The following is a 288358-nucleotide window of genomic DNA, read 5'->3' on the forward strand; positions in this document are numbered from 1 at the left end:
TCAGATGGGAAGACATGACTCAAACTCAGCTTCTGCCTTCTTCCTCTCACAAATATCCCATTTTCACAACTCTTGAAACCATGCCATTACACTCCTTTCACACCACCACTGCCTCTGCTGGGACCTTCCTCATTTCCTGATTACTGCATTCACTCGCCTCCTAAGTCATCTCACCACCACTTCCCTCTGCCCCACCCATCCTCTACTTTACTATACCAGGGTGATTTTTCTAAAACCCACTTCTCATCATTTCACTACCCTATTTAAAACTTTCTTGATGGTTCTGTTGCCTCCAGAAGTGGTTCTCAAACCTGGCCGGAAAGCAGATTTGGAAAGCACCAAAATCAACTGGAAAGCAGGGGGAAACTTTACATCCTTCCCAAACATAGCCCAGGGCTTCCCCGTTGGCTCAATAGTAAAGAATCCGCCTGCTAAGCAGAAGACATGGGTTTGATCCCTGGGTTGGAAAGATCTTCTGGGGGAGGAAATGGCAACCCATTCCAGTATTCTTGCCTGGGAAATCCCACGTACAGGGGAGCCTGCAGACTACAGTCCATGGGGTCGCAAAGAGTTGGACACGACTTAGCAACTAAACACACACACACACACACACAGCCCACATTCACTGACTATGAATCACAGGAGGAAGGTGTGTCCCTTGCAAATCAGTAGTTTCAAAAAGTTCTTCAGATGATTCCAATGCATCACCCTGTTTGGGAACCACTGACTTACATGATAGAAGCCAAATTATTCAATGTGCTGCAAGGTGTTAGGGATTGAACTGTGACTCCCCAAAATTTGTACGTTGTAGTCCTAACCCCCCAGTACTCAGAATATGACTGTATTTGGAGATAGGGTCTTTGAAGAGGTAATTAAGTTAAAATGAGGTAGTTAGGGTGGGCCCAAGTAAAATATGACTGAAATCTTTATGAGGAGAGTAGGAGGAAAAAAAAAGAGGAGAGTAGGATACAGACACACCAAGGGGGAAGACCATGTGGAGATACAGGAAGAAGAAGGCCATCTGCAAGCCAAGAGGAGAAGTTTCAGAAGCAACTGAACCTGCTGCCATCTTCATCTCAGACTTCCAGCCTCCAGTACTGTGAGGAAGTGCACTTCTGGTATGTAGGCCACCTAGTCTGTGGTATTTTGCTATGGCAGCCTGAGCAGACAAAAACACAAGGGTTTAATCCTGGCCCTGGCTACCTCTCTAGAGCCTCACTCTGTCAGGCTCCATCATCACCTACCCAACACCTCCACCACTCACGAGTTTTGAGACCTTGGGCAACCTAACCTCTCTGTACCCACTTTTCTTATCTGTGAAATGATCATTTATGTAAATGCATTTAACACAATGTGAACATATAAAAGGCTTCCCAGTTGGTACAGTGGTAAAAAAATCCTCTTGCCAATGCAGGAAATGCAAGAGACATGGGTTCTACCTCTGGGTCAGGAAGATCCCCTAGAGAAGGCTACCCATTCCAGTATTCTTGCCTGGGAAATCCCATGGACAGAGAAGCCGGTAGGCTACTGTCTGTGGGGTCGCAAGGAGTTGGACACGACTGAGCAACCAAGCAGGCACGCATGAACATATAAAATTTTCAATAAATAGCTAGTGGCTACATTCTAGCCTAAAAGAATCTAGCCACTCTCTAAATGGATGCTGTCTGGTTTTGCTTCCGTGACTTAGCACATGCAGACATGTCTGCTTAGAATGTCTTTCTCTCACTGCTTCATCTAGCTGTCTCCTGGTTGTCCTTTGAAACTGAATTCCTGGTGCAGCCAGCTCTTCCCCATGCCCAGAGCCCCACTCTGGGCTCCCACAGCACCCTGTGCTTGCCTCTGCTAGGTGAGAAGCCACTGCAGGGTCTCAAGGTGGAGGACCGACCTGGTCTGGCTAATTAACTTCTACATGCCAGGTACCATTCTAGGTTCTGAGTCAAAACGAGCATAAAAAGAACTCTTAGCTCATAGGGTTAGTGAGAGGATTAGAAGAGATAAAGTGTGCCAAGCACTTAAGACAGTGCCTGACATATGGCAAACACTCAGCAAATGCTATTATTATCTATCTATATTCAGTACACTACCTCACATCCACTGGCGTCTTTGGCCTCTTGCTCAGTCTTACACTCTAAACACAAATCCCACAACTGCCCTGGTGATGACCCCTGCCAGAGGCTAGCCTCTCTCCAGGACCTCAACTCCAGTAGCTTTCAACTTTCACCTCTATCCTACTCCAGGCATACTGTGACAACGTCCTGACCTCGACTTTGTTGTTAGATTTTTGCAGACTGAATATTAGATAAACATATGAATAGATTCATATATAGAAAGCTCAGGTGGAATTTTCCATTAGCTTAAGACTGTGCTCTTGTTTCAAACAAACAAGCCTCTTCTCTATGACTGGGTCCCCGGCAGACGAAGGCAGAGAAGGGGAAGGGAAGACTGGTTGGAGATGCTGGTTTTGCCAGCACAAGATAAGGGCAAATCACCTTTATGACTCCTCAAAGAGAGGAAATTACAGCCCCAGTCTTAGTGAAAACAAGGAGCGAACAAGAAGTTAGTGATCAAGAAACCGGAGCAAAAGTCAGGAGACTGAGGGCAGTTACGGCTAATAGATACTGTCCAACATGAATGACCTTCACAAAAGCTTTTTTCTGAGGATGAGTCAAGAGTAATCCTATGCGGGTATGTTGCAGAGAAGAACCAATTCTGACTCCATGCTGGAACTGTTTCTTTGACTTGCTTTCATTGCTCCTATTACTACAATCATACACAATGGCCTGCCTCAAAGGACCCTGCCCCTCTGCCTGACTGTTTAAAGTGTCTTTGTTCAGCTCATAGAGAGATAATCTGGCCTTGCCCATTTGTGAGTGGCTGCAAGAAAGAAGAGATTAACACACCTCTTCCAAAAGCTGCCCCTTCCTGGAGATGTTTTGCAAGACTGAAGACCCTTTATACTTGACTTCCCCACTCTCTCTCCCCCTCTATTCTGCCTTTTGACTTTAGTTCCTCATTGTTTTTCTCTCTCGCTCTATAAAAGAACCTGGCATCCAGACCCCAACAAGATGGTTACTTTGATACATTGCTCTGCCATGTTCTCAGTCAGCCGACTTTCCAAATAAACTCGTATTCCTTACCTCAACACCTCATCTCTCAGATTCATTGGCCTGTCCTGTGGTGAGCAGAGAGTTTGGACTTGGTAACAGTTATACATTCCTTCCTGCCAGAAACTGCTACATAAAATTGATGGCTCCAAGGGCAAGGCTCACCCCACCTCCTTTCACTCAAGGTAATTCTCTTCTGTATCTATTTTATTTATTTGGACAATCACTTATAACTTCATTTGCAAAAAGTATTCTAGTGCTAAAGGCTTCCCTGGTGGCTCAGTGGTAAAGAATCTGACTGTCGATGCAAGAGATGTAGGTTTGCTTCCAGGGTTGGGAAGACCCTCTGGAGAAGGAAATGGCAACCAACTCCAGTTTTCTTCCTGCAAGATCCCATGGACAGAGGAGTCTGGGCTGCTAGAGTCCATGGGATGCAAAGAGTTGAACATGACTGACTGAGCACACATAGCACACACATTCTAGCGCTAAACCTTTGCCGTTTCCCTCAGTAGATAACTACATAGTTTACTTTCCACAGAAGCCAGCTGCCATTGACGTATGGTGATCATTCTCAACATTCCTCTCACCTTATCTACATCTCATGACTTGAGCCTCTTAGCATGTATCCTTTTTCCTCCCCAAGGCTAAGGCCATTACTCATGGTTGATCCCATATCTTTCTCATTTCCTCTGAGTCTTTGTGCCATCAAATTTCCTTTTTCCTATTATGTTAAACCATATTAAATTGCTGTTTGGGACATTTACCAATGGTGGAATATTGGCAATTTCATATGGTTCAGACTAATATAGCTTTCTTCTTTCCCTCTCTAAATTTTCCTTCTTCTCAACCAAAAACAATAACAACAACAAAAAATCCTTGGACAGGTTAGAGTAACCTCTCCATGGATTGTGGTTTTTCTAACTTCACACCTGTATGTGTCCCTAAATATAAAACCTAGATTATTATACCCCAGATATATCTGCCTTTGGTGTTCACATCTCCCAACTGACAACGCACCCAAGTATTTACCAAGGGTCTGGCATGTTTATGAAATTTTTGTTCACTCATTCCACAAATATATTCTGCATATCTACACTGTTGCAGACACTATTCTAAGCACTTGGAAAATCAGTGAACAAAACAAAGACCTTTGTTCTCTTAGAGCCTATATTCTAGCAGGGGTGGGAGGAAGGGAACATGCAATAAACATAATCAGTAAGATAACCAAATAGCTTGTTACAAAGTGAAAGATGCCAGAGGTAAAAAGACAAAATAGAGAAGGGAAGGAAGACAGGGAATACTAAGAGAAGAAGTTATAATTTATTTGTTAAAATATAGTTGATTTAGAATATTGTCTTAGTTTAAAGTGTACAGCATAGTAATTCATTGTTTTGTTTTTTACAAATTCTATTCCATTATGGGTTATAAGATTACTCAAAAACTTCCTGTGCCATATAGTAAATTCTTGTTGCTTACCTATTTTATGTATAGTAATTTGTATCTATTAATCCCATGCCCCTAATTTGTCCCTTCTCCCCTTCCTCTCCCCTTTGATAACCATAAATTTGTAAGTCCATTTCTATTTTGTATATAGATTCATTTGTGTTATTTTCTAGATTCCACATATAAGTCATATCACATATTATATCATTTGTCTTTGTCTGGCTTACTTCACTTAGTATGATCATCTCTAGGTCCGTCCATGTTACTGCAAATGGCAATATTTCATTCTTTTATTCCATTATATGTATACCACATCTTCTTAATCTGATCATCTGTTGATGGACACTTGCATTGCTTCCATGTCCTGATTATTGTAAAAAATGCTTCTATAAACATAGAGGTGCATGTATCTTTTCAAATTAGTGTTTTTGTTTTCTCTGAATATGTCTCCAGGAGTTAGATGGCTGAATTATGCAGTAGTTGTATTTTTAGGTTTATTTATTTTTTTTTTTTGCCATGCCACAAGGCTTGAGGGATTTAATTCCCTCACCAGGAATTGAACCCAGGCCACTGCAGTGAAAGTACTATGTCCTAACCACTGGACCACCAGAAAGTTCCCTATTTTTAGTTTTTTAAGTATACTCCATACTATTTTCCACAGTGGCTGCACCAATTTACAGTCCCAACAATGTGTGAGGGTTCCCTTTTCTCTACATCCTCTCCAACATTTGTTATTTGTAGACTTTTTGATCATAAACATCCTGACCAGTGTGAGGTGTTAACTCATTGTGGTTTTGATTTGCACTTCTCTAACAACAAGTGATGTTTAGCATCTTTTCAGGTGCTTGCTAGCCATCTGTATGTCAAAAAATTCTAATTTTTAATGTGGTGGCTATGGTAGGTCTTACTGAGAAAGTGACAACCAAGCGAAGACTTTAAGGGAATGAAGGATAGCCATGGAGATATCAGAGGGAAGTGTTTCAGGTAGAGTAAAGAGCAAGTGCAATGGTCCTGAGGCAGGAAAGCTAATGGGGCAAGAGAATAGAGTAGTAGGATATGAGGACATAAAGGTAGGAAGGATCCTAATTGTGTAGGGCTTTTGTATTTGTTGTACTGTTGTTGTTCAGTCGCTCAATCATGTCTGACTCTTTGTGACCCCATGGACTGCAGCACACCAGACTTCCCTGTCCTTCACTATCTCCTGGAGTTTGCTCAAACTCATGTCCATCGAGTTGGTGATACCATCCAACCATCTCATCCTCTGTCCCCCCTTCTCTTCTTGCCCTCAGTCTTTCCCAGCATCAGAGTCTTTTCCAATGAGTAGGCTCTTCACATCACGTGGCCAAATTATTGGAGCTTCAGCTTCAGTATCAGTCCTTCCAATGAGTATTCAGGGTTGATTTCCTTTAGGACTGACTGGTTTGATCTTGCTGTCCAAGGGACTCTCAAGAGTCTTCTCCAGCACCACAGTTCGAAAGCATCAAACTGCCTAGTAACAAATTGTCCTAAAATTTTGTTTTTTAAAACAAAACACAGGAATTCAAGAGTGGCATGGCTGGCAGGTTCTGGCTCTGAGGTTTTGTCTGGAAGAATCCTCCTCCAAGGTGGCTTACTCATGTGGTTGGTTGGCAAGCTGGTGCTTGTTTTGGGTGGGAGAGGGGAGATGAGAAGGGGAGGACTCAGCCTTTTGCCACGTGGGTCTCTCTAAATGCTGTTTGAGTATTCTTATGACATGGCAGCTGGCTTCCTCCAGAGCAACCAATCCAAGAGACAGCAAGGCAGAAATCACAATGCCCCTTATGACATAGCCTTTATGATACACTCTTACTCCCACTGTATTCTATTGGTTACACAGATGAGCCCTAGTTCATTGTAGATGAGACTACCCAAGCATGTGAAGAGCAAGAGGTAAAGATTATTGGATATCATCTTAGTGGCTGGCTACCACAGCCATTGTAGGCCATTATAAATCTGTGGTTTTTACTTTGAGTGAAACAGGGAACGATTAGAGGGATGTGAGCAGAGAAATACAATAATCTGACTTCTTGGGATAATACTTTCAAGAAAGATCAAAGGATCATTTGAGGATGCAGGTGATACTTAATGATCTCCCCTTGACATGAAACATTTTCATTCAGAACCTCTCAACTCACTACACTAACCTGTAAGGGAGCCCCCGTTTGTGAAACATGATTCATCTGTCAGTTTAATTCATCTCTCTGTCCCTACAGCATATTTGTTGGTCCCTAACAGAAGCAGAAGATATTAAAAAGAGGTGGCAAGAATGAACAGAAAAACTACAAAAAAAGATCTTAATGGCCCAGATATCCATGATGATGTGATGACGCCCCTAGAGCCAGACAACCTGGAGTGCAAAGTCAAGTGGGCCTTAGGAAGCATCACTACGAACAAAGCTAGGGGAGGTGATGGAATTCCAGTTGAGCTATTTCAAATCCTAAAAGATGATGCTGTGAAAGTGCTGCACTTAATATGCCAACAAATTTGGAAAACTCAGCAGTGGCCACAGGACTGGAAAAGGTCAATTTTTCTTTCCAATCCCAAAGAAAGCCGATGCCAAAGAATGTTCAAACTACCACACAATTGCACTCATCTCACAGCTAGCAAAGTAATGCTCAAAATTCTCCAAGCCAGGCTTCAACAGTACATGAACTGAGAACTTCAGATGTTCAGGCTGGTTTTAGAAAAGGCAGAGGAACCAGAGATCAAATTGTCCAAACCCGTTGGATCATGGAAAAGCAAGAGAATTTCAGAAGTAGATGTTTATCTACTTCTGCTTCATTGACTACACCAAAGCCTTTGACTGTGTGGATCATAACAAACTGTGGAAAGTTCTGAAACAGATGGGAATACCATACCACCTGACCTGCCTCTTGAGAAATCTGTATGCAGGTCAAGAAGCAACAGTTAGAACCAGACATGAAACAACAGACTGGTTTCAAATTGGGAAAGGAAAAGGTCAAGGCTGTATATTGTCACCTTGCTTATTTAACTTATATGCAGAGTACATCATGTGAAATGCCGGACTGGATGAGGCACAAGCTGGAATCAAGATTACTGGGAGAAATATCAGTAACCTCAGATATGCAGATGAAACCCACCTTTGTGGCAGAACATGAAGAGGAACTAAACAGCCTCTTGATGAAGGTGGAAGAGGAGAGTGAAAAAGCTGGCTTAAAACTCAACATTCAAAAAACAAAGATCATGGTATCTGGTCCCATCACTTCATGGCAAATAGATGGGAAAACAATGGAAACAGTGGCAGACTTTATTTTCTTGGGCTCCAAAATCACTGCAGATGGTGACTGCAGCCATGAAATTAAAAGACGCTTGCTCCTTGAAGAAAATGCTATGACCAACCTAGATAGCATATCAAAAAGCAGAGACATTACTTTGCCAACAAAGGTCCATCTAGTCAAAGCTATGGTATTTCCAGTAGTCATGTGTGGATGTGAGAGTTTGACCATAAAGAAAGTTGAGCTCCGAAGAATTGATGCTTTTGAACTGTGGTGTTGGAGAAGACTCCAGCGAGTCCCTTGGACTGCAAGGAAATCAAACCAGTCAATCCTAAAGGAAATCAGTCCTGAATATTTATTGGAAGGACTGATGCTGAAGCTGAAACTGAACATCCAATACTTTGTCCACCTGTTGTGAAGAACTGACTGATTGGAAAATACCCTGATACTGGGGGAAAAATGAAGGCAGGAAGAGAAGGGGACGATAGAGAATGAGAGGGTTGGATGTCATCATCGACTCAACGGACATGAGTTTGAGCAAGCTCCCGGAGCTGGTGATGGACAGGGAAGCCTGATGTGCCGCAGTCCACGGGGTGGCAAAGAGTTGGACACGACTGAGCAACTGAACTGAGCAACATATTTGCAATAAGTCTAGGCTATGATCAGGAATTTATGTACATAGATTTCTTTTGTTTTTCTTCCTTTGGCTTTCCTTCTTCCCTGTTCATTTTCCCTTCATCTCCCAATCCCTTTCCCACTCCCTTTGAAACCATTTATCTCAGATCAGGACTTGAACTCATGTGCTGGTATTTGAACCCAGCCAAAACGCAAGGTACCTGGTTTCAGAACCTAATGAAGCTCAGGTTCTTGATGTCTCATCACAGAAAGAATTCAGTGCGAGACACAAGTGATAGGTAAGATGCAGATTTGTTCAGATTCAGAGAGAAGCCCACTCCACAGACAAGAGTTCGGGCCATTGCAGATAGGGGTGCAGCCACAAAATGTGTCTTGGTTAGTTTTTACGGGCTGGGTATGTTAATGAGTGGGAAGATTATTCCAGCTATTTTGGGGAAGGGGAAGAGATTTCTAGGAATTCGGCCACAGCCCACTTCTTGGTCTCATGGCACTGTCATGGCACCCCTGGGTATGTCATTTAGTTTGCTGATTGAGGATCACTCTAGTTGAACTCAACAGTTCTACTATCTTAGACCCATTTGATTCTAATCAGTTTATGTTGTCTAATCAGCCTCTTTCAAAGACTGTGCCCTGCCCCTTTCCCTCCTGTTCTGCTATCGAGTGTCTTTTTCCTTTCACCTTCAGTTCTTGAACACAGGTCATATTCTACTCCCAGTTGCCTTGTTTATTAGTTGAGTGCTGCTGGGGCACTTAGCATCTCTGGGCCTCAATTTCCTCTCTTAAAATTGGTTTACCATGAGAGTGCCTCCCTTCGAGGATTGTCAAAATTACAACAAAGAAGTCACACGCCAAGCACATTAAGTGGTCTCCAGCAAGAACTGGACATGTTCGCTCTCTTTATCTTTTCAGCCTTTTACCTCTATTACTCCTTCACTCCAGGGCTCAGCAGGTAAAAACCGTGGGAAAAATACCTCGAGGCCGAAAGAGGAAACACTGGAGCTGGGGGCGGGGACTACGAGGTGTGCACTGCGCGTGCGCGCCCTCCCCGTCAGGTTCTGGTTTCTAGGCGGGCGTGGGGGGCGGGGCAGGTGAGGTAAATAGGGCTCCGTTTGTGACGGTTGCCCCCGCTAGCCCGGGGGTGTGGCGGGACCTCGGCGGAGCCGCGGGCGGGCTGGCTCAGCGCAAATCGAGGGCTGGAGGGGTAAGCTGGAAAATGGCGGAGGGGGAAGAAGGAGGGGCTTCACTGAGCAGGAGGCTGGCCTCGCGGCGGGGGGCGGAGGCCCGAAGACTTTGAGGGGCTCGGCGGCGCGGCTGGGGCGGCAGACGGCCGGGCCGCGCCGCGCCGCGTGCCTTGTCTCTTTGAGGCCTTGGCGTGGAGGCACTTCGGCTTCCGCGACTCGTGGTCCCTCCGCGCCTCGTGGTTCCTCCGCGCGGTGGGCGGGCGAGGGAGGGAAACGAAGGGACTTCCGTTTCCTTCTAGGCTGGGGCCTGGCCGCAGAGAGGAGTTGGCACTTCCAGATTGGGGCTTGGGCCGCCCCTCCTCCGGGACCCTCCCCTCGGCACCGCGCGGGGCGCCTCGGGCGATCGAGGCCGGCTCTCCTGGCGCGGTGGGTACTGCCCGGACGGGCTTCCGCCTCCCTCCCCTTTCCTGTCCTCCCCTCCCCTCTCCTCCTCTCTTCTCGTCTCTTCTCCCCTCCTTCTCCTTGGGCCCCGCGCTGCGAGGGAGGGCAGGAGGGCAGCCCCTGCCGGGCGCCAGTGGCCTGCCCGGGGTACGTGCCCAGGTTCCCGGGTCTGGCGAAGAAAGGCGTGGGTGGCTTCAGGCCGCCGGCGTGCCTCCTCAAACCCCGTGACCCCTAAGGTAAAGCGAGTCAAAGAACTTTTAAAAAAAAATGATCAAAGGGGGCCCCCCGCCCCCCGCCATCTGGTGCCTGTGCCAGGTATGGAGCTGGGTGGAGTGTGTCTGGTAAGGGCGTGTGAACAGAAAGAATAGAAGCCAAAGACCTTCCGGAAGAGGAAATTAGCTAGTAATTCTTTCCAACCTTTGTCACCTCCCCAGCATATTCTGTGAGTAAAACAAAATTCAGTCTAACTTTCAGTTTCATTATGTTAACTCCATAATACACTTAATTGTTTTCTCATCGGGAGGAGGGAGAGTGGTTATTGCTGACACTAAGCAACAGCCCTCTCCGCCTCCAAAAAAAGAAAAACGTCAATCAAAGCTTTGTGAAAAACCTATCAGGTTTTAATAATCTACTACTTTGTTTTCGGATATAATTGCATCACTACTTATGTCACAAATGTGCTACCATGATAGTTAATGACAGAGAAATTTACTCTTGTAAGGTCGAGGTTTGTTTCTATAGTGTTTCTTTCTTTTCTCTTTTTTTTACTTAACATTTGTTACATCCAGTTCAAGAGAATACTGTGACAGCCATCTTAGAATTAGCACACTTTAGAACTGGAAGGGGTCTTAGTCCACCCATGATACTTACAAAAGCAGAATCTGAGGCATAGGAAGATTTCATGGCTTGCCTAATGCTAGTCGATTCCTTGCTGTTGCTCTTTCTGTGCAACTGCTCCACTTAGCCTCCAATCAAAAAAATGAAGATGTATTCAGTGCACATTTCTGAAGCATATACCACTTTGTGCCATGCAACTGTGCTACCTACTTAAAGTGTATTTAGCATGCTTATGAAGCCAGTGCTTGTTGTATTTTTCTTCATCATTCAAGAAGTGATAATAGGTTAAAAAGATTTATACATACACACACATCTAGATGTATGTGCTCAGAAAAGTTCTTGAAGGATGTACAAGGAAAATGTTAACAGTGGTTACTTCTGGAAGTTGGAGGGAGGGTTTTTATTTCGCACCTCACGTGTGACCTAATGTACTGTTTGAATTTCTCACCGTGAACAAGTATTGATTTTAAAGCTAAAAACAAGTTTTAAAGTTTGCACACATATGTATATCAGTATAAACAAGTATCAATGGTATGGGTATATATATTTATATACCTATGTGTATTTATGTATCAGTGATTTGTAAAATCCAGAGAGGCTCATGTCAGCCCAACTGGCAAAGCAGGCCTGATTATCTGATGCTCATATTTCATCTTTGGTTTTCTCCTATTGCTCCTAATGTAAGAGGGTAACAATATTGTATTTTATTAGTCTTTATATAGTTTTGGAAAATGTGCTAAGCTTTTAGTTATTGAATAATTAACAAATTATAACATTCAGGATATCAAATTTGACACAAAAAATTCTGAATGTAGAAATCTTTGTAAAAGTCATATAAAAAAATTAAGACAGTAAAGGTCCCTGGTAATTAGTAGTTCAGCTCTTTTGTTTTTATTACCAGGTTAAGACACAAGAAAAAAAGTGAGAAAAAAGAAAAAAAAAGAAAAAAAGTGAATTGCCCGAGGTCATGTATCTAATTATTAACAGAGCTTGGACTAGAGTCTAGGTCCTAGTCCAGCGCACCTTGTACTACACCTGTAATTTTATTGCTTTCTAGTGTGTTCGATGAGTCCAACGAGGGGAAGAAGGGAATACTGACTAAAAGTCAGGTCCATTTCACTAGATAAGAATTACTGTAGTTAATGACTCAGTTAACTTGTATAGAGCTTGAAATATTTAACTAACATAAATGTTCCCCTTGTATTTGGTTGTAAACATTAACTTGTATAGTGCTTGAAATATTTCACTAACATAAATGTTCCCTTGTATTTGGTTATAAACATTAACTCATTTAGTAAATTGTTTGTGTATATTATAAATGCTTAGAGACTCCAAGTGTGAAATAATGATATTTTCCTGTTTTTGTTTGGGCTCATATTTAAATCTGGTAGCTGGTACTAACAGATTAAAAAAAACAGCGCTGATTTATTAAAAAGAAAACTTACTGAGCACCTACAATATATGCCAGGTATTGTACTATGTGGTAGAATCCCAAAGATGAATATGGCAAAATAGATGCCCTTGTTCTCTTGAGGATGGGAGATTATCATGAGCTGTCATGTCTCAAACTTTGTGGTCCAATCTGGTAATAGTATTACAGAATGTAATCTGTAGCACTGTTAAAGGTCGTTGTGTGAGTAGATTTGAGGAGATAAAAACAGTGGTGGTAAAATAAATTGATACTGAGTTGAACAAATATTATTTTCACATCTTAGAAGTCATGTGGTACAGTGGAAAGAGCCTTAGATTGAAAGCCTGAGTTCCTATGTTGACTTTGTTTCTGATTAGCTGAGGGATTGTGAGCGAATCATTCAACCTCGTTGCCTCCATGTTTCTTTTTCATAAATTTTAAAGTATATTTGTTCCACTTAATTCAAAGCATGAAAAGAGCATTTGGAATATTATCTATTATAAGAGAAATGTATCTGCCTTAAGAACTTGGGGCCAAACTTAAGTTATATGTTTATCTACTCTGCATATACTTAGTAGGTTCTCCTTTGTGTGATAAAAGCATATTTATGTCCATTTTGTAGGATTTGGCATGGACCTTTATTTTTAATTATGATATAGTTGTAGCTGTGCTATTTGATACATTTGGGGATTTGATTTGGTATAATTGGTACCCAGTCTTTGTTATGGATACATGTGATTCACTGTCATTCTGATCTGCTTCTATAATACATGAATATTTTCAAGAATGTGGGTTGTGGTAAAAAGCGAGGTTTACCTGCATTGACTGGGAATAGCTTGAACTCAGATGGTCAGACAGAGGTTGAACTGAGTGAGTTAAAGCTAATGTCCTAAACTGGGCAAAGCTGGTGCCACTGTGTATTCTCTGGTATATCTGTAAATACTTATATATGGTTTGAACTTTTATGCTTATTCCTGTAATGATTTTGTTGACCTCGTAACACAGACTTCTCAGCATATATTACTATGTGATGTGCCTTTTGTGGCTCCACCTATTTTTTTCAAGCCTTGAAAGGGCCCAGAGCCTAACATTTTTTACCTTACTGGACTACCCTTTCTACAAATAATCCCGATAGTAATTTCCTTATACCTTTTGTTATTGTTTAGTTGCTCGGTCACGTCTGACTCTTTGCAACCCGATGGACTGTAGCCCGCCAGGCTTCTCTGTCCATAAAACTCTCCAGACAAGAATGCTGGAGTGGGTAGCCATCCATTCCCTTCTTCAGGGGATCTTCCTGACCCAGTGATTGAACCCACGTCTCCTGCATCGGCAGGTGGATTCTTTACCATTGAGCCACCAGGGAAGCCTCCTTATACCTAGATTGGTCATAATCACTGGGTGTGCATTTTTACTGCCATTTACTGGCCACATGATTTTTGATGAGTAACAACCAGTCAGAAAATCAGTGTTTTCCAATATTTCAAATGGGTGTAGGATGTGTAGGTTAAATTAGCTACCACACATGAAAAAATTGTAGATTGTAAAGCACATTACATATTTTAGTTATTATCAGAGGTAACATGCTAAAAAAGGATGGGCTGTGGAATCACACAAGTTCCTGGTTAAATTCTGACCTTTGAAACAAATAGGATTAGAAACTTAGTTTCAATTCAGCATGTTTTAGTAGATTAGAGAAAATGCATATAGTTAAAATGATGGGGTAGAGGGAAATGAAAATTGGTTTATAGTGTTTAAAACACATGGAACATTCATTAAATATGTTGTACTGTTTTAATGTGGCTTGTAGTCACTGTAGCAACATTTCCTTCATTTTGTGTCATTTTTTAACTTAATCCCAATGGAAGACAAACCTACTAAATGTTTGCTTAGAGACAACAGAGTGGCTTTTAGAAAGAGTACAGTAAAAAAAAAAAAATAAAAAAAAAAGAGTACAGTATTTTTGCTGGGAAAAAGAAAAGATGTTGCCCTTTATCAAGAACTTAATTCTGCACTTGCTTGTGATCCCAACATGACCGTGGAAAAGAATACTTAATCCTGAGAAAGACTTAAGGTAGTTACTATCCATTCACCAAGTCATTTATCAGAAGAACCTCAGAATGGCATTTGTGGAACCATCTGATTTTTTTCCAGTACCGTATCCTGATCACTCTGTCAGTATAAGTTATCTGAGCGAGTATCAAATAGAATAAGGTCTGATTTCTGTGGGCTTCGTCAAATCATTTAATTTCCTTATGCTTTAATTTCCTTATCTGAAAATGAAAAAGTGATTTCTATTATCCTGCTAGCACAAACATAAGTAAATTATGTTGAATAAGTTTTGCTCTTGGATGTCAGCAAATATAATGATTTTACTTTTCCGTGTTCTTGATTCTGAGCTGCCCTTTTGTAAAAATTATTTCAGGGAAATTTTTGGCTGAAGATCAGGGGAGACTGCTTTCTTACCAGTGCCCAAAATTATTTTGTTAAGGTATTGAGTGAACAAGTTTAGAACTCCAGCAGTAGATATCACTCAGACATTTTTCAGTGAAATCTTTTATTTTCAACTCAAGTTAACAATAAGCAGTCAGGTATTATTATTACCAATGTTTCTCAGCCTTCCCTGCTAATGATTTACTGCTACCCAGGCAGTGGACCAAAAGATGTGTTCATGCCAACCACTTGTACATAACCTGGTTACTGCTTTTATCTCTGGGAGTTGACCTGTATCTTCTTTTTTTTTTTTTTTGGCCTTGCCACAGCATGCAGGATCTTAGTTCCCCAACCAGGGATCAAACTTTGCCATCTGCTGTGGGACCCTGGACTCTTAACCACTAGACCACCAGGAAAGGACCCTTTGTTTTAACTTGATAATTGACAATAATATTACAAAGTAGCAAGTTGACAAATTCTCAGACTAGGCAAAAAGATAAGGACCTAAGAATACGTTCTTCCCTCTCCTTGTTACAAGTTATAAAAATTATTTTCTGTGAAAAAAGAGCCAAAACCTTGCAATAGCAGGCCCCACCAACGATAGCTTACCAGGCCATTTTATTCACAGATGAAGGAAACATTGTCATATGGCAGATAGCCAAATAACACCCCCAGCCTGCTGGGCACAATTGTATAAAGGACCTTGACTAATCAGGAGTCCAACTGCTTTTTTCTTTTAATTAGAATCTATTTGCTGGATAAAATTTAGAAAATTAAGAAAATCGTAAAGAAGAAAATTAAAGTCAGTAATCTCGGTACCCAGAGATAATAACCACAGTAGAGTTTTAATGTGTAATTTAGCCTAAATCTTTATATATCGCTCTGTCGTGTCCGACTCTTTGCGACCGCATGGACTGTAGCCTGCCAATCTCCTCTGTCCATGGAATTCTCCAGACCAGAATACTGGAGTAGATAACCATTCCCTTCTCCAGGGTATCTTCCCAACCCAGGGATCAAACCCAGGTCTCCCACATTGCAGGCGAATTCTTTACTAACTGAGCCACCAGGGAAGGCCCTTATATATTGGTATTTTTTATAATTGTGATTATACTAGATAATATTGTTTTATAACCAGCTTTTTTCACTTCATACAGCATCATGAACACATATTTGTGTCCTTTATTAGTAGTCTACAACTTAAGTTTTTAAAGGTTGCCTAGTCTCTACATTAAAAAAGTGTTGTCCTCTTTTGTTGGAAATGAGGTTTTTTTAAAAAATAAATATTGCTGTATTGAACATCCTCATATACATATTTTTTAAAAACATCCTTGATCATTTCCTTAGTGTTAATGCTTTAGTACTAGAATGGCTGGTTCAGAAAGTAACCATATATTTAAAACTTTTAGAATGTATTGTCCGGTTGCTCTCTAGAAAAGGTGTACCAGTTTTTAGTTCCACCAACAAGAATGACTGTTGTCCTTTATCTTCTCATCCACTGGATTTTTATTGTTAGTGATGGCAGTCTCTGCCAGAATGTACAAAAATGGTATCTTTTGAAATGTTTATTTCTTTGATCACTCATGATATTTAACATTTTTGCATGTTTGTTGGCCATTAGTATTTGCTACTTATAAATTTGTTTTCTACTGAGATGTTCTTTTTTTTCATATATTAATAAGAGCTTTCAAGCTTTAAGACTATTCCTAGTCGAAAACAAAATAGATAAAAAATAAGTGGTGATAGGACACACTGCTGTGTGAGATCACTTTAATGTTGATGTTAAAAACAAACAGGGGAGGGGCGATCAGGATGGGGAAGACATGTAAATCCATGGCTGATTCATGTCAATGTATGACAAAAAACCACTACAATATTGTAAAGTAATTAACCTCCAACTAATAAAAATAAATGAAAAAAAAAAAAAAAAACCACCAAACAAACAGGAACTTCCCTGGTGGCCCAGTGGTTAAGACTCCACAGTCCCAGTGCAGGGGGGCAATGGGTTCAATCCCAGGTCAGGAACCTAAGATCCTGCATGTCACACAGTATTGCCAACATTTTTAAAAATGCAAATGAACAGGAGGACATTAAGTCCAACATATTTTATAGTAGTAAAAACTTGTTAGCTTTAGAAAAGCCTGGCAGTGAAGGTGCGTAACTGTGTGTGTATGTTAATATTTGTGTTTTTTAAAATGCTGTAACACATCTCCGGAGGTATGTAGGAGAAACTGGTAAGAGTGATTGTTTCTAGGAAGGGAACTGGAGGTTTAAGGTACAGGGGTGGAATGGATGCAACTTTTGTACCTCTTGAATTTTATCATGTGTGTATTTTCTCTTTTTAAAAATATACATCTAAAATTCATGTTCAGCAATATGAAATTGTGAGGTTATGATACATTCATATAGTCAGATACTAGTCATCCAGTTAAAATAATGTTCTAATCTATATAAAAATTGATGTGAAAAAAAATTGATGTGGAGAGATGCTTATGATATATTTTTAAGTAGAAAAAAGCAAATTATAAAAATACCATGTAAGTCCTCTTTAGAAATATTTATAATGTGCATGTATACATGTACGCAGAAAAGGGTCTTAAAGGATAAACATATTAAAGTATTCATAGTCTGAATAATAATAGGCCTCTTTTTTCCCCTCTTTTAAAAAGGAAAACCCTTGTTTGTATTAAATATTGGGTTGGTATCCATCATGAGATTTTGTCTTTCTGCCTATTCTGATTTTAGCATAGATTTTTTTTTAATAGGCTCTGAATATACATAAACAGTATTAATCTATGCTCTGGATCTACAGTTTGGGCTATAGATGGTTTGTTTTTGAATCAAAGACTTGATTAACAAGCACTGTAAATTGTCTTAAGTACTGAACAGTTTTCAGCAACATGGAAGAGGTGATACTAGTGATTTTGAACCTTCTTATGATCTTAAGTGAATTCTTGAGCCCCAAATCTGTGTATTCTTCATTCAAAAAAAAACGTTCTTTGAGGGAGCACAGTCCCATGATTTATTGAAGAAAAGATGATGGAATACCTTACTGTGGGTCCATTCTGAGAGAACTATACCTGTGGAGTTAATTATTATAAACAATTTGGCAAAGATTGGAGGTCTGGGCTCAAATTTAAGTATTACTATGACTTTCTAAATTAAGTGTAGAACATGTAATTGATACTCCCTTTGTTGATTCTCAGCATGGCCTTTGAGGTATTTACAGAAGTAGGCTTCATGATCAAGCATATATTGTAGTCAGCTGTATTAATAAGTTGATGTTATTGACTGAGTTTATGGGCTAAGTGCTCCTTAATGCCATTCAGTTATTTGAATGCTCTAGTGCTTAATTTTAGGGAGAGAACTTTTGATTTGATTAAATGTAATTAACCTCAAAAATGTCCTATTGACCATTTAACTTAAATGAAAATATGCTTCATGGTTTGAAGAACCTAGTAGTATAAATTAACAATTTGACTAAAAGTTGAATTTTTGTGTAAATGTATCATAATATAAAAACTGAATTTTAAAAATCTGGTTTTTTAAAATACACCCTTTTGTTGAGGGCAAGTAGATTTTTAAAACTCAGCTTTTTAATACTATGTTATATTTATGTAGATACCTTTTTTTAGATACTACAATTTTGTAAATCAAAATGCTGTTTCTAAACAGGGAACTAACTTAATACTTTAAGATCATTATAAGAGGGATTGACCTCCACTGGGTCAGGGAGAATGTTGCTAGTTTGATGAGATCTCTATGCTGGATCTTCTATAGGGGCAAGAAACAACTGATGAAAAAAATCTTACAATATTTCTACACATAATGAGCAAAGAGAGAATCTTAGGATAAATTTTAAATTATGATAGTGTTTTGGGTTAGCACACATAAGATTTTTATTGTATTACTATGAAAAATTTTATGAATCTTATATTTTTAAAATGTGATTTGAGTTGTACTGTTTACATAATATGCATATATTTCCTATTTTGGTCACATTTCCTGGTCACAGTGGCATATTAACAATTTTTACTACTCGCAGTGATTTCAAGAGTCCATTGGAGGTGGTGGGTAGAATGTGTAATAGTACCAGCTGTGACCAAATAGAGGTGGTTCAACATTCATTCTTTTGCCCAACACTGATTAAGCACTGCTGTGTCACTCATTGCTTTAGGAATTGGGAATACAAATGTGATAGGGCATAGCCCTTGCCATAAAGGACCTTCATTCTAACAATATAGGTACACTTATAAACATACACTGGAGAAGGCAATGGCGCCCCACTCCAGTACTCTTGCCTGGAAAATCCCATGGACAGAGGAGCCTGGTAGGCTGCAGTCCATGGGGTCGCTAAGAGTCGGGCATGACTGAGCGACTTCACTTTCACGCATTGGAGAAGGAAATGGCAACCCACTCCAGTGTTCTTGCCTGGAGAATCCCAGGGACAGAGGAGCCTAGTGGGCTGCCATCTGTGGGGTCACACAGAGTTGGACATGACTGAAGTGACTTAGCAGCAGCAGCATAAACATACCCATATGCAGTCATTATTCAGTCTTGTTCTAGTACAACTTGGGTCTTCCACAAATTATTTAGAGGATATGCTGAGGGCACAAAGAGTAGTCATTCCCTACTAGGGTTTTCAGTGGATGAATCAGCGAAGGTGTCATAGATGAAATTCTAAAAACATATGTCTTCTGAGTTTTAAACAGGTGTGTGTGTGTGCACGTGGGCACGCTCAGTTGTGTCTGACTGTGTCACCTTATGGACTGTAGCTCACCAGGCTTCTCTGTCCATGGAGTTCTCCAGGCAAGAATACTAGAATGGACTGCCATGCCCTCCTCCAGGAGATCTCCCTGATGCAGGATCAAACCCGCATCTTTACGTGTCTCCTGCATTGGCAGGCGGGTTCTTTACCACTGTGCCACCTGGGAGACCTTTAAACAGATGCCCTTATTCAGTTACATAATGTGTTTCAGTTGGCATGGTAGTACTGCAGTGGGAGCTAATAGGGTTATATTGCTTGCTTACATTTTTTCATATTTATAACATCATTGTTTTAGTTTCTTTGGGCTGCCATAATAAAGTACCACAAACTGAGTGACTTAAAACAGCAGAAATTTAGGGACTTCCCTGGTGGTCCAGTGGTTAAGACTCCGAGCTTCCACTGTAGGGGGAACTAAGTCCTTGGTTGAGGAACTAAGATCCTACATGCTATGTGACCAGAAAGAAAGAAGGAAATTTATTTTTGCACAGTTCTGGTAACTAGAAGTCTGAAATCAAGGTGTTGGCAGGGCCATGCTGTCCCTGAAGCTCTGGGGAGAACCTATTCCATGCCTTTCTCTTAGCTTCTGGTATTGCTATCAATCCTCGATGTTTTCCTTGGCTTGTCAGTACATTAAGACTCCAGTCTCTGCCTCTGTCTTCACATGGCCATCTTCCTTGTGTTTCTTCTCCGTTTTCAACAAGAATATCAGTCATATTGGATGACGGCACCCTAATGACCTCATCTTAACTTGATTGTTTCTGCATGGACCCTATATCCAAATAAGGTCACATTCCTAACCAGTGGCTTAGGGCTTCAAAATATCTTTGAGGGGGCACAATTCAACCCATAATAATCACTTAATTCCTTTTTACTGTGCCACATCAATATAGTTACTTAAGAAATGCTTTTTTATGATGAGGTTAACAAGGCCCTTGGTTGCAGGGATAATGTTAAGTATTTTTAGTTCATTAAATGAGCCTATAGTGATTGAATGAATTTCTCCCAGAGACCAGAAGGGTGAAACACAGGCAGGCTGTAGAGATCTCTGAGCTCAATAAAAAAAAGATGAAAGTTTTTGCTGCTTATTTGTTAAGGAACAGCAAACAAACAGTGATTTGTTATTCAGGTGCTCCTTTGACTTTAAAAGATTTAATACGTATTTGTAATAGTTAATTTTCAGTCATCACAGATAGTTCCCTAGTATATTATCTTAATTAAATTTATGTAAATCTTCAAAGCTACTTTCTTCATTGTCTTGTACACACATGAAACTGCTTGTTAATTTTTTTCTAAGGTGCTGTGGTAACTGAAACTCATGATATTATGGAATAGATTTTTTAAATTACTTTTGCCATAGTAATTGCCTACCAAATAGAATTCAGTTTAAGAAATTACTGTTAATCTTCATTTCAAGTAAGACAGATTTTTATTAGAAGGCTTAATACTTAAATACATTTTGGAGTAGTGTTCTGGTATTTTTTGTTTGTTTTTTTCATTTATTTTTATTAGTTGGAGTGTTCTGGTATTTAATATCACAAAAGTATTTCCCTGCATGGGATTTTTTTCAATTAATCAAAATTTTATTTCATTTTTTTTTACCATTTAGAGAAGCTATCTTTCAAAAGGGAATCATTTGATTCTTCATTGTTTTAATAGCACACAACTGTCATAAACATGTCCATACTAGCCTTATTTTGAGATGAATTGTTAAATAGCTTTGGGGGGAATTATTCATAGACCACAGGGAACTTTGTAATATTCTTAATTTCTATGTGCCTGCATTATTACAGTGCTTACGCACACTGTACAATGATAAATACCAAAGAAATCAGGCAAAGAATGAAAATTGGCAGCCTCACCCTGACTTGTCATAAGTGGATGTGTGGGAAATAAATAGCCCAATAAGAATAATATAGGTAGACTTTACTTGTCAATGGTAAATACCACAGCTTTCTCTTAAAGTGTAGGCAATGTTCCTAGAATAATCCCACTGAAGAAAATCCAAAATCTTTACATAAAAAAGTGCACAAGTTTGTCCCATGTGTAAAAGTCTTTAAGTGCATTTTATATCCAAAACAATTTGCACTACTTGAATACAGATCTTCCTCAACTTATAATGAGGAAGATCTTATATTGCATCCCAATAAAACCATCCTAAGTTGAAAGTATCATAAGCCAAAAATGTATTTTATACATCTAACTTACCAAATGTCATAGCTTAGCCTGTCCTACCTTAAATGTGCTCAGAACACTTACATTAGCCTACAGTTGGGGAAAATAATCTAACACAAAGCCTATTTTATAATAAAGTGTGGAATGTCTCATGTAATTTATTGAATACTGTACTGAAAGTGAAAAATGGAATGTTTGTATGGGTAGAATTATGAGTCTATCAGTTGACCTTCGTGATTGCCTGAACTGACTGGGAGCTGCAAGTTGCCCTGCTGCCCAGTATCACTAGAGAGTATCAGACTGCACTAGCGCAGGAAAAGATCTGAATGTGTATCACTTTCACACCATTATAAAGTGGAAGAATCATGTCAAACCATTGTAAGTGGGGGCCATCTGTACCTTAAAAAAGTTCAGAAGCCTACCAACATATATATAGTAGCACACACCCAAAACAAAAGGAATGCTTTTCCAGTGAGATTGGGAATGAGGATAAGAATTTAAAAAGAGCATCTCCTGTATTACCGGAGTCAATAAAATTAGCTGATTATATAATCTATAGGATAGACAAGCATCAATGTGAAAAACTCACAGAATTTCATAATTCAGGAACATAGCTTCAGTGCTTCATAATGTAGAAAGAAGCTCCGAAGAACAGCCAATTGGTTTGATTTCTTAGAAGTCAGAAAAAATGCATTTGAGAAAAGGATTTGTAACAGTTAACAGCAAACTAACACAATATTGTAAAGCAATTATCCTCCAATTAAAAATATAATAAAATTAGCACAAGAACAACATTAAGAAATAAAAATACTGGGGGGATTCCGCAGTGGTCCAGTGATTAGGACTCTGCGCTCTCACTGCCCAGGGCCCAAATTCAATCCCTGGTCAGGGAACTATGATTCCCCAAGCCTGGGGAATGGCCACGCCTCCTCCCCCCCAAATACTGGGTACACAAGAACTGAGGTCCTCAGAGTACCAAAAATATCTAAAGAGAATCAGACTTCACATTAGAATTTAAAGAATGTAGTTAGAGGAAAAACTAACTGGAATCTTTGTAATAGGTTAAATATTTAACTCTTTTGAGCAGAAATAGTCCTCTCACATAGTTCTAAAAATGTACTGTAGCATCTAGTTTTCTATATTCAAAAGCACATAATTTCATTAGCTGAGCTCCCGTTGTTTTAGACTTAAAATCACCTCTGATCCACCAAAGTTTGTACTAACAGTTACCAAACTAATTAACATTTAAACAGCTTTATTGAGATACAATTCACATACTCTAATATTAATTTTGAAGTGTACAGTTCAGTGATTTCAATGATAAGAGTTGTACAACCACCATTGCAGTCTCAGTTCAGTCAGTTCAGTTGCTCAGTGCAACCCATGCACGCCAGGCCTCCCTGTCCATCAACAACTCCCGGAGCTTGCTTAAACTCATGTCCATCGAGTCGGTGATCCCATCCAACCATCTCATCCTCTGTCATCCCCTTCTTCTCCTGCCTTCAATCTTTCCCAGCATCAGGGTCGTTTCCAATGAGTCAGTTCTTTGCATCATGTGGCCAAAGTATTGGAGCTTCAACATCAGTCCTTCCAATGAATATTCAAGACTGATTTCCTTAGTATTGACTGGTTGGATCTCCTTGCAGTCCAAGAGACTCTCAAGAGTGTTCTCCAACACGACAGTTCAGAAGCATCAATTCTTTGGCGCTCAGCTTTCTTTATAGTCCAACTCTCACATCCATACATGACTACTTGAAAAACCATAGCTTTGACTAGATGGACCTTTGTTAGCAAAGTAATGTCCCTGCTTTTTAATATGCTGTCTAGATTGGTCATAACTTTCCTTCCAAGAAGCAAGTGTCTTTTAATTTCATGGCTGCAGTCACCAACTGCAGTGATTTTGGAGCCACCCCCCCACCCAAAAAATTAGTCTAATTTAGAATATTTTAACTACTCCACAAAGAAACCCAGTAACCATTTGCATATTTCTGATTCTCCTCCTCACCCAGCTGTAAGCAACCACTAATCTATTTTCTCGTTCTATTTATTTTAAGAAATTTTAAACCTACATTATTGTTCTCATGCCTTTTCCAGGTCATTGGCTCAGAGGTCTAAACGTTCTTAAATTAGCCAAATTTACAAGTCCTCAGCCATCCTCACTCAGAAAACATTCAGCATTCAAATGATGGTTTCATGATGTTCCATTTTATAAGTTTTTGATCTGGAACATGTGTTTCAAATTCTGTTCGCACCACTTTCTAGGAGTGCTAAACTCATTTAATTAGAAGGAATAAAACCATTCTGTCCAAACTCAAAACTGAGTTTGTTCTATTTGGGTTAACCATTTCCAGGCTTTCAATAATAAGAACAGCTTTAGGAATCTAGCGTGGTACACCACTATCTTCAATAATAATGTCTTCATCGTTTGGCTCAGTGTTTTGGTTCAATCTGCTGTGAATAGCCAAGAAAGCTATTACAAGTAAATTGGCCAGAGCTGCCAGAAGTCCTACTGTTCCTAACATTGTTTTCCTGTTTACTTGTCTTGCTATCATGATGAAGTTGTGACTGTTTGCAGTCATCCTGTTATTTGATCAAAACTCTTCGCTGGGGAATTCCCTTGCAGTCCAGTGGTTAGGACTCCATGCTGCCACTGCAGGGGGCACTGGTTCGATCCCTGGTCAGGGAACTAAGGTCCCATGTACCATGCAGCCAAAAAGAAAAACCTGAATCATTGTGCTGTACATCTGAAACTAACACGACATTGTAAATCAACTATACTTCAATAAAATTAAAAAAATAAAGCTCTTCTCTGAAGCGTCTATACCACTAACCTAAAACGTCATTAGCAGGTGATAGTCCTGTGCTGTGAGCCAGACCTCCTGGAACAAGCCAGGGTATAATGATCCATGGGACCCACTCTAAGCCATATAGTGTCTCCTTTAGGCTCAAACCATCCCAGCTATAGAGCACCAGAGAATGGTCAGTGTTGTGTTTATAAAGATGAACTAGTCCTATGATGTGTTTCTGGGGGAGTATCCACATCTGTAATGGAAGATACATCTTAAGTCTTGGTGCATACCAATGACTAGATCTGGCTTTTTTCTTTGGTTGATGGAACATACGTTAAAACATTTTCCTTCTTCATTAGCATGTCAGTACCAAAGGTACTGTTTGCTTCTTTCTGTTTTTCTGTATAAACATCCTAAGCAGCAGGTTGGTTGTTGAAATCGCTTTGTGATAATTATCATCTTTATATATAGATGGTAAGTCTCCCTGGTGTAGGCTAATAAAATGTCATCATTAGGTATCTTAAGAACATGTTGCAGTAATCCATGAAACTCCGCAAAATGTCCAAGTTTTGCTCTTTGTGTTGAAAACGGACAAAATTTGGTGCCAGCCTGCTCTTCTCCAGGCTGCCTGGGCGGCTGCGGTCAGGCTGAGTGCAGGAGCTCCAGCCCAGGAGTCCGCCACTCCCCAGAGGCACCTGCAGAGGAGGCTTGGGTCTCAGTGCTGGGCTCCGCGGGGCGGCTGGGGCCGCCTGTCCCTGTGGTGGCTGGAGGCACAACTCCGTCCTCCCTCCCTCTGCTTTGGTGGGTGCAGAGCCCTGGCGGAGGGCGATGAGGGGGCAGCCAACCCATCTGCCTGTTTTCTCTCGGCTGCGTCCCCCACAACCAGGCCTGTGGTGCCAACCAGAGAGAAGTTAGGCAAAAATATTATCGGATACATTTTGGAGAAAAAGATCACCTTAAAATATTTTATGCATATATTAAAAATTACCTCCAGGTGTTGTTCATGAGTATGTATTTTTGCACAGCTGCAGTCTGATATACATCCTACTTTATATCCTTTACCTGTGTAAAATAACCTTTATTCTGTATATTTGACAACTTTAATAATAAAAACCTGAGGGAAATAGAAACTCTTGTATTGTGTGCAGATACCAGGTAGGTAGGTTTTCTGTTTTTCCCTCCCCTCCAACTCCCCATAGTCCCACATTATTGCTAGAGTAGCAGTCAGTCTCCTCTCTTTGGCACATGCCTATGGCTATCTTTACCCAGTTGACTAGGCTAAATATATATATGTATATGTGTGTATAAATATGCATACATATAATATACATGTTTGTGTTTGTATACATATGTGTGCACACATGTATATGTATGGGTATATGTATATTTTATGTATGTACAGGTATATGTGTATTTTGTGTATGTATATGTATAGGTGTATGTATATTTTAAACACATCTCACCATGTTGAAATCTTCCATACCCCTTGTATAAACATATACCACTGCCTGCTGATTCTTTTTATGCTAATGTTGGCTTTCAGAGTGCCATTTTTCTTAACCACTGTTCCTGCAAGGTTCCTGACTGCCTAGCCCCTTTATGTCAAAGCTTTCTTGGACATCTTTCTCTCTGTGTAAGAGAGAAAGTAAGAGTGCCTTCTTACTTTCTGCTTACCCAGTTCAGAGTCAAATTTTGCTTTCACAAAGAAGCCTTAAATTATCTCAGCATACTTTATTGCACTCAGCCCTTTTCACATCCAAAACCTTCTCATTCATACCTTACTTTCTCTCTATTCACAATTCTTCTGCTCCACATATACTTATTTTCTAAATATCATCTTTCCCACCTTCATTTCACTTAAATCCAGTTTTTAAAAATCATCTCTCTTCCCTTTCTTTTGGTAACTTTTTTCCAATCTCAAGGTTTCTGTCTTTTGTCAGTTTTTCTCCTTTTTAACTCTTAACCTTTCTGGTAGTGGTCTTCTCACTCTTCTACAAAAGCCCCCACTCTGATAATGTATATGCAGTGTTCAGTTGAGTGGCTCTGAATAAATACCTGCTTTTCAAACAAGAGAAATCTAAACTATTAGCATGGAAATAACCCCTGGGAAGATAAGGTCTCCACTTAAAAGCTTCAAATAGAAATTCTCCTGCTGGTGTTGAATGATGGAGCTTTATCTAATAGTATCTGAAATAGGATGACTACTTGAACCACACAAAATATTCACCATTATGAAATGAAAACAGATCATTGGTTTTACATTTCTGTCTGTTTTGACTGACCTGAGAAACAAAACTTAACCACCTCAGAGAAGATAACTTTCGTATGTCTGAGATTGTATTCAGCATTAATTCTTCAGGATAATTATAGACTTAGAAATGCTTAATCCTGTCTCCTGGTCCATGCCAAAGTCCCTTCCAGTGATGAGAGGAGCTCAAAATCTACAAGGCAACCCAATCCATTTTATACTGATATTGATTGTTGTAACTATTCATCCATCCCTGTACTGGGTTAAAATGTATTGACTCTAATACATATTAGCTAACTCTAATTTTGCCCTCAAGGTAAATATAATTTGGATCCCTTTTCTACATGACAGCCTTTTAGATCTCTCAAGGTAGTTATTCTGTCCTCTCCACCGCTTTCCCTACAATTTTCTTTTCCCTTGGAGATAAATACTTGACTCTTTCAACTGTTCCTCATAGGATACCACTTTCATCATCTTGATTGCTCTCTATGGATGTTGTACTTTGTTAATGTCCCTTCTAAAATGTTCAGAACTAAAAATAATACTCAGTATGTAGCTGAATTGAATCTGAATGTTGCACATCTGGACATGAATGCAGACTGAAGTTGTTTCAAGTGTTTTAGCTGCCATGTAGTGTTGGCTCAAGATGAATTTGTAATTAACTAAAATCCCAAGATTTTAATCTGGAGATTTCCCTTCATATGACTTCTTTCCAAACCAAGATTCCATCTTCCTTTAGGTGTACAACAGATTTTTAAAGTCAGAATGTAAGGCTTTACACATATCCCAATTTTATCTCATTAGCCTGTCAGCTTCCCTTGGTTTATTTGAATTTTGATTTTTATTGTCAAGCTTATGCTGATTTAAGAGTCTTAAAGCTATCTGGGAAACAATCAAAAGTCGTGGAGACTATCTTCCAAAAATTGTTGTATGCACATATATCTCAGCTCTTGAGGTGTATATGAATTAATATAATATCTTCCAGACCCAGGGATCAAACCCATGTCTCCTGCGTTGCAAACAGATTCTTTACCGTCTGAGCTACCAGGGAAGCCCCGTATGAATTAGTGCCAGTGTAAATTAAGTCCAGGAGGACTGAAGTCCACTGCCAGCCTGCAAGACAGAAGCCTTGTGTTGAACATTAACTCCAAGAGAGATGAAGTTCAAAACATACTGTGCCAACATAATGCCAAAAGAGCTGTTAGTTCTTCCCAAGAAATAAGTTACTATATATATATATGAAGTAGAAACAGTCATTGTGACCATTCCTTTATTTTGCCTTTGACAGGCATATACAGAGCACTGTATCATGAATAAAGTGAGATTCTGAAGAACCAGGTTTGCCTGGGGCAACTCTGATCTGTACCTCTTGTCCCAATGTAATTACTAGTAACATCATTCACTTTTAAAAGAGTTCAGGTTTAGAGGATAAATTATTTTGGCCACTCTTCTCATAACCCAACCAGTTCATTTTAGTATTTTATCTTGGTTAAATATTACAGAGCTGTAATTTGGCAGCTCTAATGAGGCTGCAGTCATATTTCTTTTCCATTTGAACAGATTGTTCCTTGTCCGTGGGCAATTGATAGCAAAAGTAACTGCAATTAAGGTCTACATGTGTTTAGTATTTTTTGTGAATCACCCTCTAGAGGGCACTGTTACATACATTTGAAATGATCCAGTTCCAACAAAAGTGGACTCTTATTTTACCTGAAAATCATAAATGCTCTTAAAGAACACATTGGAACCAATGTTGTGAGTAAAACTTATCTTTTGCAAAGCAGTAGAGAAATATTAAAAATTACTTCATTAACATTCTGAGCATTTTTTTCATTGTAAAAACTGAATTTTGATGCCTTGAATATACAGTGATTCATTATAACAATTATGCATGGACTAAAGAATCTGCATATTTTATGCTTCTTTCATGTTTTTCCTAATTAATGATTTTACATGGTTAATAATTTCAACATATTCTGCATCACATAGTTTCGTGTTTATATAAAATAAGCACTATAAAATGAATAGTTCTGATCTACTTGTTTAAATATTACTTTCCTTTAAAAGAGAAAACAGAAATGCTGGTTTTTACTTTATGACCTGAACCATGTGATAATGTATTCATAGAATTCTAGTATTTATAATGTTTCTTAGAGATGGTGTGATTACTTTTAAGTCATTAGTAGATAATTTGTTAGCTCCTAATAATCAAAAGTATATTGCCTGTGTTTCACATTTTAGATTTCCTAATGTAATGTTCTCTTTTTAGAAAAGGTGGACAAGTCCTATTTTCAAGAGAAGATGACTTTTAACAATTTTGAAGGATCTAAAACTTGTGTACCTGCAGACATCAATAACGATGAAGAATTTGTAGAAGAGTTTAATAGATTAAAAACTTTTGCTAATTTTCCAAGTAGTAGTCCTGTTTCAGCATCAACGCTAGCACGAGCTGGTTTTCTGTATACTGGGGAAGGAGACACCGTGCGGTGCTTTAGTTGTCATGCAGCAGTAGATAGATGGCAATATGGAGACTCAGCAATTGGAAGACACAGGAAAGTATCCCCAAACTGCAGATTTATCAATGGCTTTTATTTTGAAAACAATGCTGCACAGCCTACATTTTCTGGTGTCCAAAATGGTCAGTACAAAGCTGAAAACTTTCTGGGAAACAGAAATCATTTTGTTTTAGAAAGGCCACCTGAGACTCATGCACAGTATCTTTTGAGAACTGGACAGGTTGTAGATTTATCAGACACCGTATACCCAAGGAACCCTGCCATGTGTAGTGAAGAAGCTAGATTAAAGTCATTTCAGAACTGGCCAAACTATGCCCACTTAACCCCAAGAGAGTTAGCTCGTGCTGGACTCTACTACACAGGTGTTGACGATCAAGTACAGTGCTTTTGTTGTGGTGGGAAGTTGAAAAATTGGGAACCTTGTGATCGTGCATGGTCAGAACACAGGCGACATTTTCCTAATTGCTTCTTTGTTTTGGGCCGGAATATGAATATGCAAAGTGAATCCGATATCATGAGTTCTGATAGGAATTTCCCAAATTCAACAAATGCTCCAAGAAATCCAGCCATGGCAGATTACGAAGCACGGATCATTACATTTGGGACGTGGATGTACTCAATTAACAAGGAGCAGCTTGCAAGAGCTGGATTTTATGCTTTAGGTAAACTTTATTATAAAACTAGGCTAATAAATAACTTTCCAACTGTCTCAGGGCTCCTAAAAAGTAAATAGGTGCCATTTGCCCCCCAAACTGGTAATATTTAGGTGTAAGCTGGCATGGTTAATTTATGTTAGTATTCTGTGAACTCTTATGTTGAATCTGTAATATACCACAGGAATTTATGTGGAAAAGACTACCATATTATGAGTAATATGTATCTTTGTGTAACTGTCTTTTGGAGAAGAATGACATGCAAAAGATGATAGATATCCCTGCTAGAAGAATAGGTCTGATAGTAATACTGACTATAATTTATTGCACACCTGTATGTGCTCAGTAGATGTACTACATGCATTTTCTCTGTGCCTCACAACAGCCCTGTAAGAAGAGTTAACATTAGAGAGTTTACCTTGGCTGATGTTAAAAGTGATACCTGCCTTTTGTACATAGACTATATACTTGAAAGCAGCCCTATATATTTGAAAGATGTCTTATTGCTTAAAATGAGCACTTTTCAAATGGACTGCTGTAGACATGTCAGTTGGAGAAGGAAATGGCAACCCACTCCAGTATTCTTGCCTGGAAAATCCCAGGCTTTTTACAGAAGAGCCTGGTGGGCTACAGTTCATGGGGTCGCAAAGAGTCAGACATGACTGAGTCAGCACAGACATGTAAGTAGGGAAGGAAAGGCCATCAGTGTGATGGCTTCCAGGAATATTCAGAAAAATTATACCATTATATATCTAACCCATTTACCTTAAAATTGAATAATGCCCCAAACCAAAATATGGAGTATTTCTATGTTTTATTTACTTAGTATCATATGACAGTCTTGAAAGTTTATTGTCATATAGCTATAACCTTAGAGAAATTTATCCTGTAATTTCATTATATTCAACTTTATTGTTAAAGTTCTATAGTTTGAAAAAGTAAGTGTAGTATTGATGACCCCAAATGACATGTTGTTAATAAAGTAATTACAAAGTTTTTACATAAAAATTGGGGAATTTTTATTTTTGTCTCCTGTAAGTGTTAGTCGCTCAGTCGTGCCCCACTCTTTGTGACCCCATGGACTGCAGCCCACCAGGCTCCTCTGTCCATGAGATTTTCCAGGCAAGGATCCTGGAGTGGGTTGCCATTTCCTTCTCCAGGGGATCTTCCCAACGCAGGGATCAAACCCGGGTCTCCTGCACTGCAGGCAAATACTTTACCGACTGAGCTACAAGGGAAGCCTCCTGTAAAATACCTCAAATTGAATCAGTAAATTTAGTGTGTGTTTCCTCCTCAAATGATCTTATCTATTACTTAGATGTGAATTCAGATGTCTTCTTTTAAGGTGTGAGCTTTTCATGTAATTTAGAAATGCTTAATTTGATAGTATTTAAAAGGCTATTCTTGTGTGAGGTTGTAATTGCACAAATACATGTGTTTTTACTTGTGTGTTTCTTAGATGAAGGTGATAAAGTAAAGTGTTTTCACTGTGGAGGAGGGCTAACTGATTGGAAACCCACTGAAGACCCTTGGGAACAACATGCTAAGTGGTTTCCAGGGTAAGATATTTAAATGTTCATTCCGTGATAGGCAGGTTGACCAGTGCATGTGCAGCGGGAAGACTTGAATAACTTTTCACCTCAACTGTTTTTACCTTCACCAATGGCTTGAAATTCATACCATGTTTATAAAAACGGGGTCAACTACTTTATATACATTAAAGAAAAAACACCTAAGCCTTTTCCAGTGACCAAAACATTCATCATTTATATATCATACCTGTGACATTCAGATGATGCTATTTTTTTCTTCCCAATTATTTTTATTAGTTGGAGACTAATTACTTTACAATATTGTAGTGGTTTTTGCCATACATTGACATGAATCAGCCATGGATCTACATGTGTTCCCCATCCCAGTGGGTCATCCCAGTGCACCAGCCCCGAGCATTTGTCTTATGCACAGATGATGCTATTTCTAAACACAAAATTAGGAATATATGCTTTTATTGTTGTTGGAAGTAGGCTCTTTAATGATGGGCATGAGAGCCCATGTTATCAAGGAGATTCCTTAAGAACCCATCACACCCCCTAGCAAATATTACTGAATCTCACTGATTCTAAGACATACAGTTGTTCACATTTTCAGCTCTGAAGTCAGGACACATCTGGTGGTGGGTCATAATTTAATTGGCAGTGGTGATACACAGTATAGTAGTATACATGTATGCATATTACACATAGTATAATCATGCTGCTTACGGTCAGTGGCATCTTAGAATGATGGCATATTCTAAGTGTCTCTCTGCCATCTTGCCTCTTTAAGGCACACAGATGTGTAGTGTACAGTGATGTGAATTTTTGGCCTACAAAATAGTATAACTTAAAACTTCAGAATGATTTGGAAGTAAGTCTTAACCTTAAACACTCTTGAAAGGCTGAAAGCCTAAAAGATTCCTTTAAAATGTATAATTGGTTAATCTCTAAATTAAACTCGTTAAGATGAACTATTTAAGACTTGTTTTTAAATGTCAAGGTGCTAGTTTAATAACTTCTTTAAAAGCTGAACGTTCTCAAGTTGATATTTTTGCTCTACTAATATTAGCAAGGAGATCCAACCAGTCCATCCTAAAGGAGATCAGTCCTGGGTGTTCATTGGAAGGACTGATGCTGAAGCTGAAACTCCAATACTTTGGCCACCTGATGCGAAGAGTTGACTCATTGGAAAAGACCCTGATGCTGGGAGGGATTGGGGGCAGGAGGAGAAGGGGATGACAGAGGATGAGATGGCTGGATGGCATCACTGACTCGATGGACATGAGTTTGAGTAAACTCTGGGAGTTTGTGATGGACAGGGAGGCCTGGCGTACTGCGATTCATGAGGTCGCAAAGAGTCACGACTGAGTGACTGAACTGAACTGAACATTAGCATATTAAGATAACAAAGGGAACATTTTTTAACATTAAAATGATAGTTGGATAGTGAATTGAGTAGCATTTTATTTTGTGGATCTTTAGAAATATAAAAAAGCAAGTTAATAGAATTAAGATGATGAAGATTCTATCTTTACTTATACTTTACTAATTGATGAGCTACTAAAGTTTAACCTTCTTTTATTTGTTTAGCTGTAAATATCTGTTAGAAGAGAAGGGACAAGAATATGTAAACAATATTCATTTAACCCATTCAATTGAGGAGTCTCTGGTAAGTCACATATTGTAGAATACACATTTTCAAATATTATGTAATTTGTTTTGCGCATTTCTTGGTGTAAAATTCACAGTATAGTATTTTAAATTAATAATGTATGATGAGCCTAAATGGGAGATCTTGAAGAGTGCTTGTTTTTCTCAAGCTGAAGCAAATTTGTGAAAAGGAGATCAGGATGAACCGAATTAAGTATCACTGTAGGCGAAAACGGACTTGAAGAACTAAAACACTTAAATTCCTCAGCCTTCTGAAATTAGACTTGTATAATGTGTTTTGTACTGATAGTTTTTAACTTTTCACAGACAGTATTTAAAATCTCAAAAACATACCTAAATTGATAATGTGGCCTGGGGTGGCTAAGGCATCAGTACTTTGTGGAAAGAGCCCTGGACTAGAATGGGACACAGGAGTTGCCATTATGGCCCTGCCGTGAACTGTTTAATCTCCCTGAGCCTCAGCTTCTTGTCTGTAAAGTGAGTGGACTGGAATCTTTTAACTTCCAGCTTCATCAGGCTATGCCTCTTGTGAATATTCATATGTTGAATTGGAATAAAGCTAATTTATAAATTCATGATAAACATAATTTTTCAAATTGAGGTAATTGCCTTCTACCAAAAAGAATTCTAACATAATTCTTATTTGTATTTTAGGCGGGAACTGCTGAAAATGCACCATTGTTAACTAAAAGAATTGGTAAATATACTTTTTTAAAATATTTTAATTTCATTGCCAATTTATTACAGTTATTATTTATAAGGTAGAAAGGTAAGCCGATTTTTTCAAGGTATTTTTCTTTGAGATAAGATTGCTATAAACTTAAGAATTAATGAAGTGCCTATACATTTCAGTTCAGTCACTCAGTCATGTCTGACTCTCTTTGCGACCTCATGAAGCACAGCACACCAGGCCTCCCTGTCCATCACCAACTCCCAGAATCCACCCAAACCCATGTCCATCAAGTCGATGATGCCATCCAACCATCTCATCCTCTGTCGTCCCCTTCTCCTCCTGCCTTCTATCTTTCCCAGCATCAGGGTCTTTTCCAATGAGTCAGCTCTTCCCATCAGGTGGCCAAAGTATTGGAGTTCCACCTTCAACATCAGACCTACCAATAAACAGCCAGGACTGATCTCCTTTAGGATGGACTGGTTAGATCTCCTTGCAGTCCAAGGGACTCTCAACAGTCTTCTCCAACACCACAGTTTAAAAGCATCAATTCTTTGACACTCAGCTTTCTTTATTGTCCAACTCTCACCACCATACATGACCACTGGGAAAACCATAGCCTTGACTAGACGGACCTTTGTTGGCAAAGTAATGTCTGCTTTTCAATATGCTGTCTAGGTTGGTCATAACTTTCCTTCCAAAGAGTAAGTGTCTTTTATTTTATTTGTTTTTCATTTATTTTTATTAGTTGGAGGCTAATTACTTTACAATATTGTAGTGGGTTTTGTCATACATTGACATGAATCAGCCATGGTTTTACATGTATTGTAAGCGTCTTTTAACTTCATGACTGCAGTCACCATCTGCAGTGATTTAGGAGCCCAGAAAAATAAAGTCAGCTACTGTTTCCACTGTTTCCCCATCTATCTGCCATGAAGTGATGGGACCAGATGCCATGATCTTAGTTTTCTGAATTTTGAGCTTTAAGCCAACTTTTTCACTCTCCTCTTTCACCTTCATCAAAAGGCTCTTTAGTTCTTCCTTACTTTCTGCCATAAGGATGGTGTCATCTGCATATCTGAGGTTGTTGATATTTCTCCCGGCAATCTTGATTCCAGCCCAGCGTTTCTCATGATGTACTCTGCATAGCAGTTAAATAAGCAGGATAATACACTGCCTTGACGTACTCCTTTTCCTATTTGGAACCAGTCTGTTGTTCCATGTCCAGTTCTAACTGTTGCTTCCTGACCTGCATACAGGTTTCTCAAGAGGCGGGTCAGGTGGTCTGGTATTCCCATCTCTTTCAGAATTTTCCACAGTTTATTGTGATCCACACAGTCAAAGGCTTTGGCATAGTCAATAAAGCAGAAATAGATGTTTTTCTGGAACTCTTTTGCTTTTTCGATGATCCAGCGGATGTTGGCAATTTGATCTCTGGTTCCTCTGCCTTTTCTAAATCCAGCTTGAACATCTGGAAGTTCACAGTTCACGTATTGCTGAAGCCTGGCTTGGAGAATTTTAAGCATTACTTTACTATCGTGTGAGATGAGTGCAACTGTGGAGTAGTTTGAGCATTCTTTGGCAGTGCCTTTCTTTGGGATTGGAACGAAAACTGACCTTTTCCAGGCCTGTGGCCACTGCTGAGTTTTCCAAATGTGCTGGCATATTGAGTGCAGCACTTTCACAGCATCATCTTTCAGGATTTGAAATAGCTCAACTGGAATTCCATCACCTCCCCTAGCTTTGTTTGTAGTGATGCTTCCTAAGGCCCACTTGACTTCACATTCCAGGATGTCTGGTTCTAGGTGAATGATCACACCATTGTGATTATCTGGGTCATGAAGATCTTTTTTGTACAGTTCTTCTGTGTATTCTTGCCACCTCTTAATATCTTCTGCTTCTGTTAGGTCTGTACCATTTCTGTCCTTTATTGAGCCCATCTTTGCATGAAATGTTCCCTTGTTATCTCTAATTTTCTTGAAGAGATCTCTAGTCTTTCCCATTCTGTTGTTTTCCTCTATTTCTTTGCATTGATTGCTGAGGAAAACTTTCTTATCTCTGCTTGCTCTTCTTTGGAACTCTGCATTCAAATGGGTATATCTTTCCTTTTCTCCTTTGCCTTTAGCTTCCCATCTTTTCACAGCTATTTGCAAGGCCTCCTGAGACAGCCATTTCACTTTTTTGCATTTCTTTTTCTTGGGGACGATCTTGATTCCTGTCTCCTGTACAATGTGACAAACCTCCATCCATAGTTCATCGGGCACTCTGTCTATCAGATCTAGTCCCTTAAATCTATTTCTCACTTCTACTGTATAGCATAAGGGATTTGATTTAGGTCATACCTGAATGGTCTAGTGGTTTTCTCCACTTTCTTCAATTTCAGCCTGAATTTGGCAATAAGGAGTTCGTGATCCGAGCCACAGTCAGCTCCCAGTCTGTTTTTTTCTGACTGTATAGAGCTTCTCCATCTTTGGCTGCAAAGAATATAATCAATCTGATTTCAGTGTTGACCATCTGGTGATGTCCATTTGTAGAGTCTTCTCCTGTGTTGTTGAAAGAGGGTGTTTGCTATGACCAGTGCGTTCTCTCGGCAGAACTCTATTAGCCTTTGCCCTGCTTCATTCTGTACTCCAAGGTCAAATTTGCCTGTTATTCCAGGTGTTTCTTGACTTCCCACTTTTGCATTCCAGTCCCCTATAATGAAAAGGACATCTTTTTTGGATGTTAGTTCTAGAAGGTCTTGTAGGTCTTCATAGAGCTGTTCAAGTTCAGCTTTTCGGCATTACTGATCAGGGCACAGACTTGAATTACCATGACATTGAATGATTTGCCTTGGAAACGAACAGAGATCATTCTATCGTTTTTGAGATTGCATCCAAGTACTGCATTTTGGACTGTCTTGTTGACTATGATGGCTACTCCATTTCTTCTAAGGGATTCCTGCCCACAGTAGTAGATATAATGGTCATCTGAGTTAAATTCACCCATTCCAGTCCGTCTTAGTTCACTGATTCCTAGAATGTCTACATTCACTCTTCTCATCTCCTGTTTGACCACTTCCAATTTTCCTTGATTCATGGACCTAACATTCCAGGTTCCTATGCAATATTGTTCTTACAGCATCAAATCTTGCTTCTATCACCAGTCCCATTCACAACTGGTTGGCCTTAGGAAGTATCACTATGAACAAAGCTAGTGGAGGTGATGGAATTCCTGTTGAGCTATTTCAAATCCTAAAAAATGATGCTGTGAAAGTGCTGCACTCAATATGTCAGCAAATTTGGAAAACTCAGCAGTGGCCACAGGACTGGAAAAGATCAGTTTTCATTCTAATCCCAAAGAAAGGCAATGCCAAAGAATGCTCAAACTACTGCACAATTGCACTCATCTCACATGCTAGTAAAATAATGCTTAAAATTCTCTAAGCCAGGCTTCAGCAATACGTGAACTGTGAACTTCCAGATGTTCAAACTGGTTTTATGTACTGGGAACATTCGTTCAGAGGTTGAACAGATTTTCCAAGTTCGAGAGGAACAACTGTAGGCTGTACATTTTCATTTCTGTTAAAATTCCCCAAAAAAGAGTTAAGTGAATTTTTGTCAACAGAGTTTCTTTAGTTAGCCAAGATCATGAATCCAGTGTCCTATTGACATGCTATTACCATGATCAGCCCTAACCTACCTGTTCCTTATTGGATGCCTCTTTTGCCTTCCCCAGCTTCTTCATAAAGGGATGTGGTTTGGTTTGTTTATATCCTATTGCCTTTTTAGAAAGGTAGAGATATTTTTTTAATCACAAAGATTGTTTACGCATCATAGACATCTTTACAAACTAAAAGTGTGCAAAGAAAGATGTTAAACAAGAATGATATTATTATCCAACTTTTCAGAGAGGTTACGTGACCAGCCCACAGTTGCATTAGTGGTCTTCGGAATCCTACATCACACTACAGACCTCATTCTCAACCTAGTCATCGTGTTTTAAATATAAGCGTCCGGTCATTCCCCATTCCCTATACTCATGTTGTTGTTGTTGTTAATTACTAAGTTGTGTCTAACTGTTTTGCGACCCCATGGACTGTAGCCCACCAGTCTCCTCTGTCCATGGGATTTCTCAGGCAAGAGTAGTGGAGTGGATTGCCATTTCCTTCAGGGGATCTTCCTGACCCAGGGATCAAACCCACATCTCCTGCATTGGCAGGCATGTTCTTTACCACTGAGCCACTAGGGAAGCCCTCCCTATACTTAAAGTATCATCTATTTAGTATCTTAAAGATTAGAAGACAAGAGAATACTATATATGTACATATATATGCTTTTGACTGAGACTCTTGCTCTGGTTTAGGATTAGTGTTTTTAGTTGATTTGCATTTCCCTGATATCTAACAATGTTGGGCATTTTTTTCATATGCTTTTGGGCCATTTGTATGTCTTCTTTGGAAAAATGTTCATCTCCTTTGCCTTTTTTTTAGTTGGATTACTTGATTTTTTATTATGGACTTGTAATAGTTCTTTATATATTTTGGTTTTTTATACATATAAGTCCCTGTCAAGTATATGATTTGCAAATATTTTCTCCCATTCCATGGGTTGTCTTTTCACTTTCTTGTTAGTGTCCTTAAGAGTTTTATGCTTTTAGCTCTTACATTCAGGTCTGTGATCCATTTTGAGTTAATATTTTGTATATGGTATGAGGGAGAGGTTCATCTAACCATCACGCAGATCAAGATACAGAACATCTCTACCACCCTGGAAAGCTCCTTCAGGCCCCTTCACAATCGATATTTACCCTCAAGTTATATCCTGACTTCTATTACCATAGATTAGATTTGAACATCTTAAAAATGTAATCATACAATATGTACTCCATTGTCTCTGGTTCATCATTATGTTGATGTTTTGTTTATCATGTCTATGTGATTGATCCATGTTGTCTGTGGCAGTAGTTCATTCTTCTTCCTTGCTGTTTAGTATTTGAATATACCACAATTTACTTATCCATTCACCTGATAAATGACACTTGAGTTGTTTCCAGTTTGGGGCTGTTATAAATAACACTGCTATGAATATTCTTGTGTATGTCTTTTGTGGGTATATGTACTCATTTTTAATACTGAAGAGTGGGGAATTCCTGAAGGCCTAGTGGTTAGGACTTGGCACTTTCACTGCTGGGGGGTGGGGGAGGGAGGAGGGCATGTTCAATCCCTGGTCAGGAAACTAAGATCCCTCAAGCTGCACAGCTTGGAAAAGAAAAAAGGAAAAAAAAATACCCAAGAGTGAAAGTGATGAGTCAGAGGATAGAAGTCTCTTTTAGCACATCACTACACAATCTGGTAAGATTAGTATTCGTCAGGCAGACAAAAGATTAAGAACTTTGCCCAGGGAGGAGAGTGAACAAAGGCATGAAGTCAAAGCAGAGAGACTGTCTCCTCCTGGAACTAGAAGTAATTCCTTTGATTTACACCTAGGAATTGGAAGGCCAAGAGCTCTACTAAGCTCTTCCCAGGTGGCTCAGTTGGTAGAGAATCCACCTGCCAATGCAGGAGATGCAGGTTGGATCTCTGGGTCAGGAAGGTCCCCTGGAGAAGGGCATGGCAACCCACTCCAGTATTCTTGCCTGGGAAATCCCATGGACAGAGGAGCCTGGCAGGCTGCAGTCCATGGAGTTGGAAAGAGTGGACAGGACTTAGCGACTAAACATCACCACCACCACCACAGTCTGTAGTCCTACCTTGAGTGTCATTAAAGTGAGTTTGTATTAGGTTTCTTGCCTTATCTAGTCCACCCCACTCAACTGCAGAAACTAAGTCTGAGAGATAGGAAACTGATACATTGAAGGTCACAGACTGGAACTTCTTCTATTTCCCATGATTTTTTCAAAATAATTGTGGTGACTTGGTAAAGACGTCCACAGTTTCAGAATTTTTGAAGCACTTAACCCTTTTTGTACCTGTTTTACCTTGCCTTGTACTGTTTATCATAGTCTTTAAAGCACCTAATCTCAATTTCTAATACTACAAATACATACTCATTGTACTTTCAACTATTTTAAGATTCGGAAAGTGATTCTTCAGTGCCTAAATATTTCTAAATCCTGTTCCCAAAGCAGCTTTGGTTTGCTGGTTTGGTTTTGATGTTTTTGCTTGTTGCTTAAATTTTTCTTCTTAATGATACTCTGCTATTGAGTTGTGTTAATGAAAATAATTAAAGTCTGTGATTTTTTTCCTCACCAATTTTCATTTCAGATGATACAATATTCCAAAATCCTATGGTACAAGAAGCTATACGAATGGGATTCAGTTTCAAGGACATTAAGAAAACAATGGAGGGGAAAATTCAGACATCTGGGAGCAACTATAAATCACTTGAGGTTCTGGTTGCAGATCTAGTGAATGCTCAGAAAGACAATACACAAGATGAATCAAGTCAGACTTCATTACAGAAAGGTATGCATGCCTGTGTTGTAAAAGCAAGACACACCTAGTATTTCATTATGGATAGTATCTTATATGACTATGTGGCCCATGTATTTCCCCTTGGATAAATGTTTTTTTAAACTTTTTATTATGAAAGATGTCAAACATACTCAAAAGTGGAGAGAACAGTATAATGAACCCTCAGATACCCATCAGCCAGCTTCAATAATTGTCAACACTTTTTTCAATCTCGCTTCGTTTCTTCCCCCAACTTTGTTTTTTGCTGTAGTATTTCAGAGTAAATCCCAGACATCCTATATACCACTTGCCTATAAATACTTCAATAACTAGGGACTTTTTTTTTAACATGACCTTAATACTGTGTGTTAATCTGCTCAGACTGTTATAACAGTACCATAGACTGGGTGGCTTAGACAGCAGACATTTGTTTCTCATACTTCTGGAGGCTGGGAAGTCCAAGGTACAGGCAGATTTGGTTACTGGTGAAAACTCTCTTCTAGGCTGGCAGATGGCTGCTTCTCTATGTCCTCGCTTGGCCAAGAGAGATAGCATTCTGCTTTCTGTTCCTCTTCTTATAAGAACATTGATCCCATCATGGAGTCCCATCATCATGACCCCATGTAAACCAAATCACCTTTCGAAGGCCCTACCTCTAAGCACCATCACATAGGGTGTGAGGGCTTCAACGTGAGTTTTGGAGAGAAAGACATTTAGCCCATAATATACTATTGTCACACTTAACAGAATTAACAGTAATTCCATAATATCATCTGAAATTCAGTTGATTTTAATTTTCCTCATCATCTTAAAATGTTTTTACATTTGATTTGTTCTGATAAGGATCCAAATAAGATCTACTGATCTATTAATTTTAAAAGTGTAAGTTTATGCTCTATTTTAGGTAAAGAACAACAAAGGCTAACTTTTATCATTTCGTGTAGACTCTAAGTTTTGTAGTTGAAACTGCTTGGATTTAAGAGTATTTTGCAACTTTCCACATGATATAAATATGTAAAAGGGTCATACTGCTAAATAGAGCTTGAATTAAATGCATTTTAATACTGTGATTCATATACAAAGTGTATTGAATAATGTAGAAGTATATAATCATTCTCTAAGCTTTTGACCACCTCTACCAAAAAATGAGAATTCTCCAAGTGCTAATGAACTTAAAAGTTCACTTATTTTGCTCTTTACATTCAAGACCCTTTTGATCTTTAAGTTATTTCAGATGCTTTTGAAACATTATTCAGATAATCAACTAAGTCATAAAGCAGTATAATATTGATGAGTTTTAAATTACTCTAGTTGGTGTAGAAGATTCAGCAGAAAGTAGACTACTCTTTTCCTTAAAGATACATTTATTTAAAACCTATAATAGCTCCTCTTGTCTTGGCGATGGTGAAACAAATCATTTACTTTGTGATACAAGTGACTGTGTCATTTTCACCTGCATCTTCACCACATCTCAAACTTAATTTAAGTTTGACAGTAAGGTGTTAGTTTTTATACCTGAAGGTGTTTACAGCAGAAAGACTTAGTGGGTTGCAGCAGGAAGAGAACAAAGGACAGGGTGCATCGGGGGATGTCTCTATTCAACAGGAGTTTGTGGGAGGTTCTCATCATTACTGAGATTACAAGCCGGTCGTGTGGGAAAGAGGGCCTAAGTTAATGCTAGTTCTCAAGGGCACACGTTAGAATTCATCAGTTAACGTCTCCTTAGTCTCACAAAATTGAGAGGCAGGTCATTGATACAGGCAAGCTTTTCATGAGGGGGCTGCTGTCTATTTCTCCTCCCAAAAGCTGATGAGGAAAACTGGCACTAAGATCTTTTAATTCTGTACAAAATAGAGGGTGGGCCTAATTGAAGTAAAAGCAGATGAAATTTATTAGAAAAAAATATAATGTTATTGTTACTCACTAAGAAATCCTAGATTCAATACTAGCTTTTATACCATTGTCTCTGTAACAGAGAATACCCCAGTCTTCTAAAGTGAAGTCGCTCAGTCATGTCCGACTCTTTGTGACCCCATGGACTGTAGCCTACCAGGCTCCTCCGTCCATGGAATTTTCCAGGCAAGAGTACTGGAGTGGATTGTAAAGATAGTACCAAATTAGTATCTTTTCCCCTTTCTTTTTAAAAATGACATTGTATGATGTAAAGCCCTTTACTTCATGTGTGTGGTTAAGACACTTATTTTAATCCTTACATATATATGATAGAATGTAATGTAAAAATCAAATAACCCATGCACATTTCTTATCAGTCTGTCTTTCCACATAGATCTGCTCTGATTGGAACATGAATAACATCAGTTTATCCTACAAGTGGTTTATAGTAATGTAGTAAAAATATTAGCAGATACTGTGAAAAATTATCTAGCTATTGCCTTTATTGCTATGTGCCAGGTACCTCCCAACCTAGAAGAGGGTTTTGTGGCACGTAGAAGGGGAAGGGTGGCTCAGGAAAAGATGTAGAACCCAGTGGTTACTCTTTAGGCTAGAGTGAAGTAAAAAACTCTTAGTCTGGAAAAAAATGCCCAGAGCATCACCATCTCAAGTAAGTGTCTGTATGCACTGTAATATGGAACTGTAAACAATCAGAACCAGTCAGAACCAAAGGAACCTTAAAGATCCTATAATAGTTTTCATTACTTCAGAGAAAACTGAAGTGCTAATGAACTGTTACTCAAGATCACACAGATAGTTGGGAGTAAAATTCCAGTTTCCTGACTTACGGTCCAGTGTTGTTGTTTTTTTTTAAATTGTGGGTAATTCCCTGGTGGTCCTATGGTTAGGACTTGACACTTTTAGTACCAAGGACCCAGGTTCAATCCCTGGTCCAGGAGGTAAGATCCCCCAAGTCACGTGGTGTGGCAAAAAAAAGATAAATGCACATAAAATTTACCCTCTGAGCCATTTTTAAGTGTACAGTTCAGTAGTTTTAAGTACATTCACATTGTTGTGCAGTCAGTCTCCAGAGTTCTTTTCATCTACAAAACTGAAACTCTTTATCTATTAAACAGCGTCCATTTTCCCATTCCCCTGGCAGCTACCATTCTGCTTTCTGTCTCTCTAAATTTGACTACTGTAGGTATCTGATTCAATGTCCTTTTTTATTCATTGTAGCATCACATGCAAAAGTAATGTGTAAATTAATTGTTTTCCTCTTCATGATTTTTTTTTGGATTACAAAGGTACTTTTATAAGACACTTCAAAGGGGTAGTCCCCTCACCCCCAGGACTGGCCTGGGGGAGAGAGACTACCTGAGAGGAGGGAACCCCAAAAGAGACCTGCTGTGGACTCCGGGCAAAAGGAATGCCTGGGTACTGGGGGCTGTGAGCGTGACAGGAGGAAGTGTAGTGGGACAGGCTCCAGGCACACAGGCGAAGCGCGAGAAGATTGGACAAAAAGCCACAAAGTTACTTGGGTTGCTTCTTTTCATTTGCCTTTTTCAGCTTTTGCTGCCTGATCTCCGAGTCCTTCTGCTTGTGGACCACAGCAGAAAGCTTGTCATCTCAGTGTTTTCTCTTAACCAAGTCACTCTGCTTTTCCATATTCCTCTGGCAGGCTGGCTTTCGCTGGTTGCCACAGTCTTGGTGATGGCAGAAATATACACTATTTTGACTTTCTTGGTCAGATGCATCCATATAATATAAATCAGTTTATAATGCCATCCCTTTACTTTTGTTGTTTGCTATGCCCCAAATGCCTTTTTCCTGTTTGTATACCTAATCTTATTCCCCACTGCACCCCTGATTCCCTAAACCCATTTCTTGAATTTGTCCTTCAAGGCTCAGCTCAAAGGTCACTCTTTGAAGTTTCCCCAAAGACCCATAGCACACTTTGCAACGTCCTCTTCTCTACTCTCTCTGTTAAAGCATTTGTAACGTTATATTGGAACTTTTTCTGTCCCCTCCTATCTGTTAGGCTTCTTGAGGACAGGCAGTTTATCTTTCTTATCTCTATGTTCCATATTTGAGTTTCGAATTATGCCCAGGAGGTTGCCTTTTAAGAAAAAAAGGGATCAAATAATCCTTTTCTCCATGACTAGCCAAGAAAACCTTACTGAAGCAATTCTGGTATCTTTTTCCAGGTTAAAACCTTTCACTGGCTCTGGGGCCCTCGGTGTCAAGTCCAAACCCCTTTACATGGGTTACCAGATCCTTCATGACCAGGCTCCTGCTAACCTTCTCTAGCCTCATGCTATATTCTCATGCTATTTCCCCTTTACATTCCCTTCCCAAACCTTACCTGTGCACCTGCAGGCCTCATTCTGTTTCTCTCCTTGGAGCCTGCCTATATCATTTCCTCTGCCCAGAGCCCTCTTCTCCCACTGCTCTTGTCCCCCAAGGTCTAAGGCCTTCTCCCTCTCTTAGTTTACTCCTACTTATCCTTTAGGACCCAATTTAGGTATAATTTTTTTCTGGAAGGCCTTCCCTCTGTGTTTGTGTACATGGATACACAGCCTTCCTACATTCTTCGTAACATATTGTAATTACTTTAATCATTACATTGTATTATAATTTCCTGCCTGCTTGTGTTCCTGACTTGTCTATGAATAGATTAGGAGCCCAGGATCCATATATGTGTTAATCTATCTCTAATGCCTAGAACCTAGCTAAGTGTTCCATAAGCATTTGTTGAACAAAATTAAACCACTGTTTCCCAAACTTGTTTTCAAAATAGTGTTCCCCAGAATGTTAAGAGATGTCATGAAAAAGGAGCTCTGTAGTTAAATAGGGAATGCATTTTGAATTTCTAAGAGGGCATATATGCTTTATTATACTGCCCTCAACTTGATAGCCATGGTTCACAAATGCCAGTGTGCTCAACCCCAGAAATATTAGATTGAGTGAATGGGGCCCAGGAATCTATTGTTTTTTTTTTAATGCCCCTAGTCATTCTCATGTGAAGCTAAATTTGGAAACCACTGGTATACAGTGATCACAAAGATTGTTAAAATATGTAATACATTTGGAATCATGCCTAGCACATAGTAGAAGTGCTGTATTACTTTTAACTGCTGCTATTACTGATGTTGTTGTCATAGTTATATATGATTGTGAAACATATTCTTCTGCCACATTTGTTAACATTTCTCAAAACTAAGTTTGACAAAGGCTGAATTAAACAAGAACTTCAGTGCCACCTGTATATTGATAAAGCCCAGGTTTCTATCTTTAGCCCTGATTTCTTCTGACCTTAAGACTTAACTCTCCGATCACCTACTGGACATTTTTATATGGATGCCCTGCAAACACCTCAGAAATATCTTAAAAATCCCAAACCTGTACCTCCATTTTTATTTCCTATTGGCACTACCATCCCCTTGTCAGCCATGCTAGAAATCTTGAAATCAACTTTATTTCCTTTTTCTTCCTCACCCTTCACATCTAATCACTAAATCCTACTTGTCCCATTTCATAAGTGGCCCTCCACTTCCATCTCTCCATTTCTGGAATAAGCCGTGCCCTTTCAATATGCTGCTACTTTTACCTAACCCTTGCTTCTCTGCTTAGCAAATTGCTGTTTTTAAATGTCACTCTTCCATTTCCCCCCTTCCCCACCCAACAGCCACCAACCTGTGAAACCTTCCCCACCTAACCTGAACAGAACTTGTTCTGTTGCCTTGTCCCAGAGCACTTTGTAACTTTATTACAGCACTTATCACTCTGTACTTTGTGCTTACTTCTGTAGCTTCAGCTCACATCCTCTCTCCCACTAGCCTGTGAACTGCTTAAGAGTAGATGCCATGTGTGAGTTATCCCATCTCCTGACACTTGACCAGCGTTCAGCACATAGTAGGGGTTCACACTGTTTCAGTGAATTTAACCAACTCAGAAAGTCTAAAATTAACACGTTTTTTTCTCTTTGTGCAGACATTAGTACTGAAGAGCAGCTAAGGCTCCTGCAAGAGGAGAAGGTTTGCAAAATCTGTATGGATAGAAATATTGCTGTCGTCTTTATTCCTTGTGGACATCTGGTCACTTGTAAACAGTGTGCTGAAGCACTTGACAAGTGTCCCATGTGCTACACAGTCATTACTTTCAAGCAAAAAATTTTCATGTCATAATCTAACTACAGTAGGCGTCTTATGTTCTTATTACCCTGATTGAATGTGTGATGTGAACCAACTTGAAGAAATCAGCATTGAATTCCATTAGCATTTGCTGCAAAGTAGGAAGAAAATGTAAACTGCGATGTTATAGTTGGCAGTCTAAAATTTGAATTTCTGGATTTTTCAGGATGTTAACTGTATTAGCTGTTCTATTTTTTTCCCACTGTTATTTAATTGAAACCCTAGACTAAGAAGCATCATATTGTAACTGATCACAATGTGTGTTTTATAGTACACTTAGTTTTCTAAATGTAAGTGAATTAATCAATTGAATTTTTCATTCATTTTGGATAGGCTTAACAAATAGAGCATTCTGTATGAATGTGGAGATTAGAGTTAATCTCCCCAATCACATAATTTGTTTTGTGTGAAAAAGGAATGAACTGTTCCACACTGGTGGAAAGATGGAGATGATTTTTAGATGTTTGTGTTTTAGGATTTTGTCTATTTTCTTTTAAATTATATGCATGTACTTGGGTGGATGATTTTTTTTAATGATTTTGCCATTGTTAAAAGGGTATTTAATGATTGAATACCATTTAGCCTACATGTACTGACATAAAAAGACATCAGAGGTATATCAAGTGGCAAAACACTATGTGTAGAATGAGCCAAGTGAAGGTGTGTGTATTTTATATACGTATAGAACAGAAGATTGGAAAGATAGGCACCAAACTGTTAAATGTGGTTTCTCTTGAAAGGGGGTGGGGGGATGGGTCCCAGAGGGGCTTTATAAGGGCCTTTCACTTTCTACTTTTTTCATTTTGTTCTGTTTGAATTTTTTATAAGTATTATTACTTTTGTAATCAAAATTTTTAGAAAGTATTTTACTGATTTAAAGGCTTAGGCATGTTCAAACGCCTGCAAAACTACTTACTGCTCAGCTTTAGTTTTCCTAATCCAAGAAGGCAGGGCAGTTAACCTTTTTGGTGCCAATGTGAAATTTAAATGTTTATATGTTTTTCCTGCTTTGTGGATGAAAAATATTTCTGAGTGGTAGTTTTCTGACAGGTAGACCATGTCTTCTCTTGTTTCAAAATAAATATTCCTGATTTTGTAAAATGAAATATAAAATATGTCTCAGATCTTCCAATTAATTAGTAAGGATTCATCTTTAATCCTTGCTAGTTTAAGCCTGCCTAAGTCACTTTACTAAAAGATCTTTGTTAACCCAGTATTTTAAACATCTGTCAGCTTATGTAGGTAAAAGTAGAAGCATGTTTGTACACTGCTCGTAGTTATAGTAACAGCTTTCCATGTTGAGATTCTCATATCTTGTATCTTAAAGTTTCATGTGAATTTTTACCGTTAGGATGCTTAAGATGTATATAGGATAAAATGTCAAGTCTTCACCTAAGTTTTTTGTTTTCTTGTCTAGTAATAGTAGCAGATACTTCTGGAATGTTCTCCCAAGATCCTTAAAAACTTCTTGGAAACTATAAAATACTGACAAGAAAAGAAGAATAGTTTTTTTTTACTATTAAAGAGAAAATAAAGCTTGAGTAAGAATCAATATAGGTTAAAAAGATAAAAGTTTAAAAACGCCTCATAGGCTCCGAGGTGACTGCCTGCGCCTCCTGCCCAAGGGCCCGCCTCGGCCAGCTCCAACAGCAGTGATGTTACACCTCAGTGTAGTCAAGACAGGGCGTAAATTATTGTTTGCATTAAGAAGAATCATGTTCCCTGTGTACATTAAAAAAAAAAAGTCTGAATTGTATGGGAATAAAACTTGTTTGAAAATTTGGAAAAAAAAATAAAATAAAATAAAAACGCCTCATAGAACACCCAGGCAAAGATCCTCACAACAACCTGTTGTAGAGGTGAGTGAGGCATTTTACTGTAGAGAAAAGTTTGAGAGTAAAACTGTCAGTAGTTATATTTTTTTGTATTTTCTAAGAGAAAGAGTATTGTTACGTTCTCTTAACCTCTGTTAATTACTACTTTGATATTCATTTAAAGCATTACAAATTTAAATGAGAATTTTTAAAGTCAAATAATGACCGTCCTGTTTTTGTTTTACTATGTAAATCCTCAGTTCTTTACTTTTGGACTTTCTTCCACTTAGATTTAGTTATATATTCATTAAAAGTTAAACTTTATATGTATAATCTAAGCTTTAAATTTAAACAAATTACAAGGGGAGAAAAGTGTTAAAGGTTTAAAAATGTGTTTTCCAGGACACGTCAGCTCCAAGTCAGGTAGTTGGTTCAATCTAGTTGTTGTCCAGGGACTGAATTGTTTTAACATAAGGTTTTCCAGTTCTGGGAGTCTCAGTTCTTTAAAACTCTTAAAACTTGTATGTTTAGACTTAAGCAAGACCTTTTTTCTCCCCATGAGCTGTGAAATTTAATGCATGAAGCTGATGTGGCTAACAAGTTTATTTTAAGAATTGTTTAGAAATGCTGTTGCTTCAGGTTCTTAAATCACTCAGCGCTCCAACTTCTAATCAAATTTTTAAAGACTTACCAATGTTTGCCTGTGTTTGCACTATGAAAAGGACTGGATCCTTCCCATCTCTTTGTACAAAGAATGATCACTTGCAAGGTCAAAAATACAGCCAGAAAAAAAAAAATACAGCCAGATCCAAATCTCAGCCTCCCCCTTCCCCAAATAGTTCTCAGTATCTCCATGTAGACTTCCTTTTCTGTATAAAGTTCACTCTAAGATTTCAAAGGCACCGCCTATTTTACTACATTTTAGTCATGTGAAGTCAAGTTTTATAATAAATAGTTGTCTTTATTCATAATAATCTGGTGTGTTGATCAAAAGCCTTGTCTTAATTTTTGAGAAATGAGTTTAGTGTTTATAAATTCCAGTTTATTAAGTAATGGCTTTGTATTACCTTTCCTCCTAGATTTTCGTTTATTTTCCCTTGGGTTAGGGGCTAAGATGGAGTAGGGTGGGTGTAGTGAATGTATGTGATGTGATTTGGCCCTGTGTATTACAATCTTTTGTTGTTTTATCACTTAAATGTTGGTAGTTTTCTTCCTGGTTTTCATTTTAGTGGATAAAATTGGTATTTTGAATGGAGACTACCACCACAGCATTAGTTCCACATATTGTACCCTTTAGACTGAAATCATTGTTTTATTTCCTGATTACCCAGTTGGTTGAATATGGGGGAAAGGGGTGGAGGGATTGGAGAAATAGGATAGGTTGTATATTGTTTCCATTAGAGAAAGAAGAAAATGGGATGGAATATTTGACAGATATGGTTTTTAGCCACATCTGGTTTAGAAAAGAGGAAAAGAGGTAACCATTTCTTCATCTGTGAATTGCAAATAGTACCTGTCTTACAAAATTATAAGGGTTGAAGGAGACCGTATGTGTAAAATACTTGTTATAAATGTTAATTCCCTTCCTGACACTTTTTTACCTTCCATGGATTTGCCTTGACTCTGGAAATTAGGGCTAAAACTTAGATAATAACTCTTTCACTGACTCTTAATTCATCTTTCTCATTGTTTGTCATAGTTAAGATGCAAATTACAGTACACAAGTAGGTCAAATCCTTAAAAATATTTAAATTCCTTTTTTAAAAACTTGAAAAAATATTACCAAATTTAGTTGAGCTTTTCTAATAGAAACAATTGGCTTAGTCCCACTTTTATAATCAGTTTCAGTTTCACTTAGCACAGTGTGCATTTCACTTGCAGCATAACAGAATCATAGGATGTCAGCTAGAAGTGACCTTAGAGAGTATCTAATTCATCCCCCCCTTTTTTTTCTCTTCTCTTCTTTTTTTGGCATTTATTTATATTAGTTGGAGGCTAATTACTTTACAATATTGTAGTGGTTTTTGCCATACAAAGATGAACCATCTGAGGCTCAAAGGTGAAATGATTTGTTCAAAGCTACATAGCTAATTAGTGATAGCCCAGACCGGGACATATTTTGACGGTGAAAAACTTCAAGCTACTTCTCTAGGGAGGTCTCAAATTTTTTCAACTATTCTTTGTTCTATACCATAACATTCACTACATATTAAATGACACTTTATAACTAATACAGTAGGACAATCTTAAATACATATGGTTTCAAATTGTACAATACTGCATTAATGTTTTGGTGGTAAGATTCTATTTTGAAGTCTAAAGTTTGTAGAAATGCGTATAGATTTTTTTTCATTTACTACATTCTTCTTGTGTATCATTAATTGTGTATCATTGTGTTTGTGTATCATTTAAAATTACTATGTAAGTATATTTTGTCATTCTGTCTATGCTTAGCAACAAATTTGCACTTTTTATTTGATGTAGCAAAGGCATTAATGTAATTTTTGTTAGAAGATTTTGCATTACCTTTATACTTTATATCTAACCTGACAGAGTGACTGATTCTTATGTCATTGTAATACTGTTGTGAATAATCACGTGAAATGTGTGAGATAGAGTACTATATTTGTGGATATAATTTTATGGCTGTTTTCATTTAGTAGAAACCTTTCCATCAGTATGGAAAACTAAGAAAATTGCTTTATACTGTATAATCTGGCAGTCATCATAGATTAAAGCTTATTTTTCTGTGAATAAAAACTTATCCAATAAAGCACTATTCTTTAAGATGATATCTTATTACTTTGTATTTGTTTCACGTCCTCAAAAAAAATAAAATAGCCCTCTTAAAAATATTAATACTAAAATGTAACCTCCCAAATATATCCTATGCCATTATGGGGCCAGACATTAAGGTACACATCAAGTCATGTGATATAAAAAAAAGACATCTGCTTTCACATTAGTTTATAGAATTCTATAAGTACATGAAAAGTTTATTTTTAGTTTTGTGTAAAAATATGAAACTCCCTCTCCACAAAGATTGGCCTGGTTGACTCAAGAGATACTATAGTCACCTTAACAAGGCTTGAAGAAGCAAGAGACCTAAAAAGCCACTACCCCTTTGAGGCAGGCAGCAGAGAAGAATTTTTGTGAGTCTACAGAAGCAGCTGCCCAGAGTTTCAGAAACTGCAAGCAAATCTGGTAGGATAAAAAGCAAGGGAATTAAAAAAAAAGCAAGGGAATTGTAATTATCCTTCAATAAAAAACTAATTAGGAAAAAAGTGAGGGAATAAAGGCTTCTCAAAGGGAGAGGGAAATTTAGAAAAGGGCATTTCAAGTGCTATTTCCCCTACCCCTTCCTACCCACAATGGAGGTTCCTAAATTGAGAGTTGTATTTCAGGCCTAGTCTGTATTATTTAGTTTTACTAAGCTGTGTCTGACTCTTTCTTACAAACTCTATGGACTGTAGCCCACCAGGCTTCTGTCCATGGGATTTCCCAGGCGAGAATACTGCAGTGGGTTGCCATTTCCTTCTCCATGGGATCTTCCCAACCCAGGGATCGAACCCATGTCTCCTGCATTGGCAGGTGGGTTCTTTACCACTGAGTCACCAGGGAAGCCCCATCTGTATAGTGACTGATTATCAAATTCCTGACTGTTACCACTGTTATCTGAGATACCATAAGACTGTTGTAAATGTAGTCCACATTTCTTACATGTCAGCTATACTTTCAATGAATATTGATGAAGATGTGAATTTTCAAAGCTTTCTCTTACAAAAATTTTCAAACTTACATAAAAGTAGAAATGAAAATATAATGAACTTCCTAATCATCATTCAGCTTCAACAAATAATATTTTGCCAGTCTTGTTTCACCTAGGACTCTCCCTCCCTTTATTTTTAAAATTTATTTATTGTTGATATATTTTAAAGTAAATCCTAGACATTATGTTATTTCTCCTATAATTATCTTGTTATATACCTATACAGGATTAGAACACTTTTTAAATTGTGAAGTTTAAATTTGTGAAGTTTTCACAAAAAGTTTAACACTATTAGTGCTAAATTTTAATGGACATCTAAACAAGAATTAAGATCAACTTTATTCCCCTGTCTCCCCTATTTGAAGATTAAGGTAAATAAACATGCTCAAAACTGATATAATTTAAAAAATACTTCTGGGAGTTCCATGGTGGTCCTATGGTTAAGACTCCGTACTTTCATTATGGCCAGGGTGCAGTCTCTGGTTGGGGAGCTAAGATTCTGCAAGCCACGTAGCATGACCAAACAAAAAAAAAAGAAATTTTTTTAATGATGTTCTCACTATTTCATTTGTAGTTTGCTTATAGATTATAGAGTAAATGTGATACTTATTAGAAGTTGGTAGGCTAGTGTGCAACAATGTAGATGGACCTAGAGAGTATTATACTTAGTGACATAAGTCGAGAAAGAAAAACACTGGATGATATCACTCACATGTAGAATCTAAAAAATAAAATGAATGTATATAACAACAGAAACAGACTAAGAGATATAGAGAACAAACTAGGGGAGAGGGAAGGTGTAAGGGGCAAGACAGGGGTATGGGATTAAGAGATACAAACCAGTGTGTATAAAATAAATAAGCAGCAAGGAATATTATACAGCACAGGGAAATATAGCCATTGCTTTTTAATAACTAAATGGGGTATAATCTATAAAAATATTGAATCATGGTGTTGTAACTTGAAACTAATATTGTAAGTCAGCTATACTTCTATTTAAGCATTTTAAAATTATAATTACAATAAAGGTAAGCTAACTGTGGTGTATGGATACCTAGTGATTCTCAAAATGTGGTCTGGGGACCAGCAGCATCTGCATCACCTAGGAACTTGCTAGAAATACAAATTATTGGGACTTCCCTGGCAGTTAAGACTCTGCACTTCCAATGCAGGACGTGTGGATTCAATCCTTGGTTGGGTAAATAAGATCCCACATGCTGCGTGGTGTGGCCAAAAAAAGGAAAAAAAAGTGAATTAATCGGCTCCAGCCTGAACCTAGTGAATCTGAAACTCTGGGGTGTAACCCAGCAATCAGTGTTTTAAAAAACCCTCTAGGTGGTTCTGATGAGGCTACAGTTTGAAAATGACTGGGATGTGGTATGGGGTCCAAATCCAGAAATAGTTAAATGGCTGAAAACTGTAAATCAAACTGTTCTGTGCAGATGACTGTAATCATCACCTTTTTTCTCCTAACTCTTTGTGGATCCAGTCCTGTATTTTCTCCTGCTACCAAAATGTGAAGACATAAGATGTAACATCATGAAAGTCCCTTCTGATTCGACTTTTCAACAAAATTTCCTTGCATATAGTACTCTTTTGAATTTGATAATGAAAATCATTCTTCAGCCCTTACACTGCCAAGTTCAGAATAGAATAGGGACACATTGATCACGTTAAACTATCCTCCAATCAAGCAGTGAAAGGGTTAAGTATTTCAAGTCTCACTTATAAGCACTAGTGTGACAGCAATCCGTTGAGGTTGTACAGAACAGACCTGCACTTCTAGAAAGAGCCAAATCTTCAGTGAAATGTAAGCAGTTAACCTACAACTGATAGAGTTGGAAGTGGTCAGCCTTGCTAACTCATAATAACTAGCAGTTCTGAATTCTTTTTCAGGTCTGAAGATTTTAAAGTAACTGTGGCACAAAAGAACTGAAGAAAATTCTTGTGGTGGCCTTAGGTCTCTAAAGGTTTTCAGAGTTGCATAAATCCACACTAAGGTCAATATTGGCCTCTAACCACAACCAAAATAAAAATCTTAAGGTAGGTAAGGCTAGATGAAAGTCAGACTTAGTTTTCTTTTCCTACAAACTACTAATTTGCTTATGACAAATACGTCCATAACCTAGCCATTTAGCTTTGTATAGGATTTGGTCTATTTAGATTTTTTCCCCCCAATCTTATTCTGTTTAATTTTATATTTCCAAGACCCTATATGCACCATAACTAATGACTATAGCATAAGAAACCTTTTGCATGGGCCTCTGCTTGTTAACAATAATGCTTAACTTTAGGTTTATGAATAAATATTAGAAGAATACTGGTTCAAAACAAATAAGGAATAAGAACCCAAGATAAACCAAACTTTATTTCCCCCTTTTATCTTCCCAGAAGAATTTAAATATTCAAAAAACAACTAGGGTATAACTAATTGAAGTAATAATATCTAAGGGCTTCCCTGGTGGTTCAGCGGTAAAGAATCCAGCTGCCAATGCAAGAGACGTTGGTTTAATCCCTGGGTTGAAAAGATCCCCCAGAGAAGAAAATGGCAATCCACTCCAATATTCTTGCCAGGGAAATCCATGGACAGAGGAGCCTGGTGGGTTATAGTCCATGGGATCACAAAAGAATCGGACAAGACTTAAGTGACCAAACAACAACAAATAGTATTTAAACAATGATCTTGCTTCAAAATCTGATTCTTGTTTCTAATTTATATTCCCAAAACATTTTTTACATACAAAATTATAAATGTCATTTGTTACAAAAACTTTTATATTGAGAGGTTTTTTTTTTAAGTCTGTTCATTATGTTTCTTTAACCTTATTCCGTTACTAGGTACTAGAGACTTCTTTTTAATTCCATTAGCTTAAATAAGGGGCTTTGCATTTTTGGCTAAGGCATCAAGAATGTATTTTCTCATTAAATATTGGAATTTTATTTGGCAGTGGTTAGGCTCTCCTTCTGCCAGATTACTGACTATTGGACTGAGGAAAAGAAAACACATGAGTAGGTTCATGAACAATTACTGATGTTTCAGAGAAACTTAAAAACAAAGACCCCAAATCTCTCCCATAAAATTAATCTGAAGTAGAGAAAAACTTGCTGAAAATATTTTATTTTTCATTAAATTAACATTTTGTAGGGATTTCCTAGCAGAAATTTAACAAAGGTCTGTATTAATCATTAAGAGAACTTACCTGAAAAAAACTTGTTCTTCTTTCAACTAGATTTTTGTTTATTATTTGACTACTAAAAAGAATGTACTCTACTGTACTTATGGCTTTGTTGGTCTTCTACTGTAAATATTTCAGATACATTATATTCTTATGTGAGCTATAAGAATTAAGTAAAAAGACCTATACTTAGGATGAGTTATAAATCAATATTTGGTCATTTGTACAGAATGAAATGTAACAAAAATATTAACACATGGGAATAAGAATCCCTACTCTGCCTACCTCAAAGGATTGTTGCAAGGATTATATGAGTAAATGTACATGAAAGAGCTTCAAAAAGTATAAACTATATAAGCTCAAGGAATCATTCCTCTAATTAGAGTTTATTGGACTAATTATGGGTTGTTGTTGTTTAGTCACTCAGTCGTGTCTGACTCTTTTGTGACCCCATGGACTGTAACCCACCAGGCTGTGTGCATGGGATTTCCCAGGCAAGAGTATTGGAGTGGGTTATCATTTCCTTCTCCAGGGGATCTTCCTGACCCAGGGATCAAACCCAAGTCTCCTGTATTGGCAGGTCAGTTCTTTACCACTAAGCCACCTAGAAAGCCCAATTATGGATTAGTTTCACACAAAAATGAAACAGTTGTGAAATAGTATCTGATTAATTAAGGATGTATAGTGATAAAATTCATTTATACAGTTTCTTGGCCATTTCCATGGCCCTTAAATTTTTTTACATGTATTATCTGTTTACTTTCCACTCTCTACATGGTTACTCCTGTGTTTAAATCAGAAGTGTATCGGTAATGGTGCAGAGATAATTGGATAAATTGTTGCTATGTACAGTTGTAGAAATTGTGTTCATAAACCCTGCCATTCAAGTGGCCCTTAAATGGATTTACCTGGGCAATCAGGTCAGCTCTGCTTTGTAACATATGAAAATAAAACTATATAAAACAGATAAATTCAGGGAGGATGAAATAATTGGTCTGGTACTGTTGCACTATGCCATTGTGTCTCTCATTCATTATATTCAGAACATCTCTATAATTTTACATCTGAAGAACCCCAGACATAGAGGTTACATGACTCACCTGAATCATATGGTGAATCACCAGTCGAGCTGTGCTTATAGGCAGTGAAAATGTTTCTGGTTAATTTTTGACATGAATTAGCTAAATTGGCTGCCTTACTGTCTGAACATTGAGTGTAAATATCCAAATCCAGGCTCTCTCTCTCTTTTTTTTTTTGTACAGCAAGACCTGGCTGGCCATATGATACCAAACCACAAAGCCCAATAGAAGTAATAAATAGGTATATGTGGTCCTTAGCATGTCTACTCAACTAGAATTTAAAAATTAAAATAATTCTAAAACACAAAATTGGTAACTATGTTTCGGCTGTTTAGAAAGAGAACTTTTCACTATGTTACCAAGGCCAACTTGGAGTTCAGGAATTGTGTCTCCCTAATCACTATGTTCCCAATGACTAGCATGCTGTCTGGTCCATTAATAAGCAGAGTTAATTTCTTCAGTACATAGATGTATGAGTGACGGAATGAATGAACAAGTTTATAAATGAGCAGTGTGGGAAAGCCTACTCATGTGAAAGCTGTGCATTGACAAAGATAATGCAATTTGGAACCAGTACTGATTTTCTACAGATTTCATTTTTTTTAATGCACCAACATTAAACCTTACTATGGGACTTCCCTGGTGGCACACTGGATAAGAATCCGCCTGCCAACGCAGGGAACATTGGTTTGATCCATGGGCGAAGATGATCCCACATGCCACGGAGCAACTAAGCCCGTGTGCCATAACTACTGAGCCCAGCTCTAGAGTCTGTGAGCTGCAAATACTGAGCCTGTGTGCCTCAACTACTGCAGTCCGTGCATGAAAGCAGGTGCTTGGCAACAAAAGCCACTACGATGAAAAGCCTGCACACCTCAACGAAGAGTAGCCCACACTCACCACAAATAGAGAAAGTCCATGTAAAAGCAATGAAGACCCAGCACAGCCAAAAATAAATACATTTTAAAAACACCTACTATGTGCCAGACTCTGTACTAGATGCTAGGGAATCCATTCTATCACTGAAGGGCAGTCAGTTCAGTCACTCAGTTGTGTCCAACTCTTTGTGACCCCATGAACTGCAGCATGCCAGGCTTCCCTGTCCATCACCAACTCCCAGAGCTTGCTCAAATTCACGTCCATCAAGTCAGTGATGAGATCCAACCATCTCATCCTCTGTCGTCCTCTTCTCCTCCTGCCTTCAATCTTTCCCAGCATCAGAGTCTTTTCCGATGAGTCAGTTCTTTGCATCAGGTGGCCAAAGTATTGGAGTTTCAGCTTCAGCATTAGTCCTTCCAATAAATATTCAAGACTTTAGGATTGACTGGTTTGATCTCCTTGCAGTCCAAGGGACTCTCAAAGAGTCTTCTCCAACACCACAGTTCAAAAAAGGATCCATTCTTCAGCACTCAGCGTTCTTCATGGTCAGCTCTCACATCCATACTTGACTACTGGAAAAACCATAGCTTTGATTAGATGGACCTTTATCAGCAAACTAAAGTCTCCGCTTGTTAATATTCTGTCTAGGTTTGTCATAGCTTTCCTTCCAAGGAGCAAGTGTCTTTTAATTTCATGGCTGCAGTCACCATCTGCTGTGATTTTGGAGCCCCCCAAAATAAAGTCTGTCACTGTTTCCACTGTTTCCCCATCTATCTGCCTTGAGGTGATGGGACTGGATGCCATGATCTTTGTTTTTGAATGTTGAGTTTTAAGCCAACTTTTTCACTCTCCTCTTTCACTTTCATCAAGAGGCTCTTCCTCTTTGCTTTCTGCCATAAGGGTGGTGTCATCTGCATATCTGAGGTTATTGATACTTCTCCCGGCAATCTTTATTCCAGCTTGTGCTTCATTTAGCACAAGGAGTATATCAAGGCTGTATATTGTCACCTTGCTTATTTAACTTATATGCAGAGTACATTATGTGAAATGCCAGGCTGGATGAAGAAGGGCAATAGGAACTGTATCTAATTCAAACTCTTTGGGTAGGATGATGGGGGCAGTTTTCTGGAAGAGGGGACCCTTTGTCAAGTGGGTGGTGAAAGGGATTTCTGCCTTGGAAAGAAGCATGTGCAGAGCTCAGAATCAAGAAAATCTGACATGTCAGAAGGCTAAAAAATGGAGGTTTTGAATGAAAGGTCTAAAGGCATTTACTGGGACTCCTCAAGGTCATCTTATGTGCACTAAGTCTCCTTGGGTACACATCTAGGGTAAATTTGGTTTCTCTTACCCTTTACAAGAATGTTCAGAGTACCGCACAATTGCACTCATCTCACATTCTAGCAAAGTAATGATCAAAATTCTCCAAGCTAGGCTTCAACAGTACGTGAACTGTGAACTTCCAGATGTTCAAGCTGGATTTAGAAAAGGCAGAGGAACCAGAGATCAAATTGCCAACATCCACTGGATCATCGATAAAGCAAGAGAGTTCCAGAAAAACATCTACTTCTGCTTTATTGACTATGCCAAAGCCTTTGACTGTGTGGATCACAACAAACAGTGGAAAATTCTTCAAGAGATGGGAACACCAGACCACCTTTACCTGCCTCCTGAGAAATCTGTATGCAGGTCAAGAAGCAACAGTTAGCACTGGACATGGAACAACAGACTGGTTCCAAATCAGGAAAGGAGTACGTCAAGGCTGTATATTGTCACCCTGCTTATTTAACTTCGATGCAGAGTACATCATGAGAAACGCTGGGCTGGGTGAAGCACAAGCTGGAATCAAATTGCCAGGAGAAATATCAATAACCTCAGATATGCAGATGACACCACCCTTATGGCAGAAAGTGAAGAAGAACTAAAGAGCCTCTTGATGAAAGTGAACAAGGAGAGTGAAAAAGTTGGCTTAAAACTCAACATCCAGAAAACTAAGATCATGACATCCGGTCCCATCATTTCATGGCAAATAGATGGGGAAACAAAGAAAACAGTGACAGACTTTATTTTGGGGGGCTCAAAATTACTGCAGATGGTGACTGCAGCCATGAAATTAAAAGATGCTTGCTCCTTGAAAGAAAAGTTATGACCAACCTAGACAGCATATTGAAAAGCAGAGACATTACTTTGCCAACAAAGGTCTGTCTATTCAAAGTTATGGTTTTTCCAGTAGTCATGTATGAATGTGAGAGTTGGACCATAAAGAAAGCTGAGTGCCGAATAATTGATGCTTTTGAACTGTGGCGTTGGAGAAGACTCTTGTGAGTCCCTTGGACTGCAAGGAGATCCAGCCAGTCCATCCTAAAGGAAATCAGTCCTGAATATCCATCGGAAGGACTGATGCTGAAGCTGAAGCTCCAATACTTTGGCCACCCGATGCGCAGAACTGACTCATTTGAAAAGACCCTGATGCTGGGGAAGATTGAAGGCAGGAGGAGAAGGGGACAACAGAGGATGAGATGGTTGGACAGCACCACCAACTCGATGGACATGAGTTTGAGTAAGCTCCAGCAGTTGGCGATGGACAGGGAAGCCTGGCGTGCTGCAGTCCACGGGGTCGCAAAGAGTTGGACACGACTGAGCAACTGAACTGAAGTGAACTTACCCCTTACAAATTAGAGAAATTTAAGATGGTCTAATGGGTTTTGAATTTCTGAAGCAGGAAACCAGTAAGTTATTTTCTAAAGCAAGTTTTGTGAAGTCTGTTGGGGGATTAGGGAAAGGCTATTCATTCACCAGGGAATCTTTTTAAGCCTTTGCTGGGGCAGGGTGGTATATACAAGGTTCACACAAGTTTCTTTTTGTTTGAAATATATATTCAAATTAAGCCACCTTTTTTAATGAAAGGTGTATTAATTGCTTGCAGTGTACATAAATTCTAGGAGAAAGTGACAGAAGAAAATAAGATCCAGTCTGGGTCCTACTGGAGTTTATAGTCTTGGTAGCAGAAAGAGATTTACATTTGTCATTCACAAGGTATTCCCCCATTGCAAACATAATGCAGGAACCATTGGTAACCACGTGTTGTTTAACTCAAAACAAATCAAAGGAACAAAAGAGTGTAAATATAGAGTGATACAGAGCTAGATTGCTAGACTAACATTATTACAGGAACAAAGAAGGACAAATGAGGGTGTGACCCAATAATTGGAGCAGGTTTCATCAAAGTGGTGCAACCAAAGCTACAGGATCTGAGATGGTTGAAGACTGTTCAGATACTAAAACTTTATGATTGTATGTAATATATTTATTGCTGTTTTGTTTTTCTATCCAAGGTTGATGGAAGACAACAGAACCCACTTGGGCTGTTATACTATAGACTTCTCTGCGTGTTCTGGCATGTATCTTGAATATTATTTTAATATATTTCCATACACATTCAAGTAGATAATGATTCTTTGAACAGCATTTTATCTTAAAAGGAATTCGGCCTCCTTTGCTTCCAAACAAAAATTAAAAGCCAAGATTCCCCCAAAGCCCCACTCAAGCATTCCTCTTCATTTGGAAATAGTCAATTAATTCAAATGACAAATCAGGAACCAGAGCAGCTCAGCAGGTGACTCATGGTGTGATTGGAAGGGCCTGGTACCCTTTCTATCTCAATTTCTTCATCTGTCTGTAGGAAATAATAGTCTCCCAGAGGTGTTATGAAAAATAATTAAAGTTGGTAGTGTGCTTTGAGATCCATGAATGAACTGCGCTTTCAAAGGGCAAAATTACACACTGCAGTGATTCTCAGACTGCCTTCCTCTACTCACTATTTCATAGGTATTAATATTAGTAATGACCCAGTTAGGTAGGTTTTCCTTGTTCTCAAGTTGCTACTACATTTTTTGGCCACTGATACCAGTTGCCTTTAAAATGAATGCAACCCAGAGTAGTAGTAAGAATCACTAATCCTTTGGCTTTAGTAGTCTTAAAGTCTTTGGGGGAGTTTAGTTTTCCAGATCACTCTCTACCTTCATTCTCAATCTTTCCACTTCAGTTGGCTCACTTATTGCCACTCTGATGCCAATCCCAAAAGGTTGTACAAGATCAATTCAATAGCTTCACTGAAACCAAACAGGAGGTCCCTCTTTGCTTTGCTTAATACTTAATAATTTCTTCTTTGCTGTTCTTATTCCTCTTCCTTCCCTCCTCCCCTCTCCCCCATTTTAATTGGCCTGTTGGAAACACCCAGCAGGTGAAATTCTTTAGATGATTCCAGAGCAGGAGAAGAAAAGAGATGTGGAAATCCAAATGTTGACTGTTGAGTAGGGTGTGGAAAGGGGCTGGGATTGGCCAAGCAGAAAACAAGGGGGGAGATGGAGATGGGAGTAAGATGTTGGGACAACATCTGAGTCTAACTGGGTAGTAAGGAGAAACCTAGAAGAGCAAAGCCAGCTGAGAACACATGAGAAAAGAGTCATTGGCCCCTAACTTGGGCAGCCTTCCCACAAACTCCTTTTGCCATTTTGTCACTTGAGAGAAGGAAGCAAGAGAATGTAGTATCTCTCCGCATCACAGGAAAAACAACGTCAAGCTTATACTTTGTAATGACCATGGATTCACGGTGACATCATGTTCAAAGGAAAGCACACTTCTTCTGAACATGTGGTTCCGAGATGGAATATGAAATGGAATATGAGACTTTTAGTATAAATCAAACTTTTTTCTTAAGCTCCTTTTGAATTCTGTCATTTATCCATATAAGTGACTATTTCAGCATATGGATCTCAGGCAAAAGATTTCTTTTATTCCCCCAACCCTAAAGTTCTGTCTGTACTATCCAGAGTGCGGGGTGAGCGGAGGGACAGGCAGAGTTTCCTTTAATACAAACCATGACTTGAAACAGTGGCCCATACTAAAAAGCTTCAGCTACCCTCACTAAATTAAAACTTTACCAGAGTAAAATATCTAGAGAGTGGGTAGATTTTACTCTTTTACTTTTCTGGTAGAAAATATTTTCCTTCAAATGGAGTAAAAAACACAAGGAGGGCTTTTACTGTTCTTGCAATACTGTAGCACTGCATACGTTTCTCACTGTAAGTGCAGAAAACTTTTGAAAAGTATCTATTTATATAACATTTTGGAAATGACAAAATGTAAGAAATGGAGGACAGATTAATCTGACCACCTAGCCAGTGCTTTTCCAAAAAAGGAAGTGTAAGAATATGTAAAGGTCATTGAATTAAAAATCAAAAGGAATAGATTTTATTAGCTCTGACATTGTATATTTTGAGAAGATGCTAGATACAGACATTTTTTACATGATGAGGAAGGGAGCTCACAGGGAGGTGGGTATAGTTATAAAACGGTAACCCCAGGAACGCTTGTGGTATTGAACTTTCTGTATCTTGATTGTGGTGGTAGATACATGAATCTACATGCACACCCACACATATATATCAATTACTACAGTTAAAACTGGAGAAATCAGAATAAGACCAGTGGATTATATCAACATCAGTATTCAGATTGTGGTATAATACTACAGTTTTACAAGATGTTACCATTGTGAGGACCTGGGCAAAATGTAAAAGGGATCTCTCTGTATTATTTCATACAATTGTAGCAAGTATACAATTATCTCAATAACATTTTCAATTTTTAAAAAGCTACTAGGACCTTTCTAGGCCCCACTCAAATAGCATAGGCAAGGAGACAAACTACCCATGGCTGAGACCAAGAGAAGAAAGCTGGACCCTGAAGACTGAGTGACCCCAGAACCAGAGTTTGATAAATCAGAAAAGAAAAAAAGGTTTTTGTTGGTAACTTAATTAACATTCCATGTAAAGGATTTAGGCTACAAATTAGAAAAAAAAAGATGCTGAATTGTATAATATTTGTTTCTTTTGAAAGTTGGTCTAACATATGAACTTTAAAAGACAATTGTAGACAAGGATCTACTGTATAGCACAGAGAACTATACTCAATATATTGTAGTAGCCTATAATGGAAAATAACCTGATAAAAATATATTTTTATATGTATAGTATACACACATATGTATAACTGAATCACTTTGGTATATATGTGAAACATTATAAATCAAATATATTTCAATTTAAAAAAACAAATGACTGTACTTCCTAATGCCTATTTAATTATTTTATTTTCAAATTGTATTTTTATGAAAAAGGATGAGGAAATCATGCTGATGTTTGGGCAGAAATTTGTCTTAATCCCGGTGCCATCACTGTGAAATGACTGCTTCAGATTTGCTTGGAGAAATGAATAAATCTTATAAAGGTTAAATCTTCACACTAAGCATATCAGGTGTCAGGAAGTGTTGTAGATACAGATTTGCGGGGGGGGGGGGAATGAAGAAAAATATTAAGTCTAGGTTTTGAATATATATTTGAACCAAAAAGGTGGCAGTAGACAACACTAAAGTGAAATGAAAAAGACTCTAGTTGTAGTCATTGATATTCTCTGTTAGATAATTATTATCCTGAGGGAATAAAAGAGGAAAAACTGGCTTAACCCATCTGTTTAAGTATTAAAGGCTTCTCCAATTAAATGATCCTGTGTGAGTCAATAATGAGGTAATTCAGATAGAATCAAACTAATAAACACCTTGATATAGAACTGAAAAGAATTCCGGGTCAAAGTCAAATCTCTACCCAGTATTCTATTGGTATAAAAATACAAGACTAGGTGTGGCTGAACAATAGTGAATAATGCATATGCTGGAAGTTCAGCTACTGTGCAGATATTCCTGGCAAATAACAGCATTCTTTCAAACAACGTCCTGAAAGCTCAACGGGATGATATTTTCCATCCCCACAAAGACTTGAAGGATATCATCCAAGCAAAAAGGAAAATAATTTCCTGGAGGCTGAGTTAGGGATCTCAGTGCCAGCGTGGAATAGGAGAGAGCTCATAACTTAGCAGACACAAGATCAAGATTACCACGTTGGGGAAAACATGGGAGAAAGGAAAGGGTTGCTCTCCTAGAGGTTTGCAAAGACACATGAGCAAAATGGAACTGTGAGCGAGGTACATGATCAAAGAATTGAAGGGCTATCCAGTGAATTTTAAAGAGACCAGAAGAAAAACTGGGTGGAAGGAATTGAAAACAAAAAAAGTAGTCTGAAGAGTTCCAGATCCAGAGACTGCAGATATTACCACAGAAGTGATTCCAAGACCTCCAAATGGCTGAGAAATCATACAGGAATGAACTGGTCCTCAGCCATAAGAAGAAAGTGAAAGAAAAATAATAAGGGCTTAAAAATGAGGATTTCAGAAAAGTATTACATGGTAACTGCAAAGGGAATCTGGACATATATAATTTGGCTTTTTTTGGAGCAAAGTTTACTTTGACATTCAAGTATTCCAGGTGGTATCTTACCAAATCTGATGGCATAAAGCCAATCACACAGTTTCATGGCTACTTAAAAATCTAGAGTCTATTATTTCAGAAACAAATAAAGGATCTTGATGGCAACTGTTTCTGTAAATACAGTATTGTCTTAGATAATAATAATTATATGAAAACCTCTGCTTGTCTGAGCTAAGCATGCTGTGTTGTAATTTCCTACTGCCTATCAGTTTCACCCAAATAGACTATAGGCTTCTTGATGTAAGAACTGTGGCTTATTTTTTCTGAATCCCAAGTGCCTGGCATATTTCAGGAACTCAATAAATGTTTGCTTCTTTAATAAATGAACAGAAAAGCGAATTTAGCAAAAATGAAAGGTAATATTAAGCTAACCACTGGGTAGGCAGCTGAATTTTGAAAGTGCTTCTTAGTAATCTCTCCATGATGACATTGAAGAAACTAGATAACAACTTAACAATTTCTTGGAGCAGGTTTGGAAGAAAACAGTTCACAAAGGAAGGGAACGATACAAGAGAAGCCCAATTCCTGAGTGAGGTTCGAAGACACGATAACATTAAACTGCAACTGATAACAAGACTTTTCCCTTCCAGACACATCCAGCTTCCCCCTTTCAGGAGCGACTCCCTGCCATGCACTGCCTATCTTCCTTTAACCACACAACACCACTTGACCTCCCTGAGACAGGCTGTGCACTTTGACTCCTATGCGCCTTTGCTCATTATATTCACTCTGCCCAGAAGGCTACTCTTTCCTCCATTATCTTCCTGGAGGATTCCTGTTCACCTTCCCATTGACTATGTGTTACACTCAAGTATTGTTGTATAACAACACTCCCCGCTGCCCGCCGCCACTAAACTGCGTGGCTTAAAACAACCTGATTTCTTATTTCTTGCAATTCTTTGGGTTGGCTGGGCAGTTCTGTTGGTCCCTTTCAGGCTCACTTGTTTGGCCACAGTCAGCTGGTGGGTCATCTGGGGACTGGGCTCAGCTGGGACATGCGCACACCTGGTCCTCTCATCCCCCACTGCCTCTCTCTCCACGTAGCCTCGTTCCAGCAGAATAGCCTCGGCTTTTTTTCCATGGCAACTGGGTTCCAACAGCAAAAGCAGAAACTGCTAGTTCTCTTAAGGCCTGCCTAGGCTCAGAAATCCCAGAATGTCACTTCTGCTGCATTTCACTGGTCAAAGCAAGTTACATGGTCAGCCCAGATGCAATGGGGAAAGGAAATAGACTTCAACCTCTTGATAGGAGGTGTTATAGGATCACATTGTGAAGGGACGTGAGCACAGGGAGGTATAATTCATTGGAAACCATTTTAAACTATCATACAGCTGAAATGTCACCTCTTCATCCATCATTTTGAAATATATATATTTCTCTACATCTATATAGATAGATGTAGAGAAATCACATTATCTCATTATTTGTGTCTATGTCTGTTTGAAGGAGGCAGGGGTTTAGGAAAACAGTGGTTGGAATGGACCACTTTCTGTAATCTGACTGGGAAAAGTTATACTCATGAGATACAGTTGGAAATATAATTTGGAGCCAGATCATAAGGGACCTTGAATGCTGTACTAAAGAGTTTAGATTTTATTTTTGCAAGCACTCCTCAAACTGCTTCTCCTGTATTTCCTAGCTGGTGAATGGTAGAAAGAAGGACTCACATTTTCTACCTATCTCATCCATGTGACATCCAAGTGCTGCTACTTCTTACGATTCCTAAATATCTCTTGACTCTGTCTCATGCTCTCATCCACATTGCCATAGCTTAGTCCAGGGCCTCCCTCACCATTTCTCCTTTGAACTACTGTCACAGCCTATTAACTAGTTTCCCTGACACCAGTCTTGCCCCCTTGTCCATCCTCCATGATTCTACCAAAATCATCTGCTCATTTTACCCCCTCATTATAAGCCTTCATGGATTTCTTTAGCTCTCAAGATAAAGTTCAAAGTCTTAGGCACTGATTACAAGCCCCCCCGCCCCACCCCTGATGCGGTTCCTGTCTAATTTCACTCTACTACCCCATGCCCTTGCCCTTTATGACATCAAACTTCTCGATTTATGCCAGATTCCCTTATGTCTTGGTGCCTTTGTCCATGCTATACTCTGTCAAAAACCATTGTCCCCTTCTCTATTGGGTAACTCCCAGTTTTCTTTCAAGATTCAATCTCTAGGACTACTGCCCAAACCCCTCCCCAATCTGCGTTAGGTGCCACTTTTCTATGTTGCGATAATACCCAGTGCTTATGGCTATCAGAATAATACTATTTATTGATGACTCATGTGGTGTTAGTAGTAAAGAATCCGCCTGCCAATGCAGGAGACATAATGAGATGTGGGTTTGATCCCTGGGTCGGTAAGATCCCCTGGAGGAGGGCATGGCAACCCTCTCCAGTATTCTTGCCTGGAAAATCCCATGGACAGAGGTGCCTGGCGGGTTACAGTCCATGGGGTTGCAAAGAGTCGGACACAACTGAAGTGACTTAGCAAAGCAAAGCAAGCATGTGAATAACTCAGTTCTCATACCAACTGCATGAAGCAGTGACAGTAAATGACAGACCTGAGATATGAACCCTGATGGCCCAAGGACCTACTGTTGAAACCACTATACCATTTTCTCGTTCAGGGACAACACTCATCCCTCTGTCCTGTAACTATCAATTTACCTGTAGGTCTCCCCCACCAATTGTGAGTTTCTCGAGAACAGAAATTATGTCACATTTATCTTTTTATCCTCAGAAACTAACAGTGCCTGCCGCACAATAGGCACTTTAAAAATATGTGTTGGATGGATGGATAGACAAACGAACAAATGAATGACTCCTGAAATTTGTGAGTGCTTCCTCTTGCTCTGTTGTTTTAGCCATTTTTTAAAAGATTAAAACATTGTTTATAGAACTAGAAAAATACTTCGATAAAAACCCGAATTATATTAAGAAAAGATCAGAGAACTGCTCATAGGTGACAAATTTTCTGTGTACTGATGTTCTGTCAGCAGTTTAAGAAATGCAAGCAAAATCACTTTATTAAGAGAAAATATACAATAGTTGAATAAAAAAGGTGCTAGATAACAAGAAGATTTTAATTCTTCCTTCAACTCCTCCCCATTAAGGTAAGACATGAAATGAAACCTACTATTAACGTTAACTAGAGAGGGACACAAAGTCTGCCTAAAATGATATAAGCTTGACCAGAATGAAGGTATTAATAATGCATAGACATATAATAATATACTGAAAGGTCTTGGTTGTAGTGGAAAGTATATACATTTTGCATCCTATAAATATGAGCTTGAATCCTGCCCTGGCACTCTCTGTGAAAGTCACTGTGAGGTTCACTCTCTGAACCTCAGTTTTCTCATCTGTAATATGGAGATGATAATGTCTACCTTAGAGGGACGTTATGAGGTTTTACAGATAAGGTATCATGCCTAGCCAGTGCTTGACATAGAATGAAAGTGAAAGCTTCTCAGTCGTGTCCGACTTTTTGTGACCCCATGGACTATACAGTTCATGGAATTCTCGAGGCCAGAATACTGGAGTGGGTAGCCTTTCCCTTCTCCAGGGGATCTTCCCAACCCAGGGATCGAAACCCGGTCTCTTGCATCGCAGGTGGATTATTTACCAGCTGAGCCACTAGGGAAGCCCAACATAGAATGGGTGGTCAATAAACGGTAGTTTTTCTTATTATTTATATGGTCTTTTATATGCCTCAAATACATACATATGGGTGCAAAGTGAGTTAGGGACAGAGAAAGAAAATGTGTCCTGAAAGCCTGCAGTATACTATGGAAAAAGCACTGGCCTTGAAGTCAAACAGACTTGGGGTTGAATCCTGGCTTGTCCATTTCAGAGTTTTGTGACATGCGACAAAATTCCCTTAAACCTCTCTGAGCCTCAGTTTCCATAGCTGTAAAATAGGGATAATAGAAAAAAAATAGGGATAATAGGTACCTACTTATAGAATGAGGGATTTGGTTCACTTACGCGTGTGTGCTAAGTCACTTCAGTTGTGTCTGACTCTTTGCGACCCCATGAACTGTAGCCCGCCAGGCTTCTCTGTTCATGGGGATTCTCCAGGCAACAATACTAGAGTGGGTTGCCATTCCCTTCTCCAGGGAATCTTCCCAACTCAGGGATTGAACCCCGGTCTCCCGCATTATAGGCAGACTCTTTACTGCTGAGCCACTGGGGAAGCCCTGGTTCCCTTATACCCAGGACTAAAAACCAATTTAAAAATTAGTATTTCAGTTCATGAACTCTGAAAAAACAAAGCTCATACTGATGAGTGACAACCCAACTTAGGAGTCACAGGCATCAAAAGGCTCAAATAATCTGATGTGATCCCAAGACTTTAAGAAGAAATTTTTGTGAAAAGAATATGAAATACTCTGGAAAATGTAAAATAAGAATCTACCTACTTCTTCCTAGGGTGACTTCAACAGTGCCTGGATACTGAAAACATGGGTCTCTCGATGAGTTCACTGAAAAAATTAGGTCCTAGACTTGCAGAATCCTGAATTAAGGTGATTCTCTCTAAAGTACAGCTACTCTGAAAAACCCTGTTTTGCTGGAGAGCTGGCCTCTTGCCATAGTATATCTCAAGAATCTTTATCAAAAAGCAACAATTCATAAGATTACACACAAACCAAAAAAACTAGCTTAAAACTTTACAATCAGTTTTCATTACTCTAGTCAAGTGTTCTCCCATCAAGAGAATTACATGCATTACTCTTCTAGGCAGAGAAATACACCCACGTGTACACAAAGATGTTTACTATAAAACTGTTAATAGTGACAAATCAGGAACAACCTCATTGTACATCAATAGAAGAATGACTCAATGAAACATAGTTTATTCGTTCAATTGAACACTATCCAGATGTCAAAATCATGAACCAGCATGTATCAACAAGGACAAATCTCAAAAACATATGTGAATGAAAACCACAAGTCACAAAAGGATATGTACAATCTGGTACCATTTATGTCAAATACTACAATACAATACTACATATTTTTTCCTACCTATTAAGGTAAAAAAGTATTTAAAAGATTTATCTGGAAGAATGAGCTTCAAACTCAAAAATAGTTATCTATGAGAAGAGGGGAAGAGAACAAGTTGGGAAGGTGGCCAAGGGGACTGAGACGATCAATTTTATGTGTCAACTTAACAAGGCCATGGGGTTCCTAGTAACTTGTCTAAGATTATTCTGGGTGTGTCTGTGAGGATGTTTTGATGTGAGATTAACATTTGAATCAGTTAAACTGAGCCAAGCAGATTGCCTTCTTTAATGTGGGTGGTCTTCACCAAATCAGTTGAAGTCCTGAATAGAATAAAAAGGCAGACCCTCCCTCCTGCCTCATTGTTTGAGCTGCTCAAACTGAAACATCAGTTCTTCTTGGGTCTCCAAGCCTATTTGCTCTCGGATTGGAACCAGACGGTTGGCCAGCTTTCCCACGGCAGATCTTGGCTTTCTCAACCTCTTTAACTGTGTTTGAGTCAATTGCTTATAATCAATCTTTCTTTCTCCACACATGCAAATATATATAGATACAGATATGGATACAGATATGGACTCTGTCGGTTCTGTTTCTCTGGAGAACACTAACTAATGCAAGCATTTTACCTTTATCTTTTAAAAGAAATAATTTTATTTATAAATTTATTTATTTTTGGCAGTGGGTCTTCATTGCTGCATGGGCTTTCTCTAGTTGCAGGGGGCAGGGCCTACTCTTTAGTTGTGGTGTGAGGGCTTCTCTTGTTGTGGACCCTGGGCTCTAGGGAGCGTGGGCTTCAGTAGTTGTGGTGAGTGGGCTCTGTAGTTGCGGCTTTCGGGCTCTAGAGTTCAGGCTCAGTAGTTGCGGAGCACGGCGCTTAACTGCTCCAAGGCAGGTGGGATCTTCACAGACCAGGGATCGAACCCGTGTCTCCTGCATTGGTAGGTGGATTCTTTACCATTAAGCCACTAGGGAAGTCCTTACCTTTATCTTTTTAATGTTCTGATTTTTTAAAAGGAGAATAGACTCATGTATTGTGTTTATTATTAACTTTATCTTCAAAGAACCAAAGTATGTCAAGCCTATATTATTATTCCTAGTTAACAGATAATGGAACTGAAAGGTTAAATGATGGGCACAGTCATTCCCTTTAGCTCCCCAACCCGCCTCCCCACAGTTCGCACTTGCAAAGACAGATGCAACATTATAAAATAATAGTATTTGGAGCTCTTTGTTAGAAATTGAAGGTATTATCATTTCTTGATTTTTCCTTCTCACTTTCTTTTCTAGATCTTCCACACCAAAGGGGTGAGCTCACACACATAAAGGAAGAGAGAGGAGGCAACAAATGTCTCATACACATGATAATTAAACTCATGTTACTTTTAAGTTTTGAGGATGTGTCAAAAGTTGTCTGACCCCCAGGGTGTAGAGTGAATACTGCTTTGGGAATCATTGACAAACAGTGCTTCAGAAACTTAATTCATGGGCACAGTAGCTAGACAACAGCAATCGCGGTGGAAAATTCCTCTCACTCCCAGGTTAAAGGACGGGGATGACTTCTCTGGACAGGAAAAGTGTGCTTTGAAATATGTAAATAAGAGGAAGGCAGAAAAAATTTACAAAGGGGAAAAGACTACACCAATATTTATAAAATATCCGCTCTCTTGACCTTCTTGTCTGTGTTTCTAGGGGACGATATATTGACGTGAAATCTGTGGGATTTTCTGTTTTACTAAAAAGAGGAAAATAGGAATAAAGGTGTTTCTTTCTGTTGTTAACAAACACAGAAATCTTCTTTCCACCAAATTAAGAAACAGCTACCTCATCTTAGATCTTAGGAGATCTCGTGGAACTACTTGAATGTGTATAATCAGGGAGACAGAACTGTCTCTCTTCTCTGCCTCGAGCCAAATCAATGACTTGACCTTTAAATTAAACTGTGGGATTAGTTGTTACACAAATAAAATGTCCTATTATTCAAATAGAATTATGCACCTTTTCAAACCTGATCTTTTACCAGGATACTTCTGAAAGCTGTTTTCAGCATTCTTCCTTTTCCTTCATTAAGTATAACTTTCTTTAAACAACATAATTTAAATGTATAAACAATGGTATTGCATTCCAAAATGGTTATGTGGATTTCTGGTTTGAATTTGGACATGGTCTCTCAAGAGGTTGTATATGTTGTGCTTATATGAATCTATGCAAACAGTATTTTGTTGTGAAGTTTTCATTACTTTTATTTGTAAAAACTAATCTTTTAAAGATTGCATTCCTGAGCTTTTATTAAATATCCAAGTGCATTTCAACTGAAATGAAAAAGGGCTTCTGAATTTCACAGAATCTTTATTTCACATTATTTGTGTAAATATTTAAAATTACAATCAAGATTGTTTATTACACTGGAGATCCAAGACACATACTCCAGCTTCATAATATACCTTTTCATTTCTGTTTAAAAACTTCTGTTTTAAAAATTGTGAAATGTTTTACAAATAAAGGTATAGAGAGAGAATAAAATTATAAGCTTCATAGAGAATAATATGATAAGCTCCATTGTACTCACAGCCCAGGATTGTCAAATCTTATATGTTTCCTGTATTTACTAAATATCTTTTTTTTTTCTAGAAATAAGACTTCATGGATATAGCTGAAGTTTTCTGTTTCTATTCATTTCCCCTGTCTCCCTTTCTCAGAAGGAGCCAAATTCATGTATGATGGCTTTCATTTCCATGCATGCTTTCACATTTTTATCACATATGTGCCTATCCATAAACTGCATAGAACATTACTTTGCATATTTTAAGTTTTATAAAATGGTATCATATAATCAATAGTAGTGCAGTGAATAAGAGCACAAACTTTGGAGCCAAAGGTGGACTAGAATATCTGCTGTATATGGTGCCAGCTGTGTGACCTTCAAAAAATTACTTAATCTTTCTGTGCCTCATTTTTGTATCTATAAAATGGATATTCATAATAATATCTATTCATAATAAGGTTGTTTTAAAGATTAAAAGAGTTGATATATACAAAGCACTTAGAACATAATAAGCTAAGCATGATGTGTTAGTTATTATTCTGTACCTTGCTTTTTTTTACTATAACATTTTTGAGATTTACCCATGTTGATATATGTAGCATTAGTTCATTTTCACCACTGCATAGTATTTCATCATAATGAATATACTGCAATATGTATACTCTTCTGTGATGGACCTTTAGGTTGTTCCATTATAAAAGGCACTGCAAAGAACATTCTTGTACATGTCTTCTTGTGTACGTATATGAGAGAATTTCTCTAGATTCCTCCATTTTAAAATTAACTATATTTAGAAAGATACATGGCTCTGATTTCTTTTTCACAGGCAAAGGAACTATGTATCTTATCCATTCCAGTGTCTTCAAAATCAATAGTGCTTATGACTTTCTAAACATTTGCAGCTATCCTCAGCATTGGATCACAATTTGGCTGAAATAATGATATCAAAACAGCAAATACTGGCCTCATTAATTTTTGATTGCCTTTTATTTTTAACATAGTGCTATCTACAAACTGAAGGCTAAAACCTGATTTCAGATCAAACAGCATGTCATTTTTTTACTATGTATAAAAAAATCTAAAAAAAAATCTGATCAATATACTTCACAGGTCCTGAGGTCTATATCACAACAGTTGCAGCTAATGAATATCTTTTCAAACTCTGACTGTTTTGTTATTTCTTCTTGGGATATGACTGAATTGGTCAAGTGGGTGTTTTATTGGTCTTAACTTACTGAATGGTAGGCTGTAAACCTTAAAAATGTTTCAACAACTCATAAAGGGATAAATACCCCAGTTAAAAGTCTCTGATGATTGGGATCTTAGACTACTAACCTCATGAAGTTACATCTGGTAGTCCTTTTGAAAAAATATTCAAATTTTATCATTTTGTCTTTCTGAAAATTGTAAGAAAGTATTTTTTAAAAATAGGGACAAACAACTTCTGATAGCCATTGGTTTTTGCATTTTCTTGTGCTACTAATTAATACACTTCTCCTTCAAGAATATCTAAATGGCTATACTGTTTTGCCCTGCAAAGTGACTTTAAATTGATTCTCAAAGTGTTCTATAAACCATATTTAAATCTGAAAGAATAAAACCTCAGTAAAGACTCCAAGGCTGATCTCATTTTATAATTTGGCACCTAGACATTTGGATGTCCCACCCACTGGGAAACAAGTCATCTACTTTCATTGTTGATGGCCAGCTCTTCATTTATAGCACTAAGATAACAAATGTCAGGTTTTATGGCTTTGTAAATAAATCAAAAGGCATCTTTGAAATAAAAAAAGAGTATATGAAAGGCATTCCAAACTAATGGATATATCGAGTGCTTATTGAGTACCAAATTTTATTTATCAAGGATCTACTGTGCTAGATAGATGTTCCTACTCTCTGAGGCAGTAAACATACTACATTTGGTCAGGAAGCAGAAGATTATGATCTAATATTTAAGTCTTGTCTGGCGAGTGTATGCTCTAATGGTGTAGAGAAATAGCTCAGGGTTTTGGCATGAGAGGAGGCTGCTGCTCCTCACTCTGTCACCGGATATTCTGTTATACTGGGAATGCTAATCTCTTGGTCTTCAGTTTCTCCTTTGAAAAATGAGGGCATTAGTCTGGATGCTCTTCTATGCATCTTTTGCACAATTCTATGAACTGTAAAGAAGGGACCGATGAGGACTGTGGTATTCAAGAGAGACCTTATGGAGAACATGAAGCTTCACAAAGTCCCAGGAAGAAGACAGATGCTTGGGAGGCAAGCAGTGTTTGGGCATAACTAAATTGATTCCTGGGCTTCTCAGGTGGCTCAGTGGTAAAGAATCTACCTGTCAATGCAGGAGACACAAGAGACACAGGTTTGATCCCTGGGTGGGGAAGATCGCCTGGAGAAGATGGCAAACTCCAGTATTCTTGCCTGGGAAACCCCATGGACAGAGGAGCCTGGCGGGCTATAGTCCGTGAGGTCGCAAAAGAGCTGGACGTGACTTAGCAACTAAACAGCAACAAATTGATTCCTACTGTTAGATACGTGATTGCTTTTAGTTTACAGTGTACAATAAGTAACTACAAAAATAAGATAATGTATATATTTACCTACTTTTTTTGGCAAGATAAGTTTGAAAGATATTTTCAGGTGATTAGAGGATGACATATTGAGAATATTATTTATTATTGAGTATTTAGCAGCACTAGATCTTTTTGAATATATCAACTCAGGTCAAAGGAAAAATAGGACAACCCATCAATTATAATAACAAAAAAACTGCATGAATCTAGACATTATTTTTGACTTTGATCCACGGCTAATATGTTTTGATGACTGGCTCTCCAGGGGGAAAAAACAGCCCTGATCTATAGCATTTGAGGCTTCCCTGGTGAGAAGTCCATGGGTCGCAAAGAGTCGAACACGACTGAGTGACTAGGCATAGCATAGCATTTGCTGATTTTCATGGTGTAAATGCTCTCACCGGCTTCCCTTGTAGCTCAATCAGTAAAGGATCTGCCTGCAGTGCAGGAGACCTGGATTCCATCCCTGGGTTGGGAAGATCGCCTGGAGAAGGAAATGGCAACCCACTCCAGTATCCTTGCCTGGAAAATCTCATGGACAGAGGAGCCTGGTGGGCTGCAGTCCACGGGGTCTCAAAGAGTCGGACATGACTGAGCGACTAACACACACAAATGCTCTCACCATGGCTGATTTCAAGCCCCCAGTGTGAGGTCACTAACTGGAGTATACCATCAGCTCCTGTGAGCCGGTGCTAGCAGGTTTCAGCACACTATCACAATATATAATGTGTATATAAAGAATACATTTACCTTTCTTTCTGAACCATTTGAGTATAAATTGCTGATGTAATGCCCCCTTTACCCTTAAATACTCCAGGGTATCTGTTAAGAATAAAGACATTCACTTGAGTAACTATAACACAATGATCAAAATCAGGAAATTAACACTGATACAAAATTATTATATACACTACTACACTGTATTCAAATGTTGCCAATTGTCTCAAAAATGCCCTCTATAGCTTTTGAAAAAAAAAGTTTGGTCTAATATCTAATGCAGTATTGTCTATATTTGGAGGATAAAATGTATTTTCTCAGAAGTTTCTATCTGTAGCCCTCTTTCACTTTGCAAATCTGCCTTCATTCTTTCTTCACACCTCTTAATCTTTCCACAAGCAGTTCTAGCACTAATTTCTAGAGTCTAACATTAGACGTCTTATCAGCATATAACAGTAAACTTGCTACCAATGATAGACATCAAATGCTGACAGTGGTTCTAGAGTTTAAATTTTACTGAATGTTGGTAGTTACTAATAAGAAACAGTGTACTTAAATTCAAAGGGTTGAACCAGTCCTAATGAGATGGATGAAGCTGGAGCCCCTTGTACAGAGTGAAGTAAGCCAGAAAGATAAAGAACATTACAGCATACTAACACATATATATGGAATTTAGAAAGATGGTAACGATAACCCTATATGCAAAACAGAAAAAGAGACACAGAAATACAGAACAGACTTTTGAACTCTGTGGGAGAATGTGAGGGTGGGATGTTTCAAAAGAACAGCATGTATACTATCTATGGTGAAACAGATCACCAGCCCAGGTGGGATGCATGAAACAAGTGCTCAGGCCTGGTGCACTGGGAAGACCCAGAGGAATCGGGTGGAGAGGGAAGTGGGAGGGGGGATCGAGATGGGGAATACGTGTAAATCTATGGCTGATTCATATCAATGTATGACAAAACCCACTGAAATGTTGTGAAGTGATTGGCCTCCAACTAATAAAAAAAAAAAAAATTCAAAGGGTCATCTTTGTTGGTTTTTTTAGATTTGTTCTTAATTTAATTAATTTTTTATTGAAGTACAGTTGATCTGCAATGTTGTGTTAATTATTTCTATACAGCAGTGATTCAGTTATACATATATATATATATATTCTTTTTAAAATATTCTTTTCCATTATGGTTTACCATCATCTTTGTTGTTATTAATGTTAATGTCCCTTTTTGTTCAGTTCAGTTCAGTCGCTCAGTCATGTCCGACTCTTTGCAACCCCATGGACTGCAGCACGCCAGGCCTCCCGTCCATCACCAACTCCCGCAGTTTACCCAAACTCCTGTCCATTGAGTAGGTGATGCCATCCAACCATCTCATCCTCTGTCGTCCCCTTCTCCTCCCGCCTTCAATCTTTCCCAGCATCAGGGTCTTTTCATTTAGTTATTAATATAACCTTGGCTTTATAAATTTGCATGCATGCCAATCACAGACAATCTTATTGGAGGTTCTGGGCAATGCTAAATTTAACCAAATAACTTTCAGCACTATAAGGAAATAGCTAAAAATGTTTATTTGGGGTGTTTATATGTGTGTGTTGTTCTGCTAACAACAATGCTTCTGCTTTCAAAAACTATTATTATTTCTATCAGAATGAGTACCCAGCAACAGTTCTACAATGGCAACAAACAAAATGAGGACTAACGTAACCATTAAATGTGTTTGGGTTTGAAATGATAAATGTCTCCTGAAGGTACTGAAAACTCCTGCCTCACAATAGCACCTTTAAAGTAATCCAGAAGTTTGAGTAGATAGGTCTGCCTGTGTCAGGAAAAGTCTTTTGTTGTTGTTGTTTATTAAATGTTGGCACTTAACACTAAGACAAACCTGTCATCTGTCTATGTAAACAAATCCTATGACGTGGTGAGCTACTTAATACAAATAACTAGGATCAGTGCCAGCATTAAGTGATGGAAGAATTAGCTACTGATGTGAATGAGTTATTTTGGCTACTATTTCTCAAATGATTTAAGCAGAAGGTACTTTCTTTCCTTGAAATGGCCAAATAGTCACACCAAGTTTCAATTTTGCTTCCATGGAGATCTGGCCATTCAGTGAAGGCTGTGTCTCTGTATGCAAAAAGAAAAAGAAAGAAAGAAAAGAAACAGAGGAAAATTGAATGGATTATCAAATAGAGACAAAACAAAGATGTTCACTGTAATCATCATCTTATTTCAAGCTATTAATAAAAAGCATATATACCCTGTCTAAACCTGGACTATGTTTCCAGTGCCACTAAGATTCCACATACCCCATCACCTCTCAGATTGTCTAACCCTTTCCAATCTGTCTCCCAGAGACAACTTTCTCTAATATAAAATGAGCACATGTCTTCCATGACTTCCCACTGCCTATAGGATACCAGGCTTCTTCCTTAGCAAGGCATTCCAAGGATCCTCTGGGATCAGGCTCCTGCCTAGGACTCCAGCACAAACTTCTCCAGCTCTCCTTTTAATAGAGTTTGTTGGGTTGAGTGCCTGCTCACTCATGTCCAACTTTGAGAGCCCATGGACTGTAGCCCGCAGGCTCTGCTGTCCATGGGATTCTTCAGGCAAGCATACTGGAGTGGGTTGTGATTTCCTACTTCAGGGGATCTTCCTCACCCAGGGAACAAACCGGCCTATCTGGCATCTCCTACACTGGCAGGTGGATTCTTTACCAATTGAGCCACCTGGGAAGTCCTTACTAGAGCTCTTGGTCTTCCAATTCCTAGGTGTAAATCAAAGTAACTACTTCTAGTTCCAGGAGGAGCGGGTCTCTCTGGTTCGACTTCCATGCCTTTGTTCACCCTCCTCTGTGGACAAAGCTCTTAATCTTTTGTTTGCCTGATGAATACTAATCTTACCTTGTTTACAAACCCTCTTCTGACTCCTGCCCACATTCACCTTTGTACACACATTCTACTTTGTCAATCTTCTATAATAGCACCTATAACACTTGATTGATTTATTTGATCCTATCTTTTCGTAATAGGTTGCAAGCTCTTTGAGGTCAAGGACCATGAATTATTCATGTTTATATCATCAGCTCCTAGCCTATTTTGTGTCTGGCACATAGGAGGTACTCAGTAAACACTGTTGAATGAAGAACAATTCCAACTAGAATTACCTAGATAGCTCATGGTCCAGTAGGAAGCCACTAGCCACAAGTGGGCAATGACATTTTAATTAAATAAAATAAAAAATTCAGTTCCTCAGATGTACTAGCCACATTTCATGTGCTCAGTAGCTATTTGTGGCTATCATACTGGACCGCACAGATTATGAAACTGCCATTATCGCAAAAAGTTCTAATACATAGTGTTGATCTAGATAATTCTTTATTCTCCCATTTCAGTTTAATAAACTTTGATCTACTATATGCTAACATTTGTGCCAGGCATAGTGATTATAGCAAATGTGAACAAAACATGAATACTATCACTATTATTTAGAAGGCATTCAAAATCTGGTAGGGAGGAGCCTTACAAAATGAGAGAGATCATTTCCACATTGGGACAACAGGGAAGGTTTTATGGAGATTTTTCTCATTTAAACTGGGCATTTAAAGATGAAGAGAGGGAATTCCCTAGTGGTACAGTGGTTAAGACTTGGCAATTTCACTGCTGTGGGCCTGGGTTCAATTCCTGCTCTCGAAACTAAGATCATGAACACTGCAAAAGAAAGAGAAGAAAAACATGAAGAGAATTGAATGAGGCAAATCTTGGGAAAGGAGAGAAAATAGTGTGAGAAAAGGTTTAGGTGGGAAAGCACTAGGAAAATGGGAAGTAATTTTGTTTGCTTAGAATCTATGGTATATGATATGAAGGTTCCTCAAAAACTTAAAAATAGAACTACTGTATGATCTGGGCTTCCCTGGTGGCTCAGTCAATAAAGAATTCGCCTGCAATGTGGGAGACCTGGGTTCGATCCCTGGGTTGGGAAGATCACCTGGAGGAGGGCATGGCAACCCACTGCAGCACTCTTGCCTGGAGAATCCCATGGACAGAGGAGCCTGGTGGGGGTGGGTGGGGGTGGTGGCTATAGTCCATAGGGTTGCAAAGAGTTGGACATGACTGAGTGACTTCACTTTCACTTTATCTCATTCCAGGCTCCCTACTAAGTGCTGGGGTTACAACAGTGACTTATATAGACACTGCCCCAGCAAAGTTCATAGTTATGCATGATGAGATTTGGATAATACTGTGGAAAGCACTTTGTTGTTCAATTGCTCAGTCATGTCCGACTCTTTGCAATCCCATGGACTGCAGCACACTGGGCTTCTCTATCCTTCACTATCTCCCAGAGTTTGCTCAACCTCATGTCCATTGAGTCGATGATGCCATCCAACCATCTCATCCTCTGTTGTCCCCTTCTCCTCCTGCCCTCAATCTTTCCCAGCATCAGGGTCTTTTCCAAAGAGTTGGCTCTTTGCATCAGGTGGCCAACATATTGGAACTTCAGCTTCAGCATCAGTCCTTCCAGTGAATATTTAGGGTTGATTTCCTTTAGGATTTCCTTTAGGATTGATCTCCCTGTTGTCCAAGGGACTCTTAAGAGTCTCCTCCAGTACCAAAGTTCGAAAGCATCAATTCTTTCATGCTCAGCCTTCTTTATGGTCCAACTCTCACATCCATACATGAGTACTGACAAAAGCCATACCTTTGACTATACCCAGATGGTATAGAACCTGTCCGCAGTGCGGGAGACCCAGGTTTGATCCCTGGGTCGGGAAGATCCCCTGGAGAAGGAAATGGTAACCCACTCGAGTATTCTTGCCTGGAAAATCCCATGGATGGAGGAGCCTGGCAGGCTACAGTCCATGGGGTTGCCAAGAGTCGGACATGACTGAGCGACTTCACTTTCTTTAGCTATACGGACCTTTGTTGGCAAAGTGATGTCTCTGCTTTTTAATACACCGTCGAGGTTTGTCATAGCTTTTCTTCCAAGGAGCAAGCATCTTTTAATTTCATGGCTGAAGTCACCATCCACAGTGATTGTGAAGCCCAAGAAAATAAAGTCTGTCACCATTTCCATTTTTTTCCCTACCTACTTTGCCATGAAGTGATGGGACCAGATGCCATGATCTTAGTTTTTTGAATGTTGAGTTTTAAGCCAGGCTTTTCACTCTCCTCTTTTGCCTTCATCAAAAGGCTCTTTAGTTCCTCTTTACTTTCTGTCATTAGGGTGATTTCATCTGCATATCTGCTGCTGCTGCTGCTGCATATCTGAGGTTATTCATATTTCTCCTGGCAATATTGATTCCAGCTTGTGCTTCATCAAGTCTAGCATTTCACATTCTATATTCTGCATATTAGTTAAATAAGCAGGGTGACACTATACAGCCTTGATGTACTCCTTTCCCAATTTGGAACCAGTCATGTGTTCCATGTCCGGTTCTAACTGTTGCTTCTTGATCTACATACAGGTTGTTCAGGAAGCAGGTAAGGTGGTCTGGTATGCCCACCTCTTTAAGAATTTTCCACAGTTTGTTGTGATTCACACAATCAACGGCTTTAGCGTAGTCAATGAAGCAGAAGTAGATGTTTTCCTGAAATTCTCTTGCTTTTTCTATGATCTAATGGATGTTGGCAATTTGATCTCTGGTTCCTCTGCCGCTTCTAAATCTAGGTTGTATATCTGCAAGTTCTCAGTTCATGTACTGTTGAAGCCTAGCTTGAAGGATTTTCGAGCATTATCTTGCTACCATGTGAAATGAGAGCAATTGTACAGTAGTTTAACACTCTTTGGCATTGCCCTTCTTTTGAATTGGAATGAAAACTGATGTTTTCCAGTCCTGCAGCCACTGCTGAGTTTTCCCAATTTGCTGGCATACTGAGTGCAGCACCTGAGCAGCAGCATCTTTTAGGATTTGAAATAGCTCATTTGGAATTCCACCACCTCCACTAGCTTCCTTCGTAGTGAGGCTTCCTAAGGCCCACTTGACTTCGCACTCCAGAATGTCTGGCTCTAGGGGAATGATCACATCATCGTAGTTATGTGGGTCATTAATACCTTTTTTGTACTGTTCTTTTATGTATTCTTGCCAGATTTTCTTAATCTGTCAGGTCCTTGCTGTTTCTATCCTTTACTGTGCCCATCTTTGCACGAAATGTTCCCTTGGTATCTCTAATTTTCTTGAAGAGATCTTTAGTCTTTCCCATTCTATTGTTTTCTTCTATTTCTTTGCATTGTTCACTTAAGAAGTCTTTCTTATCTCTCCTGGAAGGCACTAAATTACCCTAACGAGTTTGTACTTTGTTCCTCAGGCTCTCACACTCAAAGTGTGGACTTTAGACACCTGTGGGCTAGGCTTGAATTGGGAGTTTGTGAGAAATGTAGAATCTGAGGTTCCACCCTAGCCTCAGGCTCACTGAATCAGGATTTGCATTTTAGCAAGATTCCCCAGTTAATCTTAAACATATTAGTGTTAGAGGAACACTGTAGGCCAGCTGAGCCAATAAGAGTGTGTGTTAGTCATGCAGTCGTTTCCGAGTCTTTGTGACCCCATGTCCACCAGGTTCCTCTGTCCATGGAATTCTCCAGGCAAGAATACTGGAGTGGGATGCCATTTCCTTCTCCAGGGAAACTCCCTGACCCAGGGATTGCAGGCAGACTTTTTATCAACTGAGCCACTGGGGAGACCTCCAATAAGAAAGTATCTAAGTGAATGAGTTAGAGTACAACAGAGCAAGAAAGTAAGCATAAAAGTAAGGAAGTAAGTGAAAGTCGCTCAGGCATGTCCGACTCTTTGCCACCCTAGAATTCTCTAGGCCAGAATACTGGAGTGGGTAGCCTTTCCTTTCTCCAGCGGATCTTCCCAACCCAGGGATCTTCCCACCCACATTGCAGGTGGATTCTTTACCAGCTGAGCCACAAGGGAAGCCCAAGGAAGTAAGGTAGTGTTCTAACCAGGACTGGGTTGGATGCAAAACAGATTGGACATAGGATTATCACAGCTCAGAGGAGAAGCAGGAGAGGTTGGATGTGAAAGATTGATCTTTTGTATACAGTTACATAGCTTCAGTTCCATTAACTGATACTGGAAATATTGTATGTTATTCAAAGTAAGGAAAAAATCAGCAAAGATATTTGAGATATCTTAGTAGTTACCAGCTATTATATAATAAGCCTTATATTTTAGATAAGCCTTATTGGTATGTCTAGTTCCTGTTGATGCCACAGTCCATGGTCTTCTCTGAGTATCAAAGTATTAGGCCCTTATTCATACAAGTTCATACAATATTGAAGATAAGGATTTCAGAAATTAAATAGTTATACCCCAGTTCACAAAAAGTTGATCAGTAAATGAGAAATTGAATCTATTAACTTATAACAGAGTAATTACCTTTCTACTAACCAGTGATTTTTTCTTTTATTATCAGCATTAAATTTTTTAGTACAAGGTTTTATTTTGAAACAGTTTAGAACTTACAAGAAGTGGCAAAAATAATACAGAGAATTCCATGTACACTTCACACAGCTTTTCCCAATGATAACAGCTTACATAACCATAGTCTGTTGTCAAAACCAGGAAATCCACATTGACACAACACTATTAACTCAAGTACAGATGTTATTCAGAATTCACCAGTTCTTTATACAGTTGTATGCATATCTGTGTGCAGTTCTATAAAATTTTACCACGTGTAAATTTAAGTTAACATCACTGCACTCGGGATACACAACTGTTCAATTACTACAAAGAAACTCTCTCCCATTACTCCTTAAGTTACTCCTTACCCTTTTCCCTAAAGGAAATGGCAACCCACTCCAGTATTCTTGCCTGGAAAATTCCATGGACAGAGGAGCCTGGTAGGCTACAGTCCATGGGGTCGCAAAGAGTCGGACACGACTGAGCAACTTCACAACCCTTGGATACCACTAATCTGTTCTCCATCACTATTCATCATCGTGTGTGACTCTCTTTTTCCTCTAAGCATAATACCTTTGAGGTCCATCCAAGTTGTTGTGTGTATCAGTAGCTCCTTTTCATTCCTGAGTAGTATTCTATGATATAAATGTACCATAGTTTGTTTACCATTTACCAGTTTATGGACATTTGGGTTAATTCCTGGTTTTGCTATTAAATGTAAATTTTCCATAAACATTTATGTATAGGTTTTTGTGTAAACAAAGTTTTCATTTCTCTGGGATAAATGGTCAGGAGTAAAATCGCTGGGTCATAGGGTAAGTGTGTGTTTAACCTTGTAAGAAAGTGCCAAACTGTTTTCTGGAGTAACAAGTATAAGACCTTAAAAATTATGTAAGTAATATATGCTCAGTTTAAAAAAAAAAGTAAGATAACTATGTATAAAGTGAAAAGTTAAATTACAAGCCTTGGAATCCTATACCACCTATTTCCTGAGAGGTAACTGTTGTTAGGTTTCCTGTATGTTCTTTGAGAATGTTTTATGCCTATACAAGCACATATATTTATTTATAAATACACATTCACAAATGGGACCACATTATAAAAGCTATTTGCAACCTGATTTTTTTTCATTTAACTTATCCTAGGCATATTTGTGTATCAGTAGATAAATACATACTTAATTGCTTTAAAGGTGGGCATAGAACCCCATTGTAGGGATGTATGATAATTTACTCAATCAGTTCCCTAATGACACCATTTCTATCATCATCAGTTTCTCTTTATTACAAAACTATAATAAAAATCTACATGTATCTTTCTGTAACTTGCATGAGCATATCTGTATGATAGATTCCTAGGAATGGAAATTCTAGGTCAATTTTACATGTTGAGATTTTTTTTTTTAACAATTTACACTCCCACCAATGGTATATGAGAATTCTTAGTTCTTCACCAACATTGAGTATTATCAGAATTTAAAATCTATGCCAATCTTGTACAAGTGGTATTGAATTTGTATGTCTTTAGTGGTAAATGAAGTTGAGCACTGTATTATCTGTTTTATATATTTATTAGCCATTTCTGCATTTATTGTCCAATAAGTTGACTGTTTATATCCTTTGTTCAGTTTTCTACTGGAATATGTTTATCTTATTGATTTGTGAGAGTTCTTTGTATATTAAGGAAATTAGCTTTTTTCATTCATGTAGAAAATATTTCTTCACAACTTATAGTTTGTCTTTTGCCTTGTTTATGGTATATTAATACATAATTTAAAATTCCTGTGAATGAAAGCTTATTCATCTTTAAACTTCTGGACGTTAGGTCACATATATGTATGCTGTGTAAAGTAGGAGACTATCTGGAAAACCTAATTATAATCAGAAGCTTGCTCTATTTACATGGAGTCAGAACAAAAGAATTGTGGTATGCTTTATTCAGACCCGTGATAAGACGGGAGGATCATCTCTGCTACACAGCGGGGTATGCATTACTAAAGACCAAAATATTTTTGCATCATATAGTGTTTTCCTCCTCACACAGTATCAAATATTCTAACCATTAAATTTTACTTTTTCAGCATTTATCAGGCACCAAATGCTTCTGCCATTACAATATTATCTCATGAAGGACACGCTACAGATAATGACGATTAAAAGCTTATTTTGCATCAGTTACATATTTCACATGATGACAGTTTCTCACTTTGTCTTCAGATTCTAAGGGTGTACTCCGCCGTCTTTCAGTACCCTAGGAAATAAACTCCACTTCTCAGGATAGGACTGGGGCCCGCAGCACTGTGATTTGCATATATTGAAGGCTTAATAAATATATTTTCTGAACAAACTCTAGAAAAAAGAGGGGCTACGGTGAAACATTCTTGAATATTGGTGTATATCTGCTATAAAATTTATTTCTGATGTTACACCAGTTAGTTATTAATCTTCCTCAGTGGTATTTTTTTTTACAAAATGAAAGTAAGTTTACTAAACAGAGGAACTTTTCAATTTTGTTCAAAGTATAAAATTGTTTAAAGAAGTCTCAATTGCTACATAGACAATCAGCTGAGGATGTAAATTTATAAAATAAATGAAAAACTATTTGTACCGTGTACTATAAATGTGATGTTTGGAGCAGAAAATCAGTAATTTACAGCTAATACTAAAGCAGGAAATAATTTAATATCAATTGATACTAAATTGGCACAAGTGAACTAAATTAATGTAAAATGATTTGGTACAGAGCCCATTTTTTCTATTACTTTAAGTGGAATTTTGCATTAACTTATATAACTGTAAATTTTCCACAACTCCCTATTTAATGTTCTAGCTGCATCCTTCTTTAACTTGAATCTATTAAAAACTGTATAGCATTCCACCAACGATGGTCTATAAAAGAAATGGAAATTTATTTTGAATAGTATTCCACTCCACAAAGTTCTAGAGGTAAGTAAAAATGTTTCAGGTTTTATTGTTACCAATACTTAGATGTTTAACGTTTATTGTCCAGTCGATTAAATATACCATAACTCTTTTTTTGAAGTTGCAGGGAAAAAAAAAAAAACCCCAACAAAACCCAATGACCACACAGGATAGGAGAGAAACTAAGACAGGCGTGACAGGGATGTAATTGAAGCACTGAAAATAACCATCAGTTTGCATTAGGAAATGCTTTAGAAGCTCTATCCGGTGAATTCCCCCACCATTTACACGGGGCTTGCATTATTTCTCCTTTGGAAAATGTGTCTTGTTATTAAATACATTTTTTCCTTCTGATTGAAATCTAACTTAATATTATAGGACTAGCTTAATGAAACATTAAAAAAAAAAAAAAAAGCAGCAGCAGCAGAAACAAAGAGCTCTTCTTAACACTATTGTGTGAATCTGTAACAGCCCGAGAAACACAGTGATCGGTCACGTCTCCCCGACCTGAAGCGGCGCTACGAGACCGGGACAGGCCCTCCCGGAGCTGACTCCCCCTCCTACCCAGAGAGCTCGCGGCGGTCGGAGGTCCCGGACGCTGGATGCGAGACAAAAAACAAATACAACAGGGTGACAGAGCCTTCGAGTTAACTGGGTCGGAGGAGCGATAAGGGGATCTCTTCGCATTTCAAACATCTTGAGGGAAGGGCGAGGAGGCAAGATAAGAAGGAACCAAAAATTCTTAACTAAGTCGCGAGGCCGCCTCCGCCCACGCTTCCAGGAAGACGGTGGATGAGCGGGGGAGGCGGGGAAGACCAGGGAGGTGCTCCCCGACTCCTTCTGCCCGCATTTCGATTTCCCTCCCCGCCGCTCCGTCCCGGGCCTCCCCTCCGCCCCGGGAGTGCAGAATAAATTGGTGGAGCGCGGGGCCTAACCTAGTAGCCCAGTTCCCTAAGTCTCTCAGACCCTGGAGACACACCACGTTTTCTGCGAGACGGTACTAGTGGTCTAAAGAAAAAGAATAGTGCTTTTCTCCCCCTCCAGTGCCAGGTCTTCCCGGTGGAGAATCCGCTCGTTTTCTCTCCACACCCGAAGCCCAAAGCGAGCAAAACAAAACAAAAACTCAAAAAAACAATCCCCCTTAAATCACTTCGGATCAGGTGCCCGAGTTGCACGAGTTTACTTCTTTCGGGGGGAAGGAGTAGGGGGCGCGGGGAAGCGAGGGGCCGGGATCTAGGGCCGAAGGCCCCCTCGCTGGGGCGTGTCACAGCAGGGGACCTCGAAGGCTGACGCCCGACTGGGCTGCCACCTCGGGCGGCACAGCGTGGGGAGGAGGGGGCCGGGGCACCAGTTCCCGGCGAGCCCAGTTTCCGATTTCCCACAGCGCGGGAGCTCCTCCGGACATTCCTCCCGCCCTCCCCTCGACCCCCCAATAAAGAAAGAGGAAACGCGGCGCGACCGGCTGCGCGGCGGAAGCGCTGCTCAACGAATGAGTAAGTCAGGCGCGGGCACGGCACCTTGTTTACCCCACTCGGCGGCGCGCCCCTACGGGCGCCTCGTTGAAAGGCGGCGTCGGAGACGCTGAACCCGGGAGGCAGTCGACCCCGATTGGCTGGTGATTGGGAGGAGGACGCTGGGTGGGAGGGCAGGGGGCCAGGCGTTGCAGTGGCCACTCTCTGCCGCTAGATGACGCTCCCTCCCAACGGGAGCCGGGCGCGGGTTCGCGGCCGACAGATGGCGCCTGCGCGTTCCATTCGCCTCCAAGTCGCCGAAGAGCGAACACCCCAAACAATCCCGAAGCGCCACCAAAAAAAAAAAAAAAAAAAAAAAAGAGAGAGAGAGAGAGAGAAAAAAAAAAAAAAAAAAAAAACCCGCCGGATCCGACCGCCACTTTCAAAACCCCCCACCGCTCTAGAACCGCGGGAGCTTCCGTCCCTGAGTAGAATTCAAGGGTGTAAAAGAAGAGGAAGGGAAAAATATCTTGTACCAGCCCAGGGGTGAAGAAGCCCCCGGCCTGAGAAAGCAGGAAGGAGGAGTGGGGGAGGCGAACAGTCTCGTTGCTGCCTCTGTGTACGCTGAGGGGGGAGGTAAGTTATAAAATGGCGGAGGCGAAGCTTCTAGAAGTTTGGAGGGGCACCCGGAGGGCGCGGGGCCCACCGGGAGGCGCGTGTGGTTGAAATAGGGCGCGAGAGAGGAGTTGGGAGGGAAAGACACTGGGCACTCTTGCCGTTTAATTTCTTCTCTTATTCCTTCACCCCCAGCGGGGCCCGCTGTGGAGCGGGCGGCCAAGTGAAGCCGGGGAGAAGCCTCCTCGTCCCCGCGTAACCCCCGGCCCTTCTTTCTCCCCTCTTTCCCCAAGTCGCTCCCTCAACACTACCAAGGAACTTCCAACCCCCTCCCTCTCCTCCCTACCTCCTACTCCTAGAGTGGCTTTCTACCGCAGGACTCTTCTTTTCGACTACCCTCGCTGAAGGTTTTCTCTTCCTTCCCTCGCCCCGCTCTCCCTCGGGGCCTCTACGGAGACCCCCCCCCCCCCCCCAATGGGTGGCCCAAAATGGAGAACGCGGAGCAGCGCAAGATGGAGGCTCTGCTTCTCGATGTAGCGTTAGATTTAGGTGCCTTTGCTCCGGCAGGCTCTTAAGCCGGGGAGAGCCCGAACTGGAGGTGGGGTGGGGTGCGAGCCGTAGTGGGGGGGAGGCAGGCCGGGCGGCCGCGGGCGGGATGGGGGAAGAGCGCGGCATCGCGGCGAGGGGAAGGAAGAGAGCAAAATGGTGGTGCTGGGAGCCTAGGGGGGAGGGGAGGCGAGGAGGCTCGCTTGTGTATATTTGGGCCTCGGACCGAGGAGGCGAGGGAAAATCTACTCTGATCACACCCTTCCCTCGTGCCCCCTCCCTTCTCCCTTCCCCTCCTTCCTTTCCTCCCTCCCTCCCCTCCCTCCCTCTCTTCCTCCCTTCCTAGAGAGGGAACAACATTCATGTGACGGGCCCCTCTGCTTCTCCCCCGCCCCGTCATCTCCAGCGCGTGGTGGGGGAACTGCCGGGGAAAGCGATTGGCATCGATCTCTCCATCCCTTCCGAGGCCCGACTTCGGTCAGTTTTCTTCGGGCAACAATTTGCTAAAGAGGTTGGGGTCTGGCGGTGCTGGCCCCCGCGTGTAGACCTTGCCCCGAAGGGGGCCCTGCCTGCCTGGCATGGGAGGAGGGGGGAAGGGCGGGAGTGGAAGGCTGTTTGTTGGGGGGTTTTGGCGCCACTTTTGTTTTAGTTTTAGTGCTGCTTTTCGTTCCCACCCCCACCCGCACTGTCTTTCTCAAGGCACGAACTGAACTGATCCTTGCCCCAGGTAGGCAGCTTCTGCTTTTTCCCTCCACACTTTTATTCTTGCTTGGGTTTGACTTTCTTTTTTCTTCTCTCCCGTACCCGGCGATCAGTGGACGGCGATTTTAGGACGGAAAGGGTCGGATGGGCCATGGGAGAGAGAAGGTGTGGGAAACAGCATCAAGTAGTTCCGTAAAACTTTGAGCCCCGTTCCCATTTTCTTCTGGCCTACATTCGAAACGTATTGTTGATTTCTGCCCCCCTTTTTTCCCCCGTCGCGAGAATGTCTTGTTTTCCCTTTAGTTTTTTTTTTTTTTTTTTTTTATAAACCGCTGTACTTTCGACATTTAGTTTCCGCTCCTCCTCGGTGTATATGTCATTTTATTTTTAATCCTGAACTGTAATGGGTTTTATCGTGTGATTTTTCATGCTGCAGTGTCCAGCTTTAATTTTTAGTATTGCATTAGTAGTTTCATCTGGTTTGTGAGACTTTCTTCGCCGTGGCCTAGAAATGTTTTATATGTTGTTGCCTACCGCCCCCCCCCCGCTTCCCTCTCCCTCCTCCTTTCTCTTGGATGTAGTTTTTTAATTGAGGGTCATGGTATTTGATTAAATGGTTATTTACAGTTTACGTGCTGTTTCTATTAAAAACTTTTGATCTGTAGGGTTAGATTTAAGTAAACGAAAAGCTCGTGTTGGTTTGAGATGGTGCCTTAAAATGCGCGGGCCGTCCCCGTCCCCCCCCCCCCGTAAAGCCTCATCTTCCCCTCGCACGGGAGTGTAAATTCCATACCCCTTTTCTCCCACGGACCGCCGTATTTCACGGCAGCCACACCCTGTATTTGTCTCTGTGGATTGGACTCATTATCAGCTTAATTTAGTGACTCTTAAACCACCATGATGGGACTTGCTTAAGCACGAAGCTTCTTTTCCTGTTTAGTCCTAGTGGTTAGTGTCGAAAGAGGAATAATCGAGGTTTCTTGATGAAACCTGGTGCGGTCCAACCTCTGCCTTTTTTCTGTTGTCTTTTTTCCTACTCCGGGCTGTTGGCGGTGTCAGCACCGCTGCTGGGGGCGGGGGTGGAGGGGAGAAAGAGTCGGGTTACCGAAGTGCGTCATTCCTGGCTCTAGCAGGGCCTGCTCGGGAGCTGCTGGTGTTTGTTACTGTCCTCGCAGCACTTTCCTGCCAACCTTCTCTCTCTGCGTATTGGTTGGGAGCAAAAGCAGGAGGCGGTCTCCTAATTCTATCCGGAGCCTAGCGCGTTGCATTTAAGGGTATATGTGAACTTATTAAAAAAAAAAATCGGCCCTGTAAAGTGCATACATTTCTCTTTAATGAGATAGAATTCAGATAGTTTAGATTTGCTTTTATATATTTTCCAACGAAAGGTGGGGTTAATTTTGAGCATTTTAAACCTCTTACGTTGAAATGCCTGTTTTTTTTTTTTCCCCCTACGCTGATATCAATCTATAATTAGGAATCCGAAGGGCCAGTTAAGGCATAACTGTTCAGCGGTTTTTCGAGTGATTGAATTGTAGTTTTATGACACATTATGTTAAATAGTGTGCTTTTTCTCGTTTTGAGCTAAGGTGCTACGTGAATGCAAGCTAATTGTTCATGTTTAAGTTCATTTTCATCACATATTCCTGTTTACCCTGTTAGATGTAATTTTAAATGTGTCCTTTGGATCTTACTGACTTCATTAGATTCTTAAAGATGGTTATTTCCCTTTTTAAAAAAATCTGAACTTAAAGAAAATTTTCCAACCTAACTAACAAGCAGTTGTATGGGGTAGCTGTACAGTTAGATTGCTAAATTCTGACTTCTTGCTAGTTTTTGATACTTTTATTATCTTTCGATTTTTCTCTGTACTTAGTACAGTGTCTTCCTCAATTATTTTCTGAAGATAATTGGGGGAGAGGTGGGAGGTAGAGATGAAACAAAAGTGGCCTTGAGTTGGTGGTTGTAGCTGGGTGATGAGTACGGGAGAGCTCATTGTACTATTATTCTCCCTACTTTCTCGTGCACTTGAATGTTTCCATAATTAGAAAATTTTGAAGAAGAAATTCAAATTATCTTGCAATTTTGGTGTAATGACTTAAGTTTATATTTACATATTATTTGCATGAGAAACTTGGCCTTGTGTATAAGTAATTACACAATGTCTGACTTACAAACTCAAAAAATATTTAAATTGAACCAGTATAGAATAAACAAGATAAATGCTTACAAATTGATTGAACTTTAAATACTTAGTCTGAATTTGGTCTACTTGTAGTTTCTTTTTTAATCCTTTGAAAATAGGAAAATTCCATGAGCAAATTTTGTAAATTCTGCTTGGTGTCTATTTCATTAAGTTGGAGTTCCAGTGTGTCAGTATGAAAGGGATTTACTATTAATAGGAGGGGCTTTGGCAGTTGGAATAAGTGACAGTGGAAGAGATTTGGGTGCCCTAGGGAGCATTCCTGGTAAGAAGATCGAGGTAAGAGTTGAATTCTGTTCCAGTATTTGGTGTTTAATGAATGGGTAGAGAAGAGGATTGAAAAATAAATGTACTTATTAGCTATTCTTTCCCACTGTGAAATAACTATAGCATTTTAAGGTATCAGACTGGCAGTTGGGGGTGGGGTGGGGTTTTAAAAAATTGATCTGAAAATGAATGTTTACATATAACATGAGTTAAAGCTCCCCTCCCCCCACTTTTCCTGGTGGCTTATACGGTAAAGAATCTGCCTGCAATGCAAGACTTGGGTTCGATCTCTGAGTTGGGAAGATCCCCTCGAGAAGGGAATGGCTACCCACTCCAGTATTCTTTCCTGGAGTATTCCATGGACAGAGGAACCTGGCAGGCTACAGTCAGTGGGGTTGCAGAGAGGGACAGGACTGACACTTTCACTTTTCCCGCCACTTTTAGCCATTTGGTGCTATATATAGTTAACAATTCATGTGTAAAATATTTTAATGTTTTATGTTAAGAACATCTGACCACTGCCCATCAACAGTAAAAATGCATTGACATTAAAACCCTCAGTCTCCTTAGTGTATTTGTAAATTGCTCCTACAAAGAATTTGTAAATTATTTGAAATTAAGCACATTATTTTCTGCAATTTTGTGTTATTCAGTGGCAGGTTTTTTCACCCTATAAGATGTATTTTTGAATGTATGTCAAAGCTTTAAAGGGAACCCAAAATAACGGATATTTGATTTTTCTATTTGGTGATGTGTGTTCCCTAATCATATATTAAAGCAAAAATTACCCTAGGCTGGGGACAGACATTTCATAATTGTTAATATTAGTCTGTTTATATATTTACATATTCATCATTTTAGCCTTAGAAAGCTGTTGAGAGAAGACAGTATATATTTTGAACTCTAATTTGTATGCAAATAATTTAAATAGATGATGAGGATTGTGACTTGATTTATTTTATTGTGGTGAAGCAAGAGCTAAACTATTAAAGCAACAAATTATGAGTTTGGCAACTTTGAAATCTGTTTAGTTTTTTTTTTTTTAAGTCCAAGCACTCAAGATTTTAATGAAATTAAGTTATACGTGATTTTTTCATTGTTTTCTTTTTCAACCTTAATGAGAATCTGTGAATTAAAATGGATGGGTTAGGGTGGGAGACAGGCTTAGACTTAAATTATCCTTTGGGAATATAGGGTTCAGTGTGAAAATATGCCTTGGACAGTTTAGTAATGCTTAATATTCTGCATGTTTAACTGATGCCATCCGCAGTCATGTGTGCGAAGGGAGTAAACAGTGAATAGCATATTTCTGCTTTGGGTTCTTTATAATAGATGGAGGTCTTCAGTTTTTGATGCTGCAGTTTTGAGCTTAAAATTTACATTAGATGGACACAGTGATCTTTTACATATCACTGGGATAAGGTTCATAGCTCTTTAATGTTGTGACCTTTTTGTGTCTCACATATTAAAAAACTGGTCTTGTGTTAGTACTTTGACATTACTGTTAGATTATTCAAAGACCTGAACACACCAGTTCATTGTGTAATGGAGCACTATCCTGTAACTATTTTGGGAGTTGGGGAGCATAGCAAAGACAAGGGATAGTCCAGGTTACCTACGGGTGTCAGTATATATTGAAACATTACCAATTATTAGAGAGTAAAGACGAAACTTTAAAGATTCAGATTATTTTAAAAGTTCTTTACATGTATTTTAGTTTTGTAATTTCTACATTTGGTACATATTTAGGACTTGTAATTTGTGGTTCAGTACTCTTCCTGTATAATAATTTTCTATATCTCTGGCTATCATGAGTGGTGGTTATCGCATGTTCTCTTTGGCAAAGATACGTGAGAAAGCAAAATTGTCAGCTTTTTTTTTTTTTTCCCCAGTCTCCTGAGTCACCTGCTTTGTGTTTAATTTAACCAGATTTTATGTTTTGTCAGTATGAGAGGTGTTGCTTGGTGGAGTCTTAATTTTTGTGTGTGTTAGTCACTCAGTCGTGTCCGACTCTTTGTGACCCCATGGACTGTAGCCCATTAGGCGCCTCTGTTCATGGAATTCTTCAGGGAAGAATACTGGAGTGGGTGGCCATTTCCTTTTCCAGGGGATCTTCCCGACCCAGGGATTGAACACGGCTCTCCCGCATTGCAGGCAGACTCTTTACCTACTGAGCCACTAGGGAAGCCCTTTTTGTGTATGTACATTTTAAAAAACTACATCTCTTTATCAACTATGGTAATCTGCTACCTGAACTGTATTTTTAATGTATGCTTGCTATAGTTCTATCTTTGGTGATAACCAGAGGAAAACAAGTCTTTACCTATGGTTAGTCTAGTCTGGATATTATTGAAATTGATTTAAGCCCCACCCTCTCCCCTTAAGCCCCACTCTCTCCCTGAAACGAGGGGATGGTGAATAATGTTGATGGTCTGTTCTTTTTTGTAATTTTAATTGGAAAATACAGGACTAGGCTTGATGAGACAAACTAGAGAGATTTCTATAAATTCTGGATAATCTAATGTACAACTCCAAGAATATAAATATATATATATAATACATATTCCTAAAATACTGTTGAACATTGTTGGAAGAGAAAAAAGGAAGTCCTGTTTACACTTTTGCATGGATTTGTTTTAATGTTTTAATGTTTGTTTAATGTTTTAAAACAAACCTGGGATTTGTTTTAGTGGGATTTGACCTATAACTTGTTGAGTCCTGAGCTCTTCTAAGAAACTCTTCATTTAGTTGCTACTTGAATGACTTAAATGCCAATAATTGTACTATGTGTTTTAGCATGTATTGTTTAAAACTTCTCAGCTACCTTGCAAGATAGATGGTTGTCATTTTACAGATGGAGAAATTGAGGCTCTGGGAGAATAAGTGACTTGTCACAAAATAATAATTGACAATCTGAATTCATACCCAAAGTAGTCTGGCCTCAAAACCTTTGTACTTTTTTGTTAAGCTCAGTAGTTTCTCTTAACTTGGTTAGGTCTTGGGATATCTATCACCAGAAAGCATGTATCTTTTCAGTGTTATGAAATGAGTTTTTTAAATGTATCATACAGGGTAAATGCAGGTTTTTTTAATACAGGATTTGATGAGTTGCTGCCTGATGAAGGGTCTACATTGTGTTTTATACTGAAAGGTTAAATAGTTAAATAAATCTGAGCTTTAGATTTGAGTAAGCTCATTATGCAGAGGTTTGCGGGATAATTTTTTTTTATTATTATTTTAGATGAGATGTGTTGAATTGTATTCTTGATTGGGGGGGGGTCATACTATGTATACAGAATAGTTTCACTAATATTTTTTTCTTCTCATTTAGTCTCTATATAGAATGGAGGCTAAATGTGTCTGAGAATAGTTCCCCAGTCATTCAGCATGTTTATCATGTGCTTTAAAATGAGAATTTAGGTGACTCTCATAATTTACTGCTCTGATTGGTTATGTAGTTGTTGTTTAATGTTATCTTAAAATATTTTCTTCTAAGTATTAATACCTTCTCTGTTTCTACTTTTTTTTTGTTTCTACTTTTTATTCTAGTTTATCTTTCCACTTAATTAAAATTTCTTGTTCTTATTTTTTTAATCAGGTAATAGTTAATATTGCTGCCCTGAGTTACTTCGTTCAGTAGTGATCAGAATCTTGGTCTCAGTTTTCTTTGCTTTTCCTCTTTCTCCTTCCTGCTTTTCATAAACTATAACTGGAACTTTTCTAATCTGAAGGAATGCTAGATATTGTATGTCTGGCCTAAGGTAAATTAGTGGAGATGTGGTAAAACTGAATATATGAGTGCTTTTCACAGCCATAAGTCAGATTTGTATATTTTATGTTAATTATTTTCTTAATGATTGTAGGAAGTATTTTTCCAGGTGATAGTTTTCTACCCAGACTCAATATTGAGTCTTTTCATCCATATTTTCCCCTTGGTAGTCCCAAGGACCACTGGTGTTCTACCACAGAATTATGCCCCAAGGTGTCCATTGTGTATAATGAAGTAGTTTCTCCCTTTGCATCCAGAAAGATACTAGCTCTGTACTACTCTTGGGAGAATTCAGGAAATTGTCACTCAAATCATTTTCTGAGTTCTGTGGTTAATAACATGAGGAATCCTGATTGAGAAAGGCTCCTAGGATATTAAGGGACTTGGTTTAGTGCTAAACAAGGTTTTACTTTTCATGGTTACTTTCCTGTCAGTAACCCTAATATAGCCTCTACAAAATAAAATATGATAAAGTATATTTGATAAAATATGAATGCAGTTGATACTGTTGCCATCTTTGGGATAAATTGGTTAGTGTTGATTTTAGGCAGTTAGTGCTACTTGGTTTTAAAGAATTGAATATTGAATGTGGGAAGTTAAATGCATAGTTTTCACTTGTAAAAAGGAATATTGGAGGAGCTCTGTTCATTATATTATTCAAAACCTTTTGTAAGAAGTCTTTCACAGTGACTAACATTAACAGTAGCTAACACTAACTGGACTCTTACTATGTGCCACACACTTTTACAAGTACTTTATGTGTATTAGCTCATTTAGTCTTCTAACCCTCTGAGGTAGGATGACCATATGATTTATTGTTCAAACCAGCATACTGTTGAGAGTGAAGAGTGAAAGGGGCAATAAGTGGATGGCATGCTAGGATAATTGTATAAAGTAGGACTGTCCCAGAGTAACTAGGATGTATGATGACCCTGATTAACACCCCTGCCCTCCCCCCCCTCTTTAGAAGAGGAAACCAAAAAGGTAGGAGGCCATATAACTTGCCCAATTATTGAGTGGTCGGAAGAGATTCGAAACCTCTTGGAGATTTCTTTGGGCAGGAATGTGAATGTGGGCATTTAAATTGCCTTATTTTAGAGTTTATTTTTTACTCTTTTGGAGGAGTTTTTATCAGTATGGGGTCCACAGTAAAAGACAGGATATAGTGTTTTTAAAACCCAGTAGAATTTCCAGTTGGCTCTTTTCAAATGACAGTGCAGACTTAAATGACTATGTGTTAATGTTGAAGAGCAACTTCTCTGAGTGAGGTCCTCCTAAATAAAAGCAGAAAACTCCAAGACAACTACTTTTACTGTTTACATCTGTTTGTTTTTCTTACGTTGTTTAGACTCCATTTACGGGTTTCTTAGGAGGAAATGTGAATTGTATGATATTTCACGGGGGTTCTTAGATGGAAAATTTCTTAGAAGATAGCTGAAGGAGATACAGTTTTGTGACTAAGGAGAAGTAGTATTAGAAAAGAAAGAAAAGGGTCTAGTTTAGAGACTTGTTTGAAGTTCAACTGATTCTGTACCATATTTTGAAAATTAAGTCTTGTAGATTAATGTGTCACTTCATAAAATTAATACTTCTCTTTTATTTTTGATAACTTTTGCAGTTGCTTTGTATTCCCAGTCTGTTTATGTTTGTGGTACATCCCCTCCAAAAAAGAATACTGTAGGTGAATTCAAACCTTTGGAGAAATGATTTCAGCATAATGGCAGATTTTACTATTTTGTAAACTAAGGTTTCTTTTCCCTCTTTTTCTTCTTCTAGTGAGAGTGAGTAGTAGACAGCTGATCTTAAGAGGACTTTGCATTTTATTTTCATACTTAGCTGTTATTTTATTTCATTGAGGAATTTGTTTTTTTTCCCCCTAGCTAGTTCACTTTTGAAAGTTTTGTTGGTGTCACTATATAAACAACTGAGCGGTTATTAAGTAGGTCTATTCAGTTTTTGCTTCCCTGGTGGCTCAGAAGGTAAAGTGTCTGCCTGCAGTGTGGGAGACCCCGGTTTGATCCCTGGGTTGGGAAGATCCCCTGGAGAAGGAAATGGCAACCCACTCCAGTAGCCTTGCCTGGAAAATCCCATGGACAGAGGAGCCTGGTAAGCTACAGTCCATGGGGTCGCAAAGGGTCGGACACGACTGAGCGACTTCACTTTCATTCAGTTTTTTAGGGCTTCCCAGGTGGCGCAGTGGTAAAGAATCTGCCTGCCAATGCAGGAAAAAAGGAAGACTCGGATTCAATCCCTGGATCGGGAAGATCCCCTAGAGAAGGGAATGGCAACCCACTCCAGTATTCTTGCCTGGAGAATCCCATGGACAGAGGAGTCTGGCAGGCTGCAGTCCATGGGGTCGCAAAGAGTCAGACACAAGTGAAGCAACTGAGCATGCACGGATTCAGTTTTCAAAGTCATTTGTTGAGTTCACTAAAAGCCATCATGAAGTTGGAAGGAGGGGGACTGCACTTCTGACAAGGGGAAGGAATTCGTGGACCTCATAGTGACTGGTAGACAAAAGGTTATTTTGTGGATGTGATTTATTACATAAAATTAATACAGATGGTGTTTTTAAAAAGTTATTGTGGGGTTTTATAATCTGGGGCCACGGATAAGGTAGAGGTGTGAGACCCCTGTGAAATTAATGTACAAAATGTATGTGAAGTGAAAGTCACTCAGTTGTGTGCATCTCTTTGCAACCCCATGGACCCCAGTCCGTGGAATTCTCCAGGCCAGAATACTGGAGTGGGCAGCCTTTCCCTTCTCCAGGGGATCTTTCAACCCAAGGATTGAACCCAGGTCTCCTGCATTGCAGGCAGATTCTTTACTAGCTGAGCCACCAGGGAAGCCCAACAAAATGTATAGCTATGCATTTATTCAAGTTCTCAGGAGTTCGTTTGTTGTATCAACTGGTAGATAAAGTGCCTTCAGGGATGGGATATACAGTTGTAAACTACAAAGTCTGCTCTCAGCATTGTCATTTGGGTTTTATCACCCCAAAATGCTCAAAAATAACCCTTTTTGAGAACATTGTGTACTGGAATTACTATATATTAAGGAATACTATGTTAAAACCAGTAGCTATTTGCAGTTTTGATAGTGTCCTTAATTTAAGATTAGTGACAAGTATTTAAAAATAAGGACTACTCTGAAAAGCTTTGGGGGAAAATAACAATTGAAGACTGTTGTTAGAGCACTGGAATGCTTCAGTCTTTAGTGGTTGTTAATAAACTAAGTTAAAAGAGTCCATGATCATCTCCTATAACCAGTCACTGTTATCTAAAGGTTGAGACCTTCTGATTGATAGTGTGCTTCTGTGTAAAAGAAAAAGAGGCAATCAGCAATCACTCTGTTATATGGGACTCTTGTGTGTCTTTATTTCAAGTTCTAAATGCTTGTTTTTTAATAGGAATTTAAATTTATCTATGCTTGTTTTGTATTTTGACTTTGGATTCTTTGTTGGAGTGTTAGCTTGAAATGTCTTCGTCACAGTATATGATGCTCATTAAATTCATTCTCTACATATATATGATGATGCAGGTTTGGTATATTTAAGGTAGAATTTCCATTTCAGGATTGTGATGTATGATACACTCTTCTTGGATTTCTAACCTTTTTGTCTTCAAAAGGAAGAATTTTCCCACCCTCCACCAAGGTATCTCTCGCCTGGTACCTAATTTGCAAACGGTACGATGATTAGAATGTTACTACAAAGAACACAGTTAATATCCTCTTACTGAAAAAGGCCTTTTTTTGTGGCTTACAGAAGTAGTATTAAAGATAGTTAAGAATATGAACCTTGGAGAATTTCCCTTCTATGTTAAAGAAGTAGAGAAAATGTAGGAAATATTAGCAAAGCCATAATATTTTTCCTTTGGGATATGTCCCTCCCTGTTTCCACCACTCATTCAGGCCAAAAGACATTCCTTAGACTTTATTCCTGGCAGGAGAATTGAGGAAGTGGTGGTAGCTATGGCTGGCAGGGAAGCAGAAACTTGAAGGTATGTTTTTCAAAAGCAAATTTTCAATGACAAATGGATTTTTCCAGCTTGAGTATATGTACTTTCTGGAGTTTTGATTACATGTGTCAGTGGATAAAGTGCTACTATTCATTGAGGAATATTCAGTAGTTGCATTCATATTTGGATGTTCTAAATATACTTAAATTTCATAGGGGTTATGTGGACAATACAGGATTGTATTAGAAAAGATTGTTTAGTAGGGAAATAGTTCGTAAATCTTCGAAGTTAGACAGGAACAGTTATCCAGGTTGCTGCAGAAAAGTAGCAAACGTCACATGAGAGATGATTATTGTATGTATAAATACGTAGTGCTTATATGTACAATATTTATTTCCTTTTATTTAGCTTTGCTGGGTCTTCATTGTGGCATGCGGGATCTTTTTAGTTGTGGCATGTGAACTTTAGGTTGCAGCATATGGGATCTAGTTCCTTGACCAGAGATTGAACCTGGGCCCTCTGCATTGGAAGTGCACAGACTTAGCCATTGGACCACCAGGGATGTCCCTCAGTTTATTTCTTATAAGTAGTTTACCTTTTTCAGACAAGGAATTATGTTTTTATGTGATTTTGAATTGTCCCATTGTGTAATACGTATACAGATTCTCAAATGGTAATTAAAACCTTGGGTTTTCTAGAAATGTAAACTTGCATTGAAATCACATTATTAATACCTCATTTTAAAAAGTTCTCATGTTGAGAAAAAAAGTTCTCATGTTGAAAGAGTAGTAGTCAGTCTTCTCTAGTTGGCTTTGCATTAATGATAAACTTTATATGTCTGCAGGATATTATTTATAGAATCTATTACATGGCAAGGCTCCCTAACATTTAATCATTTTTATTTCTTAAAAAGACATGTGTGAGGTAGTTGGTGGTATTTTCATTTATTGAGGTTCAAAATGGTTAAGTGACCTGCCCAAGTTCACTCAGCTTGTTCGTGAGTGGCAGTGCCTGCTTTTGAGTCCAGTTTTGCCTGTTTCTAGCACACTTCTTTACATGGTGATACACTGCCTCCCAGTGGGATGATTTGTGGACTTGTGTAGTGATAACTTTTGGGGGGGAGATGAGGGAGGGGGCAGGAATCTTAAATTGATGAGACTGAGGAAGTTAAACTTGAAGTAGTCAGAAAATGTTCGGAAATTAGGTAGGAGAAGCCTTATTTTCTACCAACAGCTGATAGGGAATAAATTACTTTCAATCTGAAGTTACATGTGATGTGTTTCATGTTTTATAATAAGCATCAAATAACACCTGAAAGAGTGTTGAGTGGGGGAGGATGATAAATTTTGTTATATTTAATTTGTTGTAATTCTCAGTAAAACGACATCTGATTAAGAAATTAAACTTCTTGTAAAATAAACTATGAAACAAAATGTTATCCAAAGCATCATTGGCATATGCCTCACTGGTAGTGTTCCTACTAAAGGACAGTGGTAAATTGGTCTAAATCCAAGTAACATCATGATGCTACTTTTGTGATCTTCTGTCTTTTTCTTCTGTTTTTCATTTTTCTCCAGTACTTCTTTTTTGTTATTTTTCTATCTCCAATAACTTCATAGTTTCTAAAATCCTCCATTGAAAGTAAAACTGTTTTGATGATTTCTTTTTTACTTTTTTTTTCTATTTACTTTCATGCTACTACTACTAATCCAATGTAACTCTATATGCTAGGCACTGAAATAAAAGTGATTTAAAAAATAGACCCATTTTATTCTTCCAACAACTCTATGAGGTAGGTACTATTACTGTATCCTGTTGACAGGTGAGAAAACAGAGGTGCAGAACAAAAAGGTAAAATTGCCCAAGGACACATACCTAGGAAAGTGGTGGAGACTTGATGTGACACCCAGGCGAACTGGTTAGAGTCCCATGTTCTAGCTCTACAGTACCATACTGCTGACTCTTGACAGTAATGTGAATGGTTTCCTCATCTTGGCAGTATATTTATTTTAAGCCCTCTCTTTAATTGTGAAGTATGTTTGTTCATCCTAATAGGAATTTTAGAGGTCAACAGAGGATTGGACAAATCTCTGATCTTCAGGTTTCCTGGCTATAAAATGAGTAATCCTCTCTGCCATATTCTGTTATGGGGATTAGATAACAATACTTTTCTGAGTGTTTTCTGTATGCCAGACAATAGGCTAAGGGTTTTGCTGCCATGATAGGCCCCCAGATAATTGTAATGTTTTCAGTTACTGGGTACACTCTATATGTCAGATACTTGATGTAGTATATGACTTTTACATTTTAATCTTGTATAGGGGATATTGTACTCATTTTACAGAAAACTGAGGCCTAAAGAAATTGAATAATTTCCCCAGCTATACCTTATGGCCTTTGTATTTGCTTGCTGGTTCCTGTCTTGTATGGTTGCTCATTTCTTCAGGACATTTTGCTCAAGTAATTAGTCTTTCAGTGAAATATTCCTTGGCTGTAGCGTGTAAAATATCTTTTGCCCCCAACACGCCCTTTCTCCTTACTCTGTTGTATTTCTCTGCTGTATTACAGTTTCTCTGTTGTATTACTCTGTTGTATTTCTTCGTTATCAAACATAGTTTTATGTGGGTTGTCTCTTTCTCCACCTTATCATGTAAACTAAGTGAAGGCAAAGATATTTGTCTTGTTCATTACCTTAACTCCAGCACCTGGAATAGTGCTTGGGACATAATAGGTTGTATAATATTTGTTGAGTGGATGCACTGTGTGGTATCCTGAGACTCACTAGACTTACTTGAAAGCTGACCCAAAATTAGACTGATTTAATCTTAATAGACAAGATAGACATTTCCTGGAACAGAGAAGTGATAAGGATTGTGCTTGGACCTGTTTCTGGGTGGGAATGGGAAGGCAGTTGTGTCTCATGTTGTAATTTTCAGAAGTCTGTTCTCATGAATTGCCTTGAATTCCTGGAGGAGTATATGCCCTCGGGTCAGCTTCTAGGTTCTCTGAAGCCTTTTTCTCTTTTAATAGAGGTCTACTTTCTAGCTTCTTCTGACTGTCTTAACTTTCAACCCCTCATTTTGCCTAACGATTTGTTCATTGACCACTTATAGTGTATTTGTGATGTGCACAATATGGAGCTAGATAAGTTGGCTTCATGCAGGAGAATTCCTAGCTTTGCCACAATATGTACGTACATACGTGTGTGTAGGGTTAAAAAAGGAAAACAAAACTGCCATGTATTGAAACTTTAAATTATTGTAGTTATAATTTCATAGCAAGTTAACATTATTTTGTAGTATCTTGGAATTCACACTTCTTTCCTTCTACTTCTTATAAAATTTATTGTAATAATTATGTACTTAGAACATGGTAGTGGTAATGCTGTACTATGCTCTTGCATTTGAATGGTAGTTAATTTTTGAGAGAAACAAAATTGTATTTTTAGATACTTCCACCTTAAGCTGATATTAGTGCAACTGGAGGTCAGGAGATATGAGTAAGAGGTAGACCTTAGGGATCCCTATGCATAGTGTACATTGGTCTTTAGTGGGGAGAAGTTATAAATAAAGAGGAGCAGAAGGCCAAGAGTTAAAACCTTATTAATTGGGCAGGAGGACCACCCACATAGGAGAAAATCAAGGAAAATGTACCATAAAATCCATAAGCATCTCAAATTTGAAAAGAATCCAGATGGTGTGTTCTCCCACGTGGGAGATGCTTTAAAATTGTATACAATATAAAAACTGTTGTTTCAATTATGTAAAGTTGAAATTATCTTTAAACCTGATATTTGTAATTGTTCAGTCACTAAGTCATGTTCAACTCTTTGCGACCCCATGGACTTCAGCATACTAGACTTCCCTGTCCTTCACTATCTGCTGGAGTTTGCTCAAACTTATGTCCACTGAGTTGATGATGGCGTCTGTCGCCCCCTTATGTCCTCTGTCGCCTCCTTCTGCTCCTGCCCTCAGTCTTTCCCAGCACCAGTTCAGTTCAGTTGCTCAGTTGTTTCTGACTCTTTGCGACCCCATGAACCACAGCACGGCAGGCCTCCCTGTCCATCACCAACTCGGGGGGTCCACCCAAACCCATGTCCATTGAGTCAGTGATGCCATCCAACCATCTCATCCTCTGTCGTCCCCTTCTCCTCCTGCCCTGCAATCTTTTCCAGCATCAGGGTCTTTTCCAATGAGTCAACTCTTCGAATGAGGTGGCCAAAGGATTGGAGTTTCAGCTTCAACATCAGTCCTTCCAATGAACACCCAGGACTGATCTCCTTTAGGATGGACTGGTTGGATCTCCTTGCAGTCCAAGGGACTCTCAAGAGTCTTCTCCAACACCACAGTTCAAAAGCATCAATTCTTTGGTGCTTAGCTTTCTTTATAGTCCAACTCTCACATCCATATGTGACCACTGGAAAAACCATAGCCTTGACTAGATGGACCTTCGTTAGCAAACTAATGTTTCTGCTTTTTAATATGCTGTCTAAGTTGGTCATAACTTTCCTTCCAAGGAGTAAGCGTCTTTTAATTTCATGGCTGCAATAACCATCTGCAATGATGTTGGAGCCCAAAAAATAGTCAGCCACTGTTTCCACATCTATTTGCCATGAAGTGATGGGACCAGATGCCATGATCTTAGTTTTCTAAATGTTGAGCTTTAAGCCAACTTTTTCACTCTCCTCTTTCACTTTATTTATTAATTTATTTTTTTCCTCTTTCACTTTAATCAAGAGGCTCTTTAGTTCTTCTTCACTTTCTGCCAGAACGGTGGTATCATCTGCATATCTGAGGTTATTGATATTTCTCCCGGCAATCTTGATTCCAGCTTGTGCTTCACCCAGGCCAGCGTTTCTCATTATGTACTCTGCATGTAAGTTAAATAAGCAGGGTGACAATATACAGCCTTGATATACTCCTTTTCCTATTTGGAGCCAGTCTGTTGGTCCATGTCCAGTTCTAACTGTTGCTTCCTGACCTGCATACAGGTTTCTCAAGAGGCAGGTCAGGTGGTCTGGTATTCCCATCTCTTTCAGAATTTTCCACAGTTCTTTGTGATCCACACAGTCAAAGGCTTTGGCATAGTCAATAAAGCAGAAATAGATGTTTTCCTGGAACTCTCTTGCTTTTTCAATGATCCAGCGGATGTTGGCCATTTGATCTCTGGTTCCTCTGCCTTTTCTAAAGCCAGCTTGAACATCTGGAAGTTCACGGTTCATGTATTGCTGAAGCCTGGCTTGGAGAATTTTGAGCATTACTTTACTAGTGTGTGAGATGAGTGTAATTGTGCGGTATTTTGAGCATTCTTTGGCATTGCCTTTCTTTGGGATTGGAATGAAAACTGACCTTTTCCAGTCCTGTGGCCACTGCTGAGTTTTCCAAATTAGCTGACATATTGAGTGCAGCACTTTCACAGCATCATCTTTCAGGATTTGAAATAGCTCAGCTGGAATTCCATCACCTCCACTAGCATTGTTCATAGTGATGCCTTCTAAGGCCCACTTGACTTCACATTCCAGGATGTCTGTCTCTAGGTGAGTGATCACACCATCGCGATTATCTGGGTTGTGAAGATCTTTTTTGTACAGTTCTGTGTATTCTTGCCACCTCTTCTTAATATCTTCTGCTTCTGTTAGGTCTGTACCATTTCTGTCCTTTATTGAGCCCATCTTTGCATGAAAGGTTCCCTTGTTATCCCTGATTTTCTTGAAGAGATCTCTAGTCTTTCCTGTTGTGTTGTTTTCCTCTATTTCTTTGCATTGATCACTGAGAAAGGCTTTCTTATCTCTCCGTGCTGTTCTTTGAAACTGCATTCAAATGGGTATATCTTTCCTTTTCTCCTTTGCTTTTCCGCTTCCTGTGTTTTCACAGCTATTTGCAAGGCCTCCTGAGACAGCCATTTCACTTTTTTGCATTTCTTTTTCTTGGGGATGGTCTTGATTCCTGTCTCCTGTACAGTGTCATGAACCTCCATCCATAGTTCATCTGGCACAATGTCTATCAGATCTAGTCCCTTAAATCTATTTCTCACTTCTACTGTATAGTCATAAGGGATTTGATTTAGGTCATACCTGAATGGTCTAGTGGTTTTCCCCACTTCCTTCAATTCAAGTCTGAATTTGGCAATAAGGAGTTCATGATCTGAGCCACAGTCAGCCCCCTGTCTTGTTTTTACTGACTGTATAGAGCTTCTCCATCTTTGGCTGCAAAGAATATAATCAATCTGATTTCGGTGTTGACCATCTGGTGATGTCCATGTGTAGAGTCTTCTCTTGTGTTGTTGAAAGAGGGTGTTTGCTATGACCAGACCATTCTCTTGGCAGAACTCTATTAACCTTTGCCCTGCTTCATTCTGTACTCCAAGGCCAAATTTGCCTGTTACTCCAGGTGTTTCTTGACTTCCTACTTTTGCATTCCAGTCCCCTATAATGAAAAGGACATCTTTTTTTGGGTATTAGTTCTAGAAGGTCTTGTAGGTCTTCATAGAACCGTTCCACTCAGCTTCTTCAGCGTTACTGGTCGAGGTATAAACTTGGATTACCGTGATATTGAATGGTTTGCCTTGAAAACAAACGGAGATCATTCTGTTGTTTTTGAGATTGCATCCAAGTACTGCATTTTGGACTCTTGTGTTGACTATGATGGCTACTCCATTTCTTCTAAGGGAATGATTCCTGCCCACAGTAGTAGATATAATGGTCATCTGAGTTAAATTCACCCATTCCAGCATCAGTGCTGATTCCCGGCATTAGTCTTTTCCAGTGATTCAGCTCTTTGCATCAGGTTGCTGAAGTATTGGAGTTTCAGCATCAGTCCTTCCACATTTTGGCTGTTGTGAATAATGCTGCCATGGACATGGTGTACAAAAACCTGTTTGAGTCTCTGCTTTAAATTCTTTCGTCTATATACTGAGAATTGGAATTGCTCCACGAATATTTGAGTGTCTGTGTGGTATGCATTGTCCTCAGCACTGCGGATATCAGTGAAAAGAAAAGCCTGGTCCCTGCCCTCAGGATTTATGGTCTAGTAGGGAAAAAATATATTAAATAAACAGTTACAATTAAGTATGGTGAGTGTTACAAAAGTATGTCGCAAGATAGTGGAGGACAGAGGAGCCTGGCCTGCTACGGTCCATGGAGTCCTAAAGACTCGGACAAGAGCAAGTACAGACTGCCATGTGTATATTTTATGTGGTTGTAATAATGCATATACTGTTAAAGTAAAAAGGATACAGACATTAAATGCTTTTTCATATTGATATCCTTGACAACATCTCAGTCCCCCACCGACCACCACATGGAAATCATTTTTGTCTCTCCCCTCCTCATTTAAAAATTTAATGCATCTGGAATATATTTTTGACTCTCAAGTGAGGTAGGGCTATTGTGATGTTGTGATTTATAAGCAATATGTATATTTGGTCTTCTTTCCCATTTCTGGCACAGAGCTCCCCAAGCCCTTGGAATTTTCTCAGTGTTTAGAGTGGTAGAGGTATTTTTTGTTATATTAATAAGGTAACTTTTAGAAAGCACCCTAGGGTAGGGCCAGTCCTGGTGGCTCAGACAGTAAAGAATCTGCCTGCAATGGTTACTAGTGAAACCAACTGTGATTAAAGGGTTAGAACTTTCAGCCCCCATATGCACCCCAACTCTGAGGAGGAAAGAGGAGCTGGACCTGGAATGCAGTCACAGTTGGACAGTCATTTAATCAATCCCGAACTCTCCCCAGAACCCCAAAATGAAAGGGTTCAGACAGCTTCTGGTTTGCTGAACATGTGAAGATTTGGAGAGAATGGCAAGCTCTAAGAGCGCTTGGAAGCTTCCTCGCCCTTTACCCATGCCCTGTGTCTCATCTGGCTGTTCCTGAGTTACATCCTTTTACAGTAAACGATACGTAGGGTCGCAAAAGAGTTGGACATGACTTAGCGAATAAACAGCAACAATAAGAAACTTAAGTAAAATGTTTCTGAGTTTTGTGAGCCTTCATGGCAAATTAATTGAACCCAAAGAGGAGTTCTTAGTGTGACAAAACACACAGCCTAAAAATTGAGAATTATTTTTTGTTTGAAGTAATTTCTGAGGACTTAAACCCAGAAGGCATCATCCCAGAGTTCTGAGGGACTGCTCCAAAGAGGTGAGGAGCCAGGGTAAATAAAAGTTTTGCCACAAAAAAACAGGTAGTTAGAATATCAAAAGATTACTGTCAAAGAAAACTAGACATCTCAAATTAATGAATTTAGTGCTTTTCTTGTATGGGAAGATGCAAGAGTCTGGGCTCACTGAAATCATTTCTTTGATATGCACCTCAGGTATCTGGGGATGCTGTTCTGTTCTTTCCCATGCTCAGTCCCCTCGGGGTCTACCATGGTGGGGTGGCTGCAGTGGCTGAGGGCTGGGCAGCCTGTTTTGTCTCCATCCTGAGTTCCCTCAGGGCTCACCATGGGGCAGGCTAGTGGCTGATGACAGGATGGCCATAGCATCCTTTGTTTGCTGATGAGGCAGGTGGCATTTTTCATTCACACTGAAAGTTAAAGTCGCTCAGTTGTGTCCACTGTTTGCTACCCCATGGACTATACAATCCATGGAATTCTCCAGGCCAGAATACTGGAGTGGGTAGCCTTTCCCTTCTCCAGGGGAATCTTCCCAACCCAGGGATCGAACCCAGGTCTCCCGTGTTGCAGGTGGATTCTTTACCAGCTGAGCCACCAGGGAAGCAGGAACCTCTGTTTTATAGCCAGTGGGTTGGAAGTAAGGAAACAACCTGGACTTGTAACTGCTGTCTGAAGTGGAGTTGGGCAAGGGCAGTCCTGTAGGACTGAATCCTTAAATCTGTGAAATCTGATGCTGTCTTGGGGTAGATAGTGTCAGAATTGAGTTGAATTGTAGAGCACCCAGCTGGTGTCTAAAGAATCCTTGGTGCTATAAGAATTATCCCCTCCCTTCCCTGCAACACAACTTTGGGATTGGGTCTCAGAACCAATTTAGCTATACACATTTGCCATACCGTGAACCACCTAATTATTTTCCTTGCTGTACATTTGTCTCTTTCTGCCTGTTTTAGAAGGTACAGCTTCTATGAGTAACTTTGTTTTTTTCCCCTATCTAGTTATGTCCAGAAGTGGGATCATGCTGTTAATCAGTATTCCTTGTAACTGAAGGTGTGGTGTTTTCCAGTAGGGTTGTACCCACCTTACAGTCCCACTGTTGCTGTCATATGTGGTAATCATATCATTTGTGCTTTGGAGATGTTATTTTAAGCAGTTTTACCAGTGGTATTTCAGATTCTTTTAATTTGCGTTTCTTTGATTACTACCTAGAATGAACATTTCCCCTTATTTTTGAGCAAGGTATTTTGTATGTGACAGACAACACTTAAGTTTAACCTGAGGGCCTTTTTAATTATGAGTATACAGTAGTTTCTGGTTAATTACTGGCAGTGATGGTTTTTAGTATTAAGTAGATCTATCTAATTATTTTAAATTGGATTTGTGTATTATTTCGTAATGTCTGTTCACCTTATTCAGTGGTGTTAGTTCATTTCAATTTACAAACAGCAGTTGCTTAGGAAACCTGCAATAATCTATTCATCCACTTGTCTAGCCCTGTAGCTTAAGTTGCATTCATCGGACACTTTGTGGATGAGCTGTGCTCAAGTGTTTTGTAAATAGAGTATGAGAGAACCAGTGGGAAAAGCCCAGATTTTTTTTTCTCACTGCAGTGTAATCTTTTTAGCAATGAAGCCTACAGTGAAATTAAATTTTTATTAGTAGTTCAGCCAGTTTCTTGATAGTAATGATTATTTTTAGTCATGAGCAGGGTAGATAAACTGGAATTGGCTGTTCAACATCATTCTTTCAAAAAAAATTACATGATTGTATTAATGGTTGTAACACTAGTAGTCAGTTCATAGACTACTTCCAGGTAGGAAGTTCATAGTCTTCCTCTACTGAGAATTTTTCAGTGCTGTGGCATTAGGAAACCAATGTTAAGAGATACCCTTTAGATATCTGGGAATGTTCTAGACTATCTAACTTAAGATTAGAGTGACTAAAGATACATTTTTTGGGGGGGCAGATCTTAGTACCCAGACCAGGGATTGAACCTGTGCCTCCTGTGTTGGAAGCTCTAGGTCTTAACCACTGTACCACCAGGGAAGTCTCACATTAGCAGCTTCATAATGAAAAAATGTTCAGGTCTAGGAGAGAAGGTCAGGGTAAGTGGAAATATAGAATAGTTAATTTTCAAGCTTTATTTTTTTGAGATTAGGACTTACTTTAGTTTTAGGAACCTAAAATGTATTATTTATAGTTTAGTTAAAATGATCATGGATGTTACATTGTGTTTAAATGTAGTGAATGGATCTCTGCTCTCCTGTCAACACAATCACCTTGTTTTACTTTCGTGGTAGTTTTACCACTGCTTGGTATTTTCGAATTTCTTTTTGGTCTCTTTCTCCTACTAGAATTTAAGCACCATGGAAGAAGGGACTTTACTGTTTAATGCTATTAACTTCAGTGTTTCTAACTGTACATAGTACATAGTAGATCCTTAGGAAATACTTGTTGAATGAATGGATAAACTCACTAATTTAACTGGATATAATTGAAATATTTAGAAATAAATTCAGTCCTAGTTACGAATGTAACTAAACTTCTGAACTTAAGAAATACCTCACGTTTTTTCAGTTTTAAAATCAGTTTGAGAAATGGGGAGAAAGATCTCAGAGACTTGTCAGTGTTACTATAGAATATAAGAAATTAGAAGTAAAGTTAAAAAGACATCAGTCTCCAAAGTTCATTAAGTAAATCTTTTGCTCTGTGTAACTATATCTGTGGCTTCCCAGGTGGCTCAGTGGTAAAAAATCTGCCTGACAATGCAGGAGATGTGAGTTTGATCCCTGGGTCAGGAAGATCCCCTGGAGGAAGGCATGGCACCCCACTCCAGTTTTCTTGCCTGGAGAATCCCATGGACAGAGGAGCCTGTTGGGCTACAGTCCATGGGATTGCAAAGAGTCGACACAACTGAGTGTGAACACACACACACAAAACAGTGTCTGAACTTATTATCTGACCTATGACTATTCACATACATTCTTATCAGTTTTATCTTCACAAGTTAAGACAAGCTTTTGCTCTTTAAGTATCTGATCGGTATATCTCCCAAACTTTGACAAGATTCTTTTTACAATTTACTGAAATTAAGAAATCTGAAGGAGGTGAGAAGAGTAGTTAGCAACTATATTGCTTTTTTGCCACCATCTTGTAGGAGGATTGGAGGTAATGTTTGCTTTTACTGTGTTCTCTGGTGTTGAACCTGTTCAGTTCAGTCGCTCAGTCGTGTCCGACTCTGCGACCCCATGAACCGCAGCACGCCAGGCCTTCCTGTCTATCACCAACTCCCAGGGTCCACCCAAACCCATGTCCATTGAGTCGGTGATGCCATCCAACCATCTCATCCTCTGTCATCCCCTTCTCCTCCCCGCAATTTTTCCCAGCATCAGGGTCTTTTCAAATGAGTCAACTCCTTGCATCAGGTGGCCAAAGGATTGGAGTTTCAGCTTCAGCATCAGTCCTTCCAATGAACACCCAGGACTGATCTCTTCAGGATGGACTGGTTGGATCTCCTTGCAGTCCAAGGGACTCTCAAGAGTCTTCTCCAACACCACAGTTCAAAAGCATCAATTCTTTGGCGCTCAGCTTTCTTTATAGTCCAACTCTCACATTCATACGTGACCACTGGAAAAACCATAGCCTTGACTAGACGAACCTTTGTTGGCAAAGTAATGTCTCTGCTTTTCAATATGCTGTCTAGGTTGGTCATAACTTTCCTCCCAAGGAGTAAGCATCTTTTAATTTCATGGCTGCAGTCACCATCTGCAGTGATTCTGGAGCCCAGAAAATAGTCGGCCACTGTTTCCGCATCTATTTCCCATGAAGCGATGGGACCAGATGCCATGATCTTAGTTTTCTGAATGTTGAGCTTTAAGCCAACTTTTTCACTCTCCTCTTTCACTTTCATCAAAAGACTCTTTAGTTCCTCACTTTTCTGCCATAAGGGTGGTGTCATCTGCATATCTGAGGTTATTGATATTTCTTCCGGCAATCTTGATTCCAGCTTGTGCTTCCTCCAGCCCAGTGTTTCTCATGATGTACTCTGCATGTAAGTTAAATAAGCAGGGTGACAATATACAGCCTTGACGTACTCCTTTTCCTATTTGGAGCCAGTCTGTTGTTCCATGTCCAGTTCTAACGGTTGCATTCTGAGCTGTATACAGGTTTCTCAAGAGGCAGGTCAGGTGGTCTGGTATTCCCATCTCTTTCAGAATTTTCCACAGTTCTTTGTGATCCACACAGTCAAAGGCTTTGGCATAGTCAATAAAGCAGAAATAGATGTTTTCCTGGAACTCTTGCTTTTTCGATGATCCAGTGGATGTTGGCCATTTGATCTCTGGTTCCTCTGCCTTTTCTAAAACCAGCTTGAACATCCAAATTCTGAGTGTGTTGCTTCGTATGTGTGTTAGTCAAATGTAACAGTAGTGATGATCCATCATAGTTTTAGAGCATTGTAGAGTTTATATAACACTGTCACTCTGTTCTCATAATAATTGTTTAGGGAGGAAGGTCTTATGGTATTCATGCTATTTTACAAATGAGGAATTAGCCTTTTAGAGAAGCCTAACAACATAGCTATACAACATAGCTACAACATAATCACACAACTAGAATTAGTAAAATAAACACTAGAACATACATATTGTGTTTCTTGGTTCTGTGTGCTTTAGAACCTAGAATTTTAGATCGGGAAGAAGTCTTAAAGGCTCTACATACATGTGTGTGTTATATATATATATATAATATATATATATAGTGTTAATGGATATATATATATATATATATAATGGTTTAACATTACAATGTTGACGGATGTGTACATATATATATAATGATTTAATATTATAAAACTGATGTGCCAGGATTCTAACCCAGATCTCAGATCAGATCTGTATTGTTTCGAGTCTTCCCTGTCTTTGATTTTGGCGATGTGTATGCTACTAGATGAACTGGTTGGCTGATAAACAAAGGTGTTTGGGTTTCTTAATAGTTTCCTGATTCATATCTATATTTGTAATGGTGAATAGCTTCCCAAAACATTTTTTAAAATAATTTTATTTATTTATTTTTGGCTGTGCTGGCTCTTTTTTGCTACTTGAGCTAATCACTAGTTGCAGCAAGTGGGGTCTACTCTCTAGTTGCAGTGTGCAGGCTTCTCATTTCAGTGACTTCTCTCATTGTGAAGCACAGGCTCGAGGGCATGAGGTCTGCAGTAGTTGCGGTCCTTGGGCTCTAGAGCACAGACTCAATAATTGAGGTCCATCGGCTCAGTTGCTCTGGGGCACATGGGATCTTCCTGGACCAGGGATTGAACCTGAATCTCCTGCGTTGGCAGCCAGATTCTTTACCACTCAGCCATCAGGGAAACCCCTTCTCCAAACATTTAAATGTATTTTGAGGCAGCTTGAGATAGTGGAAAAGAACATAATAAGCCTTAGATCTTAGCCCATTTAAGTTGGAATTCTGTGGCTTCTTTCCTCATTAACTCTGTGACCTTGTGGAAATTACCTAACTTCATTTTCTCATCTATAAAATGGGCAGAATATCACCTACCTTGAAATAATCAAGGACAGTGTAGTATGTTAAGTTTCTGACACATGGAATATGCTTGATAATGTTAACCTTGCTTTTTTAACATTGATGCAAATTGATAAGAACAACTATTATGATCTTAAATGTTATTGTATATGAAGTTTTCAATATTATTACTACTACCTGTTGATTCTTACTGAGTGCCAGGCACTAATCTAAGTGCTTGATAAATCTGTCATTTTAAATCCTTCAGCAGGAATCATGTAAAGCATTGGTGCAAATCTCCTCACTGAATAAATAGCAGAAAATTGTAGGCGTATGTCTTATCTCTAACCAAGAGCCCTAAAATAAATGTTGATTTACTTGGATCTAATAATGATTAAAATAGGGAATAATTCAACATGAAGTATATACACAGGAAGCAGTGTTGGTTATTGTAATGAAATACTGGGGTCAGTCTTAATGTCCAGTAATAAATAAGGAGGTTATAGTATATGACGTATGGTGGGATTTCATGAAACTATTAGTGGTATTTATTACAAATTACAGAAATGGTAGAAATCTATACAGAGATTAAAATTATGCACAGTTACATTCATTCTGTGGTTATAGTTTTGAAAATTTTACACAGACATTCATGCATGCACATACAGACAAAACCTGGGAAGAAATGAAAAAATGATTTATTAAGATAATGGATGCTATATGATTATTGTGTTAAAGGTAATTTCATGTGTAATTTTGTGGGAACCAAGGTTATATGTTTTCTGTGTAGTGTGCGCTGAAAGATACTGCCCTTAAAACATTCAGGGGGGTTGAGCTAGGTGACATGGTCCAATATAATGTTTCTTATACTTTGGGGACACTTTAATCTCAATTATTGGCTTTTTATTCTTTTAGTAAACTCAGCACACATTATCAATTTGTTGCATTTTGCTATGGAATTTTAGTTTTTTTTTTCTTCTTCTTCTTGTTCTGAAACAGGATGGCTACCACAAGTAGATATATATGACTGCTTTTTTACCTTAATGGATTTATTTGAGAATCTTCAAGTTCTTGTGCTTTAAGCCCCAAGATAGATGTCCCATTGCATTATTATGAGGGAAACCCTCTATTGTAATCTTCTGTTATGCCCATTACTTTTTGTGTAGCTTGTCTTGTCAATCAGCAGAGTAAATACTTTACTGCTCTCTGCCTTCTGAATTACTTCATATATTTTATGGTTGATATATTTTATGGTATGTGTGTTCTTTTCTGTTTCATTGCTTCCATTAAAAAGACTGGTTTAAGTGTTAGTTTAATTCCTTCTCTTTTCCATTTATCTGTGAGTGCTATAAGACACAGTGTACCATTGATTCTTGCATTTCTCATTTATATTCTGATTTTAAAACAAGCTTGTTAGAAAGAATTAGCCTGGGTAAATAGCATGATGGTCTTGGTGTTTGAAAAGTTACTAGAATGTTGCTATTTCCGTGTTTCAGTCATGTTCCAGTTCAGAGTGTTGTTAAGTTGGTTCTGTGTGTCTCTCAGTGTGTGCTTGTCCCTCATTTATTTTAAATTAATCTTCAGAAGAATATGTCTGCAAATGAAACCATGAGAGTTCTTTGTACTGTAGTTCTTTGGAATGCTTGCCTCTTGGGTTGTTGTTTTATAGAAGTTGTATCCAGAAAACTTACGGGCTCTGTAGCATGGTCCTCATGTCTTCAAAGGATTTTTAAAAAATGTTTAGAGCAAACTACTACATTTTTTTTTTAAAGCAAACTACTTCAAAAGAAGAAAAAAGCTTTATTATTACTTGTATAAAAGTAATGATCCCTACTCATGGTAAAAATTCAGTATAAAAGGGGTATAAAGTGAAAATTTCTGGTCCCTCCATTCCCAGTTTTCAGAGGTAACCACTGCTGAGAGTTTCTTTGGATTCTTCCAGAGATTTTCTAAGCATAAACACATTGGATCATACTTAAATGTATTGGTTTGTAGCTTGTTTTCACTTGATACTATTACATTTTATAATATCAGCACATTTTTTAGAAGTGTGTACTTTGTATTAATGAATCTTATTCTCCTGCCTTTTAAAAATGTAAAATTTTTCTGGGCATAGGGCACAGATAAACTTTAGTGTTTTTTCTTCTAGAAAAAGTGGTATTGTAATTATTTCTCTAATAAGTTAGCTTAGACTTTTCTTGTTGTGTGGGAAGTTCATGGGGCTGTGATTGAGGGCATATTTATGTCAAAAGAATAGAGTTTGCAGTTGTCCCTTGGTTTTCATGGGAAGTTGGTTCCAGGATCTGCTGTGCATACCAAAATCTGAGACTGCATGAATACCATGGTTAGCCTTCTGTATCTCTGGTTCCGCTTCTGCAGTCGGCCAAGTGTGGATCATGTAGTAATGTAGTATTTATTGAAAAAAAAAATCTGCATAGAAGTGGGCCCAGGTAGTTCAAACCTGTATTGTTCAAGGGTCAACTGTATCTTTTCAGAGTGAATTGTATATAAGATGCAGTTTTGGTCCTCAGAGTCAGCAGTCAATACAGAAGGTGGTTAAGGAAACAAAGACATTAAAAATACAGGGTCATTATTGTAATGATGGAGGCTTGTGTATAGGAAGAGAAAGAGGTAGTGATTATCTGGGAGACTTCAAAGGAGTGTGTCTTACAGAGGGGAGGGTGCTGATTGAGGTTCCGAAGGAGCTGGCTAGGACATTCAAAACCAACCCCCACCCCATACAGTGCAGTAGTATTCAGCTGCTCTCAGTTCCCTTCAGTTCAGTTCAGCTGCTCAGTCGTGTCCAACTCTTTGCAACCCCATGCATGCAGCACGTCAGGCTTTCCTGTCCGTCACCAACTCCCGGAACTTATTCAAACTCATGTCCATCCAGTCAGTGATGCCATCCAGCCATCTCATCCTCTGCCATCCCCTTCTCCTCCCGCCTTCAATCTTTCCCAGCATCAGGGTCTTTTCCGATGAGTCAGTTCTTTGCATCAGGTGGCCAAAGTACTGGAGTTTCAGCTTCAGCATCGGTCCTTCCCTTAGCATACGTTAGTTCCCTTAACATACCACTATGTTCGTGGCTTCCCAGGTGGCGCTAGTGGTAAAGAACCGGCCTGTCGATGCAGGAGACATAAGAGACGCAGGTTTGATCCCTGGGTCAGGAAGATAGATCCCGTGGTGGAGCGCGCGGCAACCCACTCCAGTATTCTTGCCTGGAGAATCCTGTGGGTGGGCTGCAGTCCTTAGGGTCACACAGAGTTGGACACGGCTGACGCAACTTGGCACTTGGCACAGGTGGCCCAGTGGGTAAAAATCTGCCTGCAGTGCAGGAGCCGTGGGTTCTATCCCGGTCGGGGAGATCCCCTGGAGGAGGTTATGGCACCCCACTCCAGTATCCTTGCCTGGAGAGCCCCATGGTCAGAAGAACCCGGTGGGCTACAGTCCATAGGGTTGCAAAAAGTTGGGCAGGACTGAAGCAAGTGAGCACACATGCATGCCACAGTGTTTGATGCCTACATGTTTCTTGGCTTGAGCCGTTTCTAATGCCTAGAACGCTCCTGCACCCACTTGCCAGCATTCTGTGCATATCATTCTAGATTTAGAGTTGAATCACCTGAAGAACATATCTGATCCCCCTTTCCCAGTTGAGAACCACTTCTCTGTGCCTTGGAGCTTCCTGTGCATATTTATGCCAGTGTATTTTCTTATTCTTTTTTATTTTTTTCACTGTGTCCTGTGGCTTGTGGGATCTTAGTTCCCTAACCAGACGTTGAACCCAGGCCCTCAGCAGTGAAAGTGAGGAGTCCTAACCATTGGACTGCCAGGGGGTTCCCATTGCTTGTGTACTTTCAGTGTACTCAATTACAATTGCTTTTGTGACACCTTCACTGTATTGTAAACTCATGGGGAGTCAGCTATGTTTCATTCATTTCCAACATTTTATTATGAAAAATTTCCAGCATATGTAATTGTAATAGCAGTCACCTAGATAACCAGGGCTTCCCTGGTGGCTCAGTCGGTGAAGGATCTGCCTGCAATGCAGGAGACGCTGGTTCAATCCCCGGGTTGGAAAGATCCCCTGGAGGAGGAAATGGCAACCAACTCTAGTATTCTTACCTGGGAAATCTCACGGACAGAGGAGCCTGGCAGGCCAGAGTCCTTGGGATTGCAAACAGTTGGACATGACTGAAGTGACTGAGTATGCACACACCTGCCTACATAGCCATCACCTACATTCTACCTTTAACATTTTGATATATTTGCTTTGTCAAATATCCACCCAGCCATTGCTCCCTTCTATCTATTGATTATCCTTTTTTATTTTAGATGATTTTCAACCTGCAGACACTAGTGCTTTTCACCTCTATAGACTTCAGCCTTAAGGTCATTAAATGGAGTTCATGTTTTACTCATTATTATCCTTTTCTTTACATTTTAAAAATTGTGCCTGTTATTTTTATCATCAGGGCTATCTCAGTGCTAGTACTGAGGTTCAGTGGCTCAGTTGTGTCCGACTCTTTGTGACCCCATGAACCACAGCACGCCAGGCCTCCCTGTTTATCACCAACACCTGGAGTCCACCCAAACCCATGTCCATTGAATTAGTGATGCCATCTAACCATCTCATCCTCTGTCGTCCCCTTCTCCTCCTGCCCTCAATCTTTCCCAGCATCAGGGTCTTTTCAAATGAGTCAGCTCTTTGCATCAGGTGGCCAAAGGATTGGAGTTTCAGCTTCAACATCAGTCCCTCCAATGAACACCCAGGACTGATCTCCTTTAGGATGGACTGGTTGGATTTCCTTGCAGTTCAAGGGACTCTCAAGAGTCTTCTTCAACACCACAATTCAAAAGCATCAATTCTTTGGCGCTCAGCTTTCTTTATAGTCCAACTCTCACATCCATATGTGACCACTGGAAAAACCATAGCCTTGACTAGATGGACCTTTGTTGGCAAAGTAATGTCTCTGTTTCTTAATATGCTGTCTAGGTTGGTCATAACTTTCCTTCCAAGGAGTAAGCGTCTTTTAATTTCATGGCTGCAGTCACCATCTGCAGTGATTTAGGAGCCCAGAAAAATAAAGTCAGCCACTGTTTCCCCATCTATCTGCCATGAAGTGATGGGACCGGATGCCATGATTTTAGTTTTCTGAATGTTGAGCTTTAAGCCAACTTTTTCACTCTCCTCTTTCACTTTCATCAAGAGACTCTTTAGTTCTTCACTTTCTGCCATAAGGGTGGTGTCATCTGCATATCTGAGGTTATTGATATTTCTCCTGGCAATCTTGATTCCAGCTTGTGCTTCACCCAGCCCAGCGTTTCTCATGATGTACTCTGCAGATAAGTTAAATAAGCAGGGTGACAATATACAGCCTTGACATACTCCTTTTCCTATTTGGAGCCAGTCTGTTGTTCCATGTCCAGTTCTAACTGTTGCTTCCTGACCTGCATACAGGTTTCTCAAGAGGCAGGTCAGGTGGTCTGGTATTCCCATCTCTTTCAGAATTTTCCACAGTTTATTGTGATCCACACAGTCAAAGGCTTTGGCATAGTCAATAAAGCAGAAATAGATGTTTTCCTGGAACTCTCTTGCTTTTTCAATGATCCAGCGGATGTTGGCCATTTGATCTCTGGTTCCTCTGCCTTTTCTAAAGCCAGCTTGAACATCTGGAAGTTCACGGTTCATGTATTGCTGAAGCCTGGCTTGGAGAATTTTAAGCATTACTTTACTAGCTTGTGAGAAGTAATATTATAATTAAAATCCTTAGTTTTGTGCATTTGACTATAAGTGTATTTCATTTGAAAGAAGCAATTCATTAAGAGCTGGAGTAGAAAGAATTTAATAGAATAAGGATAATTATCATGGTTATTAGAATGATTTATTGTTTAAAGGCTGAACTAAATGCTAGGTAAAAAGAGAAGGTTAGAAGGGATAGTTTGACTGGGAGGATACCAAGAACTGACCTTACTAGGATTTTAATTGAGCCTTACTGATGCTGGGTTGAGTAGTGGGGGGCAATTGTGGTTAGGCTGGGGAAGCAGAGGTGAGAATGAGCACCTTTCATGGAATGCTGAAACAGACATTGTGATTGCAGCTGTAGGTTCAATTTCAGTAATTAAAAAAGCGTTGGTTTGTGCTCTCGGAGGATCTGGTCAGGATTGGGAGGGGTCTAGATAGTGTTAAAATATGACATGTCCAAAGAGGCTATTTTGTATTTTTCCTAAAACTCACAGTTTAAAAAAATACTCTCTTTATCTAATACTTTTTTCCTCCAATTGAACAAGCTTAGGTTATTCAGAATTTCTAGAACCTGGCAGCTCCTGGTGTTTTTGTAAAAGATAGAAATTGGAAAGAAGATCCCAGTAGCAAATTGAAGTCTATATGGAATAAACTTTGTGAAGAGTTTCAATCGTGGTTAGCTTAAACTTGGGCAGTATCTTATTTAGGAAAGTCACATTTTTCTGTCTTGTGGAAGGAAGAGTGGTATGGTAACCACTGGTGGCTTAGACTTTGGGCAGCATCTTAAGGACAGTCTGGGGGAAATGCATCATTAGGCTGTGGGTTTCTGGCATTTGAGTGAACAAAGGTTCAGATGATTAAGTGGCCTAAGAAGGAAGAAGGAAGTGTGTTTGCTTTTCTTCCCTAACTATTCATATCTTCTCTGTCTGTAAAACTGTGTCAGTCTGTGTATCAGAAGTTGCTGATTCCATAACTTACAGCATCTTTTCTTAAAGTGGGATATGGACCCACCTACATAGGGGATTTGTGAATAATACAAGATGCCTGATACTTGTGTATAACAGAGTCCCCAGTTGTGGGTCCTGTGACCCTGCATTTAAACAAGTGTTTATATGATTCTTATGCCTACTGGAATTTAAGAGAACCACTTTCTTATAGATACGGTTTTCCATCACTTATTACGTGATTGCCTATATGTATGATGATAGAGCTATTGTTCCCCCTCGGGGACATACAATTACAAGCAACATGTGCTTATTTGCTTTATAGGATTGATGGTAAAGTGCAGCTTTGGGGGATTTTCTGCTGCTCAAGATTTAGCTGGAGAACATTTTGTATACATAGAAGTAAGGAAAAATTGCTGTTTTTATTGCATGTATTGAACAACATGTGTAAGATATTTCAGGGGGTTTTCTATGTGGTAGTTTCAGACATTTATATAAATATAGAGGAGGGAAACTGACACCTCTTTTGTAGTTGAAATTGGCGGATTCTCAAATCCTTAAGGGCTTCCCCGGTGGCTCAGCGGTAAAGAACTTGCCTGCAATGCAGATGTGGTTCGATCCCTGGGTCAGGAAGCTCCTCTGGAGAAGGAAATAACAACCCACTCCAGTATTCTTGCCTGGAGAATTCTATGGACAGAGAATCCTGGCGGGCTACAGTCCTTGGGATTGCAGAAGAGTCAGACACGACTTAGCGACTAAACAGCAAGTCTTCAAGAGTACTGAACAGCTAATATGTGGATGATCCTAACAGGACACCCATCTATTTGTGAAGCAAATGTGCAGAAGGCAGCTAGGAGTTTTATTAGCTGTGTGACATTGTGCAAGTTTTCATAACCTTTTCATAACATAAATAATGTTTAGGGGAAGTCAGTGGTGTATTATGGAAACCATTTTATTAAGTATTTCAATAAGTCTTAGCATGATAGTGTGAGGACGTTTTTCTTCCTCTTTGAAAACATTTGTTTGTGGCTGTGCTTGGGCTTTCTGTAGTTGCCCGCGAGCAGGGGCTACTCTCCAGTTTCAGTGCACGGACTCTAGGGCACATGGGCTCAGTAGTTGTGGTTCACGGGGTTAGTTGCCCCGTGGCATGTGGGATCTTCCCAGACCTGGGATTGAACCCATCTCCCCTGCATTGGCAGGTGGATTCTTAACCACTGGACCACCAGGGAAATCCAGGACTTTCTTTTCCTTGCGGATTAATATAGAGGCAGCAAGGAGGATAGAAAAAGCCCTCTGTAAACTGAATTCCTCTTCTTTAAAAAACATACTTAAGAGGTGTTAGTTGCTCATTTGTGTCACGACTCTTTGCGACGCTGTGGACTATAGCCCATCAGTCTCCTCTGTCCATTGGATTCCCTGGTGGCTGAAATGCTAAAAATCTGCCTGCAATGAAGGTTTGATTCCTGGGTGGGGAAGATCCCCTGGAGAAGGGAATGGCTACCCACTCCAGTATTCTTGCCTGGCGAATCCCATGGACAGAGGAGACTGATGGACTACAGGGAAGTCGCAGAGAGTCAAACACAGCTGAGCGACTAACACACTAAACATACTTGGAGACAGATAAAATATACAAATCACAAAAAAATGTGTAAGAGTGGGTAGGTAGTGCATCAGAGAATCCTGGAGAATAGTGAGCTATTTAGCCTGAGGAGGTTGGATGATCTGAGAAGTCTCAAGTGCAAAAGATAATAACATCCTTTGTGTGTGGCAATGGCAGTAGATAAGGAGGTGAGCAGGCTTGAAGATAAAAGCGCTCGTGGACATGGTCAGATTAAGAAAGATTGTAGGGCTGTATGTAGTAACTATTGCGCAAAGACGCCATTATAGTAGGAAGTGATCTCTCTCCTTGGAAGTAGGGGAGAGAATGTTTTGCTTTTTGAAGTCACCAAGAAAGAGATCATCATCAGCCTGTTAGGAATGTGGGCAAATGACATGAGCAGAGAGAGTATGGAAAAGACAGTAAGAATGACCATAAGGAAATAAGAGAAGTGCAAATTAAAACTAGAAGTATCAGGGACTTTCCTGGTGGTCCACTCGCTAAGACTGCATACCCCCAATGCAGGGGGCCTGGGTACATTCCCCTGGTCAGTGAACTGGATCCCACTAAAGATGCCACAATGAAGATTGAAGATCCCACGTGCTGCAAATAAAACTTGGCATAGCCAAATAAAAAAATAAAATTTAAAAGAATTACAAGTATTGCTTCTTAGCCAGACCTATTTGGTTCCTGATTTTTAATATTAACAGCAAGAGTTCAGATAATGATAAATGCCTGGATAATGACAAATACTGCATTATCCAAGTCTTTTGGTTTACAAGTTTTGAATAATGATGGATTTATTGAAAATGTATGTTGGGTTTCTGAGTTTGTGTAGGGAGATTCACTTGAATAATGATTTTTCATTTTAGCAGATTGAAAAAACTTGAAAGTCTTGACAGTGCTTTAGATGTACAGAAACACACCCAGGCATAGGTTGGTTACTGGTGGAAGTACAAATTGGTGTAACCTTTGTGTATGGAGACCAATTTTGATGTTATTTGTTAATGTTACAAATGCATATGGCTTTTGGCCAAAATCGCCAATCATGTGCCAGTTGGTATGAAGGACAGTTTATGTTTTAGTTGACTAAAATGACCAGAGCAACATGGAATTAAATATTGTTTAAGTGGTTAAAGAATAGTTTTGGTGTTCTAGTGTAGATGTTGAGGAAATTAATTGGAAGAAAGCATTTGGGTGATGAAGGGGGGACAAGCAACACTGATGGACACAGATTAAAAATTTTTTTTATTAAGATAGTCATTTGCATAAAATCCAAGTCACTCTTTTTAGTGTATAGTTCTGTGAGTTTTAGCAAATGAATATAGTTGTATAACCATGATCACAGCAACATACATTGCACGCGTGCATGTTCAGTTGTGTCCAACTCTTTCGCGACCCCATGGACTGTAGCCTACCAGGCCCTTCTGTCCATAAAATTTTCCAGGCAAGAATACTGGAGTGGGTTGCCATTCCTTCTCCAGGGGATCTTCCTGACCCAGGGATCGAACTTCCCTCTTGCATTTCTTGCATTGGCAGGCAGATTCTTTACCACTGTACCACCTGGGAAGCAACATATATTACAGTTCCACTATTTCTACCCCCAAATCCCTCCAGTACTCCTTGGTGGATATTGGTCTTTCTCCCCAGTCTAAGCCCCTCCACTGATCTGTTTTCCATCCATAGATTTTTTTTTTTTTGCCTTTTCCAGACTGTCTTATAAATGGAATCATATCTAAGTAGCCTGTTGAGTTTGACTGCTTTCACTTAGAATACATTTGAGTTTCAGCTGACTCAGTTATATCAGAAGTTTGTTCCTTTTTACTACTGAGTAGTAGTCATTCCATTTTGTGGATGTAACCTAATATACTTATCCTATTCACCAGTTGAAGACATTTGGGTTGCTTTCTGCCTTTTGGGGATTACAAATAAAGCTACCTAATTTTATAGTTTAAGGTTTTTACATTTGAGTCTAGGATTCATTTTGAGTTAATTTTTGTATACGTGCAAGTATGGATTAAGGAATTTTTTTTGGCATATGGATATGCAGTCGTTTGAAAAAACAGTCTGTCTTTGTTGAAATGCCTTGGTACCTCTTTCAAAAACTGTGTGACCCTAGTGTGTGGCTCTATTTCAGGTCACCATTCTGTTGATCTGTCATAATCACCATCTACAATGTCTTGATTACTGTAGCTTTATGGTAGGCCTTGATATAGTGTGTAGTGTGAGTCTTCCAAATATGTTCTTTTTCAAAATTGCTTTGGCTGTTCTGATTCTTTTACTTTTTCACCTAAGAATCCGTTTGTTGATTTTGGAGGAGGGGCAAGCTTTGCTAGGATTTTGATTAGACATTTTAAAGTGTTATTTTGGTATAATTAATACTAGAGTCATTGGAAATTGGGAAAATAGGAGAGAGGTCCCATGTATCCTTCATTCATTTTCCACTGGTGAAACATCTTGCATAACTCCAGTACAATAGCAAGACAAAGAAATGGACATTGGTACAATCCACAATTTATTCAGATTTTACAAGTTATATGTGTGCTTTTTTGTAAGATTGTTTTTGTGTGTTTATAATTCTATGCAATTTAACACACGTATTTGTTGTTCAGTTGCTCAGTTGTGTCCGACTCTTTGTGGAACCCCATGGACTGTAGCATGCCAGGCTTCCCTGTCCTTCACCATCTCCCGGAGCTTGCTCAAACTCATATCCATTGAGTCAGTGATGGCCATCCAACCATCTCATCCTCTTATCATCCCCTTCTCCTGCCTTCAATCTTTCCCAGCATCAGGGTCTTTTCCAATGAGTTGACTTTTCACATCAGGTGGCCAAAGTATTGGAACTTCAGCTTCAGCATGAGTCCTTCTGGTGAATAATCAGGGTTGATTTCCTTTAGGATTGACTGGTTTGTGACCACCACCATCAAGATACAGATCTGTTCCATCATCACAAAGATCCCTCATACTACTTACTTTCCTGCTCCCTCACCTCCTAATCCCTGTCAGCACTAATCTGTTCTCTGTAATTTTGTCATTTTTGGAGACTGTTCCGTAAATGGAAATCATGCAATATATACTGTTGAAATTGACTCCCCCCTCCCCGCACTCAAAATACCTTTGAGATTCATCCAAGTTGTTCTTCCTTTCTATTGCTGAGCCATATTTCATGGTTTGAACATACCACAGTTTGTTTAATAACCATTAGTGAATGGATTAAGGATATTTGGGTTTGTATTAGTTTGCTTGGGCTGCTATTACAAAGCACCACAAACTGCGTGGTTTAAACAACAAATTTATTGTTTCACAGTTCTGGAGGCTAGAAATCCAGGATCAAAGTATCAGTCAAATTGGTTCCTCCTGGAGGCAATGAGAGAGAATACATTCCATACCTCTTCCCTAGCTTCTGGTGGTTTGCTGGAAATCTTTAGGTTTTCCTGGTTTATAGAAGCATCACCCTGATCTCCACCTTCATCTTTCTATGAGGTTTTCACTTCGTATGTTTGTCTTCAAGTTTCCCCTTTTTATAAGAATACCAGTCATACTGGATTAGAGCTCATCCTGAGGACCTCATTTTAAATTGATAACTTTTGTAAAGACCAAGTAAGGTCATATTTCAAGGCACTGGTGGGTAGGACTTGAAAATAGGAGTTTGGGGAGGACACAATTCAACCTATAACAGAGTTATTTTCAATTTTTAGCTATTACAAATAAAGCTGTATGTGTTTATTCATGTACATTTGTGTACATGTTTTTGTGTGGACATAGATTTTCATTTCTTGGGATAAATGCTCACGAGTAAGTTTGCTGATTTTTATGGGAAATGCATGTATGGTTTTAATGAAATTTTTTATCGATACAATTTATATATAACATTGAGTAAGTTGAAGGTATATAGTGTGCTGATTTGATGCATTTTTATATTGCAAAAATGATTACCACAGTAGCTTTAGCTAACACTTCAATTCTGTCACATAATTATCATTTCTTTTTTGTGGTGAACTGTTTGGGTTTTAGAAGAAATTGCCAAACTCCTTACCAGAGTAAAGAGGTAACTGAGACTAGCTTGCATTGTTCAACCGACTACTTCTAATTTTTTTTAAAGCTAGTATTTCTTTGTTTTGCCATAAAGATACCAGCTTTAGTTCCTTTTTACTGTATAAACAGACAAAAAATTGTCAAAATACAGTATTCTAAGTATCAGTTGTGTTTTCTGGTTTTTTTTTTTGTTTGTTTTCTTCAGATCTGTCTTAATTTATAAAACTACTTTTTGAAAGCTATCAGTTAGGTTGTATAGTATGCTTGTTCAGTAGAAAGGAGTTCTCAAGTGATTGGTAATATCTTATGAATATTTGATACAAGAGAAACTTGCTTGATAAAAGGATTTAAGTAAGTTTTTATTGTGATTTAAAAAAACATAAAATTTACCATCTTAACCATTTTTAGGTGGACCATTTAGCAGTGTAAAGTAAATTGACATTACTATGAAACTAATCTCCGGACCTTTTTCATCTTGCAATTCTGAAACTCTATACCCATTAAACAAAACCTCCCTCCTCCCTGCCCCTCCCCAAAGAAAAACCTAGTAACCACCATTCTACTTTCTGTTTCTGGGAATTTGATACTTTAGATACCTCATGTAAGTAGGATCATACATACTTGTCTTTTTGTGACTAACTGGCTTTTTTTATTTACAATAATGACTTGAAGGTTCATCTACATTGTAGCATGTGACAGGACTTCCTTTTTTGTTAAGGATGAATAATATTCCATTGTATGTGTATATGCCATATTTGTTTATTTAGTCAGTTGTTGATGGACATGTGGGCTGCTTCCACTTCTTGGATGTTGTGAATTTCCTGCTATGAATATGGGTGTGCAAATATCTCTTGCGACCCAACTTTCAAATATTTGGTATACATGCTTGGAAGTAAGAGATTCGCTGAAGTATATGGCAGTTCTATTTAAAAATTTTTGAGGTACCTCTGTATTTTCCATAATAGTTGCACAGTTTTATAATCCTACCAACAGTGCACAAGTGTTCAATTTTTTCCACATCGTTGCAGGCACTTACTATTTTCTTTTTTTTTTATTCCAGCCATCCCAGAACATGTGAAGTGGTATTTCACTGTAGTTTGATTTGGTTTCAATTCAGATCCTTTGTCCATTTTTAAAATTTGTGTTACTTGATTTTTTTGTTGAGTTCCAGAAATTCTTTGTATATTCTGGGTATTGACCTCTTATCAGATATGATTTGCAAATATTTTCTCTCATTCTGTAGGTTACCTTTTCGCTCGGTTGATTGTGTCCTTTTATGTGTAAATATTTTGATGAAGTCTCATTTGTGCTTTTGGTGTCATATTTAAGAAATCATTGCCAAGTCCAGTGTTATGAAGCTTTTCCCCTATGTTTTATTCTAGGAGTTTTATAGTTTTAGGTCTTAAATTTAGATCTTTAATCCATTTTGAATTAATTTTTGTATATGGTGTGAGAGATGAATGATCCAACTTCATCCTTTTGCATATGGATATCCAGTTTTCACAGCACAATTTTATGAAGCAAAACCCCATGGAATGGTCGTGGCACCCTTGTCAAAAATCATTTGAGTGTGTGTTCAAGGGTTTATTTCTGGCCTCTTGCATCCATTTCATTCGTCTGTATATCTGTCTTTATGCCAATATTTCTACCTTTGTGATATGTTTTGAAGTCAGGAAGTGTGTTTCCTCAAGGTTGTTTTCTTTTTCCCTAAACTTTTTGTTTTTTGGACTCCCTTGAATTTTTCCATTTCTACCCAAAAAGACTTGGGATTTTGATAGGGATTGCTTTGAATCTGTATATTGTTTTGGGTAGTATGGGCATCTTAATATTAAGTCTTCTAATCACTAAACATAGAGTGTCTTTCCATTTTCTTGTGTGACTTAAAGCTTTAATTTCATTCAGCAATGTTTTATAAATTTCAGTGTTTAAGTCCCCTACGTCGTTGGTAGGTTTGTTCCTAAGTCTTCATTTTGGTGCTATTGTAAATGGAATAGTTTTCCTTTTTGGATTGTTAATTTTTGGTGTGTAGAAGGACAACTGACTTGTGTGTGTTGGCTTTATGTCCTGCAACTTTGCTGAATTTGTTTATTCTAACAGTTTTTTTGGTGGTGGGATGAAATCTTTAGAATTTTCTACATGTGAGACTATTTCATCCATGAATAGATAATTTTGCTGCTTTCTTTCTGATATGGATGGGTTATATTTCTTTTTCTTGCCTAATTGTTTTGGATTGGACTTCAGTACTATGTTGAATAGAAGTGGAGAGAGAGGCCATCATTGCCTTGTTCCTGATCTTACAGGGAAAGCTGTTAGTCTTTTACCATTAGGTATGATATTAGCTGCAGGCTTTTCATCAGTATTCTTTATTATTTTGAGGTTATTGTTACTGTTGTTTAGTTGCTAAGTTGTCTCCGACTCTTTTGTGATGCCATGAACGGTAGCCCACTGGACTCCTCTGTCCATGGGATTATGTTGAGGTACCTTTCTTCATTGTCTAGTTTGTTGAGTGTTTTTATCCTAAAAAGATGTTGAATCTTATCAAATACTTTCTCTATGTTGAGATGATCACGAGGGGTTTTTGCTCTTCATTCTGTTAATATTACAGTGATTGATTTTCATGTGCTGAAGCAGCCTCGCTTTCTGGGAATGAATCCTACTGTGGTCATGGTGTCTGTTACTTTTAATGTGCTATTGAATTTGGCTTGCTAATATTTTGTTGATGATTTTTGTGTTGGTGTTCATCAGGGATATTGGTCTGTCATTTTTTTGTAGCATCTTTATTTGGCTTAGGTTTAATTTTTAAAAAGTAATTTACATGTTTTAATCTTCATTTAGGAAAGCTTAAGTTTAGAAAGAATTAAAATAATTTTGGAGTACAATATATGTGTGACTCTCCCATCATTGTCATTGTGTAGAATTAGCAACCTTTTAGATTTGAAATGGGAAGTACCTATACTATGTTTATAAACTTTAGTGTGAAAACATTTGATTTCTGAACTTTAATATGAATATAATTCAAGCCTATGAATTATATGCTCTGGATATTAGTAGGGAAGGTTTAGTGGTTTATATCAAGTGGATGCTAATGTTAGATATTTTAATAAGGTGTTACCTAATGAGAAGTGTAAGGGACAAGAAATATTAAATATGTAGCATATATATAATGTTTGTGATCATAAAAAATGAACCAAAAATATTGTGCTTGGTAGTAGTAACTGCAATTCTAAATTTTAAGATTAAATTTCCTCCTATTCTCTATAAAATGATTTATTTTACACTGTTTTCTTTAACTGAACTGTATCTCAGTTGCAGTTGTATCTCTATTTCATGTGGATTATTAATAAATGCTCAAGATTTCATTTAGATATGTTAGTGCCTTGAATAAATGTGAAAGTTTTTGATGTAACTAGAGAGCATATGAAATAAAAATGTGAATTTCCCTCAAAATCTGGGTGGGATTATCTTGTCTTCATCTGCTTTGTTTTGACATCTGCTGTTGCTTGAGATATGTCAGTGAGCCAGTAGTACCCTCTATGAAGTGGGTTTGCTGGTAATACTCCATGGTGTTTATATCATGCTGTATGCCATTTACAAGTGTTAACACATGAAATTAGCTGGTTGCTGTAAATTTGATTTTCAGATCTAGACATTCATTTATACCAGCTAATTTTGTCTCACCTCTGAAATGTTGAAAGCCACTCCACCCTCTAGTAATTGCTGTTGTTTACTCATGATGACTTAACATACAGAAAGTTATGTCAGTGGGGCACATATTTTAAATTAGTACAGAAGACGATAAATGCTGGTATTAATATTCAAGTATAAGTGCGATGAAGAGTGAACATTGACAATACTTTTAAAAGTGATTCATGGTCTAGCTGTTGACCTTGCAGACTGAGGTATGATTTTTAAGGTGACAGTATTTGATAAAACAAATATTTACCTGTTTTGATATCTATTTTGTGATAGGGCCAGATACTGTCTAGTCAATTGCAGCTGGTTAGGCAAACTGGGGAATTAGCAGTCTTGGAGTTAAGAGAGCTGATATGTGTCCACTATATCAGGTGTGATATGGTATCTGGTGTCTAGCAGCAATCATTGCAAGGATGGAGACAGATGAGAGGAGGACAGTATTGTGGCATTTAGATTAGGGCAAGCAGAGAGACACACACAGGCTTTTTTAGGTTGGTTCCAGGCAGGATTCCAGTTCCTGGGATGGAGCTGGTAGATACAGGAAGAACAAGGCAGAGTACTGATCCTTGGATGACTCAGGCACAGGGTACGACTGAGTACAGAGTGATGGAGTAGTGGGTCTGCAGGAATAAGGGAGAAGCCTTTTCTCAGCCCCCTCCCCCACCCCCACCATGGTAGCACTCCTTTATTGTGAAGTTAACCATTGTGTGCTCAATTTCTACAGAAATCAGAACTGATGGTCAAGAACTGGGGCAAGCTGAATAGATTGGGCCAGGTGATCCTAATTGTGGTTAGGATTTGAGTCACATTTGCAAAGTATTGGGGAATGTGGGTAGACAAGGAAATAAGATTGCTGAGCATCTACTATCATACATTTAAAAATAGGAGGGGAACAGGTGGATGTTTCCAGTTCTGTCTGGCTTAGTTTCTGGCAGTGTAGAGTGATGCCAAATCTGTGTAGACTGTGCCCCAGCTTGCTCCTGCCCCTCTTCCTGAAAGTAAAAGTTGCTTTTGAAGTATTGTGGCGTTAGATGTGTTCACTTTGTCCACTTAGTCATTTTAGAAAGTTTCTGGTTTTTTTTTTTTTTTTTTACTTTTGGTCTTCCCTTCCTTCTGTATATTACTTTTTAAGTTCATAAGGGGAGATATATGACCTTTCCTATAGTTAGGAAATGTAGACAAGATTATTAATTCTCTTATGTATTTTGATTTCTTCTAGTCATACCTTCTCCAGATTACCTGTTCCTACTCTGGAACAGGTACTACCATTAGAAATTCTTTAGGACTCCTTTGCAGTTTGTGGAAAGGAAAATATATTTGTAAATGATAATATGTGGTAGGTGTAATATGAGTATGCTATCAAGAAACATTTAGATTAAAATTGTGTTGCTAGTCTGAGTATACATGATCATTGCTTGACTGTCATTCTTTTCACTCTGAAGTTTACTCAGAAGGCTATTAGCAGAAATTGTGGCTCTGACGGTTAAGAAGTCCCCTGCAATGCAGGAGATGCTGGTTCGATTGCTGAGTCGGGAAGATCGTCTGGAGAAGGGAATGGCTACCTACTCAAGTATTCTTGCATGGCAATTCCTTGGACAGAGGAGCCTGGTGGGCTACAGTCCATGGGGTCACAGAGTCAGATACGGCTGAGAATGCACACATTTATATGCAGGGAGATAAACAGAGGGAAGAAAAACATCTTTTTGAGTAAGGCGAAATCTTTTTTAAAGGTTACTAATCATCAAAGGGGCAATAGTAGATTTTGTCTTTTGAAGGCAGGTATTTATGTCTAATTTAATTTTTTTGGTGAGCTTTTCATTTCTTGCCCTATGTATTCAATGTTGCCATGTATCATTTGACATGAGGAATGATAGTGACTTTCCTGTTTTGATTAAATATACTACTCCAGGAACTAGTCTCCAGCCTTTCACAATCTCATTCTAAAAGACAGACTTCTTTCTGCTATCTCCCAAGAAAAGTAGATAAGCCAATAAAAGGAACAACCTTTGGGTTTTGTCGGGAATTCATATAAAAGTTTCTGTTCTCTGCTAATCTTGAATAGGTGAACATAATAAAGATAATTTTATTTTAGAAGTCAGAATTTCTTATAGATGCTTAACTTTATAACATTATGTACCTGAAACATGAATAAATCAGGTTTTAGCAGCAGAGATAGTTTTGCAGTTCCTCAGATAGTTCAGATATTAAGAGAAGACATTGATAAATAAATTTCCACCCTCATAGTTTACTTTTTTTCTTACTAACAGTAACATCATAATTAAAAATTTTAAGTTATTCACATTTTCACCACTCTGATACATCAGCTGTTTTCCTTTGTGTTGTTATTTGGTTAATATTGTAGCCTAATACAAGACTTTTAAGTTGTCAAACTTTACCCATGTTGCTGCACAGTCATAAAAGTACTTTCATTGTATAAATATTAATTACATTTTTGTACTATAAGTTAGTTCATGCTGGACATTTAGGTAGTCCCTATTTTTAAGTGTTTGTATTATAATGATGGTGGCATTTCAGAAGGATATATACATTTCCAAGATGTGATCCTTACATATAGAAGAATGTAATAACCCCTTTTGGGCGAGTGTTAAGGGGGTAATGTGTATACGGTATATGTGCTGAATTTGCTAGCTTTTAGCAGTTATTTCTGCATTTTCAGGGAGAGAATTAACACACCAGCTACTTTCAGTGCTCTTCCCACTCCCCAGTAATATGTGGATTTTCAGGTACTTTGTTAGTGATGACTTTGTTTTGTAGCTTTTATTTTCTATCTTGAGACCCCTTGGGATTGAATCATTCTTTTATAAAAAGAAATCTTACTTAAGGTTTTTAAACAATATCAAAGAAAAGCAGATTTTGTGTGTGTGTGTGTGTGTGTGTGTGTGTATTTTTTTACTCTTTCAGGCATGGGTGGGTAGTTTTAATCATTTAAGTCATTATTTGGAGTTTGGAGTTAAGGATGCAAGCATGGGGCTTCCCTGGTGGCTCAGACGGTAAAGCGTCTGCCTGCAAGGGGGGAGACCCAGGTTCGATCCCTGGGTCGGGAAGATCCCCTGGAGAAGGAAATGGCAAACCACTCCAGTACTCTTGCCTGGAAAATTCCATGGACTGAGGAGCCTGGTAGGCTACAGTCCATGGGGTCGCAAAGAGTCGGACACGACTGAGTGACTTCACTCACTCACTCAAGGATGCAAGCATACTTATATATTTAATATATATTTGTGTCTATGTGCTAGAGTAGTAGTTATCCAACAGGTTTTCAGAAGTGGAAGAAGAAAGTTTTCGTTATTAAATTAATTAACCTAAACATATTTAATATTGATAACTTGAAAAGTATAGTGATCAAATTTCAGCTTTTAGATCTCTGTTTATATCAAAAGCAGTACTACTGAGAGCGTTTACTTGAATTTAATGTATAGAATAAAAATATATATATATATATATAATCACCCATTACTTTTTCACCTAGTAATTATATATGAATATACTCAATAAATCTTTAATGGCAGTGTATTATGCACTTGAGCCTAAGGAGGTGGTTTTACTTTAAAGTATATTATTCAACCTATCAACAAATGTGTTTGTTTAGGTTTCAGTAAGAAGCAGCAGAATCTAGTTGTTATTGGTTGTATTTTTTTCCCAAAAGGAAAATAGTGATTGAGAGTTGAAGCAAATTTCATTTCTATGATTTATCCTCCAAAGCTGTTAGCATGTTAACTCTCTTATAGTAGCTACAGAGAATTGGTACAAATACTAAAAATCTCAAGAGTTTTTCTTTGACATTAGGTGAGAGCTCCACCTTGTGATCTTTGAGCATATTTCTTAAAAATTAATAACCTACATACAGTAGGCCTGAAATGTTGTGGTGAGTTTGACTATTAAACTTGCACTTTTATTTGAGCTTTATGTATTCTTACAATTTCTGGATTCCCAATTTAGGTCAAATGGCATTAAGTACATTTAAAGACTGTGAATTTTTTAATGAAAATCTTTGAGGGAGGCAAATTGTACTTCTATATAGCAATACACATTTAAAATAAAAAGGGAAAAATTCTAAGTTCTTCCTGCAGATAAAGTTTATATTTCTGAAAGAAAAGTAAAAGCTCAGGATACATGGAGTTTAATATTATGTTTAATAGTAAGTGGCAGTAGAGGTAGGTGCTTTCTCTTAGAGATAAATATATTTTCACATTTATTGTTACAGGTAGTTCTATAAGGGCAAGGATCATTGATCCCCTGTTCATCACTGTGCGCCTAGTGATCGCCACTACATTTGACACATGGTAGATACTTTTCCTTGGATGGATGGATTTTTTTAATATTTAGAAACTTTAAAAAGCAGGTGTTTCACTGGGGTAGAGAGTTGGCTAGTTAATGGTTGTTTCTAAACCTATAAGACCCTGGGAAAATGCTTCTTTTTAAAATACAGATACTTTGTCTAGGAGATTTACATCTTTATAAATTCTGTTTTTCTTTTGTGTTTGCTTTGGTTTCTAATTACCAAATATGTGTTAGTATCGCCCTACTTTGAGCAAAATAATTTGACCTGGCAAGACTTATACACTAGAAACTAGTTTTATGTTATTTAGAGGAATATAGTATATCATACAATACCTGTTTTATTTAGTGAAGTGAAAGTGTTAGTCGCTAATGTGTGGTCTGACTCTTTGTGATCCCATGTACAGTAGCCTGCCAAGGCTCCTCTGTCCTTGGGATTTGCCAGGCCAGAATACTGGAGTGGGTAGCCATTCCCTTCTTGAGGGGATCTTCTGACCCAGGGATTGAACCTGGGTCTCCTGCATTGCAGGCATCTTTGCCATCTGAGCCACCAGGGAAGCCCGTTTTATTGAGTGCTGTCTGCTTTTCAGAGCTGATTCATTCTTTATGTCCCTTGGGAGCATACATGTATGAACTGTCTTTAAAGTCTGCTTAAAAACTGTGTATTAATATTTAGGGAATGCATGAAGTTTGGTTTTATAAAGCGCTCAGACAAAGGGGTGGGGGCAGCTAGGGAGACAGACACAGCAAGTCTTTATTTCCATTTTGCCATCTAGATGATGTGTTGATTAGAACTGATTAACTCTATACTTCTCCAACTTACTAAATAAAAATCAAAATAGTTTTCCTTTTTAAAAATAGTTTTCTTTCTAAAATAAGTTGGGGGCTGCCCTGGTGGCTCAGTCAGTGGTAAAGAATCCACCTACTATTGCAGGAGACATGGGTTCGATCCTTGCTCTGGGAAGATCCCATATGACACAGAGCAACTAAGCCCATCTGCCACAATTACTGAGCCTGCTCTCTAGAGCCCGCATGCTGCAAATACTGAAGTCCACGTGCCTAGAGCCGGTGCTCTGTAACAAGAGAAGCTACTGCAGTGAGAAGCTCCTGCTTGCTGCAACTAGAGAAGAAAGCCATGCATCGGTGAAGACCCAGCACAGCTCAAAATAAATAAATAAAGTAATAAAATAAGTTGGGATTTTTAGGAGGCTGGAGTGTATCCTATATGTGATGACAAGTCTCAACTCTGATATACTACTTATATAGTTCTTAGGTTACAATAAAAAATAAAACCAGATTAACAATTAGTGGTCTTGAAGGGTAACAATCCTGGGATCATGATTTAGTGTGAGAAGACCATTCTACCAGTCATACCTAATAAAGATTTTACAATGTGAGTATTCTTCAGAGAAAAAGAAAACTCAAAGTGGTGGTATAGACAACCCTTGATTAGGGTCTGTTTTGTGTATTTTTGATCCTTGTTTCACCTCTTCATTATTCTGCTGTTCATAGTAGCTTAATTAGAGTGAGCAAGGAAATGCAGTGTTTTGAATGTTGTTATATTAATTACATACTAATAGCCATTTATGATGTGTTTTAGAGATTTAAAATTAATGGAAAAATTGATCAGTTTCCATTTAGAAGATCATTCATGAGAAGAACTTCTCATCACTATGTGGTATTTGAAAATTTATTAATTAATTGGATATGTTTAGTCTTTAGGTGGCCACCAAGTATGATTCGCTTGGAAATAAAAGCATAAAGTTTTAAAACAGAGTTATACATAAGATTAAGAGCTTCAGACCCAGCCTATTTTCTCTGTTATAGGCTTGTCATTTGCTTTTTTAGACTACCCTCCTATTGAGGAATTGCATCTTCCTATGGCCAGGCTTAGTTTGCTCACAAATGCATTCATCTGTTGTTCATATGACATTACTGGTGTTAAGTTCCTTGAAGGAATAGATCAGTCTGGGCTAACATTTTTTCCATTTTCCTGTTAAATGCAGGTGGTATTATCATGAAGCAGTTAGTTATTAAAAAACAGGCTTTGGATTGCTATTTTTCTGTGATAGAATAATCTGTTTTAAAAATGTTTCAAAATTATATCTTAGATTTTTAAAATTAGCTCCTTTTAACTATACATCATAAGCAAAAGCTAGAGAATTTTTAGGCATTTTGTATTACGGTTTAAACTTGTCAGAAAGATTTTACAATGAGTAAAAGTCACATTCTGTTTCTAGTTAGGGCATCTATCTTTTTGTTTTTCTTTTTAGTTCTGCCATTTTATTGCTACCAACCCATCTCCCTCCACACTCGTGCGCACATGCTCAGTCATGTAATCCCATGGACTTCAGCCCGCCAGGCTCCTCTGTCCATGGACTCTTCCAGGCAAGAATACTGGAGTGGGTTGCCATTTCCTTCTTTAGGCATCTATCTTTTTTAAGCCATGCTAGAGAATTATAACAAATTCTAAAAAATAATTGTAATAGAAGCTTTTTTCTTTGTATTTGTTGTTACTATTGTGGGGCTACAACAGTTGTAACAAATCCATATCTAGAAAAAGCAGTCAAATGCAAAGGATAGAAATCCTTATTAACTAAAACACTTTAGCAGACACTTGGAAATTTAGTTTTTGGGTAGATACCCTTCCCAACATTTTTGGTGTGTTTATAATAAATATGGCATTTCTTCTCCCCACCCCCTATCATTTTTAAAGGAATTGTCTGCCTTAGAAGAAAGAAGCAAACCATCATTTTACCCACATAAATATATGAATACATTTCTGACATTGGGGCGTTACAGAAGATGATAAAGAAATGATAGCAGCTCCAGAAATACCAACTGATTTTAATCTACTTCAGTAAGTATATTATGATAATTTCTAAATACTTGTTTTTTTTCCACAAAATGGGAACTGTATTAACTTCAGTTAAAGTTACTTCTGCTTGAGAAGATACAGTGTTTCAGTATAACATAGCATGCATACTTTGAAATAGTTTATACCAGTGCTTACTGGGCTCTGTAATAGTAATTCCATGTCTTTTTTTTTGTAGCGTGCTTATTTTGTAATTTAGATACTGGAAAATTTATTATTTTTACTGTTCAGTTCTTCGAGTCCATACTTGGTTTTACAATAACAACTGTTTTGAAGGGAGTGTCATGAAATTCTTAAAATGTTACGTGTCCTCATTAGTAAGGAATATATACCATGCAATAGTATTTAGGATGTAATATCAGATTGTCAGATTTCTTTTTAAGATCAAGTGACAGACTGAAACAGATGTAGGAGGTTAGGACATGCTCTCCTTTTTTTCCCCAGAAACAAATTACATGCTCATTGGTTCATAAAGTGATTTCAACATAGGTATTTTCTTTACCTTTGTCTTAAAAACTACCTATATGCCTTCTTCAACTTTTATTCTCATTACTCTTTAATGTTTCATGTAGGAAAGAATTTGAGCTACTATTTGCAATAGTGATTTTCATTCTAAGCTCCAGTTTCATGAGATGCCTAAGAGTGAACCTTTAAACTGCTCGTGGATCCTATTAACTTTACACACACATATACCACACTATGTTTGTTATTAGGATCTTTATAAGACTTGATTTTAAAACAGATCCTGGTTGCTAAAAATTTTGAAAACGACAGACATCCTTGTACATAATGGTGGCTGGTGTCTGCTTTTGATATTATATAGATTTTTATTTTAAAAATAATGTTATCATTTTCAGACTATTGAGTCTGCTAGGATATTACCAGTATTTCAAAGCATGTTTTTTAATATGATTTTAGTGCCAGTTTGTATTGACTCTTCTTAGTTGCTTGAGGAAAGCTTCTTGCTTTTCTTTTAGTTTCTTTGAGGGAGGATATGGGATAATCTTAAAAAAATTAATTCTTGGTTTGACTATTATAGTATTATCTTATGAAGTTTCTCAAATATGCTAATACAGTAGAGATAATTTTAAAAGTTTTTGTTACAGAGTATTGACTATTACAATATCTTAAGTAATTAGGACCTGAAATAGGATAATCAGTTCAGTTCAGTTGCTCAGTCTGTCTGACTCTTTGCAACTCCATAGACTGCAGCACGCCAGGCTTCCCTGTCCTTCACCAACTCCCAGAGCTTGCTCAAACTCATGTCCATCGAGTTGGTGATGCCATCCAACCATCTCATCCTCTGCCGTCCCCTTCTCCTGCCTTCAATCTTGCCCAGCATCAGAGTCTTTTCCAGTGAGTCAGTTTTTCGCATCAGGTGGAAATAGGATAATAGATAAGAGGAAATTGCTGTTGTGGAGGTAAACTAGGCAGTATTTGATTGGGTATGTGAGGTTGGGGCAGGGTAAAGAGAAATGAGTGGAAGATTCATTCCTGTGACAGATGACTAATTGAAGTTTCAGGCCACTAAAAGGTTAACCCAGCATACTCTGTGAACACATTAGCATGTTGTAATTTCACCTAGGATAGATTTTTGTTGTTGGTTTGATCTTAAAAACAAAGGGAAGCCAGAGAGAAAGACAGACTCAGAAGAATATTTCTTCTCTAGTTTGGGATTTTTTTTAGACTGTCACCTGATTACTCCAGTTTTTTTTCAGAAGATTTTCCAGTTAGTAATTAAACCTGTAGTGGCTCATTCTTTTAGTTGGGATAGCCTGGAGATGAGAATTGAGTGTGACTGAGCCATTGATTACTCTTCGGTCTTTGGAATATTGGCAAAGACTAGTGATTGCTGACTTAGGGCATTTGCTGAGCTTTCTAAGGGAGCTAGTGTCCCACAGATGTCTTGGGGAAGAAAAAAGTATTACTGACACACCAAGATGTTTAAAAACATTTTCAATTTTTTTTTTTTGTAAAGCCATTTAGGCATGTGGGAAGATTATTGATGACAACAGTCTTAACATGTAAGGAGGTGTGAGTTTCAGGGTTAATATTAAGTAGTCATTCTGGTTTTAGTGCATTAACTATGGGAAATGGTGTTTATTACAGGCTATTTTCCTCGCAGCATTGTAGGACATAGTTAGGATTGCCAGTATCTTCAATACATTGCTTACATAACTTTGTAGGTAAGTGCTATAAATAGTAATTTTTTACCCCTGCTAGCATCTTAGCCATTATTTTACATTTATAAAAAGTATTCCTAACTCACAGCCTCTGGACACTGGTTATTATAGCAATAAAAGTGGAAATAGAAGAAGTTTAGAGAAGACTAGCCTTTCACTTGGATTCTATTTATTTTAAAAACAAAACGGATAATAGTTTTACACATTTAAAATGGTACAACTTTTATGTGTTTTTCAATTCTAAAAGCCGTTGTGAGTGACCCAAATACCAAGTATGCCTTGGTTTAAGCATTTAAGGGTGGGTATGTTACTACTATTTAGATAGATGGACCCAGTTTTACATATATAGGAAGCATCACCCATGTATATTTAAATTGATTTACTTCCATTATCCCTTGGGCTTCCCTCGTAGCTAAGTCGGTAAAGAGTCTGCCTGCAATGCAGGAGACCCGGCTTCCATCCCTGGGTCAGGAAGATCCCCTGGAGAAGGAAGTGGCAACCCACTCCAGTATTCTTGCCTGGAGAATCCCATGGACAGAGGAGCCTGGCAGACTACAGTCTATGGGGTTGCAAGAGTCTGACACGACTGAGCCAAGCACATATGCACACTTCCATTACACCCTAGAAAATACAGATTATACACAACACCCCTTCTACTCCAAAATGAGGGGCAAAATGAGAACTATAAATTGGCATCTTAGAGATTAAAGAGACTTCAGAGATTTCCTTTTTTCCTGCATAAATATTATTTGTAGATGTGAAGATTGAGAGGTTGTCAGTTGTTCAGGGTCACACAGTTTCCTAGTACTGTATTAACTAGAAACAGTTCTCTCGACTAGCTCACTACCTTTTTACTTTATAAAAGATTTTGATCAGTTAGCATACTTCCCTACTCTTTTTCAAATGATTTAGTTTGTAAAAATGTTTATGTATAATCTTTCAGAAATACATGTTACACTTAGATTTATAAATATTTTGGGATGATGTAGGAAAGGTCATAAGAGCCTTAATATTGCTAAAATTACCTAATAAAAATTATCTCATATCTAGTGCTAAAATACAATTTTACCTGCATACCATGATCTCTGAATCAAAAATGAAACCAGCCATTCTAATAGAACAGCACAGTTCCTAGAGTTAAAGTTTGAGAGCCTCTGTTTTCGTTTTTATACTCTGGTTAAAAGTTAACAAGATAAATGTTTAGACATTTGTGTTTTAGATTAATGTTTTTGTGATATATAATCTTATATGTTTGGTAATATGCTATGATATGATACTTTGGAAAAGCATCTTAATTACATTTAATGCTAATGTAGTCTTGTAATGAGTTATCCTTTCTTTTAGAAAATATGGCAAAATTTAGAAACTCCATTTACATTTCTAAGACAGCTTTTAAATAATTGCTTATCTTTTTGTCGTAGGGAGTCAGAAACACACTTTTCTTCTGACACAGATTTTGAAGACATTGAAGGAAAAAACCAAAAGCAAGGCAAAGGAAAAGTACGTACAGAATATGTGTCTCTAATTTGGTTCTTAAGATCATAATTATACATATGAATATATGTATGTATATATATATATATATATATATATAGTATTTTTAGTTATGTCTCAGATGTTGTTTTCTTGTAAAAATGCTATTTTCTACCTGATAAGTATGGTAAACCTTTGAACACATGTGGTTTCTTTGACTTCTAGATCAAAATACCTTTTGATTCTCTACTTCTACTACTATAAAGTTGGAATTACTAAGTCATTATTTCCAGTAGTTTATTTTATAAGCATTGTATGCCAAGCAAAATACGATATTCTATTGGTTTTATTTTTATCGACACGAGTAGTCCAATATAAAGCAAATTGGTAAATTTCTTTTTCTAAAGCACCCTAAAAATGTAATCTACGAGGTTTACTATTGACAATGACTCTATGAATAATGTCAAGGATAAAAATGAACAAAGTGGAGTTTTGAGTCAATAGAATGCAAGTTTAGAGTATGAGTGGATAGCCTGAGAGATGTGGATAACTTAGTGAATGGTTAAATTATTTTGGAAAGTACCTTCAACTCTGTGCATGTGTAAATACGTTGTGTAAAAGATGACTCTTTGTTCAGCATTTTCTTTGCCAAAATGAATTTTGGATTTATATTTTCTCATGACACATTTACTTAAAAATGTCTAAATAATGCTGACATGTATGATGAACAGCGTAAAAATTTCTCATTTTAAATATGTAAACATTTTGATGAACATACACACATATATAAACATGCACGTAGAATTTTACTTAAATGGAATCAAACTATGCAAACTGTTTCATTTGCTTTTAAAACTTAATGGTATGTTGTCAGAAGCTTTCTGATCAGTGAATTTTTCCTCTCTGTAATTTTTGATGGTGTCATAGTATCACATTCTAAAAAAAAAATGTATTTATTTGACTGCACAGGGTCTCAGTTGTGGCATGTGGGATCTAGCTCCCTGACCAGGGATCAAATCTGGGTCCCCTGCATTGGGAGCACGGAGTCCCAACCACTGGACCACCAGGGAAGTCCCATAGTATCATATTTTATATATGGAACATAATTTATTTAACTAGTCCTTGGAATACCTTTTTAGAGTGCACATAATCTTTGTGTTTCATATTTCCTATGCATTCTTAGTCTCTTAAAAAGTAGTAGTATGAGAGAGAACATGTGAATGAATATACATGTTAACTCATGACTATCCAAATACAGCCATAACTCTAGTGGGTAGTTTACAGTTATTCATTAGAAAGTCATTTTTTATTGGTTCTGCAGCCATTTTTCAAAACCGAAATTCTGCTTTTGGCTTTGATTTAATTTGCAAATTGGGATAAGACTTATAGTGGCATCTGAATAGAGTAGCCACTGCCCTTGGTTATTAGGGGGTCAGATCAAAGATTTATTGTAACAGTAATCATATTTTGACCCTATACTATGTATGTTTGATGCACTGTGCTAATAATTTTACCTGTTATCTAACATTTGAACAACCCCATAGATTAGAAAACTTCTTTATTTTTATAGACAGTAAACTGAGGTCTAGAGAAGCTTAATGGTTGAGGAATTGAGCCCACATTTGTTAAAAGATGGTACTCTTAATTCACTATAGTATATACTACCTCATAGTCTTTTCTTAATAGGTTTTTCCCCCTACAAGATTAGCTTGTTTATTTCTTGTACTTCCCAATATTGTCTGCTTTTGCACGTTGTTTTTTGTAGCACAGCATATCCATTGAACCATTTTAATTGTACTAGTTTTTCATACCAACAGGGAATATTGAGGCATGTGATAGATAAATTGCAAATATATAGCTCTATGTTAATTAACATGAACATTTTATACTTTTCTAGTGTACACTTTGTAGTTGAGCTTTTCTTTTACCATTATCTCTGAAATTTTTTTTTTGCTGGGGAAGCCTTTCTTTCTTCAATTAGGAATTAGTGACTTAGGTTCACAAAGACTGAATATCATTAACAAAATAAGGTAAATTAACAAGTAGTATCTCTCATTGGTTAGGAAGGGGATTTGAAGTAGTTCTTAAGAGTAGGGTGGTTTTAGATTTTTGAAGGAGAAAGAACCCTTTATAGAACAAAGCATGGAAACATACAGTCAGTGGAAGTGAATTTGTAGACCTGGCTATAGACCAGTGATTTGCAAACTATGGCCTGTTTTTGTACTACCCGTGAGTTAAGAATGGTTTTAACATTTTTTAAGGATAGTAAAGGTAAAGAATATGTGACAGAGACAGTATGTGGCCTGCAGAGCCTTAAAAGTATTTACTATCTGATGCTTTTACAGAAAGTTTGCTGACTGTTGCTCTAGATCACAGAAATGTGTAGATCTAGAAGAGACCCTCAATCATCTCTTCTAATCTGTAAAGATTTTAATACAGCTCTGGCATTTTAGAAATGAGAACTCTGAGTTGGGGAGTGACTTTTTAAAAATAATGTATAAATGCTATTGGAGGTGTTTTATATCTGAGGCATATGGGCACCCATTTCACTGATTATGAAGTCTCCACACCCAGCATTGACAACTTTCTTATAAAGGGGCTTCACTTCCACAGTATTTGTTAATTGAATTTTAATGATAAATGAGTGTTGAAGGGAGGGCCCAGGACAAGAATGAGATTGATATACCCATTCGTACTGCTTAGAATTGTCAATTGAGTGCAGTGATTTATAAGACTAACAATAGACATCAAGTTAAAATGTTGAACTAATTACAAGTTAATTATTTCACAGAGTTTTGTTATTGCTGCTGCCCACTACAGTCTGTACCCTAAAGCAACAATCCTATGAAGTAGGCACTTTTATCTTTTTTTTACTTTTATTCTCATTTTGCAAATTAGAAAATCTCTCTGAAGCACAGTGTGGTTAAGTAATGTGCCAAAGATCCCTCAGCTAACAGGAGTAGAAATTTGGGACCCAGTAGTCTGTTAAATCTACAGACTGTGCTCCAAATTGCAGTGTTACATGAGGTATATGGCAGTATAAGTGAAAAAAATCGGTACAACAAAGAGGCTGTCATAACCATATAATTTCACTATCACATGTGTATGGCACTCTGCTTTAGGTCAGGTTTGAGTATTTTATAATTATGCACCCTATCAGCTGCTTCTGTAGCTTTATTTTGAACTCTTAAGGATAAGGATGTAACTTAATCAATTTGTATCTTTATGCAGACTTGTAAAAAAGGGAAAAAAGGCCCAGGAGAGAAGGGCAAAGGTGGAAATGGAGGAGGAAAACCTCCTTCTGGTCCAAACCGAATGAATGGTCATCATCAACAGAATGGAGTGGAAAACATGATGTTGTTTGAAGTTGTTAAAATGGGCAAGAGTGCTATGCAGGTAATGTTTATTGTGTTCTTCCCAGTTCATTTGTACATTGTGAACTTTAGCGAGTTATATAAAATATATCCCTGATTTTTCTAATATGTAAAAAAACTTTTTCACGCTGCTGCTGCTGCTGCTAAGTTGCTTCAGTCATGTCTTACTGTGCGACCCCATAGACGGCAGCCCACCAGGCTCCGCCGGCCCTGGGATTCTCCAGGCAAGAACACTGGAGTGGGGTGCCATTGCCTTCTCCATGTAAAAAAATTTTTTCACACTACTTACTATAAAAAAGTAACAAACTAGTCAGGAAACTAGGAATCTGTCAGTTCAGGCATAAGACCTTTAAGCTGTGTCTTGAGTCATTTTCTTCTGTATTATTTTTTTAATGGTATCTCACAAAAAATTATTTGGTCAAAAAATATGCTGCTATAAACCCTGACTGGGATGTTTCAATTTCCTCTGAATATTTATATAGTGGCTGTTAAAACATGAAATTCTTTACACATAGAGAATTCTTGGTTGAGTGACCTAATGTAGTCACTATCCACTTGAGTAAATTATTTTGATCACTGTTGTCTATTGCAGATTTTATTACTTGTGCTGTTTCTTAGCACAGGAGTACAACGTTAGAGTCACCCATGTCAAATTATCCTAATTTTGTTTCTTCATAATTTTATGACAACAGAAACTTTTTGGCTTTATACCCATATGGTTTTTAAAAATTGAATCAACACTATACTCAATATACATATTTAATGAAATTATTATAAAATATTAATTGAAACTAATAAATAAAATTTTTTTACATGTAAGGGATTGTTAGCTTTCGAACCATCACCGATTGTATAGTGCAGTGTAGTTTCTTGAATTTGAATTAACTCATTTATTCATATATGGTTAGCTTTCATATAGTTGTAATTAGGATGTGGATTTTATTTCTTGTTTAACATTTTAAATTATTGTTTTGTGTACACATTAAAAAAATAATGTCTTATATTACTGTGCTATGGTTTATTTAGTCATTCCCTGATTTCAAAAATTACCCTCCTCTCTCTAGTTCCCATTTTGGATTAATTTTATTGAAGAGATAAATTATCTCTGTCATACTGTATACCATTTCGTTACTTTCCTTTTTATATTTATATTATACTTTTTGTCTGTAATATTTTGTTCTAAGTGGTTAAATGCATTAATCTTTTTTCCCAATATTTTGTCATTTTTGTTACCATCAGAAATCTCAACTTATATCTACACTCATTAGGCTATTCTATTTTTGTCTAGTTTGTAAGTGGGTTTTTTTTTTATTAACTTTTTGGCACATCATAAATTTTTAATAGAAAATGTGAAGACTTAGCTTTATATTTCTTTTTGTTAATGGTATATCAGTGTTTAAAGAGTGAACACTTTCCTTATTTTTGTGTTGCTTATGGTTTGTCATATGTTAAGATTGTACCTTTATGCCATTTGCCTTCTAAATGTGCTTTCCGCCTTAAAAGCAGTATATCCACAGTATCCATTGATTGCCCTGAATCATCTCTCCACCTCTAGTTTGTTTTGTGTACTCCCACTTGTGTTATCTTTCTAACACCAGATTTGATCAAGAAAGTCTCCTGTTTACAAACTTCGAAGAGTTCTTCCTTATCTAAAAGTTCAACCCTGATTTCCTTATGGCATACTTGCTGTTCTCTAGCCACCATATGTTGTCTGCCCCTAGACCTTTCTTTTTGTTTTTCTTACTGCCTGAAATAGTCTTATTTTTCTCCCTTCCATATCACACAGGATTGACTAATTCAGATATCACTCTTTTAGCGGGGAACATTCGTGGATTCTGTCTCCTTCTCCCCTTGAATGTATTTCTTACTCTTCTTTTTTCAGTATATTACAGTTATGCACATGTCTGAATTTGCTTCTAGATTGTTAATGCCTAGATCAGGGACTGTGTATTATTCATTTTTTTGTATCCCCAGGATATCCCTATTTCGGTAATTATAAGTGAGAGTGAATAAGTACAGGACTCACTGTCAGTTTTAAAATAGTTCTCTAAAAAGAAGAAATCATGCTTCTGCCCCTAGTTCTATTAGATAATAGATAATTGAATTTTATTGAATGAGTTTTTAGTATACAATTTGATGGTTAAATTTTTAAATATATTTCATTGTGATAGCTTGTATTATTTACTATTTGTATTTTATTTGTATTTATTACAGTGGCCTTATATAAATTCTAGTATAAATTCTACTTTGAGCTTCGTGAATAACTTTTTGATGAGACGTGGTGATAATTTTGTAAGATTTCATTAAATATTTTTGTATCCTTACTGGTGAGAATAGCCCTTGTTCTAGTTATCAGTTGCTGCATAACAAACACCCCAAACTAAGTGATGTAAAAGAACAACCATTTTTTTATATGATGCTTAGTGATTCTGTGGATCTAGAATTCATACAGAGGTAAGTAGGGTTGTCTCTTCTATGCATCCATCCATGATGCCTGGGGTCTTAGGTGAGATAGCTTTAATGCCTGGAGGTGACAAAAGCAGGGACTGTGATCATCTGGAGACTTCTTTATTCATGTTTGGTGCCTAGTCAGGAGTGACCGGAAGGCTGGGCTCACCTAGAACTGTTACCTTAAGTACCTACAAATGGTCCTTCCATGTGACTTTGGCTTCGTACCTTACTGTAAGAAGTAGCTTCCGGGTTAGAGAGACTGTACTGAGAGGAGTGTCTAGTTCTGTAGGGCTGCGAGAAGCCAGTGCAGAAGTTGAAGAGCCTTCTATGACCTAATCTTGGAAGCATCATTTTTATCGCACTCTGTTCTAGAGAAGGGGACATAGACTCCACTTCTTTTTGAGGAGCAATGTCAAACAACTTGGGGCCATGTTTTCAAACTTCCATAGTCACATAATATATTCTCTTGATATTTATTGCTTGTATCATATTTGAGAATCATCTTAAAAATGTTTCTTTCATAAATTGAGTTGGTTGACATACACAGCTGCTGTAAAGTATAGAAAAAGACGAAAATCTAGAAATTAAGCATTTTTTTAGAAAACGTCCAGTCAGTCTCCATGAGCCAGATAATTCTTAAATAATATTTCCTTTTTCTTTTTTTTGTACATCAAGTTGTATGTATTTTATTCATTCAGTTTATACTCAGATTCCATATGTATTTAACTTAAAACATTTTCCTTCCTGAGTTTTTATTTTTATATTAGCTGTTTTTTATCACCCTAATTTTAAAATTTTGTTTATTTAAAAATTGTTTTTATCTGTCTTGTGGTTTCCTCTTCTGTCCACAAAGGATTATAGTACTGCTTTTATTTATTTTCTGAGCTGTGCAGCATGCGGGGTCTTAGTTCCCCAACCAAGAGTCAAACCTGCTCCTACTGCAGTTGAAGTGCAGAGTCTTAACCACTGGACTGTCAGGGGGGTCTCAGTACTACTACTATTTTTTAGTTCTCTTTTTTTTTTTTTTTAAATTACTGTATTGAGATATACTTCAGAAACCATGAAATTCACTCTTACAAAGTGTATATTGAATGGTTTTTAGTACATTCACAAGAGTTGTGCAGCCATCACCACAATCTGATTTTAGAATTTTTTCTATCCCCAGGAAAAAAACCTCATGCCATTAGCAGTCACTTTCTCCTCACCTGACTGCAAGTCTAGGCAACCATGAATCTACTTTCTATAAATTTGCCTATTCTGGATGTTTCATATAAATGAAGTCATACAAATAATGATTGGTTTTTTGTGGCTTCTTTGGTTTAGCATAATGTTTTTAACGTTCATCCATGGTGTGGCATGTGTTATAACTTCATTATTTTTTATTGCCAAATAATATATTCCATGGTATGGATAAACCATATTTTGTTTATCTGTTCATCTCTTGATGTACCTGTAGTTTGTTTTTACCTTTTGACTTTTTTGAATAATGCTGTTATATGATTATTACTGAATAAGGTTTTGTTTGGATGTTTGTTTTTATTTCTCTTGGGTAATATACCTAGGAGTTGAGTTGCAAGGTCGTTTAACTCTTTAACCTTTTGAGGAGCTGCTGAACTGTGTTTTTCAATGTGACAGCACCATTTTACATTTTTACTAGCAGTGGTTTAGCATTCCGTTTCTCCAAATTCTTGCTAGCATTTGTTATTGTCTATACTTTTTTATTATAGCCATCTTAGTGGGAGTGAAGTGGTATCTTCTTGTGGTTTTGATTTCTGTTTCCTTTGTGGCCAGTTGCATTGATCATCTTTGCATGTGCTATATAGGCCATTTGTGTATCTTTTATATAGCACTTATTCCATCCTTTGCCTGTATTTTTAATTGGATTATTTGGCTTTTAAAATTATAGAATTACAGTTCTTTATCTTTCTGGGCACAAATTCCATATCAGATACATGATTTGCAAATATTTTCCCCCATTCTGTGAGTTATCTTTTCACTTTCTTAATGGATTCCTTTCAAGAGCAAAGTTTTAATTTTGGATAAGTCAAACTTATTCTTTCTTTCGTCTTGTGCCTTTGGTCTAATATTTAAGAAGGGTTTGCCTAACATGGTTATGAAATTTTTCTTCTGTGCTTTATAGTTTTAGCTCTTACATTTAGGTCTTTGACCCATTTTCAGTAAAAGTATTGTGTATGATGTAAGATAGGGTCCAACTTCATTGTTTTGCTTACAGATGTCCAGTTGTCCCAGCACCATTTGTTGAAGAGACTAGTTTTTCTGTGTTGAATTGGGTTGACATCCTTGTCAAAAATCAAATGACTATCAGTCTAAGGATTTATTTCTGGACTTTAAATTTTATTTCAGTAATGTTCGTAACTGTCCTTATGCCAGTAGCTTTGAGGTAGGTTTTAAAATCATGAAGTGTGAGTCCTCCGACATTGTTCTCTTTTCAAGACTATTTTGACTGTTCCCTATACCTTGCATCACCCTAAGGATATTAGGATCAACTTTGCAATTTCTGCTAAGAAGTTAGCTGGCATTTTGATAGGGGTGGCATTGAGTCTGTAAATCAGTTTGGAGGGTGCTGTCATCTAACAACATTAGGTCTCCAGATTCATGAACTATCTTTCTTTTGATGCTTATTTAGCCTTCGATTTCCGTTTTTTCTTAATATGAGATTATTAGCGCTCAAGAAAAAGTGTTATTTTATTTGCATTTCCTCATTGACCCAGGCATTTACTTCTTTTTAAAAATTTTGTAAAGTTTTCATTCCACTGGCATTGTAAATATTTAGATACTACTTAGTACAATATTTTTGTCAGCTATTTTAATATTTTCTAAGATGTCTATAATATCACTAATAAATTTCAGTTTATAGAGTTGGGTCCTATAGTTTTCAGATTCCCTTTAATTCAAAAGTTAAGGAAGGTGGATCATCATCACGTATAATCAGGTGATGGATTTACTGAATTTGATTTCATTTTATTGTTAAAATGTAAATTTTGGTATACAAGTATGTATTTATTGAAGTAATGTGATGCCACTTAATGTTGGATCTTAATGACTTTGATCTGAATTAAATCTTAGAATGTTAGAAAAAGCTAATGTTTTTTCTCCCCTTCTTGCTGTAGTCGGTGGTAGATGACTGGATAGAGTCATACAAGCATGACCGAGATATAGCACTTCTTGACCTCATCAACTTTTTTATTCAGTGTTCAGGCTGTAAAGGTAAGATATATTTATTTTGGAATCAGAATGTTCTCAAATGTTATCTTTTTTGTTTCATCTGAAGATTATTAACACTTTGTGTGGAAAATACTGCCAAGATACTGAGTTATTTGCATTATAACTATACAAAATATGTAAAGAAAAAAGAGTAAAGAACAAAGAGAGGAAGTCTGTTGAGACTGTTGTTTTCTATGTGAAAGTTAATGAAGAACTTGGCAATTTATAATGTTATGTTACTTTTATTAGATATATTTCCCACTTTCAGCATCTGGTTTTAGGAACAAAGAAATGGATTAAGAAGGGAGGAAGAAGATAACGAAGAGATACAAGTTCAAGTGGCAGGGAATTATAAAGTGTAGGGAGTTAAAAAGTGCCATGAATAACAGTAAGAAAGTAAGTAGGTAGGTAAGTAAGTAACTAAGTAAGTTAAGTAAGGTATTGGTGAAATTTCCAGATTCTTTCCCCTAAAAGAGAATCTCTGGAGTGGGGTCTTGTTTAAAGTGTTTATACTTTATTTAAAAAGATTTTGAATTAAAAGTATGGAAAATATAAAATGTAGAAATGTCTTTCCTGAGACAAAAACTTAGAGCGCACACATTTGGCCAGAGGGACAAAACTGTGTAAGTTGGGTAGTCATATACCCTGATCTGATTCAGTAAATGAAGTCGTCAAGATCATGGGCAGGTTCTGACCTATTCTGTCTCCCTAAACTTGGCCCATCCTTGAAATTCTACAAGAAAGATGCACAGGCAAATAAATGTTACAGAGTTTTCCAAGGCTATTCTTTTTTAAAATGAAAATGGCACCAAAAACATGGGCATTAGAAGTCAGGAGGATGGAAGATTGCTTAAAAATAGATCTAAAAATTGAAGATGCTAAAGAATGATTTAAACAGATCTGAAGAAAAGATCCCAAGAAGCAATCTACTCATTTAATTCCATAAAACTTCTTTGAAAATCCTGTCATTGGAATTGGAAAACAAGTAACATTATAAGAACTGATGCATTTTATGGGGTTGATCACAACTTTCAGTGCAGTCTTCATATTAAATGTTATATGTGAGGCCTGATAGACAAATTTATTAACTTCTTGAATCTATGGTCTTCATAATGCCATTAATGTAGTCAGTTTTGAGAACTTTTTAAAAATGTCTGAACTTTAGAGTACAGAGAGTTGCCTAGTTTACTCAACTTCTTAGCTAAAGATATCTGTATATCAGTATTAGAAAATTCTACTGAATCTGCTCAGAGGAAGTGTTGTGGTAATGACAGTATGATACACCAGATAAACTCTTTAGAAAATGAGATATGTTGATATTATTTTTATTTTGCCCATGTCCATTCCGTCTTTCTGGAGTAGAAGGATACAAGTACCCGCTTGTTGTGTTATGTAATTAAGGGCCATGTCCTTTCTCTTTAGATTTTTTGAAATGGAAGTTGATGACAAAACAACTGAACAGGTGCCAGAAATAATTTGATGAGTTGAAATTCAGTCTTAGTTGATTGATTATAGTTTCCTGATTAGGTTTCTAAATAAGCAGTTTTAAAACAAAGCCATAGAGCGTTTTCCCTTTATCAGATACATTCCTTTTCTGGCCTCATTGTATTTATAAATAAGGAAGTTAACCATTCGACAGTTGGATATACCTTATCATAAATCAGGTTGTGAAGATTTTTAAAAATTGAAGGTGTTGAAAACGTAAACACCACTATAATACTTATTTTAGAATCATGGAAGCGTCATAAAGAGGAATTTACATGTATTCAAAGTTAAGGTCATGACGTACTTAAACATACTCAAAAAATATTTTGATGGAATTCCTTTTTAAATGAATTAGACACATATTTAAGTATACACAGTGTACTTTAACCTATTCCTGTGGGTCTAGGATTGTTATTATGAGTGTCAGTTATTTTACTGTAGTTAATGCTTTTTACAGCTATTGAGGTAGGTGGAGAGATATTTGGCCCCATACTGAGTGGCTCCAGACTGCTCTGTGGTTGGTGATTCTGCAGCCAATGTTGTTTCCTTTTTTCTTTCTTTCAGCTGTCACTTTTCAGTTTACCAGTTTTTAAATAACTAGCTTCATGTCCCCCACACTTTTAAGGCAGTGGGATCTGGCCTGGTGTCCTGATGGCTCCTTCATACCTGCCTCAGGAGCTATTATATGCATGGAGTTTGTGACAGCCACTTTATTTTCTCTTTATATTTGAGTTTATGACTGTTACATGGTTTATGAGATGCGAGGAGGAGCTTTAGAAGTTTGTCAAGCTGTATGCATTATGTTTACTTTGACATATCTAAACGTTTATTTCATATAAATTATTTCAGGGATTGAGTTACTTGTTCTCTAGGATTGCCAAATTTACAGTATTTGGGTATAAAGTATGGAAAGTTTTTGAGATATATTCATGGCTCTAAATAAAAATTAAAAACCCCTTCAAAACATTTTTGAGAATGTGCTTCTTTAGCTGGAGAAATCACGCTTTCTTCCAAATTTGTTATTATTTGTAAACAACCATTTGTTTTTTTAAGGTGGTAAGTAAGGGTTCTTTTACAGTACCAGTAGAAATTGATCTCACCTGGGGCTGGGCAACATGATGTTGACTAATAATCTCATAGAAGTTATTTATAACTTCTCTTTGCTTTAGCATCAGTTTTCTCATTTGTAAAGCCAGGATTATAGTACCTGCTATACAGGCTTGTTTTCAGGGCTTAAGTGGCCGGTACATAGGAGGCTCAGTGGATGTTAGTTCATGTGCTAGTTCTGCTGGCTTTGTTGGACTACTGGAAGGTCTTAAATTGCATGCCTATAGAGAAGGAGCTCACATAGTCGTTGCTCTTTCAGATTAGGGGTTGGAAAGACAGTATGATGTTTTGTTGCTGTTTTTAGTTTTATATACACACACATGCACACATATACAAAACAGAGTTTGGTCAATTGAAATACATCTATCAATTATATCTAATTTTTATAATAAATCTCATCTTCCTGTACCAAGACATTATTTTATTTTTATTGTTTGGCCACACCTTGCACCATGCTGTCTCTTACTTTCCTGTCCAGAGATCGAACCTGTGCCCCCTGTACTGGGAGCACATAGTCGTAACTACTGGACTGCCAGGGGAGTCCCAAGACATTCTTTTAGATATTAGTATATTTATAGTATTCATAGTGATTAGACTGCCAAAGTATAAATAATAGAGAAATGTAGTTTAAGAAATTCACTTTTTATAGTTACTCTTTTTTTGTGTGTGATACCCTATCAATGAAAATTCATGTATGACTTCTTGCATTGTCTCCTACTCATAATTTTTTCCTAGAAATTCCTTTTCTGATATTTGGCGTATACCTGGCTAACTTTTACTACTTGTCTTTTATTTTTGAAATATATTAATATTTGATTTACAGTGTTGTGTAATTTCAGGTGTATGACAAAGTGATACAGTTATACTACTTCTCGTAATGTGTATTCTTTCTCCCCTCCTCTCCCATCCTCCTTTAGAAGGAAATGTCCAGTATCAGATTCCTTCTCTGTGAAACACCTACTTACTCAAATCTTAATTCTTTCTTTCTTTTTTTAAGCCTATCTTGATTTTTCCACTCATTAGGGCATTTACTATGTACTACCTTTAACACTTTATCCCTGCCCATCTCCACCCCCCCCCCCCCAACCCCCCTTATTCTTTGTTTAAACTTAGAACTAGGTTACAGACTTCTGGATGAACAGGAACTACAACTTACTACTTTTGTTTATTTGAAGTCCTTTGAGGTGGATGGTGGGATACAGTTGTGCTTAATAAAGAAACCTGCCTAAAGTGAATTCTTCCTATTACTCTTTCCCTTATTTTCTTCAGGTTCATCCTCAGGGCTTTAAATGTTATCCTAGATGGCTGCCTCATCATTGATGACATATGCTTTATATTAAAGAATTTAGCCAGTATACATATTCTAGGAGTAAAGTGAGTTGGATAGAAATGGCTAAGGCTGATTGTTTCACGAAAAGGAAGAGAGAGACCTGTGAGAAGTGCGGGTCTGTTTTCTTGTATATGTTGAGAGTGGTGTTTGTGCTTTACAGGATTGAGTAGCATGGTGAAGATGACGTGATAGAGAAGTACACCTTATTGTGCAACTGTAGACATTTTAGTGTTAGAGATGGACTTAGAAGTTCTCTATTGTTTTATTTACCATGTATTAACTTCTTACACTTGGAAATTTCAGGTGTTGTCACAGCAGAAATGTTTAGACATATGCAAAACTCTGAAATAATTCGAAAAATGACCGAAGAGTTTGATGAGGTAAGTTAATACCCTAAATTTTGTGATAATTTTATATACCTTGATCTTCAGAATATTAAATTTTGAATATTAGTGTTGTAGATAAGAGCTTTGGTAGTAGAAATCCAGTTAAATGATGGCCATGTGATCTTGGGCAAATTGTTGTCTTAGCATAAGTTTCATCATCTGTAAAATGGAGCTAAAAATACTTAATAGGGCTCTTAAGAAGACTGAATGCAATAATGTTTGAAAACTTCCTTAGCATTTTACAGTGTCTGGCACATAGTAAGAACTAAATGGTGGCTCTTTTGTTAAAAAATTAAAATTTCAACAGAGAATAAAATTAAGTGCCCATGAACATGTGTAAGCTTAGGCAAAGATAAATGCTTGCAGGTATATTTTATTGTTTAAAGTCTTATTTATGTTTTACATGTGAATAATAAGAACAGTACAAATACATAATAAATAGTAGCTTAGACCTTAGTTGATTATCACAGTGATGTCTTTGAAGTGTTATTGCCAATAAAGACAGATTTACTATAATATAAACTCCTTCAAGGCAGGGATTTTTGTTTGTTTTGTTCACAGCTGTATTCAAGCACCAGTAGTTTTTACTGTTCAAAACTTTTCACTGTGAATTTTCAAGTAGAAAGCCTTTCTCATTTGAGTTTTATATGCTTTTTTTTTTACCTTATTCAGATGAAGGAGCTTTCAACTGTCTTTCTGGAAACAAGAATTGTTAAAATGGCTTTGATGATCACTAAGTGCTATTAATCAGTCTCTAAGTCGTTGAGATGTAATTATGAGGAATGGTGTTATTTTAACCTTATGATATTAAATGTCTTAGTGAGAACTTTGTTCTCAATAGCTATTTGAAATAAGATTCCTGAAATAAGATTTGAAGATATCAGCAAACCAAGTTGGTAACAACAATTAAGATGCTACCTTTCAGTATAGTGCTAAATGAGCCAATCAGAAAATGGAAGAAAACCTTTTTGTGGAGCATTAGGACCTTATTCTCAGATGAGACATAGTTCAACTTGTGTATGGCATTAATTAAAATTTTAAAATATATGGCTCTAATGACAAAATTTAATTGTTAAAAAATTTACTAAACCATAATGACCTGAGGACATTCTTGTCAGAAACTTCTATGTAGTATTGGTCTCTGCATTCATTCTTAAGAATTGTTTGTTTTTAATGATTTATAGAGGACCTCAGTGTATCTTTGTTGGTGAATGCCCCATCTTACATATAGGAATACTTAAGTACCTGTCTTTACAGGTCATTCTAGCTTGTTTTCACTTAAAAAAAATTACTGTTTACATCTGCTGAGTATTTGATGTCCTGAAGCTAATAAAAACTTACTTTGTAATCCTTCGATTATTTATAAATCATACATGAATCTATTAGACTGGCTGAGAATATGATTTCATCATGTTGAATCATTAAAACAGGGAACTTTGGTTTGATTTTTGCTCGGTTTTGTTTTAAAGAAATTTAGTGACTGTATCTTTGCTTCTCAGAATAAATTTTATTTGATGGGAGAGGCTTTTTATTTTGTTATGTAATTAGAATATATTTTCATTGGTTAGAGTGAATTCAGACTATCCATTTTGATCTTAAATAAAAGACCAGATGTGTTCAAAGGTATCTCTACCTTTGCATATTATTCTTGTGCCTACTTTGAGGATTTACTATAGAAGAAGAGATAAAGGAGTCTTTTCAGCTTCTGCCTAGAGTATTTCAAAAACAAGTAAAAGTTTATTAAATTATGTGTTTTAAGTGAAATTGTTGTTTAAAATGTCTATTTTAGGATAGTGGAGATTATCCACTTACCATGGCTGGTCCTCAGTGGAAGAAGTTCAAATCCAGTTTCTGTGAATTCATTGGCGTATTAGTACGGCAGTGTCAATATAGTATCATATACGATGAGTACATGATGGATACAGTCATTTCACTTCTTACAGGATTGTCTGACTCACAAGTCAGAGCATTTCGACATACAAGCACCCTGGCAGGTCAGTATTCAGAAATCTTTTTGAGCATTTTCTTAGGTTAGAGATGAAAATGGTTTTCATTAAAAGGAATGAAATAATGGTGACAAATTAATTTTATTTATTAAGTAGCCCCTAAGAGGACATTCTCCTCTTTCCTCCAGTCCCAAGAATTATGGAGAATGGAAAGATAGTTTTGGTTCTCTGAAGACATACTATAATTTTCTTGTGATAAACCTACTTGATTCCTATCCACCTCTTCTCCCTTTCTGTGGCATAGTAATCTGTTGGGTCTCGAAATATGTTTTATCAGGGAAGGCATCGACATCAAATTTGGGGAGCAGTGATTTTGGATATGTAGTTCTAAATTACCTGTGTGCATAGTCACTACTAGCATAATCCCTCCCAGTGTGATTGTCCCTACAGGATGATGCTTATTTAACCACATCAGAAAAGTTGATTTTTCTTACGCTTCTGAGTAACTTTAGGCTGAGTCAATTTTTCTGTGATCTTTATATGAAATAAGTTACATTTTTAAGGCTCACATGATTAATTCCAGAACAGTGATTTTTGCTGTTGATGTTGACAAAATGTCCCGGTTTCTCTTTTGTGCTAAAGGTAAAATTGTTCATATAGTGTTATTGAATATGTGCCTTTTGATTTGAGTATGAGTAAATTGACCAGGCATTAATTGTTAAGTATTCTATGCATTAATGATAGAATATTTTGATTTCTACAAAAATTTTTCATTCTCCAAATGTGGGGATATTTTTCCTTTAGAGTATTTCCCTAAAGAATTAAAGCTGTGATTAAAGATGTCCTTTTGCTCAGCCCTCCATTAAAAAAAAATGCGGACAATCTCCCTGTAGGTTTTTCGATTTGAGGTCACAAATTATGAATGTGATTGATCTGTGTACTTAGGTAGCTTTGATGTTAAGAACTTGAATGGTTAAAGTAAATTAAAAACATGTATAATGGGCAAGGTGAGTAATTTTAGATCAGAATGAGAAAATGGTTTGCTGAGGATATACAGTAGCTCAGAGCAGAAGATTGGGAATCTCTTTTAAAGAGAGCTAGTAGCCACAAATTAAGGTTTAGTTTTGTGGTGTTCTGTCATGCAGTGAATCAGGCTTGAGAAGTAGTCTGACATAAGCTAAAAAAAAGCATAATATGTTCAGATACTTCAGTTAATAAGTTTGAAATCACAGGCAGTGAGTCTTGTCTCAGTAGCCAAGAGTTCAATAACAGAAGGTAGAGATCTGGAGAAACTGATACAAAGCACTTTATTGAGTGACATTTTACTGTTTGTACTTTTGACTTTTTATCTTGATCTGTCCTTCATAATTGCATCATTGTCTTTATGATGCTATATAATAAGAGTAAAATTAAAGGAAATCAAATACTGATAAAACTGTCCAACATTTCTACACACTGTACTTTGATAAAAAGCACTTACGGGAAAAAAAAAAAAAGCACTTCCGTTCCCTCCCCCTTCGGTTACTGGATAGCTAAGTGACTGCTGCATTAGTCACAATTCATTTAGAAGGTAAATCATGGTCTCTTGAAAAGGTCGTTGTCGGGGACCTATCATTGAACAGTGGGCATAGTCTAGAGTAATACTATCTAGTTTTGAATCTTATTTTAGCTATGTATATGAACTGTGTAGTTTGAGGCAGATTTCTTAAGCTCCCTGAACTTCAGATTCTTCATGAATGAAATGAGGATAATACTTAACTTTGAGGGCTGTTGTAAGGATTAGGAGTTAATCCATGAGAAATACTTAACATAGGCAACTGACTGACATATAGTAAGTATTCGATACACATTAGCTGTTGTTGTACTATTGTTGTTATTTGTAGCTGCTGTATTTTTCTATTAGAAGTGGAACAGCCCATCTTGTTTTTAATTTTTCTTAAGTAGATCATAACTTGTAAATTTTTCTGTGAGACTAATTTCAACATTTTCCATTTAAAAATAGCTATGAAGTTGATGACAGCTTTGGTGAATGTGGCACTAAATCTTAGCATTAATATGGATAATACACAAAGACAGTATGAGGCAGAACGGAATAAAATGATTGGAAAACGAGCCAATGAGAGGCTAGAACTCCTGCTACAGAAGCGGAAAGAGGTACACTCTTGTGTTGAATGTTTAAGCTGTTAATCTGTGACCAACTTAGTCACCATTAATTATGATATATAACTTTGCTAGTTCATCAGATAAAATCTTTTGAAAAATTTAAACAATATGTTTAAAGTTGTTTATACATCTAACTTATTTTTATTGACTGTCCATGCCAACAGTACCTTCTGTATATATTTCCTTTCTGTGTGAACTAGGATTAAGAGTTGAATGCTTCAAGTAAGGAGTCCTGGGCCAGTTGGACAAGTTGTCTTATGCTTTATTGTTAATCATTTCTACTGTGAATCTCCTAACTCTTCCCTCAATTTATTGTCGGGATCAAATGAGGTTTCACTTACGTAAAATCCCTTTGAAAAATAGGGATAAGCTATTTATGGTGTCATAACCTGTGGTTTTGGTATGTGTGTGTGTTTTTTTTTTTTTTGTAGTGTAAGAGACCCTTGAATAACATTAATGACTGACCACCAAGTTCAACTTTGAATGAGGAAAATGTTTTTTCAGTTCTATGCTAAAACGTAATTAATAAAATCTTTTGGTATTGGCTTTTTTTTTTTTGGCCATGCCATGCAGCTTGTGGGATCTTAGTTTTCTGACAGGGATTGAACCCAGGCCCCAGCAGTGAAAGTGCTGAGTACTAACCACTGTATCACGAGGGGATTCCCTCGATGTTGTGTTTTTTACTTAAATCCCTTCTTCATTGGTAATATAATATTTTGCTATCTGATATTGGGAATGTTTATTTTTATTTTGAATAGGCAAAGTCTGATGTTTCAAAAATATTGCTAATGTAGTTGAGCTAAAATATTTGCCGTGGGATATTTGCCATGGTATTCCATAAATTACTTGATTCTGACATTTTGTGGGGGTGATTGTAGTAACTCTAATTTAAAAGTTGGTTATTTCTGAGATAGCCAATAACTTTTAAAAATGCCCCCTTGCCTAAGAAAAGCCAGAAAAATCTTGCCCACATTTCCCCCATGCCTAAATTCCTCTTCTTTTTCATATATATTTGAACCTTGAACAATATATGTTTGAATTGTGCAGATCCATTTACACATGGATTTTTTTTTTTAGTAGTAAATATTATAGTTCTTATATGATCCATGGTTGGTTGAATCTTTGCTTGTGAAACCTTGTATGTGCAGAAACCGTGGATACAGTGAAACTGCATATACAGAGGGCCACCTATAAGTTTTACTTAGATTTTCAACTGTGCAGAGGGTCAGCAGCCCTAACCCCTGCATTGTTTAAGGATTAACTGTAGTTGAAATAAAGAATTGACCTTTTTGCCCTTTAATTTAGTTAATAAATTGCATTGGATGTGTTATTAGCTGAACATAATGCATAAAATTATGGCCTTACTCTGAACATAGCATGAATGGATATAAAAGGGTTTTGAGTTTAAAATTCTTCTATCATATAAGATATTAATACTTCTAGGTTGGGTTAAGTTTTTAAACATATTGAAAGCCCTCCTGTGCCTTTGGTTGTGCTAATGAATACAAGTGCATGCCCTGTTAGCATTATTTGAAAATGTGAGATTATACTCATGAAAAGAAAAAAAGCGCTTTACGAAACACAGAACATAATTCTGAAAGCTAATTGATACTTAGAGTGTGAAAGATTTTTCTTGTAATTCTCAAGCTCTGAATCAATTTTCTCTTAACTCTAAAGCTCTGAATTGAAAATATATGGAAGTAAATAAGTCATCCAAGATTTGAAATGTTCAGTTGATTATTTCAAGTGAGCCTTGTTTTCCTCAAAAATATTTAGCAAGAAGACAATTTTTTTGCCAAGTTATTTTACTCAACTTTTTTTGTTCTTTGATCAGGCGTTAGATAACATGAGTTAATTTTCAGATGCTAAAGACCAAGATAATGAATCTTTGTTCTTTTTTGATATGAACATATATTTTATTTAATAGATAAGTAATATAATAAACTACTTAAAAGATTTCTTTACATACATTTATGCAATAGAAATATGTGATCATCTGAAAAAATTAGTCAACCAGCTAAACATTAGCAGTGACATTAACAACAGTGTACAAATATTCCAGGTATCAAGGGAGTTTAGCTACCTTTTATGCAACAGCTTTTAGTTTTTCTATGTGGACACTTTTCATTTAGTGAAATTAAAAATTGCATGAAAATATCAAAACTCTGGAGAAACCTACGTTTGTGTTTGTACCAACTTTTACATGTTCTTTTGATTGTTTTCTATTACAATTGCAAAGAAATGATATGTTCTTTTCAGCTTCAAGAAAATCAAGATGAAATAGAAAATATGATGAATGCAATATTTAAGGGAGTGTTTGTACATAGATACCGGTAAGTCAGGACAGTTTTTTCTATGTAATTCTTATTCTCTTCAAGTTTGGTTATTTAGTGGTTTAGGCAATATAAATTTAGTGGTAACAGTGTTAAGAGTAAGATCAGTGTTAGAATCTAAGGTCTTCCACTGATTGGGACACTCTAGGCAAGTTACTTAACTGCTCTGCACTTTATTTTCTATCTGAAAAATGGGGGAATGTTGTGATTGACTTGTAGATGCCCAGAAAATGGAAGCTACTATTGTTACTAGGAGTGAGGGTACAGAACACTTAATTGCTTTTGTATGTACTGTGTTAGCAGAGACTGTACTTTTTGATAACTGATTCTTTGCTCTTCGATTTGAATATCAGTGGGAAAATTTGGGTAGATTTAAGTGAATTGTTGCCCTTACTTTGAATGAGCAGAGGAAAGAAATAGGTGGTCTTACCACCATTTCTGCTGTAACCTGTTCTTTAAATATTGGTGGCATTTTTATTTAATTTTGTCATTTTCTTAATTTGGCAGTTACTACATGAGGTTAATACTTCCTTTGTAGTATCCTTTTGTCTATTCTTATCTTTTTATTTCTACTGTCACCGTTACCATAGTCTATTCCTTCATCATTCTAGAGATTATTGCCGTTGTCTTAAAATGTTCTTTTGTTGAATCATTCCTCTACCCAAAAGCGTTGAATGACTTACCAGTACCTTCAGGCTGAATTGGGAATAATTTAGTATGATGTTCAAATACAAAGTGAGCTTGGCCTCAGTATTAGGTGTAACTAATTCTCACCTGGAAAATACACTGTAACCAGGCTAATGTTCCGACTGTCTTCTGAATACACCATGTCCAGCAGTTGTGAATAAAGGCTAGGGTATGACATGATAGAGAAGGTGGGGGTTGGATTTTGTTTGTAGGTTTATTTAACTTTAAATATTTATTTGGTGATAATTGTACTTCGACAACTAGACTGTAAGCTCTTGGCATTTAGGGGCCATGCTTCAATTCTTGTAAATCCCCAGTAATACTTAAGGTAGTGGTATGTTCATGGTAGGTATGAAGTATTGGCATTGCATAAAGAATCCACAAGTCCTGTGGTATACTGACACTAATATGCATAATTTTCTTTCTTCCATACAGTGATGCAATAGCTGAAATCCGAGCTATTTGCATTGAAGAAATTGGCATTTGGATGAAAATGTATAGTGATGCCTTTCTTAATGACAGTTATTTAAAATACGTTGGGTGGACTATGCATGATAAAGTAAGATATATATAGTGTTTTTCTTTCTACACATAGGCATAGCTGTGTGCTACTCTCATTCATAGTGAATTATCTGCATATACATATAACTGGGAGCACATTCCTGTAGACTTCTCTCCTTTATTCTTTTCTGTCTGTTCCATGAAAATATGGTCTCTATCACATAAAGTACCCTAGAATTTTGAATCTTGGGCACTGATTTAGCCTTCGATCATGAAACAATTTTTGTACTGAAACAATAGGATCATGTAGGTGATGGTGGTTAGTGGTAAAACATTTAGTAGTAAGAAGAATTCTTACTCTGTTAATATATAAGTGCTATGGCATAAATTTCTTTAATTTTGATCCTCTTGATAAACATATATCTTAGCCAGATTATAAATTACCACTTGGCCTCTGACCTTTTTAATTTTTTTTATTAATCTGCCTTTCCCTTAGGCTGTCTCTTCACCTATCCTTGATCTTTGTATATATCCCTTACAAATATTATTTTCTATAAAGGAAAACTTACTGTGAAATATGCTACTATCATCTTTCACAATAGCATTGCTCCGAAAAAATTTTCAAAATATTTTCGTTTGACCTACAGTAATAGTAACCCAAAGGTATTTAGTCTTAAACGAATGTATTGATTCCTGTTTTTGCATTGTCAAGGATGAGAGTTTCTGAAGAAATACCATAGTATAGAACATATTTAAAGTAGAAGATGTATATATCTTGTGTGATCAGGTTGAAAATATGCAAAGTTTTAATGCATTTTCTCCTCTCATTTAATTCAGCAAGGTGAGGTAAGACTCAAATGTCTCACTGCTCTACAAGGACTTTATTATAACAAAGAACTTAATTCCAAACTGGAGCTATTTACCAGTCGGTTCAAGGTTAGTATTACTCTTAAGTATTTAACATTTACCTGTTATTTTCAAGTATTTTTGTCTTGGTTTTCCTTTAAGAATATTTTATTTTTTTCGTCCTTAGGATAGAATTGTTTCTATGACCCTTGACAAAGAATATGATGTTGCAGTACAAGCAATAAAATTACTCACTCTTGTTTTACAGTAAGTATGTATTTACTGCATATTGCTGATGTCTACATATCTTAAAAATACATTAGCGTACTTGGTTTAAATTTATCTATGTCTAAATTTCAATAACTTGGAGTTTTATAGCAAGAAGTTTAGTTTTCTCATGTAAAGTTGAGAACATAGGAAGAGAGGACCATTGAACTAGAAAATTCTAACTGAACTGGGAATTCATGTGTTTGCATTCTCTTGCCTAGTTTTCTTTAGTTGCTCTTGAAATTAAGTTAAACACTCGAGTGTGTTAAATATGTGTATTGTATTTTGTCACACTTTTAGAAATTAGTATTTACTGAAACTTTCTGTAAACAATCTGAATTTAAAAACATTATGTTAAAATTGATGCAATTTTAGGATTGATGCAATTCACTTTTCCCCCTTTTAAAAAGATTGTGGTGATACATGTAACAATTAAACATATTTAAACCATTTAAACATATTTCAGTGTACAGATCAGTGGAATTAAGTACATTCATGTTGCTGTGCAGCCATCATCACCATTATCCATTTCCATATTGTTTTTATCATTTCATACTGATACTCTGTAGAGGACTGCACAGTATGATTTTGCATCGTATTGTCTACTTTTCATCTCTGAATTTGACTATTTTAGGTACCTCATATAAGTGAAAGTACGTAATATTTGACCTTTTATATCAGGCATGTTTTACTTAGCATGATGTCCCAGAGTTCATCCATGTTATGTCATATATCAGAATTTCATTCCTTTTTGACACTCAGTATACCACATTTTATATATTCATCCATCAGTGGACATTTAGGTTTTTAACATGATCCAGATAGTTGCTAAGGGCTTTTTATTTTATTTTTTTATTTTATATTGGGGTATACCCATTTAACGATTGATGTTGTGATAGTTTGAGGTGAACAGGGAAGGGACTCAGCCATACATATACATGTATCCTTTCTCCCCCAAACTCCCCTCCCATCCAGGCTGCCACATAACACTGAGCAGAGTTCCCTCTGCTATTTGGTAGGTCCTTGTTGGTTATCCAGTTTTAAAAACAAAAGTCTGTACATGTCCATCCTGAATTGCCTGTCACAAAGGGCCTTTTAACAACATTCTAATTCTGATACTCATGAGTATCAGTAAGTCATCATGTAAGAGTAGCCAGCAAAATTCTGATAAAAACTAATGAGAGATGACTGCCCACTATGATTTTAAGTCAAAATTGTAAAAGAACATTGACTTTATTATTATTAATACTAATTTTTAAAAATTGAAGTATAATTGATTTACTATATTGTGTTAGTTCAGGAGTATAGCAAAGTGATTCAGTTATACATTTATGTAGTAGGTCCTTGCTGGTTATCTGTTTTATATGTAACTGTGTATGTGTTAATCCCAAACTCCTATTTTATCTCTCCCTCTCCTCACCCTAGTAACTTTTAAGTTTTGGTACTGGTGTGTAAACAGACAGAAATGAGTGACACAGAATAAAGAATAGAGACAAACTTAAATGTACCTAGGAACCTAGTGTAGGGTAAGGGTGGTTTTATATCAAAATAAATGATTTTATGACACTTAGGTTCTATTTGGGAGAAAATTAAATTGGATTCATATTTCATTCCTTATACAGAAATAATTTCAGGATGGATGAAATGTCTAAATGTAAATAAATGAAATCATTAAAAGTGTTAGATGAAAACTGAGAAGATTAAACATTTTAATTTTATATGTAAACTGGCAGTATCTTTCTAAGAATGGCATAAAACCTAGACATTAAAAAAATTACTGTATTTTAACTACATAAAAAACTACAAATATGTATATGCCATAATGTAAACTCAGAAAACAAATGACAGACTGGGCAGAAGATTTGCACTGTAGGAGTCACTTTCAATAAATCAGTAAAAAGAACAGAAACCCAGTAGTAAAAGAGTCAAAAGTTAGGAACCATGTTACTGACAGAAAAGAAAATAAAAAATTAAACATACAAAAAGATGTTTGGTCATACTTAGAGACATGTATATTAAAATGAGACTTTTTTTAACCTACTTTTTTTCAAAGATTAATGTGTTTGGTAATACACTAGTTGCATAAGGCTATGCAGAAACAAACCCATAAACTTTACTGATGGGACTATAAATTGGTATAGCATCTTTGGAGAAAAGTGTGAAAGTGAAGTCGCTCAGTTGTGTCCAACTCTTTGCGACCCCAGGGACTGTAGCCTACCAGCCTCCTCCGTCCATGGAATTCTCCAGGCAAGAGTACTGGAGTGGGTTGCCATTTCCTCTCCAAGGGATCTTCCTGACCCAGGGATTGAATCTGGGTCTCCCACATTGCAGGCAGACACTTTACCATCTGAGCCACCTGGGAAGCCCTGGTGAAAAAAGCTTGGTGGTATTCAAAATTTAAAATGTTCTCATTCTCTAATATAGTACTGTTTGTAATAGAATATTGGAAATATTCTAGATGATTATCAGTAGAGGAAGAATTAATATATAAGATAACAGCTAATGCAAGCGCCTTATAGGGGTTATCTCATTTGATGCAGCAGTCCGTTGTGAGGAGTGTGGTTGTCAACCCCATTTGTATGAAATGGACTATAGTGTAGTTATTAAAATGAAGGCAGCTCTACCTCCTAATTTAAATTGGTAGGTTGAGATTAGCCCTGTTATATATAAAATAGATAATCAATAGACCTACTGTATAGCACAGGGAACTTTGCTCAGTACTCTGTAATAACCTTTATGGGAAAAGGAATCTGAAAAAGAATAAATATGTGTATATGTATAACTAAATCATGTTGCTGCACACTTGAAACTAATGTAACATCCATAGTAAATCAACTATATTCCAATATGAAATAAAAATTAAAAATCAGAAAAAAACAAGGTAGATCTATATACACTGACGTTTTCTGAGAATTCACTTAACTGGGGGGATTTTGAGCAGTCTTAACTATTGCATTTTTCTTTGGGTTTAAAAATTATAAATTATTATATATGCATATGTTATAAAACTGTCCTGAATTAAATAAGAAAATAGTAGTACTCTACTTAATTTCTATAGCTTCTCCCCTCTTCCTCTGTAATACCGTGTGGACACCTTTTTTTGTAGATTCAGCCATGTATATACCTAATAACTGAAACTTGTGTAAACATTCCTTATGGGTTAAAATTAGTGAACTACCTCAAATTTGCTGTAGTTTGATTTGATTCAATATGTGTGTGTATTTATGTGTAGTTATAAAATGGCAAAAAATGGTTTTTCAACAAATGATCCAGTATTATACATTGAGGTAAAGTGCTTTTTTTCATTTTTCCCTCAAAGAAGTAATATTTCCTTAGACATCAGACTTCTGGAAACCTTGTGCACAGCAGAAAACCAAAAAGACTCTGAGCTCTGTCTAATATCCTTAGGCTTTTTTTCCCAGTGGTGGTCCTAGGATTCCAAATTTGCATATAATAGTGGGGGGAAAAAAGGGTAGATTGTTTACCTCACAGCAGACTAAAAGCACATTAGGGGGAAAGAGAGGTGCCAGAGGCTAGAACTTCAAACACAGGGTCTTGGTTTGGAAAACTCAGCAAGGCTTACCCTGGGGTTCTGTGGTTGATGGGCCTAATAATGACTTTGATTTACCAAAATTTGTTAGGTTTACTTGCTTCTCTTAAAGTTAGATCAATAAAACGAGCACTATATTTTAGTGGGTTTTTTTTTTAATGATAAATTGTAATTAAATGTCTTTGGCACTTAAATTTTATTATTTGGAAAAATTCTTTTGCATTGTTTTATATGATGTTTAGTACATGGTGAATGAAGTGTTATTCTTCATCATTGTGAGGTAACTGGGGTGTTAATATATTTTAATGTTGCAAAATTGTATCCTTAATATTGCCATGAAATAACATGCAAAGTGTTTTCTTTGATTATTAACTAAGCTCCAAGTGTCTCAAATGGTAAAGAATCTGCCTGCCAATGTAGGAGACAGAGGCAAGAGACGCCAGTTTGATCCCTGGGTGGGGAAGATCCCTTGGAGGAGGAAATGGCAACCCACTCCAGTATTTTTGCCTGGAGAATTCCATGGACAGAAGAATCTGGTGGGCTACAGTCCATGGGATTCCAGAGTCGGACATGACTGAGCACACACGCACACACTGAGCATGCCACTACTTTATTTTCAATGTTAGTTTATATTATTTTGTCTTCATTTCCCTTTAGCACACTTGTCACATAGTTATTTCTCTTGGTATATATTTCTTTATGCCCGATATTCACCCTAATTTTAGGTCTTACTGGTTGATCTTGGGTGTTCACAAAATACTCAGCTCTTTTGTCAGAGGATGCTTTTACTAATAGATGATAATCAAGTAAGCTTGATTTCCGCTTGAAACAACTTCTTAATGACCATTTTTTAAAACACAAGTTTAAAAGTGAAAATGTACTATTTTTTAATGTATGAGTATGAATTTTTGTACCAGTAAACTTAAAATTACAACATTGTTTTGAAAACTGCTATTGCTTATTTGTTTTCAGGAGTAGTGAAGAAGTTCTTACTGCAGAAGATTGTGAAAATGTCTATCATCTGGTTTATTCAGCTCATCGGCCAGTAGCAGTAGCAGCAGGAGAATTTCTGTACAAAAAGTAAATCTGCATTTCTATTGTTCATTTTCTAAAGTCACTTTAATGGCAGTAATTACTGTGTTATAAAATATATATAAATATGACTCGTTAAAAATTTATTCAGTACAGGTCTTAAGCCTATTTTTATGTATTTTAAAGTTTTTTGAATATAATAAAAGTACTTTGGTAACAGTTTGATATAAGAACCACAAGAACCCTTTAGTCTCTTAACATTTATATTGGCTATTTAACACTTTAGATTAGGTAGTAGCGGTGTGAATATCTGATCACCGAAAATATTCAGCAGATATCATGTAATGGTTTTAAAGAAAACTGAAACATATGGACTAAACTATACCTTTGTAAGATTTTATTAAAATGCTCATTTGAGGTGACAGGTTTATTAAGAGTACATGATACAAAGTATTTATGCTACAATTTTTTATTCATTGTTATCCAGTGATAACTTTTTTGTTGTTTATAAGAATGACCATGATGTCCATAGAAAAAGGCCACTAAGTTCAGACTTTGGGATAATTGTGCAGGAAGGATAGGAGGAAAAGATATGTCATTTTTAAGGAGAAGAATATTTGTAATATATGTGCATAAATGGTATAGGTTAGGTATTGTGTTACTTTTGTAAAAAGAAATAATTACATAACATGCCGTAAGATATTCAAAAAGAAATCATTCAGAAACATTTAGAAGTACCATCAAGTGTGAAATGGAAAAGGTTTATAGCAGTTACTTGGGTATAATGTTGGACAGTACTGTACCTACCTGGCTCCAATTTATTCCTCTGTTAGTTGCTTAAAGATGGAATCCAGACAGGTTTTTTAAATTTCTTAATTAAGAAATATTTTTGTTTGTTTTAAAAGTATTTTGCATTGATCTTAGGCTCTTTAGTCGTCGAGATCCAGAGGAGGATGGAATGATGAAAAGAAGGGGACGACAGGGTCCAAATGCCAACCTTGTTAAGACATTGGTTTTTTTCTTTCTGGAAAGTGAGGTTAGTTGATGTTGTTCATTTTATACTTAGGTTCAAAACAGTTCGGAGATGGGGTTAAAATGATGTAAATCTTAAAATCTTCCAAATATCACCGTAAGTGTTGGATGGATAACATAGAGCTCTACCAATTTGTTAGTAAGATACTCAAATAATATGACATATGTAGTGCTAAGAGCAAGCATAAATTTTGGAGCTAGAAAGACCTGATTACCGATTTGACTTCTCTACTTCATGTTAATATAACCTTGAATCAGTTACTTAACCTTTCTTAAGCCCATTTTCCTTTTAAATGTGTGGATAACAATTTCTTAGATAACACTGAGATAACCCATATAAAACTATTAGCACAGATCTAGCATTTTGTTAGTTCCCAATATTTGGTACCTGTGATGATGATTGTTGTTGTTTTCTAGTATAGAGAATACAGTTGGGTTTTGCATATTGACCTCTTACTGCAGTTTTGCTAAATTCACTTTTAAAGTAAGTTTTTACTAAAATTCTTAGGATTTTCTATAATAAGCAATCAAGTCATTTGCAAGTAGTGATAATTTTACTTTTTCCTTTCCTACATTTTTGCCGTTTGTTTCCCCAGCCTTATTGTACCGGCTAGGACATTGAGTAGAATGTTGAATAGAAATGGTGAGAGAGGATAGATTTGGATTGTTCCTGATCTTAAGGGAAAAGCATCCAGTATTTCAGCATTAATTATGTTTTTAGTTACAGGTGTTGTGTAGCTGCTTATTATATTGAGGATGTTTCCTCCTACCCCTTCTTTTGCTGAGAAGTTTTTTTAAAATTTTATTGAAACATAATTGATTCAGCAAAGTGACTCAGTTTATATACACAGACACACATATATACTTTTCACATTTTTTTCATTATGGTTTATCAAAGGATATTGAATATACTTCCCTGTGCTGTACTAGAACCTTCTTTTTTACCCCTCTTATATATAATGGCTTGCATCTGCTAATCCCAAGCACCAAGTTCTTCTCTTCCCCACCTCTTCCTCTGCCTTGGCAACCACAAGTCTATTCTCTATGTCTGTAAGTCTGTTTTTGTTTTGTAGATAAGTTTGTATCATATTTTAGGTTCTACATATACGTGATACCACATGGTATTTGTCTTTTTCTTTCTGACTTTGCTTAGTATGCTAATCTCTGGGTCCATCCATGTTGTTGCAAATGGCATTGTTTCATTATCTTAACAACTGGACTGCTAGGGAGGTCCCTGTACCAGGGCTTCCATTCATCTGTTGATGGACATTTAATTTGTTTCCATATCTTGGCAATTGAAAATAGTGCTGCTGTGAACATAGGGGTGCATTCATCTTTTCAAATTATAGTTTTCTCTGGGTATATGCCCAGGAGTGGGATTGCTGAATTATATGGCAACTCTATTTTTAGTTTTTTGAGGAACCTCCATACTGTTCTCTATATTGACTGCGCCAATTTACGTTTTCACCAACAATGTAGGAGGGTTCCCTTTTCTCCACATCCTTTTCAGCCTTTTATTATTTGTAGACATGGTCATTCTGACCAGTGTGAAGTGGTACCTCATTATAGTTTTGATTTGCATTTCTCAAATAATTAGCAATGATAAGCTTCTTTTCCTGTGCCTTTTGGCCATCTGTATGTTTTTGGAGAAATGTCTGTTTAGATCGTCTGTCCATTTTTTGATTAGATTTTTTTTTTTTTTTTATATTGAGTTGTATGAGTTGTTTGTATATTCTGTCAATTAAGCCCTTGTCCATCACATTGTTTGCAAATGTTTTCTCCCAGTCATTAGGTTATCTTTTCATTTTGTTTATGCTTTCCTTTGCTATGCAAAAGCTTATAAGTTTGAATAGGTTGCATTTGTTTGTTTTTGTTTTTATTTCTTTTGCCTTGAGAGATTGACCTAAGAACACATTGCTATGATTTATGTCAGAGAATGTTTTCTTCTAGGAGTTTTATGTTGTCCTATCTTATATGTAAGTCTTTAAGCCATTTTGAGTTTATTTCTGTGTGTGGTGAGAGGGTGTGTTCTAGCTTCTTTGGTTTACTTGAGGCTGTCCAGCTTTCCCAACACCACTTGCTGAAGAGACTATCTTTTTTCCATTGTATATGCTATTCTCATTTGTCAAAGATTGATTGTCCATAAGTGTGTGGGTGCTGAGAAGTTTTATCATGAGTGGATGTTGACTTCTGTCCAGTGCTTTTTCTTTATCTTTTATCTTTCATTACATTAATGTGGTAAATTATATTGATTGGTTTTTTGAATGTTGACTCAACCTTGCATTCCTAGGATAACCTAACCTCTATTTAGTTGTGATCTGTTATCCTTTTTATATATTGTTGGTTTCAGTTCACTGATTTTTTGGAGAATGTTTTCTCCATGTTCATGCAGTGTGTTGGTATCTGTGTGTATTTAAATGTCTTTAATGGGTTTTGGTATCATGGTAATGCTTGTCTCCTAAAATGAGTTGGATAGCTGTTCAGTTCAGTTCAGTCAAGTCACTCAGTCGTGTCCGACTCTTTGTGACCCCATGAATCGCAACACACCAGGCCTCCCTGTCCATCACTAGGACAGGGAGTTTACTCAAACTGGAGTAAACTCAAACTCCTGGAGTTTACTCAAACTCATGTCTTTCGAGTTGGTGGTGCCATCCAGCCATCTCATCCTCTGCCCTCCCCTTCTCCTCCTGCCCCCAATCCCTCCCAGCATCGGGGTCTTTTCTAATGAGTCAGCTGTTCACATCAGGTGGCCAAAGTATTGGAGTTTCAGCTTCAGCATCAGTCCTTCCAATGAACACCCAGGACTGATCTCCTTTAGGATGGACTGGTTGGATCTCCTTGCAGTCCCACGGACTCTCAAGAGTCTTCTCCAACACCACAGTTCAAAAGCGCTCAGCTTTCTTCACAGTCCAACTCTCACATCCATACATGACCACTGGAAAAGCCATAGCCTTGACCAGATGGACCTTTGTTGGCAAAGTAATGTCTCTGCTTTTTAATATGCTGTCTAGGTTGGTCATAACTTTCCTTCCAAGGAGTAAGCTTTTAATTTCATGGCTGCAGTCACCATCTGCAGTGAATTTGGAGCCCAAGAAAAGTCTGCCACTGTTTCCACTGTTTGCCCATCTATTTCCCATGAAGTGATGGGACCAGATGCCATGATCTTAAGTGTTCTGAATGTTGAGCTTTAAGCCAGATTTTTCACTCTCCTCTTTCACTTTCATCAAGAGGCTTTTTAATTCCTCTTTACTTTCTGCCATAAGAGTGGTGTCATCTGCATATGTAAGGTTATTGATATTTCTCCCGGCAATCTTGATTCCAGCTTGTGCTTCATCCAGCCCAGCGTTTCTCATGGTGTACTCTGCATGTAAGTTAAATAAGCAGGGTGACAATATACAGCCTTGACGTACTCCTTTTCCTATTTGGAGCCAGTCTGTTGTTCCATGTCCAGTTCTAACTGTTGCTTCCTGACCTGCATACAGGTTTCTCAAGAGGCAGGTCAGGTGGTCTGGTATTGTAGGGCCCTTTAAAGCTTCACACACTGAAGAGAAATTATTTACTTATATAGTGAATTGATAAAGTGAAAAGTGAAAGAGAAGTCACTCAGTCGTGTCCAACTCTTTCCGACCCCATGCCTACCAGGCTCCTCCGTCCATGGGATTTTCCAGGCAAGAGTACTGGAGTTGGTTGCCATTTCCTTCTTCCGGGGATCTTCCTGACCCAGGGATTGAACCCAGGTCTCCCGCATTGTAGGCAGATGCTTTTACCATCTGAGCCACCAGGGAAGTCAATGAATTGATAAGTAATCATGTATTTTATGTTTTACATAATCATTACCACTCCCGTTATGTTACAATATATTTGTAGTGTATAACTGAGAGTAGTTCACTTATGTAATACAATTGCCACCTCCCCCCATCTCTGCATTCTGTACCCGCAGATTCAGCCAACGGGATTCAACCAATAGTGGATTGAAAATATTTTTTAAAAAATTCCAAAAGTTTGAAAAAACCAAAGTTAAATTTGTCATGTACTGTCAACTATTCACATAGTATTTGCATTGTATTACGTATTATAAGTTATCTAGAGTTGATTTAAAGTATATGAAAGGATGAGAGTAGGTTATGTGTAAATACTATACCATTTTACATCACTGGGCTTCCTTTGTGGCTCAGCTGGTAAAGGATGCGCCTGCAATGCGAGAGACCTGGGTTTGATCCTTGGGTTGGGAAGATCCACTGGAGAAGGGAAACGCTACCCACTCCAATATTCTGGCCTGGAGAATTCCATGAACTGTAAAGTCCATGGGGTTGCAGAGAGGCGGACATGACTGAGCGACTTTCACTTTCACTTCACTTTATATCATTAACTTGAGCATCCTTGGAAAATCTATGTGTGGTCTTGGAAGTAGTCCCCCTCGGATACCAAGTGATGACTTTCTTTTTTTTTTTTTTACAAATAAATAATACAGATATTTATTAGAGATTATCTAGCTTACTTTCAATATACTAACATTAAAAGAAAAGAGAAATAGACCGGAGAGTACATCACCAAATTTGGTTTTGACTCAAAGTCCTGTGTCACAGCACATCTGGGGTCCCAATTGGGAGAGGGTCCCAGGCTGTGGGTGAGACTTCAAGATTGCAGTTTGGAGTTCCCTTTTATAATCCCAGGATGGATGCAAACTGATACCTTCATCAGTCTGTGACCAAATTGCAAGCCTAGTTTTATGTTAATGATGTTTGTTTTGTCTTGTGAAACTGCTGCTAAGCCTGGGGCTTGGTTGGCCAGGCCCCCTGCAGGGCCTCAACTAGCTCAAGATTTCTTATCTATAGTGCTGCAAGTCTAGCACTCACAGCAGGCAGTCACTCAGTCAATCCCAGTCAGGGCGGTGTCCAGGCAGATTAGAAGCAAGGTCAGAGGCCTGCTCTGCTTTGTCTCTGAAGCCTAAACAAGACTATTCATTTCATTTCCCTAAAAGTCCCCATGACTGTTTAGGCTGAAGAACACAGGAACAAGGCAAAGTAACACAAGCAGTCTTATTAATTCTGTAAGTAACAATGTAGAACATCTTGTAGGTTTTAGTGAGAATAGTCTATTTATAGTATTTGATGGAGCATTTCAATAAGCAGAGTTCTCCAACTTGAGAAGTTGGTCCATACAGCAGTCCTTCTGTAGCCTTGTCATAGTCTTTCAGTAAACGGGTGCAGTTATCCAAGTCTAGATAATTTAACCACCTTTGCAAGACGCTATGATTTTATGCTTCTATTGGCCAGCAGTAGGGCAGGTGAAGTTGTGTTGGGTTTTGGGCAGGTGATATTTTTATATTACCATTTGGAGATCCATTTGCTGCATTCTAAAGGAAACACATTTAACAAGAGGGTTAAAGATGGATAAAAGTAGAGGAACTGTCAAGGTGCCTAGAAGACAGGCTAGCCAGGAGAAATAGGACCAGACATTGGCCCATGATGTCTGTGTTGCTGTAGGTATGAGAAGATGCAAGAATTCGTGCTCATAAAAAAGAAAAAATCTTTGCCTGAAAACATCTGACTATCTGAAGGCCTGTTCTGTCTGTTTTTCCCAGAGCACAGATTGAGTGTCTAATTTCTGATATCCGTCCTGAATTCCTTTTAGGAGGTGTTGAAATTCAGCAGTTGTAGTGGCCATGATTTAATCTTTTCAGAGGTAGTCTGCAAGAGCCAGTTTCCAGTTGGCAGGGCCCCTTCATCGCCACAGATTTGACCATACTTTGGGGGGCATTTCATGGCTGTTGCGTTCCATGGTGCTAGAAAGGCTCAATACCAGGTCTGGCGAAGATTCCATTGATAAGCCACTCTGTGCTGTCATTGGACTAGGCCCTGTGAATAGCAAAAGTCTCCAGACCATTCCTGTCTTACTAACCTCTTGATCCAGGAAGATGTTCCCTCTTGTTGCCTCTTCTCATATCTAGAGTTACATTATTGTGATCATTGAGCTTCTGTGGAACTATATATATCATTATTTTATCAGTGGCTCAGTCACATACTTGGAAATGTAAAAGACAACAATTTTGTGAAACAGGCAACATAGAAAATAATACAACTAGCAGTTATTAGTAAGGTCACAAGCAAGAATTTAAGTCAAGAACTTTCATTAGGTATAGCTCAGTGTACCCGAGGTCATCTGACTTAGTTAAATGATTATATCCAGGTGTTAATCCCCTGGTTGTACATCATGGAGCATTTAATCTTTATCTAAAGCTTGACTGCTGATATAAGCTTTAGAAACAAAATTAGAGTGTCCTTTTAACAACTTAATTAAATTTTTAGTAATACAACAACAAGGAACTATCTCAGAAGTGAGGAACAAAACTAGGATTTAATGTTCAGTGAAATATAAACATTAACCCTTCAGCCAGGGAATGCTTTATCCCATCAAATAAAAATGAGGTTTGTCAGGGAGCCAGGAAAAGCCAAGTGGCAGTCTTGGATTTCCCTTAGCCCTGACTGTTTGATTTACAGCTGTTGCTTACCCATTTTAAATTCCCCAATTTAGGAGTAGACTATTTGCCATGTTTTAAGGGCATCAGGATAGCAGTAGTTTGACAGTGAGGGGTTAATTTTGTAGAAGCAGAAGAAGCTTTATCTACATGTACTATAATCTTCATAGAGAATGCTTACTTACTTTACCAAAATAACAAAAGATTTTTAAAACAAATATAAATCACTTAAAGGCAAAGAAATTCACAATCTCTTATCAATGACTCAGACATGTCTTAATTAGATTAGCAAACAAGCATTAATACTAGATATTTAATATTGAATATGTCGCAGTTCACGTGAAGCTGAAATTCATTTAGGTTAATTTCTCTTGTAATTGTTTGATTTGTAAGCGCTTACTTTTCTTTAAGTCAATTGAATTAGAGCTCATTTACAAATTAACCTCATATTATCCAAAAACAAAGATACACACTGAGGCATAGATAAATCCAGACAGACAGACAGGATCTCATAGTTTTCCACTTGAGATTTAAAATGTCTCTTTGACTCTTTTCTTTTTTCTTTTTTTAACCTGGGCTTGAAATTTCCATTTGCCCAAAGCTGAGGTCTCAGGCACAGTGGGCTCTGTATTTCAAGGACATGGCAAAGATTGTGTGCTGTCCTAAATTGCTTCTGTCCTCTCAAACTCTTTGTGACCCCAGGGACTGTAGCCCACCAGGGCTCCAATTGTAAGTTAAATTCCTATGCCCAGGGGATCCCTTGAGGGGATCTTCCAAACCCTGTGATTGAACCCTTGTCTCTTGCATATCCTGCATTGGCAGACAGATTATTTACTGCTAGTACCATCTGGAAAGCCCAGGCAAAGGTTAACTTCAAGCTTTTTTCTAGGCAGACCTTTGTAAAAAGCTAGCTGTTTTTAATTGCATATGTAAAAAGAACTGGTTTTGCAGTTTCCAAAAAAAAAAAAAAAGGAAAAAAGTCATTTTAACCAGTTTTCTCCAGAGTCTAAAGAATACCATGGCCATCCTGTGCCAAAAAAGTCATCTTGCCTTTCTGTTCAGTTCGGTCGAGTCTGACTCTTTGTGACTGCATGGACTGCAGCACGCCAGGCCTCCCTGTCCATCACCAACTCCCCGAGTTTACTCAAACTCATGTCCATTGTGTCGGTGATGCCTCTGTTGTCCCCTTATTCCCTTTCCCAGCATCAGGGTCTTTTCCAATGAGTCAGTTCTTCACATCAGGTGGCCAAAGTATTGGAGTTTCAGCTTCAGCATCAGTCCTTCCAATGAATATTCAGGACTGATTTCCTTTAAGATGGACTGGTTGGATCTCCTTGCAGTCCAAGGGACTCTCAAGAGTCTTCTCCAATACCATAGTTCAAAAGCATCAATTCTTTGCCGCTCAACTTATTTCACAGTCCAACTCTCACATCCATACACGACCACTGGAAAAACCATAGCTTTGACTAGATGGACCTTTGTTGGTAAAGTAATGTCTCTGCTTTTTAATAAGCTGTCTAGGTTGGTCATAGCTTTTCTTCCAAGGAGCAAGTGTCTTTTAATTTCATGGCTGCAGTCACCATCTGCAGTGATTTTGGAGCCCAAGAAAATAAAGTCTGCCACTGTTTCCCCATCTATTTGCCCTGAAGTGATGAGACCAGATGCCATGATCTTGGTTTTCTGAATGTTGAGTTTTAAGCCAACTTTTTCACTCTTTTCTTTCACTTTCATCAAGAGGCTCTTTAGTTCTTCGCTTTCTGCCATAAGGGTGGTGTCATCTGCATATCTGAGGTTATTGATATTTATCCTGGCAATCTTTTATTTCTGTATCCATAGTTTTATAGCTAAAATATTGACCAAATAGTGCTCAAGTTGACTCTGAACAGGGCAGGAAAAAAATAATTGCTAAAGTGGGGGAAGGAGTGGAGGAAGTTGGGCTTACCCTCTCCCCACTGATAGATTGGAAAAGTTAGTAGGGGATTAGCTGATGGAGAGGGAGACAGAGGCAGATGGAAGGGTGTAAGGCAGCAACAGGGCAAAGAAAGGCGAAAGAAAGGGGAGTGGGGGACCCTGGGAGAGCCGACTTAAATAGTGATTTGATTCACTAAAATATAAGTTTGGCATTGTAACATAGACAATTGTCCTCAAAAATCACGTAATTCCTTTTCCAGTTATGTCTAACTTCTCATTAGACTATTTAAATTCATGTACCTTACCGTAGGGAGTTGACCATCCAGCCTCTCACCTAGCGCGGCACATTCTTAACCTTTCTCAATCAGGAGGACAAGCCACAAAATTTAAGGTTCCAATTCTCACACAGTTCAGTGAATGCCGTTCACTAGCTAACGAGCAATAAGGTGAATCTTCCAATCTGGGAATAAAAACTTCATCAACCTTAATCTCTTTTCCTTAAAGAGTGGCATTTTGTCTCACAAATCCTGCTCACAGCGCCAATTAATGTTTTGCAGAAAGTTTACACTTTCGTTTCAGGTTCAAAGGATTTGTTAACAAAATAAGCCACTCGTTATATACAAATAAATAATACAGATATTTATGAAAGAACTATCTAGCTTACTTTCAATATACTAACATTAAAATAAAAGAGAAATAGAAAGAGCAGAAAGTACATCACCAAATTGGGTTTTGACCAACATTCAGACTTAAACAGCGCTGGGAAGTCCCGTGTCACAGCACATCTGGAGTCCCATTTGGGAAAGGGTCCCAGGGAGTGCGTTCACTCCGTGGGTGAGACTTCAAACAAGATGACTGTTTTGAGTCAGGTAATAACTAAATGCATGCATATAGTCTCTTCAAAAACAATTTTCATATTAATGATTATTGTGAGAAATGGTAATACCTAAGAGTGTTTACTTACACTTAGCAAGCTAAGGCAGTTCTTCTCTTTCCTTTCTTCCACTTGACATTAAAAAACATTGTTGTTTGAGTTTGTGTATGGTGCCAACAAAGCTTCCATTCTTTTGATTAAGGCTAATATGATATTTGTCTAAGAGCACATTGTTCTTTTTAAATTTTAGTTACATGAGCATGCAGCATACCTTGTGGATAGTATGTGGGACTGTGCTACTGAGCTGCTGAAAGACTGGGAATGTATGAATAGCTTGTTGCTGGAGGAGCCACTTAGTGGAGAGGAAGGTAAGGATGTTTAATTATGGTATTTTTGTTGTCTAGGCAATTTTGAAAACATACTTTACTTATTCCATTTATTTATCTCTTAGCATTAAAATAGTTGATTCAAAGTCTTTGGGTAATTTTGTTTTCATACACATGAATATTAGAAAGGTATAGTTCCTGTCAACATTTATTATGTTTTATTGTATTTTATTTTTTTGCATCTGTTCATATTTTCATTTCTCAAATTGTGGACTGGTAGTTTACAAATTTATAATGTTTAGTAAGTTTTAACTTGTTCTGGTCCTTTTTGTGATATAGTAATAGGATTTTCCCTAGTACATTAGGTCAGATTCTGTCACAAGCACAAGAACTATTATGTAATGATTATAAATGGCATATAGAGAAAAAAATAGGTTAACTCTTTCTGATTATTTTTTTCCCAGCACTAACAGACAGACAAGAGAGTGCTCTGATTGAAATAATGCTTTGTACCATTAGACAAGCTGCTGAATGTCATCCTCCTGTGGGGAGAGGGACAGGAAAAAGGGTACGCCAACATATTTTCAGTATTCTAAATTATATGTCTCTTTTTGAATATTTTTTTATAGTTCTTATTTGTGGCTATATAATCAAATCTTTGAATCTTAAATTTTATTTTTTTGGTGATCTTTGCTTATAAATATGTTAGAAGTAAAATTTTAAAGCATTAGCAGTTTGGGAAGTCTGCTTTCCTTCTATAAGATACTTTGTTAGTTTACTACAGTGATTGTCAGTCCCTGTAAAGATTGCTTGCTGTGCATCATTTTAGAATGATGTATTTGTCAGTTTTGATTTATTTACAAATTGACTTTCTTTTAATAAAAGTAAGATCGTCATCCATTAAAATGGGGGAAATATCTGTTTCCTGGGACTAAATTTTATTGCATTATTTCAAAGTTCACATGTATTGTAGACCAGCAGTTTCACAGGCTTTCAAACTTTGTGATGCACAAAAATAATCTTTATATTGTGACCTAGTACACATCTATATATGTGTTTTTGTATATAACTGAAGCAGTTATACAATATAAGTTAAAATATTGCAACTTATGTGATGCATTCAATTCTTTTTTGTTGTTGTTCTTTTTCAATTACTAGTAGTTAATTATAGAATTCATAACCCATGGGTCATGGCACAACTTACAGTTGACTGAAGTCCTACTCACTTCCATGACTGTATAAGCTAATGAACTGTATTTCCTAGCTGCTTTTCTTTTCATCCAAAGTTAGGGTAGGTTAGTCTAATGTGGTATTGATTTTGTCTCTAGAACTATTAAGATTTTTAAAAAAACAATGTGCAGGCTATTCTCTTTGTTACTTACTGGATTTCAAGTTTTATAGTAGAAGTTTTTGTATCCATCATTTAAAATGTCATTTTATTACTTATTTTTAATATTTTAACTTGAGCACCTAACAGTGTCAATGGGCTTATTAATAAATACTTGGAAACTTTGTTGTGTTTCCTTAGGTGCTTACAGCAAAGGAGAAGAAGACCCAGTTGGATGACAGGACAAAAATCACTGAACTTTTTGCTGTGGCCCTTCCTCAGTTATTAGCTAAGGTAAGTTTGTGTCAGTATCAAGAGTGTTGTTAAGAAATTACAGGGTTTGTTTGGAAATGCCATACAGAATTTTCTACTTATCATAATATTTCCTTACCATTATTGTGATGTTTTTGACATGATTTTTTTTATTTCAAAGTACTCTATAGATGCTGAAAAGGTGACTAACTTGTTGCAGTTGCCACAGTACTTTGATTTGGAAATATATACCACTGGACGATTAGAAAAGGTAGGGTGTTTCTGTGTATAATAAACCTTGAAGAAAAATTGTTAATATAGTTCATCCCATCATATTGCTTATTTATATTTTTTGAAATTTTTTATAGCATTTAATATAAAGGAAAGCCTATATCTTGTATGCCTTACATATTTTAGATAAGTTGGATTTAGAGAATGGCACTAATGAGGTTTCCCTTTGATTCATGTTGATAGCAATACCCTCCTTCCTAGACATTACGTTACTATGTCACTGACCATTTATGGAGATTGGAGGTGGGTAACTGGATAAGAACAATTGCAAAATGAAACAGCTAATATTCATTGAATGCATTTACTATGTTCCAGGAACATGTATATTTATATGTATTAACATCTTACCAAAGCCCTGTGAGATAGGTAATATTATTCCTGTTGAAGTAGGGGAAGTAAGTTTGGGTGGGTTAGTGCATTTTTTTACTTTGACTAGAGAAACTTAAAATGTATGTGCTGTATTTGGAGCTTTTCACCCCAGTTGTACAGTCATTTTATTCCTGTCATCATACATACCTTAGTTTTAATGAAGAAACTTTGATTTTGCAGCATTTGGATGCCTTATTACGACAGATCCGGAATATTGTAGAGAAGCACACAGATACAGATGTTTTGGAAGCATGTTCTAAAACTTACCATGCACTCTGTAATGAAGAGTTCACAATTTTCAACAGAGTAGATATTTCAAGAAGTCAACTGATAGATGAGTTGGCAGATAAATTTAACCGGCTTCTTGAAGATTTTCTGCAAGAGGTATGTATTATAAGTATTTTGTCAGTTGTCCCCCACTGTGGCCCCACCCCCCACCCTCTCCATAACTAGGTCAGTCACAGTCTTGGTGATAGTCCTTAGTAGTATGTTGAAAAGACATTCAGACTTTCTGTTCTGTGATTCTGTTTTTTCTCCACCAAGAAAGGGAGGTAGCAAGAATCTATAACTTAAGAGATGGTGAAAGCAAAATTAGCACCTTTCCTTTTTTTTTTTTAATTTAAAGAAATGATCTGGAAAGTTTCCAGGCTTTAGTTGAACAGGAGGCTGTTAGGGAACAGGGAACAGAAAAGTTGAGCTTAGATTGTTTCCATGTAACCTCAAAAATTGAGTTATTTCTTAATGGTTTGGAAGTTGATTTATTTATGGTCTTTGATTTTATAAAGCCTTGATAAATTACAGCAGCTGTTCATTTTGGTGTTTCATTGTTCAGTTCTATTTCCAAAGAAACTTAAGCATGATATTCAAATACATTTGTATTTATATTGTGATTTTTATCTTTTCTGTAAAGATATACTCAACAGTTTAGTTTATTTGCATAAAGTAAAAACTCATGATTCTCAGATTATTGCATTTAGGTTTTTCCACATCACGTTTGCCATAAATTCTGCAAAAATGATACAGACTTTTGTAATTTTCAGTTATTTTGTTTCACAGTTAGTTCCTAAACTTTCTTATTTCTCTGTGTAACATTTCATGCTTACTAAGTTTTGTTTAATTGGAGGTTTGTGTAATATGTTGAAGTATGATGATTACATTTTTTGTTAAAAATTTTAATGGCTCTACCCTTGGCTGATTCTTTTTTTTTTAAAAAAAGGTTTATATTGGAATGTAGCTGGTGAACAATGATGTGTTAGTTTTAGGTGGACAACAAAGAGACGTAGGCATACATATACACTATTCATTCTCCTTCCAAACACCCCTCCCATCCATGCTGCCACATAACATTGAGTAGAGTTCCACATGCTATCCAGTAGTACCTGTACAGTTAGCCATTTTAAATATAGCAGTGTGTACCTGTCCATCCCAAACTCCCTACCTATCCTTTCCCTCCATCCTTCTCCCACCTGGCAATCATAAGTTTGTTCTTTTAGTCTGTTTCTGTTTTTTAATAAGTTCATTCGTATCATTTCTCTTTAGACTCTGCACATAAGGGACGTCATACATTTCTCCTTCTCTTTCTGACTTATTTTACTCAGCATGACAATATCTAGGTCCATCCATGTTGCTGTAAATGGCATTACTTCACTCTTTTTAATGGCTGAGTAATATTCCATTGTATATATGTACCACATCTTCTTTATCCATTCCTCTGTCTGATGGACATTTAGGTTGCTTCTGTGTCTTGGCTACTGTCAACAGTGCTGCAGCGAACATTGGGGTGCATATATCCTTTTGGACCGTGTATTTCTCTGGGTACCTTCCCAGGAGTGGGATTGCTGGATCATATGGTAGCTCTACTTTTAGTTTTTTTTAGGAACCTTCTTACTGTTCTCCATAGTGGCTATACCAGGTTTCATCCCACAAAGAGTTCCCACAAAGATTCCCTTCTCTCCACACCCTCTCCAGCCTTTACTGTTTATAGATTTTTTTTGATGGCAGCCATTTTGACTGAGGTGAAGTGATACCTCATTATACTTTTGATTTGCATTCCTCTTAATTATTAACAGTGTTGAGAATCTTTTCATGTGCCTCTTGGCCATCTGTATGTCTTCTTTGGAGAAATGCCTGTTTAGTTTTTTTGCCTGTTTTTTGATTCAGTTGTTTGTTTTGATGATGTTAAACATCATGAGCTGTTTGTAATTTTAGAGACTAACGCCTTGTTGATCACATTATTTGCAAATATTTTCTCCAGTCTGTGGGTGGTGTTTTGTTTATTGTTTCCTTTGCTAGGCAAAAGCTTTTGATTTTAAATAGGTCTCCTTTGTTTATTTTTGTTTTTATTTTCATTATTCTGGGAGATGGGTTGAAAAACATACTACTGTGATCTTTTATGTTATACTTTCTTTTTAGGGTGGTACATAAATGTAATAGCTTAAGATTTTTCACTTTTGTAATCATTATTAATGTTTGATATGGTATAATTAACATTTATAGGGCGAAGAACCTGATGAAGATGATGCATATCAGGTATTGTCAACATTGAAGCGAATCACTGCTTTTCATAAGTAAGTTGAATCTTAAAGTTTCTGATTTTTTTAAAACTTACCAAATCAGAACCAACTTACATGTTTTGGGGTTATAATGTCATAATTTTTGCTGGGTTTCTTGTGCTTTTGGGCAAAAAGTGTTTGGAATCATACTTTAAATATGAGAAACAAAAAAAATTTTCAACTAATATACTTTTTTAAAGTACACATTTTTTTGTTCTTGTGGGTACATGTTAGGAAGTTTACTACATTTTACTTTAACAGTATTCTGTTAGCAGTCAAGTCCAGAACAGATGTGATTAAGCTTAAGTTTTTAATATAACTTAATTCTTTTTTTTTTACAGTGCCCATGATCTTTCAAAGTGGGATTTGTTTGCTTGTAATTACAAACTATTGAAAACCGGAATTGAAAATGGAGACATGCCTGAACAGGTTTTTATTTATTTACAAGTTACATATTTCACTTTGAGAATGAAGATGTGTGACTTTTAAAATTTAATTGTGTTCTTTTTGTTCCTTTATAGATTGTTATTCATGCACTGCAGTGTACTCACTATGTAATCCTTTGGCAGCTTGCAAAGATAACTGAAAGCAGCTCTACAAAGGTTTGTGATGGTTCAGTGGCGTCTTTATTAAATATTACTAAGTTTTCAGCAAACTTAAACATAAGACCGATTATTTCAATAAAGTCTTGCTTATCTTCCATTTAGGCATGTATACTTTTGAAAACAGTTACTTGTAGTTGGATATATATTCTGTGAAAGAACATTAAACATTTGTCTAGAGAATGGTTTTAAAATAAAAAGTCACATTTGTAGGTGGCATAATTTATGGATTTCCATATCATTCTCAAAAGTTCTGGATGCATGAAGAACTATAGACTTTGTAAATCATGACCCAAGAACCTTCAAAACATACAGATACAACTATTGAGTTCCATAAGTTAATTATTACAAGCTACCTGTCCCTAGATCTTATGCCTTGGTATTGTTTGGGGATCATCTTAGTCATACTCGGATCTCTCTACTGATGTTCCAAATTCATGAAAAATTATTTTGTGGTTGAGTGCAGTATGCCAGCTACTAGGTCACAGAACTTTCAACATTTTATCCATAATTGTAATCATTGATGTGTTTAGTAATTGAACTAAACAGTACTGACTTTTTCATTTGTAAATTAGAAATTTAAACATCATACTTGTTGCAGTAGACATTGCCTTAAATATTATTTGAGCACATTTTTATAAACATTAAGTAATTTCTGTAAGATGTAGAGTTAGTTGTTTGTAGTTATTTTCCTCAAGAAGGAATCCTCTCGATGTTTGTTTTACATAAAATCATAGAATAACTTTAGAAATATTTTGAGGTTTTTAAGTACATGATGCTGTTAATCTACAAATGGATATTTGCCTCTGGCAAAGAACAACATAGTACTGTTAAAATAGTGTACTTTTTGTCAGACACTCAAAAACTTTATTTAATTCAGTGTCAAACTTGTAGTAGGTCCAGTGACTATGTATTAGCAGATGTGATTGCTCACCTAAATCAAACGCATTGAGTTAAAAATTAACATGGGAAAAAGGTAATATGTTTAGTAGAGGGAAAAAAGGGTAAAAATGAAAGTTATTATATACAAAATTATTATGCTGAACTTGGTTGAGTTTTCTTTACCAAAGCAATCTCCAAGTTAAACCTGTTATTTTAACTTGTCTATTACATACACTGAATGTGTACTGATATTCTGTCGTTTGGCATTCAGTATCAGGAGATTGGCAAAGGTAATGCCTCAAATAAATTAGTGTGTATGATCTTTATAGAGTGTTTTTCTGTTTTAAATTAATTGGTAAATATTTATAAAAAGAAAAAAACTTCTTTAAAAAAATCTAGAAAAAGATTCATCCTTTTAGTGTAGGTTTACTAGAGACTTAAGTTGTTTTTTTTTTCCTTAAGTGGAGTAATACCATGAAACTAATTTTTGTTAGGCCCCTCTCTGTTTTTAAAAGCACAGTCAGTATCCTACAAATGAAAGATACTGTCCCCTTTTTTATAATCATTTAATTTATTCCATTCATCACTTGGCCAGCCATCAAATTACAAAGCAAGGATGGCGCGTAAATCCTATTAAACATTCTGAAGCAGTGGATTTATATGGATAGCCATATATAGTCATATAAGTCTTTTCTCATTCTAAAGATCATTTAGGATTTTATCTGTTAATATACTTGGTATTTTTAAGGTGCAATTTGTTGAGATTTTAAAAGTGGTTTTTGTTTTTCTTTTTGATAAATGCTAAGGAAGAATTTAAATCTAATGTACAAAATTAGCACAATTAAATATATGATGATCTTTATATAATTTAAAATATCTTAAATACTGAATGAGTTTTTAATACAGTATTTTAAAATGTTATTGTTAAATTTTTTTCAAGGAGGACTTGCTGCGTTTAAAGAAACAGATGAGGGTATTCTGTCAAATTTGTCAGCATTACCTGACCAATGTGAATACTACTGTTAAAGAACAGGTTAGTAACTATTATAGATAGCAGTCTTTTGTAAGCAACCCTGAACAAATATTTGAAGTAATATAGAAAATTTAAGTAATACTAAAATAGGGCAAACTAGAAATATCTTGTATTTGTCTGTGTATATACCATGCTCAAAAAATAGATTAAGTAATATTAAGTCCATTTGGAGCATTATTGATTATTATCATATTGCAGTCATTCTGTGTTGTTGTTTCTTTATGCCACACTTGGTAAACCCATATATACAAAGTAGGTGTTTGCAGTTATGTAGGTTATTCCTGAAAGCAACAGGTATAGCAAGTCTGCCTCAGGGAGGTCAAGGTCCATCCGATTTTGTTATCTCTGAGAATATTATCAGATCTTGGCATTCCTCCCTGTCCTGATTCTATAAAGTTTTTTTTCTTATGTGGACTCTGTCTGAAATAAAAATTTTAATCACTTCCCTGTCTTCAAAGTGTTACCTTCCCATCTCATCTGCCCTCTTAATTCCAATCTTGCCAACTTTCTCATTCTGAAAATGCATTGTTACCTGGTGCCATGGGTAGTTTTCCCATCTGTAAAATAAATTCTGATCCTGGGACCAAGAGCCTATTTAGTTTTGAATTGTAACAATAAAGGACTTGGGACTTTAATTTTCTTCTCTACAATTCTGATAAGAGGTACAGAATTTTAGAAGGTATCAGTAGTAAAATGATTTTATAGTTAAAATCTTATAATAGGATTTTAATGAAGTATATGTGTGTGTGTGCACATGTACGTGCACTCACTTGCTCAGTCATATCTGACTCTTGGCAACGCCATGGACTGTAGCCCGCCAGGGTCCTCTGTCCATGGGATTTTCCAGGCAAGAGTACTAGAGGGGATTAGCCATTTCCTCCTCCAGTGGATCTTCCTAACCCAGGGATCGAACCTGTGTCTGCTGCATTGGCAGGCGGATTCTTTACCACTGCATCATCTGGGATGCCCTTTTAGTGAAGTATACACTGATCCAAACTTAATATGTGAACTATTGATATATTTTCATAGGCCACCAAGATATTCAGCTTAATATTCCTTATTTCACTTAATTCCTTATGGATTATTGTGTGTAATCTCCATTATGTATAATCAGATTTTTAAGACTTGGAGATTAACTATTTGGTTATTAAATAACCTGTGTACTATTACTATTCTCCCTAACAGCCTCCAGGGATATGTCCTGGTTAGCTCACAAGACCTGCCAGTTCACCTAATTAGTAAATGTCACCGTGCTTACCACTTTGTATACTTACTGTGTATGTTGCAAAAATTTGTAAACTCAAATATCCTGATAGGTATAAATTATTTCCATAGTAGTAAAATGAGAGGAAGGGACCAAAAGAAGAGATAAAAGCATAAGAGGAAAAAAATAAATGTGGTTAGTTCCAAAAGGGCAAAGCTGTTATTAAGATCTGCTTTGCCTGGTGATTAGTTTGTAGGCCCATACTTGGTTATGTTTTTTCTACTTAATCACCACACATACTGGCAATAAGATTTTGTGATCTCTCTTCTAAGATATCTTCTAGGAGATATCCATCTTCTTGGTTTAAGTGTTTTTCTTCCACAGAAGAAAAGAATGATATCAAGTTTATACATTCATATTTGAGAATATATATCATGAGATATTGTGGTTTAGTGTGGGATTTGGAGTCAGAAGACATGCGATTGAGTTCTGACTGCATGTTTTGATAATATTAACATATTGTACAAATCACTTAAAAGTTACTGAAAATTAAACAAAAATATTTGTGAAATTACCTTGCATTTAGTAGATCACAGTGCACATATCAGTAGTTATTGTTGCAAAAGTTTCATTCTTAAAGTCTTAGGAAAGTCTTACTAGTCATTGCTTTACTGAGTTTCAAATGCAGAGAGTGGGATTTTATTTCTATGTTAAATATGTAAGTTATTTGTGGCAGTTTGTGAAAAACTTTGGTTTATGGCATGCTATTCCCCCCCCCCCTTTTTTTTTTATAATAGGCCTTCACTATTCTGTGTGATATTTTGATGATCTTCAGCCATCAGATTATGTCAGGAGGGCGCGACATGTTAGAGCCATTAGTTTACACCCCTGATTCTTCATTGCAGTCTGAGTTGCTCAGCTTTATTCTGGATCATGTCTTCATCGAACAGGATGATGACAATAACAGTGCAGGTAATTTTATTGCCATCTTTTTGTTAAATTTGTGTATCTACCATAAATCAAATTTAGCAACAGTATAAAATGTTATACTACCATTTCATATTTTATTCTTAAACATGAAAGGCAGGTACATTTTCCAGTGCATTTTGTATTCATTCCTATTAACATAAAGACAATGAAATATCATTTCTCACTAGTTGTGAGTTTGTTTTTCTAATTTGTAGCTACCTACAGAACTGTATGAGTTAATTACATTGTGCAAAGTGACTAGTGTAGTGCCTGGGCATGTAGGTAGGTGATCAATAAAATTTACTTCGCTTTCCCCTTAATCATTGGTAACGCCAATATTCAAGTAACTAGAGCAGAGAAAAAAATGTTAAAGTGACATTTTTGTTACATACTTTCATAGCATCATTTTTCTGTTAAAGTGTGAGGCAATACAGAATGTTACACGTAAACAGTCAGATGAACCTCGGTATTGTTACTGTTTGTACTCTGATTGCATACACGGATGCCTTACTTGGGCTTCCGTCATAGCTCAATTGGTAAAGAATCTGCCTGCAGTGCAGGAGACCCGGGTTTGTTTCCTGGGTGGGGAGGATCCCCTGGAGAACGAAATGGCAACCCACTCCAGTATTCTTGCCTGGAGAATCTCTTGGACAGAGGAGCCTGGCAGGCTACAGTCTATGGGGCGCAAGAGTCAGACACGACTTGGCGACTAAACCACCACCACCACCACCATGCCTTACTTGAACAAGAAATCGTGGAAAAACAGATAACGTTTGGTGACTTCTTTTTGGGTTTTCAATTTGAAGTTAAGCCCGAAGGATATATAACATCAATATTTTGTTCTCAAGTATCACAAACTTAACTCGAACAGGATTGAGAAATCAGAATAGGCAAAACAGATGTAAAAAAATCCATGTATTAAAGTTTATATACTTAGAATTTTCCACTGTTCACTTTCAGCTCTTGTTTTAGTTATACTTTATTTTTAACATTCATTTGATATTTATTAGACAGCAGGCAGTATACTAAGATGCTGTGAATACTTTTTAAAAATGAGATATAGTCTTGTAAGAATTGAAGTAGAAAAGACATTTCTAAAGACAATTATCATGTAACTTGATAAATAGTAGAGACATGTACAAAGTGTTATGGACATTTAGAGAACGTTCTTACTGTTCTGTCAGAGTCAAAACACCATTGAAACAGGCTAACATCTGAAATGGATCCTAAAAGATGAGTTGGAGTTTTTAGAACTTCTATCAATAAACATATATTCCAAACACTGATACAAAATCAGTTTTTGTCTATGACCCTTTTGTTAGGTGCAGACTACCTCCAGTTCATTTAGACCATAGGAAATAGGAATGAGAATAAGCTTGCCAATACTCCTGAATTTTCTGGGAGGTTCCTGGAATTACACTCTGCTTTACCTCCTTGGACTATGTTTTTCTATTTACACTTTAAAAATGAAATGTATTCCAGTTCTATGGAAAAGAATAAAATATAACACATTTATATAGACCAACCACCAACATTTGTTAAATTTTGCCTTGTTTCAGATTTGTTTTTTAAAGGAATAAAACATAGATAAAAAAGAAGTCCTTGTTTGTATCCCTCCCCAATCCCCATTATTGTTTTTCCCTAGAAATAACTGCTATCTTGAATTTGGTGTTTATTGTGCCTTTGCATTTTAATTCTATTTTACCAAGAGTTTATGTGTCTTTTACGAAAATATTGTTTATTTTCTGTTGCTAGCTTCCACATAAATGGTATCGTGTTGAACATTTAGTTTACATCTTGGTTTTTTGAATTAGCATTATTTTTGAAATTTATCAGTGTTGACATGTGGTTATAGTTTATTCATCCTGACTGCTGAATATTGTGTGATATGAATTAACCATATGTTATCCATTTTCATATTGACGAACATCTATTTTTTTTCCATTTTTTCCTTTATTATAAATAATATTGCAAAAATGTTTTTATAATTATCTCCTGAGCATATGTGCAGATGCTTTTCTAGTATGCAGGCATACCTCCTTTTATTGCACGTTCGTAGATAATGTGTAGTTTTACAAATTGAAGGCTTGTGACAACTTTGTATCAGGTAAGTCTATGGATGCCATTTTTCCAACATTTGTTCACTTCATGTTTTTATGTCATATTTTGGCAATTTTTGCACATTTCAGATTTTTCCATTATTTATCATGGTGATTTGTGATCAGCGATCTTGGTTGTCACTGTTGCAATTTACATGAAAGCTTATATGATGATTAGCATTTTTTAGCAATGAAGTGTTTTTAAATTAAGGTACATACATGTTATTAGACATAATGCTATTCATTACTTAGTAAGACTTAGTATAGTATAAACATAACTCTTATATGAACTGGGAAACCAAAAAATTCATGTGATTCATCTTAGTGTGGTATTCACTTCATGGTGGTCTAATCAAACCTGCAGTATCTCTGAGGTGTGCTTGTGTATGCTGCTGCTGCTAAGTCACTTCAGTCATGTCCGACTCTGTGTGATCCCATAGACGGCAGCCCACCAGGCTCCCCATCCCTGGGATTCTCTAGGCAAGAACACTGGAGTGGGTTGCCATTTCCTTCTCCAATGTGTGAAAGTGAAAAGTGAAAGTGAAGTTGCTCAGTCGTGTTTCTTAGTGACCCCATGGACCGCAGCCTACCAGGCTCCTCCATCCATGGGATTTTCCAGGCAAGAGTACTGGAGTTGGGTGCCATTGCCTTCTCCGGTGCTTGTGTATACCTGAGTGGAATTGCTAGAGTATATAGTCTATGTGCATTTTAAACTTCACCACATGTTGCCAGATTATTCTCCAAAGTGGTTTTATTCTTTTACCCTCCCACCAGCAACATATGATAGTTTCCATTGCTTTTCATACTCATCTAACCCCTGATATTATAGACCCATGGTTATTTGATTTGTTAGCCCACATCAGATTAGAAGGGGAGAGTAAAATAGGGAATGCTTCTAGAGGTGCTGACAACATATAATAATAATGGCAACTGACATCTATGAAAGGCCCAGTGTGTTAGATACTTCTCTAACATTCTTTAATCCCTACAGGAGAAAAAAGTACCTAATTTTTGATAAGAAGTGAAGAAAACTTTCAAAAGGACTCAAAAAAAAACTCTTAATATCTAAGTAACTTCGTCTGTAGGGGGAGTAAGTCTTACCTCCCTCCAGTTCCTGAGAGCAGTACCAAACAATGATTGGAACAGTATTGTATAGAAATCCATTTATAATCACAGAGTCGTTAAGAAAAAGTTAGCTTGTATGTTCAATGTACTCTTTAAAAAGAATAAACAGTACATTTTAGGTTTCTAAGAAAATGACTTTGGCATTCTGGAATAGGCAATTTTGATAACAAACTTTTTGGATGATCTGTCTTAAATTCCCAGTCTCAACACTTGGTTTTTATTTACGAGCAATTATCAAGGATTATCAGAGACAGGGTGAAGTGAATACTTTCTTAAAAAGAGTTCTTATTTTATACACAATATAAGTAATTTCATTTATAAAATTTGTCAAGAGAAAAATTCTTTGCATAGCTTTTTATGTAAAAGATGTCATCACAATTTTATTTACAGGATCAAATTGAAAATCCTTTGGCAATACTTGGTGGCTGTAGTCTGGCTTTCTCAACTATAAATTTGGAAATAATTTTGTCCTTTTGACAACTAAATATCAAAATCTCACATAATCAGAGGAGAAATATGTGAAGTTCCCTTAGAAAAAATGATTTCTCGGCCAGTGTAACTGAATATCTGTAATATGTATAAAGGAAGTATCTGTCAATGGAAGTTGGGCTCTAGGTGAGGTGGGGTCATCTTTAGAAGGGATAGGACAATTTCTAAGGTTGTCTGCTCCTAGGGAAGAAAAGCCTTACCCAACAGATAGTGAATATGCAGGTCTCATTGTCAAATAATCCTATTAGGGAAGTAGATCAGTGGGTTAGACATGCTTGTATGTTAGGCAAGCTTAGCCCGACTTCGCTAAGCATCGGTTCCTTTGACTCACCCCACTTGTTCCTGTTCCACAGCCTTCTGATTTGACATCACAAAAATTTTTTCTATTGGAATAAACGGGCTGGTCATTCATGAAGATATTGAGTGGTTATAATTTTATTTAAATGTTTTTTTCTTTATTTTTCACATTCTCCAAAATAAAAATAAAGTTATTTATATATATATTGAAATAAAATACAGATGGCTAAATGTTTGAAACTTTCCCCCAGATGGTCAGCAGGAGGATGAAGCCAGTAAAATTGAAGCTCTGCACAAAAGGAGAAATTTACTTGCAGCATTTTGTAAGCTAATTGTATATACTGTGGTGGAGATGAATACAGCTGCAGATATCTTCAAGCAGTATATGAAGGTAAAATTGAAAAGTGGATAGCAAGATATTTTTATATTGCTTTTATGTTTGGTTACCATTGAATTTTTTAATAGTTAAGTTACTTTTGTAGTGTAAAAGAAATCTCTTAAAATATTTAACATTTTCAGTAACATTTTCTCATACCTCCACTCCTCTATGGATGGACATTTTGGGTTTATTGAGTTCATTTGTGTTTGGAATATTGCAAACAGCTTGTCTTAACTGTCACTAATAGAAATTGCATTTGTGATTTAATTTAAAACAACAGAATGGTGTCACTCCCCTGCTTGATGTTACATTAAAAAATGTTCTAAGAGTTAGAGAATTAGATAATATAGTTTCAACTTGGTTACTATGCAGCTTGTGACCTTGAGTAACTCACTACCTTTTATATCCTGCCTTTCTTTATCTGTTGCACTGTGATAGTTAAAGTTTCTTAAGCTCTGAAAATCTGACTAGGTTCACAGTAGGTTATTCACAAGCATCATAAATATAGGTGAGATTCTTTAACTTAAGTAGTAGTAGAAAGGATATTACTGATTGTACTAACAGAACGTGACTAAATAGGGCATGATAATTTTTCTGTAATCCTTTTTCAAGTAAAATCTAATTATAAATGTAAAATTTTTAAGCCTTTGCTTTTACAGAGTAAAATATGTAATACATTTATCAAAACCTAGTTAATTCTTCTTTGGAATAGTTTCCTAGGTGATAGAAGCCTTAATAAAGTACTTTGAAACTTATTTGGCATGATACTTGTTAGATTTTTTTTTTTAAACTGGTGGTTTTTGAAGTCACTTTGCAAGTTTTAAACTTTTAGACATAGGTATTCTAGATTAAAGTCAGTTTTGTTAGTCATGTAGGGGCGTGGTTATCCTGTTATCTCTGGTAGTTATGTAAAATCTTAAATTAGAATAAAAAATCATGTGCAGTGTGTGATTTAAATGCCACATACAGTAACTTTGGGGATTCCCTGGTGGCTTAGACAATAGAGTCTGGTCTGCCTGTAATGCAGGAGACCTGGATTCAATCTCTGGATCGGGATGATCCCCGGGAGAAGGAAATGGCAACCCACTCCAGTATTCTTGCCTGGAAAATCCCATGGATGGAGGAGCCTGGCAGGCTACAGTCCATGGGGTCGCAAAGAGTCGGACACGACTGAGCAACTTCACTTCACAGTAACTTTTCTTTTAAATATTGTTAACAGACTGTTAGTTTCTATAAGGGAATTAATAAATTTGGAAACTGCTCATGAAATACATGCCATTAGCAATGAATAAGTTATGAAAGTAACTGTGATAATATTCGTTGACTTAATATTAGGTTGGTGAAAAAGTAATTGCGGTTTCGGACCGTGAATTTTAAATCATTATATCTAGGCTCAAACACATATTAATCAAAATAGGAACCATTAGAGTCAACACGTTTTTGCCAACGAGAAATAAGTTTGTTTATTCCTGTAGCATAAAAATCCATGCTTTGGGATTTGACGAACTCTTAGAAAGCATTTTCTGCCTCCTGCTGGTCGTGGAAGCGTTTTTCCTGCCAAACATCGAGATGCTTGAAGAAGTGGTAGTCAGTTGGCAAGAGTTCAGGTGAATATGGTCGATGAGGCAAAACTTCATAGCCCAATTCATTCAAATTTTTTTTTATATGCATTCAATTTTTGAGCTGTTGGTTGTGTGACAAGGGGTCAGGCATTGTCATGGAGAAGAATTGGGCCCTTTCTGTTGATCAGTGCCGGCTACAGGCGGTGCAGTTTTCAGTGCATCTCATCAGTTGCTGAGCATACTTCTCAGATGTGATGGTTTTGCCAGGATTCAGAAAGCTGTAGTGGATCAGACTGGCCACACACCACCAAACAGTGACCGTGAGTTTTTTGGTGCAAGTTTGGCTTTCAGAAGTGCTTCGGAGTATCTCAGTCCAGCCACTGAGCTGGTCGTTGCTGTTTGTCTCATAAATCCAGTTTTCATTGGATGTCACAATCTGATCAAGAAATGGTTTGTTGTTGTTGTGTAGAATAAGAGAATACAATAGACACTTCAAAATGATGATTTTTTTGATTTTCAGTCAGCTCATGAGGCACCCACTTGTCGAGCTGTTTCACCTTTCCAATTTGCTTTAAATGCCAAATGACCATAGAATGGTCGATGTTGAGTTGTTGGGCAGCTTCTTGGGTAGTTGTAAAAGGATCAGCTTCGATGATGGCTCTCAATTGGTTGTTGTCAACTTCTGAAGGCCGGCCACTGTGCTCCTCATCTTCTAGGCTCTTGTCTTTGCAAAACTTCTTGAACTACCACTGCACTGTATATTGGTTCGCAGTTCCTGGGCCAAATGCATTGTTGATGTTGCGAGTTGTCTCCGCTGCTTCATGGCTCGTTTTGAACTCGAATAAGAAAATCGCTTGACTTTACTTTTTGTCTTAACATCATTTCCCTACTCTAAAATAAATGGCAAGTAACAACTCATTGGCAAAAATACACAAACTGAGAAATGTGCATTAAAATGATATATAACAACCACATTTATTTAATAAGAGTGTACTCTAATATCAAATAGCAAAGTTCAAAAGTGCAAAACCGCAGTTACTTTTGCACCAACCTAATAGTTCTGAAAATCTGAATACTTAATTATTTTTATACACTATACCTCCTTAAAATCAACTCTAGAACTTAATATGAATTAGATCTTAACTGTCTGATATTTCTGAATTTACCAATTTTAGAGTTTGTGCTTAAAGATCATAAAGTTTCAGTAACATTCTTACATGTCTTTCAAGTCATAATTTTAGCCAAATACATTCTTGTAATATGTTTATGTGCCTAACCTAAAATTAGTCTTATTGTCCAACAGTTTTAAGAGACAAAGCTCTAATTTATTCAAATTTCTTTTCTAGTATTATAATGACTATGGTGATATCATCAAAGAAACAATGAGTAAAACAAGACAGATAGACAAAATTCAGTGTGCAAAGACCCTTATTCTCAGTTTGCAACAGGTAAGACATGAGTACCATGGTTAGGCTAACATAATAAGCACTTACTGGTTTTCAAGGTAACAGTCAAAAACTGGGCAAAGGACGCAATAGATAGTTCGTAAAAGTGGAAATGGAAAATACACAGTCTCACTGGTAAACATTGAGCAAGTGAGATCATTTTTTTGCCTCTAGACTGGCAAGATTGGCAAAACCTATAGCTGCCTAAGATATGGGAGAAACAGGTTTTGTCAGCATTATATATTGGCTCAACCTTCCTGGTAGGCAGTTTGCCAATACGTGTCAAAATTTATAATGTGTATGTCATTGAGGCAGCAATTCTACTTTTAGAATTTTGTCCACAGTGGTAATAGGATAAGTTTGCAAAAATGAGTATACAAGATCGTACATTGCAAAGTTATTTATAATAGCAAGAAATTAGAAATAATCCAAATGTCAGTCAATAGGATATTAGATGAATATATTGTGTAGTACATCTCCACAGTGGCTATTGGGTAGCACTTAAAACTAGTGTAAGTTGATATTAATTTAAGATCTCTACCGTATTTGAGAATAAAAAGATTCCAGTATAGCATCACTATAAAATTGTGCCTATCTCTGTGTCCCTGGAGAAGGGAAAGGCTACCCACTCTAGTATTCTGGCCTGGAGAATCCCATGGACTGTATAGTCCATGGAGTTGCAAAGAGTCAGACTTGATTGAGTGACTTTCACTTTCACTGTGTCTATCACTTTCACTGTGTCTGTTTGGAAAAAATAATCACCAAAATGTTAGCCGTGGTTAACTTGCTTTGGTAGGTTTCAGGTGAATTTTACTTTATTCTTTACCCATTTGCAGATATATTTTAATGAGCACTTATCAATCATAGTGAAAATACACTAGTCATTTTCATTTTGGCAGTGGCATGGCAAGTTTAATTAGGCAAAAATCATTTGCTTAGTATTCTTTGGTCTGTCAAAACCAAATGCATGTAAATCATAACCAAACCCATTTCACTTTGATAAAGTTTCTTGCTTTTTAGAAACATAGGTGTGAAAGTTCTTAGCTTCGTTTGCATATTGGATATTCTTTATTAAAAGATTTTAAAGGCTGCATTTAAATAACTTTTGTTATAAAATAATAACTGTAGAAAGTTTACAAAGTATTTTAGGAAAACTAGAAAAAATATACCTTATCTTTAATTTTTTTCACTTGACAGTGTTTTCATTTTTAATCATCTAAAATCTTTTTAACACCTGTGTTAAATCTTATTTTACGAAAATAAAAAATGTGCATTCTGTCTTAATATCCTTAATTTTTCATATTAATAAATCCTAAACACTTTCATGCCATTAAATACTTTCCTCTGCTCTTTTTTGGCTGCTCTGTGTGGCATGTGGGATCTTAGGTCTCTTAGCAGGGATGGAATCCGTGCCCCCTGCGTTGGGAGTGTAGAGTCTTAACCACTGGCCTGCCAGGGAAGTCTTTCCTCTGCATTTTTAATGATTGTGTAGTATTCCATTTTATAGAGGGACTATAATTTAACCAAGATCTCTTGTTTGATGTTGAGGTTATTTTTTTTGTTTGTTTGTTTGTTTGAAACAATTCTTTCCTTTATAAATAGCACTAAAACAAACATTTTTGTACCTATGTATTGCACATAAATATTACTGTTATTCTTTTTGGATATAGTCTGATAATAACAATTGCTTAGTCAAAGAGCATGAAAATTCTAAAGCTTTTGCTACACATTGCCAGATTGCTGTGTAGAAAGAAAGGTTATCTCAGTTTATGTTCCCAGATCAGTGCCCATTGCACTGTATTCTTCTTTTAAAATTTACTTATTTTTAATTGAAGGATAATTGCAATATTGTATTGGTTTCTGCCATACATCGTCATGCATCAGCCAGCCCTTCCTCTTGAACCTCCCTTCACCTCCTACCCCATTCCACCCTCTAGGTTGTCACAGAGCCTGGTTTGAGTTCCTGAGTCATCCTGCAAACTCCCACTGGCTGTCTTGAGTAGTAGCCGTAACTACTATAGGAATGCACTGTATTCTTAAGTAGTAGCCATTATCTGTTAAAAAATCTTGGCAGTTTGATAGTTGAAAAAAATATATTTTGTTTTGCTTACTTTTTGATCCATCATTTAAGTGTCAATAAGAACATAGTTGCCTAATAACTTAGTTGGTTTCCTTTTTATTTATATTTTTACATGCTATTATAATATACAATTATAGTGATAGAAAAAAATTCTGTCATAACTAATCTAAGAAGTTTCTAATGTCAGTAATTACCTCTAGTTTGAATATGTGAAGTGGTGCAATTTTGGTCATTTGTATCATATAAAATCCATGCTTTAGAGTGAAGTATAATGCTTTATTTATAGAACATCAAGTATATATTAAATATAAAATATGATATTTTAAAATCAGTAATAATCTTTAATTATTAAAAACTTTAACATGCTTTCTTTCTTTCTTTCCAAACAGCTTTTTAATGAAATGATTCAGGAAAATGGCTATAATTTTGATAGGTCATCCTCAACTTTTAGCGGCATTAAAGAACTTGCTCGACGTTTTGCTTTAACTTTTGGACTCGATCAGTTGAAAACTAGAGAGGCCATTGCTATGCTACACAAGTAATTTCCAAATTTTATTCAGCTTCTCTGTGTTTTAATCATGCAGGTTTTTTTGTATATTGCTTTTTTGTTTAGAATAACCAATTCAGTTGATGCCTTATTACTTGTTTGCAATTCTGTAGTGTATCTCCTTTCTTAAGAACCAGTTACAGTGCTGTCTCTGTTAACACATGAATTGGGACTAAAATACCTTTCGTAGAAAAGTCTTTGCTTTAATTAAAGCCATACAAAATCTTTATGAATTATGTGAAGAAAACATATATTTGTTAGGTATTATAAAATCTCTTGTAGCAGTTTTGTCATGATCTCATGGCTGGGTAGAAGAATTTGATTCCTTTGTTTCAAGTTTCTGTTCTCTTCTATTACCTTTTCTCTTATTTTGAGCCACAATCTTTATTTTATCTGCATGTTTTCTTTGTCTTATCAAAATTGGAAATCATCTGATTTTATTTTAGGCATGTAATTTAGTGATCAATTATACTTTTATGTATATTTTAGATCTCTAACATAACCAGTATGTGGATATTAATACCCTTTATGTCTTTATTGTGGATAAAGAGCCTTGCCTTTGGAAAAATCTAGAGACTTGGGCTCTGTTTCATTGAAAGCTCTCTGTTTTGTGTCTTTTTAAAATTTGTATTGTTTACTTAGTTATGAAAGTGTTAAATACCTCCTTACAGAAATTATTCTGCTGTTTAAGTTAGTCCTATGCTTTCCTCAACTTTAATTTACTCCCACCCTTTCATTTGGCTCTGAAAGTTTCAGATTTCTTTTTATGCCTTTTAATACTTTGGTTGTGAATTTTAGGTAATACTTAAAGACCACACATGCAGTAATTATTCTGAGAAGTAATAGATTATTTACTTCATATATGTGTAATGTTGGGTAGTTGTCTTAATTAATAGAGGTATTTATTATTAAATAAATACAGGTAAAATTGGCCCCAAGTTGAGTATAATTTTTGAACTTTACTCTTTAGTGAGTCATTACAAATAGTCTGTAATCATTATTTTTATGTTGATTTTATAGTTGATCTCCTTTATGTCTTGAAATATACAGAAAATGTAATGATCATTATGTGAAAGGATTTGGATTATTTTTTATGGAAAAGAAAACTGAGGGCAGAATGTAGATATGCCAGATCACATTTGTAATAAAGACCAGCTTGGGGGAGGGGAAGTGTCTATGTCTGTGTCTGTTTTGTTTTAAAGAACCAGGTAGGGTTTGTGTATGTCTGTGTGTGTCTGTTCTGTTTCACAGAAAGTAACAGTTCAGAGTTCCTGGGCAGTCTGGTGTTTAGCACTTTCACTGCTAGGGCGGGAGCAACTAAGATCTACAATTAGTGTAGCATGCCTGCCCCCACCCCCACCCCCCCCCCCCAATAAAAAACAAATTTAAAAAATCCACCCAAAACAAAATAACAGTGTCATAAAATGTAAATATATTTGCTCATTCTCTATAGACTCCTTATTGTCCCTCTTCCTCGGATTAAACACACGAGAAAGGAAGCGTCTTTTGTAGTGGAGTGAAAGTATAGAGAGAAATTTTCTAGGTTATTAAATTTTCTATTGTAGTTATTTAAATATTTATCTTTTTTGTTTTTGTTGCAGAGATGGCATAGAATTTGCTTTTAAAGAACCTAATCCACAAGGAGAGAGCCATCCACCTTTAAATTTGGCATTTCTTGATATTCTCAGTGAATTTTCTTCTAAACTACTCCGACAAGACAAAAGAACAGTGTATGTATTTACTAGAAATACTCTTAATTTTGCTTTGGAATTCTTAAAGATTTGTTATAATTGGTTTCTCTTTCATATTTGTAGGATTTCATTAATGCACAAAAACTTTATGCTTCAGAAATTTTATAAATTAAAGATTACAACTATGTTTTATGCATAATATTACATTTTAATTCTATGAGTTCTTTTTACAGTGTAGCTGTATCTTTAAAGGTGTAACTGGAATGCTTTTTGTATTCTAATGAGTTCTTTGCTCAGCCTAACTAAGGAAGAAGCATTTAGCAGACAATAATATTGCTGATCCATCTGTGTCTTTGTGTCCTGAGCTGTGACTACACTGGAAAGTAGAAGTCTCCCTCTTTTATCTTCATACTTTAACTACAAGTCCTGTTCTCAACAGGCCATTTAAACAGAATACTTTTATGGTTTGGTCTTCTAAAATGATGACTTACATTCTAAGAGAGCCCAACAAGTGGAATTAAAGTCTCAAAATCTTCTTTCATCCCTCCCTCCCAGACCTCCCAACCCCGGGCTTTGAGGTATAAAAAGACAGAAAAATATGAATAACTCCTAGTATAAGTAATGTCTTCCTAAAGCCCACCAGTATTTTGCATTTAAAGATTATAGAGATCTTATATGAAATTCTAAAGCAGACAAAACTAATCTGTATTGATAGAATTCACCATAGTGGTACTTGTTGGAGTTGGAAAGACTGAATGGGAAAAAGGATACAGGGTACTTTCTGGGGTCATGGGAATATCCTGTATCTTGATAGGTGTATGGGTTACATGACTGCATTCATTTACAGAGGTGATCCAACTTTTAATTTCTGTGCACTTTATTATATATAAATTGATCCCAATTAAAAATTGCATTGAGGAATTCGTAGTCCAGTGGTTAGACTCTGTGCTTTCACTGCTGAGGGCCTGGATTCAATCCCTGCCTGGGAAACTAAGGTCCCACAAGCTGCATGATGGTAGGCAAAAAAATAATTGCATTGATACTATTAACTAGAGAAATAAAAATTAAAACAATTAAAAAAATAATTTCTCACCTAGTAGATTAGCACAACTTTAAGAAGTCTGATAGTGCCAAGGATGTGGAGCAATAAAGACTTAAACATTGCTGGTACAAGACCACTTTGGAGATATCTGGTAGTACGTAGTAAAGTTTAAGATTCTCCCTACATCATGATCCAGTAATGCTGTTCAAAGGTAGATACATTAGAGGAACTCTTACACATATATGTAAAGAGAACTAGAAATGATTTGATTGTTGGGGACTTCCCTGGCGGTCCAGTGATTAAGAATCCTGCTTCCAATGCAGGAGTCACAGGTTCTATCCCTTGTCAGGGAACTAAGATCCCACATGTGCTAATATGTTTAGTTGCTCAGTCGTGTCCAACTCTTTGTGACCCCATGTTCTGCAGCCCACCAGGCGCCTCTGTCCATGAGATTTTCCAGACACGAATACTGGAGTGGGTTGCCATGCCCTCCTACAGGGGATCTTCCCAACCCAGGGATTAAACCCAGGTCTCCCACATTTATGGCCAAAAAGGAAAAAAAAAAATGACTGTTGCATTGTTTGAATAGGGGAAAGCGCAAAACTAAATATCTATCCACTAGAAAATGAGATCAATAAATTAATATACAATGGAATACTATACAATGGTCAAAATTGTTAGATATTTTTAAGTAAATATAAATCCTTAATTTTATTAAAAGCCCATCTAATTGTTCTAATTTCTATTAGTCCTACATGTCATATATGAAAGTAACTCAGTCGTGTCCGACTCTTTGCAACCCCATGGACTATACAGTTCATGGAATTCTCCAGGCCAGAATACTGGAGTGGGTAGCCTTTCCCTTCTCCAGATGTCATGAATGACTTTTATTCTTAGTTCATTTGATTGAATTGGGATTGAAAAGATTCACACAATCCAATTGATCTACTTTAAAATTTTTTTCAAGTTTATTGAGCTGTAATTGGCAAATAAATTTGTAATGTATTGAAAGTATACAACATGATTTCATATACGTTGTCTAAGGATTCCCATAATCAAGTTAATTAACGTATTTATCACCTCACATTATTTACCCTTTTTTTGATCAGAACACTGAAGCTCTACTCCTTTAGCATATTTCAGTTATACAGTATTATATATTTACAAATATCATCAACCTTAACCACCATGTTACATATTAGATCCTGAGATCTCATTCATCTTTTCAAAATTGTTTTTCTGACTTCATGGAGATATGGTTGATATATAACACTGTGTAAATTTGAGGTGTGCAACATATTGATTTGATACACATATTGGAAAATGATTACCACCATAGTGTTAGCGGATACCAGTCTTCCAAAATGGTTAGATTTTAAATTAAAGTGTTGTGTGCAAAAAGCTAAGTACAAAATGGTGCTGTGTTTTCAGACAAATAAGTATTAAAACATTATAAATGGGGACAAAACCAGGAAATTCAGGTTAATGGCAACCTCTCTGGCTGCAAAGAGGAAAAAAGGCAATAGCATCAGAGAGGGCTACTTATCTGGAATGTTCTGTTAGGCTGTGTGGTGGATACATAGTTGTAAATCTCTCTACTAGTAAGTATATTTTGGCTCACACTGCACATCTTGTCACAGACAGTTAATAGTTCTCTGACTGATAGCCAGCTTACAAAGACCACACTTTGAGGAGTACTGTACTACCATGTGTAGGGCTTCCCCAGTGGCTCAGCGGTAAAGACTCCTCCTGCAGTGTGGGAGACACAGGTTCGATCCTTGGATCAGGAAGATCGCCCATCCTTTCTCTCCTTATTTATGATACGGGGAGAATATCTCCCTCACGAGATTGTAAGAATAAAGTTAAAGAGCCTAAGAGGAAAACGCCTAGCACACAGTAGTCACACAAATATTAGTTGATTTTTAATTGCTATATTATATGTAAGTCATGGAATCCTTGTGATATTTGGATCCACGGGTAGATGTATGACTTCTATTACGCTGAAAATATTTTGCAGGTAGGGACCATATCAGATTTACCTTTGCGTCTGTCCCCATTGCCTGAGACATAGATGCTCAACAAATAATAAACCAAAATGCTGTGAATTATTTCCTTTATTGTGAGAATCTTCATAGAGACAAAATTGTTCATCACTGTACTGATGAGGCTTAGAATAAGTAGTGAAGTAATATACCCACACTCACAGCTAGGGGTTGGTAGAACTGGGACTAGAACTCAGTGTAATCTTGTGTAATCTTTAAATACAATCCTCTTTCCAAAAATATGACTCAGATTTGTTCTTCTAACAGAGGACCTGTAAAGTTAGGATAGAACAGAGACATTTTGAGAAAGAAAACACTAATATCCTGTAGTTGTTAGTGGAATGCTTACAGGAAATGTAAACCCATCAACCATTATTTTCATTCTCATTTACTTTTTATTTAACTCTAGTTAATCATTGTGTGTTCCATATTAATGTGTAAGCCTTAAGATTATTAGGAATAAGCAAAAAGAAAAAAAAAGCTATGGCAATTTAATGTATCAAAGCTAATGATTTCTACTCCTTTTTAAGGTATGTTTACTTGGAAAAGTTCATGACCTTTCAAATGTCACTCCGAAGAGAAGACGTGTGGCTTCCACTAATGTCATACCGAAATTCTTTGCTAGCTGGTGGTGATGATGACACCATGTCAGTTATTAGTGGAATTAGTAGCCGGGGGTCAACTGTGCGGAGTAAAAAATCCAAACCATCTACAGGGAAACGGAAAGTGGTTGAAGGCATGCAGCTCGCACTCAGTAAGCATATAGTTTATTTTCTTTATGTTTGTCCTTTATGTTTCCCATAGGTCACCGCCTTTTAAAATTCAAGGTATGTGTTGTTAAATGCACATTGTTTGCTCCAGTTATGTGTAAAATGTACTGTTTTAAGCATTTTGCATATGTGAATTTGATTCTTACAATTCTTTAGGTACATTCTTATTTTTCACTTGTAGGAAACTAGTACAGAGAAGTTGATTAACTTAGGTCACACTGATATTAAGTAGCAGAGCCAGGCAGTCTCACTCTCGAGCATCTACTTTTTTTTTTTTTCCTGTATTAAATTTATTTAAGATATACACACGTCCCCTCCCTCTTAAACCTCCCTCCCACCCCATAGAGCATCTACTTTTAAATCACTGCACTATACTCTATGTATACGGATATGGACTCAATATGTTAGAACTAATCATTACCTAAGAGATCAGATCATCCAGTTTAAGTGGCGCAGCAGATTCAGAGAGGTTCCAACTTTGGAATTTCTATGAAGAGATCATTAATCATAAAGAATTTGATAGAAATACAAGTTGCTGTCTATAATCTTAGAGTTAAAAATATATTATGACGCTTGAATCTCTTGGACTCTTAGTACTCCAGGGTTGGTTCTTTATTTTCTTTCTTTAAGATACTTTAAACAAATTAGTATAGTTGCCAAAATTTGTTCCAGCTATTATTCCTGAGTAACAAACTACCCCCAAAACTTAAACGATATAACCAGGACATAATGTCTGGTGCTTTCACTAGGAATAAATACTCCAAGGCTGGGACTGGAATCATATGGAGACATCTTCACTTATAGATGTATCTGATGCTGACTGTCAGCTGGGACCTCAGCTAGATTGTCTGCCAGAACACCTTACATGTGACCTTTCCATGTGACTATTTGGCTTCCTCACAGTGTGTGATTTGGCTTCAAGAACAGGTGTCTCAAGAGACAACTCTGGACACTGCCATTTTCTAAGGTCAGAAACTGGCATAGCATAGTTTTCATCATGGTCTGTGGACCAAGCAGTCACAGGGCACAGATTCAAGGGAATGGGACATCATCCCCCACCTGTTAATGTGACGCGTGTCAGAGGTTTGGGGGCTATATTTTTTTTAACTTATTTTCCTAGGAGCCATGGTTTTAAATTGCCACATGGATTAATGGTTTTAGTAATTTTTTGGTCCAGTAACACAGAGCATAAACTTGTAACTTACACAGCCTTAGATTTAGACTTGATTGGTCATATAGTACCAACGTCCCAGTCTATGGAGAAATCTCTCTTACACAGTATCCCTGACCAGTTAAAATACTTGGGCTTGATAAAAAGTTAAAATTTCCTTTCTTTAGATAGAAAAGTTATCAAATTAAAAGATGTGTTCACTGAATACCACTAAATTTTAAAAAGTTTTTCTTATCTAAACCTCTTAATTCACCTGGTCTAACATAGTTAGCCTCCTCAGTGGCCAGCTCGCTCACTAGTCTTCATATTCTTAAGTCTATCCTCCATATTACCACCATATTCTTTGTCTAAAACATGTAACTCACCACATTGCTTCCATAGAACCTTTAGTAGTAGTTCTTGTCATCTTAGCGTAGCTTATAAAACTTTGCATAAGTTGATTCCTGCCTCTTTATTCAGCCTTACCTTTTGCCATCTACTCCAGGAGTACTAAACTCTTAAAATATCTACAAATTAGTATGATTCAGTCATTGTTGTTTCATGCCTCCGTGCTTTTGCTTAGGTTCTCCCCATTTTTGGAGATGTCACAGTTCACATAATATCCACTCTAGTCAGAAGTAACTTCTGGGTAGCTGGGCTCTGATCTTTTTCATCATTCCCATTCTCCCTGTGCTTCCCTCTTTTAGCACTTACCACACTGTGTCATGGTTTCCCTGGTGGCTCAGCAGTAAAGAATCTGCCTGCAATGCAGGAGACACAGGTTCAGTCCCTGGGTCAGGAAGATCCCCTGGAGGGAGAGCATGGCAACCCACTCCAGTATTCTTGCCTGGGAAATCCCATGGACAGAGGAGCCTGGCAGACTGTAGTCCATGGGGTCGCAAAGAGTTGGACATGACTGAAGCGACTGAGCATGCATGCACACTGTGTTATAATTGCCTATATTTTCTTTACCAGGGCTTCCCTGGTAGCTCAGCTGGCAAATAATCTGCCTGCAATGCAGGACACCCCGGTTCAATTCCTGAGTTGGGAATATCCCCTGGAGAGGGATAGGCTACCTACTCCGGTATTCTTGGGCTTCCCTGGTGACTCAGATGGTTCAGAAATCCTCCTGCAATGCGGGAGACCTGGGTTCAATCCCTGGGTTCATTCCCCTGGAGAAGGGAATGGCTACCCACTCCAGTATTCTTGCCTGGAGAATTCCATGGACGGAGGGGCCTAGCAGACTACAGTCCATGGGGTTGCAAAGAGTTAGACACGATTGAGCAACTTTCACTTTCTTTCACTTTCTTTTTCCACAACTGGACTGTCAAGGCATGGCAGGGACTGCATCTTACATACCTTTGTATCCCTCTGTTCCAAGCTCTAGCATGTGTAAAGAAGCAGATGTTTGTTGACCTGCACAGGTTGTATTAGACATTTCCCTGGTGGTTCAGATGGTAAGGAATCTGCCTGCAGTGCAGGAGCCCTGGGTTCGATCCCTGGATCAGGAAGATCCCCTGCAGAAGGGAATGACTACCCATTCCAGTATTCTTGCCTGGGAAATCCCATGGACAGAGGAGCCGAGTGGGCTATAGTCCATGGGGTCGCACAGAGTCGGACATGACTGAGCAACTAACACTTTATTTAGTCAAAATTAGTGACTGAACTTCATTGCTATTACTTTTCTTTTCAGCCGAAGAAAGCAGTAGTAGTGACAGTATGTGGCTAAGCAGAGAACAAACACTGCACACCCCAGTTATGATGCAGACACCACAGCTCACCTCAACGATTATGAGAGAGCCCAAAAGATTACGACCTGAGGATAGTTTCATGAGTGTCTATCCAATGCAGACTGAACATCATCAAACTCCTCTTGATTATAAGTAAGTACATTTGATCATTTTCTGTACTATAACTTTATTAATTACATAGAAAAAAGTTAAGTTAAAAGAGGAATAAAATTCTCCTTGAAGCACGCAGGTAACATGGATGTTAGCTCAAAGACAACAAGAGGAAGCAAGGCAGCAGCAGGAGAGAGCAGCAATGAGCTATGTTAAACTGCGAACTAATCTTCAGCATGCCATGTAAGTGAGAGTGCCTTATTGTCTGAGTCTAGGAAGTTCACTAATTCATTTTGACATATTTTATTGTGTGCCTTATCTAAAAATTTCAGCAAACTCTCTAGAGTAACTAAGCTGAAATAATCAAGGAGCTAAAAATTGGTCTTTCCAACAGAAATAAAAAGAACTTCTAAAGTTAAATATTAACTAGTTAGGTAAAGGACTGATATTAGGTTGATCTGTTGGAAAAGTTTAACTATGAATCCTTGTTTATTTTGGTACACAGAACTATAGCTAAAAATTCAGTTTTGTTACATCTTAATTGATCCCCACCTTAGTTCAGGCCCTCATCTCTCACCTGAACTATTGCATTAGCTTTCTAATTCATGTTCTTCCCTCAGATCTATTTATCCTCTCACCAAACCCCTTTCCTCACTCCCCTCACCACCACTCCATCATTCACATTGCCATCAAGAATTGCTATTCTAGAATAAAAATCTGATCATGTAGCTCTCTTCCTTAAAACCATTCTATGGATCCCCATTGCCTGCAAGATACAGTTCAAACTCCTTAGCTCATGGCATGCAAAATCTTTCTAAATATGGCCCCTGCCTACATTTTAGTATCATATCCTATTCCCTGGCAGCTGGTAAAATCATAAAAGGATAAGCTCAGGTGTCACCTTATATGAAGCTGTGGTGTCATCTATGCTCCCATAACACTATGTATATTCCTATTTCTTACAGCACTTACCACATTGTATTGTAATTTGTTTATGAATTTGTCCCTTTCTCTAGACTGTGAGCTCCTTAAGGGCAGGGACCTCTTTCTTTCTCTTTTCTAAATTGAAAAGTATAGTTGATGTACAGTATTATATGTTGCAGGTATACAGTTTAGTGATTCACAGTTTTTAAGGTTTTACTCCATTTATAGTTATTATAAAATATTGGCATTTCCCTGTGTTGTACAGTATATCCTTGTATCTTATTTTATACTTAATAGTTTGTACCTCTTAATAGGGACTGCTTTCATTTCCTGTTAGTGCTTGGCACATTAAAAAAGTATTAAGTTAAATGTTCATTGAATGAATAAATGTCCAATGCTAAAAAAACTGCAGTTTAATTTTCAAATCTTTGTTTTTACTGGAATCTGTATGAGAGTTTTATAAGTCCTTATTAGCTTTGGCTCCAAGAGAAATGGCATATAAGCAGTCTTTAGATGACTGGTACAAAAGGGGAAGATCTGATGGTTTTGATTTTTTTAGTTTGAAAGCTTTGTATTTGTAACATAATGTGGTATATGTTTTAACACTGGAGATAGTGATTGTTACCTTATTTTTTAAATTTCTATTTTGTTTCAACTTTGTTGGTTTTTGAATGATGAGAATTTGACTTATTTTTCTTAAGAACTGATCATTTACCTCATGAGTAGTAGTCTATTTAAATTCACTTTAGTTGTCTGTAGTGGTCTTAAAAACCTCAAACAGACAAGGTATACTTTATCACATCTGTAGATTCTGATCCTGTTTTGTCTACTATATTCATCCTCTATACTATCCCTTGATTCTGTCCCCTATTCTATTTCTATAGCCACATTCCCTTTAACATAGGTTCTTATTTCATGCTGAATTCAACAAGTGATTTCTCAGCTTCTCACTAGTTACCAGTCCAAACACTCCAGAATTCTGCCAGGCACTCATTTGGTCCATGTGTCTCCCCTTAAAACTTTGCACCAGTGCCCATGATCTTCCACAGCATCTCATTATCATTCTTTTGTTTGTAGATTAATTGATTAATTTTTTCTTCAAGTTTTATGGGGATATAATTGACATACAACACTGTATTAAGGTGTCCAGCATGATGATGCATCTTACATACATCATGAAGTGATTACCACAATAAGTTTAGTAAACATCCATCATCTCATATAGCTGTAGTTAGTTTTTATTCTTCTTAGAGATAAACTTCCCTAGGTGACAAATTATTCCAGTTAAATAATTATTATCAGAAGAGTCTTTTGGTTGTATCATAAGTAGTCTATCACCTGAGACTTTAAAATATTTTTGTTTTATAATAATTGTTCTGTAATGGTGTCTGGCCTATAACTGAAATACCTTCAAATTCTGTCTCTTAGTTTATATCACATATATCTTTCAAAAGCAGAATGAGTTTCTGGTTTTCTATAACACATGGTCCCCAAAGCACACATATCCCCTTCACAGTTGTTTCCACCAAATACAGTAAAATTGTCATTTATCATTTACTGTCCAGAACTCTTGAGAAATAGGGACCATCGTTAACATATTTGTCCACATAGCCTGAACTAGACATCATGTCTTGTGATCTTTGTCTTTTAAGACTCAACATAGTTTTGTGTAAATTGTAAGCAGGCATTCAATAAATAATTGATTGAGGGGAGGTGGAATCTTTACATGAGTGAGCAAAGAAAGAAATATTATCCAAACTGGGGAACCACGAGTCACCCTCAATTTCACTTATGTTGATTCCTTTATGCTGATATGGGCTAATTTGTGAACTTGAAATTTGAGTTTTTTCCTTATAATTATGTGATAATAGAATTTTTGGTCTAAATTTTTATTTAACTTTTCTATATAGGTCTCAGTTTTGAGTTGCATAGGATACAGAGTGCAAGTTTCACCATAAATGTTGCTCATTTCTTCCTGAAGCAGAATTAATCTCTTCTTTCAGTATATCTTTATAGCGCTTAATGCATATTTCTCTTGCAATATTTATCACTTTGTCATAATTAATTGTGTTTCCCATAGTAGACTGTGAGCTCCTTGAGGGCAGGAATCATGTCTTACTCATCTTTTATTTTGCATCCATAGGACACAGTCAAAGCCTGGCACATAGTAGGCACTATGTGAATGAGTGAGTGAGTGCCTGGTACATTTTAGGTACTGAGTGAATGTGAGTGATGGGTAAATTAACATTATATGTTCATGAAAATACATGTATTCTGAAAAAGTCATTTCTTTGGTCTCTTGTTTTATACTTGTTTATTAATTTGTACCCTGCCTACTTTCAAAAAGGATTTGAGGTATCTTGTCTGCTCCCATGTGGTAAATTCTCATTGAGCTTTTAAATGGGATATCAGAACTATCAAGCTAAATGTTTTGAAGTAATGTAGAATAAACATAACTCCTTAGCATTTTCAGACAAATGAACATTGGGGTTTTGACATCATTGATGACATGATCAATGCCTAGTCATTTTCCCTGACCTTTAATTCCATCATTTTCCATTACATTTGAGTAGAGAAAGCCACATAGTTGCTGCCAATGTATTACTAAGTTGTGACTTTGGTTGAGATCTTGACCTTTTTTGTATTTCTCTAGTCGGCGTGGTACAAGCTTAATGGAAGATGATGAAGAGCCAATTGTTGAAGATGTTATGATGTCCTCAGAAGGGAGGATTGAAGATCTTAATGAGGGGATGGATTTTGACACCATGGATATAGACTTGGTAAGATACAATGATTCTGTAAGGTTTTAAATTTAGATATTTTTTGGAAATTAAATTGGATATTATTAGAGGAGATAAATACTTGCCATAAAAGTAAGTTTTGCAAAATTATTAAATAAAAGAGTTGCCAGGAGTTTAGTTATGTGAGAAGGGATTGAGGAAGAGGGTGAGTTTGGTGAGGGTGTTAGATCCTAATTTAGATGGTAAACTTTCAGACTAATTTAGGAATATATAAAGGATATATTTTGCTTAATAGTATAATATCACCTTATAATTTACCATCTATTTACCATTTATCAAACCAATATTTTATAAACATGATCTACTTTTTTACTGAGGTCAGTTTCCATATCACAAAGTTCTGATTAAATACTTAGACTTGGAAGTTGAATATATATGATGGTATATTCTCTGATAATAACATCATACATACAATTAGGGCTTTATTATATCCAAAATGATTCCATGTATGTCATTTTGCTACACAGCTCATTCAGCTTTGTGAGGTAGGTTGAAAGGATTGAGCATATTGAAGCTTAGACACCCTATCCAAAGAGACAAAACTAGTAAGCAGTAAAGCTGAGACTCACAAGCCAGGTCTTCTATTTCTCAGTATACTTGGTGTATTCTCCTTAAAGGGAAGAGATAATTAAATGTGTCTTCTCTTCAGAATAGTGTAATTCAGTGCCTTGAAAGGAAAGTGAGTTGAGAGAGACATTTCTAAAATAAAACAAAAAAATCCATTTTCTAGTTTTCATCCATAAGAATAATTTTCCATGAATGAACTGCTTTTGCATTTTTAAACATTATGTAGTTTGAATAGATAGTACTTGAAGTATTGTAGGGTGCCGTTGCAACTACATAGGTCTCGTGAACACTTAATTAATTTCAAGATTTTCAGTTACTATTTGGCTTATTACAGATATGGCAATTGTCAACTTCCCTCATTTTTTTCCCCTTTAGCCACCATCAAAGAACAGACGAGAGAGAACAGAACTGAAGCCTGATTTCTTTGATCCAGCTTCAATTATGGATGAATCAGTAGGTTTAATTTAAATATGCCTCAAGATTGTAAAATCAAAAGTAATAGGCAATCTCTGAGTTTGAGGTTGAAGAGCTTGGACAATACATTGAGAATGGATAAAAACAACTGGACAGAAGGAAAAGAGACAGGCAGGAGGGATTTCGGAGTAGAGTTGAGAAGGGGTCATGCAGTGGTGGTAACAGATTCAAGGTGCCTTTGAATCCCTGGCCAACTGGGGCTTAAGTGTTGTGTTAAGGAATTTGGACTTTTCCTGTAGGCTTGAGTTATACCTGATGAAGGATTTTGAATGGGGGTGTGGGCATGATCAGAATTGTGTTTCAGAAATATTTCTTGAATAGGATGAATTAGAAGAAAAATAACCATGATAGTCATAATATGAAGACATGGTGAAAAATAGAACTTGAACAAAGGCTTTGGTAGTAAAGAGAAGGGAGTTGAGATAATTGGTTATTGTTAGTTGTCAGTTCTCTTTCTTCTGTCAGTCCCTGTTGCCATATTCTCCCTGAGAATGCCACGGTTCAAATCTGTAGTTCTCTCAGACACACTGTGCTCTCACAACTCCATGACCTTGTAAAAGCTTTTCTGTCAGAATTGCCCATTTCCTTTTCCAATTAGTGAATTCTTTCTTTCAGTAGTCAGTTCTGACATTACCTGTGGAGTTTTTCCTAACTTTTTAGATAGATACTTTATTCTCAGCTCCCATAACACTTGTACACACTTCTGTTTTGATAACTACCAGATTGATGTAGTGAAATAGGATATTACATTTTGCTCAATGATTGAACTCCAGGCAGTGATGATTTTATTCATTTTGAGAGTTTTGCCCAGCATAGAGGTGTTTAGCTTTATTTGTCAGCTTACTAAATTGGTTAAATGCCAGTCTAGCTCACTTTTTAGCATCTACCCATTTATGCTGCTGCTTCCTAACACCTGCTGTCTCAGGTGACTGTTGTATCATCCTCCAAGGCCTGCCTTCTATGCCCGTATTTTTGCTGTTCTCTCCTGGCCCTCTCTTGCCTCATAATCTGCTGTTAGATAGCTCTTGGAAGAATTTTAACAAATGAACTCACGCTAACATACTTAAATTAATAGAGCTAGCTATTTGAGCTAAAAGATAACGTTTCATAGATCAGCAGGTATAGAAATCTTTGGACAAGGCACCTTGGGATCCTTGAAATCAGTGTTTGTCAATCTCTAAGGGACATATAAATCATGTAGAGATCTTATTAAAATGTAGGTTCTGCTTCAGTAGGTCTTAAGTGTGGTCTAATATTCTGCATTTCTAATAAGACCATGATTTGAGTAGCGTAGGTGACCTCTGCCTACCCATAAGTCTATAGTTTAAGTGTATATTGAAGTATGTGGTTTCCCTGATAATCTAGGAGTATGTATCTTCCAGTTTGTTAAATAAAACATTTAGGTAGTGATTGTGATGAAGAATAAAAGAGAATCTTTCCAAGCATATGTGATGAAATGCATTAATTTAGCAGTTTAGTGAGTTGGAAATTGGTGCTAAAATGAATAAAATGCTTTCCCTGCTCTCAAGGGATTTGTATTCTAGTCCACCTCTACTATCACTTTGAGATGAAAAGGAATGGAAGCTAGTATTTGAAAACTTGTGTGCCTGACATTGTGCCAGGCACAATTTAGTGGGATCCCACTTTTAAACTCAAGCAAACTTGGGCTGTAGAGGTGGTTTCAGTGACTTACTGAGGGTTATACAACCTTAGTGTCAGAGTAGTAATTTGATCTGAGTTCCTTTTGGTTTAAAAATCTTGTGCTGCCTCTGCTGTGTACTTCCCAGAACTAAAATCAGACCTTACCTCAAAGAAGTACCAAGAAAAATTTTTTAGAAATTGTAATGATTAACCACAGTCAAAATTGATATGGGCAGTTAGGATCACCTTATTTTTTCATTTGTTCATCTAAAATCAGGAAACCTTTAGGCATTTGTTTCCTTAGTCACTTACTATTGAATAGATTTGCCAAATGATGCTCTTCACCTTTTTTTCTCTACAGTAGTGGAACAGCATTGTATATGTATTTATATTTTTGACATTTACCATTTAGGGAAAACTATAATCTGAGTGAAGCCAAAGATAGGGACCTAATTATTGTTATTTATAGAAAAATGATGGCATTCTTGTGTTGATTGCATATGTAACAACTTAGAGGATGGGTAGTTTTGCTGCTTTTCCTAAAATTAGGAAAAGGAGCACATGCATCTATACCTGTAGTTCTATACTATTACCACACGATGGCAGCAGTCACATAACTGAGTGCTCAGTATCGTGAACAGCTCAGGTATCTTTAGAAGTCTTTGACCACATATGTATTGTAATACTGTTAATACTAGTTTGTTTTAAAATTACAGTAAACTTTATCTTATTATCTCAACAATAACTTAAATGGAATAACAAAATTTTAAATGTAAAAATCTGCGTTAGATTACATCTTTTTTTATTCAACCCTGTGATAATAGTCAACAAGACAGTAATAAAATGAGGACTGTAGATTCTTTCATACCCAATTCTAAGATTCACTGATTTTATGTGAAGTAACCCAAAGCATCCTAGTATAGATACTTTAGATTATTGCTAAATAAATCCTAAATATATTTTCTGTAACATGTTATCAGTGTGATTCAGAAGTGGCAATATGAAAATTCTCAGCAGATCAGTCTGGGGTTGCATATAATATTCTAGATTTATTATTTATTTGGTTTCATATTTGGTAACAGTGTCAACATTGGTATATGGCTGCTTTCTGCTATTAGTGGGCCAGTATTGCCTCAACGCACCAAAGCTGGCTGTTGGTACTTTAAGTATTGCTTAAGTGGTTATTAATGTTGACACCAGAAACAGGTAGCTTATCTTACCAGATAAAGAGAATATCACTAATGTCCTTCTTCTGTGTTGAGATTCTTTTATTAGAATTATCTGTAGTATAAAATTGGTAAAGGAAGGGTTTGGTATAAGGGAGCTAATTTAATGTTCTAGTAGAAGAATCTCCTTTATAACCTTGTCTGTACAAACCCAGGAGGAGGGGAAAAAAAGATCTGTTCAGGCTATTTCTAGGTAGATACTTGGTTTGGAAAGAACTTGAGTTCATCTTCATGCCACACTCTACATTAAAACTGTCAATTAAGATTTTATCCTTTCTTTCATCATTAGATCTTCCATTACCCAGAGTCAGAATGTTATGGCTAGAAGGGATTTTTAAACATTGCCTATCACCTAGGCCTCTTTGGAAACATTCTAACCACCCAGACTCTGACTCTTGAAGCTAAAAAGGAGAACACTTAACCTTGGGGTGTGGGGTGGGCAAGGGGCGAGTAGTGGGTGTTGGTTCTGATGGATGATTGGTAAGAATGGGGTACATTAATCCTCTATTGTTCTCATTACTGGGGATTCCAAACACTTTACTTGATGATTTGCTACATGGAGGCTGCAATCAGATAGCTACTTGTTTCCTGGTCTGAAAATACATAGCTCCTTCAATTCAGATCAAAACAATTCTGAGTTCTATGACTTTTGTTAAAGTGAGATTTAATTTACAAGTAAATGCCCTTTGTAATCCCAGTCTTAGATCATTACCTCTGGCTTTAATTATCAGTTTTTCACTAGCTCATTATAGTATTTTAAAAATATTACTCAATAAGTGCTGGAAATTTAATTGAAGAGCCCAACTTTTAGTATATACAACTAAAAGTTGTAGCTTATTCTTGCTTAACAAACAAGAGGGAGTTGCTCCATTCATTACCTGCTTTTACTTTTTTAAGTTAGTGACAATGATTAGATTTTACCTAGCATTGTTTCCCCAGCTGAAATGTAGTGGAGTGAAATATAACTGGAGTGGGTTGCCATTTCCTTCTCCAGAGTTCCCAATCCAGGAACCAAACCCTGGTCTCCTGAATTGCAGGCATATTCTTGACCAGCTGAGCTACGAGGGAAGCCCCAAAATGTAATGAAAAGCATCAATACAACTTTTTGCTCAGATTTTACTTTTGCTTACTTGACTTTTTAAAATTAGTAGACCTGTTCACTCAGTCCAGCTTTTCAAAAGAATGCTTCCTGTTTTCTACATATTTATATTGTTCTTGGATGTTTTTGGTCTGTGTGTTCAAAAGACTTTAAAAATGATACCCACTTCACAGTGCAAATGACTGAGTTTGCCAGACATTGTTGTGCCAGAAGTGTATGTCAAGAAACTCATTTACTTTTTCATTCAATATATGTTGGGTGCCTGTGTTCAGGGCATTATCTAGGCATTAGGGGTGTGTATAAACATATAAATGAGACATGATTTATGCTTTTAGTTATATTTATGAGGTAGGTAGGATTGTGATTAGGCCTGATGTTATTTCATAATTCTATGTTAATGGTAATTATAATTTTAGAATTATATATCTGAAAAGGGGGGGATTTTTCAAAGTGACTTTTAGCATGTTATTAAACTTAATATTGCCAAGTATTGATGTCATATATTTTACAAAGAAATGAATGACAATTTTAACAAGATTTTTTTTTCCCTCTCCCTCTCTCTCATTAGGTTCTTGGGGTGTCAATGTTTTAATACCAGTACACAATTAAGTCTGTGGTGAAGTCATTTTCTAAGTGGAAGAGGAAATTTTAAAATAAAGTGTGGTAGATACAGTGAAATTCTGTACAGATTTTTCTCTAAGGAGAATATGACGTGCTTATACTTACCAAGATCAAGTGCATTTGAGGGGCAGTTTTGTTTGCCTGAAAAAAGTAAAGGACAAGTAAACAATTTGATGATAAGCTACAGTTTTTCTTAGAAAGTAAATATTTTATTTATGCGCTGTTAGTTGGCTTTTGAATCAATTATTTCATGCTTTTTTTAAAGAAACTATAACAATCTGAAGAGGCATTTGGTACAGACGTGAATCCTCTTACATTTATTTACTGGGTGTACTAAGTAATGATGACCTCTGCTGGATTTCTGTTTACATCCAAGAAACAAAGTTAAGGATGAATTTATTCCCCCGCCCTGAAATTATAGGATAGAATTGTTTTTAGCATTCTAAATTTAAATGCTTGAAACATCAATCAACGAGGCTTTCTTTTAAATATTGTAATTGTGGAGAAAAGTAAACTTATAAGCAGAACTTTTACAATTTTTTCATCTAAAATGTATTTTAAGATATTTTTAAAATCCAAGAGCTTCTCTATACTTTTCAGAAATACCCAGATGCAGTGAACTGCCAGAAGGTAACCAGTCTCAACCATGCTTATCCCATTATCAACCCTGAAAGTTTGCTTGTCCTTTAAGATAAAAATGTAATGTTGTGATATTCCTTCCAGTAGTGCCACTGTATTTTGTCTCCAAATAAAAGAAGCTTATTGTAGTATGTTTGCAGAAAAATTCTAAACAAAAATTATACAGCTTATTAGAGTGTGGGAATAGGGATCTAAATTTTAAATAAAATTATATATATATATAAATTGGTGCTGATTTTATAATTGCGCAGTTTGTTTAGTTTTTTCTTACTTTTAAATTCCAACTTAAAAATTATGAGGTTTCAGAAATATATTGAAAGTTTAACAATGTTTAAAAATAGAAAAGCATGAGTGTTCATGCTTTAAAATGATTTTTAAATTTGTATTTTATATTGTTTTATCTATCTGTCTTTGCAAGCAGTCTTCAGGTTAAAGATACTTCTAACAGGTTACAGTACATTTCCTCTGTATGTAAATTAGATGGGATAATAGAATTCATAACCCATAATATTCTTTGAAAGCTAAGCTTTAAACTTCATTTTATGTCCTTTCACAAATGAATTAGTTTAAAACAGAAAGTGGCTACTTGCCATTTTGACATCAACTCATTTTGCGAGGCTTAGGCAGCTAGACATCGTTTAAAACAAAATATTAACTTATATTACATGTGTATCTATCTTTTGTCAGTCGTCTCTCAGTTCTTGAGGTATATTATTTTAATCATTCCATGCCTTAATATGCTTGCAATACAAGAATATCTTCAGATGGGTGAATACCAAAAGGCTTCCAGTTCTTAAGAGTCAGAAACCAACAAGCATTGGGCTGTGGTAGCCAAAAACCATAGGTTAGCTAAAAGATCATGATAAAATACAATTATTTTATTAAATCATGGTTAATAACAAATGAAATCAAGACATGTCTAACAGATTTTCCATCAACAAATATTGTTACGTGCAAAAGTATTGCCTATGTTGTTTTTCACACCACTGCATTTACTAGAACTGCTGAGAGGACTGTATATATGATTTTAAACCTAAGTTGATTTTTTTTTCTCACTCTTGAAAGGAGTACTTCTTTGTGAAAGCAGTTCTTACAGCTTTGTTTTCAACCAGCTAAAAATGTTTTATATATTACTCTAACCTGTTGTCCTCCACATTCTATTGTCCTAATTGTACTGTTTTCTGATTTGTATTTATGTCTTGAGACAGTAACTTTTTGAATAAAAATAAACCTACAGTATGTTGTATGTTTTATCTTTTGTACTTGAAAGAGGAGGGTGGCTATAAGCGATTAGAAAGTGTACCTATTATCACATCTTTTAACATGTTTGGGTGGGAATAATTTATAGAAAATATTGCCATTTTATATTTTTAATAAATCATATATATTTTAAAATGAGACTAAATCCCTAATTGGGTTATTACTTTAAAGTAGAAACCTATGACCATTATTACTTTATTTATCTGGTATGAGTTAAATGCTCATTTAAATACCTGCATTGTTCATCCAGGATACATTTGAGTGCCCACTGTGTGCTGAGGCATGTGTTAGAGATCTAACAGCAAACAAAATAGACGAGGCCCCTCCTCCATAGATCTAGTGGGTCAAACAAATATGGAAAGAATCAAATCAGATAATTAAGCTTATTACATAATTAGTGCTAGGAAGGAAATCAGCAGAGTGTGCTGAGCTAGAGAGAGACTGAGAGAGAAAAGTGTGTGTGTGTGTGTGTGTGTGTGTAAAACCTCCCTTAGGTAATGGATTGATGTTTGGAGGTAAGTGAAAACCCATATTTGAGAAAGAATATACTAATTGAATTCCTATCGAAAACTCTTAATGTTCAGCATGGTAAGATTTGCGTTGTTCTCTTTCTTTTTTAAAAAAAATTTTGGCCGTGCTGCACAGCTTGCGGGATCTTTGTTCCCTGACCAGGGAGTAAACCCACACCATGGCAGTGAAAGTGCCAAGTCCTAACCACTGGACCACCAGGGAATTCCCTGCATTGTATTCTTCTTTTTTCCAGCTTTATTGAATTGTAATTAACATAAAATACTATCTTAAGTGTAAAGTGTACAGCATGAATATTTGGTACATATGCATAAATTGTGAAATTTACAATAAGATTAGTTAACATGTGTCACCTCATAATAATTGCCATTTTTTTGTGTATATGGTGAGAACATTTAAGATCTACTCTGTTAACAACATTCACATATACAAAACAGTATTATTAACTATAGTCACCTCCCTGCATTGTACTCTTAAAAATGATTCATATCAATGTAGCACTAGCACACTGGTCATTTAGGCTAATTTGTTGATCATATTATAAGCCCAGTCTTCTGCCATTGGTGATGCAGAACTGAACATAATAAATGTTAGTTAATAGCTAGGCACTGTTTGAAGTGGTTTACATGCAATATCTTATGAAGGATCACAATGGGTGACACATTATCATGCCCCCTCTCCCTCCCCCTTCTTATTTATTTTTTTAATCAAGAGGCAGGAAAACAAGGCACAAAAAACACCTTGGGCAAGGTTATATGACTAGTAAATGATGGGGTTGCCACTCAAGCAGTCTGGCTGCATTAAGTCCTGGCAGCATTGAAACGATTTGATACATAAGGATAACACAGATAATGGCATAAATATAAAATGGCACATTACTCATTGTTCCATGGTGAGGAAATGGAACTTCTTCAAGGAGTCTGGCTGGCTATAGAACTGAGTAGTATGACTCAACATAGTCCTATAATATGCTACCAAGCTGACTTCTGTAAAGAGTATGAATTAAATGAGTCTTATCAATAGTTACTAATTAATAGTTTTTAAAGGTGAGCGACTGGGGAGGAGGAATAGGATTAACCAGAAGGGGTAGCTTCAAAATCTTTGCCAAAAGGAAGTTTGTAAGAATTCACAGAGATGAGTTCAGGTCAGATAGATTTTTCTGGAAGCTGTAATGATTCAGCAAAAGAAAATGAACCAAAAACTGGAAGTTCACTAAGCATCACTTCAGGTCAACAAATCTTACTATCTACTTACTATGTGCCTGGCCTTGTGCTAGCTGCTGAGACCAATAAAACAGGCTTTGTTTTCAAGTTAATTATAGTTCTGCTGGGAGTTGGTATGCAGATTCAGAACTAATAAAATGGGGGTGAGTTCATTGTTTTTACTGGGTGTTATGGGAGCCCAGAGGAGGGGCACTTACTGTGGATGCCCTCTGGGAGGCTTCGTATAAAGCTGACACTTGAATATTTTCCCCAGCATTTTACTATTTATTCTTCACAGCAATGCTGAATTTTACAGCAAACACATTTTACATTCTTGCTTTGCCATATATCCATGTATTAATGTCCTTTTTATGTTAATTTAGAAGTAAATTGCAAACATGTACACTATGCCCTAAATATTTCGGCATTTATCATTAAGAGTTTAATATTTGCTGTGTTTTCCTTTTGGTGTAAAATTTATGTGTGATAAGATTCACAAGTTGTAAGTATATATTTGGTGACTTGTAACAAATGCTTACGGCCGTCTAACCCAAACCCCTATTGAAGGTACTGAGCGTAACCATTAGTCCAGAAACTTTTTACTGCTTACCAAATCAATCTCTGCTTTCATCCCTTCTCTCTACAGAAGCAACAACTGTTGTTTATCTTTCCACCATAGATAAAACTTGACTGTTCTAGAACTAGATATGAATAGGATCATATAGTATGCTTTTGTATAAGGTTTCTTTCAGCCTGTTTTCAAGATTTATCCATATTGTGTGTTGTGTTGTGCTATGCTTAGTCGTCATGTCCGACTCGGCGACCCCATGGGCTGTAGCCCAACAGGCTCCTCTGTCCATGGGATTCTCCAGGCAAGAATATTGGAGTGGGTTGCCATGCCCTCCTCCAGGGGATCTTCCCAACCCCGGGATCGATCACAGGTCTGCCGCATTGCAGGCGGATTCTTCACTGTCTGAGCCACGAGGGGAGCCCATCCATATTGTGTGTATCAACAGAGCTTATTTGTTCAATAGTTAGTGGACATCTGGGTTGTTTCCACTTTTTGACTGTTACGAATAAAGCTGCTACTTGAGTTGGATTTTAAAAGCTGAAAGGTGAAATGGGGGCAGAGTGACCAAGGCCAAGAATTCCAGGCAAAGGGGACAGCATAAATGACCATAATGGACAACTTTGTAAGCCACCTATACTTCAGATTTTTAAAAATCACCATCATGGATGTAAGAACTATTTAGTAACCACTTAGGGGTGGGTAGGGCAAACGAAGATAGTTGGCTACCCACTACCTCACATCAGCTTTAAAAAAAAAGAAAAAGGGTATATTCACAGTTGTACCTTTAGTCACTTCAGTATTAAATGCAGTGTTCTCAGAATTGGCACATATCCAAGATAATAAGTAGTAGGGTACCTTTAAATGAGTTGTAATAAATTGATTTGTATACTAATATGCATGTTAGACACATTAAGCCTTACTCTACCATTGAGAAAAATAGTATATTTCCTACAGCTTCAGTTGTGTAGTTGTATTAAATTCCGAAGAAGTAGGTTCCTCAGTAGAAGTCAGTTTGGGGCTGATAATGCAAACGTAAAATGAAGTCAGCTATGTTTACTCACTTTTTACCTCTTCCATCTCAGGTTCAGGATAGGCTGGAGTTCAGTGAATCTTTGGCAAGTTAGCTTTTAAATAATTTTGTAGTACTTATAGCAAAATTATAGCCAATTTTGAAGAAGTAGCAGCCAATATTTGTTGGATGTTTACTGTGTGCCAAACTATTCAAAGCACTTCACTGGTAGTTGATTCTTGCTGAAAATTTCTAGTTGATATCCACATTTTACAGATAAGGAAATGGCAGTCCACCAGGCTCCCCCGTCCCTGGGATTCTCCAGGCAAGAACACTGGAGTGGGTTGCCATTTCCTTCTCCAATGCATGAAAGTGAAAAGTGAAAGCGAAGCCGCTCAGTCGTGTCCGACTCGCAGCGACCCCAGGGACTGCAGGCTACCAGGCTTCTCCGTCCATGGGATTAAACATCTCCCTTTAGCCACTGTCCTATTTGTCTCCTTTGGCTGCCTGGACTTTTCCCATTCTCTCTCTCCCTTACGTCCCCCGCCCTCAACCCCCAACACTTTTTTCTACCATTTATTTAATTTATTTGGCTGTGCTGGGTCTTAGTTGCGGCACACAGGATCTTTCGTTGCAACATGTGGAATCTGGTCCCTGACCAGGAATGGAACCTGGGCCCCCTGCATGGGGAGCTTGGAGTCTTAGCTATTGGACCACCAGGGAAGTCCCCTCCCATTCACTTGAAAGCTCTCCAATCAGGCCTTCATTCCTTCCACTCCAATGAAAATCCTTCCCCCTCATAGTGACCTTCATTTGCCAAGTTTCCTTGCCAATATCCTCTCTAACCTATCTACAGAGTTAATTCCCTCCTCCAAATCAGTTTCTCACTCTGCCCCAGCCTAACTCATTGATGGCAGGTTGAGAACTGTGCCCTTTTGGTGGAGTTCTGGCAAGACTTCGGCAACCCATCTCTCAGGAAACCGACAGAAGGGTGTTCCCATGTGGCTTTCCCAAAGCCTATACAACAGTAATTGCTTTGTAACTGTTATATGAAGTTCCCAACCTCCAGAGCCGTCATGGTCTGGCTTAGGCCACATGGAAACTTCCTTGTGGTTTCCTGGCTTTCCTTGTTAGTAAAGCAATCAACTTCATCATCTCGTCCTTTGCAAACAGCTTTGGTAGTGAGTTGAGAGAAGTTTGGATGGGTTATTAAGATTAAGCTTTGAGCAGAGTGTGGTGTTCAATTTCACGCCTGCCAAAACCTGTTTGGGTCAGATTCATTTTCTGATTGTAAATATCTTGGGATCAGTGTCCTTTGTACCAAGTTTCAGTGTAAGTGTAGACATATTTAACAGGCCCTTCCACAGCAGTTAACGGTTTATCTGGCATTTCTTAGTTTAGCACCTTCAAAAGCCTTTTCTTAAGAACTGTCTCCTTTGAGAGCTGCAGTGGCCTCTATATTAACTTCAGAAGGCTAAGCTGTTGTAAGAAGAAACTCAACAGAAATTTAGTGATTTAATACATAAATTTTCTCCTGCTGGTAGCAACTCAGGACAGCTTTTCCAAATTGGCAGGTGCTTTTTCTCTATAAGGTTGTTGAAAGACATAGGCAGGCTACTCTACCATCTTTAATACATGGCTTCCAAGGTTGTTTGGTCATTGCCATTGTAGCCCACAGGAGGTGGGGAAAGACCATGGTTGAGTGCATGTGGGAGATTTTCAAGGGCCAGGCCTGAAAATCACACACATCGCCGCTTCTGTTCACATTTCATTGGAGAGAACTTAGTTATATGGCCACACCTAACTTGCAAGGGGGCTGGAAAATGTAGCTTGGCCATGTGTCCGGGAAGAAGGGAGGAATGGATTTTGATTGACCACTGGCAGTCTCTGCCTCAGCCTTCCCCCTCTGGGCATCCATGTTTAGCCCTCTTGCCATTTTTAGGACACACTTGCCCTTTCCCCCGAAGGAACAATCCAAAGTCCTATCCAGTTACTAACTCAAAATAATGCATTATGCTCAGTCTTCTCCATCAGGTCCAGATATAGATGGACACCTCGAATACCCAGTATACAATAGTGCAGAATGGACAGAATAACCATAATGACCCACATTCAGAAAAGGATGGCAGTGGAGCAAGTCCTTGGGTCAGACTCTTGCTCTGCTCTCTGGATGGAATTTCCTTATCCTTTGTTTTTCTTATCCTCCTTCTGGAAGTTTTTCCTTGTTCTTTATCTTCCATGGCCACCTCTGAATCGGGCAATGCTAAATAGTTGATTTTGTTTGGCAGCATCCCACTTTAATGTATCTGGTCTGTATTAGTTGGTGTAGGATATGCTGCTGTTATGGAGAAGGAAATGGCAACCCACTCCAGTACTCTTGCCTGGAAAATCCCATGGACAGAGGAGCATGGTAGGCTACAGCCCATGGGGTTGCAAAGAGTCGGACACGACTGAGCGACTTCACTTTCACTTTCACATGCTGCTGTTAAGATCCAGCGACGGCTCACATACAATGGCTTACGTAAGAGGCTTTTTTCCTGCCTTTCTATAGTCCAGGGTAGCTGTTCTAGGTCAGGATGTCACTCCTATGTGCTTATCCAGGCTGACAGAAGTTCTGTCATTAATCTATAGATCTTGTTCAAATTTTTCTTACTGTCTAACTAATATTCACTATTTCAATAGAACAAAAATATCTGGTCCAAAAGTAATTCATGATGATGTAGTGAAGTTCATTGTCACGTCTCTTTAGTCTCTTGTAATCAGAAACATCCCTAGTCTTTGTCTTTAATGACATGGACATTTTTGAAGAGTACAAGTCAGCCATTTTATGGGATGTTCTCAATTTGCCCTTGTCTAATATTTTCTCATGATTAGGTTCAGGCAATACATTTTGGGCAGGAGTGTGTGTGTGTGTGTGTGCGTGCACACACATGCACGCACATGCTTAGTCACTCAGTAGTGTCCGACTCTTTGCAATCCCATGTGGTCTGTAGCCTGCCAGACTCCTTTGTTCATGGGATTCTCCAGGTAAGTATACTGGAGTGGGCAACCACTTCCTTCTCCGGGGATCTTCCCTACCCAGAGATCGAACCCAGGTCTCTTACACTGCAGGTAGATTCTTTCCCGTCTGAGCCACTAGGGAAGCCCTTGGCCAGGAATACCACAGAAGTAGTGTTGTGTCCCTGGTGCATTGTATTGGACTGTTGTTTTCTCCCACTATTGATAATTTTAACTTTATTTGGTTGAAGTGATACTGGGTTTCTCCACTATGAAGTTACTATTTTTGTTTTGTAATTAATAAGTATTTTGTGGGGAGGTACTTCCAGTCTATGTAAGTATCCTGTAACTCATCAGCTTTTTCGTGCCTGAATCGACTATTAGTGTTTCTCTCAGCATGGACTCGAATATTTGTTGTAACCTGTGGTCATCAGTCATTATTATGGTTCTTTTGTTGACCAAATTGTCACAGATTTGTCCACTGACAGTCCTTTCAAGCTGGCTCCTGTGTCTTTTGATATGTTCCCTTCATTCTTTGATCATTTCATTACTTTTTGGTACCATGTGATATTCCAGGCTCATTTTGTATGGCCCGTGTCCAGCCTTGGAATTAGCCATTTCTGCAAGAAGTCCCAGTTCCTTTTATTGAAGAATGGTATTTATTTTAAAATTTATTTATTTTTGGCTGCACTGAGTCTTCATTGCTGCACGCGGGCTTTCTCTAGTTATGGCGAGAGGGGAGTGCTCTTCATGATGTGTGGACTTGTTGCAGTGGCTTCCCTTGTTGCAGAGCACAGGCTGTAGAGTGCCCTGGCTTCAGTAGTTGCAGCTCACAGTCTTAGTTGCCCCATAGCATGTGGAATCTTCCCCGACCAGGGATTGAACCCGTGTCCCCTCCATCAGCAGGCAGATTCTTAAACATTGGACCACCAGGGAAGTCCAAAGAATGATATTTAGAAACCAGGATATGGGATCTACTTGTATTCACTAATACTAGGTGGTGATTGCTTCTAGAGGTCTTCTTGGAGAGCAGGGCTGGGAAATATATACATTTGCATACTTCTATATCTGTATGTACGTTCTATGCCATTCTCCTCCCCTGCCATTGCCACCATAATGTGATTATGTTAGACATTTGACATACAGTTACATTCATTTGCTTCTGTTTATATTGCATTTGTGGGCTTCCTGGTGGCGCAGTGGTAAAGAATCCACCTGCCAATGCAGGAGCTGCAGAAGCGTGGGTTCTATCCCTGGGTCAGGAAGATCCCCTGGAGGAGGAAATGGCAACCCACTCCAGTGTTCTGGCCTGGAAAATTCCATGGAGAGAGGAGCCTGGCAGGCGACAGCCCATAGGGTTACAAAGAGTTGGACACAACTGAGCGACTGAGCTTGCATATTGCACTTGGGGGGCATTCTCAATTCTTAGCAATTTTATTTATTTTTGAACATGTGAAGCATTATTAATATGATTCCAAAAGCCAAAACCATATAGAAGTGTGTACTTAGAGAAGTCTCACTCCCACCCCTGATTCCTTCTATCCTATTCACATTCACCTTTTTTCCATCCTGTTTCCACTCACTTCATGTAGGTAAGCAGTCTTTTTAAGTTTCTGACTTATATTTCCTGTGTTACCTTTTGTAACACAAGCAGATAAATGGGTATTTTATTTTCCTTTCTTCCTTATTCTTTTGTACTCTTTTTCATTTAATTTTTCCCAGAAATAACTCCATACCATTCTTTCTTACAGTTACATAATACTCCATTATGTAGGTATGTTATGGTTTAACTGCCCTCCTATGTATGAGCATTCAGGTTGTTTTCATTGTTTTGCATTCACACACACACACAAAAAGGTACAATGAATAACTGCATGTATATATATTTTTGTATTGTTGAGAGTGTATCTTCAAAGTAAATTCCTAGGACTGGAAACGCTGGTTCAAGGGGTAAGTGCCTGTGTATTTTTTGTTAGTTATTGCCAAATTCCCTCTCCATGAGGGTTCTACCAATTTGCGTTCCCACCAGCACATAGTACTGAATTTGTGAATGTGAGTGCCTATTTCTCTACAACCTCACCAACAGACTGTGTTCCCTTACTTTTAAATTTTTGCCAATCTGATAGCTGAGAAATAGTATCAGTGTAGTTTCAATTAGGATTTCTACTATTAAGTGAGGAAGTGACTTAGCATCACAATAGAACATTTTATTCTTTAAGGGCCATTTTTTATTTATTTTTGGTTGCACTGGGTCTTCATTGTTGCACATAGGCTTTCTCTATTTGTGGCAAGTGGGGACTACTCTCTAGTTGCTGTGCGCAGGCTTCTCATTGTGGTGGCTTTTCTTGTTGCAGAGCACGGGCTCTAGGTACTTGGACTTAAGTAGTTGTGGCTCACGGGCTCAGCAGTTGCTGTGTGCAGCTCTCGGGAACATGGGCTTCAGTAGTTGTGGCCCTTAGGCTTAGTAGTTGCGGCTCGCAGGCCCTAGAGCATGGGTTTAGTTACTCCACAGCAGTGGAATCTTCCCAGACCAATGATTGAACCCATGTTCCCTGCACTGGGGACCCCAGGGAAGTCCTGCTAATTTTTTAAATCAAGTTTAAGTGATATTGTTGCAAATAGTTTCCTCCAGCTTGTTACCATCTTTGACTTTGCTTCTGTGATATTTTATGTGGTCAAATGTATCAGTCTTTTATTGTATCTGGATTTGGAGTCATTGTTAGAAAACTCTTCCCTACACGCAGGACATACAGGCATTCACCAAAATTTTCTTCTAGTACTTATATAGTTTAATGTATTTCTTCAGATCTCCAATCCATGTGAAGTTTATTCTTGTGTGTGATGTGACGTATGAATCTAATTTTACCTTTTTTCCAAATAGCTTTCCTGCATTGTTTATTAAAAGTTCAGTTTTGCCCCCCACTGATTTTTGATGCCACCTTTATCATACGTTAAATTTCTCTATGTACTTGATTTATATTTCTGGACTTCTATTTCACTGGTCTATTATCTATTCAGGTGAGCAGTACCACACTATTTTATGTATAAAGGCTTTGTAGTGTGCTTTAATACCCTGTATGTAATTTCCTTTTCAGTATTTTTCTAGCTGTTGGTGCGAGTTTGTTTGTCCATATACATAGTATCAACTTGTCTCCCTCCATTTAAAAGTTTTTTTAATATTTTATTGGGTTAAATTTAAAAATTAATGAGGAGAACTGACTTCTTTATGATGCTAAGCTGTTTCATTCAAGAACGGGGGGATCTTTTCATTTGTTCAAGTCTACTTTGTGTCTTTTAGGACAGAGAGACTAGGTTGTTCACCAGTTGTACACAGTTTTGGAAGATCACTTAATTTACCATTGTTTTAAAAAAATATGTACAATTTTACAGAAACAGACTCATAGGCTTAGAGAACGAACTTATGGTTGCCAGTGGGAAGGGTGGGGAGAAAGGATAGTTAGGGAGTTTGGGGTGGACATGTACACACTGCTATATTTCAAATGGATAAGCAACAAGGACCTACTGTACAGCGCATGGAACTCTGCAGAGTATTATGTGGCAGCCTGGATGGGAGGGGAGTTTAGGGGAGAATGGATGCTGTATATGTATGGCTGAGTCCCTTTGCCATCTACCTGAAACGATCACAACATTGTTAATCACCATATTCCAATATAAAATAAAAAGTTTTAAAAATATGTACAGTTTTAATTCAAAAGTTTAAGTAACAAAAGGAACAAGAACACCACTGATGGCTTATTCACTTCCTGTGTGACAGAACTCCTGGAACCTAAATCAATGCAATCTGTTTAAATAAGATTTTGCCTTGTCAAATAATTGGTAGTGGGGCTGCATTCGGATAGCTATTTCATTTTTGTGACTTATAGAGTGGCAGAGCTGGAAAGAACCTCAGAAATTTCTAATCCAACTCACCTCTTCTACAAAGAAGAAAGCATGCCTAGGGAATAACAAAGCAGTTTAAGGGCAAACCCACATTTTCCAGATGCATTTATGTGCATGCTCAGTCGTGTCCAACTCTTAGCGACCTTATGGACTGTAGCCCGCCAGGCTCCTCTGTCCATGGGATTTCCCAGGCAAGAATACTGGAGTGTGTTGCCATTTCCTCCTCCAGGGGATGGATCTTCCCCACCTAGGGATCAAACCCGCCTCTCCTGCGTCAGCAGGTGGCTTTTTTTACCACTGCGTCACTTGGGAATCCCTTTGTCCCCCCAGCTACCTGTCTCTTGTTTTTCTCACTCCCAGGAATTTTCAAGCATTTTAGAACTATCCTGTAAAATGAAATTTTACATGGAGCCCCTATGTATAAATGGGTTAAAATAACAAATGAGTTCCATAAGTAGTTTAAATCTGTTTGATAGAAAATATAACTGAAGAACCTCTAGTGTTTCTAGGATCCCATTTTAGAAAATGTGGATAAAGATAACATGATTTTTTATTGCTGTCTTAGTAACTTACAATTTCACATCTCTGCCTTGAAGGCAGTTATTAAAATTTAAAAGGCTATGTGTATGGTCCTCTTGTCCAACTGACTTCTAGTTTGCTTTCTCTCAATACTCAAGGCCCTGTTTCTGTGAGTCATGACTTGTAGAGGAGGCTAAATGTCCATTAATGTTTATACCCTATGTTGTCCAAACAAGTCTAATACAACGATATAAAAATAAGCAAGTAACCAGGACAAAAGATAATTAAAAGTAAAAATCAAGATCCTGGATACCTGCTAGAAGTGGGCCATAAATTTGTTTCCAAGCTTTCTAAAGGTGAACGCCAAAAGTGAAAAGATTGCTACAGGATTCACAGTGTCTCTAAGCATCTAAGTTTTTCAGATTAAGTCGAACTCATGCATTCTTATTGATAGAATCCTGGGCAATAAATTTACTTACTGTCAAAAATCTCACATTTCTAGTATATTTCATATGACATCCCTCAGTGTATGCTATTAGTGTAATGCTAAAAGTTGTTTCAGGAAATTCCCTGATGTCCAGTAGTTCTGACTCTGGTGCTTACACTTCTGGGGTTCCAGGTTCAATCCCTGGTCAGGGAAATAAGATCCCATAAGCCACATGGCAGAGCTAAAAAAAAAATGTAGTTCCACAGCAGCATTATTCACAATAGCCAGAAAGTAGAAAAAAGCCAAGTAGCAACCAACTGATGAATGAATGAATAAAATGAGGTATGTCCACAAATAGAATATTATTCATCCATAAAAAAGGAATGAAGTAATGATACATGTTACAACATGGATGAATCTTGAAAATATTATGCTTAGTGAAAGACTCTAGTCAAAAAAGGCCATATATTGGATGATTCCATTTATGAACTGTTTAGAAAAGACAAATCTATAAGAGAAAAGGGCTTCCCTGAGGCTCAGATGGTAAAGAACCCATGTGCCAATGCCGGAGATGTAAGAGACACGGGTTTGATCCCTGGGTCAGGAAGATCCCCTGGAGAAGGAAATGGGAACCCACTACAGTATTGTCTGGGAAATCTCATGGACAGAGGAGCCTGATGGGCTATAGTCCATAGGGGTTGCAAAAAGTCGGACACGACTGAACAGCTAACACATAAGAGAAAAGAGATAAATGGTTTGCAGTGGATGATGATGGTAATCGGTAAGGGGAAAGAGGGTATGACAGCTAGTGAGTATGGGATTTTGGGGGGGAGGGGTGATGAAAATGTTCCAAAGAATAACTGTGCTGATGGTTACACAACTTTCTGAATATACTAAAAAAACATTGACTTGTACACTTTAAATAGAATTTTATGGTATGTAAATTATATCTCAATTTTTAAAAAAGCAGTTATGTCGGGGACAGTTTTGTCCAGGGATACAGTTTTATTGTATTCAGGGATACATATTTATCCAGGGATAAATTTTAGGACAGAGAAGTAGATGGACTTCACAGCCTTCAGGCAATCCTCCATAAAATTTGATTTCTCTCAGAGTTTTTGATAAGTTGGGCAACTGTGGGTTTGAGGGTATGCTGTCTGACAAATTCTTAGAGCACAGCTATTCTGTTTCCTAAAGTACAGAGCCATGTGTTTTAAAAGTCAATCTGAGTAGAAGATGAGCCAAACAAGAACCCATCCTGGAGTAGAAAGCCAAGGCCCTTCAATGGATGGAGAGGGAGGCGGGAGGGGGGGATCGGGATGGGGAACACATGTAAATCCATGGCTGATTCATGTCAGTGTATGGCAAAAACCACTACAGTATTGTAAAGTAATTAGCCTCCAACGAATAAAAATAAATTAAAAAATGTGAAGGCAGGCCAAGGGAATACACACTGTCAGAGCCAAAATAACTCTCCAGAAGTAAGTTGGGATTTGCTTTAGCACACAGATGAGTCAGACCCCCAAATTCTAAACTAGAGAGCAACACTATAGCAGTTTTAGGCTGGAAAGTAACCAAATCCATCATGAAAAAGAACAGCAGGAAAGATTTGGATTTGGACAATGCTACTTCCTGATGGGCCAGCCACCGAAGAGGAACTAGTTGTAAAAGATATGTCCAGGTAACCAAAAGAATTGACTTACTGAATACGATTGTTTGTCCTGTATAGCCGACTCACGTTGTTGTGCAGCAGAAACTAACACAGCCCTGTAAAGCAACTACACATGTGTGTGTGCTAAGTGACTTCAGTCGTGTCCAACTCTTTGTGACCCCATGGACCGTAGCCCACAAGTCTCCTCTGTCCATGGGATTCTCCAGGCAAGAATACTGGAGTGGGTAGCCATACCCTCCTCCAGGGGATCTTCCTGACCCTGGGATGGAAGCTGTGTCTCTTCTGTCTCCTGCATTGGCAGGTGGGTTCTTTACCACTCGCGCCACCTGGAAAGCAACTATACGCCAATTAGAAAAAAATTGTTAATGCTGAGCTTGATAAATGTTGGGGGATGTCTACCCAAAATGGTGACTGTGATTTTCTTTCATTTTCTTTTTCACTTGGTATTATCTTTGATTAAGTACAAAGACTTTTCCAATCACATCACATAGAGATCATTTTATCCACTTCTCTGTTTGGCTGCCAATCTCTTGTCTCTCTCCTCAGCAATGGTAAGGCGAGTACCCTTTCCACGGGGAAGAGAGATCCACGGTCTGTTGCCTTTGCCAATAACGAAAATGTTTGAGAGCCATGTGGCAAAGCTGTTGCCATTCACATCTTTCACATGAACTACATCAAAAGAACCTGGATGTCTCTCCCGGTTTGTAATCACACCAATTCTTCCCAGGTTAGCACCTCCAGTCGTTGAAGTGAAGTGAAGTGAAGTGAAGTGAAGTCGCTCAGTCGTGTCCGACTCTTTGCAACCCCAGGCTCCTCGGTCCATGGGATTTTCCAGGCAAGAATACTGGAGTGGGCTGCCATTTCCTTCTCCAGGGGATCTTCCCGAACCAGGGATCGAACCCGGCTCTCCTGCATTGCAGGCAGATGCTTTACTGTCTGAGCCACACCAGTGTCAAATTTGATGAAATCAGTAATCTTGCCAGTGTCCAAGTCAATCTGAATGGTGTCATTCACCTTGATGAGGGGATCAGGGTAACGGATGGTACAAGCATCATGGGTTACCAGATGAGGGATTCCTTTTGTCCCCACAAATATCTTTCTTACTTTGCACAATTTATACTTGGCCTCCTCAGGTGTAATATGATGAACAGCAAAGCAACCCTTGGTGTCATAGATCAAATGATAATTCTCTCCAATCTTATCAGTGCTGATGACATCCATAAAAAGGTTATATCTGTGCGGATTTTGCCATCGATCTTAATGAAATGCTGCATGCAGATCTTCTTTACTTCATCTCCTCTTAGGGCACACTTAAGTCTATTCCTTAGGAAAATGATTAGGGGAGACATTCCCTTAGCTTGTGGGGGCCAATAGATGGACGAGGGGCAAACACACCAATCAGTTTATCCAGCATCCAATGTTTTGGAGCTGCTACACATTTCAGGGACTTCTTGGGACCCCAAGCCATGGCTGTGCTAGGCACGAAAAGAGGTGACTGTGATTTTCTAAGGGTTGGTTTGAAGCCTTCTATTATTGTCACTCCTAGTTTTTGACAATAAAACTTCTGCATGTGGGAAAGGGTAAGACATCTATCTTCTTTTTTCAAAGTGATATTAAGTTATGAATGTACACCTAAACTGAAGAGGAACTAGAACACATGCCCACTGGATGAATCAGAAAATTGATAGCAGATTAAGTGAAATACTCCTAGTGACTCTGACGTTCTCGTTTACTTGGTGACTAGGGGTGCACTGAATATACATTTAGGCAAAACGCTAAATGGCCACATCTTAAAGTCAATATTTTCCTGAAGCTAAGGCCAAAGATAACACTATCATATTAATGGAAAAAAACACCTGGAGTAGAAGAGTAAATTCAAAACATTATTGGAAAATGATTATAAATATTTGTTTACAAATGAGGTTTTCACATTATAAATTTTGACGTTATGATGCAGGAACACTAATTTCTCAGCACTGTCAGTTCTGTGCACTGCTTGAAGAAAGTGTTTTAAGAATAGTTTTTGATAGACTTTATTTTTTAGAGTAGTTTCAGGTTCACAGCAAAACTAAGTGGAAGATACAGAGATTTTTTAATATCCCTTCTGCCTCCTCACGTGGATAGCCTCCCCCATTATCCACACTCTGCACCCACAGTGGTACATTTGTTAAAAATCAGTCAACCTATATTGATACACGATTATCATCCAAAGTCCATAGTTTACATTAGAGTTCACTCTTGGTCTTGTACATTCTATGTATAATGTATAATGACAAATGTATAATGACACATATCCATCATTAAAATATCAAAGAGAGTATTTTCACTGCCCTAAAAATTATCTGAGCTCCTCATTCATTCCTCCTTATTCATTCTATTCATCCCTCACTCCCACCCCAACCCCAGGCAACCAGTGATCTTTTTACTGTCTCCATAGTTTTGCCTTTTCCAGAATGTCATATAGTTGGAGTCCTACAACACATAGCCTTTTCAGATTGACTTCTTTCACTTACTAATATGCATTTTAAGATTCTCCCATGTCTTCTTATGGCTTGATAGCTTATTTCTTTTTATCACTAAGTAGTATTCCATTGTCTAAATGTACCAGTTTATCTATTCACCTGCTACAAGATATTGTGGTTGCTTCCAAGTTTTGGAAATTATGAATAAAACTTCTATGAACATCTGTGTGCAGGTCTTTATATGGACCTAGGTTTTCAGCTTCTTTTGATAAATACCAAGGAGCATGATTGCTGAACTATATGTATTTTTAGTTTTTACTGTTTATTTTATTTTATTTTATTTTTGTATTTTTAGTTTTTAAAGGAACCACCAAACTGTCTCCCAAAGTGGCTATACCATTTTGCATTCCCACCAGCAATGATTGAGAATGCCTGTTGCTCCACATCCTGGTGTTGCTCCACCAGCAACTGGTGTTGTCTGTGTTCTGGATTTTGGCCATTCTAATTGGTGTGTACTGGTATCTCATTATTATTTTAATTTGCATTTCCATGATGACGTATGATGTGTAACATCTTTTCATAAGCTTATTTGCCATCTGTATATCTTCTTTGTTGAGGTGACTGTTAAGGTCTTTGGCTCATTTTTTTAAATCAGGCTTTTTGTTTTCTTACAGTTTCATTTTAAGACTTTATGTTGGATAACAATCCTTTATCAAATATGTGTTTTGCAAATATTTTTTCCCAGTCTGTGGATCAACTATTCATACTCTTGACAGTGTCTTTTGCAGAGCAGCAAAGTATTAATTTCAATCAAGTCCAATTTACTAATCCTTCCTTTTATGAATTGCGCCTTTGGTGTTTTATCTAAAGAGTCCCTTTCAAATCCAAGATCATCTAGATTTTCTCCTATGTTATATTCTAGGAGTTTTATAGTTTTACATTCTACTTTTAGATCTGTGATTCATTTTGAGCTAGTTTCTTGAAGAGTGTAAGGTCTGTTTCTAGATTCTTTCTTTGCGTGTGGATGTCCAGTTGTTTCAGCACTATTTATTGAAGAGAATATTTTTGTTCCACTGATTTCCCTTTGCTCCTTTATCAAAGATCAGCTGACTATTTTATGTAGATCTATTCCTGGGGTCTCTATTCTGTTCCATTGATCCATTTGTCTATTCTTTCACCAATACCACACTATCTGGCTTTTAGTTAGTCTTGAAGTTGGTACTGTTAGTTCTCCAACATTTTTTTCTCCTTCAATAATGTTGACTATTCTGGGTTTGTCTCCTTTCCATAAACTTTAGAATCAATTTGTTGATATCCACAAAATAACTTGCTGGGGTTTTAATTGGTTACATTGAATCTGTAGATCAAGTTGTGAAGAACTGATGACAATATTGAGTCTTCCTATACATTAATATGGAATATCTTTCCATTTATTTAGTTCTTTGATTTCTATCATCAGAGCTTTATAGTTTTCCTCATATAGATCTTGTGCATGTTTTGTTAGACTTGTAACTAAGTTTTACATTTCTGGTGTGGTAATGTAAATGACATTGCATTTAAAATTTCAAATTCTGCTTATTCATTGCTGGTATATAGGAAAGCAATTGACTTCTTTTGTATTCTAACCTTGTATCCAGCAACCTTGCTATAATTGCTTACTAATTCTAGGAGTTCTTTTTTTTTTTTTTTTTTGGTCTATACATTCAGATTTTCTACATAGACAATCATGTCATCTGGAACAAAGATAATTTTATTTCTTCCTTTCCAGTCTGTATACCTATTATTTCCTTTCCTTGTCTTACTACATTTGCTAGGACTTATGACATTAAAAAACAGAGGCGAGGGAGACATCTTGCCTTGTTCCTGTTCTTAGTGGGAAAGCTCTAAGCTGCTCACCATTAAGTGTGTTATTAGCTATAGGTTTTTTGTAGATGTTCTTTCTACAAAAGTTGAAGAAAGTTTCCCTGTGTTGTTAGTTTGCTGAGTTTTTTTTATCATGCATGGATGTTGTTGTTCAGTCACTCAGTAATGTCCGACTCTGTGACCCCATGGACTGCAGCATGCCAGGCTTCTCTGTCCTTCACCATCTCCCAGAGCTTGCTCAAAGTAATGTCCATTGAGTCAGGGATGTCATCCAATCATCTCATCCTCTGTCGTCCCCTTCTCCTCCTGCCTTCAATCTTTCCCAGCATCAGGGTCTTTTCTAACGAGTCAGCTCTTCACATCAGCCAAAGTACTGGAGCTTCAGCTTCAGCATCAGTCCTTCCAATGAATATTCAGGATTGATCTCCTTTAGAATTGACTGATTTGATCTCCATGCAGCCCAAGGGATTCTCAAGAGTCTTCTCCAACACCACAGTTCAAAAGCATCAATTCTTCAACACTCATCCTTCTTCATGGTCCAACTGGATTTTGTCAGATGCTTTTTCTTCATCTGTTGATATTATCATGTGATTTTTCTTCTTTAGCCTGTTGATGTGATGGGTTAAATAACTGATTTTTTAATGTTAAACCAGCTTTGCATACCTGGGATAAATCCCACTTGGCTGTGGTGTATAATTTATTTTGTATATTGTTGGATTTGATTTGCTAATTTTTTGTTGAGGATTTTTGCATCTATGCTCATGAGAGCTACTGGTCTATACTTTTCTTTTAATATCTTTGTCTGTTTCGGTATTAGGGTAATGCTCCTAATGCTGGTAATGCTGGGACTTCCCTGGTGGCTCAGAGGGTAAAAACGTCTGCCTACAACGTGGGAGACCCGGGTTTGATCCCTGGGTTGGGAAGATCCCCTGGAGTGTAGGAAATGGCAATGGACTCTACTACTCTTGCCTTGAAAATTCCATGGGCAGAGGAGCCTGGTAGGCTACAGTCCATGGGGTCACAAAGAGTCGGACACGATTGAACGACTACACTTTCACTTTCTTTTCTTTGGTCTCACAGAATGAATTAGGAAGTATTTCCTCTGTTTCTATCTTCTGAAAGAGATTGCAGAGAATTGGTATTAAATATTTGGTAGAATTCATCTGGGCCTAGTTAATAATAACCTAATTAATAAAGGTTATTAATTATTGGTTCAATTTCATTAACAGATATAGGCCTATTCAGATTGTCTATTTCTTCTTAATGTAAGTTTTCATAGATTGTATCTTTCACAGAATTGGTCCACTTCATCTAGGTTATCACATTTGTTAACATAGATTTGTTGGTAGTATGCCTTTCTTTATTACCCTTTTAATGGCTATCAGATCTATGGTCCCTTCTTTTATTCCAGATATTAGTAATTTGTATCCTCTCTCTTTTTTTCTTAATTAGCCTGGCTAGAGGCTTATCACTTTCATTGATCTTTTCAAGGAACCAGCTTTTGGTTTCAGTAATTTTCTTTATTGATTTCCTGTTTTCAATCTCATTGATTTCTGCTCTAATTCTTATTTTTTTCTCTTCTGTTAACTTTGGGTTTAATTTGCTTTTGTTTTTCTAGTATGCTAAAGTGGAAGCTTAGATTATTGATTTTACCTCTTTCTTTTTTTCTAATATATGCATTCAATACTATAATTTAATACTGTAGTCTAAGCACTGCCTTTACTGCATCTTACAAATTTTGATAAGTTAAATTTTCTTTTTAATTAAGTTCAAAATATCTTCAAATTTCTATTGAGATTTTTGAGATTCTTTGACCCATGTGCTATTTGGAAATGGGTTGTATTTTGGAATTTTCCATTTACCTTTTTTTGTTGTTGTTATTGATTTTTACCTTAATTCCATTGTAGTCTGAAAGCATACATTGTATGGTTTCTACTCTATTAATATTAAGGTGTGGTTTTTGGCCCAGAATGTGGTCTATCTTGGTAAATGTTCCTTGTGAGCTTGAGAATAATGTGTATTCTGCTATTGTTTGATGAGGTAGTCTGTAGATGTCCCTTATATCTAGCTGATAGATGGTGTTCTTGAATCTAACTTTGTTCTTACTGATTTTTTGCCTGCTGGATCTATATCTGGTATAAGGGTGTTGATGGCTCCAGTTATGATAATGGGTTCATCTTTTTCTTTGTGCAATTTTATCTGTTTTTGCCTCACTGGTTTGATGCTGCATTGTTGAGAACATACACATTAAGGATTATTATATCTTTTTAGAGAATTGACCCCTTTATCATTATGTAATGCCCCTCTTTATCCCTGATAACCTTCCTTGGTCTAATATCTGCTTTGTCTGAAATTAATATAGCTACTTCTACTTTCTTTTGATTAGTGTTAGCAAGGTATATCTTTCTCTTTCCATTTACTTTTTTAAAAATTAATTAATTTAATTTAATTGGAGACTAATTATTTTACAATATTCCATTTACTTTTAATTAATATGTGTTTTCATATTTAAAGTGGGCTTCTTGTAGACAATGTATAGTGTTGGGTCTTATTTTTTATCTATTCTGACAATCTCTGTCTTTTAATTGTTGCATTTAGACTCAATATTCAAAGTGATTATTGATATAGTTAGATTGCGTGTGTGCTAAGTCACTTCAATCCTGTCTGACTCTGTGCGATCCTATGGACTATAGCCTGCTAGGCTCTTCTGTCCAGGCAAGAAAACTGGACTGGGTTGTCATGCCCTTCTCCAGGGGATCTTCCCAACCCAGGGATTGAGCCCAGGTCTCCTGCACTGCAGGCATATTCTTTACCATCCAAGCCACTATAGTTAGATTAACAGCCACCATATTTGTTATTGCTTTTTATTGGTTGTCATTGTTCTTTGTTTCTATTTTTGTCTTCTAATTTTTTGGGCTTTTGTGGTTTTCTTTGAACATTTTATATAATTCTGTTTTCTCTCCTTTCTTAGCTTATCAGTTATGCTTTTTTTAACTTTTAAATTTATTTATTTATATATTTTTGGCTGTGCTGGCTCTTTGTTGCTGCATGAGCTTTCTCTAGTTGCGGGGTCTACTTTCTAGTTGCTGTGTGCAGGCTTCTCATTGCAATGGCTTCTATTGTTGTGGAGCACAGGCTCTAGGGCACACAGGCTTCAATAGTTGTGATGCATGGGCTCAGTAGTTGTGGCCCATGGGCTCTAGAGCACAGGCTCAGTAGCTGTGGCACACAGGCTTAGTTGCTCCATGGCATGTCGGATCTTCCCAGACCAGGGAGGGATCGAACCCGAGTCTGCTGCATTGGCAGGTGGATTCTTTACCACTAAACCACAGGGAAGCCCCAGTTATACTTTTTTTTTTTAACTTTTTTCAGTGGTTTCCCTAGAGTTTGCAATATACATTTATGATGAATCCAAGTCCACTTCACTTTAAAATAAGATTATACTGCTTTATAGGTAGTATAAATATCTTATAATAACAAAGCAATACTAATACACTCCTCTTGTCTTCCATATTATTGGTGTCATTTATCTCACTTATACATAAACATATATGTATCTCATTTTATTGCTCCTTGCTTCATTACACTTCATAGATATTGTATATTTTACAAATTGAAGATTTGTGGCAACTCTTCACTGAGTAAGTCTATGGCGCCATTTTCCCAATAGCATGTGTTTGTTTTGTCTCTGTGTCACATTTTGGTATCACAGTATTTCAAGTTTTTTCCATTATTATTATACTTGTTAAAATGATCTGTGACCAGCGATCTTTGATGTAACTACTATGAGTTCCTAATGACTCAGATGATGATTAGCATTTTTTAGTAATGAAATATTTTTAAAGTATGTGTACTGTTTTTCTAAGACATGATGCTGTTATACACTTAATAGTGCAGTATAGTGTGAACATAACTTTTAATTTTTTTTAATGTTTATTTGGCTTCACCAGGTCTTAATTGTGGCATGCAGGATCTTTAGCTGTGGCGTATGAACTCTTAGTTGTGGCATGTGGGATGTAGTTCCCTGACCAGAGATTGAACCCAGGCCCCCTTCATTGGGCGTGTAGAGTCTTAGCTACTGGACCACTAGGGAAGTCCCAAGCTTTTATTTTTTAACATAAATTTTATATGCACTGGGAAAACAAAAAATTTGTGTGACTAGCTTTATTGCAATATCTGCTTTATTGTGGTAGTGTAGAATTGAACCCACAGTATGTCTGAGGTGTGCCTGTATATACACACACACACAGGCATAATAGTTGAATACAGTGTTGCTGTTATTAAAAATAATAAAAATTAAAGTTTTAATTTTACCTTCAATTATTCCTTTTCTGGTGTTCTTCCTTTCTTTATATTGATCTGAGTTTTTAACCTATATAGTTTTCCTTTTCTTTAAAGAACTTCTTTTAACATTTCTTGCAAGGCAGGTATACTGGCAATAAATTCCCTCAATTTTTGTTTGTTTGAGAAAGCTCAATTTCTCTTTCACTTTTTTTTTTGTTGTTGCACCATGTGGCATGTGAAATCTTAGTTCTCCGACCAGGGATTGAACCCATGCCCCTTGCAGCAGAAGCATGGAGTCTTAACCACTGGACAACCAGGGAAGCCCCTCTTTCACCTTTGAAGGATTACTTTTGCAGAGTACAGAATTCTAGATTGGTGGTTTATTTTTTTTTTCCACACAACACTTTATTCATTCTCTTCTTGCTTGCAAGGTTTCTGAGAAGTTGGGTGTAAATCTTATCTTTACTTCTCTATAGGTAAAGTATTTTTCCCATTAATTTCTTTCAAGAGTTTTTTTCCTTTAATTTTGTGTGATTTGGAAATAATATGCTTAGGTATAGTTTTTTGAGCATTTATCCTGTTTGATGTTTTCTAAGATTCCTGGGTCTGTAGTTTTGTGTCTAATACAGATGCACATAAAGTCTCAGTGATTATTGTTTCAGATATTTCTTTTGCTCCTTTCTTTCTTCTCCTTCTGGTATTCCCATTATACAAATATTACATCTTTTGTAGTTGTTCCACAGTTCTTGGATATTGAAGCAGTTTGATCTTTTTTTCTGTTTGCTTTTCAGTTTTGGAGATTTCTGTTGAGATATCCTCAAGCTTAGAGATTCTTTTCTCAGCCAAGTCTAGTCTACTAAGAAGCCCATCAAAAGCACTCTTCATTTTTGTTAGTGTTTTTGATCTCTAGCATTTTTTTTTGGTTCTTTCTTTATTTACATTGCCCATCTGTTCTTGCATACTGTCTACTTTATCCATTAGAGCCCTTAGTATATTAATCATAGTTGTTTTAAATTGCTGGTCTGATAATTCCTACTTCCCTGCCATATCTGAGTTTAATTATGATTCTTGCTCTATCTTTTCAAGCTGTATTTGCTCTTTAGTGTCTTGTAATTTTTTTCTTGATAGGCAGGTGTGATGTACTAAGTAAAAGGCACTGCTGTAAATAGGCCTTTAAGTGGTGTGGTGATAGGGTGTGGGGGAAGAGGAAGCATTCTGTAGTCCTGTATTAGATCTGTGAAAGAAGAATGCTGCCTGCCATATCAGTTAACAGAAGATGCCACCAAGCCATCAGCCACTGCAGCCACCCCTAACTGTGTACCCTGAGAGGATTCAGGATGGAGAAAAGCAAGACACTGGCCCTTAAGGTACACATCAAAGGAACGATATCAATGAACCCAGACTCTCGCATTTCCCCATACTTAGAAAAGCACTAAATTCATTAACTTGAGATGTTTGGTTTTCTTTAATTTTTTAAAAAAATTATTTATTTATTTTATTTTTGGTTGCACTCGGTCTTCTTTGTTGCACACAGATTTTCTCTAGTTGCAGCGAGTGAGGGTTACTCTTCATTGTGGTGCCTGGGCTTCTCACTGTAGTGGCTTCTCTTATTGCAGAGCACAGGCCTAGGGCATTCAGGCTTTAGTAGTTGCAGCATGGGCATCAGTAATTGTGACTCATGGACTCAGTAGCTGTGGCATACCAGCTTAGCTGCTCCATAGCATGTGGAACCTTCCCAGACCAGGGATCTAACCCACGCCCCCTGCATTGGCAGGTGAACCCTTTTTTTTTTTTAATCTAATAAAGTTTAATATTTGATATATTTCTTCTTACATACAGTCAATCTTCCATTTGATAATTCATAAAGATGTTTTATGTTGACATTTAAGCAGTGAATTTGCTTCCCAGTTCCTCAGGAACCAGGCTTATACTCAGGTTTAATATGTTCAACATAGTACAGAGTACACTGTGTATTTTTGGTGCATCTCCATAAGATTCACCAAGTTTAACATGTGTCCTTATTCTCAGTACACTTTCCATTCTTAAGAGTCTTTCTTGTCTCTTTTTTCCCCCTATATTTAATCTTACACATGATCAGTTTAATGCATTATCAGTAATGGTTATAATGCATAAGACAAAAGGTATTCCATGCTAGAAATAGCATGCTTGTATAGTGAGACAATAAGGTCTCTCACTGTTTCCATTGTTTCCCAGTCTATTTGTCATGGAGTAATGGGACTGGATGCCATTATCTTCGTTTTTTGAATGCTGAGTTTTAAGCCATCTTTTTCACGCTCCTCTTTCACTTTCATCAAGAGGCTCTTTAGTTCTTCTCTTTCTGCCATAAGGGTGGTATCATCTGCATATCTGAGGTTATTGATATTTCTTCCGGCAATCTTGATTCCAGCTTGTGCTTCAATCAGCCCAGCATTATGGCAACCCACTCCAGTATTCTTGCCTGGAAAATCCCATGGACGGAGGAGCCTGGTAGGCTACAGTCCATGGGGTCGCAAAAAGTCGGACACGACTGAGCAACTTCACTTTCGCTTTCACTCTGCATATAAGTTAAATAAGCAGGGTGACAATATACAGCCTTGACGTACTCCTTTCCTAATTTGGAACCAGTCTGTTGTTCCATGTCCAGTTCTAGTCGTTACTTCTTGACAAGCAGGTGGACTCTTATCCATTGTACCACCAGGGAAGTCCTGTCTGGTTTTCTTTAATTAACAGTAATCTTTTGATGTTCCAACTACCAGGTTTTTGTTGCAAAACTCCTATTTATCCTGGCTCCTCCCTTACCTCTTCAGAGCAGTCCCTCAGAGCTATCTGAGAGGCTGTCTTCCAGGTTTAAGTCCTCAGAAGTTCCTTAAAATAACACATAATTCTCAACTTCTAGGTTGTACATTTTTTTTTTTAGTTGACAGATCTCAGACTCTAAGCAAGCCTGCCCCTGCGGACTGTGAACTTCACACATCCTTCTCAGTTTTTTCCTACCCCCTCAGTGGGACAAGATGGCATGAGTGGACTGGAGTTGGATATTTCCTTTTTTCCAGGTGGAAGGCTAGAGTTGACTATATTTGAATATTTTCTTTCCCCAAGTCAGTTAGGCTCTGATAAAACCCCAGCAAGCTAGGCTTTGGTTAAATAGCTTTTCCTGAGGGCAGAGCTTGTTAAGAACAGTATACTCCAGTGTATTTCCTTTTCCTCTCCCCTTGCTGGAAGCAGGAGGGGATTGTTCTCTGACATTCACTGTAAGAACATGATAGAGATCCAGTCTCACAAAAGCCTGGGGGACTCCTGATGGCTGGGTCTCCCTGCAGTTTTAAACTCCCAGATTGTCCACAGTGAACCTTCAGTCATTGGTCAGTTACAGTTCAGGTTTCCCTGCCCAGCACTAGTTCTCTGCCCCGCTGGGCCCAGACTAAATTGCCAACCCAAAGAATTGTGAACCAAATAAATGATGTTTATATTATTAAGCCAGTAAGTTTGGGGGCAGTTTTTTTTTTCTAACATAGAAATAGGAAACTGATTCTGTAAATAAGTAAAAGCATAAATCCATTGTACTATATAATTTTTTAAAATTCCAAGTGTTTTCTGCATGTCCAAGTGTATGATGCACAAAATTTTTAAAATAGCACATCTATGCTGGGAGAAGAGCTCTGTGAGACGCTTATTCTTTTACAGGGACAACACAGTCACCTGAAGCCATGCTTTGGTGGACATACGAGTTTCACCATGATTATCATTAACTATGTCAGAATAATCTCTCTTCCTCTTTCCACAAGTATCTGTAGCCCCTTAGCACTAGTTTCTCTTAAATTCACTAGACATTGTGGATATTTTCTGAGTTGCAAAGGAATGGAAGACTTTAAGTTTTATTTTTTATTGAAGCATAGTTGATATACAATGTTATGTTAGTGTAGAGAAAAGTGATTTGAAGATATACATGTGTATATATATATATATATATATATATATATATATATAAATTCTTCTCTATTATGGCTCATTACAGGAGACTGAATATAGTTCCCTGTACTATACAATAGTACCTTATTGTCTGTCTACTGTAAACCTTGTGGTTTGTATCTGCTTGTCCCAAATTCCTAATTTATCCCCCTTACCCCCTTTCCCCTTTGGTAACTGTAAGTTTGTTTTCTATGCCTGTGAGTCTGTTTCCGTTTTGTAAATAAGTTCATTTGTATCATCTTTTTAAAATATTTGATTCCACATATAAATGATAATGTATGATATTTGCCTTTGTCTGATAATCTAGCATGATAATCTCTAGGTCCATCCAGTGTTGCATGGCATTGTTTTCTTATTTTTTATGGTTGAGTAGTATTCCATTTTGTGTATACCACATCTTTTTCATCCATTCATCTCTGGATGGGCATTTAGGTTGCATCCATGGGAAGAGTGTTTGACATCACTTGTTCATTTCTCATGTCCCAGTGGAGGAGACCTGTGTTCACTCTTCATTGATCTCTGTTCCCTGGCACCCTGGCTGCTTCTCCTCAGTCATCCTGCCTACTAGCATTACTGCAGGAAAAGACCGGGCACAGTAAATGGATATATCTTCAAAGACTCTGGAAGCTTTCTAGTAAATTTAGCAAATCTATTCCTGATTTTTGGCTGTCTTATTCTTGTGTGAAGAAGCCAAGGTTTTCCCACCTAAGAATTGAGTCATTTTCTTGAATTAACAGGAAGAATATCTCAGATGAAAAACTTAAAAAAAAATTTCTTCCACATAAAACCTTTTCCTAACTTGTGACCTCCTGAAAGGGAAATATATTTTTGGTTTATGTGGACCTTGATGTACATATATAGTCACACAAACACATACACACATGCATACATAAATATGTGTGTGTGTGTGTACCTTCATATATATTTTATATTGCATTAGGAAATCCTGATTTGATACTATTTTATTGTTTGACTTGAATATGTTGCTTAGCATCTATGTCTTCAGCTATAAAACTTGTGTTTATGAGACTAAGAAAGATGGAAAGTACTTATTAAACTGTCTGGTATCAGGAAAATTTTCAATAAATGAATGGTACTTATTATGAAAAAAAAATAAAATAAAATAGCACATCTAATAGTACCACTAATCATTTTGTGCACAGTAAATATAATTCAGAAAAAAAGTTTTCCACTAATTTAATTTAGATCATGAACTTCTTATTGCCAGATTCATACTTAAATTGAAGAAAGTGGGGAAAACCACTAGACCATTCAGGTATGACCTAAATCAAATCCCTTATGACTATACAGTGGAAGTGAGAAATAGATTTAAGGGACTAGATCTGATAGACAGAGTGCCTGATGAACTATGGATGGAGGTTCGTGACACTGTACAGGAGACAGGGATCAAGACCATCCACGAGGAAAAGAAATGCAAAAAAGCAAAATGGCTGTCTGAGGAGGCCTTACAAATAGCTGTGAAAAGAAGAGAAGCGAAAAGCAAAGGAGAAAAGGAAAGATATTCCCATTTGAATGCAGAGTTCCAAAGAATAGCAAGGAGAGACAAAAGAGCCTTCCTCAGTAATCAGTGCAAAGAAATAGAGGAAAATAATAGAATGGGAAAGACGAAAGATCTCTTCAAGATGATTAGAGATATTAAGGAAATATTCCATGCAAAGATGGGCTCAATAAAGGATAGAAATGGTATGGACCTAACAGAAGCAGAAGATATTAAGAAGAGGTGGCAAGAATACACAGAAGAACTCTACAAAAAAGATCTTCACGACCCAGATAATCACGATGGTGTGATCACTCACCTAGAGCCAGACATCCTGGAAAGTGAAGTCAAGTGAGTCGTAGGAAGCATCACTACGAACAAAGCTAGTTACGAACAAAGCAAGTGGAGCTGATGGAATTCCAGTTGAGCTATTTCAAATCCTAAAAGATGATGCTGTGAAAGTGCTGCACTCAATATGCCAGCAAATTTGGAAAACTCAGCACTGGCCACAGTACTGGAAAAGGTCAGTTTTCATTCCAATCCCTAAGAAAGGTGATGCCAAAGAATGCTCAAACTACTGCACAATTGCACTCATTTCACACGCTAGTAAAGTAATGCTCAAAATTCTTCAAGCCAGGCTTCAGCAATACATGAACCATGAACTTTCAGATGTTCAAGGTGGTTTTAGAAAAGGCAGAGGAATCAGAGATCAAATTGCCAACATCCGCTGGATCATCGAAAAAGCAAGAGAGTTCCAGGAAAACATCTATTTCTGCTTTATTGACTATGCCAAAGCCTTAGACTGTGTGGATCACAATAAACTGTGGAAAATTCTGAAAGAGATGGGAATCCCAGACCACCTGACCTGCCTCTTGAGAAACCTGTATGCAGGTCAGGAAGCAACAGTTAGAACTGGACACGGAACAACAGACTGGTTCCACATCGGGAAAGGAGTATGTCAAAGCTGTATATTGTCACCCTTCTTATTTAACTTATATGCAGAGTACATCATGAGAAATGCGGGGCTGGAGGAAGCACAAGCTGGAATCAAGATTGCCAGGAGAAATATCAATAACCTCAGATATGCAGATGACACCACCTTTATGGCAGAAAGTGAAGAAGAACTAAAGAGCCTCTTGATGAAAGTGAAAGAAGAGAGTGAAAAAGTTGGCTTAAAGCTCAACATTCAGAAAACTAAGATCATGGCATCTGGTCCCATCACTTCATGGCAAATAGATGGGGAAACAGTGGCTGACTTTATTTTTGGGGGGCTCCAAAATCACTGCAGATGGTGACTGCAGCCATGAAATTAAAAGATGCATACTCCTTGGAAGGAAAGTTATGACCAACCTAGACAGCATATTAAAAAGCAGAGACATTACTTTGCCAACAAATGTCCATCTAGTCGAGGCTATGGTTTTTTCAGTAGTCATGTATGGACGTGAGAGTTGGAATATAAATAAAGCTGCGCACTGAAGAATTGATGCTTTTGAACTGTGGTGTTGGAGAAGACTCTTGAGAGTCCCTTGGACTGCAAGGAGATCCAACCAGTCCATCCTGAGGGAGATCAGTCCTGGGTGTTCATTGGAAGGACTGATGTTGAAGCTGAAACTCCAATACTTTGGCCACCTGATGCGAAGAACTGACTCATTTGAAAAGACCCTGATGCTCGAAAGATTGTGGGCAGGAAGAGAAGGGGACGACAGAGGATGAGATGGTTGGATGGCATCACTGACTCAGTGAACATGAGTTTGGTGATGGACAGGGAGGCCTGGCATGCTGTGGTCCATGGGATCGCAAAGAGCCGGACATGACTGAGTGACTGAACTGAACTAATTTAATTTCTAGCAAGAACTTTCTACCTGGAATTTATAGCTTGAACAAACTTCAAAATCCTTCCATTTCAACTACTGAAAATAGTTGCCTGTCAAATGCATCATTTCAACAAGTTTTGTTTAGATTTTTGAACTCCATAGACCTAAAACTATGAGGAAGTAATTTAAAGCATTCCTGTAAAGTCTACTGTCTTGAAGTTTGCCTAGTGAGAATCAGTCTTTGGCTATCTCACTTATCTCTATTCCCAGCTTCTCTTTATAGTCATTACGTTCTCTGTTACTGCATTTGAATAAAACCTAATTTATCATGGATGTTGTGCATGAATTTGAAAATTTTCTTCCTTATAAAATTTTGAGATAGAAAAGTTGACATTTAGATTTTTTAAAAAATATTTTATTTATTTTTGGCTGCCGCTGGGTCTTCATAGCCGTGTGTAGGCTTTCTGTAGTTGTCGTGAGTGGGGGCTACTCTCTAGTGGCAGAGCATGGGCTTCTCATTGGGGTGGCTTCTCTTGGGCTTCCCAGGTGGCGCTAGTGGTAAAGAACCTGCCTGCCAATGCAGGAGGCTTAAGAGAAGTAGGTTCGATCCCTGGGTTGGGAAGATCCTTGGAGGAGGGTGTGGCAACCCACTCCAGTATTCTTGCCTGGAGAATCCCATGGACAGAGGAGCCTGGTGGGCTACAGGCCCTGGGGTCACAAAGAGCTGTATATGACTGAAGTGACTTAGCACAGCACACTCCTGTTTACAGAGCATGGACTCTAGAGTGCAGGCTCAATATTTATGGGGCACGGGCTTAGTTGGTCTGTGTCATATGGAATCTTCCTGGATCAGGGATCAAGGCCATGGCCCCCACATTGGCAGGTGGATTCTTAACCACTGGCGCACCAGGGAAGTTTGACATTTAGCTTTTATTACAGCTTCATAAACTATGAAGGGTTTTCAAATAAGGCTTTTTCTTAAAACACTCATTATAATTAAAAAACTACAAATCAAATATAGTCCTTTGAAGTTTTTGCTTACTGTTATGAATGCTAATACAAAAAATAACTCAACAAAGTTTGGAATATGGTATCTAAGTTTTTGTCTTATATTTAATTTAAAAATTATTGGCTCAAAGAATTTAATGATGCTCTTCACAGCACTGTTTATAATAGCCAGGACATGGAAGCAACCTAGATGCCCATCAGCAGACGAATGGATAAGGAAGCTATGGTACATATACACAACGGAATATTACTCAGCCATTAAAAAGAATACATTTGAATCAGTTCTAATGAGATGGATGAAACTGGAGCCCATTATACAGAGTGAAGTAAGCCAGAAAGATAAACACCAATGCAGTAGACTAATGCATATATATGGAATTTAAAAAGATGGTAATGATAACCCTATATGCAAGACAGAAAAAGAGACACAGATGTATAGAACAGACTTTTGGACTCTGTGGGAGAAGGCGAGGGTGGGATGATCTGAGAGAATAGCAATGAAATATGTATATTATCAAGTGTGAAACAGATCACCAGCCCAGGTTGGATGCATGAGACAAGTGCTCAGGGCTGGTGAACTGGGAAGACCCAGAAGGAAGGGATGGGGAGGGAGGAGGGGAGGGGATCAGGATGGGGAACACATGTAAATCCATGGCTGATTCATGTCAATATATGACAAAAACCACTACAATATTGTAAAGTAATTAGCCTCCAACTAATAAAAATAAATGAAAAAAAAAGAAAAAAAATTTAACGATGCTCTTAAATGGATTTGGTCACTTCATGTTTTCTTGATAATTGTGTTGACTTCTTATATTTCCCTATTTAACTGTAAGTTCCTAATAATTATCTTTACACATAAAATAAAAGTTTTCATAGTCATCAATAAGTATCATAGCATTTTACTCCTGACATGATAAATAGGCATTTATACTTCAAATGGGGCTTCCCTTGTGGCTCCGCTGGTAAAGAATCTGCCTGCAATGTGGGAGACCTGGGTTCAATCCCTGGCTTGGGAAGATCCCTTGGAGAAGGGAAAGGCTACCCACTCAAGTATTCTGGCCTGGAGAATTCCATGGACGGTATAGTCCTTGGGGTCGCAAAGAGTTGGACACGACTGAGCAACTTTCCCTTTCATTTTTCATTTCAAATGACCGAGAGATTTCAACATATAAAACACATAGGGAAATTTTTCACTCCAACTGATATCTAGAATGCTTACCTATATTTGAAAATAAATGTTCAGATATTAAAAATAAATGCAGGTGACATTCTTTGTTCATTTTTCTGACATTTGGAGACTGATTATAAATGATTCCATTCTGTTCGTGCTCCAGGATGGCACCAGTGACATTGAGGTAGACACTTGGCCTTTAACAGAATGAAGCCATAGCTGAGAGATTTTGGTCAAATACTTCAATACATTCCTACAAGTGACATTCAGTTATTTCCGTGTTCCAGAACTTTCCTGGATTATGATTTTGGAAAAGTTCTGGGATGCTTTTTATGCATAGCTGTACACAGAGGAACATCATAAAATCCTGCTTCATTCAGCTCCACTTCCACATAGCATCATGTATTTTCACTAACACCTCATACCTACCCCCAAGAAACAGAAATCTCTTCCATTTGTGAGCTGAGTCCTTTTAAGATTAATAGGGGAACAGTAAGTAGGGAGTGCACCTGTAGTGGAGGAAAGAGATATATTAGAAAAGGTGAATGAACTTGACTAGTAGAGAATATGAGAAGAACCAGAGAGGACTCTGGTTTTCTTTAGAAGGCTACAGAGGTAGGGCATCCTTTGAGTTATGAAATGATTGCTGGAGGCTACTCATTGTTTCTAAATTCCCCATTGGTATGGGTGTGAAAATTGTTAGGTTTTAAGGAAAACACTGTTTGATGGAAGAAGCCACATTAAATGTTAGAGAAAGTTCCTGAAGCAGGATCTCAGGAGCAGGAAGAAGGAAAAAAACAAAAACAATGGAATGATGATATTCTCTGAAACCAGCAAACATTCTTACTATGTAGACTTTCCAGTTTGATGTCTTTATGGTTTTGTAAAAAGCAAGAATCATTGTTAGTTGCTCAGTTGTATCAGACTCTGTGACCCATTAACTATATCCCACCAGGCTCCTCTGTCCATGGAATTTTCCAGGCAAGAATACTGGAGTGGGTTGCCATTTCCTTCTCCCGGCCCAGGGATTGAACTGGGGTCTCCCACATTGCAGGCAGGCTCTTTACCGTCTGAGCTACCAGGGAAGCCCATAATAAAGGGTATCCTGAATAAAAAATGGGTTTCCCTCAAGTTCCTGGATGTCTATGGTGGATTAAAAGGAAGGCCTGCTGAATTCAGTCTTGTGTCTTGGATTGGATCCTGGAACAGAAAAAGGACGTTAGTGGAAAAAAACTGGTGAAATCTAAATCTGGAGGTTAGTTAATAGTAATGTACCAATGTTGGTTTCTTGGTTTTGATGAATACACCATGGTCATATAAAATGTTAATCTTGGTGGAAAGAGTGGAGCTAAGTTGCTTCAGTTGTATCTGACTCTTTGCGACCCCATGGACTGCAGCCCACCAGGCTCCTTTGTCCATGGGAATCTCCAGGCAAGAATACTGGAGTCGGTTGCCATTTCCACCTCCAGGGGATCTTCCCCACTCAGGGATCGAACCGACAGCTCCTGCGGCTCCTGCATTGCAGGCAGATTCTTTACTGCTGAGCCACCAGGGAAGCCCCTAAACTTACTAAAAGCATGTAAAAATAACTAAAGCTGGGGGTAAAAAAAGGGAAGGATTCAGTTTGAAAGAAGGATGCTGGGTTTTGGTGGAGAACTGTTGCCTTAGGGGCAAGACAAACCTAACAGAGAAGGTCAAATTAGAAAGATGAAAGGACTGCTTCAGATATGAACTATTAACCACAATTAAGGAAAAGAAGTAGGCAGACTCACATCAGGGTACTTAGTATAAATTTTACAGAAAATACGGAAAATATCTCAATAGAAATGTTTATTATAATGAAATAGTAATGGTTGACCTAATACAAACCCATTCTCTAACGCAGGTTATCCTTTAGTCATTAGCCAATGTTCAATTTCACAGGAACTGATAGTTGCCACCTTTGGTGAGAGTTATAGATAGAGTTCTTCCCTTCTTCCCTGTAAATGCGAGCTGCAGTTAATCCCTAGATTTTGAGTGAGATGTTCAATTTTTTTTTCTTCTTAGCATGTTGCTTTCTAGTGTCAAATCCTTTTTTTAAAAATATTTATTCATTTATTTATCTGGCTGTACCATGCCTTAGTTGTGCCACACAGGATCTTTAGTTGCAGCATGTGGGACCTAGTTCCCTGACCAGGGATCGAACCCAGACCCCCTGCATTGGGAGCACAGAATCTTAGCCACTGGACCACCAGAGAAGTCCCTGTACTGTCAAATTCTGCATTTAAAAAATTAAACAGCTTTAAACGTGATTATAAATTACATCCACTTAAAAAAAAACACATAATACAAGAAACATGCTTTGGTAATGAGACTAGGCCTTCTTCATGTCCCCTGAGTCTGTAAATGATGACTGGATCTTAGATCACAACTTCTTGGATTTCTGAATGCTTACAATGCATGTAACAAGTCACAAGCCATCCCACCACCTGTCCAGCTCTCTATTGCTAGGTGTGTAAATTGTGCCAGTCAACCAGTTTAGTTGCCTCATTCCCTTTTGGTAGACTTGGATACTGGGAGGTGAATTGGGTAAAATTTTGGTTTTACATAGTAAATAGTGTCTTAAGCCAGCTTAAGCCAAAAACCTATAAATTGTCATTTACAAAAAGGAACTGGTGGAGGCCTCATGGTATCTACAGGCAAGAATGTAGTTGGATTTCAGGCAGAAACTAGAACCAGGAACCAGAAAGCCAGCAAAGAACCCAAGAAGCATCTTCTCTGTTGGCCTCTCACCTTTGCTTCTGTCTCTTTACAGAATGACTTTCTTGCCTCCTCTATCTACACAGTGACTGGTTGGCTGATTCTAGGCCCCATGAAAAATTCCCCAGAGAGAAGATCTGATTGGCTAACTCTGGCAGACACAAGCCCTAGTCTAATAAAAAACCATGGAGACAGAGTCACATGATGTAAACATGGCTTCCTATCCATGTAAGTAGAAGAATAGTACTGAGAGAAGCAAGTGCTGTAAGCTGTGCAGACATCTCAGGGGTTATCTACCATAGGAAATGGCAAGAACCATAATACAGAGCAGAAAGAGGAGATTTAATTGCTGTGTGAAACACACAAACCAGGTGATATTGAACATTCTCTTAAAGTTAAGCATCAAGTGTTGCTTCAGTTCCTAAAAGAACATTGAACATTTCCTCTGCATAGGTTTGACTAAGTACCATGGGCAGAAAAGAAGTATTAGATATGGTCTCAGCCCTCACTTGAGTTATGAAGATGTGTCATCTAGTATGAAGACTGTAGGGGCTATGGAAGGGCATATAGTTACAAGTCCAACTACTGTGTCTCAGCAAGGAAGTTGTTTGAAGAAATGTGTGAAGCAGGGATCTAATTAAGCCCAGCGCCTCCAAGTCCTGCCCCACCACAGATGGACCAAAAGAATCTCATCTCCCCTGGTCATTTTTATGAACACTGCCCCACAAATTCCTTTTGTAAAAGCGTATGCTATCTGGAGTACCCTACAGTGCAACTCAATACTGTATGATGTACTGAAATACTGTATGATCAAGCATTTATACCTTAGCATAGATTGGTTTATCTTATCCTAAGACTGGTAAACTTGGATGAGAAATCAGAAAAGATCTTGGTATAGAGTATGGGCAATAACCCCCTTTGGAGGTCTATGGAGGTGAATGATGAGGTATAGAATGAGATGGTGAGAGGCTCCTGGAAGTTACCTCACTTAGTTCAGGTTGTTGCCACGAGTTCTGAAGGCTCCCCTAACTTCAGTTCCCAGAAGGCTTCAGCAAAAATCTTAATGGCAAAGATTAAATCCTCTGTTTTCTTTTTCCTAATTTTTATTTTATATGATCCTCTGTTTTCTTTTCGAAGTCCTATAAAAGCTTATACTCATACAAACTTTCTTCATTCTTGTGGAATCCTATAAATAAATCTTCAGTTGACTGAAGGATCAAGATTAAGGAATATGCTGAGGAAAAGACATTGTAACTGCATCAGAAGAGCCAGTCATCTGTGTAGCCTTTTCCTCCTACCCCAAAATAGCTCTCTGACTGGCCTGATGCCAGGAAATTTCTTATTAGATTCATTCCTTTGGAGTATTATTAACCGAGCCTGGCCAAGATGGTGTTCAATAGTATTTGTTGTAAGATATGTTGGCTCAGATGGTTAAGAATCTGCCTGCCAGTGTGGGAGACCCAAGTTTGATCCCTGGGTTACAAAGATCCCCTGGAGAAGGGAATGACTACCCACTCCAGTATTCTTGCCTGGAGAATTCCATGGACAGAGGAGCCTGGTGAGCTACAATCCATGGGGTCACAAAGAGTTGGACATAATTGAGCAACTAACACTTTCACTTTCACTTTTTTCTTCATGGTGATGACATCAAGGATTAGCATGAATGTCTCTCAGTTTAGTGAGATCAGGTTACCCATATAAAAGATGCTGTGTGGGAGAAGGCTGATAAAATATAAATCATGATTCTATTTATTCTGTGACATGTAAACATAGGACATTTTAAAAGACCAAGATAGATGGTAAAAACAGACTATGAGCACCATGTCAGAGAGAGGCTTACCACTACCACATCACGTTTCTTCCCTTCTCACCAGTGACATCCTAGCCACCTGCTGATTGATGTCTGCTGATAAGACCAGTGGTGGAGGCTGAACAGCTCTGCCAAAGTGAAATATACAAAGCTACTGCTCGTCCCTCCTAAGTTGTTCCAAACAAATCATCAGAGCGTGGAAATAACTCAGTGGCTAGATTTCCTGCGTTGACTTGGTTCAAAGCAATTTATCCAGATAAACCTTCCTATTTCCTCCATCATTCTGGGAAAAATACCACCAGAAAAGGTCATGAAAAGTAAATATACTAGGTGTTCAGGAAGTCTCTATATATTCCACTTCTAAGAAATATGTTTAAGAGAAACAAAATGAATTATGGAGTTTTCACTGCTGGTTTTGACACAAATCAACACTATCTTCATCACCTAGTAATAACCTCACCTTCTTTTGTTTCTATAAAATTAGATAATGGTTGGATATGGTAGAAGGTATGCTGATAAATCAAGAGGAAAAATTTTAAAGTGAAATATTGAGATTGAAAAATTATGTGGAGAAAAACTTGACAGAATTCAAGTCATTTTATAATACAATTGACTCCAAGAACTGTGTGTCTAAAGAAGACTAAAATGACTGGTCCCTGGAGAGAGGGGATTTGAATGCATAAGCACATTTCTATGTCAGCCATATTTTTGGTAAAATTTTGAGAAGACTTTAAAGCTCACATTTGCCATTAAAATTTTTATTTTTTAGAAATGTATTGATAGTTCATGCAAATAAAGGTCTCTATGGGCCCTAATGAGCATTATTTTATGAGAGAAACTGTCTCTAGTTTCAAAATTATACCATAAAGTGCCTATCAGTATAAGATAAACAGCTCAAAATATTTTTTGGCTGCACCACATGGCGTGGGGGGATCTTAGTTGCCCAACCAGAGATTGAACCCATGTCCCCTGCATTGAAAGCACAGAGTCTTAACTGCTGGACTGTCAGGGAAGCACCTTCATTATTTTTTAATATCTGTCCAATCAAAGAAGCACCATATCTGACTAAATTCCATTATGACAATTTCAATAACCTATTACAGTATTGATACCCTGCTGCTTTTAGCAATGAATTCAGAAAAATATATACGGAAATAGAATCCTATTACCCTCCACTGGAGGCTTCTGCAGTGACTCAGCAGTAAAGAATCTGACTGCAATGCAGGAGACAGAGGAGATGCGGGTTCAATTCCTGGGTCAGGAAGATCTCCTGGAGGAGGGCATGGCACCCCACTCCAATATTCTTGCCTGGAGAATCCCATGGATAGAGGAGCCTGGTGGGCTACAGTCCATAGGGTCACAGAGTCAGACACGACTGAGGCAACTGAGCATGCTTGCACGCACCCTCCACTGACATTGTCTAATATGTTTCTGCTGCTTTAAGGAGACTACTCATTTTCTCCTTCTCCCTTTTCCTCTTTTGTCCATCCTCACCCCTGTCCAGTTCAGTAAAGTGTACTAGATCAATGGGATGGAGTGGGAATGAGTGCTATATTGGTTAGAATAAACTTTTTTCTGAAAAATTGCTGAATGCAAACCACCTCAAGGCAGTGTAAAAACACCAATAACAATGGAAACATTGCATGATTTGAATTAACTCTTTCATGTGACAAACATTAGTTGAACATCTGTGTGCTCATTGTTTTAGGCATTAAAAATACAAATATGAATAAGATAGTCCTGAGTCAAAGAGTTCACTCTTTAAGGGACAAGCATCATGAGATGGATGGAGTGACAAGCAATTTATATGTATGCCTGGGTGGAAAAGGATTGACTAGGACTTTGCCAGGTGGACAAAGAAGAGAAGAGCTTCCAGGCAGAACGAATAGCAAGTACAAGACAAGAATATGTGAAGTGACAAGATGTTTGGGGAACTTATAGGCAAATGGTGATGGGAAGAGAGGATGAAAAGTGGCCAGAGATGATGTTGGAAAGGAATAAGAGTTAAATCACAAAAGGGCTTTGTATACCACTGATCACTAGAGAGGTGTTTTTTCTTGTTGGTCAAAGATGGTACACATAGCTTGGATGAAATATCCTTGAACCATGTATTTCTTTGCTTGGTCTTAGAGATACCATGATATCAGAAAGGAATATTCAGAGTGGTGAGCAGAAATAACTGAAAAAATAGAACTTCATTTAAAATTCATAAATTAGAATAAAGTGTTCAGAAAAAGATTCAAATCTCTTTGGAAATTAATTATATGGTACAAGTAGGAAATGATGTCGGAACAATTAGTTAACCTTTGGTGGGGGGAAGCTGAACCCTACTTCATTCCTTATACTGAATAAATTCCAGATGGAGCAAATATTTAAAATTAAAATGAAAATATTAGAAGAAAATATAAGTAAACATTTTGTTAATCTTGAGATGGGGAAGATATTATTAAGGAGTATCCTAAACTCAGAAACAATAAAAAGATTGAGAAATATGTCTACATAAAAATGTATAGCTTCCTAATAACCCATGAAAACTAAAATAAAAACAATAATCTGTGGAAAATATTTGTAACATTTATGATAAAGGGAAATTTTACTTAATATATAAAGAGCTCTTTTAAATCCAGAGAAAAAGCCCAACACAAGAATTAGAAAATGGCCAATGGATGTTGATAATCTAATTAGATTCTCTATAATCAGATAACTTTGTCATGTATTATAAATGTTAAAAACTCAACTAAAAATCCTCTAATACTTTACTTCTTTAATCTCCTTTGTTTTTCTGGACAAAGATTGACTCTTCTCAAATATGTATACCTGAATCTCTGTTCAGACGAATATTTCACCTTCTTTATTTTGACTGCCCTTATTTTCAGAATGTATACTTGAACCACTCTTCAAATGTACATTAACCTTTTGAAATATGTCTACATATGAGCACAATGGCTTCCCTTTCCTGTGAATCTCAAAAGAACACCTGAAAAGATATGAGGATAGATCTTTGTACCCACTTGAAAAGAAATGTAGAACTGATGTGCTAAGATCTGAGAGTGTGACAGTTGCTGAATTCTGGCTGGTTTCACTCAATCCCTCTCACTTCTTCTTGCCTGCTAATCCATGACAAAAGGCATACTGCAAAATTTCCAAGATGGTTTTATTTCCACAACTTATATGAAAGAATAATTTGTTAAAACAACCCCAAATGACCCATAGACACATAAAAATGCTCAGCCTTACTAGTAATCAAAGAGATAAAAATTAATACAACACTGAGATCACTTAGATGGACATCATCTTAGATTGATAAAAATTGAGAAGATTGATAATCATATTGACTTGCAGGTAGAAAAACAGGGCCTTTGCAGCTGCATCTAACTTGACAGTTTCCTGAACTTAGAATCTGAGAGTGAGCGGTTCCCTTCCCATGCCTTCCATCCCAGAAGGCTCTGTGCGCTTTTCCCAGCTCTGCGTGCCTAAGGAGCAGGTGTTGTGAAGACATAAAAGATCCTGTCATCTCTTTACCCAGAGTAATAACCATCTCCACATCTCTCCTCTGAGAGAGAGGTACTCTTCAAGAGATTCTGCCTGAATGAATGTGATCCAACAGAATTTTCTCTATCTCCTCTACGGGGAAGAAGATGGCAGTTTCTTATTTAAGAAAATAGTGATTTTTTTTCAAGTTACTCTTTTCACCAGGCACCCTACTACAAAAAAGAGCTTCCTGCCAGTTTTAGTGTGCAATAGTTCTGCAGAGACTGAGCAACTCTTGGTACCCTGACTGAACCAAGTTTCTAGACCTCCAGAAGTGAGGATCAGATACTAGACTATTGTGAACCCACCCAGGCAACTGCCCCTATGAGAAAACAGCAAAACTCTTTTTATCCATTCCTTTAGGAAATATATATTATGTACTGACCACATGCTAGGCTCTGTTGCAAGCATTGGGAAATACTGCAATGAGCAGTAGCAGTTGTGGTGTATGGCTTAGTTGATCTGTGGCATGTGGAATCTTCCCGGATCAGGGATCAAACCCATGTTTTTGGTGTACACCAAAAACCTAACACAACATTGTAAATTAACTATACTTCAATTAAAAAAGAGTAAAGGTGTCTTCCTCCAAAAGAGGATATAGATTTGTTTTGTTAGGCACTGGGGATACCAGCAACACAGCACTGTTTTAAGTCTAGTTAAAGGATTGAAGTTCTCTGAATGACCCAGAGAGTCAGAGTTGGGCTGTAACCCCATGTAAGGACTGTCCAAATTCAGGTTCACCATTTTCCTGAGGGTGTAGCATTTTGGGGTCCAAGCTTGCTATGGGGAGAGTCTCCTGTCTGTGAGAGCTCTGGGCTTTAACTTCTGACCAGCTGCCACTTGTTCTGTGAGTTTCCAAAGCGAAAATTAGAAACTTTTGGAACTGTCAAAAAACCCCAGAAAAAAAGTTCCTTTTGTTCTATTCAACTCTCTAGTGAATATTTTCCCTTCACTACTGGCCTGGTAATTCCCCATGGTCTTATTGTGTCTTTTGTGCTTTTAAGGTGGTCATTTTTATATTTTTATGCAGGGTTTTCAGTTGTTTTCAGTAGGAAGATTGTTCAAATAATCTAGCCCTCAATGACCAGAATTAGGAAGCTAGCATTTAATTCCATCCCATTTTATTTTTATTTATTTTTTTTCCATTTTATTTTTAATCTCTTCTGCAAGATGAAAGCCATTCCTGTCTGTTCTTTCAGGCTCAATTTCTCATCTCTTGTACGTGATCACTCAAACACATATTTCCACAAGAATAAGCAGTAGTTATAAGGCAAAGGACAGTCCCCCAGGGCAAAAGAAAACAATCTACGGAAACATAAGGTAACTCTAGTTCAACTACACCCAACAAGTTTTGGAACAATTCATATTACCAAATGGGCTTCCCAGGTGGTGCAATGGTAAAGAATCCACCTGCCAGTGCAAGAGACTGAGGAGACGTGTGTTTGATCCCTGGGTTGGGAAGAGCCCCTGGAGGAGGGCATGGCAATCCACTCCAGTATTCTTTCCTGGATAATCCCATGGATAGAGGAGCCTGGCAGGCTATAGTCCATGGGGTCATGAAGAGTTGGACATGACTGAGCAACTGAGCACACATATTACCAAACAAAAGTCAGTTCATCAGTCTAAAAACATCTTCATTCATGTTGCTTCATTGTTTCCTTCAAGAACAAAGCATCATTATTTACTTTGCATGTATGGGACTGAAGGGGTCCAAACACACAAAGTAAGGGTTCTCCCCAACCTCTCCCCAAAAAGGAGCAATGTGAACTAAAGATGAATTCATATTTCCGCTTCCTGAGCTCTGGGCTTGTATTTTGTAAAGAACAACCTTCTCAACTTTTAGCCACCAATATTTCCCCAAAATTCCTAGGCCTCACAATTCATTCTAGGTACCTTGTTAACTTTCCATCATAAGAGGCAGATTCCAACTGACTCTCTCCTTCATCTTCCATGTTCCCTTGGAGTTTAAATGGAACAAAAGTTGATAACCTACAATGATGCCTTTCATAAAAGCTGCCTATTGCTTCATAGGTCTTGCCAACACATTTGCTTATAAAAAAACAGGCACCTCTGTGGCAATATTTTATTCCAATGATGCTTTTTCCATTCTACCAGTACATGCCAGAAATGCAATCGTTTTGGTCCATTGCCCTTAGTACAATGGAGTCAATTGTTCAGCTTTACATTTTTTGGCCTTGTGTTTTGGCTGACTAAGAAGCCCAAGCTGAGGTATTTTAACACATCAAAGAGACACTGAATAGGAAGAATAATGAATGAGGAAGAATATGAGTAAGGAAGAGCATGGTACTTTAAGGGGCTCACTATTGGTTTTTAAATTAGAAAACTAGTGATCACTGTCCAGCAAGTTTTCACTTATTATTTGATATAAGTACAGGATGTTTCAAAGAAGCATCTTAAAATATCAAGTTTTAGAACAATTTAACATGAGGAAGTTTGTATAGTGGGTATGGATGGGAAATGGAGGGAGAGTGTCTGTGTGTGATAGATAATAGAAAAAAAAGGATGCAGGGAGGAGGGAAGGGTGTTAGCTGTTTCTTAGGCAGAGGAGAAGAATGGACAATTTAGTTAAAGCTGGCCACCTGCCTCCTCCTGTGCCTCCAAGTTTGTCAGGACAATTAGTTGAGGATATTCTAGGTTATGATATGGTAAATAACTCCCAATGTTACTGCCTTAATTCAACAGAGATGTATTTGTCCCTCATGTCCAAGGTAGGTCTGAGGGACTTCCTAGTGCAATTATACCTCTGTGTAACTATTCCATCCAGGCTGATGGTGACTTTGCCGTCCGATAATTGTACCTCTTAAACATCTGGTTGTTTTAAACTTAGCTGATGTAACATGAGAAGAGAGAGAGTTTAAGGATCTTGCACAAGCAATTAAATACTCTCTTCCAGAAGTGATACATATCACTTCAGCCTGCAAACCACTGGCCAAGCTTGTCATGTGGCCCTGACCAAGTTCATGATGGATGGATAAGTATAATTTGCTATGTGCCTGGAAGGCGAGGAGAGTCAGACATCATTGAGTGTGGAAAGTCTGTACTACAGAGGTGCACAGCAAAGACTCTTTCTCTGTCTTGTAAGTTATTGTGACATAAAACTTAGGTGGAAATATATGATTCTTAGCCACAGAATACAAGCCTGTCAGATGCATGGCTGTGGCACATGGTGGAGAAGAAGGAGCCATTTGTCTTTAGAAAAACTCACTCCATAATTCAAAAAGGTATTTGTACCCCAATGTTCACTGCAGCACTATTTATAATAGCCAGGACATGGAAGCAACCTAAATGTCCATCAACAGAGGAATGGATAAAGAAGATGTGGTACCTATATACAATGGACTATTACTCAGCCATAAAAAGGAATGAAATTGGGTCATTTGTAAAGACATGGATGGATCTGAAGACTGTCATACAGAGTGAAGTAAGTCGGAGAGAGAAAAATAAATATATATTAACGCATATATGTGGAATTTACAAACGTGGTACAAATGAATCTATTTGCAAATCAGAAATAGAAACACAGACATAGAGAATGAACATATGGAAACCAAGGGAGGAAGATGGGGTGGGATGAACTGGGAAATTGGGATTAACATATATATACTACTATGTATAAAATAAATAACTAATGAGAACCTACTGTATAGCACAGGGAACTTTATTCAATGCTCTATATTGACCCAAATGGGAAGGAAATCCCCCAAAAGATGGGATATACATACACATGGGCTTCCCTGATGGCTCAGTGGGTAAAGAATCTGCCTGCAATGAAGAAAACATGGGAGGCGCAGGTTCGATCCCTGGGTTGGGAAGATCCCCTGGAAAAGGGAATGGCAACACACTCCAGTATTCTTGCCTGGGAAATCCCATGGACAGAGGAGCCTGGCAAGCTACAGTCCATGGGGTCTCAAAGAGTTGGACACGACTAAGGTCATAATTTGCTGTATAGCAGAAATTAAGACAACATTGTAAAGAAACTATGCTATGAAAAATTAAAACAAACAAACAAAAACCTCATTCCCATTCCTACTGCCATTAGGGTAAAGTCCAAGTTCTAATTCCAGGGCCTGCAAGGCTCTCCACTACCTTGTTAAAACAAAGGAAAGCTGCAGGCCCAAAATGATGTCACTGTACTGAAGGCCCATGATAGCAAACCTAGATTTAATACCTAACATATTGTAGTTTTGACCTTCAGCAGAAATGTAATCTTCATCACCCAACCTGGAATTTTCTGGTCAGCACTGATAAGGTCATCTGCCATGTGGGCTGTCTCCATCCCCCAGAGAAAAGACAGTGTACTTGTCTTCCTTACCAGGATGTGAGCTCTATAAGCGCAGAGACCACATCTATCTTATCCAGTGTCCAGCACATGACTTAGCAATTAATGGGTGTTCATAAATGTTTGTGAATGAATTACTAACTAAAGTGATGAATGAACCTCAGACATTTTGTATCTTCTGATATCAGGATTCTCCTTGTACCTCAGCACCCCCCGAAATTGCTATTTTTTCCCAGGAAGGAACTTCCATTGATTTTCTTGTTTAATTTGACCCATACATGCAGCATCATCTTCCAGATAAATGCAGGACAAAGCAGTCAAGTTCACTGGATGGAGAATGAGGCAACAGGGTGGTGGCGGTTCTTGTGTTCCCTGTGGGTTAGTAGTGTTGCCCATGCAGTTGAAGGCTATGTTTTTTCATACTTGTAATGAAAATCTTTCAGACAGTTTCAACACCATGTAATATATATTATCATAAGGTTATGTGCAGGAATCACTTTCTAGTAGAGTTATTCACTTATACTACCTCCAGCGTTTCCTCAGGAATCACTTTTTAGTATAGTTTATTCACTTATACTACCTCCAGCATTTCCTCTTCATTTTTGGGTCCTCAGTGTCATGGCCATTGCCTCTTGCCTCATAGAGAGTTTTAAAAAGAGAACTGTACTATGTTAGTTCCAGGTGCACAATATAATGATTTGTACAATTTTTCTTAATACCACATCTGTCTCAAGTGGAATGCCAATTCCATGAGGACTGGTGCCAAGTTTTCTACTATTTTTGGAAGCCTCCAACTTTGCTGGCCCAGTGCTTAACATTAGCTGAGCAGCATCCCCAAGGGGTGATTGAAAGTTTGTGCGCAGGGAGATCGAATGCGTCATTCAACTTGCCATGCCAGAGGTAGCAAAACTTGGCTGTGCCTTGGTTGCTGATAATTTTGAGGCCCATTGGCAATGATAATAGGACCCAAAGCGTGCTCTTTGCCTTTGTTCCATGGCAGTGTGGGGCTTCTTCTTGAGGACAGGCATGGCTGTATGCAAATATTGGGTTACTGTTATAACAGCTTTGGTGTGGGAATAAAGTTTCTTCCCAGGTCTTTGTTATTCATTTTAATGTGTAAACGTGTCAACTAGTGAGTCTCCTTGGAAAATCCCACCAGCCACTTCTGAAGAGAAAAGGGGGCACTTTATATCTGGAGGAAGAGATTCCTCTTGTCGCGGTCTTGTGGAGTTCTTACTCTGTATAATTAATGTCACAGTTTTTATTGTACTGTGCCTTTAAGTCTTCTCGAGTGTAACTAACCACAACTCTCTACAACTCACCCCAGAGAACCTATGGTTTCATTTATATGTTATGTGCTAGAAACACTGAGATAGGCGATGTACAGTAAGAATTCAAAGGTTTGTAATAAGAGTTAACCTAAGTTTCAACACAAGGGTTGCAGAGTTCTTTAGTAAATTATCTCTAAATAAACATTTAGCTGTGTTAAAAGAAATCAAAGTTTTAAGGAGATTCTAAGCTGAATCCTTTTGTAAATTAAAGAATTCATGCACTGTGAATAACTAACCCAGACTTGATCTAGTTTAATAATTAGCATTTTTCCTACTGGATTTTTCTAAGGTCAGGTACAATAATCCTGAGAAATTACTTACTCATGTCATTATTCTTTGTAAGCTCTAACTACCCACTCTTTAACATGTACCTTGTAAACCAATGTTGTAAACATTAGTGCCATTAACTGAGTTTTTCTGGTTCTCTGTGGCACATGGTAGGATTTTACTTCTTGGCCTCTTTGGGGTTAGGTGGGGCCAAGTGAGTTGTGAGTAGTTACAAACTGTGGAAAATTCTGAAAGAGATGGGAATACCAGACCACCTGACCTGCCTCTTGAGAAATCGGTATGCAGGTCAGGAAGCAACAGTTAGAACTGGACATGGAAAAACAGACTAGTTCCAAATCGGGAAAGGAGTACGTCAAGGTTGTATATTGTCACCCTGCTTATTTAACTTATATGCAGAGTACATCATGAGAAACGCGGGGCTGGCACAAGCTGGAATCAAGATTGCTGGGAGAAATATCAATAACCTCAGATATGCAGATGACACCACTGTTATGGCAGAAAGTGAAGAGGAACTAAAGAGCCTCTTGATGAAAGTGAAAGAGGAGAGTGAAAAATTTGGCTTAAAGCTCAACATTTAGAACACTAAGATCATGGCGTCTGGTCCCTTTACTTCATGGCAAATAGATGGGGAAACAGTGGAAACAGTGGGTGACTTTATTTTTCTGGGCTCCAAATTCACTGCAGATGGTGACTGCAGCCATGAAGTTAAAAGATGCATACTCAATGGAAGGAAAGTTATGACTTTGGAAACTTTCATGCATACTCAATGGAAGGAAAGCATATTAAGAAGCAGAGACGTCACTTTGTTAACAAAGGTCCACCTAGTCAAGGCTGTGGTTTTTCCAGTGGTCATGTATGGATGTGAGAGTTGGACTATAAAGAAAGCTGAGCACCGAAGAATTGATGCTTTTGAACTGTGGTGTTGGAGAAGACTCTTGAGAGTCCCTTGGACTGCAAGGAGATCCAACCAGTCCATCCTGAGGGAGATCAGTCCTGGGTGTTCATTGGAAGGACTGATGTTGAAGCTGAAACTCCAATACTTTGGCACCTGATGCAAAGAGCTGACTCATTTGAAAAGACCCTGATGCTGGGAAAGATTGAGGGCAGGAGGAGAAAGGGATGACAGAGAATGAGATGGTTGGATGGCATCACCGACACAATGGACATGGGTTTGGGTGGACTCTAGGAGTTGGTGATGGACAGGGAGGCCTGGTGTGCTGTGGTTCATGGGGTCGCAAAGAGCTGAACACGACTGAACAACTGAACTGACTGACTGACTATGTACTGAATGTTTGTGTCACCTCAAAATTCATATATTGAGGCCTTAATCCCCAGTGTGATGGTATTAGATGGCAGGGCCTTTGGGAGGTCATTAGGTCGTGAGAGCAGAGCTCTTATGAATAGGACTAGTGCCCTTATAAGAGGAGACATGAAAAAATAAAATTAAGGGCAAAGTAAGGAATGACTAAAAGGAAGAAGAAAATAAGAAGCACAAGAGATGCTCTTGGGACTTCCCTGGTGGTCCAGGTTAAGACTCCATGCTTCCACTGCAGGTGACTTCCATCCCTGGTCTGGGAACTAACATCCCGCATGCCACACATGGGGCTTTCCATGTGGTGCTAGTGGTAAAGAATCCACCTGCCAACGCAGGAGACACAGGAGACCCAGGTTCCATCCCTGAGTCAGGAAGATCCCCTGGAGGAGGAAATGGCAACCCACTCCAGTATTCCTGCCTGGAGAATCCCATGAACAGAGGACCCTGGTAGGCTACAGTCCATGGGGTCACAAAGAGTTAGATGACTGAGCAACTAAACAACAACAACACTAACGTTGCACATGCAGGTGTGGGCTAAAAAAAGAGAGAGAGAGAGACTCTCTCTCTCCGTCCCATGTAAGGACACAGTGAGAAGGAGGCCATCTGCAAGCCAAGAAGAAAATTCTCATCAGGAACTAAATTAGGTGGCACCTTGAACTTGGACTTCCCAGCCTCTAGAACTGTGAGAAATACATTTCTGTTAAGCCACCCAGTCAATGGTATTGTGTTAGAGCTGCCCAAGCTGACTAGGACAATGGTAATGATATGTCACTTCTAGACCAGAGCACTTAGTTACTGATGGTAGGACTCTGGAGCTTTCTCTTTCCATCACACTGGGTCCATGAGCGATAATCATGAGCAGAGAGCCCGCCAACTCATGACAGATATGAAACAAGAGTGAGAAATGAGTATTTGTTATTTTAAGCCACTGAGATTTGAGGGTTATTACCCCAGTAGATCTAGCTTATCTAGCTGACAGCAGGAGGTAGAAATGTAAACATTCCAAGAGAAGCAGCAATGAGAAATAGAGGTAGTGAGCAATAGACAGCTAATGGTATTTGTGTCCCTTTGGCCAGTCATCACTAAGGCCAACTCCATCCCTGTCATTTATGCATTTTTGGTTCTTGAGTCAACAAAGGTACTCCCCCATCCCCATTGCTTATTTGGCTCAGGCTAGTTTGAGTTGAACTTATACCACTTACAACTAAATGATTCCTGATTAACAAAGTGGTTTTTTAAGCAACACTCTTTATTCTTTTCTGTTTAAAAAAAATTATTTATTTGGCTGTACCAGGTCTCAGTTGCAGCATGTGGGATCAAGTTCCCTGACCAGAGATCAAACCCAGGTCCCCTGCATTGGGAGCACAGAGTCTTAGCTGCTGGACCACCAAGGAAGTCCTTATTTATTTATTTGGCTGTGCCAGGTCGTAGTTGTGGCATGTGAGATCTTTTTTTTTTTTTTTTTTTTAGTTGCAGCATGTTAACTCTTAGTCGTGACATGAAGGATCTAGTTCCCTGACCAAGGTTCGAACCCTGGCCTTCTGCATTGGGAGTGTGGAGTCTTAGCCACTGGACCACCATAGAAGTCCCTCTTTTTCTTATCTTAACGTGACTTTATCTCAGTGTTTCCCAACTCTTGCACCTCATGACACAGATGGAAAGTGATAACATTTGTATGGCACCTGGGGGTAAACTGGAAGGAATTTGTGGGTGTCTATATGGGACTCATTGACAACATTCATTAGTTTTTTATATCATATAATTATGATAAGAAAAATAAATAGAAAAATTCAGTTCAGTTCAGTTCAGTCGCTCAGTCATGTCCGACTCTTTGAGACTCCGTGAACTGCAGCACACCAGGCCTCCCTGTCCATCACCAACTCCCGGAGTCCACCCAAACCCATGTCCATTGTGTCGGCGATGCCATCCAACCATCTCATCCTCTGTCGTCCCCTTCTTCTCCTGCCCTCAATCTTTCCCAGCATCAGGGTCTTTTCCAGTGAGTCAGCTCTTCAAGAAAACATTAAATATTCATGTCAAACTTACCAGTTGACTGTTTTAAAAAATGTTTCATAAAATCTTGAGGTTGCTTCCTTCAATGTAACATTTTACATCTGCTATTGTGCTTGAAAGGATTACACATGATTCCCTATCAAGATTTTAGTGATGACTCTTGGAATGCTTCCAGGTCACCATTGACAAGCAACTTTGTTCCCATGAGTAAGTGATAAATACAGGTTGTGTTGTACAGCCATCCCCAAATTTACAACAGTCGAAAATATATTTAGAGTCCAACAGCTTTTCATTTTCTCTCATTGATAAACACTATGATGAAATATCTTGCAATGACACAAATGAGTTTTAATACCAAACGAACCTTTTCATGTCAAGCACAGTATTTTGAAATCATGATAATGTGACAATTTGCAGGACACACATGTGGTCATATGTGGCTAACTTCTGTGCAACTGAAAAGGGTGTATCAGATGTTAAGTATGTGACATGTGAAGATACAGAGTTGAGTCTGGTACCTGGCACTGTGCCCCCAGCAGTTCTCCACCTCACTCTCTCCGCGAACCTCCTTCAAATGCCCGTCCTAGTGGTGGACCACTTCCTTGGGAACACTCATCAGGAAGCAGTGGAGCAGTAGGGCCGGAAGTGCCCTGAGTGCTGGCTGCCCATGAAGACTGTAGGGCAAAATTCCAGATTTTGTTCTACAGGCTCTGTCTTCTGAAGAAAACAAAACAACAACAACAAAAAAAAAACCCTTATCTAGTCTGCTAGCCGCTGGTGGTGACTGGCCTGGGGGCTCTGGCTCCCCCAAGCCCTGTTTGATTGCCCCAAGTCCTAAGATCAAAAATTCTTGCCCACTTCTCATCCACTGACAGCAGCCAGTATGTCAAGGCCCATTGGTTGGGAAGCTCTCCTTTATCTTTCACTAGGACTAGCAAGAGGATGTGAGGAAGTCTCACCATTTTAGGCCTTCTGAAGAGGGGGATCTCCTTGCATTGTCACTCTCTCTCAACCTCTCTCTCTTTCAAGTCCCCCCAGTATTTGTTCTGAAGTCCCTCCAGTATTCTAAACCTCTTCCTTGGGAAACTAAACTCATCTCCTTAAGAGAAAGAGTTGCAGAGAGTTCAGGTTTCTTCATCTGCATGCAGATGGAGGCTTGCTCCTATTCCAGCTTGACAGGCTCTGAGGCTGAGGCCTACGGGTGGCATGACCTGCCCACAGCTGAACATAACACTTCTTCTGTTACGCCCTCTGATACCCAGAGAAGTTTCTGTGCTAGCTCGGGGATGGGTGTGGACCGCTGGGCTCCTAGCAATGCCATGTTGTAGCAACAGTGACAACAGCTGAAGAAAATATTTCCTAGGTGGACTGAGCAGGCTTCCAGCTTTCTTTCCTCAAAGCCCCTTTGAGAGATGCCCCTTTGAAATGAGTATGTACCCTGGAGATTTGTCGAACTCTTACGAGAGGGCGCACCCTGGAGAAGGCAGAGGTGTGTTCTAAGAATAGCTAAAATGAGGGACTAGGGAGAATTTCATGAGAGAAGTCATAGGAACTGAGTTGTTTAACTTCAAGCTAGATAAGCGGTCTATGCTTTTTCACACTTTTTAAATTTGTTGTTTTCCAAAACGTAATTGCCTTAAGTTATTATTGGCTTCTAGCACAACTGGCCTTAAGAGAGATGTGATGACATATTAAAGGAGCAGAACAAAATGAGCTGCCCTCTCCGTTCATCTTGCCTGTTGTGGACGTCAAATTTCATTGCAGACCTCATTTTCTTCAAGAAGCTAATCCCTGCTCTGTCAGCTTCTTTAATCCTGGGTGCCCTTGGACAAGTAGAACAAAACGTTTGAGTTCTTTTCCCATTTGCTCGTCTGCTCAGAGGGGCAGGATTTAGTCTGGCAGTTGACCACTTGATGTACTGAGGAGTGCCCTGTCCTGTGCTGTGGTCTGCCTGGGGAAATGGGAAGAAAAGAGCCAAGTACAAAGGAATGTTGGAACCAGAGTCAAGGTCCTGAGAGTTGCCTTCTTTTCTTCTCCTTGGAATTACAAATATCCAAGGAGACTGGTTATTTATATCCAATAAATATAAATTTATATTTATAAATGTATAAACTTACCCAGGTTAACAGCCAAGACAGTGTCTACTCTCAGCTGGGCTGGTATTCAGTTCACCAACTGCACTCTTCATTTTTGGTTGACCCTCACGCTCCCCTAAGCAAGCTAAGCTTTTCCCACCGTAGTGTTTTGCACCCCACTGATTTCTTTGTCTTCCCCACTATCCTAAAAGCTCAGTGAGACTGGGCTTCTGTCTGCCTTGTTCTCTACCATACTTCCCGTACCTGGTGTGGGCTCTGCCTGGCAGAGAGTCAGCATCCAATATATATTTATTGCATGAATTGAACCAAACTCTATTTGGCTTGGTGACCTAAGCAGATTTATTCCTTTGTCTAAGCCTTATCTGTAAAATGAGGGTTGTGGGGTAGATACCCTCCAAGGTCCTTTCAAGTTCTGACATTTTAGGGTTTGCTTTCCTCAAACCTCCATCCAATCCCAGTCACATTTCTCACTGATGACTTCACCTTCCATGTTGATAATCCCTGAACTGTCCAAAGTGAGATCCTGCAATATATCATGTTTCAAAATTAGTTTGCATAGGCTGTCTCCTCCCCCTGTTATTACCTCTTGTTTCAAAGAAGAAAGCTTTCTCCTTCCAGCCAAAGTTCACTCCTTCATCCATACTCTCTACCTGTCCCTGCCATTCTCCTCTGGGTTCTTCCTTTCATCCGTTCATTCAGTGAACATTTGTTGAGTATCTTCTACAGGCCAGATGCCATGCTAGACACCTAGGATAGAACTGTTAAGTGTCTTAAGTCCTACCTTTAAAGTCTTTATACTCTTCCTCTATCACATCTCTGCAGATGTTCTCAAATCTTGATCTTCAGGTTAGATGCTTTTCCAAAGCTTCTAGTTACCACCCCCACCCCCAGGCATGTTCATATGGATGTCCCATCAGTCCCTCATATCATCTATGACATATCCCAAGTTAAACTCTTCTCCCTCAGGCTGTTTTCACTTCTTATTGACACTCCTGTGTTAATAATTCTATCATTATTTGCATCACGCAGATTTGAGGCCAAGAGTTATAGTTGCCTTTCTTCCTTTTACTACGTGTGATGGGTGAATAATTGCTTCTTGCATGATGCGTGCTAAATTGCTTCAATTGTGTCCTACTCTTTGCAATCCCATGAAGTATAGCCTGACAGGCTCCTCTATCCATGGAATTCTCCAGGCAAGAATACTGGAGTGGGTTGCCATTTCCTTCTCTAGGGGATCTTCCCGAGCCAGGGATCAAACCCACATCTCTTATATCTCCTGCATTGGCAGGTGGGTTCTTTACCACCTGGGAAGCCCTAGCCACCTCCCAATCACTGTGAATGTTACCTTGTAAAGCAAAGGGATTTTCGAATGTGATTAACAATCTTGATGGGACTTCCCTGGTGATCCAGTGGCTAAGACCCTGAGCTCCCAATGCAGGGAGCCCAGGTTCCATCCCTGGTCAGGGAACTAGATCCCACATGCCACAACTAAGACCTGATGCAGCCAATTAATTAATTAGTTAATTTAAAAAATTGTGAAATGGGAAAATAATCCGGAGTGAGGGGAAGCAGCCTGATATAATCATAAGTACCCTTCAAAGAGAGAGGCTGAGGGAAATTGGAAACAAAAGAGGAGAAGGCCATGTGACTGTGGAGGCAGAGAGTGGAGTGACACAGTCACCAGGCAAGGAATGCTGACAGCCACTGGAAGCTGAAAGAGGCAGGACACAACTTCTTCCTGGGAAAATTCAGAAAGAACCAGTCCTGTGGAAGCCTTGATTTTAGACCCATTAAGACTCCTTTTGGACTTCTAGCCTCCAGAATTGTAAGAGAATAAATTTCTGTTGTTTGTAGCCACTGCATTAGTGGTAGTTTGTGACAGCAGGAATACTATCACCGTCAGAGGTGAGCAGAACTGATGAGGATTTTGGTCTGTCCTCGCAGGCTCCAGCATGTGCTGACGGGTTTCACTGTGTCCTCGTTCTTCCGCATTTTACATCCATCTTCCCTTGCCAGTTGGCTGCCCTGTGGATTTCAAGCTGGGATATCCAATGCAAAGACAACAGCCCTATGGACATCCAGAGGATGCTTAACCAGCTGTCACAATTACATACTGTCACATCTCTGTAGCAAACCCACATGAAAAGTGAAGTGAAAGTCGCTCAGTCGTGTCTGACTCTTTGCGACCGCATGGACTATACCATCCATGAAATTCTCTAGGTCAGAATATTGGAGTGGGTAGCCTTTCCCTTCTCCAGGGGATTATCCTAACCCAGGGATCGAACCCAGGTCTCTCGCATTGCAGGCAGATTCTTTACCAGCTGAGCCACAAGGGAAGCCCAAGAATACTGGAGTGGGTAGCCTTTCCCTTCTCCAGGGGATCTTCCTGATCCAGGGATTGAACCGGGGTCTCCTGCATTGCAGGCAGATTTTTTACCAACTGAGCTATTAGGGAAGCCCAGCAAACCCATATAGCCTACACATATATAGAATAGAATATATATGTACGTATAGTGGCTCCTAGTGGCTCCTAGTGGCTAAGGCCGCTCCTGGTGGCTCTGTTTCTTGAATTCAACCATGACTGATGCACTCTCCCTCCTGGGACCGTTTACTAGGGGACCATCCACTCACTGAGCTACAGGCTCAGCTCTGTCCCAGGCTCTTGGACCCTCCCTGACCATGGGCCAGCACTATGACACTCTTCCTCAGGTCATTCACATTGCCGGGCCAGCCCTGACCTCAGGTCCCACTTCTGATAATGGGGCAGCTCCTTCTTCTTGCGACCCAGTCTCCTTCAGGCTCCAGTTCTGATCACTGGGGCCTGAGTGAGGTACCCTTTAGCTCTCACCACGTTCCCAGTGCAGCCCACATATGAGGGACTAGGAGGAGAGAAACCAGAGGAGCTTCCGAATGGGGACTCATGAACCACTTCTGCAGAGTGTGTCATTGATTTGCACAACTCCCATTTCCTTCCTCACTTACGTGTCTCCACTTGAGTAAGATACCTAGAAGAGGAAGTTGAATTGGTCTACCTTGGGTCACATGCTCATCGCTATGTTTAAGGAGGTGGGGGCCAGTGATGGAAAGTAAAACATCATCCTAAAAAGTGCCGGGGACGCAGATGCTGGGTGGACAGAAGTCAGCTGTTCATCACATATCTGCCAGCTTACTTTATCCCCGGACCTTCTGCTCCATCCAGAAGTTCAACTATACTCCAATAAAAAATTAATTAAAAAAATATGAATTTTTACACTGTCAGTTTAAGAAACAAAATAGGAAAGGTACAGTAAAGGGTATTCTGAATAGTATTTAGTTGTAAACGAACCTTTGTAGGATAGGGGAGTGGCTGGAACAATAAAGATGTGCTTACTGTGTACTTAACTTAATGATGGAAGAAATAGATCAATAGCAAAAGTTTTGAGGAAAGTCCTTAATCTGAGGTAGAATGCCTTTCTGTGAGTCTTGATGACTGAGGGTAGTTGTACACAAAGACTCTTAGAGAGGGGAGAATCCCTTGATAAATAGAGGTAAAGCAGGTTTGATGGTTTCTAACATTTGAATGAATAAACATATTATTTTTATGAGTGGTTTATTGTTGAAGGCCAAAATGGTGATAGAGACTTATGAGATAAAACCTGAAAGCTTATTTTGCTGAGAATTTATTTTAATCCTCAAACCTCTCATAGCACTCTTCTCAAGTTTTAAGAGAATAACATAGAGTGCGTGCATGCTCAGTCATTTCAGTCACGTCCGACTCTTTGCAACCCCATGGACTGTAGCCCATCAGGCTCCTCTGTCCACGGAATTCTGCAGACAAGAATACTGGAGTGGTTTGCCTGCCCTCCTCCAGGGGATCTTCCTGACCCAGGGATCAAACCAGGGTCTCCTACATTGGCAGGCAGGTTCTTTACCACTAGCACCACCTGGGAAGCACAGACTAACACTTTGGGGCAAAGGTGCAGCCTAGGAGCCCAGAACTGGAGGCCAAGATGGAGAAGATCTCCGTGGCCACCATGACCTTGCCCTTGGTGCTGTGGTAGACGGGGTGAAAAGTGACCCAGGCACTGCAGAACACCAGCGTGCTGAGGGTCAGGAACTTGGCTTCATTGAAGGTGTCAGGCAGGTTCATGGCCAGGAAAGCCAAGGAAAAGGTCCCCAGAGCTATGGAGCCCAGGTATCAAAGGACACAGTAGAAGGCAGTGATTGAGCCCTTGTTGCACACAGTGAGGAGCTCCTTGTGCTCAGAATGAGTGTCCATCTCAAGGAAAGGGACAGAGATTTCCAGCAGACTCCACAGATAATCACCTGGATCAGGGAGCACATGGGAATGACATAGTTAGCAGCTCCTGTTACCAGCAATTGTCTCATGATTGTTTCTGGTTTCTTGGTCTTGAATGCCAGGATCACAGTCAGGGTTTTGGTCAAAACAGTGGCAACAGTCACAATGAGTGAAGTGAAGTGAAAGCCGCTCAGTCGTGTCTCTCTTTATGACCCCAAGTACTATACAGTCCATGGAATTCTCCAGGCCAGAATACTGGAGTGGGTCGCTTTTCCCTTCTCCAGGGGACCTTCCCAAGCCAGGGATCGAACCCAGGTCTCCCACATTGCAGGTGGATTCTTTACTAGCTGAGCCACAAGGGAAGCCCAAGAATACTGGAGTGGGTTGCCATTCCCTTCTCCAGTAGATCTTCCCAACCCAGGAATTGAACCGGGGTTCTCCTGCATTGCAGGTGGATTCTTTACCAACTGAGCTATGAGGGAAGTTCCAAATGTGATCTGTTGGAGGATGCAGATGGCTGTTTTGGGATGACTGATGAAGAGTAAGGAGAAGAGGAAGCACAGGAGGAGGGAGATAAACAGGACATGGCTGAAAGCCCGGATATTGGCCTTGACGATAGGGGAGTCTCGGTGCTTCACAAAGACCCACAAAACCACACCTGTGATGACACAGAAGCACAGAGTCATGCCAGCCAGTGACATCCCCAGAAAATCATCAAAGACCAGGAAGGTCACAACTTTGGGGAGGCAGTGATTTTTCTCCCTGTTTGGATGCTCTTGAGCTGGGCCCTGGACACACTGCTTTATATCTGGGGAGAAAGCACACTCAGCATTTCATTTTCAAAATGTCTTCATTTTTACCACATTTTAATATGTGGTAAAAAAAATATTTTCATCATTGTTCACGTGTGCATTGTGCATATCGATCGCCTCTGACGTAATATTCAGATGCACCAAACTACAAAGTGTTTGTGAGGATGTTAAAATTGGGACCTTTCTATGTTCTTGCTAGGCATGTAGAATGGTGCAATAAAATAAAATAAAATAAAATGGTGCAGCTGTGGTGAGAAAGAGTCTAGGAGTTCTGCAAATAATTAAAAATAGAATTACTTTATGAGTGAGCAATCCCTACCTAGGTGTATAGCCTCTCCATAATTGAAGGCAGTGACTTGAATAATGTCTTACTAGCATTACTTACAAAAATCAAGAAATGGAAACAGTCCAAATATCCACTGGCAAATAAATGGATAAAAAAATGTTGTACATGATTACACAACATTATTATGCCTTAAAAAGGAATGAAATTATCTGACACATGCTACAATGTGTGTTAATCTTGAAAGTGTTATGCTATGTGAAACAAGCCAGACTCCAAAAACACATTCTGTATGATTTTCCTTATATGATATCCTTAGAATGATGGATTTTACTTATATGATGTCCTTAGACAAAGAAAGTTGAATGATATTTCCAAGGGACTTGGGGGAGGAGTAACTGGGAGTAACTGTTTAATGGTAACAGAGATGAAATTAGTTATGAGGAATCCAGCAGATGGAGAGTGGAGAAGTTTGTACAACAATGGAAATGTAGTTTATGTACCTGAATTATAGTGTTAAGAATGGTTAAAATGGTAAATTGTTTTATTATGTATATTTTTACCTTAATAAAAATGGAAAAGTCAAAAGAATGAAGAAAAACATGAATTAAGAAACTGGTGCCCAGTGGAGGGAAGAAATCTATCCCTCCACGAAAACAGTGAAGAAACCCATGTCCATGGGATTTCCCAGGCAAGAATACTGGAGTGGGTTGCCATTCCCTTCTCCAGCAGATCTTCCCAATCCAGGGATTGAACCCGGGTCTCCCGCATTGCAGGCAGATTCTTTATCATCTGAGCCAGCAGAGAAACCCACATAACAGAGATATGTGGCATTTAAACTTACCCTGGTACCACCCCCAAGCTTGGCAGTGACCTTGAAGACAAGAACACATATTCCTGCTACAAGCACCTAGTATTGGAAAAGTAGAACAGACCTTATTCTCAAAGAATTGTGATTAATATTTTGACCTATCTGGTATCTCCCTGGAGGTTATCTCAAAAGGCTTGCCTTAGTTTTACCTAACTTGCAACTTTCCCAGGGCTTAGGTGTCTACCCAGGGAATGTTTATTGAAAATATTTAAAGGCAAGTGTTTTTAGCAGCTACTCCCTGGAGTAAGGGATAACAGTAGTGACAACAGAAAACTGAAGCACTTGTGAGGAGAGGCTGGGAAATGAGATGCCGTGGAGGAGAAGAACTTTGAAAAGCTTCTATGTATTCCTGGGAATCTAGAAGGCCACATGTATGCCCAAGGCTGTGCAGATGCTTAGGAAAGATCTGAGAAGGCTGTAAGCTCTCGCCTATCGCTCACCCTGAGGCTCTGGAAACAGGGCAGGAAGGTCAGGCAGAGCTGTAAATCGCCTGATTTCGAGCTGATGGCCCACACACACAGAGCCCCTCGGCAAAGACTAAGAGATTGTTGTAGTTCCAGGAGTTTAAGAAATTCTGTTAACTCACTAGCTGATTGCTAAGAGTAGGGAAGAAGGAATTCCTTGGCCACACTAGGCAAAGAATACATTTCTTAGAAAATTATTTCAGAAAAGTCACTAAAGAAAAAAACAACAGCTCTTATCAAACTCTTCCAAAGTATAGAGCAGTAGAGAACCCTCCTAACTCCTTCTATGAAGCCAATATTACTTTGATATCAAAGCCAAAGAGCGCACTGAAAAGAATACAGACCAACATCCCTCATGAATATAGATGTAAAAATCATCAATAAATTACTAGCAAACTGAATCTTGCAGCATGTTAAAAGGATTAGACTTCATGACCAAGATGAATTTATCCAAGGTATGCAAGAATGGTTTCAACATGTGAAAACTAAACACTGTAATATGCCATATTAGAGAATGTTAATATTCTCTAATTAATATTCTCATATTAAAAGAATGAAGGATAAAATCCCACCAACTCATCTAAATTGATACAGTAAAAGCATTTCACAAAAATCTAATAATTTTTCATGAGAAAAACAGAAAACTAGGACTGATAAGGAACCTTCTCAATATGCTAAAGGACATCAATGAACAACCTTATAGCAACATCATACTCAATGGTGAAAGACTGAGAACTTGCCCCCTGAGATCAGGAAGAAGACAAGGATGTCTCTGTCCCTGTTGCTATTCAACATTGTACTGGAAGTTCTAGCCAGGGCAATTAGGCAAGAAGAAATTTCATCCAAGTTGGAAAGGAAGATGTAAACTATCTTTAGTTGTAGATGACATGATCTTATATGTGGTAACCCTAAGGAATCTACAAAACAACCATTAGCACTAATAAATTTCAGAAGATCTGCAGTGCACAAAATCAACATATAAAAATCAGTTTTATTTCTGTATACTATCAATGAACAATCTGAAAATGAAATTAAGAAAATAATTCCATCTATAATAGCATCAAAAAGAATAAAATACTTAGGAATACATTTAACCAAGGAGGTTCAAGATATACTGAAAACTAAAAACATTGCTGAAAGAGATTAAAGATGACCTAATGGAAAGACTCTTTTGTTGACTATGAGGGCTACTCCATTTCTTCTAAGGGATTCTTGCCCACAGTAGTAGATATAATGGTCATCTGAGTTAAATTCACCCATTCCAGTCCATTTTAGTTCACTGATTCCTAAAATGTTGATGTTCACTCTTGCCATCTCTTGTTTGACCACTTCCAATTTGCCTTGATTCATGGACCTAACATTCCAAGTTCCTATGCAATATTACTCTTTTCAGCATTGGACCTTGCTTCTATCACCAGTCATATCCACAACTGGGTGTTGTTTTTGCTTTGGCTCGATCTCTTCATTCTTTGTGGAGTTAGTTCTCCACTGATCTCCAGTAGCATATTGGGCACCTACCAACCTGGGGAGTTCATCTTTCAGTGTCTTATCTTTTTGCCTTTTCATACTGTTCATGGGGTTCTCAAGGCAAGAATACTGAAGTGGTTTGCCATTCCCTTCTCCAGTGGACCACATTTTGTCAGAACTCTCCACTATGACCTGTCCGCCTTGGGTGGCCCTACATGGCATGGTTTAATTTCATTGAGTTAGACAAGGCTGTGGTCCATGTGATTAGATTGGTTAGTTTTCTTTGATTATGGTTTCAGTCTGTCTGCCCTCTGATGCCCTCTCTCAGTGCAGTAAAACCTACCATCTTACTGGGGTTTCTCTTACCTTGGATGTGGGGTATCTTCATGGCTGCTTCAGCAAAGCACAGCCACTGCTCCTTACCTTGGATGTGGGGTATCTCCTCTTGGCCTCTCGCTGCTCCAGGTATGGACCTAATGAAAGTAGAAGATATTAAGAAGAAGTGGCAAGAATACACAGAAGAACTGTACAAAAAAGATCTTCACGACCCAGATAATCATGATGGTGTGATCACTCACCTAGAGCCAGACATCCTGGAATGTGAAGTCAAGTGGACTTTAGGAAGCATCACTATGAACAAAGCTAGTTATGAACAAAGCTAGTGGAGGTGATGGAATTCCAGTTGAGCTATTTCAAATCCTAAAAGATGATGCTGTGAAAGTGCTGCACTCAATATGCCAGCAAATTTGGAAAACTCAGCAGTGGCCACAGGACTAGAAAAGGTCAGTTTTCTTTCCAATCCCAAAGAAAGGCAATGCCAAAGAATGCTCAAACTACTGCACAATTGCACTCATCTCACATGCTAGTAAAGTAATGCTCAAAATTCTCCAAGCCAGGCTTCAGCAATATGTGAACTGTGAACCTCCAGATGTTCAAGCTGGTTTTAGAAACGGCAGAGGAACCAGAGATCAAATTGCAAACATCCACTGGATCATTGAAAAAGCAAGAGAGTTCCAGAAAAACATCTATTTCTGCTTTATTGACTATGCCAAAGCCTTAGACTGTGTGGATCACAATAAACTGTGGAAAATTCTGAAAGAGATGGGAATCCCAGACCACCTGACCTGCCTCTTGAGAAACCTGTATGCAGGTCAGGAAGCAACAATTAGAACTCGACACGAACAACAGACTGGTTCCAAATCAGGAAAGGAGTACGTCAAGGCTATATACAGTCACCCTGCTTATTAACTTCTATGCAGAGTACATCATGAGAAACGCGGGGCTGGAGGAATCACAGGCTGGAATCAAGATTGCCAGGAGAAATATCAATAACCTCAGATATGCAGATGACACCACCGTTATGGCAGAAAGTGAAGAAGAACTAAAGAACTTCTTGATGAAAGTGAAAGAGGAGAGTGAAAAAGTTGGCTTAAAGCTCAACATTCAGAAAACTAAGATCATGGCATCTGGTCCCATCACTTCATGGCAAATAGATGGGGAAACAGAGGCTGACTTTATTTTTGGGGGGCTCCAAAATCACTGCAGATGGTGATTGCAGCCATGAAATTAAAAGATGCTTACTCCTTGGAAGGAAAGTTATGACCAACCTAGATAGTGTATTAAAAAGCAGAGACATTACTTTGCCAGCAAAGGTCCGTCTAGTCAAGGCTGTGGTTTTTCCAATAGTCATGTATGTATGTGAGAGTTGGACTATAAAGAAAGCTGAGTGCCGAAGAATTGATGCTTTTGAACTGTGGTGTTGGAGAAGACTCTTGAGAGTCCCTTGGACTGCAAGGAGATCCAACCAGTTCATCCTAAGGGAGATCAGTCCTAAGTGTTCATTGGAAGGACTGATGTTGAAGCTGAAACTCCAGTACTTTGGTCCCCTGATGCGAAGAGCTGACTCATTTGAAAAGACCCTGATGCTGGGGAAGATTGAGGGCAGGAGGAGAAGGGGATGACAGAGGATGAGATGGTTGGATGGCATCACCGACTCAATGGACATGAGTTTGGGTAAACTCTGGGAGTTGGTGATGGACAGGAAGGCCTGGCATGCTGCGGTCCATGGGGTTGCAAAGAGTCAGACACGACTGAGCGACTGAACTGAACTGAATGGAAAGACACCCTGTGTTTGTGGATTTGAAGATTTAGTGTTGTTAGGATGGCAATACTACTGAAGTGATCTACAGATTGAGTGCATTCTCTATCAAAATCCCAAAGACTTTTTTTGCAAAAGTAAAAAATTTAAAACAAAAATTTCTATGGAATTACAAAGGACCCCTAATAGCCAAAAAAATCTTGATAAAGAACAATTTTGGAAGTCTTATACTTTCGCATTTCAAAACTTACTACAAAGCTACAGTAATTTTAACAAAGTGGTACTGGCATAAGTATACACATAGAGACCAAAGGAATAGATGTGGGAATCCAGAAATAAACCCATACATTATGGTCAACTATTTTTGACAAGTGTGCCCAAGCTATTCAGTGAGGAATAGTCTTCAATAAATGGTGCTGGGACAAACTGGATACCCCTGCACAAAAGAATGAAGCTGGACCCCTACCTTAAAAACAAATGCAAAAGCTAACTCAAAATGGATCAAAAGACCTAACTGTAAGAGCTGTAAAACTTGTGTAGAAAGAAACACAAGTATAAATCTTTGTAGCTTTGGATTAGGCAATGAGTATTTGAATATGATACTAACAGCACAAGCAACAAAAGAAAAAACAGATAAGTTAGATTTCATAAATATTAAAAGCTTTTATGCTTCAATGGATACTACCAAGAAAGTAGAAAGACAACCCATAGAATGAGAGAAAATATTTGTATTTTCATACATGTATCTGATGAGCATCCAGGATATATAAAAACTCTTACAACTCAACAACAAAAAGGAAAACAATCTAATTAATATGTGCAAAGAAATAGACATTTTTCCAAAGAATATATGCAAACAGCCAATAATCACATGAACAGATGCTTGATATCATTAGGTTTTAGAAAAATGAAAATCAAAGCCACAATGGGATACTACTTTATACCCACTAGGATAGCTATATAAAAACAAAGAACTTGAGAAAATAACAAGCTATAGCAAGGATATGGATAAATGAGAATGTTCATATCTTGTTGTTGGGAATAGAAAATGGGCCAGCTGCTGTTGAAAACAGTTTTGCAGTTCCTCAGTAAATTAAACATAGAATTACCAAATGAGCCAGCAATTCCATGACTAGGTATATATTTGAGAGACTTAGAAATAATATATTCACACAGAAACTTGCATTTTTGGGCAACCCAAATGTCCATCAACTTATGAATGGTTAAAAAATGTGGCATATCCATATGATGGAACATTATTCAGCCATAAAAATAATGTATGTACTGATACATGATACAATGCAGATGAACCTTAAAAACATTATGCTAAGTTAAAGTAGCCAGTCACATTATAAGAGGTCATACATTATATGATTTAATTTTCATGAAATGTCCAGAATAGGTAAATCCATACATTTATGTAGATTATAGGTTTATGTAGAATGTAGATTAATGATTGACAGGGACTTGGGGTAGAGAGGAAAGAGTTACTTATTGGGATGATGAAATATTCTGGAATTTAGATAGCGGTGATGGTTAGACAACATTGTGACTGTATTAAAGACTCTCTAATGAAAAGAATTGCCTGTTTACCTCTTTTAGTGATATTTCTATTGTATGGTTGGTATTTTATTAATTTGTGGAAACTCTTTATATTTGGTGGATATTAATCCTTTTTTTATATGCTTCAAATATTCTCTCTCAAAAGAGTCTGTTGATTGCCCATTTGTTTGTGTTATTTTTTGCTGCACAAAAGTTGAAAATTTTTACATGGTATGATCTATTAATATTTTTCATTGTGGCTTCTGAATTTGAAACTTAAGATATTTTCTATCTCAAGAATATTAAAATGCTTTCAACATTCTCTCGAATCTTGTTAAGCTGTTTTTTAAAGTGTATATTTTAAAAGCATATAGACTTTTTATATGTTTAGCATAAAGTGGGAGTTTAGCTTTATTTTTTTCCAAATGGTCCTACAGAATTCATTGAATACTTCATGCTTTCTTCACTGATTTGAAATGTAGCCTGTACATATTTTGATAAGAACATTGAAAATGTAGTAGTCTTTCACACTTAGCTCTTTCAGAGATTCCTCTCTACCAACTGATGGTCAGTGTAGCCTATTCTATTTGAATTATAGACATGTAAAATAACGATATTTATACCTATGCAGTTATTTTAACTATTTTCCCCACAAGGCACTTTTGTATTTCTTAAATTATTTCATTGTCTCAACAATTTTTATGGTGGGTTGTATTTGTCTGTTAGGGCTGCCAAACCAGAATACCATAGACTTGGTGATTTAAACAACTCTCCCTTTAGGTTGCAGATGGCTGCCTTCTTCCCCTGTGCTCACACAACATTTACTTGGTATGTGCCAAGGGAGAGAGAAAGAGAGAACTCTGGTGTCTCTTCTTATGAGGACACCAATCCTATCAGATCAAGGTCCTATCTTTATGACTTTATTTAACTTCAGTTACTTCCTTAGAGGCCATTATCTCCAAGTACCACCACCCTGAAGGTTAGGGTTTCAGTACAAGAATTTGAGGGACACAAGCATTCAATCCATGATATTCCCTTCCTGGTCCCCCTCAAATTCATGTCCTTCTAACACTTAAAATCTATTCATTCCACCTCAACAACCCCCAAAGTCTTAATTCATTCCAGCATCAACTCTAAATTCCAAAGTATCATCTAAATAACATTTAAATCAGATACAGGCGAAGCTCAGGTATAAGTCACCCCGAGGCAAAATTCCTTTCCAGCTATGAACCTGTGAAACCAGACAGGTTATGTGCTTCCAAAATACAGTGGAACAGGCACAGGACAGGCATTTCCTTTCCAAGAGAAAGAAATAGGAAAGAAGCAAGGGCTGACTGGTCCCAAGCGAGTCTGAAAGCCAGCAAGGCAAACTCCATTAGACCTTGAAGTTTGAAAATAAGTCTTTTTGACTTGATGTCCTGCCATCCTGACCAACTGAGGTCTGCCGTGTTGTCCCCATGGCCTAACCGGCTCTCTCAGCCCTCAAGCTCTGCTGGGTGGTGTTCCAGTCCCTGTGTCCCTGCTCCAGGATGTGGCAACTTGGTCTGTTGAAACTTCAGAGTTGGGGCCACCCTCAAAAACTGAGGAGGAATTAACTTTGTCCTCTGGGTCTGTAATGGGAGTGGTGGCGCTGATGATCTCTGAATCACCTTCAGAATCATTTTTGTGATTTGGATAGCATATATTCACAGCCAGATAGCTGAATGGTCCCATTCTATAGAACCCAAGAATTTCCATAGCCTTCCTTCTTTGGTAGCCTCACTCCCACTTCAGTGGGACCTGGTAGCATTTCTTTTCTTTCGTTTTTTTTTTTTTTGGCCACACTATATGCCATGTGGGATCTTACAGGACCTTTGTTCCCCAACTAGGGATCAAACTCATGCCCTCTGCATTGGAAGGTGGAGTCTTAACCACTGAACCACCAGGGAGGTTCCCAGAACTGGCAGTATTTCTGCTTGTTTGATCCCAATACGTCTTTATTGAGTGATAGTCTAGCCACACCCTACATGTTCTCAGAACACACTTTTTCATTTTTTGCAATACGTTCAGGGTGAGACTTTTTCAAATCTTTAAGTTCTGATTCAATTTTCCTTAACAGCTTCTTCAATTCCTCTCACCTCTCACTTTTTACTATAAGCAGTTAGGAGGACCTAGGCTACCTCTCCAACATTTTGCTTAGAAATGTCATCAGTTAAACAGGTGATTTCATTGTTCCTAAGGTCTATCTTACATAAAACACTAGAATGCTATTCAGCCAATTTCTTTGCCACTTTATAACAGGCATCGCCTTTCCTCTAGTTTCCAATAACCTGTTTTTCATTTTCCTTCTGAGACCTCAACACAATGAACTTTAATAATATTTCTACTAACATTCTGTTCGTGAGTATTTATATAGTCTCTAAGTAGATAGAGGCTTTCTTTCCAGCTCTCCTCTTTGTTTTCTGAGCTGTCCCCAGAATTGCCTTTTACATTGACATTTTTACCATCTGTCCCTTTAAAGCAACCTAGGCCTTTTCTAGCCTGTGCCTCAAAACGCCTCCAGTCACTATCCAGTTCCAGAGCCACTTCCACATTGTAGGTAGTTGTTACAGAGACACTATACTTCTCGGTACCAAACTCTGTATTAGTCTTCATTCTCCAGAGAAACAGAGACGAATTTCCCTCCCTCATGTGGGTGGGCCTCACTCAGTCAGTTGTAGGCCCAAATAGAACAAAAAGGCTGACCTTTCTGTAAGCAAGGTGTAACTCCTCAGGCCTGCACCTTCAAGCTGGGGCATCTGATTTTTTTACTGCCTTTGGAGTCAAACTGAAACACTGGCTCTTCCTGTGTTTTAAGCCTGCTGACTTTCAGATTGGAACTACACTTTCAGGTGTCCTGGGTCTCCAGCTGACCAACTGCAGGTCCTAGGACTTCTCAGCCTCCATTAATTGTGTGAGCCAGTTCCTTATAATCAATCTCTCTCTGTTATTTGGTCTCTCTCTCTCTCTTCCTCCCCTTCCTGCGTGCATGCACACACCGACAGACAAATACACACACATACATACCACACACCCTATTGGTTTCTCTCTCAAACCCTGCCTAATACAGTGGATGAAGCAAGTATTGGGTTGGCCAAAATGTTTGTTCAGGTTTTTCAGTGAGCTGTTACAGAAAAACCTGAATGAACATTTTGGCCAACCTAATATTATTAACCCCATTTTGCTTTTGAGTAAGTTGAAGCCCAAGAGTGGTTAAGTCTTACTAAATAAAGATCATTGGATAAGATACAAATTATGACTAGGTCTTTCAGATCACAGCCTCTTGTGTACCCTGCACATCTACTGAGAATGCACATGATGAAAGCCATTGTTACCTGCCTACATTTTATACTCTATCAACTTTTCTGAAGCAATGAAAACTCCTCTGAGTTCCTGGCACTATATAGATACTGGATAGCAAAAGCCCCCCTCATTTTAATATCCCTTTGAAAGTAATTTCCCTGTTTCCGGGGTCTATGACATCCTCTATGGAGAGTCAGACTCTTCCACAGGAGAGTTTAGAGCAATACTTAAAAATATTACTATGGAACTTCTCTGGTGGTATAGTGGCTAAGACTACCTGCCAATGCAGGGGACACGGGTTCAACCCCTGTCTGGGAAGATCCCATATGCCACAGGGCAACTAAGCCCATTATGCCACAATGACTGAGCCCATGAGCTGCAACTACTGAAACACAAGCACCGACAGCCTGTGCTCTGCATCAAGAGAAGCCACTGCAATGAGAAGCCCATGCATTGCAACAAAGAGTAGCCCCTGCTCACCACAACTAGTTGGAGTCTGTATGCAGCAACAAAGACCCAGCACAACAAAAAAAGAATAAATTTAAAAAATATTACTTAGTAATTTTTCTTACTAAGAACTTACTATTAAAGTATTTTCTTCCTAAAAGTATTTTCTTGTGTGTGTATGTGTGTGTGTGTGTGTGTGCGTGCACTCAGTTGCTCGGTCGAGTCTGACTCTTGGTGACTCTATGGTAGCCTGCCAGGCTCCTCTGTCTGTGGAATTTTCCAGGCGAAAATACTGGAGTGGGTTGCCATTTCCTTCTCCAGGGGATCTTCCCCACCCAGGGACTTAACCCGTGTCTTTTGCGTCTCTTGCATTGGCCAATGGATTCTTTACCACTGGGCCATCTGGGAAGCCCAGGTACCTTCTTACTTGGCGCTTAGGAAAATACTTTATTCCTTTCTCCTTCCTTTCCTGCATCCATTCTACCTACTTTGGGCCAGAGGACCTCAACTACTTTTTGGGAAATTCTATTTATAGGTACTGAATAAAGTCTGGCAGGAATAGCAAAGATATCTTGTCTTCTCCTAACTCAGGAGCAGTGATGTGGACCCAAACTGGGTCTTCCACTTGGATTTGATTAGTGAATAGTGACAGAGACTAAACAAAATGGTAAGTTGATCTTGCTTGATGCCTTCTGAAGTTGCCTGGTTTCTGCCTTGCTTTGTGAAGACCTGGGTTCACCAGCCTTTTCTTAAACCTGCTTGTGCCCCTATATCCTTCAATCAAATCCCCTCTTTCCCCCCCGAGTTTACCAGAGTTGGATTTTTTTATTCACAGCCAAAAAACCCCAACTTATATAGTCAAGGTGATTCATTCACTCATTCAGCAGACACTTATTAACTATTTACTATTTGTCAAGCAGTGTGCCAGTCACGGGGGGGCAGTGGTGGGGGTCGGGGGGCGGGCAGGGCTTTCCAAACACTTAATAGGCTGATGATCTCTTTTTGTCAGTAAGAGAGAAAACTGGGGGTTAACTCTATGAGCCTTCACTATAAGTGTCAGGAAAGAAAGAGACGCTAGGAAACTCCCAGTGAAGAACTGGGAATTAATAACTATCATTAAATAAAGTTTAATAGAAACAATAAAAACATGAATGTTGGGATTGTAATACTTTTCTCTAATTGAAATATTTAATTCAGTCTATGCTTTTTAACTATTACATGTATGTTTTTTAACTATTACTATGTAATAATTTTGAACTTTGTAATGCATTTCTTTAAAGGTCATATGTATGGTTGTATTCTGGTGCGATTTGAATGGATCTCTGTTGCTAACCACTTACATAGTGTTGCCTATATGAGAAGCAGCTCCATCACAAAACAACGTCAATTATTTGAAGCATCTGTGCTTGTGATTTATTAATAGCCATGAGGGGAAAGATACTCACTTGGTATTTCAGGCATCTAAAAGATGAAGGGGTAGATTGAGGGAATGAGTGGTTTGAATGACTTTAATACTGATTCCTCTCTACTGTACCCCATGGAAGTAGACAGTTTAAGCTCTGATATTATTTTAAAGATCTTAGAATTCTAGATGCTACTTCATCAATAAAGATTTTAGCAACTTTGGGGGCTTAGTAATTGGCTTCAACATGACCTTTTCATTGGAACATTCAGGCTCTCCTTTCAGATTCCAGACATAGAACTGGTGTAGATTCCTTGGTATAATTGATTTGGAGCTCAAATTTAAGAGCACTATTTTTTCTAGCAGAAGCATCTGAATTCACAGCTCACATATCTCCTGATCAGCAGCCAAGTGTCTCTTTGAACTGGACTTTGATTTCAACTGCCTGTGAAAGAACATGATTCTCCTCATCGTCCACCACGCATTCTTCTCATTGCACTTTCATGTGCCCTTGAAAGAACCTGTCTTTCCAAGTGGCTCTCACATGGGTATGCCTTTCAAATTGGGTTTCCATCTCTCTTAAAATTCTCATTTAAAAATGCTCTTGGTGATGTGAAACTAACAGTATTCCAAATCTTTGGTGTGAATTTTTAGCATTTAATTTCTTTGTGTCCAGAGAAAAAAACAAAAGTAAAATAAGTTTGAAAAATTAATGCAATTTTGGAATGCCCTCTTCATCCAGGACATTTTAGAAAAATTCAAAAGTTGTCCATTTCTTAACTCACACAAATCTTTCAAATGATGGGCCACACATTACCCTAAGAAAGGAAAAAATAACTCCAGGTCCCCAGTTAGTTTTGTCAATACAGTGTGTTCTAAATTATATAAACTCAAACATAACTTTCAAATTTGGTGAAAATCTGTGTACCTGTTTCCATACCACACACACACACACACACAAAAGACCAAAGTGGATGTTAATTACATATAGATAAGACATAGGTATAATCTGTCCAATCAGTGATGACCCTGGCCCTTTCTTCCTCGACTCCTGCTACTCGTTAGTACCTCCACCAGGGGGCAAGCAGTAAACAAGAAAGCAAAGGCGAGGCCCGGCTGTGAGACCCTGGAGAATCAAAGAAGGACTCGAGCTACCTAAACTTTTCCATTTGTGCACTCTTCCCCCGTGGTCCTGGTGGGTCTAGCTTATTTGAATGAAGCTCTTATTTCAGATAGGGGCACTGGGTCCAAATCATGGGTCAGTCACTTCAGGCAGTCAAGAACTATTGAATGTCTGCTGTATGCTCTGTTCTAGGCCCTGGTGATACAAGACAGACAAAAACATTAACTTCGGGAACTAACATTCTAGTATTGTATTTTCATAACCCCTGTGAGCCTCAGTTCCCTAATCTATACGATGGGGGCAATAATACTACAGTTTCTGTGGGTATTTAAATGAGATACACATCTGATGAAGTTTCTGGATTTATTATAATTTACAGTTTGTACACAGTTTGACACAGTGTTTATAAAACTCTGTGTTCTACTTTACATTTTCATGAATGTTTTCCTATGAGTATTTCTTTTCTACTCAGTATTTTAAGAGTTATGTAACATTTTATTGTGTCAATTTATCATAATACTTAAACATGACTGCTCTAGTGTACATTTGGTTTGTAGTAGGTTCTCAGGAAATATTTATGAAAGAATACATGACTATGACATGTTTATATTATTTGCATCTTTTCATTATTGCAAATAATACTCTTTATCTTTTGCATAATCTTTCTGGGAAAAGTTCTAAAAGTCAGGTTATCATATCAAAATGTATGACATAAGGCATGAATATTTTCATGATTCTCAATATACATTACCATCATGCTGCCATGAAGACTACTAATTTACAATTCATGACAACCACATTGTGGTTTAATTTGTATTCTTTAATTATTCATATTATCTAATTTCTTTCATATAGTTATGTACTATTGCCAAAAAGTTCATTCAGGTTTTCTGTGCCTGCTTATGGAAAAACTTGAAAGACATTTTTGGCCAACCCAATATTTGGTTATCCCTGGTGTTGATCTTTTGTGTTTGAGGGGCAAGACACTTCGGAAGGAGACCCTGAATATAGGATGCTAATTGAGGAGGTGGTTGTTGTTTAGTTGCTAAGTTGTGTCCCCATGGACTGTTGAGCCTCAAAACTACCCCCTAAGCCCTCAAGGCAGCAGGAGCAGAGAATGAGGTGACAGAGGAAGAGTGAAAAAAAAAGTAGAAAAAAAAATCGGAGGGACATTGAAGAGATACATGTTTGCCAAAGACTACCAGATGACAGATAAAGACTGTTACCACAAAGGAGTACCTCTTTGTTGCATCACAGCAGGGGTGGGGCTGTTTTGAGCAATGAGCACCTGCGACATTGGAAGTGAAGTCTGCAAACCTTGGTGTCTCAGTTGGACCTGAGAGAGCTGATGCAGCACTGGGCATGGAAATGTTGATGAATTAGTATGAATTGGGGCCTGGTTAGCAACATGATTTGCATGCCTGTGGTTTGGGGTTAGGCATACCATATCTTTACCTCTTTGCCCTGAAGAACAGAATTGGTTGAAATTAAGCAATGAGCCTTTGATCTAAAATGGTTTGGTAAAATAAGCAATTGCGTGGTTTTAAAAAATAATGTATTTTGAAATGTTTTCAAACCTACAGAAAAGTTACAAGTGCAGTACAAAGAACTTCCAGATCCCTTTCATATAGTTTCCTAATGTTAACATTTCACTGTATTTGTGCTCACTTGCTCTCTCTCTCCCTCTCCCATCCCCAAACTGACCCAATAATGTTTCTTTTTCCCTTCCAGTCCAGGATTCCCTCCAGGAACATGTGTTGCATTGAGCAGTCATATCGTTCAGGCTTCTCCATTTTGAATTAGCTCCATAGTCTTTTCCTATCTTTCATGTCCTTAGAAGTTTTAGAAACTTCTGGTTTTACATGTTGAACGATGACCCACATGTTTCCTTAGGGCTAGACGTAGGCCATGTTTTCTTGGCACAGAACTGATGCTGTGCCCTTCTCAGTGCATCACGTCATAGGGCACACAATGCCAATCTGTTGCATCACTGGTACCATTAACCTTCATCACCTGGTCACGTTGGTGCCTGCAGGTTTCTCCACCATAAAGACACTATTTTTTCTCTTGGTAACTAGTATTTTGTGGGAAGATATTCCTAGATTATGTCAACATCCTATTTCCCATCGATCCTCCACCAGACACCCTTAGCCTCCTGAATCAACCCCTACTTGTCATGGTGGCCAAATAGTGATTTTCTTTTTTAAAATGTATTTATTTTTAATTGAAGGATAATTTCTTACAGTATTGTGTTAGTTTCTGTCATATATCAACATGAATTAGTCATAGGCATACATATGTCCCCTCCCTCTTGAACCTCCCTCCCACCTCCCAGCCCAGTGATTTTCTGTTTCCATCAATCTTTCTACATTTATTAGTTGGCATTCCACAATAAAGAAGAAAAGGGATTCTCCCCTGTTCCAGCTATCTATTGCTGTGTATCAAAATATCCTCAAGCTTAGTAGCTTAAAACAATAATCATTGATCTAGTTCATGGATCTGCATCCGGGCAAGGTGATGTATCAGTGCAGTCAACTGGATCTGGAGGATTCACTTTCAAGATGGCTCACTCACATGGCTGACAAATTGGTACTGACTTTTGGCCATGACCTCAGTTGGTCAGCCTGAACCACTACACAAAGCCTTTCTCTGTGGCTGCTTGTAACATTGTAACTGAGATTCAACAGCAAGCATCCCAACAGAGTAAGGTGAAAGTGCATGGCTTTTTTTCTGATATAACCTCAGAAATCGCAGGGCTTCACTTTCATTGTACTCTCTCAGTTAAAGAAGTTAAAAGTATCCACCCAGGTTTGAGGGGAGGGGATATAGCATTTACCTCTCAGTGGGAAAATTGTTAATATCACATTGTAAGAACAGCAGGTAGGATACAATATATTGTGGTGGCATCTTTGTAAAATAGGCCCCATTCCCATTTATCCATTCATTTATTTATATCAATATGGAAACATGGATTCCAATGTTATATAATCACTTATATTATTGATTATAATCCATTCAGTCAGTTCAGTCACTCAGTCATGTCTGACTCTTTGTGACCCCATGAACTGCAGCACGCCTGGCTACCCTGTCCAACTCCTAGAGCTTGTTCAAACTCATGTCCATTGAGTCAGTGATGCCACCCAACCATCTCATCCTCTGTCATCCCCTTCTCCTCCTTCCTTCAATCTTTTCCAGCATCAGGGTCTTTTCCAGTGAGTCAGTTCTTCGCATCAAGTGGCCAAAGGATTGGAGTTTCAGCTTATAATCCATTACTATCATATTTATTTTGATGCTCAAACTGTCCCAGATTTGACTACTGGGAGCCCCTTCCAAGGTGGTAGGTGTATTCTTCTGACAGGTTTCCATTATTTTTTTAGCATTTTCTTTGGTGGAGGATGGTATATCATAAACCACGGTCTGGTACACGGTGTGCTCATTGCTAATGGGCTGCCATTGCCTTGAGGCCCTTTTATAGACAGAGCTAGTCTGTAAGAGGGCCTAGAATACACACACACACACATGTACACATAAATAGATCTATAACTATTTCTCTATCTCTCTGAGTATAGATGTTAAAAAAAAATGGGCCCATATCAAAACCTCCAATTTCAACTCAGAATCTTGGGGTTCATTCTGGTCTTGCTCCTTTCCATGATTTTTCTCTCTTCTCCAACAGTAAGAAACCTGGTGTTTATTATCTTCAATATGTAGCTGTGTAGTGTTAGTCACTCAGCCATGTCAGACTCTTTGTGACCCCATGGACTGTAGCCCGCCAGGCTCCTCTGTCCATGGGATTCTGCAGGTAAGAATATT

At 37.9% G+C, this 288358-nt stretch overlaps 2 protein-coding genes and 3 pseudogenes across 4 annotated transcripts; 2 read left to right on the forward strand and 3 right to left on the reverse strand.

Moving 5' to 3' along the window:
• Window positions 1-9512: 9512 nt before the first annotated feature.
• Window positions 9513-50881, forward strand: XIAP (X-linked inhibitor of apoptosis). Of its 3 annotated transcripts, XM_061137088.1 has the most exons (8): window positions 9513-9638; window positions 9918-10044; window positions 28981-29889; window positions 31340-31439; window positions 33006-33084; window positions 33741-33783; window positions 40001-40201; window positions 46076-50881. In XM_061137088.1, exons 3-8 carry the CDS (start codon window positions 29013-29015, stop codon window positions 46267-46269), a joined length of 1494 nt encoding a protein of 497 aa, XP_060993071.1. In that variant the 5' UTR covers window positions 9513-9638; window positions 9918-10044; window positions 28981-29012; the 3' UTR covers window positions 46270-50881. The 3 variants fall into 3 exon arrangements, with proteins under 3 accessions (XP_060993071.1, XP_060993069.1, XP_060993070.1); XM_061137086.1 differs by lacking the exon at window positions 9918-10044 and having other exon boundaries at window positions 9516-9638; XM_061137087.1 differs by lacking the exons at window positions 9513-9638; window positions 9918-10044 and adding an exon at window positions 10367-10501.
• On the reverse strand, window positions 18427-25468 carry LOC133052581 (partitioning defective 6 homolog beta-like; annotated as a pseudogene).
• Window positions 40231-46057, reverse strand: LOC133052287 (small EDRK-rich factor 2-like; annotated as a pseudogene).
• Window positions 50882-87397: 36516 nt separating the features above from the next.
• Window positions 87398-216114, forward strand: STAG2 (STAG2 cohesin complex component). The gene is made up of 34 exons (XM_061137110.1): window positions 87398-87627; window positions 135706-135849; window positions 139469-139547; window positions 142752-142916; window positions 148477-148573; window positions 152796-152872; window positions 154668-154872; window positions 156827-156978; window positions 159247-159320; window positions 160443-160566; window positions 161346-161444; window positions 161542-161621; window positions 166144-166251; window positions 167128-167239; window positions 176749-176866; window positions 177289-177392; window positions 178353-178445; window positions 178585-178674; window positions 179244-179447; window positions 181560-181630; window positions 181957-182044; window positions 182137-182217; window positions 184040-184132; window positions 186134-186308; window positions 190567-190706; window positions 193603-193704; window positions 196171-196319; window positions 197930-198058; window positions 201634-201857; window positions 204717-204906; window positions 204997-205107; window positions 208442-208568; window positions 209532-209609; window positions 214165-216114. Exons 2-34 carry the CDS (start codon window positions 135806-135808, stop codon window positions 214186-214188), a joined length of 3807 nt encoding a protein of 1268 aa, XP_060993093.1. The 5' UTR covers window positions 87398-87627; window positions 135706-135805; the 3' UTR covers window positions 214189-216114.
• Window positions 216115-229436: 13322 nt separating this feature from the next.
• Window positions 229437-230409, reverse strand: LOC133051764 (small ribosomal subunit protein eS4, X isoform-like; annotated as a pseudogene).
• Window positions 230410-288358: the final 57949 nt, after the last annotated feature.

This window comes from Dama dama, chromosome X (genome assembly GCF_033118175.1).
Source record: "Dama dama isolate Ldn47 chromosome X, ASM3311817v1, whole genome shotgun sequence".
Taxonomy (NCBI): domain Eukaryota; kingdom Metazoa; phylum Chordata; class Mammalia; order Artiodactyla; family Cervidae; genus Dama; species Dama dama.

What these genes read in the sequence shown, in the direction of transcription:
- STAG2 (XM_061137110.1), top strand. Translation starts at nt 135,806, where the DNA reads ATGATAGCAGCTCCAGAAATACCAACTGATTTTAATCTACTTCA. An exon ending in AAAAGCAAGGCAAAGGAAAA is followed by an intron (nt 139,548 to 142,751) that starts GTACGTACAGAA and finishes ATCTTTATGCAG; the next exon opens with ACTTGTAAAAAAGGGAAAAA. An exon ending in GGAGAGGGACAGGAAAAAGG is followed by an intron (nt 177,393 to 178,352) that starts GTACGCCAACAT and finishes GTGTTTCCTTAG; the next exon opens with GTGCTTACAGCAAAGGAGAA.
- XIAP (XM_061137088.1), top strand. Translation starts at nt 29,013, where the DNA reads ATGACTTTTAACAATTTTGAAGGATCTAAAACTTGTGTACCTGCAGAC. An exon ending in AGCTGGATTTTATGCTTTAG is followed by an intron (nt 29,890 to 31,339) that starts GTAAACTTTATT and finishes TGTGTTTCTTAG; the next exon opens with ATGAAGGTGATAAAGTAAAG. An exon ending in ATTGTTAACTAAAAGAATTG is followed by an intron (nt 33,784 to 40,000) that starts GTAAATATACTT and finishes TTTTCATTTCAG; the next exon opens with ATGATACAATATTCCAAAAT.